Source organism: Equus asinus, chromosome X, assembly GCF_041296235.1.
Source record: "Equus asinus isolate D_3611 breed Donkey chromosome X, EquAss-T2T_v2, whole genome shotgun sequence".
NCBI classification, from domain to species: Eukaryota; Metazoa; Chordata; class Mammalia; order Perissodactyla; family Equidae; genus Equus; species Equus asinus.
In genome coordinates this window covers 120,989,017-121,232,809 of record NC_091820.1, presented here as the reverse complement: position 1 = coordinate 121,232,809, position 243,793 = coordinate 120,989,017, and the positions used below count along the sequence as shown (strand labels likewise).

The 243,793-nt window shown below is 39.0% G+C and overlaps 2 protein-coding genes and 1 pseudogene across 46 annotated transcripts; all 3 read left to right on the top strand.

The window, feature by feature from the left end:
* The first annotated feature begins 304 nt into the window (after positions 1 to 304).
* Positions 305 to 2,057, top strand: LOC139042629 (tigger transposable element-derived protein 1-like; annotated as a pseudogene).
* A 10,534-nt stretch (positions 2,058 to 12,591) lies between these two features.
* MBNL3 (muscleblind like splicing regulator 3) lies at positions 12,592 to 164,759 on the top strand. 43 transcript variants are annotated; one of them, XM_070503067.1, is made up of 10 exons: positions 13,034 to 13,236; positions 14,013 to 14,195; positions 60,616 to 61,496; positions 96,066 to 96,230; positions 109,862 to 110,053; positions 111,140 to 111,376; positions 114,307 to 114,457; positions 116,317 to 116,352; positions 157,715 to 157,809; positions 159,423 to 164,747. In XM_070503067.1, the coding sequence occupies exons 3-10, from the start codon at positions 61,320 to 61,322 to the stop codon at positions 159,588 to 159,590; spliced, it is 1,221 nt and encodes a 406-aa protein (XP_070359168.1). In that variant the 5' UTR covers positions 13,034 to 13,236; positions 14,013 to 14,195; positions 60,616 to 61,319; the 3' UTR covers positions 159,591 to 164,747. The 43 variants fall into 43 exon arrangements, with proteins under 43 accessions (XP_070359171.1, XP_070359173.1, XP_070359167.1 ...); XM_044763174.2 differs by lacking the exons at positions 14,013 to 14,195; positions 157,715 to 157,809; positions 159,423 to 164,747 and adding exons at positions 118,697 to 118,791; positions 120,176 to 120,249; positions 122,008 to 123,774 and having other exon boundaries at positions 13,094 to 13,236; XM_070503068.1 differs by lacking the exon at positions 13,034 to 13,236 and adding an exon at positions 56,205 to 56,301 and having other exon boundaries at positions 13,930 to 14,195.
* Positions 164,760 to 234,222: 69,463 nt separating this feature from the next.
* Positions 234,223 to 239,487, top strand: RAP2C (RAP2C, member of RAS oncogene family). Of its 3 annotated transcripts, none has more exons than XM_044763540.2 (3): positions 234,223 to 234,362; positions 235,893 to 236,648; positions 239,175 to 239,487. In XM_044763540.2, the coding sequence occupies exons 2-3, from the start codon at positions 236,376 to 236,378 to the stop codon at positions 239,451 to 239,453; spliced, it is 552 nt and encodes a 183-aa protein (XP_044619475.1). In that variant the 5' UTR covers positions 234,223 to 234,362; positions 235,893 to 236,375; the 3' UTR covers positions 239,454 to 239,487. The 3 variants fall into 3 exon arrangements, with proteins under 3 accessions (XP_044619475.1, XP_070359166.1, XP_044619474.1); XM_044763539.2 differs by lacking the exon at positions 234,223 to 234,362 and adding an exon at positions 235,626 to 235,807; XM_070503065.1 differs by lacking the exons at positions 234,223 to 234,362; positions 239,175 to 239,487 and adding an exon at positions 234,369 to 235,609 and having other exon boundaries at positions 235,893 to 236,375.
* The last annotated feature ends 4,306 nt before the right edge of the window (positions 239,488 to 243,793 follow it).

Below are 243,793 nucleotides of genomic sequence, written 5' to 3'. Positions count from 1 at the left end.
CCACAGCATTTGCTCACTTCGTGTCTCTGTGCCACATTTTGATAATTCTTGCAATATTTCAAACTTTTTCATTATTATTGTATTTGTTATGGTGGTCTGTGGTCAGTGATCTTTGATATTACTACTGTCATTATTTTGGGGCACCACAAATCATGCCCATATAAGACAGCAAACTTAATCAATAAATGTTGTGTGTTCTGACTGCTCCACCCATCGCTGTTCCCCCGTTTCTCTCTCTCTCCTTGACCCCCCTTATTCCCTGAGACACAAGAAAATTGAAATTAGGCCAGTTAATAACACTATAATGGCCTCGAAGTGTTCAAGTGAAAGAAAGAGTTACACAGTTCTCACTTTAAATCAAAAGCTAGAAATGATTAAGCTAAGTGAGGGAGGTATGTGGAAAGCCAAGATAGGCTGAAAGCTAGGCCTCTTGCCCCAGTTAGCCAAGTTGTGAATGCAAGGGAAAAGTTCTTGAAGGAAATTAAAAGTGCTACTCCAGTGAACACACGAGTGATAAGAAAGAGAAACAGTCTTACTGTTGATATCGAGAGAGTTTTAGTGGTCTGGATAGAAGATCAAACAGCCATGACATTCTCTTAAGCCAAAGCCTAATCGAGAGCAAGGCCCTAACTCTGTTCAGTTCTGTGAAGGCTGAGAGAGGTGAGGAAGCTGCAGAAGAAAAGTTTGAAGCTAGCAGAGGTTGGTTCATGAGGTTTAAGGAAAGAAGCCGTCTCCACAACATAAATGTGCAAGGGGAAGCAGCAAGTACTGACATAGAAGCTGCAGCGAGTTATCCAGAAGATCTAGCTAAGATCATTAATGAAGGTGGCTTCGCTAAACAACAGATTTTCAATGTAGACAAAACAGCCTTATACTGGAGAAAGATGCCATCTATGACTTTCATAGCTAGAGAGGAGAAGTCAATGCCTGGCTTCAAAGCTTCAAAGGACAGGCTGACTCTCCTATTAGGGGCTAATGCAGCTGGGGACTTTAAGTTGAAGCCAACGCTCATTTACCGTTCCAAAAATCCAAGGACCCTTACTCATGTTAAATCTACTCTGCCTGTGCTCTATAAATGGAACAACAAAGCCTGGATGACAGCACATCTGTTTACAACATGCTTTACTGAATATTTTAAGCCCACTGTTGAGACCTATTGCTCAGAAAAGAAGATTCCCTTCATAATATTACTGCTCAATGACAACACACCTGGTCAATCAGGAGCTCTGATGGAGACGTACAATGAGATGAATGTTGTTTTCATGCCTGCTAATGCAACATCCATTCTGCAGCCTATGGATCAAGGAGTAATTTTGGCTTTCAAGTCTTATTATTTAACAAATACATTTTATAAGGCTATAGCTGCCATAGATCATGGTTCTGCTGATGGATCTGGGCAAAGTAAATTGAAAACTTTCTGGAAAGGGTTTACCATTCTAGATGCCATGAAGACTATTCATGATTCGTGGCATGAGGTCAAAATATCAACATTAACAGGAGTTTAGAACAAGTTGATTCCAGCCCTCATGGATGACTCTGAGGAGTTCAAGACTTCAGTGGAGGAAGTAACTGCAGGTGTGGTGGAAATAGCAAGAGAACTAGAATTAGAAGTGGAGCCTGAAGATGGGACTGAATTGCTGCAAGCTCATCATAAAACTTTAATGGATGGGGAGTTGCTTCTTATGGATGAGCTAAGAAAGTGGTTTCTTGAGATGGAATCTACTCCTGGTGATGATACTGTGAAGATTGTTGAAATGACAACACAGGATTTAGAATATTACATAAACTTAGTTGATAAAACAGTGGCAGAGTTTGAAAAGATTAACTCCAATTTTGAAATAAGTTCTGCTGTGGGTAAAATGCTATCAAATAGCATCACATACTACAGAGAAATTGTTTGGGATAGGAAGAGTCAATCAATGCAACAAATTTCATTGTTGTCTTATTTTAAGAAACTGCAACAACCACCCAAACCTTCAGCAACCACCACCCTGATCAGTCAGCAGCCATCAACATTGAGGCAAGACCCTCCACCAGCAAAAGTTATGAATCACTGAAAGCTCAGATGATGGTTAGCATTTTTAGTGATGTAAATGGAAAAAAAGGTATTTTTTAAATTGTTATGTACATCGATTTTTAGACATAATGCTATTGTGCACTTAAAAGACCACAGTATAGTGTAAACATAAATTTTGTATGCACTGGGAAACCAAAATATTCGTGTGACTCACTTTATTGCGATATTCGCTTTATTGTGGTGGTCTGGAACCAAACCCACAATATGCCTATACTATTATTGGCTTTTTGAAAGAACATGGTAACTACTGTGTAATTACAGACTATGTCTCAGGGGCAAAGTGGACTTGGGAGTCTCTGTATCATGACAATCAGATCTGAATGGTATTTACAACTCTATGTTCTCTTTCCCAAGACTTCTGTCTTTTGGCTTCACAAGTTGTCTTTTGGCTAATTTGAGTTTTGTGAAAGAGGAAGACTGATGGATCCAATTGCTAATGCAGACAGAGTGTGGACATGCAGTCCCAAGTTCATGCCGTAACTGGTGATCACACCTCAGTAGAACCTTGCAACATTTCTTGTAATCCCAGCTGGGTCTCCCCTGAGCAGAGACAGCAATTATGTGTAGTGGTTTTCAGATGTAAACAAATGTTCATGGGGGACTGACTTGTAATCAGCCAAGTCATTTCATTTATGGCTTGCATCAAATTGGAATGAAGGTCTCTGATCAGGGAAATGAAGCACGTTCATTTACTGTCTCAGCAAGTGTTTTTAGAACTTAGGTACATTTCTCTTTCCCTTCAGAGATATGACTGTACGGTATATTTAAGGCTGAGAAAGGATTTTAGAAATAGATTGTATCTTAAAAATAACTATATCTCCTTTTGTACTTAGCTCAAGTACACCAGTGTGCATTTGGCCATTTTCCATTGCTATTATTTCATATGACTCAGTGCCACATGCCTGGAAAGGGACAACATAGAAAATTATGTTTTTACGGGAACTTTGGTAGTACCATATTGCTTCTCTGTCTCTCTCTCTTATTGACCATACTTTTAGCAAATGCTTTAAAATGATAACTTCTGAGAGGATCTTTTTTTAAAAAATCTAGAGAAAAGGCATGCTAACACTTTGTACAGAATGAGTTAAAAACCGTAATATCATTTCCTTCAGCCATTGGTTAGCATGAAACCAAAACTGTGAAAATGAATGGGCACATGTGGAAAATGTGGGCTACATAGACCAAGGGATTCTGAACCATTATGACCTGCGATATGCTTGTCCCACCCAAAATCTTGTAAGACCATTTAAGAACTGGAGGCAGCATTTCAATTCAAAACACAGAGAAATGCTGAGCACTTTGGAGGATGAAAAGAAGTAAGTGAAGTCCTTAAGAAGAGATGTATAGCTACTTTAGGAAACGAGATCATGTGCAGGGAAAAACATTCACATCATTAGGCAAGCAGTCTGTGACTGAGTATTAAGCTGTGAATCAAAGTAGGGAGTGGTCAGGGAAAGCTTCCTGGGGGATGGAGGACTTCAAGGAGTCCTTGAAGAGAAGGAAGATTTGGGCTCCATGGAGCAGTTAGGAATTGTGCTAGGACTGAAGGGCTCACGTCCTGCTTCTTTCTTATATTAGCCATATAACCTTGGGCAATTTTACTTTATTTATTTCACAAACGCTCATAAACCATTCCATGTGTGGCAGGCACTGTTCTAAGTGCTTTGTAAATATTAACTCATTTAAGCCTTAGAATAATTCTATGAAGTAGGCACTATTATTATCCTCCTTTTTACGGAAGAGGAAACAGGAACAGAGAAGTTAATTAACTTGCCCAAGACCACTCAGTTAAAAAGTGGTAGAGCCAGGATTTGAACCCAGGTTTAGATCCAAGTCTATGCCCTTAGCCGCTACAGTATGCTATAATTTGCTTAGCTTTTCTGATGATCAGTTTTCCCATTTATAAAAAATAAGAGACAATGATTCCTTTGGTCCTATTGTGAGGAATGAATTAGATAAGATCAGTGAAAGTGCCTGGCACAAAGAAGGCACTCAATAAAAACTTGCTTCTTTTCTTAATTTCCTCTCTCATGGAAACTCAGCTTTCTCCTGATTCTTAGAATGAATCCTGCCTTGGTATTTTCTAGAAGGTGTACTGCCTCTCTGCTCGGATCTTCTACCCCTGCTTGATTCTCATGTGCCCATCAATATACTCCACTTTTTTAGAGTACTTTCTTAGTATATGCTACGTTCCAAGCCTCACGTGCCTGCCTCACCCTGTGGAGCAGGTCACCCTCCAGAGTATAACTCCTATTAGTCAGTAGTTATTGAGCCACCCTAGCTGTGTTCAAGATAGGACAACCTTGAAGCAATTGAAGACTTCTGTCTACCATAGGCACTCATTTACTCAACAAGTACTTCATAATTATCTGTTGATTGTGTGCCTGACCCTGGACTATGTGATGTATGGTAGACAAATAAATAGAGAAAAAGAAAATAAAATGAGGTAAAGGGAGTAGGGAAGACAGTAGGGGTAAGGGAGTTCTATGCTCCATCTCGGGGCGCATGCATACCCCGGCTTTGTCAGGCTTTAGTCTTCAGTAGCCTTCAGGCTGCCTCCAGATGCCCTTTCCCTCTTCCTTCCCTCCCAGCACCATTTAACTATTCTTCATCTGCTGTCTTCAGGGTCCAGCTTCCAGGAGCTAAGTAATCTGATAAAAGTTACCTGTGCTAAAGTGTTCATCCAGCTAACAGGTTAATGTGTTATTCTTCGTGGGTAATTTGTTCATTTCGAGAGGGGTTTTTTGAAGACATTAAGGCATGATGGCAGAAAATTTCAGGTCTCATTGCAGCCTGGAGAGGAAGAAAGTGCCCCCACATGACCCAGGCTTTCAGGATTAGCCTCAGTCTGGTTTCTATGGTCGTTTTCAAAGTCTCCCTGGTGCCAAAGCCACTGTCTTATGGCTTTTATTATGCCCCACCCAAGTTTGGATCAAAGAGAAAATCAATGACCCTCCTCTTTTGTATTTGGGATGCCTCCTCCCTAGATCCAGGAAGAAAATTCTCCTGATCACAAGAGAAGCTGAGAAATGGGCTATTTGTACATAGATAAAAATAGCCAGCACTCATGATCTTGTAGGCAGCGTTCTAAGTGCTTTACATATGTAATCTTATTTAATTCTCACCACAAGCCCCAATAAGTAGGTACTATCATTGTCTCTGCTTTCAAAAAAGAATTGAGGCACAGGGAAGGATAAGTAACTTGCTCAAAGTCACACCCCTAGTAAGTGAACGCAGGCAGTGTGGCTGTAGGATCTGTGCCCTTAATCACTATATTATACCAATTGGCATCTCAGGTTCAATTCCCCCTTTCCTGCACAGCATCAGCAGATAGACCAGATACAGCCATCGGCTCATAGAGACCCACCATGGAGGCACACATTCTCATCCCATATCCAGGATAGTGTAGCCATGCCCCCACTGATCTGGCACTCTGACACTGCTAACAGGAGCCTAAGTTACTCTGGGGCTGATATCACTTTCTTCCTTTCCATGCCGCACAAGAGTGACAAAGAACTGCCTCTTAAGCCCTCCCTTCTCCACTCCAACCCCCAAAAGGAAGGAATGCTTAAACCTGGTGGCTGCTCTGAAGGTCTGATAAGGAGCAGTTGAACTGTGACTAATCCTATTTTTTAAAAGTAAAAGAGAGATTTGCCAAATTAACCCTCCAGTACGACTATAGCCAAGCTAGTCTCTTCTCTGTCCCCTACATGCCCTCCGAATTCCTGCCTCTAAGGCAATGTGCACACTGTGCCTCCAAATTTGCAATGCTCTCTGCCTTCTCTCACCGATGGAGCACTTACTGTGTGTCAAGCACAATAAGTGCTTTCAAAACCGTGTCCTATTTAGTCTTGCAATATGTGCTACAAGGAAGATTCTAGAATTATCTGCATTTTATTAGTGAAGAAATGAGAGAGATTAAATAACTTACCCAAGGTCACCATATTACCAATAGATATTTATCAGCTTCTTGCCCATTCTCTGCATTTGTTCATTACCATTCAGTATCATATCAGGTTCCATGATTAAGAGTACCGGTTCATACAGATATTACATTCACAGTATCATGAATGCAAAATACAATGAGATTGTAATTATTGTATCAACATGTTGCATGGAGGTTAGAACATGTTTTAGCATGACCAAAAGTCAGATATTTGAAAGCTCGAAAATTGGAATAGCAAGGGTATCCTATACATGCCAATGTAAATCTTTCATATTAATGTTCATTGTTCTTTCTGTGATGATAAATCTAATAGAATTATGATAGAGTGTTTTCTACTTGATATAGTGTGGGGTCTTGCAGAAACCTTTGATTTGGCCTTGGCCACGCATAAACAATTAAAAGACAATTCAATTCAGGTGCTGTTTTAGAAAGAATTCAGAAATAATGAATTCAGCTCATTTGCTTTTAAAACAGACAAAAGCAGTGTTTTCTTCTTCAGATGAAAAAAATAAAGCACATTTCTGTCCCATATTTTAACCATTTCAAAAACAGAAGCACAAAAGGAGCTAAGAAGCATTTAAAAAGGTGGGGTAAGGAGTATTATAAAAGGGAAAAAGGGAGATAACTGGAATAGAGAGAAATGAAGAAAGAGACAAAGGGCCAGAGAAATATTTGTAGAAGATAAAATAATAGATGTTGAGAAATACAAGGGAAGGTAGCAAGAAATGGCAGAAAGTGAGAGAAATAGAAGTAGTTTATTAGAAATAGAGGTCTAATTCTCACATTGAAATATTTATTTCTCAAATTTAATAGATTGCCAAAATAATAAAATTTTAAAAAATTCCCCCAGTATTAGCTTTCTGAAAAACCTAGATATAAATCTTTGGACCCTTTTTGACCATTATCCTTACGACTACTCACAGATGCAATCAAAGTGAAAATATAATTTTGCATCGTAACCTTTTATTAATGGTATTTCCTGTACAATTTTCTGCTTTTCTACAGTGTTCAAATCATCTCATTGCATTAATATATAATAAACAGCTCAATCGTTCCCCTATTGTTGAATAGTTAGGTTGTTTTAAGGCTTTTGACATTCAAACTAAGGCTGCTCTTTTTATTCTTTTGCATTATTATCTCAGGATAATTTCCCAGGTTTGGGATCCCTGGTTCGTGGGCTATAAACACTTTTATGATTCTTGACCCAGTTTGCAACGCCATCAGCAAGTTGAATGAGCCCATTCTTCCAGAGCCTGTATAGTACTGGGTTTTGTAAATTGCTATTTGGGGCAATTAAATTAAGTATCAAATAGTGCCTTCCAGTTGAAGCTACATATATTTCTTCTAGCATGATGATACTCTTTGATCATTTGTCCCTTGGGGATCTGGTGATGGTCTTATAAATCTGTAACACTTCTGTATACAGTTTCGATACTGTTCATTTATCTATGATCTTCCATGATTTCCACCATTCAATCTTAGTTTTGATAACGGTTTTACATTTTTGTATTATGTTGTGCTCTAACCAGTCTTTCCTTTGCAATGTTTTTTATTACTTCAAATCTTAAAAAATGCCTATAGTTGAGTTAAATATTCTAGTCTATTTCTAATATATTTAAAAAATTTTTTCTAAAAACTTATGCTTTTAGTTCACGTAGAAAGAAGTTATATATGGTAAGTGATAAAGGTTTACGTTAATTACTCTCCAAATTCATGATCAGTTACCCCAGGTGAGTTTTCTAAACAATGAGTACTTGCCCCATTGTTTTGTCATGCTTTGTTCATCAAACATTCAATTCTTAGATTTATTAGAGCCTTTTCTTGGTCTCACTATCCCATTTACTGATTGATATTTCTGATTTGCATCTGAATTCTGCCATTTCAACTAATGTTAATTTATAATTACATTCTAATTTTTGATAATTCTTTTAGACTTTGTTTCCCTAGGATAGTCAGATACAATTGTTGCTACAAATTAATATGGTATCACTTTTGAAATGAGAGATATCTTCATTTGAATTGTCTACATCTATAAATCAACCTGTGAAGAAGCGCCAGCTTCACACTATTGGTTTTCCTATTCAGAAATGTAGTATGACTTTACACTTATTCAGACTTTTCTTTATTTCTGCCATTAAGGTTTTATATTATTTCTTTTTCTCACACTCTTGTATATATTGACTTATTTCCGAATACTTTAACATTTTTGCTTTATTATAAACGTGTTACTTTTTCTCCCTTTTGTTGGCTTACTGATAGATATTTTATTGGCTTTCAAAGACTACTTATCTGGTATTTTGTGACTGCACTGAACTCTGTAGTTTTGTCTAATCCCTTGAAGTTAATTCAGTGGCTTTTCTAGGTATATACTAATGTGGTCTAAAAATTCTTTGTCTTTAATTTCTTCCTTTCCAATATTTACTTCTAATTTATTTTCATACCTTATTACCAAAACAAAAGCTTCTCAGAAACACTACGGTTATAAATGAGTGAAATCTCCCTTGTTTTGGTCCAGTTTTTATGGAAAATGACTTTATTCTTCCAATAGATCTGTTCCCTTTTTTTTGAATATACATTCTTTATCATGTTAAATAGGTAGTTCACTGGGGCTGGCCCTATGGCCGAGTGCTTAAGTTCCCACACTGTGCTTCTGCAGCCCGGGTTTTCGCCGGTTCAGATCCAGGGCATGGACCTGGCACCGCTCATCAGGCCATGCTGAGGCGGCGTCCCACATGCCTCAACTAGAAGAACCCACAACTAAAAAAATACACAACTGTGTACCAGTGGGTTTTGGGGAGAAGAGGGAAAAATGAAATCTTAGAAAAAAACCCTGGTAGTTCACTATTCCTATATTTAAAAGACGTTAATCATTAAATGGAGTTGGATTTTATCTAATGCCTTTTTGGCATTTACTGAGCTGGACATATGTTGATATTTTTGGCTGAAATCATCTTTACATTTCTGGGATAAACAATATTTGATCAAGGCTTAAAATCATTTTAATAAGCTTCTGTATTTTACTGATAGCATTTTGGTTAAAATGCCCACATCAATGAGAGGCAGTATGGCATACTAGAAGCAGCAATGTCTGAGTTCAAATCCAACTGGACTCCATAATAGCTTGATTCAGTACTGGGTAGAGTTAAAAGCATGAATCCCGTCATCAGAGACAACCAACTTTGAATCCTGGTTCTGTTACTTCATAGTTTTGTTAGGTTTTATTTTTTTTTTGGAAGATTAGTCCTGAGCTAACGACTGCCAGTCCTCCTCTTTTTGCTGAGGAAGCGAAGCCCGGCCCTGAGCTAACATCCCTGCCCATCTTCCTCTACTTTTTTATATGTGGGACGCCTACCACAGTATGGTGTGCCGAGCAGTGCCATGTCCGCACCTGGGATCTGAACTGGTGAACCCCGGGCCGCTGAGAAGCAGAACGTGCGGACTTAACCGCTGCGCCACTGGGCCAGCCCCGTTTGTTAGCTTTTTACTTTGGATGAGCCTTGCTTTCCTATTCTTAACATGGGGACATCATAATATTTACCGTATAGAGCTTGTTATGAGGATTAAACGACTAACTTGTGAAAAATTCTTAGTACAGTGCCTGGCATGGAGTATTTCCACATTAAATAGTTGCTATTATAATTATCATGTTCCTAGGTGATAATAGGCCATGTTTTTCTTTTTTATAGCATTCTTACCTCTTGTATTCTTCTTACATTTTTGTATCATTTTTATCTGTATCATTCTTACCACATTTCCCTCTGAGGATAATTTTAAGAAATATACCATACTTTTCAATACTCAAGGATAATTTGTATAATATATTCTTCAAACACTTAGGGAAAAAAAATCACCTTATAAATCCATCAGGCCTAAGTATGTTAAGAAATACAGTCTACATCATTTTCCGAAGGGGTTACCTTGGAAGCCAATATTTATTTGATTGTCTAAACCTTTTTAACAACCAGATTCTGCCTTTTTTTCCTGTTTCTTTATCAGAACCTTTGTGTGAACCCCAAACCCCCAATTCCCAACTCTGAATGAAAAAGACTTTTCAGAAATGGATGAATAATCAGTGTCTGCACCTCTGCAACCGCACTTAATGGCCAGAGGCTTCTGTATGAAATGATCACAAATGTTGTGGGGCTGCAGCCTGTGGAGCCATCGCTAGAACAAAATAGCAGCAAATGGTACTATTTGCTAAGAGTACCAGGCTGGTGGGAAGAAAGTCCACAGGTTCAAAGAGAAGGGAGATCCTTTACCTTTTGTGCATAGCACGACCCTGTCTGTATGTCCAATAGTATCTGTTGACTATCTTTTAAAAAGAATAATAAATGAGTTATGTGCCTTAGCAGAGGAGTAAAAGGATAATTCTGATAGAATATATTGAGAGCTCAAAAACTCCTCAAAACCGTGGTGCACTGATGGACGAAAGAGTATAACTTTTCACCCATCCAGCATCTTTAAAAACACAGCAACATTTGTTAGGTTGTAGATTACAATAATCCTTTTGTTACTAAACCATTACGTAACTTTTAGAATTCTTTCCTGCATCAGTCAAAGTTAATTATATTTTTTGGAAGAACATGCCACTTGAGAGGCTGCTATATCCTTACCTGTAATCTTAGCCTTACATTTCTATGTGTTTAAGTCTCCATTGTAAGCATTAAGACAGAGTGAGAGCATGGAGAGCATGTTCTCTGAGTGTGTTTAAATGTTTGCTTACACGCCTCTATTTGACCGGCTGGGAGAGAGGAACAGGACGGAAAATCTAAATCCAAGCATTGTGAGGCACTGACCTTTGAAGATCCACCAGGAATAGTGGTTCTGAGACTAGCCCGAAAGGCAATGGGAGAACAAGTTTCAGTATTCAGAGACTATAGTGTACATACATTATTTTTAAGAACTCATCTAGTGGATCAGTCAGTACACAACTCAATTTTTCCTGGGTCATGCCCCCAATCATGCCTAAGGAGAAGAAAAGAAAAGAAAATGTTGGCTAGTTCTAACCACTCTGCTAATAATTCCGAGGTGAGTCCACCCCAGAGAGCAAATGGGCCCTTTAAAAGTGCTGAGGGGAGGGGACAGCAATTTCCTACCGCCTTTGAAAACACTCCCTAGAGACCTGGTAGCATGGAAATTTGCCTGGCTTCATTTGTGGAGGTCACCCTGGATAAAAGGAGGACCGTTTACCAGGCAAAAATTTGTTTATAAGGTTGCTCTCAACCTCCAGTGTAGAAAAGAATAATAAAGACTCATTTGCAACTTTCACTGGTCAGAAATATCAAACAAGAGACGATGTTGGAGCTATGCTATCCCAAGAACTAGCAAATTGACCTATTTATGACCTTATATTTATGATAAAACAATTATTTCAGCAATGTAATAATAATAAAATTGAGCCAGGTCGTGCGGGATTAAGGAAACCCAGCGTGTCCCACAGGAGATGTGGTTTACAATGGTGGACAGAGGTAAGAGAATTGGTGTTGACCGAAGTTATGTTTAGTATAAAGACTCCTTTGTTGACTCACTGTGATAACAGTTCCTCATTTGTTAGATCATTGGGCATAAAGTTATATAATTCAGCCTTGCCCTTCTCTCCAGCCTACCGTGGTAGCCAACACCTCCTACTTTTAGCTGTGTTTGTTCCTGGACTGCCAAAGCCACTTCCTACATGTCAGCCAATTTGACTTGTAGATTAGTGCAGGTAATTTGGCAAGTTTGAAGGGAGGTGGGGAGAGGTGGTTAGGAATTAGAGTCTTTCTTTTCTCCCTTTTTTTGAATAACTAGAAACCCCTGCCTTCTGTTTGATTTATGCTAGGACTCTACCCATTATTACAAAAGTATCAGACACCATCCCTGCACATTGTCCTCATAATTTTCACAATGCTTACCAAACGCCATGGTGAGGGGAGTCTCAATTATTTAAAGGGCAGTTTGTGCCAATGTTCTCCTTCTAACCATTATGATCCTGCTCCTATTATCTCACATTTAACAAACAGCGATTGATTTCTTGCCTAAAATTAGCTGGAGAATCTATTTGGATCAGTCTCGCAGAATTAAAACATATAATTAACCTGAGAATTCACTCCACTCCTCAACCAACTGCTGCTTAAATATCTCCTGTGATGTTTTCGCACTTTCTGAAGAGCATGTGGAACTCTGTGCTGGGGTGCAGTCGTTCATTGCAGGAAAGCAGCCCATGAATTGCTATGAGCTTGTCACTGACGATCCTGCATATGTGTATGTTATCAACTACAATTGTCCTGGTAAAATTAAATAAAGCATGCGTTTATTATTGTGGCACTCCAATTAAGGGACAGCTGGTGTTCCTATTACACTTGCATTAAATCGAAACTTGTAATTTAGCTGTCCAGATGCACATTTTCTTAATCAAAATATAAATTGCATTTGTTCTGTCCATTTCTCATTCAGAGTATCTGGAACTCTACCTTAGGAGTCCTCCTACCCTTCAAACTCTGTTGAAGAAGGGGAACTATTCGCACAAATCAACATTTCCTTCTCTGAAGTTCTTAAAGGGAAATAAAAGATTAGGGCATTTATGGAAGGGGGAGGACTCAGGAAGGCAGCTGGTAAGTATTTTTTTTTCTTTTTGCCTTAGTGAGCTGATACACTTATTGACTAAGGTCATTTTTGGAATAACGCATTTCACCTTACCTGTATCTGAAGTGACTATGAAGGTACAGTTTTGAACCACATTGCATTTCTCGTTGGCACTTCAGTTCCTAAAGCTCTAGAAACTTTTTTGCCCACCCCCCCCCCCCCCACCCCAGGAGGTCTGCAAGCTCTGTTTTCGCTTTTGTAAAACCTGAGCGATATGATTTGTCCCCCCTTCCCTTAATAATGAGATGACAAAGAGCATTTGCGCGGGGGCTGGGCCGCCGGCTCTGGGGGGAGAGGCGCCCCACCTCCGGAGAATAAAGCCCGCGCTACGCTCTCTGAGAACTGTGCACGAATGAACGAACCACACAAAGAATCTATTTGGCGACGGAACAGCGCCCTACAGGAAGAAAGTGCCCGCACTCGGAGCGTGATCAGGAGCGCGACTTTTTGGCGCTCTTTGGGAGCAGCGAGAAGGAGGCAGAGGACAGAGAGTCACAGGGGGGCGCGGGGGCAGGGGCAGCACGCGGCGAACTCCCGCCGGTTCCGCAGCGGCCGGCCGGGCTGGGAGCGGGAGCGGCGCGCGCCGAGCCAGGTGAGGTCGGCGGCGGCCGTGGCGGTGCGGGGCGCGCCGCCCTACCTGGCCGCGCGGGGCGGGGCGGGGCCAGGCCGCGCCGGGCCGGGCGGCAGTGGTCCAAGCCCGGCTTCCCGGCTGCCGGCGCGCGGCTCCACGGTCCGGCGGAGTTTCGCGGGAGTTGCCGTTTTGGCGCCCAAAGCCCCCTCCCTAGCGCCGTTTCCGCGGCGCTGCCCGGATGCCCGGCGCGGGGCACCGCGAGGGCGGGCCCGGCGCCCGAGCCCAGGCTGCCGGGGTCTGCGGGCTCTGCCAGGGGACATCTGGTGGCGGGCACGCCTTTGGCTGGGGCCGGGCGGGGTTTGGGCCGGGGTTGCCATGGCAGCCTCTAGCCAGGGCTGGAGCCCCACGCCCGCCCGCCGCGAGGGAGCTGGGGAGCTCCGAGGTGTGCTCCAAGTGGACTGAACCAAGAGCTGGGAGCAGGGGGGGATGGCGGGCCCGGGTCCCTCCCCCGCCCCCCAGCCCGTCGGCCTGCCACAGCAAAGGGTCCCCGTGTAGTGGAAAACAAGAAAATATTCTTTCCTCTGGACCTGAAAGGAGGCTTGCAAGAGCACGGGGGGGGCTAGGAGGGAGAGGGGAGCTGAGGGATTGTCGCCTCCGTCCGGGAGTCCTCGTGTGCGTGTTGCTCGCCTTGACATTTTATACCCCACAGCGGCCGACTTAGAGCCGGGTTGCACGTCCCAGCCATGAAGTTATGTAGGTGGGGCGGGCTTTAATTTGCTTATATCTAATGATTTCAGGAGCCTCACTTTAAAATGGCGGCATTGAGTAGACACCCCTGCTAAAGGCTCTCCCGGCACCAGGGCCACCTCGCGCAGCGCTGCTTTTGCTTCTGCCGCTAACAGATGGCATGTGCCGCTGCCCCTGCCGCTGCCCCTGAGAGCAGGACCCCTTAGCCTCTGGGTTTGCGCTAGCAGCATAAGGTAAGGCTGGAGATGAGTTGGGGTTTGTGAGAGTGACTGCCTTCCTAGGACGTCGACGATATAAAATGCCTTTTAAACTTTTTTTTTCAAAATGGCAAATAGAAGGAAAAAGTAATCCTGCAACTTTGTTGCAATTTTAGGGCTTTGAGCTTTCTCTTTCTTCCTTCCTTCTCTTTTTCTTTCTTTTTCTTCTCCTACTTCTTCTTCCTTTATATACGTATACATTTGTGATTTAAAGGAACTTCTTGCATGGCATATCATCAGCAAATGCTTTTACCAACTAATTTCCCCATGGTCATGCGATATTGTGAGCAGCGCCGCAGCTTCCTCGCAGAGCCCTGTCTCTTCCCGCTCTGGAGCAACACATTTGGGCAGCTTGCTTTTACTGCCGGCCTCTGAAGGGCATGAGGGGAGGTTTTAGGAGACTATTCAAAAGGTAACTTTAGTTTTTAGCATTCACACGAGAAGCTTTTATGCTAAGAAAAGGAAATTAAATCAAGAAGAGTAGTGAAAGTTGACATTTAGTGATTCATTTGTGTAGTTTTGTCATTACTGTGGTGGACCTACTGTGTGTTTTTTTGACTAGTGTCCATTGACTGGTATAGATAGATACAACAGTAAGGGTGAATTTATCGTGTTGCTATAATTAAGGTAGTGTGTTTTAGAGGAGTTCTTTTTCTCTTAGATGTCCCTAAATTGCTAGTGTTTGTAAACTGGGCACGGATCCCCACAGCCTCTCTCTACACATGTGTTAAGTTCATAGGGAAGCATCAGTTAAAACAAAACCATTGCAAGATCTAGTTTTGAAAGGATTGCTAATTTTTTACTATGTTGACTCCCTGGTTTAATCAGTATGTCTTTGGGTGATTACTGATACAATGGTCGGAAAGTGGACTGTTGAAATAGCTGTACAAATGGCTAGACATGAATGTTTAATACAATTCATCCGAGGTTTTTTTTCCTTTGATGAAAGGCTTATTGACAATGAGGCTTACCAGAGACCTCGGATTTTTCTGATTATATTCACATTTTCTCTTTTACCTATGCAAATCTAGTCCTTAATGTTTAAATACTCTTTAAAATTGTTTTAGAAAATTTCCACGATATGCAGTACTTTTGGGAGGTGCTTTCATATTTATTGAAACTTCTCTAAACATTGCCTAAAAGGACTTTTGCCCATAGCCCAGCTGATATTATTCTACCTCTGTCCACTTTTTACTTCTCCCAAAGCAATAGAAGCTCCTTGGCTGGCAGACTCTCCTGCTGTTAAATTTAGGGAGCTTTGGAAAGGGGGCAAAGATATTGCTTTGCACCTACTAAAGGACGGTGCAGTTTTCCTGCCCAGGTGCTGGAGTATGCCTAGGAAGAAAGAACTGAACTGTTTACAATGGAATTTGCTGTGTAACAAATTTTTCATCAATTTTTCAGATTATTGTTGAGAGACACGTGTGGGGCAATTCATTGCTTCACATTTGAAAGGAGAGTTCCTGCAGGCAGAGCAATAGATGCTTGCATTTTTGCAAGGCGTGTGGGGGAGGACCAGAAGCAACTTCTCCCGTTTTTTAGTGATGACATACTTAGATCCCAGTTCAGTGAGCTTTGCTTCCTGATGTACCGTCTTGATGCTGAATGACTTCGGACCAAATGCATCCTTTAAAAGAACAGTGAAAATATTAAACCTTGTGGCCAAAATAGAAAAGCCAAACTAGTGTCAGAGACATTAGGAGGAAGTTTTGCCAGTTAACGTTCTGCGGCTTCATATAGTGATGAGATTGGAGACCTTGTAAGAAAACACGAGTGAAGGAGTTTGTCAGAAAAAAAAATATTTTGAGAGAAAATTGATATAGTGCTGGGCTAGAGGTGGTGACTGCATGTTTTGCTCTACTTCTAAGAGCTACTTCATTTCTCTAATTTCCTTTGCTGCTTTAAGCACTCATAATGATTCCCAGGACTATTATAAAGTACCTTTTTTCCCTCAACTGTCCACTCCAGCCATTTCACAAGGGCTGCTTTTTTTTCTTTTTTGAGGAAGATTAGCCCTGAGCTAACATCTGTGCCCATCTTTCTCAAGGGTTGCTTTTTAAGGGGGGTAAAACCTAGGAGTATAAGCTGATATCCAAAGCGTCTTTGTTATCCCCTTGCACCCACTGCTTGCCTGAGCAATGCTTTGCACATAGTAGGTGCTTTTTAATTCGTTTCTTAAAATGTTAACTTAAAAAGAAAAAATGAATAGTTTGTAAACTCAGAGGAGCAGATTTTGTGCACAATTTTTAATTTAAACAGAAGACATTTTTGTGCACTTGCAAGAACCTAAAAATTTAACGTAGATCAGAATGTTCTCCTATCTGCCTGTATTCTATTTGCCTCAAATGGGGTTCCTTGCTTCCCATTGTACTTTCAGGCACTTGCGTAATTTATCCTTTTGACCAGTAGCAGTATTATTATCTGCCCAGCTCTACAATATGAAAAAGTAATCACAGCAGCTTGGGAAAAACAGGTTTTGTCTTTTGAGGCGGTACAGTACTGCACGTGCGGGAACAGCGACAGTCTCTCGGCTGCTGTGCAGATGCTGACAATATAGTTTGAAGCACAGTTTTGCTCTCCATCCAGCTGTCTTTAGATGTGAGAGGGAGGGGAAGGAAGAGAGGGAGGGGAAGGAAGAAAGGGAGTGAGAGGCCCTAAAGTGATGAAGATTTTCATTCCTAAAACTTCACACTTATCCTACTTATAGCACAATAAATTCAGGAAAGTGGCAGAAATTTTTCTGTCTTAAAATAAATAATGTTATCTGATAGGATTATGAATAGGGCTTGGGGCATAGCAGACAAGAATAAGTTACAGTACATGTTTGACAAGTAATTTGATCCTGTAATTAAAGTTCGATAATGGTCACTGCCATGTTAAAGCTATCAAATGTCTGAAACAGCACACAGGTACACTCACCTTTACTTCAAGATTCTTCCATGCTGTTGAGTTTTCTTATGACAATTCTAGTAGGTTGAGCAGATGGATTTGCCCCATTATAAATGTATGTGATAGCAAGAAAATAGAAATCAGAAGTTTTTTCCTTTGTGAGATTTTTCTGCCTCTTACTAGGTGTGATAGGGTTCTCACTTCAAAAATAGAAAGAAATTTGTGCCTCAGATAAAATGAGGTGGGCATTTTTCCTCTAAGAAACTAAACTGTGTTTGGGAGCAAGTAGTTTAATTGCCAACCCAAAGGCAACCAAACACAAATTATGACCCAAAAGAAAGCAATTAGCTCTGTATTAGTGTGGACTTTTAGATCTTAAGAGAACCAGATGGTTCCGTGGCATCCTACTCTTCCTGAATGGTTGTATATTGCCTCAAGGAAGCCAAAAGGCGACTTTGAGAATTAGGATACATAAGGTATCATTTACATTATCAGGTGTTAATGACATCCATGTGACCCAAAAGGGATCAGAGAAGATTTTTTTCCAGATCGTTCTAGTAAAGACACAATACAAATCCATCATTTAGTTCAAGTTCATGTTAAATTGAGTAACTGTTATTAAAAGATTGATGGGGAAAATAATACAGTCTGGGAAGAGGGACCTTATTTTTATTTGAAAAATAAAAGTACTCCCAAGTTGTCTGGGCACATACACACAAGCACATGTATGTGCATGAGTGTGCAAATTACTCGTCATTTTAGAACATTTTATACAGCTATGCATTGACTTCTTCCTGGAAGATTATAGGAAAATACCTATTTTTTACAGCAATCCTCAAATTCTAAGAATGAAAGAAAAAAAGGCTCACAATAAACTGTAATAAATGTCTGTGTTAAGTGATGTCTCTCTCAGGCTCAGTAAAAGAGCTGGGGCTCTGAATGTTCAGCTCCAGGCAGTTAACTTTTAGAAAAAGGATACATTGCTCAGACCTCAAGAGAAGCAGGAGTGAAAGGACCTTGATTTAAATAGGTGAGTGTGTGCGCACGATATACATCTATATACACATATATATGTTCACATAGATAGATCTCAGACAGCCACACCCACACATATTCTCCCTCTGTATGTATATGATGCTTTTCAAGAAACAAGCACAGTAATCCCAGAAGTCTTTATAACAGCCTTGAGAACAAAGTGTTAAGGAAAAAAAAGGGAATCTGATCAGAGATTTAGGAATCAATTAGGCACACTTGTTAAAATATTATGTTCACTCTCAAGTCCTTCTTCCATCAGCGTTAAGCTGGCTCACGAGTAGAAGGAGTGATTTGTTTCCGACTTTAGGCAGGAGGTTGTTTTATGCCGGCACAGTGGGTGAACCCAAAGGGCCCAGAAAGAAAGGGCCTCCAATTGAGAAAGGCAGTCTGGACAGAAACGCAGTGGTTGGCACTAGAAACTTCCAGCAGACTGTTTGATCTCCTTAGGCCATGGGAGCATCCTAGAGACCGGCAGTTTGCTGGATCTTGTGTTCCACTTTGGATCACTCAAATTTGCTTAAAATTGTCCTCATCAGATACTTTGAATCCTGAGCTCTTTGGCATTGCCTGCAAGTGGTGTGGAAATTCCAGAAAGGTTTCTTCAGGCTTATTCAAGTTTCCCTGAATGTATGAGTAACTCCTTATTGGGCAGGTCACTGGGTCTCCTAACCTCACATCCCTAGTGCCTGGCACATAGTACTCTCTCAGTAAAAGTTTGTTAAATAAATGGAAGACTAGATTAGTCTTTCTGACTTATTCTTGTATTTTATGAGCATCCTTCCTGTGATTTCAGGTAGCATTATCTCTATTTTTATTGACCAAAAAATCAACAACAACAAACAGACTGAACCCTAGGTTAAAATGTCACATTTTATGTTAAATGAGAGGTCACAGTAGCAACTCTCTAACAAGTTCAAGGACAAACAAGCAATGGCAACCTTAGGGCTGAGACCTGGAAGAGTGGCCTGAAAGCCATCTGCTATTTTCCTGTCACCTGTGGTCGCATTTCGTATATCTCTCACACATCCAGGGAAATCAGTCTTCAACATGAAGTCATGTAGGAACAGTTCTTCAAAACATTGTACCAGATAAAAAAGGAACAAAATAAGAAATACTGTGACTCAGATGCCTTGTGTCATCTATAGTTTAGAAAGTGATGAAGTCACAGACAAAAACCAAAAGGGACATTGGGAGCTGTCTCATTTTCAGTCAAACACTGATTGCCCATTTAGAGGTTGAATTTGCATAGGTTTTCATTTACCAAGATACAGGTATGAATAGTGCCTCTTTTTCCTGTATCCAGAAAGCAAAGTCCACAAGGTAGAAGAGACAAGAGCTGCCATTTCAGGTCCTCCACAATCATCTTTTGTGTCCAGAGGACCATCAGTCTTTAGGTACAACTTGCAGTCTCCCCTTATGTGGCAGTATGAAGAAACCAAACAAGGGGGTGTTTTCTGGGGGGATGGCCTGTTAGCAAAACAAGAGAGTGAAAGAACCAGAGAGCTTGCATTTCACCTTTTGTTTGGTAGTCTTCGACCTTTACGCGGGAAAACAAAACAAAGCAAAACAAAAGTACCATGCATATTAGCTTGGGCACATATCCCATAGTATAATTCTTCAGTTTTTTGCTTTGCAAACTGGGAAAATGAGATTGTCACATAATATTAAGGTGGCAGCTTTATTATGATTGGATTCATGTGGTATATAGTGGTTTTTCTGAGTTCTATTTAAAATTTATAGAGACACATTCAACAAGACTCATGGAGCAGTGGTGGAGATCGCATTTCACCTCAGTGCCCAAGCGGAGTTTGCATTTATCGAGTGAAAAGTAGGCGTTCAATAAATGGTCCAATTGTCAGTGCTATTTTGTTAAAGGACGCATTGGTGTTTCTCAAATTCTTGCTGTCTGTGATCGATGAGGATCCAAAAGAAGGGGAGTGTACTTCTTTTCAGAAGTGATTTTGAGAAAAATTTAAAGTCGTTTATGTCAGCATTTTTCCTAAGTAATTGGATAGCATGAAGAAAAACCTTATTAGCTCACCCTGAAGTATGAAGTGAAAAATAGTACATATTATAGGGTCACATTTTATGTCTAAGGGCTTCAAAATACAGAAAAACTTTGTGGGGGGAGGGCACAGGGGTGCCTCGTAATCTGATCTGTTTCATGAACGCCTGTAACAGTGGCCTCAGCTGCAGACCAAGGTTGTGTCAATAAGTGCTGTGCTGGCTTTCTGAAGCCAGGGTCCAGGCTGGACGGACAGCCTCCCCAGGGGAGCCCCTTTTTTGAGAAAGACCTTGGGCTTTGGCGGAACTTTCGACTGGCCAACTAGCCGCCCTCCTACTGTTTATTAATCCTCTTTCTCAGAGAGATAAACCTGGTTTTACGGGGGCACTCGTTTGGACATACTGAGAACTTCAATGTAGCAATAACATGAGGGCACAATGCTTTTACTTTCTGACTGAAACTCCTCCTCCAAAGCTCTTTTGTGATTGTAAAGTTGACAGGTTGGACAAATGTGGCATAGGGCTTGGCATTTTGCAGTGCAGGAAAACGATGAGAATACCTCCATGTGCTGTGGAGAGTGTGATAATAATAAAAGGATCTCAAATGTGATTCCCTTAGAGAGCTCTCATACATGCACGTACTTTGAAGTTGCACGAGTCATGTTGTGGGGTGGTGAGAGAGAGAACGGAAGGGAGAGGGAGAAAGAGAGAGAAATCAGCTCTAAGAAGCTAGTTCCTTTTCTCTGCGATATTGTAGTCTGCTCTTCTCTCTCTTACTCCTCAGGTGCATGGAAACTGTGGTTCTGAAAAGTGATTCTGAATTATCAGGAAGCAGCTAGGCTGTCTAATGCCTGATTCTAAACACTTTTACTAACGTGGTCTATTCTTCCTGTATTCATTAAAATGCAGAAGTTCAAGTAACTGGTTGTGTGACCTCTGCTAAGTCATTTTTTTTGGTAAATGTTACATTTTCCTCTTTCAAGCCTGGATTATATAAGAACCCTCCTTATTGCCTTCCGTGTTTCCCTAAAGAAATTTCTGTAATATTTTTAGCCATCTAAGAACACAGTTCAAACAGAGGCACGCAGAAAAGGTGACAAGCAATGACAGGAAATGCTGGTTGCACTGGTCTCCTTCATAACTTAGTGAGGCCACAGCTGGCTGATTTGCTTTTAACTTCCTGTTTGGGGGCTATTTGGGTCAAAAGTAGCAGTGTTTTCCATATAGAGTGTTTTTTTTTTTTTTTGCTTTATTCTGTAAGACCACAATAAATCTGTCACTGGACTGCATGTTTTGTATATTTTATGGACTGTATCATGTGGTTTGAGTTTAATTTAGAAGGCAGTGCTTTTACAATCAAGATTCCCCCCCCCCCCCCCCCCCCCCCCCCCCGCCACGTGCAGCTTTAGGGTCTGGGATTGCACGGGGCCTTCGAAAGTTTATAGCTCTATTTACACAATAGTGATTGCTGGAGGAGGGTATTTCCTGCCAGTTAATGACTGGTTGGAAAGGCCAACAGTCCGAATCCAGGGAGAGAGGACCATTCATTAAATGCCATGAAGGACCAGGGTGCTTTTATCATGAAATGGTGAGGAGAAAGTGAAACCACGTTCTGCCTTTTGAAGAGATGGGCAGAGCTAGATAGGGATGTGGCGCCTAGTGGTATGGAAAATGGAGCTTCTTTTCGTGACGGGCCCAACTAACTTTCCCATAGATTGCCAGAGGAGAACTTGAGTTGGAAGGGCATTTCCTTTAGGTTAATGACCCGGTTGAGAGAGGACAAATAAAGATGAGAGCCCCGAACTAGCTAAGTATTAACTGCCTGAAAATGCTCAATTTACAGGTGTTACAGCCACCTTAAAAACCTTTAAGTTCACATGATTGAATTTCCTAATTAGTTGAATAGCTGATTATTTGCTAAAGTGGACAAAAACTTAGGAATGGAAAGAATTCTCTCTTTTCAAGGTCGGTTTGGGAGGACACACATATTCCATTTTAATTGCCTAATGTCATGAAGGTAAATAATATACAAGAAGAGCGCTTTGCCTCTTATGAAAGTACCTTTGAGGGATGTAATAGTTACCATTTAACCTAAGACATTCCCAGGAAACCGTTTCGCCCCCAATGTAATTCTTGCCTGCTATAAAGCCGCTGAGGTGTGAAGAGTTTGGCATTGATTTAGAGCAAAAACAGAATAAAACGGAGATTAGGTTCACATCCAGGAATTCCCGACTTCCTGGCCTGTCCTTCACTCCCTTAGATTCCCAAGCCTTCAATTAGACAAAACCTTAAGTGTTTATAAAAGATAAACATCTGTTCCAAGTCCTTTAGTAAATACCTTCACATAAGGGAGGTTGTGTGACACCCCTGCTCCAGAAGTTGGCTTGGTCTCTTACCTTGAAATGTTCATTGCTTTCATATCTTCCAAATTTGGTGGGGGATGGCAGGGTTGGGCTGGACCTCTAAAATACAGACAATCTTTATAGGCCAGACACCTGGATTTCTTCATGGGATTGAGTAATCTGTCACATGCAGAACAAGCCAAATATTAAGTTTCATTTTTGTGTCTGGAAAACGTCATTATATGCTTTTTAAATATTCAGTAATCCAAGGATTGCTGGTCATTACCGGTTCACAAAATCAGAGTTTTCTGAAGTTTAAAACACTCTACAAATAAACTGTATACCCATTACTGTTGTCATTATTAGATGATGCCTCAAGCAGATTTACAAACAAAAAAGTGACTGGATGAACTAAATATATAAACATGATTAGATTTTTTGAACATCTTTGAATTTGAATGTTAAGATATAGTAAAATTTGGGTAGCTTAAAGACAGTGTTCTGATTTACAAAATGTTTTGGACTAAAAACAAACAAGGTTTTTGTAAGCAGATGTTCTATTGGCCTGAATATTAACACTCATTTATAATTAGCAACACAGCTGCATTTAATTAACGATTCAAAACCTTAAAAGTATCTTGTTTTAAAAGGTTCGGTACCCCTTCTGTCTTCTTGACATTATTATTTTGTTTAGCAAACCCTTTCTTTATAGGTTATCCAAAAATATATTTCAAGCTGGTTCAGGGTTAGTTACCCCAGTATGTATTAGTGGAGTATGTATTAGTGGCATCAGAATTAATGAAGGTTTACCCTACCATATGTGGAGCCAACAACATTACCTTGTGGTGTGAGAAAAGTCTATTTGTTCTATTGTTGTAGTTTTCAAGTAGTGGACAACAACTCATTAGTGCATAAAAAAATCCATTTAGTAGGTTGTGACTAGCATTTCCTTTATACAAAATTGAAGAAAATGTCAGGAGATATCATGTAGTAAGTTTAGGTATTTTTGATGAGACTGTTATTTCAGATCCACGCACATATATACTTAGGATGTAAATATGTTTCTTACTATTTGTTGCTGTCAAAAAGGTTTAAAAGTCAATGTTTTACTGGATGTTATCTCAAACTGTGTCAGAAACTTTTTTCCTCTGTTTTTGAGGGGAAGGTGGTCATGGGCTGCTGGGGCTTGGGTGCTGACATACTGAGTGATGTTAAGTACTTTGACAGTTAGGTGTCTGTTTTTCAAACTGAGAAGTGGGACATATTGTTAAAGGAATGCTATAAGATTTAAAGTCTAGGGTATTTTGTAGTCTCGAGGGGATACGCTTTATGTAAGTATTATGTATTTACCAAGTGGTATTACTAGAATATGAGACACAGAAAATAATGCTAGCTAGGAACAGAAGCCAAAAAAGGATGTCTTAGAATAAAAACAACTGAACATCTTGAGATGGCTGGGTATGAGGTGCTTCTAACTGCAAAAGAATTGTCAAAAAATGTAAATATAGAAAAAAGTCCACCTTATTTTAGGTTGAGTTAAATGTAAGTTAAAAGAGTTCAAAAATTTGTTTTGTTTTTTACAAATCAAAAATGGTCATATCAAGAGAGAATGCATTTTCGAGAAGAAAGTGGACTTTTAAATAAATATAAATGTACACGTTTACCGTACATTAGAAAAAAACCTGTGGGTGGCTATTTTTCCTCTTCAGTGAACAAAGGCACACATTAAAATGAATTTAAAAATTGGGGATTGGAGGCATAAGCCAAGAGTCTGTTAAATATACCTAGGATATTGATGGGAATGATTATACAGATAAAGAAGACAATGGCCACATAACCTTTTTAATTACTTTTTTGTACTGATGAGACTTAAGCCCAGTAGTAGGAAAAAAAGATTTACTCATATGAAGTACTGAGTATAATCCATTAGGAGATTGGGAACATCCTTAGAAGTCTGGACAATTTGTGCATATTCCTTTGAATTAAATAATTGTTAGAGGGTAGGAAAATACTGCCTTCTGGGGTACTGTTACATCTCCAGTAGGATCATAAGGATCTTGTCCTCACCCCCCACCCCCAGTTCCCTCTCAGTGCCGTTAAATGTCTTTTGGCGCTGGACATGTTGACTTCATTCCCAGAGGTCTCTTCCTGTGGACGTCTCTCAGAGCTTTAAAGCACTGCCGCCTTTTCAGCTCTGAGGATTTGAAATGCAATTAGGCTTTTCATCATAGACATTTAAATGTTAAACTTAAGTTACTGCTCTGAAAATAAAATGTTATCTCAGCTCTGAGTTGGTAACTAAACTCTGTCGTTGTAAAAGACTTCTATCTCCCGCTTCAGATAGTCCATATTTAAAACTTAAGAACAAAAAAAGACATACACATCTAATGGTTGTGTAATTAGCAATCAATTTATGAAATGAGATGTAAAACAAATTAAACACCATAATAAATTGTTGCACCATCAACCAAAAAATGTTACATACATTACTCTATTCATGATGATAAAAACTAAAATATGTTGATGAGTGAACCTGCATACATTTCCAGATCTTGGGAGTGACAGGTTTCAGCTATTTTTTAATTCTGTTTGTTAAAGCTGTTTAGAAAGCACTAATACATTCTGTTTGTTAAAGCTGTTTGGAAAGCACTAATACGTATGTTTGCGGACCAGAGGATAACATTGCCTGTAGCATCCATTTCACTGTAAACAACGTTTACAGGGTAGCATAGAATAGGTGGAATAAGGTGTGGGCAGGTTAAGTGTGAGTTATTCAGGATTTGCAGCTGCCGAGAGCATGTGGTTTGTTGTGTGTTTTAGGCAAACAAAATTAGTCATTGGTTTGGAGTGTCAGCTACTTTTTCCACTTTAGCTTTCTGGTTTTTTTGTTATGGAGTACTTGGAAAATTAATAACGATAAGGGAAAGCTATGTGAGAAGGTGTGCTACAATCAACTAAACCCCAAGCTATCATTCATTTCATACAGCATTCTTGCTTTTCTCAGTCTGTTTGCGAAATAATGTGATCCCTTGCGTAACACATCTGCCAAATTACCTTTAGGCAGAACTCAAGACCTTTGACAGGTGAATTAATTTTGTTTATTGTAAATGAAAATTCCCTCAGAAAGCAATGAAACTGTGAGGGCAAACTGTCTTCAAATGAAGAAGGAAGAAGAAAAGGAAGTGAGCGATGCGAGATCTGCTAGTCTTTTGCTCGGATAGTCCCTTATACCATATTCCTCATTTTTGTGGGGCTCTATTGGACAAAAGAAAATTAAGATGTTGGTATTGCTGTTGGTAGTTTTTCCTAAGTGATAAGTGAGGAAAGTCCCCTGGTCCCAAGAATTGCCGCCATTGGCACTTTCAGGAAGCCTGCAATGAGTGGACATAAGGGAGACAAAAGCCTGATCCTCTCAGCTCCAGGATGGGAGCTCTGGCTCGTGTTGTTCCTCAGGTGGGGTAATAATTCAAACAAAACAAAACAAAACAAAACCCTCTTGAAATGAAAGATTTGTTTGTTTGTTTGTTTTTAAGTGAAAATAAGTTTGGTTTCCTTAGATCTCTATAAAGGAAATGTTGTGAAGCACCCATTCAGACATCTGAGACGTCATCCTTTCAACTTCCTAGAGTTAGGACAGACTTAGGAAATAAGATGCCAGAAAATAGAATCAACAACCATTGCTTCTGTATCATTACGGGTCCCTTTCTGATACGATTGGTGTGAACGGTGGTCAGAACCCTGCTCCTTCCTTTGTCGCTTCTGCTGGCAGGCCCAGACAGGGCGATATCTGCTCTTGGAGTTCTTGGGTGGCAGCATTTACTACCACCTTCACCTCCGGGAATGTATTAGAACTTTATATCAATCTTAATATCTGTAGGCAGAAGTTTATATATAGGAATAAAATTTGAACCCCCATTTTCACACCCAATAAAAACGTCCTATAATAGGTGTTTATTTAGAGTCAACTGAGGTTTATCGAACAATTACTGTATGCCAGATGCTTTGCTAGGTGCTTTTGTTTTGTTATGACAAAATTTCTTTTAGCTGTGAAATACAATTGGTTCTAGCCAGGCAAGTATTCTCTTTGGCATTTAATAGCTATCAGGCGAAAAACTGCACCTTCGGTTCTTTGCTCACTTTTTAATCGAACCCAATCCCCCTCAAACACAGTAATTTCTTCTTTGTCTAATCGCATTCTCTTAATCATTTGGGGACCATCTCATGACCCATGGTCTGCCTCTTCCATCAGCAAGAATGATTATTTCTTTATAAGTCAAGCCAACATCAATCTCTTACTCATCTTGATAGACCAAAGGACTAGTTTAGCCATCTGGTGGATGGTACTGCAAGTAGTATAGAAATACCACAGGATGAAGAGTGAGGAGTCAGGAGCGTGAAATAATGTTGAGTGAAAGTGCTGCTGACACAGCCATGTAGAAAAACCTAGACCAAAGTTGGATTAAACTTGTGCAAAATGCAGAGAAGATAACAGAGCAAGACCTTGGGAGTCAGTCTCTGACCCCTAGCAGTGGCCGAGGCAGCCAAAGGAAAGCACCAGAGGAGGAATCTTTTTGTGTCACAGAAGCAAAGGAGAAAGAAAGTTTCTAGAAGAGGAGGGGGGGCAGTCAACAAATACCACAGGAATTGTATAAGTTGAGCCCACTGGTTTTGGTATTTAAGAGGTCACTGGTGACTTTTTAGAAACCAGAAGCCAGTTTACAGAGGGTTGAGAAGTAAATGAAAAGTTGGGAAATGAAAGTGTTAATGATTACTTTTTTGAGATATTTGATGATTAAAGATGAGAAATGTTGGAAGTTCACAAGGATGTAGGATCAAGGGGAGGAGGAGTTTTATTGTTTTTAAGGTAGGAGTGACTTAGATGTGCTTACTGGCTGACAAGGAGGTCGAGGTGAAGCAGAATTTGATCTTTGATCCTACTTTTACTCATCAAATGTAGGATATAAGAAGTGTCTGTAAATCACCAAATATGTACTGAGTGCCGACCCTACTTGACCAGCATCTCTAAATATGCACAGTATTATTTGGGCAGTCTGATTAAGTAATCCATGAAGAACTCTGGTGTTTATTCTTTTTGCCCTTAAGGCATAGGATTAAGCTTGTCATAAAAAACCTGGGATAGGTTTGGACCAAAAAAAAAAAAAAATCAGACAGTGTAATTCAGCCAAAATAATAGATATAATTGTTTTTAAATGACTTTAGGGACAAGTCAGTGCTGCTGAATTAGTGAAAATGTGACTGACATCTTTCTATAGGTCAGGTTCAATGAAAATGAAAGAGAAGGTGGGGGAAAGCTATAAAAAATAACGAGAATTCACATATAACTACCAAAGATGTACTTTCACTCTATGATTTCCCTTTAGGCTGGGATTCAGCGTCAGTCCTTCATGAAGTTAGAAATTTTAACGTGGGCAGCACCTTCTCTGTGTTGTGTCTGGCAACTTCAGTTTTTCATTGATTTTATATTTTAACGTGTAATTAAAAAAATAAACCTTAGGTCCAGATTCAGTTCGCCTCATTTTAATCATCCTCCCCATTCACTCTTCTTGAACATATTTTGTTCTTCCTTTCTCAGAAGCTGGTGATTATTGGTACAAAATATCTCTAACGTAAGCCTTATATTTAATGTCTAGGTTGACGTCAATTCTAGTCAAAGAGAAAGGGTTACTGCCTTGAGGTTCTGAAAATCCTTTTTACTCTAACGACAAAAATGATGCAAATTTTGTGACATATTGAAAAACTTAAATCTTTGAAGTTATTGTAAAAGTACTAATTATCTAAACCAGCATTTCCCAAACTCTGTTTATTTTGCCACATGTTCCAGGGGAAAAAAGATTTCTTAGGTGGAGTGCCTGGGAATTGATGGTTAAAACAAATACCACATTCTGAGGATTAAAGTGCATCAAAGCTACATCCTCCCTCCCCCCCTAAAAAAATATGTGTTTTAATTTCAGCTTTTGGTTTTTTATGCTTCATTTCAAGTTACTGTACACACATTACTTGTTGATAAGAATTTCAGAATACTCCATCAAGAGGGATCACAATAGTTTAATAACATCTTCCTGCCAAGAGAAGACACTGCACAAAATCAGGAATAACTTAGATTAAAAGATTTCCCCCACTCCAGGGAAAAGGTTTGTTGAATGTATTTCTTAAATGACTATGAAATTTTTGCTTTTAATTTCCTGTTTATTATTTCTAGTTTAAACTTCTTCCTTACCTTTTTATATTGGAGAAAATAGATTACTGTAGTATCCTAAAGAGAGAAGCAAACCAAATTGTTTCACATTTAAGTTATTGAAGACATCTTTTTACTTTGTTCAAGTAAAAATATTCCGCAGATCCAAACTTGAAATAATAACATGAATGGGCTTATTAAATCTGTGATCAACATTTTCAACTCTTTGCCTGATAATTGGAAGGATTGCAAAGGAACGCAAGTTTGTATGGTTGGTTTCAATTAAGGCTGTTGTTTTGAGGGAATCAAAGAGCTTGGTAAGCAAGTTGTGAACTCTGTGCGTCTCTTAACTAATTAATTTACTCTGATATCTCTTCAAAAGCTTTGTTCCATGTTACCAATTAACTACACCTCATAAGCATCTCAGCTCCTCTCCCAGGGTCTGCTCTCTGGTTTATTATTATTACACTTATTGGGTTCAGTAAAGAAATTGAATTTGCAAATGAATCCTTTCTGGGTTTAATTAGTATCAATAATAACACATTCTTAGAGTCCTTTTGCTCAGTGAAATTATATTTTTTAACAGCAAGGTTTACACATTGAAATTAACATAATTAAAATTAATAATTACTAAAATTGATGATTAAAATTATCAAAATTAAAATACATACAGGAAAATTTATTTTTTCAAAATCTTTACTGCATTATCTTTGTGTATGTGTATGATTAATATTGTGATAAATCCTGAAGAAATGACAACTTTTGAGCTTAAAGGGGAAAGATTCCAGCGAGGAAGACAAAAATGATTGATGAGAGAGGATTTCCATACAAGCCCTCCTAAAAGTGGCTTTGCAGGGCCCGGCCCCATGGCCGAGTGGTTAAAGTTCTGTACGCTCCACTTGGGCAGCCTGGGTTTGTGGGTTCAGATCCCAGGTGCAGACCTACTCCATTCACCAAGCATGCTGTGGAGGTGTCCCACATACAAAAAAAATAGAGGAAGATTGGCACAGATGTTAGCTCAGGGCAAATCTTCCTCAGCAAAAAAAAAAAAAAAAAAAAAAAGCTTTTCAGTAAAAGCCGTTTCCTCCACCTCTACCCAGCTGCATTAAGTTGGGAGGAACATTTACTTTAGGATGTCAGGTACCTTGTTTTTTCCCAAACTAGGAAAGTCTGCCATCTTTGAGAGGTATTCACTTCTTCAGATTCACATTCTATTTGATTTCTCTTGTGAATGTTCATTGCGGCTCCCTCCTGTCTCAAAATGTAAGCTTACAACATTAATGTTCCTAAATATCCACGGTGACAGGAATTTGATTCTTCCAATATTCAGATTGAAAATTATAGCCTTATATGTGTAGAGCAGTTGGCAAAAAAAGGAAGGGGGCCAATTCATCTGACTCCAGTCAACAAGCTACACAAATTAAAATAAGAAAAAGCAAATCTGCAAAAATACATGGAGAAAAGTCAGGTATACTGGTTGTATATGAGTTTTACAGTTGACTTTCTATAGCATATCAACCCTGGCATCCTTCCAAAGCAGTCTTTGACCAGGAGATCACTATATGTATAACCTTGGAAAATTGCTTCAGCAATAAAATATATTAGACATTCAGTCTTCTTTTTGTTTGAAAGGCATATTTACAGATTACGTATTTATTAGGAATTTATAATGCAGTATCCTAAGTGCTCAGTGCCTCCCCCCAACACATATGCACACAAACACACACAGAAACGATTTTAACTTATATTTAAACCTGAGTTCTGTAGTAGGTTGCAGATGTATTATAAATATGTCGTAGCTGTGGATCTTTTTCAATATATCTTCTCATGTAATATCTTATCTAAAATACATCCATCATACCTTTTTATTTAAACATAATATTAATTGATAACCAGTTTTTAGTGTCAGAGCAGGCCTAACTCTAGAACAATCTACTAGGGAGAAAAAAGGAAAATAAAAGGAATAATAAGATCATATTAAGAAATGATAGGAAGAGGTGATGTAATTTTGCACTCTTTTTAAAAAGAAACAGCTACTTTGTCAGCCACCGTGGTAAGCACTTTACACATATTATCACATCTAATCCCCACCACAACCCTGTGAGGTTGGTGTTATTGTTTATCTCTTTTTTACAGATGGAGAACCTGAGGCTCAGAGAGATTAAGTAGCAGACCCAAAGATATTCTGCTAGTGTTGACCTTAAACAAATAAACAGCCAGTGACTTCTCCAGCAAAAATGGGTTTATGTGACATCAGCAAAGAATTGCAATTCGGGGTCTGCAATCACAGTGAGCAAGCCACGTGCAAGTCCTGAGCAACAAAGGGAGAAGAAAGTCTTTTATAGAGAGGAGGAGAAAGTTGGGAGGGCTGCTGTAAACAAAGAGTCCATTGGAGGGATTAAGAGTTGGAAGTGGAGGGGCTTTTCATTGGCTGAGTTGTGACAGCCTCTCATTGGCTGAGCTCTTGTCCGGCAAGAAGAGGAAGTCCATCTTCTTCTCGGTCTCTGCCATCATTGCAGGGCATGAGAGCTCCCATTTTTGGCCTCCTGACTCTATTTTAAATGAGGTTTCTGTTTATCAATTTGACATTTCTCCCTTTTGATCGAGATCTTTCTCTGAAAGCATCGTTGATGAAGAGTCTGTTTTTTCCGGTTTCATTGGCCTTTTGTCCCTCAGTGCCAAGAAGGACCTTTTCTGGGTGTCATGTCCCACGTTGGAGAGAAAGTGCACAAATTGAAAATCTGTTGAGGTTACACGCCAGTAACAAGGAAGGATAGGAGGGAGAAGTCTCAGGCATTCTTTTTTTAAAGTCCATATGTTATGGAGATCGTAGGCATTGGAGATCATCTGAAGCATTATGTCATCATCAAAGGTTTGACAGACAAACTTCCAACAGGCCTGGTCTGGACATTTTGGGAAAGCTGTCTCATCGGCTATCGTCTGCTTCAATTCTAAGAAATCTTTACTTTTAGGTCACCAGATGATGTGTGCAGTTCCAGTCAGGGTTTGGTGCTTTCTTTAGGTGTCTCATGAATCCAAGAGTCTATTCCCTGGAGTTTTGCAGCATAGGCGTTAGTTAACAGTACCTGATAGTGGCCTTTCCAGTGAGGTTGAAGACAGTCCTTCTGGAGATATCTTTTCCAATAGACGAAATCTCCAGGTTACAATCTTAAGATTTTCATCTCCTTCGAGTGCACCATGAAAAGATTGTTCTACCAAAGCATGGTTATTTTAATAGAATCAATTAGGTCTTTGCAATATTGGAGTATATCTGCCTTTATCAGCTGTGAGTCAAAAGAAGCAGGAGCCAAGTGCACTGGGCGTCCTGGTGACTATCTCAAAGGGTGAGAGCTTCTAAGTTCCAGAAGGGGTGGGTCTGAGATTTAGAAGGAGCAATGGCAATGTTTTTGGCCACGGTATTTGGAAGGTCTCTACAAATTTTGCTAATTGAGTCTTAATGGTGTGTTAGTGTATTCGACTAAACGAGAGGATTGAGGGTGGTAAGCACAGTGAAAGTGTCGCACAACTGGCCAAACAGTACAGACTTGTCAAAGTACCTAAACAGTAAGGTGGATTCCTTGATCAATGGGAAGTTTGAGAAAAGTTCCCCAGTTAGAGATGATCTTTTTCAAAAGGACTTTAGCCACAGAAGAGGCAGTAGTCTGTCTGCAGGGAAAGGCTTCAGTCCAGTGATAAAGCGTACAGACCAGGACTAAAACCTATTTATATCCATGAGATGGGGGAAGTTGTATGAAATCATACACAGCTTTGGCCATAAGAGAGAAATTTGAAATCTAATGTCGGCAACAACCAACTAGCCTGAGAACACCTCACAGTTGGCACTTAGTTTTGGGTTTTGGGAAACTTAGGACCCCGCGAAGCCTATCTGGATCTAGGTGTACCCTAAATATCGAACCTGGGTTTGGACAAACTGCAATTTCCCTTTGGTGACCTTATGTCCCTTTAAGGCTAAAAGCTTTAGCAAGTGGAGGCTGTCTTCCTGTGAGGAGACTTGGGAGGCAGAGCAAAGAAGCAAATCATCCACATACTGCCACAAAGTAGAACCCTAGGGAACTTTATATCATCCAGATCAGCCTTCGGGATTTGTGAGAAACAGGAAGGACTCTCAGTAAAACCCTGAGGCATTACTATCCCCGTGAATTGTTTTCCTTTCCAAGTGAAGGCAAAAAGGTATTGACTAGCTTCATGAATTGGAATGCTAAAGAATGAGCTACATAAATCAATTATCGTAAAGAATTTGCTTCCAGTGGGAATGGATGTTAGTAGCCTATGAGCGTTAAGAACAACAGGGTGTCGAGGGATAACAATGTTGTTTATTGCTCATTCTGGACAAACCTCCACCCTCAGACCTTGGGCTTTCTCACAGGTAAAATAATAGTATTATAGGGACTAGTGAAGGGATAATGAGGCCTCGAGCCTTGTAATCTTCTGTCGTGGGCTTTATACCTTGAAGGGCTTCTTTACTTATAGGGTATTGATTAATTCTAGGCAGAGGCTTTGAGGGCTCTATTTGAATCTTGATGGGAGGTGCGCTGTGAATTTTACCAGTATCGGTTGAAGGTTTTGCGCATAAAGAGGATGGTAGCTGATTCAATAGGGACAAATGATCAGTGTTTCCAGAATCAGCTCCAGTACCATCAGAGATGGAGCAAATGAAAGATGTCAGACGATCATTTAATTCAGCTGGCTGGCTCTTTTGATGACTGCTGTCAAATCATAGAATTGTTTCCCCTTTCAGGAGAAATTCTGGCATGATACTTTTCCAAGAAGTCGCAGCCTAATGAATAGGGCTGGGGGAACTAAGGAGAAAATTGTATCTGCTCTCAAGGGGCCTAAACAAAAGGGAAAAGGTTCAAAGCCAGGAAACTGTTGAGGTTTATTAGAAATTCCCACTATTTGGACTGTTTTAGCACTCTGAGGTAGGGGCTGCTTTGTAGTAGTGGGATTGAGCACCGAGAGTGTGGCACTGGTGTCAGTGAGGACAGAAAGAGACTCCTCTCCAATCTGGAGAAGTGTTTCTCTAAGCTGATTAAGATGGACGACTGGGAAGAGCCCCTGTAGTTCCTCAGAGCCCCATTACTGAGAATTTGGAAGACATCGGAAAGGCTGGTTAGAAGGTTGAAGGCGCCTGATGTGCTTAAATTTGTGACCAATCTCTTTTCCAGTGTCCTGGCTCTTTGCAACAGAAACAAAAACTAGGGGCTTTTTGGTTTTGTTTAGGGACCTTCATTTGCTGGAGCGAAGATTAAGAATTTTAGCAGTCTTTCTTTTAAGTGACTCATCTAGGGTGTGAGAGAGCTGATTTGCCCAATTAGCCAAATCTAGAGTGGACATTGTTTCCCATTCTATCCTGGTCTTTTTTACTAAAAGGGAAAGGTCTTGATTCAGCCCACTAATAAACAGAGTTAAAAGCTACCTGGGTGGAACAAACATCTGAAGGATGAGCAGAATTAAAAAAATAATAATCTGAAGTTGACTGTAATAGCCGTGAACAGGTTCATCAGGTTTTTGTACACAAGTCTGAATTTTGTCCCAATCAACAGAGTTTGTGAAAGCCCTAGGAAATGCCCAGTGAAACTGCCCAGCAATTGCCTGAGTCTGATCATATAACAGGACAGTGGAGTGGACTCCTGGTTGTAATTCTAGAGACCTTTAAGGATTTTTCAGTTAGCGGTTTTCATCCAGTGTTTTGGGTCTGGCCTTCACCAACAAGCATATGAACTAGCTGATATAAGTCAGAGAAACCAGCTTGATAAGTTTGAATGACTATATTAAATTCCTCAGCAAATGTGTGAGGAACTTCAGTTGCTTTGGGAAAATCTTTGTTGATGATGTACGGTTCAACTTTAGTCCAGGGAATATAAGAAATAAAGGGTTTAGCCTTTGGATCCTCAGAAGGCTTAGTTTTAAAGGGACTGGTTCTGATAGTTTAGAGGAAGAGGGAGTGGGGAGAGGTTCCGGAAAAAGGGGAAGTTTAGCAAGAGAGTTAGTATTGGGGAACTGAGGGTACTAAGGAGGTGTAGACAGTATAGAAGGGAAGAAGGAAGATGGCACTGGAGGCAGAGCCTGAGACAAAGAAGCTGGGGAAGAGGAACATGAGGCTTTCAAAGCCATTTTATCTTTCTTTAATCATTTCTTTGCCTCAGTTAATCTTGAAATTTTATTTTGCAAAGAGGCAATTTTAGATTCCTGGTAGCATTTGGAAGCCTCAAAATACCAATTGAAATAGGCATTCCATTCAGTTTTGGAAATTACAGAGCTATGGTTGTCCAATTCAGTTTTAAGAAACGTGAGTTTGGGGAGTTCAAAAGTTTCCCATAATGGCCATTGGTATATTCTAAATTATTTTTGGTTAAGTTGATCCATTTTGTTAGAAATGCACATGAAGAAGGACTGTGGTTTTTAAACATAAAATTGGCCAGGGTCCTTTTAGAGGGGAGCACCCTCAAAATACTTAAGTACGGGGATCCCGCTTCTCAGAGGTTTTTCTCTAGAGTAAAAGAATAGTTTTCAAATAGCCTAAACAACTCAAACAGCTTGCAGCTCAAACAGCTTGAACAGCTCAAACAGCCAGCAGGCTTCATACCAGCACAGTTCTAAGGGAACAGCCCAATCCTGAAGGAGTCAGGCCGAAGGCTAAATAATGCAGGTCCAGTAGAACAGCCTGGTTCCAAAGGAATAGGGCCAAAGGCCGACCATCATGGTTTCAGTGGGACAGCCTGATTCAGAAGAGTCAGTTCAAAGTGCCAACCAAGTACTCACAAACAAAGCAAGGTCTTAACCAGAAAAGGACAAAGCCTTAAAATAGAACCTGAATAGAGCCTAGACAGCTTCAAAATGCAAAGAGTAGAGGCTCAGATCCAGGAGAAAGACCTCAAACTCCAGGATCAGCAAGAAGAGTAGTGAGCTCAGGGGCCCCATCACCTGTTTTCTTGCCCACTAGCTCAAAGTTTTTGGGGGTCTTCTCTGGATCCCTGTACAGGCTGCCAAATCCTAACCTTAAACGAATAGACAGCCAGTTATTTCTCCAGCAAAAATGAGTTTATTTGGGATGAGCAAAAAATTGCAGTTCGGGGTCTACAACCATAGCAAGCCATGTGCAAGTCCTGAGCAACAAGGAGAGAAGGAACTCTCTTACAGAGGGGAAGAGGAAGTTAGGAGGGCTATTGTAAACAGAGTTCATCGGCGGAATTGAGAGTTCCAAGTGTAGGGGCTTTTCATTGGCTGAGTTGTTCCAGTCTCTCATTGGCTGAGCTCTTGCTGAGCAAAGAGAAGTCGTCTTCCTTTTGGGCTCTATCATCATAGGGCATGAGAGCTCCCTCTTCTGGCTTCCCAACTCCATTTTAAATGCGGTTTCTGTTTATTAATTTTCACGCTAGTAAACTACAGTGTCAAAACTTGCACTTAACTCTCTAACTTCACAGCCTATGCTTATGACCCCCGTGGTTATATTATGGAAATATACATAAGGTTTAATTGGGAGCTTGAGTTTGCTGCCTGTCTTTTCCACTATGTATTAGTGACTGAGGACTGAGCACTGGATAAAGACAGTGCTACTTGAATGAAGTAAACATCTGGGATGACCAGGTGCTGCAGAGTTTATAATATATTTCTGAGTTATAGAATTATAAGCTGTTAGAAGTAGAGGGGAGAAAGCATCATTCAATTAACAGTACACTTGTGCAGGGTAAGTCTGCTCTGCACAATATTGGCAGTAACAGCAACCAAACTTCCAAAAGTTATATGATGGTGGGATATACTATTATTTAATAGTGGTAGTTCCTGATATTTTTATAGGAATCTTTTGTTTAGGAGATTTTAATGCAAACTGCGTGGGGCTATCACAGCACATTTTAAATGCCAGGTTGATTTTTCGCTGATATTTGACCTCCCAGGACTTGTGTTTCACTTTACTTTCCATCGCACTTTCAGCATTTTATTTTTGCATTGATTGTTCGTTCAGCATACCTTTTGTGAGCACAGCCAACGAGTCAGCCATATTTCTAGTTACTAAGGATGTAATCCTGACCAATATTCAAATAAGTTTTAGTATTAAGCTAAGGAACCTAGGCTTTTTTCTGTAACTTGAGCATCATAAAGCATCATTATCTTTATTGCCTTGGATGTCCTTCTTTAGCCTAGTCATGTTGTTTAAAAATTGTACTGGCTTATTCATAATAGCCAAAATGAGGAAAAGCCCAAATGTACATCAGCTGATGAATAGGTAAACAAAATGTGATAAATCCATACAATAAAATATTATTCAAGATGAAAAAGGAGTGGAGTACAGATACATTCTACAGCATGGATAAACCTTGAAAACTTTATTCTTAGTGAAAGAAGCTAGACACAAAAGGCCACATGCTGTATGATTCCATTTATATGAGATGTCCAGAATAGCCAAATCCATAGAGACAAAATGTAGATTAGTGGTTGCTTAGGGATGGAGGGGTGGGGGCATAGCTAAAGGGTACAGGATTTCTTTGGTGAGGGGGACTGAAGTATCTAAAATTGTGACGATGACTGTTCATGTCTGCGAATATACTAAAATTTCTGAATTGTACATTTTTAAAGTGTATTATGGTATGTGAATTATATCTCAATAAAGCTGTTATTAAAAATTGTACTGACTTATGTATGATGAAAGTTCTATTATTCCCATTTTAAGAATTACAAAAGTAAAGTAGGAGCTCAATTTAGAGGGTTGTTGATCTGTTTTTAAAGAGAGGTGATGGGTTGGGACAGCTTTAGATTCCCACTTATTCTGTAACCTTTATGGGGAAAGTTGATTTCCTACATGAAGACCCACACTGACCATCCTTGTTCTTTGGGGTGCCTTTCTTATTGGTCCCACATGTACTGGGCACTTTGCCATGCTACCCTGCATATGGGATCAAGTCTTGATTTTCCCACCAGCTGGTACAGTGTCTTCCATATAGCAGATGCTCACTACTTCCATCAATTTACCAAATAGTTGTTAAGTTACTATAGATGAGGTATTGAGCCAGACACTGAAGATTAATAAGACATGCCCTTGAGGAGCTCACAGTCAAGCAGACAGCTAAGCAAGAGTTCCAGTATAGTGAGACAAGTGTTGAGATGGAGACGGGCAGACAAGCTTGATGAGGATGCTGAAACTCAGTATAGTTCTATGTTTAGATCTAGTTCAGCCACTCATCTGATATGCATATCCCATCTGGGGCATTCTCTCCTACGTTTGAACACATCCACTCACTTTTTATCAAGATAGTGAAGTTAAACTGCATTTTCCTAATCTACCAAATGCCCATGTATTTTGACATCAAATCTATGAATAAAATGCAATTACTTATTTCATTTGTAAATAAAACTTAAGTAGAGATGTTGTTAGTATTGCTTGGCACCTCCAGAAATTATATCTTAAAAGAATATGGAATAATTGTTAGGATTTAATAGAAAGTACTTGGATACATTATGTGCCCAAATCCCTAATAAAATTATTAGCCTATAAATTTTAGGTTATATTTGTGCACTTTGGTGCCTATGGGAGGCATACAGAGTAGTGATTGACAGCATATTCTGGAGCATGCCTGAATTTGATCCCAGCTTTTCCACTCATGCAGTATGTGGCCTTGGACCAAATTACTTAATCTTTCTGTGTCTCAGTTTGCTCATCTGTAAAATGGGGACAATAATGGTACCTATCCCACAGGATTGTTATGTGCAGTAAATGAATTAATGTATGTGAAAATGCTAAGATTAGTGCTAGGCACATAGTAAACACAGTGTGCACATTTGCTGTTATTATTTTTTAAGTGTATTTTATTTTTTATTTTATTGAGGTCACATTGGTTTATAACATGGTGTAAGTTTCAGGTGTACATTATATTTCAGTTTTTGTATAGACTGCATTGTGTTCACCACCATAAAAAAGACGAAATCATGCTATTTGCAACAACATGAATAGATCTTGAAGGTATTATGCTAAGTGAAATAAGTCAGAGAGAGAAAGTCAAATCTCACTCATAAGGAGAGGGTAAAAACAATGACAAACACAGACATAGAAACAGAGATTGGATTGGTGGTTACCAGAGGGGAAGGCGAGGGCAAAAGGGGTGATAAGGCACATGTGTGTGGAGATGGATTGTAATCAGTCTTTGGGTGGTGAACATGTTGTAATCTACACAGAAATCGAAATATATGACCGTGTACACCTGAAATTTATATAATGTTATAAACCACTGTTACCGCAATAAGAAAAGAATCAAAAAGTCAAAAAAAAAAAAAAAAGAAAAGAAAATGAGAGGCTAACTTTGACATTCCTTTCTGCTTCTTTTATTGGCCATGGAGTTTTACGAAGAATTACATGACTTTCTCCAATCAGCTTGATAAAATCTTTATAGCTCATTCATGATCCCATGCCAAGAGTTCAGTGCTTTTAGAATGTTTGATGCAAAGTTTAAAATCTACAAGAACAAAGCATGCAACAGAGTTGGATTTACGCTTCTTGACTGCACTGATGCCATTCTGTTTGCCAACCCTGTGATTTACATGGGCATTTTTGTAGTCAGCTAGTGGCATGATTGGCCAGTATGCTGTCTGGGGGCCAAAATTTAGTGGTGACTTTCAGTCTCCTATTGCTGATAAATGTTTTTGGCAGTGTTTAGGAATTTTACTTGGCAAAAAAACCTGACAAATACAAAATCAGTTAGAATAATGACAAATGGACATTGATATTACTGGTTTCGCCTTAATGTAGGTTATTGTTAGCCTTTTCATATTTCTATCTTGTTTCATGTTTATTATTTTCAGTACAGTAATGATACAGTCATTTTCAGGATTAAGCAAGGGAACAAACGTTGACAATAGCAGGAAAGAGTGAGAGAGGCAGTTTGGCACGGAAAATGGAAGGCTGGTGGGACCAGACCCTATAGTAAGAGTGGTTCAGTCCAAGGTCCAGGGGAGATCCACTTTGCTCTTTCAACCCTTATGGACTAAGTTGTTACAATGTCCTCTTCATAATATTTAGGTTACAATTTTATCTTTGTCATTAAATGGAAACCTATTAATGTTGTGCTCACCAAGAAAGCTTCCTCAATAGCAATAAATAAGTGGGTTAATTATAGCTGTCATATGTATGGTCATTATCAATGTTTATTTAGAAGTTCCCTTAAATAAAATATGCAAGCAGTTAAGTTGGGTTTAGAAATTTACCAACAAATCATCTTTATAACCTACTGTAATTATCTCCAGAAATCATCATGTGTTCAGTGACTAACTCTCTAGAGCTTTTGCTAAAATAAATAAACAAAAGCAGCAATAACCAGTTCCCTTGTATTTCCTAATTATTGGCATGCCTTTTAGTCATATTTTTAGATTTAAGGAGGGTTCTGTCTCTCCCTAGGAATCCAAACTATGTTTTCTCTTAGTTGGCTCTTTGGAAAATCTAAACCTCCCTCTTGCTCATTAACTTATATCCAACAAAGTTCTTGTACATCCTTTTACATTGTGCATATGTCAAGGGATCTGAACATGAATGCTTTAGCAAGCACCTAGCACAAAGTAACAGTGTGATGGTTCAGTGGTATACATCAATATGGCCATATATTATTGAGATACTTATTAGAATACTTACTTATTGGTTGGTAAATAGGCACTGACTAGAGCGCCCTTTCCCCTCCTCACTTCCTGGACACCCCCATCATTCAGCAACAAAAATGGTGATGCCAAGCAGAACAGCATCAGTCCTGATTGACGTGTGCCCATGCTGTAAGTGTTTTTTAATATTTTGAATATCATTCCTGCCTCATAGCCAATTGTGAGGTCTATCGCTGCCCCACCACCTATGCCACTGTGACCTTCGTGGTCTTTTTGTGGACTGTTTCCCCATGGTTGCATTCTAAGTATTAGCTAACTACAGAGAAGAGTCATGTCCCGTAAAGAGACGGGGTACTACTTCCAGACCACAGCTTCTAACAGATGCTTTAGAATTCGTGAAAACCAGATCAAAGCTTTTGAACCGTACTTATATAGGAAAGCCTCCAAGGCTCTCCCTGAGAGCACTGCAGAGCCCATGCCATTTGTATTTTAAGACACAAATCTAGCATACTCAATTCAACACATTACACACAGCACTCATTTGCTACAGTTTATTTGCTTGACTCTGGTTTTGTAAACCACAGAAAATTTAATCAGTGTGTTTGTGGGGGAGGTAATAGAGGCAAATGCAATAAGTAGCTGCCAGTGAGGAGAAAGACAGACAAACTAAAAGTAGACATAAGGACTCCAAACACACAGGTATTTGGGGCCATTTAACAAAGGGCCCAACATATTAGAGAAAGTCTAACTTGTTTTTTTACTATCCTTTGTTTAAGGGGGCAAGAAGTTTTAAAAAGCATTTCAGAAATATTTCTATCCAGATTGATTAAAAGAGACAAATATTAGTTTGACTTTATTTTTGAGGAAGATTAGCCCTGAGCTAACATCCACTGCCAATCCTTGTCTTTTTGCTGAGGAAGATTGGCCCTGAGCTAACATCCGTGCCCATCTTCCTCTATTTTATATGTGGGGTGCCACCACAGCATGGCTTGATAAGCAGTGCATAGGTCCGTGCTCAGGATCCAAACCGGTGCATCCCAGGCTGCTGAAGTGGAGTGCACAAACTTAACCACTGTGCCACCCGGCCAGCCCCAAAAGTTTTGTTTTTTGAAATTTCATTTTTATTGACCCCTCCTTGCCTGACAGTGTTAGAATAAGTGAGGGGTTATAATAATATTTTAATGTGAATTTATGACTTTTGTAGTATCTGATTGGCTAGCAATATTAATAAAAATTGTCATAAAAATTATGGCATTGAGAAAATTATTTTGGGACCAGAACCAGTAAAGAGGTAGCTACTTTCAGTGAAAACACTTCCAAGCTCATAGAGTTTGTTTGTGGGGGGAAAGAATACAGAATATCAATCTTTTGTGTTTTCTCTCTCTCTCTCTCTCTTTTTTTTTTTTGCTTAAGGAAGATTAGCCCTGAGCTAACGTCTGTGCCAATCTTCGTCTATTTTGTATGTGGGTTGCTGCAACAGCATGGCTGACGAGTGGTGTAAGTCTGTGCCTGGGATCCAAACCTGTGAAGCCCGGGCCACTGAAGCAGAGCATGCTGAACTTATCCAGTATGCCATGGGGCTGGCCCTGTGTTCTCTTTTTAAATCAAATAGGATTGAAGAATTATTTCCTCACTAATAATAGTATAAGGGAGCCTAGGGAAGAGGAGTCTGAAATAAACTGGTGTCACCACTGAATTTTTATATGTACACTTTTTATTTTTTCATAAATATGCATTTGTATCTGGAGGAAAAATTATTTTCTTTCATCAATATCATACATGCTCCAAAACATTTGTACATTATTTAGAAATGGAAATGTTGACTAAAAGAAGAAAAATAATGAACACTTTAAAGTGTATTTTTGAAGTTGTTTACCAGTGGAAGTTGTTTCAAATAACACTTTGCTTACGGTGTGAGGAATTTCAAGTGCTGTGTGGATGTGAATGCTCACACTACCCTGTGTTAGAGGTAGTATCTCCTGAAAAGAACACTATACATATGCAAATGTTGCTTGTGTGTAGTTAGGGGAAAACTACATCCATTTTCTTCAGAAGCATAGCTTTTAAACTTAAGTTCAGCTTTATATCATTCACAGTGTAATGAGCAACAAATATTCTAATTTATTTAAAAGAGTTATCACTATCATAACAAAATAAATACATAGTAGCTTATAAGATGTGCCCTAAATAGAGTTTTCTATGTGCAAATATATATATATACTCAAAGTAATTTTCTTGAAGGAGACTTTTTTTGATAGGCTCCACAGTGGAGTCCAATATTTATGCTAACATATATTTTTGAAAACCTACTGTGTGCTCAGCACTAAGAAGTCTGTTTTAGTTCCCTTTTCCCCTGCATTACTCCCTTCCCTTTCCTTTTAATCCTGATTTATCATTTAAGCTTCCGTCTGCTTTTAGAGAACGGCATTTCTGTTGCATCAGATGATTTCTAAAGCATGCTCTTCTTACCTCTGCTTAGCATGACTAGTGTATTTGGATAGCAAACACAATGGGACTTTTTCTGTGATTCCATCTTTAGCTGATACAGTACTGGTCCACTTATCACTAATGGTTTTCCTGATTTTTCTATTGGCATGAATAACCTGGTAAAGAAATGGGTTATGGAATAAATGTTTTTCTTGGCTTTTAACTCTCCCTTCTAGCTCCCACTAGATGTGAAAATTGAGAGTCCCTCTGTTCTTTGTTATCTTATCAACTTTTGCAATTGTAAGGGGTAGATTTTCTTGTTTTTACCTATCCATAAAATGTATTTAAGGGGCTGGCCCCGTGGCCGAGTGGTTAAGTTCGCGTGCTCCGCTGCAGGAAGCCCAGTGTTTTGTTGGTTCGAATCCTGGGCGCGGACATGGCATTGCTCATCAAACCACGCTGAGGCAGTGTCCCACATGCCACAACTAGAAGGACCCACAACGAAGAATATACAACTATGTACTGGGGGGCTTTGGGGAGAAAAAGGAAAAAAATAAAATCTTAAAAAATATATATATTTAATTTTGGATTTACATTGTAGGACCATATTTTTCCTTTTACTGGGGGTTGTTGATATATTTTCTCAAATATGGTGCAGTGTTAATTAAGTGGAACTCAACTGTTGGAAACTCATGGCCAATAGGAACTTTATCTGCATTTGATCATTAGGAAAAATAAAATATGAATTTTCCAGAGATTAAGTATGAGAAAAAAAATACCCCCATCATAGCCTAGGGTCAATTCATATTGAGGTTAAACCCCAACAGCTTCTATTTATCTTAATAAGAATTGATGTCCAGGAATGTAGTAAATTAAACAAAGGTTCAGCCATCACTCTACCTAAAAGATGTTGGCTGAAATTTTTTTAAGGGATAAGAAGAGAACAATGTGGCAGGAGATTATGAACATAAACGTTGATGCATGAGAAGAAATAGCTTTTCTTCATCAGTTTTATGAAAAGATAAAGCACATAATTGTCAAAAATTAGTAGATCACATAAAATAGGTTCAATTAATGAAAATACTGGGTGAATTTTTTTTAAAATAGGGGTTACTAGAAACAGCTTTTGGTAGAAACGTTTTCAATACATTTTTGGTCTTAAAAAGCAACATACAGTAAAGCTAATTAAATCTTTGTCTCATTATTAGATATAAATTAATGCCTTAAGGACAACATTCCTGGACATGGGTTTAGTTATTTGGTGACATTTTATGGATACATATTTCTTAAATTATGCTTGCAAAGCTGGCCTTACACACTATGCTTGCAATTCTGATAGCTGCCACTAGGTGGTGCCTGGTTGTAAATTGTAACCATTTGGGTTTTTCACGTGTGGATAACAGTGAAAGTAAGTTTATACAACTGAATGAATCAGGTTTTTTCCTATGAAAATTAATTCTTTATTAAAATGGTCAATATAAATGTTTAATAAGTTGCCAGTTATAGGTTGATACACAATTTTAATAATATTTAAAGAAATCGAAGTGCATAATTATGAGTACCTTTTTCCCACCAACCTTTGTTATTAATAACCTCATATGCTTTCTTTGGTTTTTCCTTTAAGAACTTTTCTCTTCCTTTCACTCCAAATACTTTGCATTTTAAGAAGCTCTGGGCCATATGCCTATAAACAGCTTCCTGTAGGCTCTCTGCTTATACCTGCCTCTTCTACTACACTAGTTAATTGTTTTGCTGCTAGTTCTGATTACCCTAAATGACTAGAGTCTGACTGCTTTAGGTTTCAGGTGAAGTATTATTTCTTGGCGCTTTTTATATAGGAATGAACTGTGTCATGCATTGAATACAATGTCTCACTAGGTTTAGCTCCTTTTTAGCCAGCAGTCATAAGATTCTATCCCTTCCTCCAACCACACATGCATACACATACACACACACACACCATGTGTGCACACCCTCCCTCCCCCCACACACTGGTTCCCAGCAGTATAATATACACATCTAGATATGTGGCTGTATCTTCCTTTGGTCTCTGAAAAATCCCATGGTGGTCTCTCTTCCACCAGGTAGCTGCCAGCTTCTGTCACTCATTCTAACTCCTGCTTTCTTTTGGCCTTTGATGTTCTTGCAAAGCTAATTTGCATGAAATAGTAAAGATTATCTATTAACTTCTCCAGCAGGTTCTTGGCAGTTTTATTGTCTGCTTTGTAAAAAAAAAAAAAAAGGCCATTTCTCTATTTCTTCTGAACCTTTGAAACCTTTTATTTCAACTTCTCATTCACATAAATAGAATGGTGTTAAGTAGAGACATAGTGGCTTCAGTTCTTATGATCACACGTATTCTCATGCCATGAAAACAGTTTAAATATGAAGAGAAAGAGAGACAGATTGAGATGAAAACTTCTTAAAGGTGTAGAACAAAATATTCAACTCTGGTTATTAGAACTGAGCTCTTGTACTCACTGTCACTAACTCTCTTTGTAACTGTGACCAAGTCATTTATCTTTTACAGTCCTGTTGTCATGTCTGAAAAAGGAGAGAATTGGCCTGTAGATCATCATTGCCCACATTGTGAGTCTGTGACTCAGGCTCCTATTAAAGCAAAAATGAGAGGAATGCATCTTAGCTTCAGGTGTGCTTGAGTTCATGACTGAACAACTCAACTACCAATAAAAAGCACAGATTTTTATGCATAAGGAAATGTATAGTTTCGTTCTTTTTCTTTCCTGCATTTCCTGGACCTGTTGCTGTCAATGTAGTGCTTTGCATTTGGGAGACATTGATAGATATAACACTTTCATATTCACATTAAACGAAAGCAGGAACCCAGTGGTGGTTATTTCTTTCATTCACGTAAATACAGTCATTGTGATTTACAAGACATATTACCTTTGGACAAGAGAGAGTATTCTAAGAGAGCACAGCTTGTCATTCTATATTTCTAGGAGTTTGTGGTTATAAACCAAGTGACATTCAGAACTTACTCCTATGCTACCTCTAATAATTGTGGGATGTGAGATTATCTTCCCCAACTACATTATAAACTCTTTGAGAGAAGAGAATCTGTCTTATATGCATTTTGTGTCACCCAAAGACCAAATGCAGTGCTATGCACATAGCACACAAGTTACCAATGCACTTCCTCTCTGATACTGTAACAGAAAGTTACTGACTTGTGGCATCTTAGCCTTGTATGGTGACTTTGATGTTTCTAGTCCAGTTTCCCATGCAATGTGATAGAAACCCGGGAGAGAGTAGTGCACCACCTAGTGAAGCACTCCAGCGCACTGTTGGACAGCTCAAGCTGTGAGCCGGCCCTTCACTGTACTGAGCTAAATTGTGCCTCTCTATAGCTGGGCCTGGTGGTCTAGTTAAGATTCAGAGTACTGCGGCCTGGGTTCATTTCCTGGTCAGAGAACTATACCATGGTTCACACTGTGATGGTTGCATGTTGCTGTGATACTGAAAGCTATGCCACTTGTATTTCAAATACCAGCAGGGTCCCCCATGGTGGACAGGTTTCAGTGGAGCTTCCAGACTAGGAAGAAGGACCTGGCCACCCACTTCCATAGCACTGGAAGGGGAGAGGATGGCGCAAAAAAGACTGGGCAGGGTTCCACCCTGCTGTACACAGGGTCACTAGGAGTCAGAATCCACTCGATGGCACTATCAAAATGACTATAGTTTTCACCTATAGATCCTTCTAGTGAAACAGTAAAGAAGTCAACTGCTTACCTTTACTTTTTCTTGTTCATCTCCAGAGTTCCTCGTTTTTTAAGTATTTAGATATGGAACTTGATGGGTTCAGAGTAAATATATAGCAAAACATTTAAAAAAGTTTTTAGTCATTATAAAGTAATGGGATGAGCTTTGTCAGATTCTTATTTCCATATTGAAAAAGATGAGATCGGTGATTTATTTCAGAAGCACTTAATTAGTGCTTATTTTGTGCCAAGCAGTGTTCTAAGTGCTTTGTAAATATTTACATGTTTCAATCTACAAAACAATCCTATTAGATAGATACTATTATTGGCACCATTTTATAGATGAGGGAACTAAAGTACAGATCATTTTAGGTAACTTGCCCAAGGTCTTTCAACTAGTAGGTGAAAGGTGGGATTATGAACAAAGCCTTCTGGCTCCAAAATCGTATTCTCAACCACTATGCTACAGTGAGATATCTTTCATAGTTTTTTTTAAAAAATGCAGGGACATTTAATTTTTTCTCTCTTTTGTTCTAATAAGTAAGCATCTAGTTATTTAAAGTTTCCAATTTTTCATGAGACTTTATTATTTTTAAATTAAGTTTTCTTTTTAAAGATCTGGAAAGATACTGCTTTCATTTATTCTCTTTGTTTTTGCCACCTTGAAGCACTATACCTTTATTGTGGTTATATAAAACTTTTTCCTATTTAATTAACTGTTGTTGCTAATATCTGGGTAAGTTGTACTTTGGTCTCTAAGGATGCTGTTACATCAGCTCTGTTTTCTGTCCCTAAGGCAGTCCTTTAATTTTTTCCATCTAGGTCCTTTGCACTCTTCCACACTGCATTTATTTAAATGTTCACTTTGGCTAAAGCCAAGCCAAAAACATCAAATAAACACTGTAATTTGCTCATTTATGATTTTTCATTGTCTTTACATTCCTAGCAACCCACCTCGCATGTCTAATTTCAGTTCTATGTCATTAACTGGGATTGTTGGTTTACTGAGTGCCTACTTCACACCAGGGGTACTCACATCTGTCATATGATTTAATCCTGCTAGCAAACTGAGGTGCTTTGGGTTAAATATCTTGCCAAGGTTGAAATCCAGGTCTTCATGATTCTAAAGCTCATTCTATACACTATGGAACAACTAACCTTTCTTCATTTTTCTGGGCCTTAGTTTCCCCGTCTGTGCAATGAAAATAAAGGGACTGAGAGCCTACTAAGTGATGGGCACTAGGCTGGGTCCTGTCACAGAAATAGCTGCAGAACTATGATGTAATGGGCTCATGGTGAAGAGTTCTGTTTGAAGAGTGCTCTGAGAATCTGGTGATCCCTTCTGCTTGCTGGAGTTGAGAAGCTGGCCTTGGAGGAACAAGTAGGATTTCTCCCTTTCTAAGGATGCACATTCCAAAATTTTATACGACCTTAAAATATATATATTTAAAAAATAGATTTAAGTGTGTGGCATCAAAATAATAGTTTGCTAGACTATTAAAGTCCATGGGAACAGGAACCATGCCCAATACCTTGTATATAGTACAGTACTTAATACATATTTGGAGAGCCAGTGGAGGAAAAAATCAGTTTTTGCAAATATACGGATTCTTACCTATACATAACTGACAAATCAGAGATTTTTTAATGATTAACTACTATGTCATGCATACTTCCACCTTTATTATTTATATAGTATTCAACTCATCTAGTATTTATTGAGAACCTAATTGTGCCAGGTACTATGCTGGGGGAGGTAATCATAAATGTACCTACAGTTCGAGCAATGTTTAATTCAAATTGGTGTTGTTCTTGAATGCAGTCATTCAACCTAAGACAGTTTTAAGAAGGGTGGAGATGGAAGCCATATTGTAGTGCATGTAGGAGTGATTGGGAGTGAGGAAGAGGAGGCATCAGTTGGAGAATATTCCAGCAATGAAGGTTTAAGAAGCCTTCCTTGAGAGAGAGGCAGAGCTGAGCTGTAGGAAAGTCACTCGACTTGATGTTTTTTGGGAGAGATAAAATTGCAGCTCAAGAGATAATGAGAAGACACCTTAGGAACATGGTCAAGGAATGGAGGGGTTCTTTATGATATTATGGTTGGGCTATTCATCAGTAACCTTGTGGGCTTAAACATAAGTTTTTAAAAAATGAAGGGTATATAACATCTGGATTCCTAAGATCATGTCATCTATGCACTAAGATTATCTTTTGGAAATTTTGAAAATAAAATGTAAACATGAGGGGCTGTGGCTGTTTATTCCCTTGACATCTAGTTATGTGGCCCTAAGTTAGTCCTTAAAAAATATTTGTTCAGGGAATCTATTTATGAAAGAGAAATTATAGAAAACTATTATTGATATGCGTTCAATAATTGGATATGAGCCATTTACAATGAATGGTTTAGAGAGTCCTTCATTGACTTGCCTGAAGGTAATGAACTACACTTGATCTTTCAGGATTACTTGCAATTCTAGAATTCTCAGAATTGCTATCCTTCAATGAAAGCATCTTATTCGTTTTTTGGCAAACCTGATAACCCAGGTTGTATTGTTTTAGTGACTACTAATGTGAAAGCTGCTTTGTTGCTTGGGGCTTGAATGTGTAGTAGTACATGTAATTGATAATACCATCCATAGTCTGACCCAAGGAATTTAAGCTCAGTTTTATGTAGTGTGAGTTGAAGAAGTTTCTATTATGCTGAGAACCTTTATGATCTTTTGTGGGATTATACTGTTATTTAAAATAGAATCAAGGCATTTTGGTCTCTTTCATTGATATATTGAATTATATGACAGTTAAATTTAAGTCATTTAGTACTTGGTGATATAGATGATGTTATGTTAGCCTTAATTTCTTCATCACCCCTATAAGGTGTACGGACATGATTTTAAATTGCTGAATACAGCATAGTAACTACAGTATAGAATTTCATCAGCTTTGATGAACATTCCATCCACCTCAGTATAAATGTAAGTGCTCTCTTTAACTCAATATTTAAGCCGTTACTCCTCCTTCTCCTCCTTTTCTGCTTGACCATTTAAGCTGATTGATTTTTTGAATGATTCTTAATCTGTAGGTATCCTCTTACTTTCCATACATGTTGTTTGTGCTGACCTTAGTGTATGGACTTCCTTGCTGGTTTGATTTCAGCGTTTTCCTTGAGTTTTATTTTCAAATTCTTCCTTTCTTTTCAGGCTCTTCCTCAGATCTTGTCATGAAACCATCATGTGGAGAGCTCTTTTTTATTTTCCTTCTCTTCGTGATTTGCATACTCCAGACAGAGAGGAGTTTTTGAAGGCACTGGCTACTTTGCTGCAGTGTTATAGCTTCATAGTTTTTTCATAATTTCTAAATGTTGGTTCAAAGTTGTCACTTTGATTTGGATAATCATATTTTTTATAGAGAATTCTTATTATTGGGGAAGGAATTTAGAATGCCCAAAGGCTCTTATGTTTCCCCTCATGCCAGCTGGATGCCAGATTTCTAGGCCACATGTTCTCTTGAAGGGTGATTTTAAACCCAATGTGTCAAGCATTTTCTAAATTATTTGCCAGACACGCACGAGAAGATGTATTCAAAAAATTATAAGCAATTCAGGATCCTCTGGCTTCCATGGATAGGCAGTAATGAGCTTTCATGTCATAATTACAGGAAGCTGGGAAGAAAATTGAGAAACTGGAGATTTTTAAATTAGTGTCCACGACTCTATTATTATGACATCTGAGAACTTTAAATACTGAAAAACTCAATACCGCTATTTGATGACAAGTCAAGAATTGAGATTTGTGACAGATTTTGTTTTGAAATTAAAGTTTAACATCGCTCCTTAATATTATCTGCTACATAGGGCATTGGAATGATTGAATGAAATAATGAATATAAAACACTTAACAGTGTCTGGCACCGAATAGAGCTCCATAAATGTTAACAAGCATTAACATCTAGGAATACCAATTGTTTAATAACAAAGATACTGCTTTAGAATACATCGTAACGTGTGGTCAGCAAAGCAAATTTATTCTCCTCATTGTGTTTTAGTTGTTATTTTGTGAACCCTAAACTCACTCTTGAAATTTTTACTCAATAAAATTCCCAGTATCCCAATTGATTAGAAATTGATATAGAGAATATTTTTAATGGAAAATTTTGTATGTATGTTTATCCTGACCAGAAGATAGCAGGAGAAATGGGTTCTCATAGGTAGAAATAGGGAAAGAGAAGCCAAAACCACGCATTTGGTTAACAGGAGAAATATGCCAGAATATATGTTTTGGCTAGGAACAGACTGTGGCCAAGAGGGTCAGGTGGTTATAAGCAAGTAAGCTGAGTCTAATTCTGAAAGGTTTTAGAAATTAAAGAGGATCAGGTAGAGTGTTGTAGAAAAACAGAGGCCAAAGTTTGGACAACCTTCAGTAGAGAAGCAGATGGGACAAAACCGTGTGTTCAAAGAAGGTGGTGTTCTCTGAAACTGAAAGAGGGTGTCAAGGCAGTTGCATTGAAATTAATGGAAGACAGAGAGGCACAGGGGTTCATAAATTCTTCTAATCTCAGAGGCAAGAGACTGCCCTTCCCTAGGCATTCAAATCTACAAAGAGTGCCCTTCTGGTTTTCAGTAGTATGAAGTGCCTCCATAGCCAGGAATTAAGCTCCAACATGGATATGAGTTGTCAATGAAAGAAACTAGATGAATCAGGACAGTTGGGTTAAACATTTGGGAATCTGTCTGCCCGTTCTGGTCACAGATTGCCAAGATATCAGGTATGATGAAATTGGGTCATGAGCTCTTCATGTGTACACTAACAATTTCAGGCATTTTAACCAGGTAGATGAACCTTTCTGGGCCTCTGTTCAAGGTTGAAGTAATCAATAGGTTACTTTGTTCCTCACTGGCTTTGATAACTCTGTTGTGAGCACAGTTGTAGTTATTTGTAGTGTTTTTAGATTTGATGTGGACTTGATTTTCCACACCCTCCTTTTTAAAATGTGAAATCTAGATTTAAATGACACACCTTACAGAAGTAGGCACATAAGCTATTTCCCCATTTATTGAGGCAAACCAAAGTTGAAATTGGTAGATCTCACAGAATTATTCTTATTTGAAGATGAGTATTACATTTCAGTATTACGTTTCTTCTTTCCAGCTCCCCTTTTCCTTTGAGGGTTTTGTAATCTTTCCTTTGAGACTTGTTGAGCTTGACCTTGAGAGATAGAAGAGAACTATTCTGTCTGGGCCAGGAAGGTGACTTTATAATGACTGTATTATAGTAACACACTCTTCATTAACGTTAGCAAGGGTCTTGACTACTTGTCCAAAATTGAATTAAAAGACGTTAAGGGCCGGCTCCGTGGCCGAGTGGTTAAGTTTGAGCGCTCCGCTGTGGCGGCCCAGGGTTCGGATCCTGGGCACGGACATGGCACCGCTCATCAGGCCACGTTGAGGCGGCGTCCCACATCCCACAACTAGAAGGACCTGCAACTAAGATATACAACTATGTACTGGGGGGGGGGGGTTGGGAAATAAAGCAGAAAAAAAGGAAACGAAAAAAGATTGGCAACAGTTGTTAGCCCAGGTGCCAGTCCTTAAAAAAAAAAAGGAAGATTGGCAACAGTTGTTAGCCTAGGTGCCAATCTTTAGAAAAAAGATGATAAAAAGCCAGTTTGTTTTACATTTCCTCTAAATTTTTCTATAAAGAAAGGCATATAATTTCCAATCCAGCATAAATCACTCTGAAATTTCAAGAGCAAAATGGAATTCTTATTTTAGAGGCCTTTAAGGAAGGATACTCTCAGGCCCGTGTGAAGATTGGGCAATGTAGAACTTAAGAGTCTGTCCTGTCTATGCACCCAACTCTTCACTCCTAACTCTTTACTAAAGCAACCAGCTTTCAAAAAACTCCAGGCAATTGGTATATACGTATATATGTATGTATATATTGGTATAAATAATTGGTATAATTGGTATATATGTATATATGTAATATATATATTAGTCATGTGTATGATACAAATGTGAAATAATGCCTCTAGCAGCAGTAACTTCAGACACAAAGGGTGGAACTCTTGTACACACTTGCGCAAAAAATTCAATTTCCCAGAAAACTCCCTTCAAGTCTACTAGAAATTTTGGCTTTTATATTTTAAACTACTTGGTCCTTGAAATCAGTGTACCTTTGGTCCCCTCCCAACATTTTCAGCCACAAAGCTTTTTTCTCTATCCTTTTGCTAGTTTTATAAGTGCTCCTAATAAGGAGTAGGGGCTTTGTATTGAGGTGGAAAATCTGAATTTATTGGCTGTAATACCAGTGATGAATTTAGGTAAGGAAGCCCTCAGCGGATGCCTACTAGATACAGTAGATGAATCCCTTTAGACCATTAAATCACTTAGATGCTCTAGCAAGTAGCACCCTTATGTGACTCACAAGTTTGACTAGAGAGTTACTTGGGCTGTTTACAAGTATTTAAAGGGTAAATCAACATTTAGTGATAACTTTTGATTACTGTTTTGTAATTTGTGTGTGTGTGTTAGTGGATAGTGAATGTTTAACCAAATCTTATCAGTGAGTAAATTGGCCCCAAAACTTCACTTGAATCTAATTCAATATGCACTTTGGGAGGAGCGTGAACACTTTCAAACCGCTGGGGTGCTGGTTAAAGTCCTGTAGCAGGAATTTACAGGATGCTGTTATAGCCTAAAAGTGACTATCTAAATTTAACTCCTGGCATGAGCTTGTTCTGTAACAAAATCTAACTGAAAAAAATCCTGTTGAAATTTCAACTTCATTCTTGAAAGAAATTTCTATTATAGAGATTATGATTGAAAAGTATTTGAGTCAGTTCAAAACATACGAATAGAGTTATGTGTTCTCAATGACTGGGGTCATTGATAAGTGGGGAGTTAGCAAAATCCAAACAAGAAACTGCAATTTTCAGTTTGTTTCTCTGCCCACTTTTCGTGTCCACCTGACTTGAATCACTGCCTGTCCTGGCCTCACAGAGCCCGTAAACTGGAGAAAAACATTCTGACCTTCAGCTACTTCCCTTTCATCTTTAGCTCTTCCAGACTACTGTGTTGGATACATAAAATTTGCTTAGGCTGTGTGTTGTGGGCTCCTTGAATAAAACAAATTTCCAAGAGCAGATCATTGTTACCATGCTACTTTTATAGCCACTAAGTTTCTAATCTGCTTAAAATCTGTGAGAGAGGCTCCTGTCTCTATGACAAATATATACTCTTTGAGTCACTTTCAAGGTCCTTCAGAAACTACCTACACATTATCACTCCTGTGCGGTATGAACCTGCCATCCTAGCCAGCCCAGGTCTGCTCACCATCTTACAGATAACTGGCGCCTGATCTTCTCTTCTCGCCCTCATTCACACTTGTCCTCTTTCCAGGAGTGCTCTCTGCCCCTGCAGTCTCACGTAGGGCCTTCTCATTCTTTAAGGCCCGACTCTACTTTCTCCTCTTTGTAAATTCTCTTGACTATACCAGGCCTCAGTGACATCCTCTTCTCAGAACTCTCAGAACTCTCACCATGTTTGTTGTTAATGTTACTAAATTTTGCTCTTACTTGTCTACATTGTTTGCTTTTCTTTCATATTATATTGTTCTTGCCTCCCGAACTCAACAGAGGCTTCTTGAGTACAGAGGCAGTGTTTGAAATCTCTTCTGATTCCCCAGAAGCATGTGACACAAGTCTGTGCATATAGTTGGTATACAATAAATGTTTGGTGTTTGATTGATATTTTCCCACATGAACATTTTTAAAGGCCTCATTTGCTTGAATTTAAGGGAATGATAGTAAAGATTTGTTAAATGGATAAAATGAACGATAGATATGATTTTTGTTTATTTTTGTTCCCCTCCTGTCCCCATTCATGGGCAACCCATTGAATGTATGATTCTCAAGACAGGGATTGCATCTTTTCATCTTTATATCCCCAGAACCTAGATCAGTGCCTAGGTCATATTAGATGCCCCATAAATATTTTTTGATTGAATCTTCAGCAAACTCACCCTGCTTATATTAAATGCAATGAGGCTTGTTACTCATTTTGTATTTTGCTCACGTCAAATGCTTGAGCATTATAGGACTTGAATTGCCAAATATGTTAAGTTCCTGTTGTCTTCAAGTTTAAGTGCAGTTTTTGGTGAATGAAGATCTTTTAATGGCACTGGGACTTCTGTCCCATACATAAAAGCAAGCAATTAACCAGTGTTATTTAATAGGAACTGTGTTTAGAATCCAGGTTTTAAGTTGTTTTTATATTAAATTGGATTAGTTTGAAATATTTAAATGGCATTTATTAGTAAGTTCTCATAATTTTGTACATTATTTAAAAAGAAACATACCTTTAACAAAAAGAGATGACCTCCTCTGACAAACAAAACCAGTCCCACACCTTGGTTGCTAAAGCTATGTTCAAAAGAGACACTTTAGCACTTTTCTTTTTTCTTTCTATGACTGTATGTATGAACTGAAGTGGATCTTTTACTTGCTTTTTGAAATGGAATAACCTGACTTACCTGCTTTTTGTAAAAGGCATATTAAATTTATTGCCCTTGGATAATTGTGAAAAAAACGCAACAAAGCTTTAAAAAAGAAACTTAAAGAAAAATTTCTGCACATAGGGAAAATATCCTTATTTTTACAGCCTTTTTTTTTTTTTGGACAGAAAACTCAGTTTTCCATAGGATGGCTATGAAATCATGGTTTCCATCTACGATGCGGAACACCTCTCACATGCCTTAAAGAATGCATGTTGGTGGACCACTAACCAAAACATGTGAGGGAAATAGAACTTGAAGCAAATTCGAAACTTGAAAGCTTTTAAATCTTGTCAGCCTGCCAATCCAAGCAGCGTGTGGCAGGTGTGTCATATATTCGTAGAGCCAAAATAAATGGCCACAAGAAATTCCAAGGTAATACAGAAGTAAGGAAAGCTTAAAATGGAAAGAAAGGAAACATTGTTTTCATTGTTTATTCAGGAGGTTGATAAATGCATTTAAAGAAATGCCTCTTCAGATATTGCTTTAGGTGCCAAATTGTATCTTTGTGATCTTCTGGACCAGGCATTGGCAATGTTTTTATGTTATGTGCTACCTTGTGGAGGGAAGGCAAAAGAAAGGAGGAGACAAGGAAAATGTAGGAAAAGTGAGGCAAAAGTAGCTTCTGGCAGTGGCCTTGAAAACAATTCTGGGACAAGTTACTATTTCCATTAGATCAGTAGAAAATACTTATTTCTTTTGTTTTAACTTCAAGAAGACGTCCATGGGAAAAGGAGTGAGTCTTTAAAAAATGTATGATCTACTTTCTTAAAAGGAAGCCCTTAAAAATCAATCTGGTGTATATGTAATTTTAAAATAAAAGCGTTTATATTTTCTTTATGTTATGTCTTATCTAAAATTATTATAGATGAGCATTAATTAAAAGCCAAGATTAACTGTTTTTTTCAAGGAACAATACTTAGGGAATGTTTCTTCCCGTGGCTGTAAGTGAGATGTCCTCCAGCCCCACTCCCAGTGCAGTTTCATCACACCAACTGTTCGGCAAAAACATTCCAAAGATTGACCTATTATGCAAAGATATAGACAGAAATCATTTGAGTATCCCATATTTTTACTCTAAATCCGGGAAAAGATCTTGCTGCTATCAAATGAGCCGGAATAAACCATTCCTTATGAAAACTGAGTACTCTACATATCAAGAATCCCAGGTATTAATATTCCAATTTGAAAGCTGAATTGTGAAAAAATACTCAATTTTACAGGTCCAATAGACTCGAAACTGACAGAGGTGACCAAAGCTCAGTCAGCTTAGATGGTGCTCAACTGACAAAACTGCTTGCTAGCCTCATACAAAAGAAGGTATGATGTTAAATTCTCATTTAATCTTTGATCTTTCAGAATAGGAATCCTGGGGAAGGCTATAGCATTCTAACTTCCCATGAAAAAATAGAGCCAGCAAAAAACTAAGTAAGACATGATCTCTACCTTCAAGGAATTTACAGTCTAATAAGGGAGGAAAGTTAAGGGCCTATAATGAAGAAGAATGTGATACGTGTCATAAGAGAGACACAGTATTGTGACATGGTTAAGAGGGTGGGCTCTGGACTCAGACTGCCTAGTTTTGAACTATGGCTTTATCACCTACTAGATACACGACATTGTGCAAGTTAAATTGCTTCACCTCTTCCCACCTCTGTTTCTCTATCTGCAAAATGGGAACGGTAGTACCCTTTCCAAGAGGAATCCTGAGAGCAGTAAGACTTGGTGTAATTCTAAGATATTTCTTTTGGTGACTCATTTCTATGCAATAGTGTTTGAGTGTGTCTTTAAAAGTGTTCTTAAGTTGTAGTGCTTGGTGTACTATCCATGGCAAATTAGAGGCCTGTGTTGAAGTCAGAAAACCTAGTGTCTGCGTCCAGCCCTTCCTAAACTCTCATAAACATTTCACTTCTGTGCCTTAGGTTTGTTCTCTATTTAAATGAGCATAGGAAGTTCCACAACAGCAGGAACCTTAGTCTTGTTCAACATCTGGAACAGTGCCTGGCACATCGTAGATGCTGGATAAATGTTGATGCAGCACAACTCGAGGATATTATGAAGATGGTGATACAATAGGCGTGGAAGTAATTTTGAGAAAGAATCATAAGTACTACACAAAAATGGTTGGCTTTCCTTGTTAAAGATTCCCAAGAGAGATAAGAGATAAGAAAGGATCGCTACTACATTTCTCTGCCGGGAGCCATGCTTGGGATTTGGAGTCAGAGGATCTTGCGTTGAGTTGTTGCTCTATCACTTAAGGCTTTGTAACTTCAGATAAGTAATTTAACCTCTTTGAGCTTCACTTCCTTCACCAGCATTTTTGGGTTATCAACCATGCTTTAGAATATTTTTTAGAGCTCCAGAGATCAGTGAATTAAAGGCACTTGTGAACTACGAATAGTAACAAGTACACATGTCCTACGAAATGGTGACTTTTCATTGTTCTACATTAGAGAACTAGAAATCATAAAAAGCACAATTGTATTCCTATTACTCACGTCTAAGGTAGAGAAGATAAAGTTGTATTGTCCCCCAAACAGAGTTGATCTTCTTTAAAACACAGGGAAAAATGGATCACCTCCCTGTCTTTTATGCACAGTCAGATGAGCAGAGCTGCATGAGGGAACTTCTCTCCATCGTCGTACCAGCTCCCTTTAGTTGTTGCACCTAGCTGCTTCTATGCCAGCTCCAAAAATAGTGCCAGTCTGAAGGAAGACATGTACTGGCTAGAACTGTTATAAGGAATTGGTTAACGTCCCATCAGAGGTTACAGGCTTATGTAAAAAAAAAAAATCCTTCTCTCATTCCCCTTATCTTACATAAAATGCCTGGCCAGAGTCCAATTCCTGTTTGCATTTTTCATTTGTAAAAGTTCAAAGTTCAAAAAATTATTTTTTATTATCTGTTTCTATACTTGATGGATCTCTGCAAAAAAATCTTTATCCAGACCCTCACGGTTTATGTTCTGAGCAAATAATATCTATAAATATGTATTCCTTTTTGATTATTTTTCTTTCAAATGTATACAGGCAGCCTCTATGATTTAGTTGTAGGATTAAATTTGAATACGTTTTTAAATATAAACTTCCAAACTCGAAGAAAGTACTCTTTTACTTTCCATAATAGACTAAGTCAGTTACACTATGGAAACTAATTTACTCTTGAAATTCAACTTAGCAACATTACTTAGAAGAATTTGTGTCTAAGGAGAATCTAAGAAAGATTGGGGTGGTTAATTCCATCACTCATGAGGCTTTTGTTGTCTCTTCTAAAAAATATAATAGCTTTATTGGTATATAAGTCACGTACTATCCAATTGACCCATTTAAAGTGTTCGATTTAGTGAATGGGTTCTAGTGTATTCAAAAAATTGTGCAACTCTCACCACTATCTGTTCCTAGAATATTTTTGTCACCCCCAAAGAAGACCTCATACCCATTAAGTAGTTCCCCTGCCTTCTCACTTCCCCCAGACCCTTATAACCGCTAATCTGCTTTTTGACTCTGTGGGTTTGCCTACTCTGGATATTTAATGTGAATGGAACCATACAGTATGTCGCCTTGTGACTGGCTTCTTTTACTTTGTATGATGATTTTGAGGTTTATTCATGTTGTAGCATGTATCAGTACTTGGTTCCTTTTAATGGTAGAATAATATTCCACTTTGTGTATATATCACATTTTGTGTAACCATTCATCTCTTCATGGACCCTTGGGTTGTTTCCGCCTCTTGGCTGTCGTGAATAGTGCTGTGAACATAAGTGCACAAATATCTCTTCTAGACCCTGCTTTCAATTCTTCTTGGTATATTCCTGGGCGGAGAAGTGCTAGGTTATGTGGTAACTGTTTAACATTTTGAGGAACTGTCAGACTGTTTTCCATAGCAGCTGCATTATTTTACATTCTCACCGGCAATGCATGACGGTTCCAATTTCTCCGATTTTTCCTCTTTTTTATTATAGCCATCCTAATGGATGTGAAGTGGTATTGCATTGTCGTTTTCATTTGCATTTCCCCCATCTGGCTAGTTTTTTACAAAACTATTTTAAATGCTTTTCTGGAGGCCATTTGCCTGACAAACTTAACCTTCCCTCTAGAACATGATCCTGCATGGAACATATTGCAAAAGGGCTCTCAAACCAGTAAGAGCAGTCACAGACCTTCAGCGTGAGAGCCCTGTGCTTTGCCCGTAGGCCCCTCATTCAGTGAGTAACTAACTTTTATTCAACAGTTGTGATTGGCTATTATGTTTTCCAGAAGGGAGCTGGACAACCCCCTATGACAAATGTTGTGGCAGGACTAGAAGTGACAATTAGCAATTTGCCACTGAAGGAGGAGAACTATAATACCTCCCAGGACATTTATGACCCCAAGTCTTCAACCAGACGCCAAACTATGTTCAATATTTTATAAGAGGGCAAAACTACGTATAGTACATTTTAGAAAGATTTCCATGAAGAGTGACTCAGAGAAACACGTTTTTCTCTTGAATGGATAAGCGCGTGTGAATATTCTAGATGCTTAATTTCCAAATGGTATCTGAAAAACTAGGTGATATTGATTTTACTCTTGAATGCCAAAAGGACAAACAGAAAATTCAAATTCTGTAAAATTATTGAAGATATTGTTTAAAAAAGTAAATGAAATGTTTTTCAGAACTTGATGCTACTTTTTTGATGAAATTAATTAGTTGATTTGTCTGATACTCAGAGCTTACTTTTGCTTTAGAAAATCCCTTTTGTTTCTGTATGTGTTCATGGCAGTAATGCCAGTAAATTAACCTTTCATCTATCTTCCAAGCTGAGTTGCTAGAAATTGTTGCTGGTTGACACTGGGTTAAACTGCAAACCTTAAAACTGCACAATATTTAATGTATGATTGAACAGTGCTTTCCGTCTCACTTATTTGTATATGCTGAAACTTCCTTCTGAGTTGTTCCAATATCCCTTCCTAGAGCCTAATAACAGAGCATACACAGAAAAGAAATTCAGCATCCTTTCAAAGGATTTCTTTCTTTATCTGAAGCACATTTTACATTTCCCTCCCTTCTCCTACCTCCTTTGCAGTAGGTCTCCAGCTAGTCATGTCATGACTGTTTTACGTGGTCATCAACAATTACATTTAAAATACACACACAGAGTTACCTCTTGGAGCAACTTAGACTTTCTTAGCAATGTCTGTTTTCTGGATTTTGAGAGCAGATAATCAAGCCTTCAGTCAGACTGTAGAAAGCTAGTTTAAAGACAAGTCTTTGGCAGCCTCTAAAAACTGGAGACGCGCAGGTGGATCATGACTGCATAAGGGGCTGTCGTGTCAAGCTCTGGTATTTTCTGTGCCGTGGGCCCCGAAATGAATTTCTGCCCCAAAACAGATCAAAAGGAGACAATCTTTTTTTTAAGTTGGGTTGTTGCCCAGTCTTGTATGCAACAGTAAATCTACGCTTTTGCTTCCTTTTACTATGCACTATCCTATACTGGGAATTACCCTTTTTATTGACAACGGCTGACTGTACTAGATACTGTCTGTATCTAGATGCTTCCTGTTGTAATTAGGATATGCTTACTTCTTTCCCAAATCTAGAGTCGAAAACGGAAGCATTGTATTATATTAGCTGATTGTATTTTTTTTCTTGCAGGTTTCTGAAAAGTGCCTTTTCTGAAAGCTGCTGCTTGGATTCCACTCTAGAGCTGTCTCTTTCTAAAGCCCTCTCCCTGCCACCACCACATCTCCAAAAACCTGGTGTGCTTGTAGTTCACTCGCAGCAACTCGGCCGTTCTTTTTTTCTTTGATTCTCAGTTTTCATAGTCATTTTCCCTCCTTCTGATTTTGCAGCAAAAAAGAAAAAAATTACAGTTGTACCATCCTTACCAATCTCAATTTTTAAAGCCAGGAAATAGGGAGAAAAACCTTTCTCCCCTTGATCTGAGACCATTCCACAAACTGAAGGGCAGCCAGCAGCATATGCTTTTTGTGAGAATAATTGAAAACATCAACTGGAGAGCACAAAATTCTTTTGAAAGTCTGCCAGTTACTTGAAGTAACTTCAACAGAGGAACAAAATAAAACACTCAATATTTTAACCTTTATGGTTGCCTTCTTAAAAGTGTTGGTCTCTAATTTGATTTTTAGTTATTCTGATACAATTTTTATTTTATGATTGACTTTTGTTTGACTAGACCGAATTTGACTTAAATTTAAAACCTAAGTGCTAACAACGAAACATTTCACCGAAGCAACCTGTTATCTCTTCACATCCATCTTGAATTCATTTTTAACCTTTAACAACAGCAGTAATATTGTCCTAGAGAGGGTGTACTTGATTTTAACTTTGCTTTCACTATGACGGCTGTCAACGTTACCCTGGTGCGTGATACCAAGTGGCTCACTTTAGAAGTCTGTAGAGAATTTCAGAGAGGAACCTGCTCTCGAGCTGATGCAGATTGCAAGTTTGCCCATCCGCCAAGAGTCTGCCATGTGGAAAATGGCCGTGTGGTGGCTTGTTTTGATTCCTTAAAGGTGAGTCTCATCTAAATGCACATAACGGTTAATTTAAATTTGTTGATTTCTGTTTTTTAAAACATCATGTACTTTGAAATTAGTAAAGTTAATAATAACATGAAAGCGGTAAGTTTTGTTTGTTTGTTTTTTAAGACAGGATGTAGACTTTGTGTTTGTAGAACTAAGCCAGACTAAAGCTTACGCCATCAAAGCCTACTGATCAAGATAGATAGACTTAAAAAAGCTGAAGAATTTGTAGGAGTAAGAAATTGTAGTCTTGCCAAACTTTACTTCTTTGTATATGATTTAGATTTTGAATACAGTGATCATAATTCTCATAGAACCTACAGAAACCCTTTACTGAATTATAACTTACCTGTTATCAAAATACACTTGACAGGGACCTATCAGCTTTCAGAGAATAAAGAGCATAAGGTGAAAATCGCACCATCCAAGAGGAAAATGATGGTAATTTTGAGTTTCGTAGTTGAAGTATATTTTGAACCTTTAATTAAACATGTTGCTATAAAACTAAGTTCACTTAATTTTCTTCCCAAACTGCTTATTCACCAGCCTCAGATTTGTGAGTGCATTTTATAAGGAAAGTCTTATTGCCAAGGTCATCAAACCAAAATATTATTACTACAATATAAACAAAATATGAGAGCAGATGAGATATTATGTAGAATAGAACATATATGCTTGTAGAAAAAGAAAATGCACTGATTTTCATGTTTTATTCATAGTTATACTTAAATTAGGGATACAGATGTACAAATTAAAATCTAGAAGTAAAAAATGGTAATAGATTCCAGGTTTAATTAATAAGATTTGCTACAATACATTCGAGATTTTTTTTTCAAAATATGTCAAGATGAATTAAGCTTAGTAAGAACCTTTTCAATTTCTTGATATTGTTTTATCCTCATCATGACCAATTTTACCTCATTAACATTTTTATTTATGGCTTCATTGGCTGATAGGGATGTATTTCTTCATGTGATCATTTCTTCAGAAAAACATTTTATCAAGTGATATCCTACTTAAGTAGTTACTTTTACTTATTTTGTGGTTACTAGCTTTTGTTGCAGACCATTCCAGTTCAAGAATGGAAATATCATAAAGATAATGGTAATTCCTACCATTGAAAATGTCTGAATTGCTCTTATTTGCAGCATATATTATGACTAAAGGGGTTATTCTGTTTTCTTCATGTCAGTATCATTGAAGTTTCATATACAATTATTTTGTGTATTGTTTAAATCTACTGCTGCAGGACTAGGCAGTGCCTTGAAGTGGAAAAGAGCACTGGGCTAGTTGGGGGAAAAAAACGAGACGTCTTTTATCCAGTCCATATAGAGGGTCCGGCACCGCACTAGGCACTTTCCATATGTTGTTTCAGGATATCTGGGGTACAGTCCTGGCCCCACTACGGTATCTGACCTTTGCTACTTCATATGACAAAGCTTGAGTTACTTTATCTCTAACAGATGGATAATTCTTCTGTACCTAACTTCCAGGATTATTGTAAAGATTCCAATGAGATAACATAAATGAAAAACCACGTATCACTATAAAAGTGAATTAAATGGAAGATTATTTTCTTACTATTAACTAAGTTGTTTGTTTTAGAAGTTCTACAAAATGATTCTATTTAGTCAGGGTTTATTGTTTAAAACTACTAACTCATGTTCCAAATGGACATGCCCAAATCCAGTTGCTATGAGTGTGATGTTGGTTATTCAAGCTGATTATTAGTATTTTTGTGGTTTACTTTTTGACATAGAGTTCCTTGCAGGCTTTGTAAATTCTGTCTTTCCAGGCCTCTGGTAGAAGATGTGTGATCTTCCTAATTATTGGTATGCTTTGGTCACTTCTCCCATTTAAAGGCAAAAAAGTGCCATTAAAGGAAACATTTTGAAGAAAAGTAATAAGGAAAGTGATTGTTAACAAAATGCATAAATGGATACTGCACTACCACTTTAAAGCTTGGAAAATGTTTAATTCAGAGACTACATAGATAATGGCCAATGAATATTAATAAGCCACTTAATTACTTACATACACTGTCTACTCACTGCATCCAGTGTTTTAAAAATAACTTTTGCATTATGTTAATGTCTTGATGACCAGTCACATAGGATAAAGACGATTTACATAATCCTTACATTCTCAAATTTTAATGAAATATGTAATATTTCAAATATTCAAAGACTTTCAGTTAACTAGTTTGCCATTTAGATGGCACATTCATCACAGTTCCATGTCTGCACACCAGCTTTGTTGTTCTTTTCTTTTAGATTATTCCTAATCCCGGATGTGCATGAAAGCTATACTAACTTGAGGGTAATTGACCTATGTGGATTTTACTACTATTATATCTATAATACACAAATAACATACCTCAATAATTATTTCAGCATTTACTACCCCCCTCGAATTTGTATAATTGAAACACCTTTGAAATGCATCTGTGCACCATTTCTTCCATGAGTGGTTAAATAACTGAAGCAATCATCTGATGAGTTTTGGGCTGTTGCTTTTGTTTTTTCAATTTTTGCTTTTGTAAGGTTTCTGTTAGCACTAGGTACTCTATCAGATGATGATGGTTTTTTGTCTTCATAATGCACACAATAGATACAATGTTCTACACTCACCTCATAATGAAGGAATGTTATGAAAATAAGGAGGTCAAGCTTGATGACTAATTGTGTATTGTGCTGAAGTGCTGTGCCCATCATTCCATGAATGTTGAGTGTTCAGTGATGAAATTTGTACCATTTTCAAATCGACATCTAGACAGTGCAGCCCATAGATTAATTTCCAGCTACATAAAAGAGTCTCGTGTCATGTTGATATGCAGCTATTTTTTTCTCAATTGTCTAGTCTGGTTGGCATGATTTATTTCAAAATTTCTCTTCAAAGTATTGCTTAACCCATTCTATGCCAATTTCATGATATTACAGTTTGCCAATGATCTAGGTTGGTATTTTTAGTGAATGTCCCTTGGATTTTAACAAAAGATCATCACTAAAAATTCCAATCTAGAATCTTTGTGATTGTTTCCGTAGCCAAGATTGTTATCTTCATGTATTCTGCTCAGCAATGTCACAATGTCTTGAACCTTCCCTTCCATACTCGAAGCGATATGATATCAGACATCTGTTATCCAGGAAGAATATAAATCCTGTCATTATTGAATTATGACAGATCAACACCCGTCACATGTGCCCACCTCACTCACTACTTTGGGTAGTTTTGTAATAAAAATTTCTCGGCAAAGGCCTTAGTAGCAGGCATAGTCAGAGGACAGTCTTGTCAGCCCAATGTATATTTTAGGAATATACATTCCTAAAAGATGGAAACTGGGTGAGGAACACACATAAAATGGCCCCACACTATGTCTTCAAACTTCACATATGCTCACAAGCATAATAATATTTTGACAAGTGAAACCTGTTGCATGCCAGGCATATGGATGTGAGTCTATCCTTGTAGGTCAAATTGTCCTAGGTTACCAGTGTATTCTGTACTAGTATCACTAGTAACAGTAGTTTTCACTAGTTTAAAATTTGATTATTTTTGACTGAATGTTTATCCCATCCCTGTTTGCTAAGGGAAAACTTACTAGAAGCAGAAGACTCCTAATAACATGCTCCCAAGGGTTTCTGGATTATGCAAGATTTAGAACCATTTATGAGCTCCATCAGAGAGATCTACCTGCACTATAAAGACACATGGGTAGGATCTGTCATCTTGAGACTCAAGGAAAATAACATTTTACTTAAGGATGTCTATCTTCTATGATACTGACCTTAAAAAGGAAGTATCTTTGGCAAAAGTCAATGCTGTTTTGGACATTTCAAAGACCTCTTTTGAAAGAAAAGTGAAATTACAATTAGTACCCTAACAAATACATATTTATAACTTAGCCTCACTTTTTAAACTTTTTATTTTGAAATAATTTTAGACTTACAGGAAAGTTGCAAAATAGTACGAGTCCCTGCATATCCTTCACCCAGCTTCCTGTAATGTCAACAACTTACATACCATACATAGCACAGTTATCTAAACCAGGAAACTAACTCTAGTACAATACTATTAAGTAAACTAGAGACCTTATTTGAATTTCACCAACTTTGTCTGTAATGTTCTTTTTATGTTCCAGGATCCCACATTGTGTTTACTGGTCATATCTCTTTAGTCTCCTCCAATCTGTGACAGTTCCTCAGTCTTTCCTTAGCTTTCATGATCTTGGCATTTTGGATGAGCACTGGTCAGTTATTTTGTAGAATGCCTCTCAATTTGCGTTTGTCAAATGCTTTCTCATGATTTGATTGCGGTCATGCATTTTTGGCAAGAAAATCACAGAAATGGTGTCCACCATATCTGAGGGTACATGATGTTGATGTGTCTTCTCACTCATGTTAACCTTAATAACCTGATTAAGATGGTGTCTGCTGGGTTTCTCTGGTGTAAAGTGATCAGTTTTCTTTTTGTGAAAATTGATAAATACCTTCATTTATTCATTATCTCCTCAACATACAATTGATTATAAGGGGCATCCCAATATCCAAGCTGTGAAAATGTGAACAAGCGTCCATCTGAGAAGTGATGGGTAATGCACTTCTGTATTTAAGGTCAATCAAGAAGGGTAGGGAGGGGAAAATAGACCAAGGGCATGACAGAGAAAGTAGCAGCAACAGGCCATCAGAAAGAATACTGGAGAATGGGAAGCCCAACAAGTTTTGCGATATGCGTGTCCCTGTCACATGCTCTTGTGGGGTGGCCCCTGCGTGGGGGTCAGTGCCTCGGGCTACCTCTAACTTATTATCCCGCGTTGGGAAACAGATTTTCTACCTTTGTTTTCATAATAAATAAAATTTCTCTCCGATTTTAAAAGTTGTGCCTCTTTCTGAAGGGAAAGGAAAATACAAAAGAAATTTTTACAATCATACACAAGAAGATACGAATAAAAGTTAAATGTAATAAAATGTGAATAAAATGTAATAAAATGTCATCCCCACTATCCAGTGCCACTGCTAACATTTGTATGTACTTCTTCCTGTCTTTTATATAATTGTATGCGTGCCGCGTAAACCTTGCCTTATCTCCCGCCTCCTTGTAGGCCTCACTCCCTCACTCACGCCCCCTTGCTGATCCTGGAAAGCCAACCTCTCCCTCCATTTATCTTTCCTGTCAGCTTCATGTTTTTCCCAGGGTATTAAAAAAAATATCTAGATATTGCCTGATCTCCCCCCATTCACAGACGTTTAAAAAAATACCAGTTATTTTGGCTATTTTTCTGATCATAAAATAAAAACATACCCTTTCTAAAAAACTGTAATATAGAGACAAAGATTTTTAAAAATCGAACCTATAATTCCGTTACCTAATGAATATCTTCATGTTGGTGTACGTCCCTTCAAAATTTCCTTTAATGACAACAATTTTTTTAAAATAAAAGGTTTCATTTGCTCCATGGAATTCCAAAAGCTTTTCATGCTTGTGAAGGAATAGTATTTTAGAAATGTACTTGCCTTAAAAATATACCATTTTTCAAATAATATGCAGTCATCAGAAATTATGTTTATGAGAACGATGCCATAATAATGACAAACTCTAGCTTCCACTGACCGCCTACTGTATTCCAGACACTTTACACGCGCCACCTCTAATCCTCATGACAACCCTGTGTGGGCTTTACCAGTGCACGGGCCGCGCTGTGCCAGCTGTGGGGTCCCTGATAAATACCCAACCTCCCTGATCCTGTCTCCCCACCTGTGGAAACAGAGACCCTCCCAGCACCTACCTCTGGCGTTACTGCTCATTCAAAGGAGACGACCCACGGAAGGCGCGTGGCGCGGGGCGGGCTCATCATAAGCATTCCAGAAACGTCCTTTCACCAGATAAATTCCACATGCCCTGACAATTTAAACCTGAGGAATGACATCAAGCCGTGACAGGACTAGAAGACAATGCAGGTGAGCACCTTTATAACCTGGGTGAGGAAGACCTTCCAAACCTTCTCTCAAATGAGAGGCAGAAACAATAAAAGCAAAGAATTATTAGAACTGACCACATGATAAAAACCACTTCTGAATGGCAGAAAAACCCCCCAAAGTTAGAAGATGAGCAATAATTTGGGGGGAAAAACTCTCTAATTTGACAAAGAGTCCTTTAATATACAGCAAGCTTTACAAGTTAAGAAAAGACACACTTGAAGGTATTTTCCCAGAAAAATAGGCAAAGGATATAAACAGCAGAGCGAGACAGGCTGCTGTGGCCGGTTTCTCCGTGGGGACATTTCGATGAGCCCCACCGACGCAGCTGCTAGGCTTCAGCTGCCCCTGTCCAGGCACCGTGCACTCCGCCTTCTCCCTCACCTCCAGTCCGGAGGATGAGAAGTGCGCTTCCTACCTCAGCCCCTTCTGCTTGTTTGCATTTTCTTGTACAAATGTGTTACTTCTAATCAGAAAGAAAAAAAAAAACCTTTTTGACAAGGTTAGCTCCTAAGGGGAAACTCAAATCATCTTTATAAAAGAAATTTTATGATCCTGTGATATTTGCATACTCAAATCCCGAGAGGAAAGTTAAGAAGTTAGTGGAGCACTTCCTCTATAGTCTGGAGCTGAGAACAAGGAATCTTATTGTGTTCGAAATACCGTCCGTCCCCCCCACTCCGTGTCTCTGTCTACACTGGGTTCATTCACTCATTCACTGGGGAGCTACCTACTGAGCACCTGTTGTGTGCCGGGTGTTGTGCTGGGCCCGGGATCTGGCAGTGGACTGGAAGTGGTCCCTGTCCCCATGGAGCAGGCCGGGCCCGGGACCTGGCAGTGGACTGGAAGCAGTCCCTGTCCCCATGGAGCAGGCCGGGCCTGGGACCTGGCAGTGGACGGGAAGCGGTCCCTGTCCCCATGCAGCAGGCCGGGCCCGGGACCTGGCAGTGGACGGGAAGCAGTCCCTGTCCCCATGGAGCAGGCAGTCTAGTTGGGGGACAGGCAGGCAAAAAGGAAGGAAGTGTTCAGGTTAAGGACACATTGTCAGGTATGAAGAAAAATGAAGCAGGGAGAGGGCAGAAAGAACGGCCGGGACTGCTGTTCTTGAGAAAATGGTCAGGAAGGCCTCTCTGATGGGGTGCTATTTGAGGAGAGGCGTGAAGGAGGTGAGGGAGTGAGCTGTGAGCACTTCTGAGAACATTCCAGGCAAAGAGGACAGTAACAGCAAAGGCCCCAAAGCAGGAGTGAGGCTGGTGTGTTTGAGGAACAAACATCAGGGTCAAGCGGGTGGCTGGAGCAGACGGATGAAGGGGGAGAGCGGGAGCGGATGAGGTCAGAGAGGTAATGCGTTGGGGGAGATCACGTAGGGCTGTGTAGATGCTGGTGAAGACTCAGAGAAAGAGAGAGAGAGCACGTCCTGTGTGGTCTCAGATGAGGAAGGACAGTGGAAGCCTGTGCTGGCCTTCTCTGGACTCTTCTGATGTGTGTGTGTCTTTTTCCTGCTGCTTCTGCTCTGTATCCTTTGCTGTAGTAAATCTTAGCCATTAGTATAACCTTCTACTGAGGCTTGTGAGTCCCCTGGCAAATCGCCAAGCAAAACTTTTCCATATGTTATTCTTTTTCATATGTTATTTACCTAATGATATTATTTTTAACTCTTTAATTTTTTTTATTTTTAGGAGGGGGTTGTTTCTTTTTAAAAAATTTAATGTATGAATTGATGTATATTTTCATAATTCAAAATTTTGAAAAACAAATAGTCGTCAATTGATGAATATACAAAATGTGGTTTATACATACATAGAATATGATTCAGGTATAAGAAAGAATGAAGTACCGTAGTCCCCCCTTATCCACGATTTCGCTTGCTAAGATTTCAGTTACCAGAGGTCAACTGCAGTCTGAAAATATTAAATGGCAAATTCCAGAAATAAACAATTCATCAGTTTTTAAATTGCGCGCCGTTCTGAGTAGTGTGATGAAATCTGACACTGTCCCATTCCATCCCACCAGGGATGGGAATTATCCCTTTGTCCAGGGTCTCCACGCTGTATACACTGCTTGCTCGTTAATCACTTAGTAGCCGCCTCGTTATCAGATCAACTGTTGTGGTATCGCAGTGCTTGTGTTCAAATCACCCTTATTTTACTTAATAATGGCCCCAAAGTACAAGAGGAGTGATGCTGGCAATTCAGATATGCCAAAGAGAAGCCATAAAGTGCTTCCTTTATGTAAAAAGGTCCAAGTTCTTGACTTAATAAGAAAAGAGAAAGAAAATCATATGCTAAGGTTGCTAAAATCTGTGGTAAGAATGAATCTTGTATCTGTGAAATTGTGAAGAAAGAAAAAAAATTTGTGCTAGTTTTATTGTTACCCCTCAAATATGTATATATAGGGAAAAACATAGTACATATAGAGTTTGGTACTATCTGTGGTATCAGACATCCACTTGGGGTCTTGGAACATATGCCCCATGGATAAGGGGAACTATTGTACTGATACATTCTACAACGTGGATGAACCTTTGAAACATGGTGCTAAGTGAAGAAAGACAGTTCAGAAAAACTACATGTTGTATGATTACTTATATGAAATATCCAGAATTGGCGAATCCATAGAGGCAGAAAGCAGATTAGTGTTTGCCAGGGGCATTGCGGGGAAGGGGAGAAGGAGTGAGGGCACCGTGGGTAGGGACTGCTAATTGGTACAAGGTTTCTTTTTGGGGTGATGAAAATATTCCGGGGGTAGATAGTAGTAATGGTTGCACAACTTGGTGAATATGCTAAAAACCGTTTGTGTGTACGTTTTAAAGGTTGAACTTTATGGCATATGAATAGTATCTCAAAAAAGTAAAAAAAATGAAGTGTAAAAGGGTAGGCAGTGAAGTTTCTCTGTCATCTCTTTTCTCCAGTTAACCTGTTGACTTCCCAACCAATATATTTAGTTTTCTCGCCTGTAGACATTTTATGTATATACGTGCAAATGTATACATACTTATTCTCCCTTATTTTACACAAATAGTAGCATAGTTCTCCTGCTTTTTAAATTTTTTTTAATTTTTTATTGAGTTAATGATAGGTTACAATCTTGTGAAATTTCAGTTGTACATTAATGTTTGTCGTTCGTGTTGTAGGTGCAATCCTTCACCTTCTGTGCCCACCCCCCACCCCACCTTTCCCCTGGTAGCCACTAATCTGTTCTCTTTGTCCACATGTTTAAATTCCTCATATGAGTGGAGTCATACAGAGATTGTCCTTCTCTATCTGGCTTATTTCACTTAACATAATTCCCTCCAGGTCCGTCCATGTTGTTGCAAATGGGACAATTTTGTTCTTTTTTATGGCTGAGTAGTATTCCATTGTGTATATATACCACATCTTCTTTATCCAATCATCAGTTAATGGGCACTTAGGTTGCTTCCACATCTTGGCTATTATAAATAATGCTGCAATGAACATAGGGGTGCATGGGACTTTTGGAATTGCTGATTTCAGGTTCTTTGGATAGATACCCAGTAGTGGGATAGCTGGATAGTATGGTAGTTCTATTTTTAATTTTTTGAGGAATCTCCATACTGTTTGCCATACAAACAGTATGTTTGGCTGCACCAGTTTGCGTTCCCACCAGCTGTGTATGAGGGTTCCTTTTTCTCCACAACCTCTCCAACATTTGTTACTATTTGTTTTAGTTATTTTTGTCATTCTAATGGATGTAAGGTGATATCTTAGTGTAGTTTTGATTTGCATTTCCCTGATTATCAGCGATGATGAACATCTTTTCATGTGCCTATTGGCCATCCATATATCTTCTTTGGAGAAATGTCTGTTCATGTCCCCTGCCCATCTTTTGATCAGGTTGTTTAATTTTTTGTTGTTGAGTTGTGTGAGTTCTTTATATATTATGGATATTAAGCCTTTGTCAGATGTATGACTTGCAAATATTTTTTCCCAGTTAGTGGGTTGTTTTTTTGTTTCAATCCTGTTTTCCTTTGCCTTGAAGAAGCTCTTTAGTCTGATGAAGTCCCATTTGTTTATACTTTTCTCCTTGCTTTTTTTTTAGTTAAAAATATTAAAAGTAAAAGGATGGGAAAAGATATAGCATGCTGACATTAATCAAAAGAAACCTAGATGTGCTATATTTATATTAAAGATGAACAGAATTGCACACAAATACTGGGCTCTGGTTATAAATCTGTTACAAGCATATGTAAGTACTTTATGGGGATACTAGGGTTGAACAAATAAGTGAGTAGAGAGTAGATAAAGGTAGCCAAGTTTCTCACCATCAGAGAAGAGTTAAAAATAAGGAAAAGGAGAAAGCTAGGATGAATTGGTGATATGCATTAGAATGGAGACATCAGTATGAACTCAGCTTTGTTTTTATATGTATACAGACAGACAAGTACAAAAATAAATATAGATGTGTGTGTACATGGGTTAGTATGCGTGCTTCTACTTGCTAGCTCTGTCTTAGGAGGACCCAGAAGCAAGGACACCCCAATAGTAAGAAGCACATCTCGCACGCGGATCCTGCTTTCTAATACCATTCTTCAACAAAGGAACCAGGGCTCCTTGGAGTAATGGCTGATGCTGGACCAGGGCAGGAAAATACAAGTGAACCTGTAGTGTCTTGTGGTGCCAGAAAGTAAGGCAGTGCTCAAAAAGGGGTAGGGCATGACAAGAGGACACAGGAGCCAATGTGAAGGAGCTCCCAATGGCCAGTGTCAAGGTCATGAAGGTCACTGAGGAACTGTCACAGATTGGAGGAGACTAAGGAGACATGACAAGTAAGCTCAATATGGGATCCTGGATTAGATCCTGGAACAGAGAAAGAACATTATGGGGAAAATTGGTGAAATTCAAATAAGGTCTCTGGTTTACTTAATGGTATTGTGCTAGAGTTAGTTTCCTGGTTCTGATAACTGTGCTATGTTTGGTATGTAAGTTGTTGACATTATAGGAATCTGAGTGAAGGGTATGCTGGGATTCTTTGTACCATTTTTGCAATTTTTCTGCAAGTCTAAAGTTATTTTGAGATAAAATGTTTTAAAAAGTTAGCTTTTTTAGTTTTACACATGCATCTCCTGTCGTTTGATGCTCAGAAATACAGTGGGGTATTGTTTCTTTACATTTTTCTTTCTTTTTTAAACTTTGGGTATGGTAATGGAAAAACTCTGAAATTTGTGCAGTGGGTGATCCTGGGACTGACCCCAACTAGCTGAATGAGTCAAATAATTAAATAGTTAAGAGATCATTTATACCCATAACAGCGCTTCACAGACCTAGAAAAATCAAGATTTTTGGCTGTAGAAGGAAGACCATTCAGTTCAAATTGTTTCAATTTTCAGATGAGGAACTGCAGATCCACAGAGGAGGAGTAACTCGCCCAAGGTCACAGAAGCAGTTAGCAAAGAGCCTGAGGACGCCAGCGTTCTTTCAGTCATTTTAGGTTATTCCCCCCTGTGGAGAAGGAAAAAAAGGAGAAAACATCACTTGGGCTATTGTTTTACGAAATCAAAAGCATCTGGCCCTTATAATGGCCAGACTGCCCCACATGACATTGGGATACACTGCCCGCGAAGTCTTGTGGTTCTCCTTCACCTTATGCACTTCAAAAGGGACGAAAAGCCAACTTTCCCTTTCCTAACCCCTTCCTCATTTATTGTTTCATGATACTGTATTTAGATTAAGACTTTAAATTAAGGTTCATATTTTGTTATTTGACAATCATCTGGGCTATTGATTTTGAGGAGGAAGAGAGGCAGAGCGTTTTTTATTTTTAGACAAAGTTATCTAACTTAGTAATACTAAACTTTGCTTAATCACTGAGAGTCAGAGCCCTGAGCTGTCTTGACTCTCTCGTCCATCCTTCTCCACAAACCTTGCATTGCTGAGTTAGCCAGCAAGAACTGAGTATTATAAGTGGCTGTGGATCATGTACGTCTTCACTGCATGAAACTCTTTGATGTCTGATTCTGTTATGTACTCATTAGTACAATGTCCTGGCCAGCAAGGGAGGTACCTGTCACAGATCAACTGAAATATTGCAGTAGCAGTTAAGCCTTATTATGGGTCAAATATTGTTTTGTAAAGTAACTTGGAATCTAACCCAATTCATTTAATATGTTGTTTATGGGAACATAGCTCAAGATCGTTTCTCTCTCCACCTCAAAGCCAAAGTTGCGATTGGCCACATGGTGAGAAAGGACTTGTGATATCAACCGCAATTTGATACCATTAAGATTAACCCTTTGCCACAGGAACCCTGTTTAATATGAGAGATTTGAAAATCTCAAGTTTGAGAACATCTGCTATATGTCAACTCTTTTGTTTGGAAGAAACTCTCACGTGGTAAAGAAATATAGACCGGATCCTACTTGATCATTAAGTAATTCTCTTCATGTCACATAGCTATATGAAGTCATTACAAAGATTGTCTTTTTCTCTGTTTCAAGTTTTTGTGAAATGTGGATACAAAGTACTTCTGCGTATCTGGAAATAGCCATTAGTTCCTCTAGAAACATGACTTTATTGATAGAACAACATTTACTTACTGCTCTGTTTGCCCTTACAGATTAGCCTTCTGCTTGTAACATCCCCAAGGTCACTGTGTTTTCCTCTATCTCAGGCTGCCGCTTGAGTTTTGACCTACAGGGTTGTATATTTCAGAGGAATCTTAGCCATCTGTTCTTTCCTCATTATCTGTAAATAACCTTTTCATTTTCTGCTGTATTTCTCCCTCTACGTAATCAGTTTTCAGTTTCTTGAATGTATGTTTTTTGTTGTTGCTGCTATATAATCCAGATTTGAATCCTCCTTGGGTTTTCAATGCTTTTATTTCTGTGCCTTCAATTCTCACCACAGGGTCAAGTTTTATTGCTAGATGTAATTAGAAGTGTAACTTCAACTTTTTCCTCTTTCTTGATATTGTTTTCTTAAAAGTCAGTAAATGATTCCATTTTTCCTCAACCTTTTATTTTCTAAATAATCTCAACTACTTGGACTTAACCGTGCTATCTCTAGAGTTAGAGTAAATTATTTTTTTAATATCTTGTTTGTGATGAGTTTGCATAATATTGCTACTAGTGTCATGCCTAATCTATTATTTAGTTAAGAAGATATGGCTGCAGGATCTGTCAATTCTTGCAGCTATAACTTGGACATAGGCGTTTAAATGTATGCTTTAAATTGGATTTTTTTCCGTTGTAAATGGGTATGTTTTTCTGTTGAAACTCAAATTTTTATTTATTCGCTGAAAATTGGTAGAAAAGAAATTAGCCTTTTGCTCCTACCCATGTTCTTGTGGGTAAAGTGGAGAGTGAAGGGAATTTCCACACACATCCGTAAGTTTGAAAATGTAAAGACCACAGTAATATAACTGTTAAATACGTTAAATAGGAAAAATTCCATAAACTAAGACATAGCCTATGTGTCAGCCATGACTTGCTAGCTAGCTTTATAGTCGTAAGGTTCTAATTTCTGTCTTGAGCATGCAGAAATGCACACAGAAACCCTTTTCCTCTGTGCCTTTAAACTCTTCACCCATCTTTTATATGCATCTAGTGATATTGAGCAACAGCACGGTAGAATCAGTCATGTCTTACTCAGTTCTAAATACTTTATGAAGACTACATCTTTTAAGGTGACATTCTTTTAACACCACATCGCCTTCAAATTTTTGTTCTTCTTGTTTATGAAAGATAGTGACACTGAAGTAACAATTTGAGAATGTTTAATATCTTCAAGAACTCTGTGTTCTTGTTTTAAACATTTGATAAATACCTAGCCCACAAGTTATTTTTCTGTTGTTAATGTTTATGCTTATCACATGCTCCGCTAACTGGACTTAAAATTTTTCCCAGGTCTGTAAATCCACAATCTCTAGAGGTTTTGCAATTTCTTGGTTATTTTGCTTTTTCTATTAGCCAGGAAATCATTCTATATAGAAACAAATTCAATGTTAACTTCCAAGTAACTGAAAAATTTAAAAACTTAAAAAATTTTGTCCATTTTTATTTTGCAAGTACCGCACTGGAGTAAGGATTTATTTTTTCCAGCTTTATTGAGGTATAATTGGCATACAACATTGTGGAAGTTTAAGATGTATAACATGATAATTGGATACAAGTATATATTGTGAAATGATTACCAAAATAAGGTTAGTGAACACTTCTCTCGCCTCACATAATTACTCTTTTTTGTGGCGAGAACATTCAAGATTTACTCTCTTAGCACCTTTCAAATATACAATACAGTATTGTTCACTATAGTCACCATGCTGTACATTAGATCCCCAGAACTTATTCATCTTCTAACTGGAAGTTTGTACCCTTTGACCAACATCTCCCCATGTCCCCCACCCCATAGCCCCTGGTAACCTCCATTCTACTCTCTGTTCTGTGAGTTTGGCTTTTTTAGATTCGACACAAAAGTGAGATTATACAATATTTGTCTTTCTCTATTTGGCTTATTTCACTTAGCATAATGCCCTCAAGGTCCATCCATGTTGTCACAGGTGGCAGGATTTCCTTCTTTCTCGTGACTGACTAATAGTTCATTGTATATCTTTTGGAATATTATCTAATTTTTCAAAGAAGCCTTAGAAGTAGTCTTGATAAATGCCTCTTTCTTGGGTGAACTGCAGATGTAACCATGGACATATTTGAAACTAAGCATGATTATCAGCAAGTGGCATAAACATAGAAAATGCTGCCTTGTAACAACAGCTCAGCAAGGTCTCCTTGTGTGGCCTTGAGCAAGACGTGGGAGTCCTACTACTTGTTTCTCTTCAAACAAGAGCAAGCAGCAGCACTCCATTTGTAGGACTATTGGTGTGGTTTACTACAAGGATTTTATAAATGTCGGGGGTCATTTAATGCTGAAAGCCCTGTTAAATCCATTAAGAGTTCTATATACATTCAATTCCCCAAAGAAGTGATTCATGCAACAAACATTTATTCAAACCTATTACTTGTTAGGCACAAGGCTCAATACTGTGCAGAATACAAAGTTATGGAAGACATGGTCCTTGCCTGACCTCTTAATATGAAACTGCTTGTGTTGTGTGCCATAAGCCAGGTACAAACTAACCACTGAAAGAGTCCGAGGGGAGAGGCAGTGGCTGGGATTACATCCAGCTGTGGTGGCTAAAGATGCAGTCATGGGAGAGGTACTGTTTGAGGTATTCTTTGAAGGAGGGATAGAAAGGTATTCCAGGCAGAGGTTATAACTACAGCAAGGCCTAAGAGGGAAAACTGTGATGCATGTTTGGGGAGTTGAATGTTAAGTAGGCTGGCTGAAGCATAGAGCTTGTGTTGGCAGAGGAGTAGCCTTAAAAGTCAGTGAGGAGTTTGAACTTTATGTTGTAGCTGTAAGGAATCTGACAATTTTTAAGTAGAGAAATGACATCATCAACCTATACAAGATGAATTGGTAGAGGAAAGGGACTGGCAAGAGGGGAATCTCTCAGAAAGCTGTTGAGGTATTGAAGGTATGAAATGATAAAAATTTGAATTAGATGGTGGCAATGGGAAGGGAAAGCCAGTGATGGAGTTGCGATGCTGCTAAAGTCAACATGGTCAAGTAAAAGGGGCTTGACATTCTACTCCAGCCTACTGCTGTTGTGTTCACCTTAGTATCCTATTTCATTGAATTTTAAGTAAAGGTCTGCTGTAGGTTTTTTGATTTCACATTAGATGCTGTCTGGTTTACTAGTGCATCTTTTGTGCCCAGTATATATAGCACATATTAGGAGCTTGGAAAAGTATTTGTTGAATGACACGTGAGATTGTTGAATCACTTTGAGAGAGAGAGAATAAATACGGCTTCACCCACAAGGTACCCAGTCATCTCTCCATCTGCATCTGTACTTCCAACCCTAGTTCAGTTTTTACCTAAATATGAATGAAAATTGTATACACCCATGTGCCGACTTTCCTCACTCGATCACATTTTAATCTAGATTTGACGGCCTACAGATCGCTGATTTTTGCAAATTTAATTCTGTCCCTTAGCGTTATAGAAATGTTCTTTGGCCAAATGCTGTGGGATGTTCTCCAAATGTTGCACTTTGAGTGCTTTTACCCTATATATGGATTTTTAAAAATTTTGCTGAGTGGAAACCATTAAATATTATTTTAAAGTAATTAGTGTGATAATCCCGTAAAATTTAAGCATTTCTTTTTGCCTTAAAATGTTTGAAATTGAATTTTACAGCAGACGACTAACTTGCGAATCAAGATATTCTTGGAAGCATGATTAGTGCTAATAAAGTCATTTTGAGTCAAGTACAAGGTCATAGTCTTCAGGAAAGGGTTTTGTGTAAAATGTGACTGCCTAGTCCAATAAAAATTATATTTAAAGTTTAATAACTATTGCTCTGAATGTACAGTGCTTTTTAAAAGTCGGAAGAGTTTGAGCATAGAAAGGCAAAGAAAAATTCTCAGAGAGAGAACCCATGCGTTGACGTTTTTAGATAAACTTAACCAGAGCCCTCAATAACTAGAACTTAGTCCAAGTCATCTGTATTTAAGAGAAATGGGAAAATAATAACTAATGGGAAGGTAATTTCAAGATTTTTTAAAAAAAGGATCTCTAGGCTTATGAATTGTATCTTGGAGTTTGTGCGGTCAACTCAATTTCTTATACCTTCTTCATCTTCATTTCCATTTCTGCACAGTGATTTCTGTTTTTCAGAACAGATGATCCTGAGGCCTTGGGTGCAGTCCTCAGTAATCAAGATCTGATTCAGGTTTGACTCTACTTTCAAACACAGGAAAGGTTGCTGGAACATTTTAGAAAAGTGTTTCAATAAAGAAGGAAGCTTAAAATGATTTTAAGTAATTAGCAGCATTCAGCTGATGTCGTTAATATTTTGCAATAATATCCATAATTATGACTTGTGTATGTTAATAGGAAACTGACAGCTAAAACGAAACCAAGACTGTCTCTCACTTTTCCCAAATTCGCAAGACCTAACTTTGGTGGCACTTGACATTTACTCCATCTTTGAAGTATTATTGATAAAACATATTTAATCATCTTTCATTTGTTTCTTCCCCAAATTTCCTATTCTCCCACTAGAGAAACTCATAAGAAAAAATGACATTGCTTCCGAGTCAGAGATTGTGGAGAAAAAAGAAAGAAAGAAATTCGGAGACACCTATTGAGAAAGCCTTTTCATTCTGAAATACTTCAGCTCCAGTAATACCCTATGTGAAACAGAACCAGAATGAAGGTGTAATGAATAAAATAACAAAGTAATGAAAAGGAAGTGATAGAGAAAGTAAGACTCCCCCAGGGAGAGGAACTACTTGTGCCATTTTTATCACATATTTTCCATTTTCCATTATAAACTCCTCAGCTTTCCTTGAAGTAAAAATGAAGAGCTGTGATTAATTATGGCTCAGAGAAGTCTCATTCTCCCCAGCACACTTGCTCCTCCTCCTCAACAGGACCACTAAACGTGCACCCCTAGTCACCTTTGATTTCTGCCCCTTTATGTTAAGCGCTAGAGCCCCTCTCAGCAACATTCTTTATGCCTCTGCAGTTGCAAGAGAGATAAGATATGTAAAGTCCTTGTAGGCAGCAGGTTCCACGTCCTATTCTTCTTTGTGTCTTCCACAGTATCCCGCAGTCTTTTTACAGAGAGGTGCTCATTAACCAGTATACTTTTCTTTTATCAGGCAGTGAGAACAATGCAATTCAATACATTTTCCTACTTACTATGGTTGCCAGAAAGCTCAGAGCTACATTTAGGGCCCTGCTGAAGCAATTAACCTTAGTCTAGATTTTGGAAGCTTTTGATATAATTATTCCTATCATCCCACCTTCCTCATTATATCACTCTTACTCTTTAGGCTTGTGATAGCGATCTTATTGGAACTGTATCTTTCTTGTAAGTTTTTTCCAAGCCGTTTTGAAAGTGTAGTTATATAACTAGTGAGCGAGCCAGGGAGCAAGGGAAGGGGCTAATTCTGTTTCTGAATCTCTTATTTGTTGCTTATTAGGCTATCTGGGTGTTTTTCATTTAAGTGTGTTAATGTATTGCAAGCACTCCAGTATTGCAAACCAGGGGGTCTCAGTTTTAAACAGGCTTCCAGTGATACCCAGAAGTAAACAAGTGCTGGGGAGACTACTCTTAATACGGAAAGGACAGAGTAACAAATACTTGGAACTCTTTAGAAAGGAGGGAGTGTTGTGTGAAATGTACTGTTTCCTTGCTGCATCACTGCAGGGTACATCTGATGAACTTTGTATTCGGTGCTTGCTTTGAGGTTTGGGAATCTATCGATACTTCAGCTTTTGATTATCCATGCTGAAGTGCTGTGGTCAGCACCGGGTTGTTTGCTTATTTGATGTAAAAATATTTCCTCTTTTCAGCTTGTGTTTTTCCAGATGTCTTTTTTGGAGTGAGGAGAAGGTGTAAGGCTTTCAAATGAGTGTGGCTTCTGCAGTGAGTAAAGGTATTAATTTATTGGAGAGCTGAGGAGAATTTACTAGGAAATCCTTTATCAGCTTAAATTTGGGTACATAGCAAACTTTTAGAAGGACTCTCTGGGGAGGTTTGTAGAGCAAATGTAAAGCAACGTGGAATACAGAGCTCTTATATACTTACCTGTACATCTAATAGCACTGCTTTGTCAAAAGAAAATGAATATGTTTCCTAGGAGTGGTAGAATAGATTTTGAAAACCCCAACCCTTTTTGGGGTTGCCCAACATGATCTGGGCTGGCCTTCTTTTATATGACTGCTAACATTAATACTGAGGTCGGGGATGTGGAATTAAGATATCAAAATCCCTTTGATATGACCTTTCAGAAACTGATCAGTAACATAAGGAAATGCGTGGTAAATAGCTAAATCCATTGTTGGATAGGACAGTATTCCCATAGAGCAGAGGTTCTCAGAAGTGTTGGCAGACACTGGCAGCATCAGCTTCATCTGGGAATTGGTTAAAAATGTGATTTCTCAGGCCTCACCCCAGACCTGCTGAATCGGAAACTCTGGAGGTGGATCTGACAGTCTGTGTTTGAAGAAGCCCCCTGGTGATTCTGATGAACACTCAAGTTTGAGAATCATTAGTTTAAAGAAAACTAACAGTCCAGGAGAGCATCCACTAAGGATGATGTTTCTCAGTTTCAGAATTCTCAGCATTCTATATTGTTCCCCCAATGCTGCTTTCTTCCTTTTTTTCCACTTTTTTTCAAGCAGCCTCATTCTTGGGTTATTGTTTAAATTCAGATCTGGTGGAAAGAAAAAGGTGTCTATTCTGGAAGACTTATCTATCTTTGGGAAGCTTATTATATTTCTCCCCCAAGGAGTACCACAATGCTTATCAGCTGAGATAAGGCTCTGAGACTTACTGCACGAAAGACAGCAGTTTAGTTCGGTTTAACTAAACATTTCTCAAAATTCTTTGACTTCAGAACCCTATTTTTGTGGAGCATGTAGAAACTCTTCATGGAACATGACATCACAAGTAGTTGGGCAAGAATAACATGGTGTCTAAAACCAAAAAGAAAAAATTTATTTTCATTATTTGTCTATTATAACCCTTTGGAAAAATTAGTGACTTTTTCTGTATACCCCAAAAGCTCCATTGTAGGTGTTGCTAGCTGCCACAAGTGGACTTTGAATATTTTATATTCAGCAAGTGTGGGAACAAGAGGGCATATATATAATATATATTTATTAGTTTTTTACAATGGAAATATATATGTGTGTGTGTATATATATAACATATTCAAACGTGTTTCACATTTGTATGAGTCAATCTTGACTTCTAAGAGATTGGCCCATTGAGATGAAAAATAAAAATGAAAATTAGCTTAAACATTTATAGACCATTTTATAATGAGATTCAATTTTATTATTTTACCAATTTATATAAATAATATTCAAAATCCATTTACTATAATTAAGTACTTGTTAGTATTTTAAGCACCATTAACATCTTCTCTTATAGTGTACTATTTGTTTTGTTTTATCCTCCTAACTTCCCAGGAAAAAATGACTTGCCTGTTTTCTTTTTATAATTTTAATGTGTTATAAATAAAATATAACAGCAGTTGTAGCAAAATAAAAATTTTAAAAGCACCAACCAAAAAGTGTGATGCTCCAAACTTTTTCATATAGTAGAAATTACTTTGAATGTTTTATTCATTATGATTCTAAAGTGAATTTTATTATGTGAGATCTTCAAGTAAGAAACTTGCGATGATACGAAAGTGTCTCTTGACTTGATAAACTGGTCTCCTAAGTAGGCACTGGCTTTTTGCCAGTTGAAAAGGGAGCAATAATTCTTTCCTCTTTTCAGTTATTTGCAAGGATAAGATTAAAGCCTGGATCTGCTTCTTTATCCTCTGCCCTTTCACCCAACATACCACTGAGCTGTGGGAGCAATAACTGTTTAACAATATCCAGTTGCAAGAAAAGAAGTGTCCTTGGTTTTTTAACATTGTATATAAATGCCCTCCCTAGGCACATGATAACTAATATTACTCACAGAATCAAGAATTATTCATATAATAATGCATTATCTTTTGTGGAGAGGTAAAATGATAAAACATAATTTGTAATCTGTCGTATTTTTTATACCTAATTAACAGTAACAATTTTAGTTCTATTGTAAAGAACTAATAAAGTAAATATTTTTTTTTTTACTTTTTGTACTGCTTATACTTCCAAAGTATACTAAATTTCACTTTTTCCCTTTAGTCTTTCAAAGTACCTATGGGGTATATAGGGGCAGGAATTATTCCCAGAAAAATTAACAGAATTGGAAAATAATTTAGCCATGATCTAAGGTAATTAGAATCCAGGGTACTTAAATTCCAGTCTAGCACTCTTTCTAATAAAATACTGCATTCATATTACAATTTAGATTTATTCCTGCTTTGTCTAGGAACTAATGCATGAGCAGTCAAAGTATTAATAGCCTGTGATGTGGTTCACAGCAGTTAATTGGTTTCAACAGTGGGTTTATTTGTTATCATTATTATTTTCCCTATCATGTTGTCTTTTGTTGTCTTTAAAAGTATAAATACACTTTTGGATTCTGCATGTTCAATTGTCCAGTCATTTATTATGAGATCCAGATTCCCTACTATCATCAGCAAATATCTCTAGCACTTTGTTTTTTAAAAGCTGTGGAAAAACCTAAATGATAAGTTATATTGAATAGAATTGGTATGTTTATATTATTGACATGTTTACCTGATGCATGCACATATTGATTTGCATTTGAAGTCTTTAGTATTAGTTTCAAAATAATGTCTACTTAACCAAAAATAAATTGGCAATATAGAAAAGAGGATAAGTAAACATAGCTCTTGTTCATAGGCTACGTCTGAAGCACTAGAAAAGTCAAACTTATTCCCAGGCCCACAACTCATCACCTTACTTTGCCATTTCAAAGTTTATACATTCTCTGGTCATTTAAATCAGATCCCCATTAAAACTGATCTTTTAGTCGTGTAGTCTTTTGTGAGGTGGTGTGTGCAGGGAATGTGAATTCTCATTTGCCTGTGCTCTTAGTGGAATGAAATGCTTCAGAAGAACACCTTGTACTACTGTGTGATAAGGTCGATCTTTTGTCATTGTTTGGAGAGTTTCTCTGCTCTGTGATAGTATTGAACCTACAGCACTTAGATGTTTGTAGTCTGAGTAAACCTGCCTCTAAATGGCACTACTGTGTTTTTAAAAGATTCTTCTTCTAGGGTGGTAATAATAGTCACAAAATGCACACAACCAATTCTTTAGCTGAGCCCCACTTCCATCTGTTCTCTATATCCATGGGGTTCTGCTGGACTGTTACTTTTGTTAGGCCGTGGTCGTTGGTGCTTAAGCTCTCATAACCCGACTCCTGATAATATGACACTGCTTCTTCCAAACCAACTGGCAAAACTGTGCAAACATTTACTAAAAAGCTGTGCTAAGAGAGGACGTGTTTGTACTAATGTTCTACTTCGGTAAGGATGAAAGACTTCATGCATGTAGAGCACTTTGAACAGTGGCCTGCACGTGGTAAACACACAATAAAATTAGCTGTGATTATTCAGGTGGATATAAAAAATTGGACAGTTAGTTTATCTTATTCGTTTTCAAGTCACCCAAGATCCCTAGGTACGTAACAAAACATCCCACTTTCCATACATTTGTCTATTACAGTAGTTCCTCCTTATCCGTGATTTCACTTTCTGCAGTTTCAATTACCCACAGTCAGCTGTGGTTTGAAAATATTAAATGGAAAATCCCAGAAATAAGCAATTCATAAGTTTTAAATTGTGCACTGTTCTGAGTAGCGTGGTGAAATCTCACGCTGTCCTGCTCCATCCTGCCAAGGGCATGAATCATCCCTTTGACCACGCTCGTTGGTCACTTAGTAGCTGTCTCAGTTATCAGACCGACTGTCGTGGTATCACAGTGGTGCTTGTGCTCAAGCCACCCTTATTTTACTGAATAATGGCCTAAAAGAGCAAGAGGAGTGATGCTGGCAATCTATGCCAAAGAGAAGCCATAAAGTGCTTTCTTGAAGTGAAAAGGTGAAAGTTGTCAACTTAATAAGGAAAGAAAAAAAATTGTCTGCTGAGATTGCTAAGATCTACAGTAAGAATGAATCTTCTATCCCTGAAATTCTAAAGAAGGAAAAAGAAATTTGTGCTAATTTTGCTGTTACACCTCAAATATGTATGTATAGGAAAAACCAGTATGCATAGCGTTCAGTACTATCCGTGGTGTCAGACATCCACTGGGGGGTCTTGGAATGTATCCCCTGCAGAAAAGGGGGCACTACTTAAATAGTTTCTGGACATACCTAACAGCCAGCTGATATGCAATCTTTGTTACAATCTTAGAGAGAAAATAGTGGCCCAGACAGTAGAAATACTTGAACTAGCTCATTCCTCAGTTTAGCACATGCCAAAGTATTACGAAGCAAGAGTGGACTGGTTAAGAACATGAGCTCTTTTATAGGGGCCTCGACCTGGTCTCTAAATTTGTTTCAACAATTGTCGCATGCCAAGTAACATGAGCTAAAGCTGTATTTACAATTATTCTCCAGCATACTCATAAATAGTCAGAATTAGTTCACATCTGAAGGGTCATTTGACCTTATATGCTAGAGTCTGGTATATAAAGTCAATGTAAAAACATGAAAAAAAAAAATAAAACCAATTAAATGTTCCAGTTATCTTTAGTAGAAAAATGAGTGTAAAAGATTGGCACACTGATGTTTTACACTACCTGGTTTATTTCACCGTATCACTTTATCAAATATTTTTCTAGAAGGGAATTTCATTTATCTTATATAAGGGACACATAAACTGGATTCATTTTATTTTTTCAGAAAGACACATTGTCCAACTTTATTCCAATTTTCAGGGAAGGCGCAATGAAGCAAGAGTAGATTTGTTTTATTTTATTTTTCCCTCACCAAACTAAGGATTCCACTAACTAAAAGGCACTAATCAGACTATCACCATGACCCTAATGACCCTAGAAACCTTTTTGTGCCTAATACAGAGGATATCTGTTTTTGAAAAACACCACATTCGTACAAGTGTACTATTCTCCCAATAACTTTTGTTCCAGCTGTTTAAACTGACTTGGGGAGTACAATTAATAGATTTTAAAACTAATTAAGTAACTTCACTGTTATTTGCTTTGCTTTATTTTTTCCTTGTTTTAGATTTGGAGATAGGCATTCTTTGGCAGAGGTTCTATTTCACCTTCTCTGTAAGGATATGAGACGTTTATGATTAAGAGATTGATTGATTTTCAAACAGAAAACCTCCACTTATCGTTTTATCTTCTTTAAACTAACTCGATGTCTAGTTACATTGTTTGTGGATGGACTTGTTCAGTTCTTTAAATACTAGGAACAGTTTCATCATCATCAAATATTAACTGTTCCCTGAAAGCAGAAGTTGAACTTAGCAAACTTGCTATATTGACTGAGTTAGACTGAGAGAGGATCGTTTTAAAACATAGATTTAAAAAAAAAAAATCTCAGTAGTTTCATCTAGAACTTTGTCAATTCTGTTCACATCTCTGAAACACATTTTGTTGGAAACTTAATATACTTGGGAGATATTCGAGCCAGGCAAGATAGATCTTTATTTTTAAAAGAGAAAATTTGTATCAATAAATTGCTTGCTTTTATCTACACAGAACAGAAACAAACAGTAAGTTGGCCTAATTTTCAGATGCTTTTTAAAAGAATCACTTGGCTAAAAACAGCCCTCTTTAAATACGCAGTGCATTTGGGGATTTGTCTGATACTCTAAAATGCCTACGGTTTTAATAACAAGTTACCACAAAGGTTTCAATAAGACTTTTGGTGATAAAAATATATTATCATTAATAAAATGTAAACTTAGTCCGTGCCTCAAAGTAATGACGGTCTATGTCACCAAGTAAAACTTTCTGCTTAGAAATTGCGCATTAGGTATTAGTTTGGTAGTTGAATAAGAGTGTGAGGAAAATACTTAATTTAGAGTGGATACATTTGGCTCCGTTGGGCGTTTGCATATGATTATACACTTATGAATTTAGCGAGACCCTGTAAACGACCATTTTGATATCGTGCTTTTAAATTTCTTTATCTGAAAGAAGACTTACATTTAGCAAAAGTGGGACTGATTTTCATTTTTGTGCCTCTAATTTCAAAATGCAGAGGTAAATCAATAACTATATCTGCCCTCTATATAACCTCTGTGTGGAGGGGCACGTGGCTGGCTATAGAGATATAATTATTTCATTTATTTTTAGTAGCATACTAAACCCTGTAAAGATAAATTATTTAAATCTGAGCAATAATCTGTGCCTTTCTCACTTTATACTCTCCTTATAAGTTTGCAAGGTATTTGTCTAAATTTAATTCTTCTTTGAAACTTTCTTTTTACTTAGAGACAGGAAATTTAATTTTGCCAAGTGGAAATCCCAAGGTTAAAGTTTAGTGCAAAACGAAGACCCTCAGGAATTGAGGGGATTGCCAGATACCTTCTGACTTCCCAAGTTTGAGTGCAGTTAAAACTCACTTGAGCCCCTTAAGTCATGGAAAACTTAAGGTAACTGGCATGGTTTCAAGGGATAGAAGTCACAATGTAAAAAAGCCAGTTAGAAGGCTTGAAGTTGTTATTTGAGAAGTCGCCTGACTGAAGCATTCAAACAAAAGAAGAAAGCCCCAGCAGCCATTTGGAAAGGTCTGACAGAACTTACAGTTTTGGCAAGAGGTGCTGGGAAGATGGTTGCGGGATCTTTCTTTGTAGCAATTATAGGAAAAATCTCCATCTTGTTAGCTTTTGGAAGATCAAGTATAGGCAAAAATGTTAAATGTCATTTCAGCGGAAGATCCAGTTCTTTGGAGTTCACCCCATTTTTCTATTTAGAAGAGAAATAAATACAAATGAAAAGTATGACAGAAAACTAATGACCTATAAAATGCCGTGGGTCTTGGTTTGAGCTTTAGTAGGAAGGAGTTGAATTAGATCAATGTTTTCACTAGGATACTCCAATGAGATATGGTAAAAGGTGTTTTATGAAAAAAGGGGGATGGTTTCTGTGATTAAACTATGTTGAGAAATGCTGAGTTAACAAAAGAAGTGGATTTCTTTCCTGTGGGACGTATGAGAGAGAACATTTACTACGCTCTGGTGTATTGTCAGTTTCCAAGAGAGGAATATAGTATGTCGTTTCTTACAAGTATTTAACCAGGAAACTCAGTTTTTGAGGCTCCTCTCTTGAGAATAGTGGTCTGTGGTACACACACTCTGGCAAAAGCTGGACTAAACGATCTCTAAGAGCCTTTCCAGCTTTACTATTTAACGTTTCTATAAACATATTATCTATAAATATGTAGAATTCCCCAGTATAGTACAGTTTCATTCTTGCTCACCTAATTCTGAATCTTTGATAATTCCAATGAAGGAATCTGTATTCTTAATGAATAAAAAATAAAGGACTGTGTCCGGTAAATGTTCACAATTACCACTCTTGTGGTATACATATTGTGTCATATGAGGCTGTTGTAGATTGCCATAGTTCCTGAATATATTATTTTGTTCATTAGAATTAACCGTGCCCCTCTACCTCTCCCTCTCTTCTAATATGAGTAATCGAGGCTTGACTGAAAAAGACATCTATGCAAATAATGGCTATTCATACCATTTTTTGCGTGTTTTGAATATGTATCTGCATACATCTTATACGTGCATACAGAAACATGGTGCTTAAGCAGTTATTTTCCTGGGCTTTGATGGATGATTTTTTCTTGAATTTGAGTATTCCACAGACAGAGCTAAGGGAAAAGACCTAACCCGCCCTCCTCACCCCCCTACACACAAATAGAAACCTTAAAAACATAAAAGCCATAACTTCCTGTGAAATTCACATGTTCGAAAAATCTGTATAAATTTGGAGTCAGGAGTTAGGCATGGTGGTCACTCGCCAAGCCCTTCCTCATCCTACTCTAAGGAGGAGCTCTGGCAGGCAGGCATCAAAGTCATTTGAATATACAGTTGCGCCACTGTGGGTGGGAAAGTGGCTGACAGGGTAGGGAGCCGTGTGAAGCTTTTGGTGGGAGGAGCCATGGAATAAAAAATTGCTTTCTCCAACAGTCAACTTCCTTAAATTCCTTGCAGCTGGTCAGGTAAGCTGGGGCTGCGAGTGCCTCCTGCCTTGCTCTGGGCAACTGAAGGCCTTACAGAGCCTGGGCTGATTCCATGGAAGGGGCTGCTTATGTCCTGAAGGTAAAAGGGGTAAAATGGGTTTTTGAGGATTGCCTTTATTTAGCTCAACTCACCAGGGTAGAATTACGTAGAGAGAGGGTTGCAGAAAATATATTGTATGGAGCATACTGACACTAAAAAATTGTTAATCGTTTATCTGAAATTCAAATTTGATTGGGAGTCCTGTATTTTCATTTGATAAATCTGGCAATCCTAGATCGGGTTCTAGGCAGAAGCCCTAGCCAGGAAGAAAGGGTGCGAGCAGCTGGTGTCTTCTTTGTCCTGGTTCTAAATCGCTGTGGTAAGTGAGTGGATGGGGTGGCCAGAAGAGGGAGGCGAGGGAACCCTAACAGCAGGAGATTTGACTGACAGTGGGCCGGTAGATGCCCTTTTATGTTGTTTCATAATGAAACCTATGTAGTAAGTAGCTTTTTGAAGTTGCATCATTTTATGTGTATTTTATTCGTTGGAATAATAAATTGAATGCCATTATTTTTTCTTTCCTTTTTTCTGTATTTTAATGACATTTTATGTTGGCAGCTATCAACTACTTTAAAGACAGCTTCCATGAATGCTTAACATCAGAAATGCCTTCTGACTTTTGGTAACTTGGTACCAGCGTGCTTCAACTGTCTCTGGGTTTTAATTTGCGTCTGGCTGGCTGTTTTGTAAACTCTCAGAGATGATGCATTTTTGAGGAGTTTATTATTGAACAGATATTCAGTTAATTTTTTCTAAAGCGATTGAAAGTATTTGACTAGACCAGGGAGGAAAAATTGGGGAGGGAGCAGGAAACAAATTTGGGGTCTTGGTGAGGGAGGCTTGGTTTCACTGTGAACAGCGACTAAGTTTCTTAGTGTTACTTGCTCTTCAGAAAATTTCAAAGAAAAATTTCCAGCTCATTCTTTGAAAATAAATGTTTAATGGGAATGCAGCTGAACATGGGTGTTGAAGTAGAACAGAAACACTCTTCTTGTAAGAAGTCAGCGCATGTGTCTGCAGTAGAGAGCCCCAAGAAGGCCCCACCCGATGTGACTGTCCTAAAGCCCTGTATTCCACCTTTGTCTAAGTAGCTTCAGGGCATCTGACTTGCAGCTTGTTCAGAGAAATGCGGGTTGGGTTGGAGCAGTTGGAGAAGGCAGTTTATTCTAAGCTGACCCTCAAAAAGGAGTGCTCCCCTTGGGCAGGCACAGCTGCTGATTAAATATGAATCTGCTACAGGTTTCTTTATTCACCTCTGTGGGGCCCTGTATTCCGAGGGTCCTAGTGGCCACAGACCTCTGGAATTAGACCAGGGTTTGTGTTTGTGTGCCTCATGAATTCCTGACCTTTCCTGTTTAGTTATACTGAATTACCAGAATTTGTCAGCCATGACGATCACGTTCACCTCAGAGTATATATGCATAGCAAAAAAAAAAAAAAAAAAAGTCACCAATTAGCTATTTTGTCTACCTGAATAGAATAACGGTTCATGTGGAACAGACAACCAGGAATAGCCTCAGAAAGGAAGGAAGAAGAAAGAACTTAGGAAAGGAAATAGCAAGAGAAGCAATTAGGCTTCTAAGGCAGACTTAGTGTTATGCCCTATAAAATTATTCTCACAAAGTTTATTCATTCATTCAGCAAACTTTTATGAAGTGGTCACCACTCACCAGGCACAGAAACATCCCTGGAGATTCAAAGATATAGTCCTGCCTTTAGATAAGCTCAAAGTCTAATGGGGACATAGGCATGCAAACAATTTATCCATGTACACAGTGATAAGTGCTAAGATAAAACTGAGTACAAGGTGCAGTTGGAGGCACAAAAGAGGGAGAGATAAATGGGAGTGGGGGAGGGGGAGATGGGTTCAGGAACATTTTTACAGGGAAAGAGTCATTTGAACTGAAAATCCATATTGGGTAGTGAGAGTCTGGAAACTTGGCTTCTGTCCTTACTGAGCTGCTTGTTAATTAGGACAAGGCTCTCTGGCCTTCACCTTCTCTGTATGATAAAAGTGCAAGAGATGTTCCTTAAAATCCGGTTCCGCCCTGAATTTCATGTTTCTGGTAATCAAGTTCTCTTAGTGGGCTGTTTCAGAACAATGGTGTGATTGTTGAGCCAACACCTCCCTTCATCTTTTAGAGGTTACAATTTGAAACCTTTCTTGAGGCAGATAGGCAAGAAAATTCTTCTGCCTCCTTCCAGCTTCTTACCTATTCAAACTTGGGGTCTGGTTTGCACCAAAGTTGTTGCTCTGTATACGTGTACATGGAATGGATGTCAAGAAAGCAGAGTCCAGGGCTGGCCCAGTGGCATAGTGGTTAAGTTCACGTGGTCCACTTCAGTGGCCCCGGGTTCACCAGTTCCAATCCTGGGTGCAGATCTACACGCAGCTCATCAGGCCATGCTGAGGCAGCGTCCCACATAGAAGAGCTAGAAGGACCTACAACTAGGATATACAGCTATGTACTGAGACTTTGGGGAGAAGAAAAAAGGGGGGGAAGGTTGGCAACAGATGTTAGCTCAGGGCCAATCTTCCTCACCAAAAAAAAGGAAAGAAATCAGAGTTCAACAACATAAGGACATGAAATGCAGTGCTGACTACAGTGAGGGAGTGTACTTGGCTGGCTGTCTTCATGGGGGTCTATATTCAGCCTCATTAATTTTGCCTTCATTATATTCAGGAAATGGCTTATTAAAAACATTTTTTTTAGATTTCTTGTCTGCGTGCCAAATTTAAATTAAAAGATTTAAGATTTTAAGGATGCTCTTTGTGTGTATTTATCAATATTCATTGATGGTACAATATTGGAGGAGAAAATAATGCGGATGATAGCCATTTTTATAAAGATACAACTTTAAAAGGAAGAAAGTAGGAAATTTGTCATTAGTATGTGGACATCTGGCTAACACTCAGTTTGCGTTGATGTTGCCTCACTTTTAGCTCTTTCAGATTGTTCCTAGCCTTTAGTAGATCTGTGATGTGATGTAGGAACCAGGCAACGTAGTACATATGATTTGTAATTCTGAAATTACTGTTACTTCCTCTAAGAAGCCATGTGTACACGTGTAAGTATGTTTCAGCAGGGCAATATAATCAATGGGATTTTTTATCTAACACATAATCATTAAAATGGAATAACATGACTTTTTGTCATAGAACAAATCATCTGTTCATTGCCTTTATTTAACATTTAACTTTTAACTCTTGGTAGTCTAGACGAGCAATGAGATGTCCTTGTAAAGGTAATCCACTCATCATTGTATTTGAGAGTTTTTTTTCCCCATAATTCCAAATGTATTTGAAGAAGCAAGGCATCCTGCAAACAGCTGTTTCTGTTAAGATACTGTGACTGACAAAGGGTAATTTTCAGCTTCCTAGGGCCCTTTTCTTATTCTGATGGATGGTAGAGCTTTCTCTCACGAACATAAAAAAAGTACGCTTCACAGGGTTTTTACCACCAAGTGCATGGGAAGTCTTGTATCTGACAGACTCACTCTCATAACTCCCAAGACTTAGGTGGGATTTGAATCTCTACAATGGCACTTTTCTCTCTCAGTCAAAGGCTTTGTACTCATTTGTGAAAAGCCTGAAGGTAGGAAAAAGGAAATCGATTGAGTTTTGGAGGTTTTATAAATGCCCTGCAACTTTTTCCTTTGTCTGTCATCAACTTTTTGATGCAGATGTATTTCAGAAATTTCATTGGCCGCTTTCTCCCCCTGCTGCTTTTTGGGTGCATTTTCAAAGAGAGTGGATGGAAAAGGGGAGCTGGAAAATTCATAGGTGTAGTAGGACCTACTTCAGCAGAGAATCGCTTTCCTATTGGATCACTTTGCTATTTCTTAACTCAGTGACATAGTGAAAGACCAGATGAGAATCATTTGTTTTTAAGGCCAAAGGAAATGGAAAAGAAGTGAAATTGAGGCGAGCGTAAATGAGCTTGCACTCTAATCTCTTCAATGCTTCTTTAAACGTGTGTGTATGTAGGGGAGGGAGAGAGAGATTTACATGTCCTGACTAGCCTTTGTTGCTGTTTTTAGGATATAGCCAGCTCTGCTAGTGGATGGCGACTGTTGTAGGTACAGCATGTGTAGAGTCATTTATGACATGGTCTGAAACTTGCACTGAGCACGTGGCATCTCTGACTCTGTGGGTCTAGAAGGAGGGCTTGGGACACCATTGACTTGACTCGGGAAACCTGAGGGCTGATTTTTTTTAGACCAAGATAGTTTCTGGGCTGTTACAGACCCAGTGTGATAGGGTATCTTGTGGCCCATTCAGAGGCTCAGCTGTCCTAAGGAAAAGATTGGAACGTTTCTAGTCCATAGTCATTCGTTTTCCAAAGGTTAAAAACAATAGGTGATTGCATACTGTGTTCCATAGATGTTTACCAAAGCCTTAATCCTCTACCAGGACTAAAAGCAAATGTTAGCAAATGTTAAAAACAAATTTTTCCCCCCCCCAACTCCAATTAAAATATTTTGGCCTGTAATTAAGTTTGGGCTTCTCGAAGAATGAGTACTATACAGAAGAGATTTATTATCACCAGGTGTTACGCATAGAAATATACTATCCTGAGTTCTAAAGTCGTTTTGAAAAAAAGGGGCTTGGTTTTCTTTTGAAATATTGTTTTCCACAGATAACATTGATATTAAATTATTTGGTCTCCTCATTTATTGTTTGGGTAGAAAATGCAGATTTTGTGTGTGTGTGTTTTACAAGCTTTCTTTAACATAAGTAGTTTCTGGTAAGGTAGTATTGCTGTGCATTTGCATTATTATAGAATTAAATTATGGATTCTGTCACTCAAAAGAGAATGCTTTATAAATCAAGTAAAATCTCATAACTAAGATAAATAAGTTTTTAAAATCTATGCTGCCTCATATTCCACACTTTAGTTTTATAGCCCAACTTATGTACTTTTTAAAGTGTAATTCTCTTTTTTTTCCATTTCTGTGTACTGTTTTTGCTTTGTAAAAATCTCATTAGTTTTCCAAGAAAAAGCTTAAGAAAAGTTATTACATGTAAAGGACGGTAATGTCAAAGCACAAAGGCAGGTAGTAATTCTTTATCTGTAGATTGGCAGGAAATGTGCCAAATACACCGTGTTCTCTCCCTCCCTTCCTTCCTCCCTCCTCTCTGATTGCATTCAATGTAAATGATGTTAAAACTCTAAATTATAACAAATGGTAAAATTGCAATGTTTTCCTTTTTTCTTAACTGATCTATTGTTTGGAATTCCTGAATATAAGAGACAGTCTTCATTATATAGCTTTTTTTGGAGGAGGGTTACAAATTGTGTACCTCCTAAATGTTGTGTTTGCCACTTGTCTGGAAAAGCTATCAAGGTGGGTTTGCGATCCCAAGGCAATCCTGCTCAGCAGGTGCCTAATTTCTTTTTCACTGCTGCTAGTAACTGTCCCAAAGCATGGGAACTGGAGCAAGGGTCCTAAATGTGAGTATGCAGGAAGAGGAGAAATAGTGTAAGGGGAAGGAAGGTCAGGAGTAAGCTATTTAGACTTGGTTAGGGGGCAGGATTTCCAAATGCAGCTGCACTTAGTGATAAAAAGAACTGAAATAAAGAAGAGGGCTCACAGGCAGAGATAGAGATTTAAGATCTGGGCAATTGCTGTGATACATGAAACTTTACGAGAATTTCATTTCTCCAGGGAAAAGAGATTGGAGGAGAACAGAGGAGTTAGGGCTGAACCTTGGGGAAATCTCTAATGTTAGGGTGTGGGAGGAGGAAGAGAAACCCAAAGTATAAAGTAGCATGCTTGGCTGTGGAAGCCACCAAGTGTCACTGCTTCTCCCATGCTGTTAATTCTGAGCCAGATAACCTCAGTTGTGCTGGGTGGAGGGTGAAAAATCTAGGGACTAAAATCCTTGTGACTATCTTTGCCTTGGTTCGTGTCGTGGTAAGTGTAAAAAGAAGCTTATATTTTCTCTTAAGGGGCACATTAACAGGAAAAATCTCTCCATTACTGTGATTTTTAGCACATATAACGATTTCCCTACAGTCCTTAGATGTGCTGAAATTATGTAGCTATTCCTAGCCTACTTTTATGAATTCAGGAAGATTGGGTCAATACCGTTCTTAACTCTTACTACCAATAAATTCTTCCTTTTCCGGAATGTGCAGAGAAATGTAAATGTACGTTGATACTAAGATACTATTTGATTTTATAAATCATTTAATTCGATTAAAAATAAATTGCTCAGTGAGAGAAACGTAAGGACCAACCTGACAGAAAACAGTACTGGCTTCTTTAGTTTCTCAAGCCGTGTTTTAAGTTCTACTCAGCTTCTTGCCTGGGCAGGTAAAATAATAGAGCCCCCTCGCCCCAGCGATCTAATATTTAAAAGAGAAGTTGCAATGCATCTAGTTTTGCATTGTCAGGGAAAAAAAATTTCTCCTCTACCCTTGTAAGTTCCTCTGGCTAGTCTAAGAATTAAATTGACATGACAAAGATTAACAAGAGAAAGTAAAATTGAATGATGTGCGTATGGGAAACCCAAAGATATGAAGTTTGCTGACAGGCAATTGAGGTTTATATGCCATCCTGAGCCAAGGAGAAGGGGACAAGGGTCTGGGAGTTCAAAGGAAAGGAAGGTAATTCACAACAAGAATGAAAAGAATAAATGTTTGGTAAACAAATGTTTGCTGGGCCATCCATAAAGAATGCGACCCAGAGAGGACTTTGATGAAACCAGCCTTGGTAAGTTTTCCCGTCTACCACGCCTACCTCATGTTCTTTGTAGAGATCTCTGGTGATAGCTCTCCTTCCTGGAACAGACTCTTTGTCTGAATTCTTTAGGCAGTTAAAGGGGAAGTACAAGAAAAACTTCCTCATGCCAAAGAGACACATTTTGGGGTGGCAGAGTTTCCTCTAGCATTCTATATAGCTCTGTAAAGTTTTGAATGACACCTTGATGTTCAGTGAAATGACAGGAATGCTTTAATAACAAGATAACTAAATATGGAGAAGTGATTGTGTAAAATATTTAGACATCATAAATAAGCAAAATTTATAGCATGTGTTGAAAACACTTGATGAACTAACTCATTTTCTCCTCGGAATTCAAGTGGCCTAGTAACTTGCACTCTTGGGTTCAAAAAAAAACGTTGCCTTTTTGCTCCACCCCTCCCTCCAATAAGCTCATGCCCTGTAAAGAACTTTAGCATCTATGGGAAGAATTGCTTGCAGTTGCACTTGTCTTAAAAGGATTATGGTGAACCTAAAAGGATTATTGGTGCAAATGAGAGAATCATTAGCTGCCTTGTGTGGTGCTCATGACTTAAACACAAAAACAGGTCACATTTGACAATGTGATAAATACCTGTCCAGTGACATCCTTTGCTACCCCATAGTAAACACCATAATTAGCAGCCGTGTCAGCATTTAGGCAACACCAAAGGCATGTTTGATTCCACAGGACTGACATATTATCCTGTCTGGAAGTGCTTAAACCACCAATAAAACATCAGTAAACAAATCGATAAAACAAAAATATAGATAAGTTAAAAATATTTTACATTGTAAACGTACCTCGATGTATATCAAAGTAGAGCAGAGAAACTGGCTAAGAGAATGAGTTCTGGAATCAGACTAACTGGGTTTTAGTTCTGCTTTTGTTTCTTTTTAGCTGCGTGAGCTTCTCTTAGTCTCAGTTTCCTCAACCGGAAGATGAAGATTATAAGAGTATCAACCTTAGAGGGTTGGTATGAAGATTGAATAAGTTAATTCATGTAAAGTACTAATTACAGTACTTCACAGATACGAAGAACTTGATAAATCAACTTTTATTATTTTCTTAGCCAGACCGCATTTCTGGAAATATTAATGAAAATTCGTCTGATTCTTCCTTTTTAGGGTCGGTGTGCTAGAGAGAACTGCAAGTACCTTCACCCTCCTCCACACTTAAAAACGCAGCTAGAAATTAATGGACGGAACAATCTGATTCAACAAAAGACTGCCGCAGCCATGTTCGCCCAGCAGATGCAGTTTATGCTCCAAAATGCTCAGATGTCATCACTTGTAAGTCACAGCTTTGTGTTTGAAAAATTGTGTTTATGTGTCTTTTTTTTTAAAGAAGATATATGTACATTGGAATAACCTTGCAGGGCCTGTGGGAAGTTAGTTACAGAAGAATTTAGGATACAAGCTACTGTGTTGACCCTACAAAGCTGTTGTGCATTTGAAGGGAGCAATCAGGTGCACTGGATTTAGAACCTGGGTTGGTTGCATTTAAGCATGAATTCAGTTTATAGAAGAATATTAATAAACGAGCAGGGGCATTTTAAGATGAGGAGGAGGTTTGTTTATTATTACATGTAAACCTTTGAATTCTAGGATATTAATTCAAACAAATTTCCTTGCTCTTTGATGGTGGTTTTCTTGTTACTTTTTAATAGGCTTTTTATTTTTAAATAATTTTAGATTTAAAGAAAAGTTGCAAAGATAGTACAGAGAGTTCCCATATTACCCTTCACTCAGTTTCCCCCACTGTCAATATCTTATATTTCCATGGTATATTTGTCAAAACTAAGAAACTGATATTTGCACATTACTGTTAACTAAACTTCAGACTTTATTCAGACTTCACCAGTTTTTCCATTAGAGTACTCTTTCTGTTCCGGTGTCCATCCAGGGTACTACAGTGCATTTATTTGAATTCTATCTCCCCTCTCTCCTCTGGTCTGTGACCGTTCCTCCGTCTTTCCCTATTTCCCATGACCTCAATAGTCTTGAGGAATATTAACCAGGCATTTGATGGTAGTTTTAGCTTAACCTAGCACCGGAGTTTCCCTTTGCAGAAATTAATAAGACTACGGTGTCATTCTAGTCCAGTGTCTAATATTTTGTGGATCAGTGAGTTTAAATGGATCCTTTAACAAGTAATTTTGTCCTATTGAGAATTCATCTTGTCCTGATACCTTAAAATATAGAGTTGCAATTTGGTCTTAGACCTTTCAGGAGGAATCGAGAACCGTCCCTCTTCTTCTGAGTTCTTCCAGCTCTCAAATTTAGTTCAGTGGTGTCTCATTCTAAATCCAACTGGCCTGCTTCCTTTAAGCCATTGAGATACTAATTTGAAAGAGTTATATTATTTTTATTTGCTACCCATTTCATCAGTGACTATGCAATAAACACACTGAAAGCTGAATGATATACAGTATTTAGATGCAATGAAAATATGGGAGTGGGTCAGTCTGCTCTCACCAGAACCTATCCCATTATAAAGTTGATTCTCAGAATTCAAGGAGATCTCTGTAGATAGGGCACCTCCTAACTGGTACATCTTTATAGATACTGCAAAAAACAGGAGGTGGGGCATTAATGAGGCACTAAAATTTTGCACCATGGTATTCTTTTTCCAGAATATCTAGACAAATTTAAGTAAAATAAATAGATTTCATGTCCTATACTGTTAGTTTGCCAAAACATTTGCCTTGAAACTCAGTGCTGATTAATTGCATTATAAATTACTTCCCAGAAAGTCACCAGTGAGCTCCTCAGAGCTCCTCTTTGACCTTCAGTAATACTTTACATAGTTGAACTCCTCCTTCAAACTCTTGCCTGGGGTTTTACACCCTGAAGTATTTCAGTTCCTCCCTACTTCTAAAGGGATGGGGAAGAGAAAGTCTTCTAGAAACTGAGAATAGTATGAACAAAGCCACAGAGAAATGAATGTGCTTGGTGAGTCCAGAGAATGTGAGTAGATGAGTAATAAAGCAAGGGAGTTTTTCACCCACTGTTAGCTACTCTCGGCCTCTCGTGGGATGCCCCAATTTCAGACTGAGCGAAAAATAGAAAACAGATTTTATCATACACCTGAGCCCAGCATTTCCTATAGAGCTGGAACATGTATCTTTTCATAGGTCAAGAGACAGCATCAGAGCACAATCAAATGCCCTGTTTCAGGGAATCAGAGAGCAAGGCCTGGGATAAAATAGGGGCAAAGACAGAAGGCTGACTATTCACCTTCTTATTCAGCTTCCAGTAGAGTCTCTCCATTCGAAGTCTCAACCCTTTGTGCATCATTGATCATGCTGGCTCTTACTGGGGAATAGGGAGTGGCTTTTTTAGAGTTCAATGTGAGATCCATTGAGTTTTCTGGCCTCTTGTGCTTTCTAATTTGAGTCTCCAGGCTTTCTATAATAGAATATAGTTCCTTCTTTTTTTCAATGAGGGTAATTTCAGATTTCATCCGGCAGAACATGACTGATATGACTCACAAGAGTAAAATTTATTTTATAGCATATCACAAAATACAAAACATTGCTTAGAAGACCCCAGGGAACGATTGGAAATTGCTTTTCTACCTTGTAGATTATTGAACAATAGCTGTTGTGATGTGATAAACTGATAAAAGATTAATTTTTGCAGTTACTTTGTGTACAAACTAACCCTGAGATGTTTGATATGATCCTCTTTTGTGATCTTGACAGCTGCTTTGTAGGCATGTTGTAATTGAGCTTGTGTGAGCAATTTTAAGTGACATTTACCAGTCTGATTTGAAAGAAATATTCTTTATTATGGATCTTGTTATTGCTATAGAAGTAATGTATGATTTTGCTTAATTTCTCTGGTACTTACTCTCCCTAAACAACTCTATCCCTTTTAACCACACCCCTCCACCCAATAATCTGATTCTTTTCTCTAAAATAGTCAAGCTTTTGTTTAAATTTCCAGTCTTGATGTTTGTATGATTGCATATGAAGACCCATTTGGTATCACTGGCTGGTACTTCAGGTCTTTCCACAAAGCATACTTTGATCTGTTTCTAGGATACCAGGAAGGTATATCTGCTTTTGGAAAACTGAGTATGGTTTGCCTATTATAAGCCCCCGGATAAAGGGAATGTCAACCTAAATGGGATGGTAGCTAGAGAACAGATTCTGTTCGGTGTGACTGAACAATGACTAAAAGCCACACCTAGTCAATTTGGGTGGAATGCTTGCTGTAGCAGGCAAGTTTGTTGACTGTATTTAACAGGTCTGAATTGACATTTGCTAGTATAAAATTCCACCTCTGGAAGCTTTTGTTAGCTTTATGGAGGAAATTTAGCAAGTGAGACAAAGGGTGTGACTCCCTAGTATTTTTCAATGCAGTTTAAGAGAAATAGTTTCTGATGTTCACAGAAAAAAATTGTAGGTTTAAGAACTCCCCTTGGCATAATTAGGAGGCAAACATGAGCACTGTGGAAGAATTTTAGGAAAAGTAGTCACACTGAATTACTCTCAAGCAAAGCTAATGTTTTAAAATTGTAATTTCACAAGTAGGAATTTTCATTATAGGGAGGAAGGACTCTCACTGCTGGATGTGATGTGTGTATAAAGTTGATAGGATGTTAGAAGGTTATTAAAATATTTTTGACTTAGACATTTTGCATAGTCTAGACCTGTCCATATCTAGTAAATTCCTTTAGTTTCTCTCTTTGAATGTGGTGATTCACATGGAAGCAGTTCTTTACACACAGGTGAACTTGACCCAGTCAAGTATATTCAGCAGATGATTTATATAGAGGGTATTGGCTCAGCACATTTGAGTAAGCCATTGGGGTGTGCCAAATCCTCTGGTCGGCTGGGTTTTTCATGGCTTGCATTCCTGTGGCCATGTGATGATGTTCCAGACCACGTAGGCTGCAAACATGGGCTTCACTCCAGGCTTTCCCTTCATCTCAGATAGAATCACCTGAGATCTGTCTGGACCCTCCCCATTTTTAACATGTTTTTATAATTCTATTTAGCAAATACATTTATCATAATCAAGCTTTATGTTTAGCTGACATTAATATAGTAAGAATGAAGGTGTTGTAACACTTCAGAACCAAAAAGGGAAAATACAGGAAATTCCAGTAGATAGGAGGAAGGGAGATATACTAATAAACGAATAATATCATTATTTTTAGACTCCACTGTTTTTCATATTTTTCTTCTTTTATCAAGTAGGAGCTATAATGTATTAGAATAGCCCCCTCTATCCTTGGGGGATACCTTCCAAGACCCCCAGTGGATGTTTGAAATCATCGATAGTACCCAACCCTACATATACTACGTTTTCCCCTATACATACATATTTGAGGTGTGACTGCAAAACCAGCACGAAATTCTTTTTCGTTCTTCCCAATTTCACGGATAGAAGATTTGTTCTTACCATAGATCTTAGCAACCTCAGCATACAATTTTTTTCTTTCCTAAGTTGAGAACTTTCACCTTTTCACTTAAGGGAAGCACTTTACAGCTTTTCTTTGGCATATCCGAATTGCCAGCATCACTCCCCTTGCACTTTGGGGCCATTATTCAGTAAAATAAGGGTAACTTGAACACAAGCGCTGTGATACCATGACAGTTGATCTGATAACCCAGAGGGCTGCTTAGTGACTGACTACCAGGTGAGTGGATCCACTGGAGAAAAGGATGATTCATGTCATGGGCAGGATGGAGCAGGACGGTGCGAGATTTCATCACGCGACTCAGAACAGCGTGCGGTTTAAAACTTATGACTTGTTTGTTTCTCGAATTTTCCATTTAATATTTTGGGACTGCAGGTAACTGAAACCTTGGAAAGTGAAATCATAGATAAGGAGAGTCTCCTGTATATTATTCTATGAAACTTTGGACTAGGAGAGTTTTAAGTGAATAGAAGTAAAATTGCAAAATATTTATTTACTTTTTAATTTTTGAAAAAAGTAGTTAGATGATTTAGTTTGTTGTTAGTGCTGTCCAGGGGATTCTGACTCCTAGTGGCCCTGTGTACAGCAGAACAGAACCCTGCCCAGTCTTTTTGCACCACCTTCTCATCTTTTGGCATTATGTCAGACATGCTCTGCCACTCTTCACTGGGTTTTCTCGGCCAATTTTTCTGAAAGTGGGTGACCAGGTCCTTCTTCTTAGGCTTTCTTAGTCTGGAAGCTGCACTGAAGGCTATCCGCCATGGGTGACCCTCCTGGTATTTGAAATACCAGTGGCAGTTTCCTGACCAGGGCCCCAGCGATGAGAGTGCTGAATCTTAACTGCTAGAACACCATGGCTGGCTCTGTGATTTAATAGTTAAAGACAAAAAGATAGTATCGTTCCCTCATCAAAATATATTATACATTTTGCATAGTCATATCAGAGTTATGGTTTTTCTAGTTCACATAAACTAACTTTGATTGAAATATTTATGCAGTCTCCCTGTTGTCATGGCTCTCTTATTAAAGATTATCATGAAAAAGGTGGGCACAGGGGCCAGCCTGGTGGCGCAGTGGTTAAATTCGCACGTTCTGCTTCAGCGGCCCAGGGTTCGAAGGTTTGGATCCCGGGTGCGGACCTATGCACCACTTGTCAAGCCATGCTGTGGCAGGAGTCCCACATATAAAGTAGAGGAAGATGGGCATGAATGTTAGCTCAGGGACAGTCTTCCTCAGCAAAAATGAGGAGGGTTGGTGGCAGATGTTAGATCAGGGCTAATTTTCCTCAAAAAAAAGAAAAGGTGGGCACAACATTTTGTAGATTTCATGGAAAAGAAGACTCTGTCCATATTCCAGGTTACCAGTCCCGTGGTCAGTACAGAAATTATAGTGTATTTTAATGAAAGTTCTTCAGTGGGTTTCTTAGTTTACCTACTCGAGAAATGATAAATGATGACATTTAGCTCTTTCATCTTGATGTGATGACTTTAAATATTTTGTAAAGTGATTTTTACAAAATGTTCAAGTCAGTAGATGACAGGCATTATGTAATTATAAGGTTAATATGCTCTTAATATAATTATACTGTCATTATCCTGTGAAGTTCCCCATTGACTAAGGTTGACCAAATCACATCACAGGAGTGCATGAACTGATACCCATGAGCCCAAATTTTCATCTGGAGTTTACTCCATTTTCTGAAAGATTAGACAATATTTTACTTTTAGATATAACAACTGAAGCCTGACATTATTTATGTGTTAAACAAATTGTTCCCGGGGTAGACTTGCCCTGAGGTTAGTGAAGGCTCAGGGCCCCTCATTTGCATAGTCTTCTTCCAAGGCCCTGGGAGGGGCCCCAGCAGTGCTTTACAATGTTTGTAAAATTTGCAAAAGGTATTTGTGTATTCTTTGTTCTTAAGGCTCCCCTCCCCCACTGCACTGCCTAAGCTCCAGGCCCCACAGATCCTGGATTCACTCCTGATTGCAATTACTGGTCCAAAGTAGCGTAGGTATTCGGGTCCTTTCCCCAGGCTGTGTGTGTCACACAACTTAAAGCTCCTTTTAGTAAAACAAAATAAATCACACCAGCCCTAGATTTGCTGCCTCTCCCTGACTCTGTTAATATGCATTGTGAAATCTGTTTTCTCAAAAGTTAAACGAAAATGCTACACTTTTGCAACCAAACAGAGGGCATTTGTACATGATATCTTTTCCGGTGTCCAGTTTCTTTGATAGTAACAAATCTCAACATTCTTCCTTTATCCTCCCTCATATGTTCCCATGAGATAAATCAAAGGTAATCTCCTCTCAGCCCATTTTGTGTCCTTCTCCTCTGGGGCTGGTTAGCTCAGTTGGTTAGAGCCTAGTGCTAATGAGACTATGTGGGCCCGTTAGCTTCTCTGTTCTTGGTCGCAGTCTGAGCTCCAGCCGGCTCCCTCAAAATTGCTTGCTGTTGTAAGATGAAGGCAGGAAGTTTGGAGGGCTCTATGAAAATCTTTTTCATTGATGGAGGGTAAGCAAAACAACAGCAGTAACAAGAAACAAAACCAATGCCTGCCAGTCTCACCTATAAAGGATTTTGTTTTTCTGGACAAAACCATGCCCTTGCTCAGATCAATATAGTTTGGGAGTTTGTCACAGAGAAGGCCATCGAGAGACCTAGTGTAAAACCTGTGGTTGCCCCCTGCGCCTGATAATAATCTTAAGATTAAACTGATCCGCCAAACAATCCTAACTTGCCTTAATATCCTTTATGGATCTGCTAAATATTTTAATCCCTTCTTTACCTGATCTTCTCTCTTAAACCATTCTGTGGATATCAGTCATGTTAACAATTCACTAGTCCCCTTGAACCACACATTTTGTAATAAAAGGTTGCATATTTTGGTCTGTGGTATCACTAAATCTTTTTCTCAGAGCTCTTCTGGTACTGAGTTAGCCCCTCCAAGTAAAAAATGCCCACGTACATATGTGTACGTAGGTGCGTATAAAGTACCCTGTGCTTCTCATACTGTTGGATCCAGCATTTCACATCTATATCAAAAGACAGTTTGAAAGTGGCCTTCTGCTTAAAGTCTTCCTCAGCAGAGAGCAAAACTGATGGATTTATTCAATCTTTCTGTACTCCTTTTGATCCCTGAGTGTTTTTTTTTTGTGTGCTGTGATTCTGAATTGGATTTTTCTAACCGGCAAACCAAAAAGGAATCAACGGCTTAGGAATCCCTTTTCATTCAATTCAGTAAATATTTATTTGAGCATCTACTCTGTGCCAGCATTTAAAATAGTAAGAGGTGGATAAAAAGATCAACTAGAAACAGTCTCTACCCTCTAGGAATGTATGATTTAACAGTAGTAAGATGGTGAATTAATGTGTTTGTGATCCCCTTAATTTCTGATTTGTCCCTGCTCCTCTGTATTTTTATAGCTTTTGGCTTTTCTTTTTTTTCTCCCTAGAGTTCTCTTTCTATTAGCCATGGAAGGTTTTGTTTTGATTTGTTTTGTTGTTTTCGTGGTGGTAGTGCTTGCTTGTTGAACATCCGATCATTGTAACCCTTAGCATCCATTTATCCTGGACTCGCATTGTGATGTTTATAGGCTCCAGCCTTCCTGTGGGTTCTTTGCTTTTCTCAGCTCTTGACATTCCCCACCCCCCAAATTCATATTTTCTTTCATACCATTTGTTAAAATTGAGTAACCACTTGATTTTCTTTTATACTTTCCCTTTCCTAGTGGAATACTGAAGTTAATTGAATTGTCATTATTACTGCATGGTGGTTCACCAACAAATATTTTTAGGTCATTCTTGTTCACTTCTCAGGAACAAAGTTAAAATGGCCTTGCCCATCTAAGGGAGAAGTCGTTGGCCCTCTGCTAGATTCTTGCCTCTAGGAATCATCTGTGCTTATGCTGATCTGTGTTTGGGTACTCCTTCATAACTCCTGGCCTGCTTTGCAGCTTCTCCATCAAATACAGGCAGATCCAAACCATGATTTACCCTCTCTTGCATGCTATGGTGTACACCTTTGATACCCACAGTAACCTATTGATCCTTTGCCTAACTGCTCACCTTCAATGCTTCTCTGATTAATAAGGGCAGAAAAGCCAGGTGTGGGTGAGAACAACTATTCACTTTTGACCCTTGAACTTATGTTTTTTTTCTTAGCTCTCCTGGGCCACAGTGACTCATTCATTAACAAGTATGATTAGTACATAAACACCACTATCAGCTTGCGTCTGTTTATAAAGTTCACTCTCAATTATTGAGGGACCAATTAACTAGTCTGGAGGTTATGTGGATCTCCTGCAGTGTGCCTTTTGGCCACTTCAGTTTCCGCAGAACATCACTCAAAGAGTGTGGAGATGACCAAGCAAAACCTGTGAAACAAAGATTATTCAGTTGTGATCCATGTGAACAGTTAGTAAAGCCTGATAGAAACTAAAATTATACATTTCAATGTGTTTTGGGATTATCTAAGGATAGAAACATGCATGGTAACAGTGAAAGGGGCTTCCTTTTCTGCTACATAAATGCTTGTAAATGAGTAATAAAATTAAGGTAATAGGAGTGCTAGTAAAAGTTGAGTGCTATTTTCCTGGTTTTAAAATCAAGTCAACAAACTGTTATCAAATGTTTACCATCCTATACAAGAAAATGTTTACTCATCCACCATTAGACAGGAGCTCAGAGAGGGAAGGTGAGGCCTCTATTATGTTGACTTCAGGCCAGGATTAGCTGAAGTGACAAAGTATTTTGCATTCATCCAACAATAATCATGACTGACCTTGATATTATTACAGTAGCTACAAATACATCTAGGCTGTTGAGGAAACACAAAGATTGACTTAGCATAAACTTTAACTTTTACTTCTTTATACTAGCTTGAGGAATAACCCATTTTAAGTAAGAAGTCAATGTTCCCAAAATGTATGCTTAAACCAGACGTATTTATTTGAGTCATAGTTTTTCATTGAATTGTATTATTATTCAAAGGTGCTTCAGAATCCTTTAAGACCAACATTTGGTGGCTCCTAAAATTTTGCCTTCACGGGATTCCATCTATCTCCCCATTCTTAGTCACTGAGTAGTTATTGTTCTATAAATGAATAGCTGAGAACCCTAATTTTAATAACTAGAGGAACATTTTAGTGAATTCTTTAGTATTGGTTTCTAAAGCCAGACTTTTTCAACTTGCGGATTCTTGCCACAAGTGTTAAATTCATGTTAATAGAATTAGGTATAATTAGTGCTTTACTCCAGAAACTGATAGAGTGCTGAATTTTTTGGAATCCTCTGGAACAAGGGTCAGCAAACTTTTCTGTAAATGGCTAAGTAAATATTTTAGGCTTTGTGAGACAAGAGGAAAAGCTGAGGATATTGTTTAGGTACTTGTATAACAAGAGAGAAAACAAATATCTACAACTTTTTGCAAGACAGGTCTACTAATAAGCACAGTGGAATTTATTTATGGATATTGAAATATGAATTTCATATAATTTTCATGTGTTGTGAGATATTATTCATCTTTTATTTTTTCAGCCATTTAGAAATATAGAAACCATTCTTACCATTCTGGCCATACAAAAACAGGGTGGGTCAGATTTGGCTCAGGGGCGGTAGTTTGCCAATCATTTCCCCAGAACACAAACTCTTAAACAGTAGGTTGTCCAGAAGCCCATGCCAGGGGTGAGTTTCACTGAGGTCCTTGAACTTCCTGAGATCACACATAATATTTTGTGCACACATGAGTTTTTCCATGGACGGAGTCCACAGCTGTCATCCGACTCTCTGAGAAGTGCAGGACTCAAAAAACATTAGAGGCCGCTGTTCTAGAGGCCATGCATTGATTTTGAGGAGGCATTGCCTAAGGCCCTGATAGTTCCTAGGTCCTGTGCAAGTCACTGTGAACTCATGGGAATTCCTACCCCAGGAGCTGATACTACTAGAGACACTGAGAGTAAAGAACTATCTAGGTGATCTTTTTATTCATAACGTCAGTTGTGTCCACCATTTTGGGTGGTTTTCTAAGACTCAGAGAAAGATGAAGATCCACACCTCTGGTTCTAGGAGGAAAAGCTTTCTCATATTTTTAAACATTTAGTAAATAATATAGGTTCGAGTGATTATCTGAAACATATTTAAGCGTCCAGACTGTTTCATGATATAGACAGAAATCAGATTCAACTTGTTAGGAGCCTTTTTCTTTTGTAAATATTACCCCACATATGGGTTCACGTTAGCTCGACAGACATCAAGGGCTGCACTGTAGGTATAGACAGGATTAAAGTTGCTTACTAAAGCTGAATGTGTGAGCTTGCAGGCTGCTTGACTTAACAGGTGGATGTTAGCCAAAGGTAAGCCCTTGAATGGTCAAATTTATGAAATGGAGTGGTTACCCTGGGGCAGAGGTGGTGGTGAGAAGACAGAAATGTCCATTTGCAAATAAATAAGAAGTTCAGAGTTCCTGCCTATGTCCCAGGGTTGGGAATAGAAGAACTTGCTGCTTCTCAGTAAACAGTGTTATAGAATGAAGTTTATACTCAAGGAGGAAATGGTCATAAAAGCTAATAATACTCATTTTAAAACCTAAAGATGGCACGGTATGGTTTGTGGTGAAACCTTAAAAAATCTAAACATTTTCAGCAAGCCCCTTGTACTTTTTATATAAACTTTTGATTAATTTACAGCTTGTTTTCATACACATGGAGCATATAAAAAAACCTTAAGAAGGTTAAAGTATATTCCAAAGAAAGCAGAAGTTAACCAGAAAGATTTCCCGAAAAAAGGAAGGGAAAAAATTACAGAAGTTGAGAGCTATTGTAAATAGGAAGTATCGTTTACATGTACATTAGGCTTAAATATTATCAATTGATCAGTATTTATTAGTAAATAATGATTTTTTAACCTGTAAAATCCACTCACCTGCAGGTCTTTCTTTTAATTAAATAGTTAAAAAAAATGTAATAATGGTTTTTCTCAGTGTAAAGGGCAAAAGCGAAAAGTATCCAGGAAAATAGACTGGTGACTTCACGGAGACATTTACTATGAAAGTCAGAGAGAAAAAAGCAGTCAACAAAGAATACTATTGTGTGGTTCAAACATGGAGTTTTTACCATAGGAGATTCTTGCTGATTTTGAGACAACCATAAATGATTGAATTGATAAAGTCTGCCTTATTGTTGAAGCATGCCTGGGTGGCTGTTTCCAAGAGATTCCTATCTCATTATATAAAATTATATCACATCAGCTAATTCCTGGAGCTTCCTGTCTCATTCACTGAGAAGTGTGACGTGTCCTCTTACATCACGGTGCCTAGTTAGGCTGGGTCAGCCCTTGGCTGTTTGTCCTCAAACTATAAATCACTTCCCCTGACTGCTCCATCATCCTTCCTGGCACCTAGTGTCGTCCCTTTCCTCTTAAAGCTCTTGGCCACCATGCCTTCTCTACTCACTTGAGACTTGAGACTTGCCAGTTTGGGGAGGCCCGGTTCTTTCTGTCCTTCTGAATGCACCAGTTAGCTAATTTGCTAAACTCATCTAAGGCAGCGTGCTACTGGGGAAGCCCTTCCTTCTAAGTTGAACGTGCTGTATAACAGAGGCTTCATGGAGAATGCTGTGCTGGTGAAAATTACACGTCAGACTAGGAGGTGGGACGGTGAATATATATTGCCCCTTCACACTCCACAGCCTCCTGTTCTACTTGTATTTAGAGCTGTTCCTATTAATGTGATTTAGCAGAAGGTGTGGGCACAGCTTGGCAGTGCAACAGATTCATTATTATTTTAGTGAAAGAAATAAAAAGGAAGCAAGAAAGAACACATGCTGTTAGTGATACAGAGTGAGACACCACCAGTTGCACAATAATGCACTAACTACCTTATAGAGTCACTATTAGAAATGTACTGCATTTACCCATGATTTGTTATTAATTCATTAAAATGTTTAAATTTATTTTTAAACTTCATCATTGACTATATCAGTCAATCAGGCATTCACTAATTATTGGGTACTATAGGGGAGAAAAGGGAATTATCAAATAAATTATAACCACATTGAGAAGAAAAGACACCCACACGTGAAACAAACTGGAAAACAGCATAGTGGAGTGATAAATTGTGTGATCACTGATAATAAAGGCAATGCATATATCAAACTCTTTGAGATCTGGACTTTCAAAAGATAGAAAAACCAGTAAGAGCCCTTTGCATTTCTAAGGCTTTTCTTTTCAAGTTATACTCTAGTTTATGTACCTTATAGTCCTGTTATCTTATTTCTTCCTGACTAACAGGGGTCCTTATAGCATTTTTAGGGCCTCCTTTTGAACTGTGGATATCACTTGGCCCCCTACCTAGGCAAGTCAGATTAGTTTCTGAAATAAGGCCTCTATTTTTTTTTAAAAATGACCACACCAATCTCATTTTAGGTAGATGGCAAGAAGTTGTTAGAGTTCTCACTTTTTTTTTTTTTTTTTTGCTGGAGAAGATTTGCCCTGAACTAACATTTATTGCCAATCTTCCTCTTTTTTCCCCACTCCCCAAACTCCAGTGCATAGTTGTATATTCTAGTTGTAGATCCTTCTAGTTCTTCTATGTGAGCCACCCCCACAGCGTGGCTACTGACAGACAAGTGGTGTGGTTCCACAACTGGGAACCGAACCCAAGCCAGTGAAGCTGTGACAGCACAGAACTTTAAGCAATAGGCCATCAGGGCTGGCTTGTTCTCACTTTTTTTTTTTCTTGAGGAAGATTAGCCCTAGCTAACTACTGCCAAACCTCTTTTTGCTGAGGAAGACTGGCCCTGAGCTAACATCCATGCCCATCTTCCTGCATTTTGTACATGGGACGCCTGTCACAGCATGGCCTTCTGAGCGATGCCATGTCTGCACCCGGGATCTGAACCGGCGAACCCCGGGCCGCCGAGAAGCGGAACATGCAAACTTAACCGCTGCACCACCCAGCCAGCCCCTCACTTTTATAAATATACCCCTTTCTTCCTCAACCCTTTCCTGTCTTCCATAATTAATAGTGGACCAAGAAGAGAAGCAAGTGTTTAGTAGACAAGTGGGAACTATGGTGGGACAGGCAGACTTAAACTCAAGCAGTACTGATGGGGAAGAGGAAGGAGGAGAGTGAACCTGAAGTCAGCCTGCAAAGGCCATGCCTATGTCAGGAGACGAAGCAGATTGCTTGTATATGTGATATCATTGGTGACATTTGGAAGAGAATCCATCAGTGAGATTTAATTTGTCTAATTCATGACTGTTAAAATGATGTAGCTTGTTTTATCAATTTACCAATAAATTTGTGACTTAAAGAGATTTGTTGGTTTAAAAGAAACTCCTATGTGGGAATTCGTATGAGACTAAAAATTAATCAGAAGATACACTGGTAAATTTTGATATGGCTTAGACTTTTTGAAAGAATGCCTCCTTGTGTAAGAATAGGAATAATCTGCTTACGTCTAACACCTTTTTTTCTCTTTTAAACATACAGACTTCTTTTCCTATGACTCCATCACTTGCAGCTAATCCTGCCATGGCTTTCAATCCTTACTTACCTCATCCTGGAATGGGCCTGGTTCCTGCTGAACTTTTACCAAATGCACCTGTTCTGATTTCTGGAAACCCGCCTCTTGCATTGCCAGGAGCTCCTGGTCCAAAACTGATGCGCTCAGATAAACTGGAGGTATTTGTGTAAAAATATATAAATATATATAGGGTAGATATTAACCTTATGCATAAAGCATCATTCTCAGAGCCAATGTTTTGAATGTTTTAAATAAGCCTGCTTCGGTGTTTAGCTTATGTTAAACAGTGTATTACTGCAATGACACCCTGTGATGAAGTGCATTGATTCAGTTGTACAATTGTTGTAAGAATGATGTACTAGGGGCCGGCCCCATAGCTGAGTGGTTAAGTTCACGTGCTCTGTTTGGGTAGCCCAGGGTTCGCTGGTTCACGTCCTGGGTGCAGACTTACGCACCACTCATCAAGCCATGCTGTGGCAGCATCCCATATAGAAGAGCTAGAATGACTTGCAACTAGGATATACAACTATGTGCTGGAGCTTTGGGGAGAAAAAAAAAGAGGAAGATTGGCAACAGATATTAGCTCAGGGCCCGTCTTCCTCAGCAAAAAAAAAAAAGAATGATGTACTAGATAAATATCTCTTGATGCCTAAGAAAAGAAATTTCAAACAGCTTTTTGGTTTGTGGAAGTCCCTCAAACTTCTTTTAATTGTAATTCTTCATAAATTGAAATAAATAACTAGTCAGTTTCTTACAAAGTCAGCTCCATTGGCCGCTCTGTAAATGCTTTGCAATGTATCATCACGGAATCTCATTGTACACGTAATTCAGTCATGGTCCACAAGTCTGCTTGTGGAAAAACACATTGCCGTGTGAAAAGGCTCATCTTGGACCTTAACAAAATAACCCCCTCTTGCAAACTCAGCTCAATACACTTTACGCTGTGTGTTAAGTGGAGGATTAAAAATTTTTTCAGCAATACTTTGAAGCATTTTTATTTCAATGTAAGGAAAATAGACAATTTTCCTTTGGGAAGAATGGAATTTGTTTTCTAGGAATAGAAATATTGTCTGTTTACATCTCATAGTGAATACGGCTTTATGTTATCTTTCAACTTTGTAGATTTTTCATAAACAGATGATAGAATAATGTATACTATTGCTCTTACATTCACTGGCAAAATAAATAAAAGTTAATCACCTTCCAGGCTTCAATGTGATGTGGTTTTTCTTTTTTCCTTTGAGGTTTGCCGAGAATTTCAGCGTGGAAATTGTACCCGTGGTGAGAACGATTGCCGCTATGCTCACCCCACAGATGTTTCCATGATTGAGGCAAGTGATAATACTGTGACTATCTGCATGGATTACATCAAAGGTCGATGCTCCCGGGAGAAATGCAAGTACTTTCATCCTCCTGCACACTTGCAAGCTAAGCTCAAGGCAGCTCATCACCAGATGTACCATTCAGCTGCCAACATGATGGTAAGAACAGCCCAGGGCCTGTGGACTGTCTGTTTTGGGGTAAATGATCAGTGTATTCCTCAACTTATCTAATATCCTGTAGCCATAATCTTGGATAGTCATGAGTGGCCCTTAATATGAATAGCCAAGGTTACAAGTTAGAAAAGAGAGAATCTATTTATTCTAATTCAGTCACTAAAATTTTCTAAACCTAATTATTTAAAAGCTTTACTAATGATTTTAATCTACTGTGCTTTTTCTCCCATTTTTTTGAGAAAGAGTAAATTATATAATTTAAATAGTAAATTATTTTCGAATGTTTTTTATAGTCTAACTAACCTTAATATCCTAAAAAGGCGGAAAATTGCCTCCTTGCTCTGTGAGCCAGCTTCACATGCACTTTGCTAGTAACGTCCTTAATGCCTTTCAAACAGAGGACTTGGATGATTGGGATGCTAAGTAGGTTCTAATTTCCCATAGGTTAGGTTCAGATTCTCTTTCCTTGTGGAGGAGTGGTTTCAAGACAGCATCCAGCCAAGAGTGTGGGAAATTTCTACGTGGTGGGGAGAAGAAGCTCGGCTATTGCGTTGCCCTAGCAATTCAGTCTTGGGGAAAAGTTAGTTCTACTTAACACTGAAAGGTAGGAGGTAGGAAAAATATTTGTATAACACTACAGTATGATGGGTTGAGAAATAGGAATTGTTATTACTTAAGTTAGTCACAGCTGTCAGCTGTTTTGATAGGCAGCTTGCTATTTCTTTTTCAGTCTGGGCCTTTTCTCTTGTATTAGGGTATAATCTCAATAGGGACAAAACCCTGAGGAAACCTCATGTTTCCTGGCTGTGGAAAAAATCATCCACATGACCCTGAAGCCCATGACAGAGGCCTTGCTTTTTCATAAGAGAGATACGTTTATTTTTAACATCCCTTTTTTCTTAAGGTTTTTCTCATACTGAGTTGAAATCTATCCTGCTGTAGCTGGAACTTATTTTATTACAAAAGTAAATCAATCTCTATTTCATATGAGTGTGATTCTCATGTCTTTCCTCTAAGCCAAATACCCCAAATTTCTCCAAACTTTCCTCGTAGATTATGGCTTTAAGGACACAGCACCAATTTTGGATTTGTTGCATTTTCTGAATACCCGTGTTCTCTCAGAACCAAACCCATTACTTCATGATAGATCTGAGCACGAAAGTAGAACAAACTTATTTTCTCCCTTGATCTGAACAACATAATCCATTAACGAATGTTAAAAAAAGGCTTCACCAAGTATTTTTTTCTTAAATTCTTTTGAATGAGGGAATTTTAAGCTGTGAAAACAGGAAGGTATCCAGAATGTTCAATGCAAAATTTAAGTCTCCAATCTTTGCGTTATTTCTCTTGGTGGCACAGAGTTCAGAATGAGCATGAGCCTATTATACAGGGGAGGAACACAGTTGGCCCCCTAAAAATAACAGTTCTCATATGCCTGAGGTGTACAAGGAATGGCTTGCTTGTACCATTGTGCACCTGTCCGTCACATAGTCATGGGGCCTTCAGATGTATGTGCCCATTTCTGATCATTTGGGTGTGTTTGGAAAGCATGCATGTAAGTTAGCCCCAAATTTCCATGTACAGAGTTAAATATTATATAGTAGGCCTTCAATTGACACTTTTGAATGTCAACATAAAATTCCTTTCTAAGTGACTGATCAGAGCAGTCTTAGTGCTAAGGTCAAATTGGCCCATAGGAATTTGTTCGAGGTAAGATTAAACAAAGAAGGCTTCATGAAGAATTTGCGCTTTCTATATGTTTCGGGATCCGGAGTTGAAATGCTCTGTAAAAGAGAGATTTTTACCCTGTTCGTGTTCATGTGCATAGTTCAGGTTGACTTCACTGAAAGTAGCTTGTATGCATTTAAAAGAGAAAGACTTGAAAAGTTATATTTAGTTCTTGAGTGAAAGTAGAGACACCTTTAAGGCCTTCTTTATCCACAGAATCAGGAGGTCGCGGTGTGCCCCTTTTTGGCATATGGAAGGCTAGTTCCTCAGCACAAGTGTTTCTGTCTCCTTGAGAATTTGGAGCATACCTAATTGTTGTTGCCGGGGCATGTTTTTTAAGTAATGTGCAATTTGCTGAGAAAAAAAAATGAAAAGTAATGTCAAACTTTTTCAATGCATCTGATCCCAGGGCAAGTTTGATGGAGTATTATAAGCACAGGAGATTTTGAAAGCATTGTAGACATGAAAGGAGAATTTTAAAAAGCTAATATGTTTTAGAATTAAACGATCTAGGGACGTAACAAAGCAAATGGTACATACCAAAATGCACAGCAAGTCTCTGTAAATGAGAATTGCAAATACTTTGCTATCTGGGTGAGGTGGGTGGTGGGGGAGGAATAATTCCTTTGCTTTTTCCTCACGTGTTAGTTGGGAAATATACAGTTAGAGGATTTGGACCTGAAGTCCTTGTATAAATTGGACTTTGTTTTACGGAGCTGTAGTATCGGACTCCGATTTACTGACATCTGTTTTTTCACCTATATACAACTTATCTCCTAGATTCATCTTGGAATTTAAAGTGGACAAAATCTCTTTTCTGCTATAGCTGTTGCTCTTGCTAATCTCATTTTAATCGATTAATAGATGAGCATCTCTGAGATGTTATTTTGAAATGAATATTTGCTGTTGACAGCTTCCTGTTGCATCCTGCCCAAGTGATGAGGTTCTTTTTTTATTTGCTTGAATTAGTGAAGTTGAAAAGCTGTTTCTTCCCTGTATGTTTCTTTTCTGTTTTGGACCAAGTGCTCATCTAGCGAATTGCTTCATCTCTGCAGTTAGTAATCTTGCTCGATGGACACGCTTGCAAAGGGTTCCCAGGCCATATCTTATCTAACTGCTGCGTGCTTGGTTTGAGTACATTTTTTACATTCTTTGGTACTATTTATTAATCCATCCCTCCCTCACAGGCCCTACAGCCTGGTGCACTTCAACTGATACCAAAGAGATCGGCGCTTGAAAAGACCAATGGTGCCACCCTGGTCTTTAATCCCAGTGTTTTCCACTGCCAACAGGCTCTGGCCAACCTGCAGCTCCCGCAGCCGGCATTTATCCCTGCAGGTGAGAACAGGGCTCTGGGCACTGTGAGTTTAGTGAGGTTGTGAATGTATACACTGCACTCCCGCTTCCAAGGAACTTTTATGCAAGGACTGTCGACAGGTATCTTGGTTAGAAATGAAATAAGGCAGTTATGCTTGATCTGCTAGTGTATAGAACAACTGTTTTTCTATGATTCCTGAAAATTAAGGGTTGGAAATCAAACTAGAAAAAACTCGACATTTTTCTTTTTAGCATTGTCTAATTTTTGCTTCTTATGATTGATTCACTTGATTCAGTCTCAAACTCATTTCTTGACTCTTAGGTATCACTTTCAAGGACAGTGATCTACCCTCAATAAAATGTTTCCCAGCTTCAGCATTGCAAAAAAATGTAGTCTATCTATCTTTGATATGCCAAAGATAGTTATAATAAAACTACCCTTAAATTTATATTACAGTATAGTATGTGTATGTATATATATATGTATGCATAAAACGTGTAATTTTAGTCTCTAAGTCTTAAACGAGTTAATATAAAAGTATATAGCAGTTTATCATATTTTCCTGACACTTTTTTTTTTTGGTGAGGAAGATTGGTCCTGAGCTAACATCGGTTGCCAATCTTCCTCTTTTTGCTTAAGGAAGATTGTCACTGAGCTAACATCTGTGACAGTCTTCCTCTATTTTGCATGTGGGACGCTGCCACAGTGGGGCTTGAGAGCAGTGCTAGGTCTGCGCCCAGGATCTGAACCCACAAACCCTGGGCCACCAAAGCAGAGCACGCAAACTTAACCACTATGCCACCGGGCCTGCCCCTGCAGCATATTTTTTTTTACCACCTACATTCAACTATATTTAATAGCGTAACAGTTTTGCACCAAATTGAATAGAAACTTTTCAGCCAGGACTTTGTTCAAATAAATGTCATATATGTGGTTCAGTACTTTAAGAACAAGCATATAGTCTCTTAGGAATAAGTTGAAAATACTAACCACTGGGAGTACAGTAATTCTTTTTTATTGCCAGAATGATAAATGCCCCAGCTTGGAAATTATTATTAAATGAAAATGACATGATTTAAAGTTAATTTAAAAAGCCTTGTGAATTATATAAACATACTGAACACATAGTATTGTATACCTGGACTTGAAGAAACCTGTTGGTTACCTGATAAATTAATCAGTTAATTAATTTTGAAAGAATCCATAAAAAAAAAGTTGTTTGTCTAGTTGCTAACCATGATAGTTCTTCACAATATCATTTAAAAAACACATTTTTTATAGTTGTTATACATTTTTGTTGGATTTGGCTAATTTAAAGTCTGGATTTATGAGCCAAAATGGCAGAAGAATGCCTTTCCCCTTAATTAATAGCAAAATAAAAACCTGTCAGGCTGCGAGCCCCCTCTTGATGAAAAGCTTGTTTGCCATATGTTCACCGTCAAGTCCTTGGTTTCGAGGTGGAGGAGGCAGTGATAATGGACGAATGCTCTAAATAGAACTCTTGGCACCAGGCACCAGATCCTGGTGCATATTTTGAAAATAATAGATGTAATAAATTAAAATTCTCTGCTTCTTGATTAAAATTAATTAGGATGTATTTGTCCAAAATAAATATGAAATTTAAGTTAGGTATTTCCTTTAATGAAAATTTAATGTTCCTTTTTATACCTAAGAATCCAAGAATTACTTTAATTACCATGATTTGTGATCTTAAAACTAAACTGTAATTGTAAGCATGGGAGGTTAGTGGATTTGCATGTGCTGATTAATTCATATTGCAAAGAATATCGTTCTGGTTAAAAATTATTTCTATCAGTAAAGCTTTAATAATGAAATATCTCTTTTCTTTGCTTTTCACGCTTTTCTGCATGGTGTACAGGGCCAATACTGTGCATGGCACCCGCTTCAAGTATTGGTAGGTTTTGTACAAAAATTCTCAACTTTTTCTAATCTGAAAAAAAATGTTTTTCTGTTGTGACTGTGAAAGGGATGAATGAATGATGTGGCTGGACATTTTCTGAGTATTTAAGGTTTAATGTGATGCTGTCTGTTTCACATCTGTGTGGAATCATAATACTCGTACACTCTCAACTCCTAGTTGGTTGCCACTGTGGTGAAATACTGACCCTGCCATTCCTGGGTGGAAATAACCCCAAAAATTGCAGCTGAAATATTTTGAAACATTTCTTATCTATCCAGAATGGGCAGTTTTGTTCTTAGCTTTACATCTGTTACTAAGAAGTTGTGAAATATTTCAAATATTTTATTTGTAAAGTACAACAAGACAATTCCTCTCCGCCAAAATTATCCCTAAGGTCTAAATGATTTAATACTTGGATCAGATGAGTTGAGAAAGGATGAGTTAAGCAAAGCTAGAGCATTCTGCAGTATTCTGTGGTGAATTCTATAGTGTTCTAGGATGAAGCGCCATCTGCACAGCAATCAGGCACAACTGAATCATCTCAAAATGAGTCTTTGAGGGCCTGTGATTTTTAATAACCAGTTGCACACAAATTCTTTAATTAGCTACCAATGCAATATGGTAGCCATTTCGAAACCATTTTGTGTGTCACTAATTCTGAAGAAAACAAGAAAGTAACTTGTTTCTCTCTTGAGAACTCCTGGGGAGTTCACTCCTCCTATAGTCCCCGTGGGCACTAGGAAAAGACCAGGAGGAAATAGCTCTGTTACATACAGGGAGGAATTATCCCACTCCACCCCATGTCCTATCCTTTCATCCTTTTTGAGAGTTTACAACAGCTTGACCTCTATCCCATTGGCTGACCAGAGTAGATGCAGAGCCCAAAAGGGACCAACAGGTTTATTGAGATAAAACAAAAGGTCAAAATGACAGCCACATAGTAGACTCTCTAACATAGCAGGGTGTGACCCCTCGCAAGGGAGGTGAGGCCTCTGTTATTGAGGGATTGCCTGTCCCCGATACGAATGAAAAATATTTCCATTGATTCTAACAAGAATCAGTGATTCTAACAAGACTAGCATATGCAGATGATTGGAAGGACAGACTTCTGCAAGTTTGTGAAATGTGTCTCTGTCTTCCCATTTTGTGACTCTACTCCCCTGTCCTTTCACCTAAGAGCTCTATGTAGGAATGCAAAGTGCATGCTTCAGCGGTGCTGCTTCCTGTATAGTTCCTGTGCTCCCAAAAGGAAAATATGAGTGTTTTTGGAATTGGCATGGCTACAAGTAGTGGATAACTAGAGCTCGGCATAAGGGATAACTACAGAGTTTCTGTCAATCACCATTTGGGGTACATTTGTGGTTTCTATGACGTTGCATATGTTGATTTTTCTCTCTCCAGGCCGTTCAGTTTCTCTGTAGACTTTCAGAAAATCTGAATTCAGTCAATGTAGACATAAATTATTATATATGCGTGCTTGCCATTTACAAATTAATTCCTTGGTTTGCTTTCCAAAATGAGCTAGAAATGAGAAAAGCGTCGAAAAAGCTTTCCAAATGAGATTGAAACTAGAAAAGGCAAAGAGAAAACATCCTGAAAGAGATGTTGCAGCTGCTAGCCATTGTAGCTGTAATATTTACAGACAAGATGTTGTTGGATATTTACTATGAAGTACCCCATGTGTTTGTTTGATAAATAGCCTAAATTCCCGAGGGGATTTGCCAGAGGCGTACTTAAAAACCTGCATGCATAGTCCACTGTATTCTTTGTATCTGCTCCCCTGTCATATAGCCACCAATCACACTGCCATTTTTTTGCATGCAGATCAGGTAAGTATGTATAAAACGGCCCCTCTGCGTCTGCAGTCTAGTGACAGCACTCGTATATATAAGTTAGTGAATCCAAACACCAAGTCACAGTTCTCTGCTCCCATTTTGAATGTGAAACCCAGTTACTTGTGTGCTGAACTAGCTATTCATATTGATGACCTTGGTAAAAATGAGATGTTGGCATATGTACCCACTATAACCCTTCTGAAAATTTGGCCTTTTCAGTCAATTACAATGTGATTCTACTCAAAAACTAACTAAATATTGAGAATGATCCCGTTTTCCTTAATGGTAACTATAATTGGCTTTCACCTTTTCTCTTTTTAAATTTTTCCCCTTCCATGCTGTGTTGCTTTGCACTGACTGTGATTGCATGTTGCACCCTGGTGTATCCATCATGATGATGTCACATGGCTTGTTGCTGTGATACGTACCACGCCCCATTTCATCGTTTATGTCATGGTTGCACCACCCTCCTGTGTGTTGCTTCCATGGTTTCCTACTGAAAGTGCCCATGATGCACGGTGCTACACCCACCACTGTGTCTGCAGCAACAACACCTGCCACCAGCGTTCCCTTCGCTGCAACAGCTACAGGCAATCAGGTTTGGCCATTTATTTCACCTGTTTAGACCTAGATAACTACAGTGTGTTGGTAAGGCACAGTATATGCTTTTTGGATTGGTGAGAGATATTGGTCCATATTCTTATGTGTTTCCTTAGCAGTTGTTACATTTAGAAATTTTATTTTTGTGTATACTCTACACGGATGTATCTGCTTTGCTACTCATCCTGAGATGAATCAGCAGTTTTCTCTTTTTTTTTTTTTTTTTTGAGGAAGATCAGCCCTGAGCTAACATCCGTGCCCATCTTCCTCTGCTTTATATGTGGGACGCCTGCCACAGCATGGCTTGATGAGCAGTGCCATGTCCACACCCGGGATTCGAACTGGCGAACCCTGGGCCGCCGAAGCGGAACATGTGCACTTATCCGCTGCGCCACCGGGCCGGTCCCAGTTTTCTCATTTTTAATCGGTTATCCGATGTCACTCTTGATATGCTATATATATGATTGTTGCTACTACACCAATCCTCAAATGCATATACTAAATATTTCTTAAATGCTTCCTCATTAGTCAGGAGGAGAGTTGATTTTATCTCACTACCATTTTTGATTATTGCATTTGAACCTTCACTTAGTACAGTCATTACCTTTACCTTCAGATCTGCTGGAAAGAAAGCAAGAGGACGCATTTCTTTCCAAGGCACAGATAGCATTGTCCAGTGACTACATCAGAAATTCCTTCTCCTACTGACGTTAGCTGTGCTTGTGTTCTTTTGATTTTCATTTGCTTAAGGTATTTACAGGCAGAGTCACAAGGCAAATTATAAATTTTGGGGGAGTCTTGAAATTGTAAGGAAATACATACAATAATTATTGTGTAATGTTATGGCCTTTTTGCCTTATTAAAGTCATAGCCATGCTTAAAAACTACAAGTTCCACTGCTGTTTCAATTACAAGTCTGAGAACCATATCGCACACAGAGCATTAATTCATTGGGAGAGCAAACCACATTCTAATCTGTGCTTTGCAAACTTAAGTGGATATGGTTAATATGTCTAAATTTTTCTGTGAAATTGATTATAGTTATTAATTACCATGTCCAAGCAGTGAACAAAATAAACAGAATTCTCGGGGCCAGCCCCGTGGCCGAGTGGTTAAGTTCACGTGCTCTGCTGCAGGCAGCCCAGTGTCTCGTCGGTTCAAATCCTGGGCGTGGACATGGCACCGCTCATCTAGCCACGCTGAGGCAGCGTCCCACATGCCACAACTAGAAGGACCCACAACTAAGAATATACAACTATGTACCGGGGGGCTTTGGGGAGAAAAAGGAAAAAAAACTTTTTAAAAAATAAATAAATAAATAAAAAATAAACAGAATTCTCTCAAGAAACTGTTTTAATCTAAAATCTTTTTTACTACTGTAGATACCCCCATTATCAATAGATGAACTGAATAGCAGCATGTTTGTTTCACAGATGTAGAAGTTACCAGTAGAACAGTAAGTTTCTTTAAGTATTAATATGAACAATATTTGTAGGCTATATATTTTAACACAATTGAACTTGCTAAAGGCTTTAAATATTTTCATTAATAGACATTGCCTATAACAGACATTGATTTAAGCATTCTAAATTTTCCAAATTGAAATGTGGATAGAAAATATGCAATTTTTTATATGAAAATGACAGCGGTACTGTATTTTCCCAAGGAGCTTACAAACTCTGAAATGTTTTCCTGTTATTGAAGGCGTATGATTTGTTAGCCAAAGGCATAGATCACCTTTGAATTTGAATTCTTCAACATTTTTCTAGCTTTGTTTTTTTTAACTGAAGTAAAGCAAAGTAATTTTTTCAGAATTTCACTGAGATGGTTTTCTTAAAGACAGCAAGCAATATGCTTCTCCTATGACAGTATAGAAAATAGTGCTTTTACAGTCAGCCACTTTGTGTTGCTACCCATTTAAGGCTATCAGAATTGCTCAGCTGTTTTGAATTTTGTGACATAATTTAGCACTTTAATCGTTATTTTCATTCAAATCATGGTTTTTTTGTAATTTTTATCGTTGTTGTTTGATTTTCCCCTCTATCCTTGATCTTCTCTTTGCCTGGTTTAAAGCCTGTAATAGCACACATTTAATTTGCGCAATCGTTCACTTGGAACATGTGACTTCTGAAGCCACTTTAGATTCCTAGGTATCTTAATTAATTAGAGGGACTTATTAAACAAGTGTACCAATTCTGAATTGCATACATTAGTCATTGAAAGTTTGAAGTGCTCCCAGCCAGAGCGTTTCATTTAGTCGAGGGAGGCGACAGTTCCATTCTCAGTTCTTCAGAACCTGGCTAGCATTTCTTTCATGCTGAAGACACACAGGCCCAGAACACTAACTGTTCTGGATAGAGCCTGGAGCTAACTGTACATGAGATAAATAGGTCCCTTCAAACATGAAGAATGTTTTTAAAAGACACCTTTGAGTACATGGAATAACTAAAGTAACTGTAAATTGTAATAGTTTCAGGGGTATCATTTGGGATAGTGGCAACTTGGGTATGGCACCAAACATGAGACTACAGGCTTTGCAAACACCTTCCTGATTCTCATGGGCTGCTTCTCATCAAAGTAAATGAAAATTGTCAGATATAATGAACTTTCCAGCAGAACGTGTTTGGGAATAGTGATTCCTTTTTGCTCGATTCCGTTAGAAAATTTGGATGTATTTGGCACATTATAATCACTTCGATGTGTAACAGATGTTAAAAATTTCTCCAAAGTTCAAAAATGTAATTTTGCAAAATACCACGTACCTAGATTTCACACAGGCTATTTCTGCATAGCTCCAAAACATTCAGATAAAAAGTTTAAAGTTTATTTAATATTTGCGTATTTCAAAACGTTTGGTTTCAAACATGTTTTATCAATATATGCTTGTTGAAGGAAGTGGATGGGTGGGTGGATGTTCATCAGAAGGTTTTGGCGGTGTGTGGATAATGCCTTAAACAATTGAGTGCATCTCTGTTAACTTAGGGCAATTCTCTACATTAGCACTCAGTGAGAACCATAGACTTTCATGGTGTATGACTCTTTAGTGACCGTTTCCAACAGCCCCACTTTCACAGATGTAGAATATGAAACTCCGAGTGAGGAGTATCTTGGCATAGTTCACACACAGAATGGAAAAAGAACCAAGTATCCTGACTCCCACTTCAATAACCCTTCAATATTTCTCACTCTTTCTTCTTTTTTCTTTCCATTCCAGTTGAAATTCTGAACAACAGAGTTCTGGAGTATCAGAATCTCTCCGTGAGAACCTCCATATGGCCTTTCTATGTATACTCTCGTATGTCCTCTTCTACCAACACAATAATAAGCGTGGTGCAGTTAATATATTAAACAAAAAAAATACCAACCAACCAATTCAAGTAAAATTAAAGCATTAAACAATCAATGGAGATGTGAAAACACAAATAGAAAACTAATAACTACCATCTGTCTTATTTGAATTATTAGGTAGAACATGATCATAAGATTTTGCAATTTGTTACATTATTGTTTGTAATTTTCCAATAACCGTTATGCTGAATGAATCTCCACAGTGAACTGTTGGCTTACTGTGCATTCTTGGTGGATAAATGTTCATCTGTTTTGAAGTGTTACCTTACTGTTTTGTTTACACAGTAGTCCATCGGGTTGATTTAGAATGTAACAGGTATATCCAGTACCATTTTCCTCATGATTATACTGTATTGTACCGTGGTGTGGTGCGTTGTGTTAGTTTTTTACGTACTATAGTGTTGCTGTATATGTATGGTGATTGATTTCAACTAAAATGTTATTAACGGGAAACAGAAATATACGTGCTTAACAAACATGACAGGTTAATGTTAATATGCTCCCTTTCTCTTTAGAATATTTTTGTAGGCTTCCTGGGGAAGACATTTAAAAGGCCTCGCTTTTGCATGTGCACAAAACCTGTTCATAAACATGCATGTGTATAATTTGTGCCTGTAGATCTGACCTTGCCTAATATGATCACATTACGAGATTTTTTGTGAGAGAGAAATAATTACCTGCAAAAAACAGGGAACTTCTTAAAACATTAATCCCTAATTTCACTCCTTAAATAGCTTGAAAAACTAGAAATTACCTTTAAATGAATTTCTCAGCATTTATACTAAAAATTAAAGTGCCCGTTACATTTTTTGTGGCTCAAGGATCCTGTCTCTTAGGTTGGGTGTCTAAAACTGAGCCATTTGTCATCTTCAGCTGAGAAATTGGTACTTGGAGGCTTAAAGGTATTCTCATTACCGGTTATACAGTAAACAGGGAGATGGGGGCATCGAGATAGCTCTTAGATATTGGAGGAAAGTGTGTAAAAACCATTGCAATGTAACCTTTTACACAAGTGCCATTTTCTGAATGCAAATGTCTCATGCTCTTTGGACTACTCTTTGAATAATAAGTAAGAGGCAATCTAGCGAAAGTCAGTCAGGGTGAAAGAGAATTGGTTCCGAGCAAGGCCTTTCCTCTCCAAATGGACAATCTTTTCTATTGATCGCAGTTGGAGCCTGAGTATAGGTTTGGAGAAATGGCAGGGGTGGGGAGGGGGGCAGGGAGACATTTAAAATTACTCTTTGACTTATTTAAAAGTTCTAGGAAGGATTTGCACAGTTGTCTTCCGCTTCAGTTCATCTGAGTTTCGTTTTGTTTAATACTTCAGTGAAGGAGCAAGCGCCTGTGATAGATGTCAAGTGTTGTCTTGGCCTTTCCCAAACTTTATTAACAACAGAGTCTCTCACATCATAAACAAGCCTTTGTTTGTTTGTTTTATACGTATTTGGTATTATAAAAGGTTTTTAGCACCCTTTTGGTAAGACAGAGTGGCCACACTCCACAAAGCTGAGCTGAATTCACATTGCTAATACTTATAAAGTAATTTTATAACCAAGTAAAATAGTAATTAGTTCATATTGTATGTGGCATACCTCCCCCACTCTACTCAGTTATTAAAGTTACTATTATTATACAGTGGTGGAACCATATGATATTTTGCACCAATTTAGATAGATTTAATATTTTCTACTAAATATATATTCTCTCACTGGAAAATATAAAATGGTCAACTTTGCTGTGTACCACAGGTTTGTTTTCTCCTTCATGAGAATGACAAGCAAAGAGTAAATCTGATTTAGGATACCGTAGGCCAGCTAGTAATGTTTGAATCACAGAACGATGGAGTTGGCAAAACCTTTTCAAGGTTGATGAAACTGAGGCCCGGGCCATGTGACTTGCCCAAGGCTACCTCACTAGTTGGTGGTAGTCGGGAGCAAAAACATATCCTGGCTCCCACTCGTTCCTCCGTTTTACATTGTTTGTGCTTCAGAACATTTGAGACTCCGTCCCGAAGCAGATCAATTTGGCTCAGGATACAAAAGAACAAAATGAGCTCTTTGGTAGTTGATTTCCTGTTGATCTTAATTATCAATCCAAATTATGGTCATCAGTGATTTCTAAATGGTCTTGCTTGTATAGAGCCATTGTCATCTATTGACAGTGTTGCCTAGAGTTAGAAAACAAGAAATATCCTGACTTTCACCTATTGATTCTTTGAACCACTTAATTTCTGTTTCCCCAAATCTGAACATTGTTAAACAAAGTAGAGTTTGCTTTTGTGAAATAACCTGTGTATGGAACTGAATTTTGTATAAGCTGTGCCACTGCCTCTCCAGAAGGGCAGACCTGATCACACAAATCCAGGAAGGATGCACCTGAGCTAGTCTGGATGTATTCCTTAAAAGAGTTGAGACGTTTTAAGTGGAAAATGAACTTTTTTGTGTAGTTTGACATTTTGATGCAACATGCTGTCTCATTTAACTTTTTAAACCTCTGACGAAGATGGACACAGATGATCAACCTAGAGTACAGCGGTTTCATGATGCTTTAGGCACTGGAAGACATTAATAATGACATTTTTTAGTAAGAGGTTTAGCGAGGGGTATTCAGAGTAGTTATATTTTTGGTGCCACAATTTTTTATATTGTTGGCATTTTAAAAGTTGCTTTGTAAACGAACTTAAAGAAAACTTAAAGCACTAAAGTTTTGATCAGATGGAAAAGAATTTTGACAAAAATGCAATTTTAAGATAGCACTCTTGAAACTAGTTGTGCAATGACTTATTCAAGTTGTCTTTATTCAAGAAAAGAAAAGAAGAAAAGTAAGTCATTAGACTTTAAGTTTCCAGTTAAAAAGAGAAGTCACAAAGCTAATCAGTGACTCTAAACAAAAATTTACTGGATGAATTGTATATATAAAATTCTAATCACCTGTGATTCTAGTTAACATTTTATAAGCTTTGTAATTTACAAGGGCCTCTATTTTTATTTATCCAAAATTATTCTTTTTGTTCATTTCTCTCAGCCTTTTGCAAAAGTATGCAAGAGTGCTGAAACTTGGATAAATCAGGTCATGTATACAGAGAATATAATCTAAAAGTTATCTTTTAAGAGGATTTTAGTAATGTCAATTTTTTTAAAAAGAAAGCACTATGTGACCATAACATAAGTATATTTTAAAGAGGGATTAAAATTAGATTAAAATTAAATGGATTCATAAAATTGCTATTTAAATACAGTATTTACTTTTGCAATTGGAGCATGATTCCACAACCAGCTGTTGCATTTCATTTCACTTGTCTAGGTTAGAGTCTTTTAATTTGTAGTTAATCGTGATGTGAAAAGCCATCCTCTCTCTACTCCATCAATCTTCTCCATCCGTTTTTGAACATGCTAAAGCACTTTGATCTTGCCATAAGTGTTGTCCTACGCCACTAGGCTGTGTTCACTAATGGGCAGCCTCAGCTCACTAGCTCTCCAATTTGGGAAAAGCAAGTACCTTCTACCATCAGCAGGAGCCAGATAAAATTAATCTTTACAGCTTGAATCTGTTTTTAATGGCATGACCAGTAAGCATAGCGATGTCTGAATAAGGACAATATTGGCATTAAATTTTATTAAATAATATGCAGGGAAGGCCCCATGTGCTACTTGGAATGTTATTTGGTTCTTCCCTTCTTCCTTTGGAGAGTGTGGATGAGGATGTTCTTAGGTAAAATGCAGCCCCAAGGCTTCCAACTTGTTTTAGTCTGTAGGGTAGGCTGTGATGCACAGAATCATTAGAAACTGGAATCCTCTTTCTTTTTATCTCTTCTACATTTCACACACATTGAAATAGAAATAGAGAAATATGATTGAGGGAAATATGATTTCCCAATTCTGTTTAATAGATTTAGGAAGATAGTGGCCTAATTTTTGATTTTACTAGTGCCTCTTGAAGGCAATAGAATAAACAGTATGTAAAAGAATAATCTTTTTTTGGCAAACTTAGCCCATAGCCTAATCAAACTAAATATAATTACAAATATAGGTTCTGAGCACCAGCTCACTAATTGGTGCCATGTTTTCATTTTTCTTGTTAGTTTTTAAGGTTTTAATTTTGTTACTTTTTTATATCGCTAAGTAACTAATGAACTTAATTGTGAAGGAGAGTTAGAGAAAGTTTAAGATTTTACTACATGTATTCAATTCGCCTAGATATGTTCTAAACTGACACTGAAGCATGACAAGATGTAGGTTATAGTGCATAACTATTCTTTACAGTTCACAGTTTAAGAACAAACTTAACTTTATGTACAAATAATAATTTTAACTAATTATATTTAGTCGTTGCTTTAGCAACAAAACTACAACATGGCTACCTTTAGACACACTTTTTTGTGAAAATTTTACTTGTAAACTGTACGTGGTTTTTGACAGTATGAGCATGTAGAAGATACAGCTCAAAGCTCAGAAAACAGATATGGTTGATTGTTTATCCCAAATTCCCACATGAAGCCTGAATTTGTGTTTTTGTGTGACTTTTTGATCAAAAAGTTTACAACACATGGATTCCAGAATCAGGCTTTATAGCTTATAGAATTTGTTGTGTGGATAGGGTTATTCCACAGTATCTAGACTTCAAAACACAATGGTTTTGTATTTATAATACATTACCTGACCTTTTTTTCATAACTATATTTTCAAGATTACTCTATTCAAGTGGCATAGCCGTAGCTACAAAACTTCTCTCTTCTGGAATTACATACCTCTACAAATACATCCAAATGGGGATTAAAGAATGACAAAAGCATAGATTAAAATTAATTCATCTTTGTAAAACCATACATAAAGGTACTGTGGAATGACCCCTTAACAGTGTTTAAGAAACATATGCTGCAGTTAACTGATTGTCTCAGTTAGGGTGCGAATGTGTGAGACACACCTTTTTTGCACTTATGTACATAGTCCATGAAAGCAATGCTTGGAGCTTTTTTTTTTTAAATATAAGAAATCTGTGATAATAGTGGAAAAGCTGGTAAGAGAGGGTTCTCTCTAAGGCTTTGAGATGGAGGGGTTTTTTACTAGAAGGCTGAACTAAAAGTATGATGTTGCTTTGCTGTCGTGGAGGCTTTCTAGTTTGCTACCGCTCACCAAAAGACAAGACTGGTCACAGGTAACAGGTCAATGTCAATTAACAGCACTGAACAAGAGTAAAAGGACTTCATCTTTTAGCAGGACCACTGGCAAAAATTTTTTGCTTTTTAAATTAATCTTCATTGTAAACACCCCTCCCCCCCACACACACACACTCCAGGCAGGTTTCTGGCTGATGTTTTTCTTTCAATGGTTGCAAGCAGTGAAATACTCTGTAAATTGCGAGATGGATATTCCCATTATGATCAAATTAGATTTCATCTTTCACAGAAAATTATCATTCTTCTATATCAGTTACATCAATTAATATGTATTTAAATGATAAATTGTTAATGTGCCCCACTATTTCCCCTTTAAGATCCAGAACCCCAAACCAAATTGGCAACCATTGAAAAGTGTAATTTAACAGTTAAGCATGGCCAGCATGGGCATTTCATTCCCTTCAACAAAGGAAAAAATGTTCGTGGCATACGTTTATGAATGACTTTATTTACCTTATACCTGTTCAGTGGAAGCTGTTTTTTGACTCACCTTTACCAGATTAGAAAGTGCTTCACTGTGCCACTTCAGCTTCCCGCTGTTTTAACTAAACAGAAGAGAACCAGCCAAAATCTTACATACATCAGAGCTGGAAAATAATGTTTGTATCAGACCCTCTCTGCCAATTTCAGCTCCCACATCACCTAACAGTTCACCATTTAACTTTTTATTGCCTCCAGATAATGAAGCCTAGAAAAGATCAAAGTTAGAAAGGTTTAAGGATAGATTACCACAGGCATTTTTAGTCCTTCACATCTTGGGCTGTGTTGCCCTTGGCCTGGAGAAGCCCATCCTGGCATTGGGGGAGTTGATATTAGTATTGATACCCATTTTGATAGTTCTCACTTACAGAGACAGGAAAATAAGCCAAAGCCAGAAAGCAACCCAAGCCTTACAGTTGTCCAATAGCTCAGGGCCAGTTGCGTAGAAGTTTCTTTTTTTCCCCCCCTTCAGCCATAATCACTTAGAGTCAGCCATACAACTAACAGCCTGACCACCTGACCAGCATTTCCATTGATATAAAATGTAAGCATTCATTCATTCTATAGTTAGGAACTCAACTTCAACCTTATCACCAACATCTTTTCTCAACTTAACTCGTGTTCTTGTGCTGACGTTTCCTTGTAAATCTATAAGCCACAAGAATATGTTTTCGTAAGGTCAGTAGAAATATAGTAAGATTTTAAGTCAGGAAGAATCGTCTATAAAATAGTAAGAATGAACCTAGAAGCATCACAAAAGATATCCGCTTAATTGATGGCATGACGTGCATGCTGACAACCACTGGGTCACACTCTTTGGAGCTTAAACACAGTGCTATGTTTAAATAAGTAAAATTAAAGAATGAAGTATAACAGAATGTGAATAACTTGAGACCCAAAAAAGGACCTCTATTATTAAGCCCAGAGAAGGGTTTAGTTTGACTAATTCATACCGTTTCTAGCCCCTTCACTTGTCCTTGCACAGAGGAGAGCCACCCATCAATACTCCAAAGCAGGATTATTCCAGAGAAATTGTATCTTTAAATGGAACCCATCCTGAGTTATAGTACACCTAAAAAGAAAAAACGCATCACTATGAAATAAGTCACAGCTATTTGTAGATAGTGCATAAAACCTCACTAGGCATCTTCTACATCATATTACTTTACTTCAAAAAATACCTCTGTAACTAGACCTAAAAGTAACCCAACTTTAAGCAGTGCTCTTTTTTCTCAAAACACACAACCTAAAGACTTATCTGTCATAGAACTGCATGGTTGCAAAGCTTTATTTCTGTATACAGATGCTATTTGTTAATGATGGAAAGCAAATTATTTTGTTGCTATGGCTTTTGTGTCTAGCAGTTGAGAGAATGGTATGACCATCATGTCATTGGATTCTGAGGTTATCCTTTTCAAAGTAAATTTCCTTTTATTATTGTTGTTGCTGCTTTAATTATTAGAAAATGAGCCATTTGTTATCCTGCCCGTGGATCACAATAATTTAAATTAAGATTTTAAGAAAGATGCTCCTAAATGTACTCTTTTTGTAAGGGCTAAGTTTATGCATTAATATAAAAATAATCTGGTATCCATGAAAATGGAAGCACATTTTTGGGCAGAAAAATGCCAATTTAAAAATACCTATAGATAAGAAAAGTATTAACCCTGTGCAACAATTACAGATTTAAATAACGATCACAATATTTCATAAATATAAATTGTACCCATAATATTTTGCCTCCAAAATGCAATAGCTCATTCCCTCAACTGCTATCTATAGGGCAGATGCTTTTATTTCTTTTGTTTTTTTCCAAGTTATAGTGCTGTATTGCTTGTCTGTGTTTAAAAGTGTGCATTATGCAACTCATTTTAGTATGCTATTTCTATGTTTTTTTGTTCTTTTAATAAAATGTATAAATTTCTTGATTATCTCTTTTTTTATGAATCCATATTCACACATTAGGAATTCACTTAAAAGCTATTCATGTTCTAGTATATTAATCCTAATATTTAGTAATTCTAACCTAAAATTTAAATTTGTGACTTGGTCCAATGTTATATTTAATACATAGAATAAATTCACTTCCAAATATACCTTCAGTATTTTCAATTATATAGATAATACATTCATTGTATTAGATGTATTATTCCTGTAATATTGAAGTCAATAACACAAGAAAGACACATATTTTGGTAAAAGAAAACTAAAAATTTTGAGATAATGCTTACTGTTTTCTATGCTGCTTCAGAAATTCTGAGGCATATTCTAAGATACATTATTAGAAGTTTATACCTTCCAAGTTATTCATTTCTATTTTGCATCTTCAGTGTAACATATGGAACCAGTGCCAATTCATTCTTTTCAAGACGGGCAGCAATGGTTTCATAACAATGGGATGCATTAATTTTTCCATTAAAATGTTTTCTCTCACTTAAAATTGGTATTCTCCAACAAATGGCACAGGAATGAAAAGATAATCATTTTTGTTCTTTAAGAAAGCACAACGTAACTTGGTAATACTTTATTCTGTCAGATTTCTAAATATTTAAAAATACTAATTGAGAACTTCTTCTCATTGGCCACCATTTGTTTGTCAAGCTCATAGCAAACTGAGGTGAGGAGACTGGATGAGAGGTTGTGACAGAGTAAAGTATTATTCGTGTGTCTACAACGATGAAAAGGGCCAGGGAGAAGGTTGGGTCCTTGTCCAGTATCAGCTCCCTTGCCCCTTATGTCCTGCTTTACTATCTCTAAGTGTGGTTCCACTATGGCACTTCTTGATAAGCTGACTTTGTGCCCTTTGATGTGTTGTACATGTTTCTGTGAGTCTGTGATAATCCCAGCACTAAAACCAGTTCAGTATATAGACATTTCCAAGAGGTCTCTGGCCTCTTCAGAATTAAGTTTATGTGTTTCTCTTTGAAGCTACTGAACGATGGGTGAGAATTCAGGGCAGGCATTCCTGACCATCTTCAAAATGGAATTTCTGTTGGCCAGAAGAAAGTTGACCCACAGGCAAAACCGGATGTAAAACAAGTTTCCCTTGGCGTTTTCAACCTCTTTTTCCAGCATCCTTCTAAGCCCCTCCTTTTCTCACCCCTCATGGTGGCCTCTAGCCCTCTAGAAGCCCCATGGTAGCAACTTATCAGGCCTGCTTTCACAGGTAGATCTGGACTTTTCTCTTTCAGAACTTTCCTGTTGGGATCTCAGACTATGGAGAGCAGCTTAGTTGTGATACATTCCAGTGTCAAAGATTGGCAGTGCTTAATGTGTTGCCCCTCCTGAGAGCGTTTGTATGTAAAAAGGCATGACTCTCCAGTGATTGATTATCAGATGGCCACATGCGTAGATGAGGGAGACATGTTTTACTGAGGCAAACGTCTAGGCATTTGAACAAGAGCCTGTAGGCAGTGATCAAATTCTTATGGATAAGTGGTGCAGTCATTTACCACCTCAAGAAACCCAACACAGGAAGACTCTTATAATTTTGTTATTGTTGGGAAAGTTCTGATATAATAATGAACCTAAAATACTGACTAGATAGTGAACATCCCAAAATTCCACAGACCAGAATCTACTCCCACGGTCAGCAGCTGTAGTAGAGAACATGACTCAGTGACAGGCCTGATTTTCTGGAGCAATCTAATGCATATACTTGTGAAGATTCAATGGATGGACGCATGCTCTGATTTTTCACTGTCTCTTTCCTCTACTAGAAATTCCCATTTAACTGAGCCCTCCCAGATTTTCCTTTCAGTGCCTGCACTTACACTTCTCCCTCAGGCAGGAGGACAGTCAGAATCTGGGGAATAAAAGCCAAGAGCTCCAATGACAGAAAGGGCAGCCACCCGGACATAAGAGTGAGAGAGGTTTGTGAGAGGATCTGGAGGTCTGATTCCAGTCCTTACAAACAGACGCCCAAAGCAAAACCACAGCATTCTGAAGTGGATGCAGAAATCAGTATAAGAAGGAAGTTCCGGTCAGTGCAGCCCAGCATTTTTGTGTTGTGCATGGAAACAGTGCAGTGCAGAGGCAGGCAGGGCAGCCGGGGCAAAGCACAACAGATGCCAGAAAAATCATACATTTCCCTGGTGAGAGGGAGAGTTCTCCCTGTAAGTGATTCAGCGCATTGCATGCATGTACACGTGCAAAGAGATAGACTGGTGAAAAATCATAGAGTAATGGGGAATGAATAGCAGCAAGCAGTAGCAACAGCACCTGTTAAAGCAGACAGCCTGTTCATTAACAACTGGACTTGAAATAACGCAGAAGGAATCTGAGGAGTCTCCACAGTCAGCATGTTGTTAGAGACATGGCTCCAAAGATGATGGTCAACCCATTGAGGATCAATGTGGCTCTCAAGAAAAGGGTAGGGAAGAATAGGATCAGGACTTTGCCTTTAGCCTTCAGGACCTGAAGAGTTGAATGATTGTTTGTTGGGGAAATTGGCAGTTAAGAGGGAATCATATCTATGTTAATTATAAATATCTATATTATAAGTGGTTATTGATGTGCCTTTGTTAACTATTTAATAAATGTCTGTGTAGTCCATTCAAAGTGCTTTGGTTCTTCTCAATTTTTATTCACAAAATCCCAGAGAAATTCATTCACGGGTTGTTATACTAGGAAAACCTGAATTCACATGACTCCAGGCAATCAGTGTTCACAATTTGGGGCTGCAGGTAGGGGCTGCTAATAAATGAGGCATTTGTGCTATCAGTCACATCCCAGTTCGATCGGTGTACAGGACCTCACTGAATATCAAGCAAATGTTTACCATAAACTGAGCCCCAGCCAGTGGTAGAGACCACTATAGTAAGCAGCTCCTTTCTCCTGATGGACACCATCAGAGATATTCTGGATCCTGAAGATGTGTAGGACCTCAAGAATCATTGGGATGAGACTGTGGGGCCAGAGAAGCACCCAAACCATTAAAAAAATGGCCAAGGAGTATTGAACATGCAGCCACACCCACTATCGTTGTCCAGTACTTCCCACATCCTGGAGAAATTTTACCGAGTGGTAAAAATAAAAATATACAAATCCAGATATTGTTAGTGGGCTTAGGGAAAGGCCAGTCTAAGAATAACCTTTGAGTAATAACAGACTAAGTAAACTTTTAAGTGTATTTTAAATTGTTATTGTGTCCACATTCACTGTTATCCCACTTGACCCTTCTCCTATCCAATCCACCCTGCACATTACTGCCGGGATCATTTTTCTACAGTCAAAAATTGATTATTTCACTTCCCTGACTAAAAATCTTCGATAGCTCCTCACTGCCTGTGGAATAAAGCCTACACTCTAACATAGTACTCTTTCGTGCTCTGGCCTTAGGCTTGCCCTCTAGCTTCGTCTTTCCCCCTGCCTTCTGTAACCTGTACACTCCAGACGAGCCAAACCGCTGTTAGAAAAATACAATTAAAAACGAGATCTTCTTCCAACCCCCAAATCCTCTCCACAAAGGTAGTAGTGAAAGAAAACACCTTTATTAGTGAATACACATTAAACCAGAATGGGACGTGCATCATAGGCAATCTGCTAAGAGATTACAAAGACAAAAAGGAATCTCACTCCCTTATATAGCCAAGCAGATACAACCCGTTATATACATGTTTTCAAGATAAACAATAACTAGTCCGCAAGTAGGAGGCTTGACAGCACCCTGTGTCATTCACAGTTTGTCCTAGCTTTATCGTCATAACTGGGGAGGCCACCTGTGTTGACTTTATCCATAGAAGAAACAAACTTCTCACACCTTTAGCACAGGAGGTAGTTTTGCAGATTGGAGCAAGGTGCCCAGGGAAGTTAGGCTCTCTCCCTGCTACAGGATGGGGCTCTATGTCTTTCTCCTTTGATGTCTGCATTTCTAAGAGATGGCTCCCAGGTCAATGAGAAAACATTCCAGAGTTGTGAGATTAGTGAGAGGCTTCTTTAGCCATTAAAGAGATTTACATATGAAGAGGGCAGAGACAGAAATTTTGAAAGGAAAGGGAGGGGGTGGCAGAGAAGTCACCTCCTTTATTTTCAACAAGGAGAATCCAGCCTTACATCACTCACCGTTTCCCAGATCCATACCATAGTTTCCCATATCTATGTGCTATTTTTCTCTCCACTTGGAACACCTTTCCCTCTTCTTCCTCCTCTTCTTTGCAAACTCATCATTCAAGGTATATGTCAACTATCAACTCTTCCACTCAGATGCAGCTAGTATTTATTTAGTGCTTACCAGGTAATCTCAAAATTCAGTAGCCACCTCCCCTACATTGACTTTATGCCGCCTCCGTTGAGCTGGGCTTCTCAAAGGCAAGAACCAGGTCTAGTTGATCTTGACATCCTTTATGATGCCTCGAACAGTAGCCACACAGTAAACGCGTAATAGATTTTTGGAGAAATAATCGACTAAGAAATCAGGGCACTTTTCTTGTAAAGAAGAAAACTTCATTCAAATAAAAGGGATTTATGTAATGATACAGGGAAATTTCACAAATTCCAATTGCAGAAAGAACAACGGGGCCTCGTAGAACTGAAAAGTTATCAGGTGATTTGTTTCTCCTCTCTGAATCTCTGTCTCTTTCTCCTCTAGTCTCCTGCTTCTCTCTGCAAACCAGTTTTCTCTGCTTACTTATCAGCACTCAGGTGACTGATCAGGGCTACTCTCAGAATGGTGGTCTTATCCTAAGAGTCTACATCACTGAGAGCCTGCACCAGAAGTACCTAGTAGCTTGTAACACGTAGATTACTGGGACTACTCAAGAGTCTCTGATTCAGTGGATATGGGATGAAGTATGAGAAATTAGAATTTCTAACAGGTTCCCAAATGATTCTCACAATCTGGGGACACAATTTGAGAACGATTATTCGATTTGACCTTCAAGCTTGGTTCCCCACCAACAATAGACTCAACGACTAGGCCCCAGTGCCTGATTCTCATAAGAGAATGTTATTGGTGAGTCAAATCTTCATCCCTGTTACACTTAGTTGTGGCCCAAAAAATGGAGTCACATAGTACATAAGAAAGGTTGCCGCTTTGAGGCTGTGGGCTGGGAAACTTTTCAAAGAAGGTGGATCCCTAGTACGGTCACTCCCATGGCTCCTTTTAAAGCTCTAAGAATCTTCACGCTGAACTGGATCCTTGGTCTATGCTGCTCAATTCTCCATAGCCGATAGAGCCAATAAGGACATAATGGCCATCTCTTGGGCATCTCCAGCTACTCACCTCAAAGTAAATCAAATCTTTACATCCAGCCCTAAACTTATCATCTTCCCTCTCAAATATGCTGCTCCATCCATTTATCCAAGCAAGAAACCTGGGAATCACATTTGACTCCTCATCCCCCACCTTCTATATCCAGTCTAAGTCCTGTTAACTCTATCTCCTGGTTATTTTCTCTATCCCTACTGTACCTGGTTAGTTTAACTGGACACCCTGCCTCCAGTGTTGTTTTCCTCCAATCCGTTCTTCGCGTGACTGTCAGAATGCTCTATCTAAAACACCTTCCCAATCTTAGCTCTTGGGACAGCTGTGTTAGGCCTGGGGCAGCTAAAGCCTGGGCCTCTAGTCTCCATCGGCATGCAGCCGCTACTCTCCCTACATCAGAATGGCATGTGAAGGTTATCATGCTATGTATACTATGATATAATATGAAAAAAGATTGGGAAGCTATGATCAAAAACACAAGTTGGACTATGTTACTCCTCTACTTAAGACTTTTCAATGGCACCCCATACCTCCCCAGATAAAGCCTAAACATACCTTGCAATAGCCTATAACACCTGGCATGATCCAGTCCCTGTCTACTTCTCCAGCTTCTTCTCTTGCCACTGCCTGCCTTGGACTTGCTACTTCAATAGCATGTAAATGCTTGTAGCTTCCAGCACACGCCCTGCTGTTTCATGCCTGTGAGCCATTGCTCATGGTTGCCTTTCTGCCTGGAATGCCCACCCTCCCCCTTTTTTGCCAGGCTACCCTCTGTTAAGACTCTGTTTAAGTACCATATCGCCCAGGAAAACTTCCATGTCTGCTTCCCATCTCCACCAGTGTACCCCTCTTTTAAAAAACTCTCATAATACCTTGAGCATACAATTGTCATTGGATTTACCACACAGCATTAGAATATTGCCTGCTTTTCCCACTACCCTGTGCATTTCTTGAGGGCAGGGTCTGTGTTTTATCCATTACTATACTTTCAGCACCTAATATAGTGATTAAAAAGTATCATACAACTCAACAACAAAAAAACAAATAATTCGAAGATAGATGAAGGGAAGACTTGAGCAGGTATTTCTCCAAAGAAGATATACAAATGGCCAATAAACAGATGAAAAGATGCTCAACATTGGGGACAGCCCGGTGGTGCAGTTGTTGAGTTTGCACACTCCACTTCAGTGGCCTTGGGTTCACAGGTTCAGATCCCAGGCACAGACCTACACATCCCTCCTCAAGCCACACTGTGGCAGCCTCCCACATGCAAAATGAAGGAAGATTGGCACAGATATCAGCTCAGAGACAATCTTCCTCAAGCGAAAAGAGGAAGATTGGTGCAGATGTTAGCTCAGGGCCAATCTTCCTCACCAAAAAGAAAAAAAAAAGATGCTCAACATCATTAGACATTAGGGAAATGCAAAGCAAAACTGTGATGAGATACCACTTCACACTCACTAAGATGGTTATTATTTAAAAAATGGAAAAGAACCAGTGTTGGTGAGGATGTGCAGAAATTGGAACACTTGTGCATTCTGGTAGGTATGTAAAATGGTACAGCCAATAGGGAAACAGTTTGGGAGTTCCTCAAAAAGTTAAACATAGAATTACCATATAAATCAGCAATTGCACACCTGGATATATACCGAGAATTGAAAGCAGGGACTTGAACAGATACCTGTACACCAATGCTCATAGCAGTGTTATTCACAATAGCCAAAAGGTAGAAGCAACCCAAGTGCCCTTTGATGGATGAATGGATAAACAGAATGTGTATATACATACAATGGAATATTATTCAACCTTAAACATGAAGGGAATTCTGACACACGCTACAACATGGATGAACTTTGAGAACATTATGCTAAATGAACTAAGCCAGCCACAAAAGGACAAATACTGCATAATTCTACTTATATGAGGTACCTAGAGTACTTAAATTCATAGAGATAGAAAGTAGAATGGTGGCTGCCAGGAACTGGAGGCAGGGAGAACGGGGAGTTATTGTTTAATGGGTATAGAGTTTCAGCTTTAAAAGATGAAAAAAGTTATGGAGATGGATGGTGGTGATGGTTTGCACAATGTGAATGTACTTAATACCACTGAACCGTACACTTAAAAAAATGGTGAACATGGTAAATCTTTTCCAGCTTTATTGAGATATAATTGACATATGTGTAAGTTTAAGGTGTACAATTTGATGATTTGATACACATTTAGATCGCTAAATGTTTACCACAATAAGGTTAGTTAACACATCCTTCACCTCACATAATTACCATTTTGTTGTTGTTTTCATTGGTATGGTGAGAACATTAAAGCTTTACTCTCACAGCAACTTTCAAGTATACAATACAGTATTGTTAAATATAGCCACCATGCTGTACGTTACATGCCCAGAACTTATTCATCTTATAACTGAAAGTTTGACCAACATCTCCCCTTTTCCCCCACCCTTCAGTCCCTAGCAACCACCATTCTACTCTGTTTCTATGAACTCAATGTATTTCAATTCCATATACAAGTGAGATCATACAGTGTCTTTCTCTTTACGACTTATTTCACTTAGCATAATACCTCAAAGTCTGTTCATATTGGTGCAAATGGCAGGATTTTTTTCTTTTTTACGGCTGAATCATATTCCATTGTATATATATATATATATCACCTTTTCTTTGTCTATTCATCTTAAGATGGCAAATTTTATGTTACGTATAATTTTCCACAATTAAAAAAAAAAAAAGCAGACGACAGTGCTACTTCGATTCCAAGCTTGGACGCAAGAATCCCACGTGCAAGACTGGGAGCCATAGTTCCTACGGATCAACCTCCCTCATTGTACCACCCAGTCATTTCCTTCTGAGGCTCTGCCATATCCCCCGGAGCACTGAAAGGGTACAGTGTGCACAAGAAAATAGCAATAGTTTCCTAATTGAATGTCCTTCCTTCTGTTTGGTCTTCTAAGTCTCCCAGGAGGTTTTCCAAACCTCTCTCCCATTTTGCCTTTTCTATCTTTCTTTTCCATTCCCAAGCCTTCACTTCTATTCCTTCCCCCTTTGAGACTATCTAGAATAATTCCTTAAATAAAGCAATGCTTAAAAGACAAACAGCATCAACAAATGGGATGGGAGATGGCTTCTCATTTGTGGCTCAAAAGCAGATCAGACAAGGAAGAATAAATTATTGGCTACCCTCATGATATGGTAGGCAAAAATACCTATAGCACAGAGAAAAAAACACAAGCTACTATCAGTAAATGATCCTCGGTATAAGTAAAATGGAGGCAGGAGTGCATTATAAGGATATGGGTCTTTATTTGTCAGAGTTCTTCAGGTTACAAGTGACAGACTTCAAAATAAAGCTGGTTTAAGAAAAAAAAAGACATGTGTTAGGTCAAATAGTTGAAAGATCCATGAATGGGTTGGCTTCAGGCACAGCTGCATGCTGGTGCTCAAACTGTGAGGTTAGGAATCTGCCACTCTCCTTTTCTCAGCTCTGATTTCCTGTGTGTTTATCATTGAAAGGTCCTTATTGGCATCTGACTAGATTAGCAATACAGAAGAAGAGAGTGCACCGTTCCCAATGGTTCCAGCATAATTCCAAGGGCTGATTTGTTGGTCTAATTTTGGGCATATGATTGTACCAGCTTAGATCACCTGCTCATTCCTAAAGGTAGGGATAGAACATTCTAATTGGCCAGGTTAGAATTTATGCACCTATTCTTTGAACCAGAGAATGAGATATCTTTGCTCAAACTTTATGGATTGAAAGAGAGAGAGAGAGAGCTGGTCTCAAAGGAAAACCAAAGTACTGTTCCCAGAACAATTGGGAATGTATGTTGGACAGACAAAAACAACACACGAATTTGATAGCCTACCCAGTTTACAAAAGGTCTTCAACTAATATAATGCCACTATACCATATAAAAATAAAAATGTACTCATGCCTTCTATTACAGACACAATCCAAATTTTTGTATCCCAAGTGCACCCAACGTTAAATTCAAGAACTTTCAGGGATTCACAGTCATCTTGGACAGGTATTGATGCAGCCCCCCTGGTCTCACATCTATGTGGATGATACATTTGACCCCATCCAAAATACCCAATGTCCAATACTGGAGGGAAAACAGGATGAACTAAATAAAACCTCCCATTTGGAAATGGAAAAACTGGATACAATGCACAAAGATTACCAATCAATATCATAACAATTCATGTATCACATACATGAATAGCAAGAACTCCCTGACCTAGCAACAGTAAGTTCTTGGTCAGCCAAGCTGGATGTCTCATCTTCTGAGAGCATCTCCCTTGTCCATTTTCTTACTTGGCTGCTCTTTAAAGGGTCATCAAAGAATCCTACCCTTCTGGGGACTGCATCATCTCAGCAACCCACTTGCTGTAGATGTGAGTTCAGTGACTTGGGGATTGCCTTAGGGGTCGAAAAACCATAGGCGTTTGATTTTTTGGCCAGGCTTGGCTTTTCTCTGGCAATGTGTTTCCTTAAAATTCAGTAGATACATCACTTAGCATTAAATTTAGTTTCCTATAAGATAAAACCCCCAAATAATAGTGACCTATCTAAGATTGAAGTTTAGCTCTTTCTTTCATAAAAGAAATCTAAAGGTAAATTGTCCAGAGCTGGTATGAAGTACAATACTTCCTTTTATCTCTCTCCTCCACCATCCCCAGTGTATGGTCTTCATCCTCATGGCCCAAGATGGCTGATAGAACTCCATCTGTCATATCCACATTCCAGGTACTAGGATGGGGAAAGGTGAAGAAGGGCATATCTTCTCCCTTCTAAGGAGACTTCTCAGAAGGTCCGCAAAACACTATTGCCTATGTCTCATTGACCAATCTTAAAGGCATGGTCATGCCTAACGGTAAGGGAGATTGGGAAATGTAGTCTAGTCTTTTATTCCAAATGGCAATATGCCCAGATAAAAGTTGGGAATCTGTTACTAAAGAAGGAGAAAATAGATGTTGAGGTAGGCAACTAGAATTCTACATTCTACTACAACAGATTCAATTTAAATTCTATTTTATGAAGTGGTAGTCAAAGGAAGAGAATGTTGACAACTCGTGTCCTCGAATCTTCACACTAGCTTAGAGATTTCTGTCTTTTGGCAACAGGTCTTAGGACTCTGCCTAGGCCCCCTAGTCCCTCAATTAAATGATCTCTATCTTGGCTTTTGCATTGGGGTCATTACAAAGTCATCTCCAGGTAGGGGAGGCACAGATAATCTTCCTTTTTCTTTAAGATGCATATGAGTTATTGGCTCTCCTTTTGATAGAAGTAGGTGGTTGGGGGATACATGGGGATCTGGATTTTCCCAGGCCTTATTCTTATGTTTTATTGTTTCCTTTTTTATCTACTCATCTCTACACTCTACCCATTCTCCGAGCCCTAAAATAACCCTGGTTACTGAGACATCACTCATAATAAGATCATTGTCAGTGGGTTTTCCCCCTTGGTCTGGCAGAGAACTTTTAACAGAACCTACTTAAGAAAGGCCTAGACCACCAATTATATCTTCTGCTATGGTTGCCAATTCTTTGCCACTGATTGCACCAGCTTCAGTTTTGAGATACCAAATTATGGGACAATCGGTCAATTTAGACTACAATCCATAGGTAGAAAGCACTTATCTTAGAAATGCTGTATTTCTTTCTATATCTACTTGCAGACTTCCTAGGTTTTAGTTCAAATTAATTCCTCTGTTGTAGAACTTTGGGGAAAGCAACAGAAAGTAAGTAGTAAATGCCAACATCCTGATTTCTTCCCTGTAATTTCTCTTAACACTACAGCCATTTCTCTTTGCATGTCTGCTTTATTTTTCTTTGTTCAGAACAAATTTCTTTGTTTCTCTGAACTTTCTGTTGGTCCTCACAATGCTTAGGTTAACATATCCTCAGTTTAATCAAAAGCACAAGGACTCACCAGAATTCCTGAGTCCCAAATTCAAATTCCATAGGGAGAGAATCAAACTGAATCAGTTAGATCAGTTGTCCATCCATCCTCAAAGGACTGTGTACCATGAATATGGCAGACAGAACTCTCCCCTGCTGTTTTGGAGTATTATTCTCAAGGCAGAGATTTGGTTGTCTGGACAGACAACTGAAAAGGTGTCTGCTACAGACATAATCGTAAATAACTATGATACAAGATAAATCCCACAAGAAAGATACAAATTAGATGGCATAGCGGTATAAAATAAGAAGAGATTTCTTACAGTGAAAAAGCTTCATGGAAGTGATGTCACAGGCAACTACAAGCCAGGGAATGCTAAGAATTACCAGCAAACACCAGAAGCTAGAGGAGGTAAAGAAGAATTCTCCTCTACAGGTTTCAGAGGGAGCCTGACCCTGATGGCACCTTGATTTTAGACGTCCAGCTTCCAGAATTGTGAGAGAATAAATTTCTGTTGTTTTAAGCTATCCAGTTTGTGGTATTTGTTACAGCAGCCCTAGGAAAATAATATGCACTCTAAAGTGACAGCTACCCTGTGCCCCAAAGCCTTACCTTATCTCTGAAGGACATCTTAATTAACGGCTTCATCATTACAAACAGTGACTTCAAATGGGGAAATCCTCACTGTTAATCCCCCCACCCCTCCAGCCTCTCATTCCCTCCAAGGATCTTTTTCTTGTAACTCATTTCTTAGTGCAAAATTATATATAATTTAGTCTTTCTACTATTAAAGAAAAGACCCTATTAAAAAACCAAATTACTTTTGGTAGTGATGATTTATTGTGTAACTTGTTATGGATGCTACTCCACAAACTTGGGTATGCAAGAACTATCATTTCTTTATTTTCTTTAAATCAAATTTATTTCAACTCCACATCTCTGTGCTGCCAGACTGGCAAAAAATTAAATTCCAATCACTTTCTGGAGCTCTCTACCCTCCTTAGGATCACACAAACATGCAGGAGGTTTGCGTGCCAAGTATCAGATAGGGAGAGTATCTCCAATCCTCAGGCCATCATGCTTTCCAGTCCAAGCCTGCATGGTACTGTAAAAGCAAGCAGTCACCCTTCTCCCATGCCTAGAATCTAGCTAGCCTTTTAAGGTTGACCACAAATCCTTTACTCCCAGAGCTTCTGCCAGGAAGCGGCCGGAGATCCTTACTACTCCCAAACTGACAGCTGTCAGTCCTTTCCAAAGCTTGGAGAAGTCTCACTCCTTCTTCTGCCCACTCCAAAGTGAACTACTTCCTTCCTTCCTCTCCTCTGAGAACAATCCTTACAATATTCTCAGGATTCCAGGTAAACAAAAGCTAGGGAGACAGACTTTGGGGCCTGCAACACAACCCACTCACTCCCCAGGAAAGAAAGCACAAAGGGCTTGGATTCCTTTTTGGAACAGGAAAGGGAAAATAGAGGGAGAATAAACACGGTATCTCAACAAATTACTCTGAATCACTGAAGTACCAGGATAAAATAATATTAAGAGCTTATATTTTTTTTGAACACTTACTGTGTGCCAGCCATTGTTCTAAGTGGTTGACATGTGTTAACTCATTTCAGCCTCAATTCAATCTGGTAGATACTGTTATCTCCAGATGTTGAAACTAAGGTGGAGAGTTGATGTCGCTGGCGTAAGTTCACATAGCTACTAAGTGGCAGGGCTAGAATTTAAATATAGGCAATTTGGCTCCAGAGACTGCACCCAACCTTTATGCTCTACTGCCTCTCAGTGGAACATATCATCTTCTTATTCACATAGGTATTTTAGGTCCTGGTAATTCCTAGACTTGGATGATTACCAGGTTTAATTCAGAACCTCGGAGACACCTCCTTCTTCGATACCTCCTCTACATCTGTAGGCCCTCTAAGAGCTGAATTTCTCAAGCCACCAAAAGGACAGATAGCCTTCTTTTTGTCCATTCTACAGATGTTAGCCCTTGGCACCAGTACCTTTAATATGAAGCACTATTATAAGGCAGTGTTTCAAGCCAAATAGTGTTAGATAATAGTTGGCCTTGATCATGTGCAGATCTCTGCTTCAATCTATCATGGCTAGAGTTAACTATATTCCAAAGGTTAATTGCTCTCAGTACACATAGGCTAGGCTCTAGCAACTTTATGCAGACAGAAACCTGGGGCTGATTTCTTCGGAAAGGGGCTGAGAGAGTAGTGGTCAGTAAGATCGTCAAATACCACAGCCCAGAGTCATGCTAAATAATGAAGACTTAATAGCTTTGGCTAGAGCTAAGCAAGTGTCCTAGTGTCATAGGTCAGGCTACGTAGTAGGTCAGGCCCTCCTTTCCACATGCCTTGGACTGGAAAGCTGCTGTCTTTTTCAGGAAGAACTTCCAGCTTAATAATATGCTGTAGTGGTGAACAAATACCTTCTTCTCACTCTTCCTCCTTCAAATGGTGACTATAGCCTCACGTCAGAGTTTCTTATAATCAATAAATCAATAATAAAAACACTAAAGATGAATGTAAAAGATATCTCTGAAATATACTGGTACCAGCTGGAAGGATTCTAGGTTAGGAAGTTGGAGCTTTTATGAATTTTGTTTTTGTTTTTTATTTTTTGTTGTTGCTGCTGTTGTGAGGAAGATTGTCACTGAGCCAAAATCTGTTGCAATCTTCCTCTGTTTTATGTGGGATGCTGCCACAGCGTGGCTTGATGAGCAGTACTAGGTCCACGCCTGGGATCCAAACCAGTGAACCCTGGGCTGCTGAAGTGGAGCTGGCCCCAAAGTCAGAGCTTTTGCCTGAAGATATGAAGACATGATGAGACATGATCAACACATTCATAGTTTTTCCAGTGCATGAGTGCGATCCACCCAAATGGGTCCCTCAGAGCTGTTAGTTGCAAGACTTGAGTAATTACGCAAGAAATGTAAGATAAGATTTTATGTTTTTTACATATATAAAATATCTTTTATTCTGCTTTCTTATTATTGCCCAATGATAATCATGACATGTTAGATCAGGAATCAGAATCAAAGATAGGACAAGGTCAGAAAAGCCAGGTACAATCAATTTTAAACTCATGAAATGAAGCCTAAGGAAAAAAGTTCATTAGATAAATAAGCCAGGCAAGAAAAGTAATCGTAAGTGGTTAGTCCATGATCAAATCCCTTTGCTGTTCTTTAAGATAGGAATTATAGAGACTTAAGAATATATATATTTAGTGATATTTTTCATCTTCCTGCTTAGAATCTTTGTTAAGATCAAGTTATAAAGCTCATAAGATCAGTAGAGGATTTTTCAAGACATGCATCAGTGAAACTCCTCCTACATGTGATTTTGTCTAAATCCTCTATATCCTTTTATGTGAATAAACTTAAATGGTTGTCAAGGTGAGTCAGTCTGCAAATGCCTGGGCTGGACAATCAGCCCTGCCTCTTTCTACTTTTCATATTTATCATGCTAACTCTTCCTTTGATGCTTTCATCCCTGCTAGCCTCTCCCCCAACTCTTTTCTTCCCTCTCTGTAAAAATCTGAATCATGTATTTCCTTCAATACTTAGTTCATTGCCCAATGATAATCATGACATTTTAGATCTGGAAGTACCTTAGAGCTCTCCAAAGCCCACTCATTTTATAAATGGGAAACTGAATTCCAGAGAAGGGAAGTGACCTACCTGCTGGTCCTGAAACCAAGGTCACTTAATTCCCAACTTGGTGAACTTTTTACCCCTGTACACCAACTGAGGAGGTATTAGTCATATTCCTTTGCCCATCTACATTTAGAAACATTTGAAAAATAGATATGGATACAGAGGCATAAATATCAGCTTTATTCTTGATAAAGCTTGATTGGAGAATGTGGCCTGGATCTGTGGCTACAAATGAGCTTCCAATATCTGCCACTTGGCCTCTCCCCCACACCAAACTGGACTGACTTGCCAAGAAAAAGAGCAAAGAAGCCTATACCCCGAGCATTTGCCACATGGCAACATTGTAGGGGAAAGCAGGCAGGTCTGAGCCACACATTCTCAACCATTTTTCCCAATTTTACCAAACATATAAGTCACTCCTCCTCTTGGATAGAAACAGTGAGAGAGAGGTAGGAAAAAAGAGCATAAGCTCTATCCAATATTTATGAGGGGGTGAAAGTCCCTCTTTTATAGACCAAAGGTGGGAGAAAGACACAAGGAAGAAAATGGTTCCCTCTAACAATCTTCTATTCCCAAAGAGTTTGTAAGTGACTCAAATCTGGGGCTACGTTTTGTCGATGGATGCTGTATATGAACAACTGCTGTTAATAATTGTCCAACATCTTATTCTCCTTCTTTAAGTAACAAAATTCTTATTTTCCTTTAGGAAACCACAAGTCCTCCTTACTCATTCAATGAAGTTATTGTAGAGCTCATATGCCTACCTCATCCCCAACCCAGTTCCACGGGTGGATATATGACCCAGGCCAGACCAAACAGGCACAGTATTAGATTTAGAGATGGTCAGGTGACACAAACTGAACCAATATGAGTTAAAACTGAGACTTTGCTTGAATTATTAGGAAAGAAATGCTGCTCTCTTTCTGCTGGGCTTGTTAAACCTGGAGAATGTAAGCCTGGAGTTGCTGATAGCCATCTTGGTCATCCTGTGGGAAGAGTTGGCCTAATAATGATGGAAACATAAGGAAAAGCAGAGCTGAGACATAGGCAATGAAGAAAGGGGGAAACATGGGGAAAATCCTGATGATATCGCTGAGCCCAGATACCCAGGCTTTTCTTAAACCAGACTGACTCTCAGATTTTTTAACCATGCGAGCAAATGAAACCCTTTCTCCACATAGTTTTTTAGCCATCTGGAGTAGAGTTTCTATCATAACCAAAAGTCTACTGATGAAAACACCTTCTCTTTTGACAAGCCTAGAACCATTCCTCTCACTTTTGTGGTTTTCTGATCCACACTGTCCTTGCCTGTCTCAAAATCCACTAACTTAGCATTAGGATGACACAAATTAGTCCTTTGTTTTTACTCTCTTGCTTTCTGATTATTTTCAATGCATGCTTTGCCCTCTTCTCAGTTAGTTTCTAAATACTTGGATACCAGAAATCATGCTTTACTATCATTTTTTCTTTTCCTTTTTCCCTTCTTTTCCAGACTTGTTGAGACATATTTGACATACAACATTATGTAAGTTTAAGGTGTACAACTTCATAATTTGATATACACATATGTTGCAATTGAACACCACAATGAGATTAGTTAGCACAATCATCTCTGTTTCTATGAATTCAGTTTTTTTTTAGATTCCACATATGAGTAAGACCATATAGTATTTGTCTAGACAAAATGAAAAGGCAACTTATGGAATGGGAAAAATATTTGCAAATCATATATCTGATGAGGGGTTAATAGCCAAAATATATGAAGAATTCATACAGCTCAATAGCAAAAAAATGACGCGATTACTCTTCCTTAATCCTCACGTTGCTAGTAACTCAACAGATTGACTGAGTCAGCCTACTAAGAGCCTTGTATGGGCCTGACTACACAACAGGAATCTGAAAAATTAACTTTAGTCAGCATAACATACACTTATCTACTAGATCTTAATAATTATGATAAAATATTTGTTTTATTTGCTCATTTTATTGTAAACACACTTGTTAATCATGTTTTATTTTATTTTTCTGTAGATTCAACATTTAATGAGTTCAAAGAAATCTTGAGAGGAAAACAGGCTAATTTTTATCTTGGTACCCACTGAAGTAAGTTAAAGTAGCACTAAGAGACATGCAGGATACAGCAAAAGGTCCAACATATATGTCACTGGAGTCCCAGAAGGAGAGAGAAGGAAGAAGGGGACAGATGCAATATTTGAAAAAGATAATGACTGAGAATATGCTAAATGTGATGAAAGACATTAACTCAGAGATTCCAGAGGTTCAGTGAACATCAAGCAGAATAAATGAGAAAAAAAACAGACTTATGTACAGTGTAGTCAAGCTGCTCAAACCAAAGTTAAAGTGAAAATCTTCAAAGTGTCTAGAGGAAAAACCCACATTATCCTTAGGAGAATAGTTTAAGAAAATAGCTGATTTAGTAACAAAAACTATGGAGAGCAAAGGACAATGAAATAACATTTTTTTTTTAGGACAATTAGCCCTGAGCTAACATCTGCTGCCAATCCTCCTCTTTTTTTGTTGAGGAAGACTGGCCCTGAGCCAACATCATGCCCATCTTTCTCTACTTTATATGTGGGACCCCTACCACAGCATGGCTTGCCAAGCAGTGCCATGTCCACACCCGGGATCTGAACTGGCAAACCCTGGGCTGCCGAAGTGGAACATGCACACTTAACTGCTGCGCCGCTGGGTCGAGCCCTGAAATAACATTTTTAAAGTATCAAAAAGAACAAAACAAAGACAAAAATATGGCCAACCTAGAATTCTATAATCCAAGCAGAGCCAATCAGAGTCCTTTCTCGAGATTTTCTATGAGTATTTTGAGGGAGGAAAGGTCTATCTACCTGTTTAATGTTCATTGCAGCATTATTCACAATAACCAGGAGGTAGAACCAACCCAAGTGCCCAACAACTGATGAATGGATAAAGAAGATGTGATACATATATATATATATATATATATATATATATATATATATAATGGAATACTACTCCGCCATAAAAAACCCAAATCATCCCATTTGCAATAATATGGATTGTCCTTGAGGGTATTATGTTAAGCAAAATAAGCCAGACAGAGAAAGACAAACACTATGATTTCACTCATATGTGGTTACCAGAGGGGAAGGGGGTGGGAAGGTGGGTGAAAGGGGTAAAGGGGCACATACATATGGTAACAGATAAAAATTAGACTATTGGTGGTGAGCACAATGCAGTCCATACAGAAACTGATAGATAATGACAGGCACCTGAAATTTCACAGTTATAGACCATTATGACCTAAATAAAATAATTTTTAAAAAACCAGCTTGAGCAACAAAGAGATTTATTGGCTCACATAACAGGAAAGTCCAAGGGCAGATCTGGAAGAGCTAGATCCAGGGGTCAATAATGCCATCTGGGTTCTCTGTTCATTTCTTAGCTCTGTGCCTCTCTACATGACACTTATTTTTTGGTTGGGCTCTCTCTATTTGGCACGGTTGCTGACAGTTCTCAGGCTATATTTTTACAACTCAGAATTAAACAGGTAGATAGACCTTTAGTCCAAAATACTCAGAAAATCTCGAGAAAGGATTCTGATTGGCTCTGCTTGGATCATGAGCTGCTCTCTGTACAAATCACCGTATCTAGGGGAATTCAGTACAAAGATAAGCTTAGTCTTGGTACCATACCCATCTCTGTGTCCACGAGAGAAATGTATCATTTGTGAAAACAATCCATATAAGGTAGTGAAGGGGGAATAGTTCCTACAATAAAGTGCTTTTGGGCAATCAAAGAGGTATCATGTTCACTACAGACCTTGACCCTTACATGTGTTGTTTTTTTACTTAAAAAATTAATACAGTTTCACCGTTAAAAAGTAAAAATTTACAGAAATGGAGTGTAGCATTTTGGTGAAAGCATGTGTTTTTAAATCAGACAGATGTGGGCTTGAAATATGATTCAAACACATCTTAATCCTGTGATCCTGGGTAAGATATTTAACCTTTCTTAGCCTCAGTTTCCTCATCTGTAAATTGGGGAAAATAATAATACCGACTTCATGGGTTATTTATGAGAATTAAATGCGGTAATGTATGGAAGTGCTAAGAACAAATGAAAGCATAGACTAAGCCCCTAATTAATGTTAGTTAAAATCACTCATAATATAGAATGTCCAAGGCATCACTATTCCCATCTTCTGATCTCAACTTCAGCCTACCAAAAGGTCAACAGTCTGGAGTATATTTCTCCACATTTTATCCTATATTTAAGTTGACACATGCTTCTTTTGTTCATGGAGTTATCCCAGGATAATATCATATATGCTGTCTTGAAACTTGATTTTTTCTTATCTGCAACTCTCCCCTCCTTCGTATAGCAATAGAGAACACGTCCCTTCTCCTATGTGAGGAATCCCTATTTCTGTCTTTGAATTCTTCCCTTTCCTGCCTTCTAGGGAAGCTTATACTATCACCAACTCCTGTAAAGTCAACTTCTTTCTTGCACCATGATCTTCCTCACCAATATTTGTGCTTTATCAAGTTCCTCTCTAATTTAAAAATCCTGCCCTAGACACTACACCGCTTTCCAGATACCTCCTTGTCTCTCTCCTCCCATTCATTGATACACTTTTCTAAATTTTTTTCCATATTTATTCTGTTCATTTCCTCATTCTTCAACCCACTCCAATCCGTCCTCCACCAGTCCAAAAAAACAGCCCTTATGAAAATCATCACTGGTCTCCATGTCACCAACTTAAATGAACGCTCTACCCTCCTCCTCCTATTTGATCTCTCAGCAGCATTTGACCCTATTAATCTTTTCTCCTTTTTGAAAAACACTTCTTCGGCTTCCATAATACCACATACTACTGGTTTTCCTTCTATCACCCTGGTCCATGCTTCACAGTCTCCTTTGCAGGTCCGTGCTCTTCTTCCTAGGCATTCAATGTTGGAGTTCCTTAAGGTTCTGTCCTAGTATTTCTCCCCTTATACTTTCCATGTTCATTCTCTAAGTGATCTAATCCACATCCACAGTTTCAATTACATCTAAGTGCCAATGACTCACAAATTAAATCTCTAGTCTAGATCTTGCTTGTAAGATCCACTCAATATATCGAAATTGATATCCTGAAAACCCTATAACAACACGTCCACAAATCAAATCCTCCTTCAGTGTCCACTATCAATGAATAGTGCGCCATACACCCAGTTCCAAGAGCCAAAACACTAAATGTCACCTTTGACTCTTCTCTGTCCTTGATCCCTCTATATTCAATATATTGTAAATTTCAGTTAATTTTACCACCTAAATATTACTAAAATCCATCAAATTCTCTCCACGTCTTCTGCCACCAGCCTATCTTACCTGAAGTACTGCAAAAACCTTCTGGGTAAACTTTCTGAATCTTGTCTGGTTCCCCTGTAATATATACACTGAACTGTAGCCACAGCCCTCTTTTCAAAAAGCACATCTGATCATATCATCCATTTCTAAAAAAAAAAAGATACTTCAGTGACTTTACATTGCTCCTAAGATAAACGACAAAGTCAGTAATGTGGTTGCAAGGCTTCTTATGGTTTGTCTTCTGCCACACTCTCCAGGCTCATCTCTTGTCATTGCTCACCTTATTCTCAGTCTAGCCACACTGAGGGGCTCCCTCTTCCAGTAGGGCTTGTGATGATCCCTAATGTTCTTCCCTGCTGCTGTTTTATCTATTTAACTCCTCATTTTTCAGACCGCGGAGTAAGTGCCAACCATCTGCCCCACTCTACTACTTCCCAGTCTGTATAAGATTATTTTGTTTTATGCTCTTATGGAACCTTTATTACATTTTCATTTGGATTGATTCTGCATTGAGGATTCTGTAACTTAGTCTTTAGTTGTAAATGATTTTAATTTTTTTCTCTATTTTTTATATGAGTTGAATCAACTCGTATTTCATATCTTACTGGGTTTTTTTTTTTTTTGTCCATCTATGCTCTTTGTTTTCATATGTCTGATTCAAGGTAGTTTTCCATATATCGAAAAGCTCTTTTGAGGATGTATATAATTCAGTTTGGAGTATTGTTTTCAATTTTATTTAACTTCATGACTTTTTTGGAGATAATTTTCACCACCAGAAAGCCTTTGATTTATGTTTTCTATTTTTTCCAGTAGTTTTGTATGGATGTGGTCTGCTTTTATTTATTTCTGCTAATTTCACAGACAGGATTCCTAGTTAGAGAATGCTCTTCTGTCCATTCTGCCCTCTTCTGTGAAGTTTCTTTTATGGATGGTGCTGTTGACGCAAGAGAGAGAGAGAGAGGAGGGTTGATGCGTCTTGTTTTCCTTTCTTTTCCGCAGCATCCTTAATTTTCCCTTCTTATTTCCCTCTTTCCCTACACAGCCGCATCTCTAAAGGGTACCGACACCTCTCTACATATCTGATTCTCCCACCGAAGTGTGTGAGGCTGCCCCTGCTGGTCTCACACTCTTTCGGGCCTCATCTTGCAGTCAGTGCTGTGAACTGCCAAGTCCCAACCTGTGTTCATGATTTTGTCATTTAATGCTGTGTTTACATTCTGGGGTGATTTTATCTATGCCTCATCTAAGTCCTCTGGTCAAATCAACTCTTTTTCAAGGAGCTTCTTAAACCTCCTCTCCCCCATTTTCAGCACTCACAGGCTTGCAGCAGGAAGTGGGCAGCTAGAGCCCTGTTGGAATTGATTATTTTCTCTCCTTAAGGGTAATTTTAAGTTTGCAGTGTTCTCTGTCTCCTAAAAATGCTGAAGGCAGAGGTCATGTAGGCTTTTCTGTGTCCTCCATGTTGATTATATGGGTTTTTGAGTGGAGGATGTGGAAGAGATTCGAAATCAGGTAGCCATCACTGTTCGCTAATTCCACTTCCCTTGCTTTAAAAAATAATTTGATATCATACCTATGTTTTCCTAAAAGTTATTTTTCTTAGTTTTGTTTATATTGAGCTTTATAAAGATGCAGTCATACAATATATATATTCTTCTTGGAATTTCATTTTTACTCATCATTCATAATATTCATCCATGTTGTTGTATAGATGTAGTTCACTCATTCTTACTTCTGTATAGCATTCTAATATGAGACTATTTATTATTCATATTTATATTATTCACACTACTATTGATGGGCACATGAGTTACAATTTTCTTATTTTTATTACTACAATCAGTGCTACTGTAAACATTTTTGTATATCTCTCTCTTTTTCTTTTTTTGAGGAAGATTAGCCCTGAGCTAACATCCGCTGCCAATCCTCCTCTTTTTGCTGAGGAAGACTGGCCCTGAGCTAAGATCCGTGCTCATCTTCCTCTACTTTATATGTGGGATGCCTGCCACAGCATGGCTTGCCAAGCGGTACATAGGTCTGCACCTGGGATCCGAACCAGAGAACCCTGGGCTGCCGAAGTGGAATGTGAGAACTTAACCACTGCGCCACCGGGCCGACCCCTGTATATATCTCTTGAGGCACATGTACAAGAGTTTCTCTCGGGCTGCACTGTTCAGTATGGTAGGCACTAGCTATGTTTCTCTACTGAGCATTTCAAATGGGCAGGTAAGAAGTGAAATATGCTGTAAGGATAAAATGCACACAGGATTTCAAAGAGTTGACTGTGTAAAAAAAGAGATGTAAAATATCTCACAGATAATTTTTATATTGATTACATGTTGAAATGATGCTGCACTGGATATATTGATTAAACTAAATGTGTTAAATTAATATCACCTGTTTCTTATGACTTTTTAATGTATCTCCAAGAATATTAAAAATTACGTATTTGGCCTGCATTTGTGGATCATATTCGATTTCTAGTGGAATGTGCTGCTCCAGGATAAAAACTTAGGGATAGAAATTCTGGGTAGAAGAATATGTGAATCTTTACCTTTATTGATAAAGCCAAATTATTTCTCAATGAGATTGTACCAATTTGTACCATCAGCAGTACTGTACAAGCTTTACCATTGTTCCACATCCTCTCCAATACTTAGATTGTCAGGCAATTGAATCAATGCCCATCAAATAGTTGTAAAATGATAACTTACTGAGGTCTTGATTTTCATTTTTCAGATTACTAATGAGATTGAGCACATTTTCATATTTTTAAATTGCTATTCGTGTTTCTGCTAATATGAAATGCCTATTTTGTCTTTCTCCTCTCTCTCTCCCCCTGCTTTTTTCTACTGGATTTTTAAAATGTTTTTCTTAACGATTTGTAGAAATGCTTTCTATATTTAAGATACGAAAACTTTGTCTGTTATGTTGCAAGTATTCTTTATTTATGGTGTGTCTTTTCCCCCCTTTTTTTTTGAGGAAGATTAACCCTGAGCTAACATCTGCTGCCAGTCCTCCACTTTTTTGCTGAGGAAGACTGGCCCTGACCTAACATCATGCCCATCTTCCTCTACTTTATATGTGGGACGCCTATCACAGCATGGCTTGACAAGCGGTACCATGTCCGCACCAGGGATCCGAACTGACAAACCCCAGGCCCCCCAAGCAGAACGTGCGCACTTAACCGCTGCGCCACTGGGCTGGCCCCTTTTCACCTTCTTGACGGTTTGTTTTTATAAATAAAAAAATCTTAATTTTAATGTAGTTCAATTTGTCAAACTTCTTTTTATGATTAGTGCCTTTTTTTGGTCTTGAATCTAAGCTAGCCTGAGGTAATAAAGATATTCTTTTTTTTTTTTAAAAGATTTTATTTTTTCCTTTTTCTCCCCAAAGCCCCCCGGTACATAGTTGTGTATTCTCCGTTGTGGGTTCCTCTAGTTGTGGCATGTGGGACGCTGCCTCAGCGTGGTCTGACGAGCAGTGCCATGTCCGCGCCCAGGATTCGAACCGACGAAACACTGGGCCGCCTGCAGCGGAGCGCGCGAACTTAACCACTCGGCCACGGGGCCAGCCCCAATAAAGATATTCTTTTATAGTTTCTTCTAAAAGTGTTAGAACATGAACATGAAATTCATAGGCATGTAATATATCTCCATTTAGTTAAGTCTCCTTTAACACCTTTAAATACAGGTTCAGAAATTTCTCCATGGATGTCTTGCACATCTTTTATTATATTTATTCTTAGGTGCCTTCATAGTTTTCTAGCTTTTATAAAAGGTTTCTTTTTAAAAAAAATTATCCTGTTTGTTGCTAGAATATATAAATGCAATGGAATTTATATACTGATCATATTGTGAGCCAAGTTGCTAAACCCTATTATTATTTGTAATAATTTGCACGTAGATTCTTCTTGGTTTTCTTTATAAAAAATCATATGAGCGGCAAATAAACACAGTTTTGTTTCATCCTTTTCAATTTGAATTATTTCACATTTCAGTCCTTAATCCACATGGAGTTTATTTGGCTGTAGGGTATGAAGTGATGGTTTTATTTCATTTTTTATATGGATAACCAACTGCACCAGTTCCATTTATTGAACAACTAAATCTTCCTTACAAAAGGATTTCAGTGCCTCTGTCATATATCAAGATCCTATATATACATGTTTCTGGGTTCTACTATTTTTCATTGATTATATTATTTTCCTTCTCTGAAGAACTTTTAACATTTCTTGCAAGGCAGGTCTACTGGCAGCAAATTCCCTCAATTTTTCTTTGTCTGAGGAAGTATTTATTTCTCCTTCACTTTTAAAGTCTAATTTCACAGGGTATGGAATTCTAGGTCAATGGTTTGTTTTGTTTTTTTTAACTCAACACTTTAAATATTTCATTCCACTCTCTTCTTGTTTGCATAGTTTCTGAGGAGAAGTCACATATAATTTTTATCTTTGCTCTTCTATAAGTAAGGTGCTTTTTTGTTTCCCCTCTGGCTTCTTTCATGATTTTTTTCTTTATCTTTGATTTTCTGTAGGTTGAAAATGATATTCCTGGGTATCTTTTTTTGGCCTTTATCCTGCTTAGCGTCCTCTAAGCTTCCTTGATCTGTAGTTTGGTGTCTGACATTAATCTGGAGACATTTTTAGTTATCATTATTTCAGATATTTCCTTTAGTTCTTTCTCTCTTTCTTCTCCTTCTAGTATTCCCATTACACATATGTTACAGCTTTTCTAGTTGCTCCATAGTCCTTGGATATTCTGTTCTGTTTTTCTCAGTCTTTGTTCTCTTTGATTTTTAGTTTTGGAAGTTTCTTCTGAGATACCCTCAAGCTCAGAGATTCTTTCCTCAGCCATGTCCAGTCTACTAATAAGCCCATCAAAAGCATTCTTGATTTCTATTAACATTTTTTTTATCTCTAGCATTTCTTTTTGGTTCGTTTTTAGGATTTCCATCTCTTTTTTTACGTTGCCCATCTGTTCTGCATGCTGCCTACTTTATCTATTAGAGCCCTTAGCATATTAATCATAGTTGCTTTAAATTCCTCATCTGGAAATACCAACATCCCTGCCGTGTCTGATTCTGATGCTTGCTCTGTCTCTTCAAATTGTGCATTTCGCTCTTCAGCATGCCTTATAGTTTTTACTTTGATATTCAGACATAATGTATCAGGTAAAAAGAACTGTGGTAAGTAGGCTTTTGGTAACGTTGTGGTGATGTGTGAGGAGAGGGAAGTGTTCTATAGTCCCATGATTCATTCTCAGTGTTTTAGGGAGCCCATCTCACAGGACCGTGACCCTCACAAGTGCTTCCCAGTACCTGCCAATCTCCCTGCTTGGGTGGGACAGGTTGGCTGGAGGGGGCAGTAGTTGGATATGTGCATTCCTCCACATCAATTAGGCTGTGAAAATACCCCAGCAGGTTAGGCTTTTGTTAACCAGTTTTCCCTGAGGGCAGGCCTTGTTAAGAAAAACTGAATGGCATATATCGAAATGGTTTCTTTTCCTTTCCCCCTGCCAGAAGCACGAGGGAGTTTTTCTCCAATACTTACTTCGAGAACCTGGTTGAGCTCCTGAATGTAAAACTCACAAAGGCAGGAGGTCCCTTCTATGACTAGGTCCCCCCTGGAGATTTTTAACTCTCAGACTTGTCCGTACTGAGCCTCCAGCACTTTGTCAATTACAGTTCAGGTTTTCCTACCCTGGCACTAGTTCTCACGGTGGTTTCTGGTCATGAATCTCTGCTCTAGTAAGCCACCGACTCCCTGTATTTGCCTGTTCGTCTCTCCAATTTTGGAGGCAGGGTTTTGCCCCGTGTCCTCACCTCTCTTACAGATCCAAGAAGAGTTGTTGATTTTTCGGTCTGTTGGGCCTTTACCTGTTGTTGCGATGGAGTGGTGACTTTCAAGTTCCCCACATGAGGAAGAAGAATCTAAAAGTTTAGCACTGATTTATTTGCTTTTAATGTTGAGTTGTAAGAATTGTTTATATATTCTGAATACAAGTCTTATCACATATATAATTTGGAAATATTTTCTCTCATTTGGTGCGTTAACTTTCACTATATTGATAGTATCATTTGAAGACGAAACACATTTTTAATTTAGATGAAGTCCAATTTAACTATTTCTTTCTTTCGACATTGTGCTTTTGGTGTCATCGCTAAGAAACTATTGCATAACCCAAGATCACAAACATTTATTCCTATGTTTTCATTGAAGAGCTTTATAATTTTAGCTCTTACATTTGGGTCATTGATCTATCCTTATACTTTTGATCTATTTGTGTCTTTGAATTTAAAGCATGTTTTTCGTAGACAGCATATAATTTGATCATGTTTTTTTAAAAAAAAAATCCATTCTACTAATTTGTACCTTTTCTTTGGAGTGTTTAGTCCATTTACATTTAATGTAATTACTGATAAGCTAGGACTTATGACTGCCATTTTGCTATTGGTCTTCTGCATGTCTTTTTTGTTTCCATTCCTCCATCACTGTCTTTTCAAGGCTACCTACATATGCAAACAAGTTCAAAATTGATATATATTTCTAGTGAATTTAGCCTTTTATTCTGTAGTGACCTTCTCTACCTATTAGTCTTTTTAATTTTTTAGTAATATTGGTATCCTAGCTTTTTTCATCTACTGTTTTGTCTGGTACACCTGTTTTTTCCTGGCATAGCTTTTGAAAACATTATTTCAGCCCTTGCTGGAAGCATTTACTTATTGAGATTGCTGATACATTTCGACTTGTCTCTATCATCTTAGTGTTTTATTTCTCTTCAAACTTCTTTTTCCATACTTCCCTCTAATTATCTCTTTCTCTCTCAACTGATTAAGTTATAGCACAATTTTTATATTTTGCTCTTTTTCATATTCCATTATCTTTTCCTGTAACCATTTGGGATCTATACATCAAATGATATTCTTTAAATGGTTATTATTAAAATTTTGTTTCATAACACAGTCTAAAGTTAAAAATAATACCTTATTCCCCCTCCCAAACAAAACATGGATGTTAGTACATTTTAACTCTGAGCAATCTTCCTCTCATTTTTGTCAACAACGATAACAACTTACACGACTTTTGATGCAACATTTAATTTTTGTCCTTTCTTAGGCCAACAAATTAGACATGGTTAATATTTAATACATAACATGTTTACTTAGATTGACATACATGCTTACCATCTAACCTGTTCAACATTCCTTCCTTTTCCAAAAACAACTCCTTTACTGTATAACTTGAACACAATAAAATGCACACATTTTAAGTATGTAGTTCAATGAATTTTGACAAATATGTACACCCACTGTTGAAGATTCAGCCATGTGCACATCCCTCACCCTATCCAACCCCGTCTACCTGCTGTGGGAAGTGCAGTCAGCAGACAGTGGGCCATGTGGAAGAGAGCTAGGAACTGTGGTCATCTGGAGAGTGCATGCTCCCTTCTGAATGGAGTAGCTGCTACCTTAGTCAATTGTTGCCACGAGGGCCCAGTGTTGTTAGTTCTTTGGATTTTTAATGAGATGCTGGAAATCCAAAAATTATCAAAAACATTCTGATTTTTAATCGTTGGCAATGGATTTGAATGTCTTAAAACACTCAGCAGGCCAACACAAAATATTTTTGCAGGCAGTCTCTTCTGCTCTGAATCATTATTTTTCTACTTTTGCTGTAGATATTTGGAGTCTTTATATTAGGTTAAAGCTGAGTTCCTCTCAACTTCGGGGTAAGCTCCACTGCAGAATAAAAATGTGTGCCTCTCAATCTCTTTCAGTTAAAAACAAAACTACCTGTGGAAGAAGAAGAACGAAAAGACAGACCACCAAAGTAACTGAGACAATCATAAAAACTCTCAACAAGGCCTTAATGGTGAGAAAAGATGAGAACTTTGCATGGTAGAGATGTGCCCTGACCAGGGCCTGTTGGGTGTCAGAGTTAAAGAGACAGCTATCACTTATGGGTGCAAGTAATGAGTTTCTCCTTTTCCTCTTACGAGGAGTTTGGTGGTTGGCAGCTCAGGGTTGGTTTAGTTGCTCAAGATCAGTCCTGATTCCAATCTTGCTTTTTTGCCATTCTTGCTATTTGTCTTTTTTTCCTGTGGGCTTAAGATATCTATTGTAGCTCCAGGCACTGCATCCATGTTCCAGACAAGAAAAAGGGAGAAAGCAAAGGAAAAGAAAACGTGTATGATAGCTGAGTCTCTATCTTCTTAGAAGGAAAGTAGCCTTATCTATTAGAATTCTATTTACATTTAACCAGCTAGAACTCTGAAACATGGCCACCCTTAAGTTGCAGGGGAGGCTACCCTGAATAAAGAGCTCTGTTAAGAAAAAAGGAGGAAATAGATATTGAGGAGGCATTACCCATCTATACAGAGCAAGTAATTCTGGGGCAAACTTGTTGTTATATTGTTTTTATGATAATGCTTATCTATTGGCTAGATGCATCAGCAATCAGAATCTAGTCCTGGTGTTTCAGAAGCTATGACGTAGATCATCTCTCCAGCCCTCAGGAAAGTAGGCTGAGACCATAAATATCCCTTTGTTTCTCTATAGCCTGAACTCAATGGCCTTTATGAAGAAGATGGTAACATACTCAGGATATGGGACCATCACACAGAGTGAAGTTGACCTTGACATAATTATCCTTTGCCATATTTTTAATCTAGGATTTTGGTCCCTTAGGCTCAGTACTATAAACCAGGGGTAAATCATGTGAATCATATTCTGTGGCTGTCTTGAATTCAGGGAGTGATTATGGGACCAAATTCAAGACTGATGCGGTGCCTAATGATTTGGATGAGGAAAAATTTTTGATTCACAAAATACACTGCCAAGTTTTAAATAGCTACTGCCACCTAGGCAGGGTAGAGTGTACTTCTGAACTAGGAGTCCTATCAGGGCTACCTCTACCATGCTTTAAAAAACAAACATACAAAAGCAAAAGATAGGGAAGGATGAATCCCAAAGTGAACCTTTGTCTTGGTTCATTTCTACTGCCTGTTCAGTACTGTTTGGCATTTGGAAATCTGATTCACTCATTCCTTCCATCGTTTCGTCATTAATTGATTCATTCAGCAAATATTCGAGTAGCTATTCTATGCCAAGGAACTGGGTTCAGAGTGGATATTGAGGTTAAATGAATTCTCTCAAGGTCATCATTTAAAAGAGGGACATCTTGGGTGAATGTGAAAGCTTTACAGGAACTGTAAAAGTCTCATTGGGGTAGACTACAGTAAGGTCTATGTGGGGGCCTAATTTGAAACCTACATTTGAAACTGGAAGTTATCAGGGACAGCCAAATGGACTTCAATTTACAATGGCTACCTAGCAAACATAGAGAAGGAGATTTAAAAACTGAAGAGCAATTCACAAAAAGACTTTTCAACAAGACCCCTAGGAGGAGGATGGAATGATCTCCTTAGAAGTCAGACCACTCATCATGGGGTCAGAAAGTCAAAACATCCTGTGTTGTGATTCCAGGACAGGAAGATGAAAGGAATATTCCCAGAGCACCATGAAGAGGTGCCACTAAAAATGTCCCCACAAATGTTTCCTGATGAATTTGTCCAATGTTCCTCAAAGAAGACCATAAAGTCGAAAGGTACTCTTGCAGGTAGCGGGTGGACAGAAGGAGCTAAAAAGTTGTAGTCTCTTGAATGCTAGAAAATCTGTATTTGACTAAGAAGTCTGAAATCATTGAGGGACGATACAGTCATGTGCTGCATAACAACACTTCAGTCAACGATGGATGGATTGCATAAACAATGGTGGTCCAAAAAGATTAGTGCCATATAGCCTAGGTGTGCCGTACATAGGCTATGCCATCTAAGTTTGTATAAGTACTGTAGAGGAGAACGAAATTTTCCTCTACCATTCTAGGTTCTCCTGGCTGGGTTAAGAATTAAATTGACAGGAGACAGATTAACAGGAGAAAAACAAACACAAGTTTAATAACATGCATACATGGGAGAAAGTCAGGAAAACCGAGTAACTCACCAAATGACTGACACTCTCACCTTAAATCCTCAGCTAAAGACAAAAGAAGATGTTGGGGTTGGGAGAGTCAGGGACTTCAAAGGGAAGAAAGGCGATTCACGGGTAGGTGAAAAGGAGCAAACGTTTAGAAAACAAGTATGTGTTTGGCCACACAGAAACAGAAGACAGAGGGGAGCCCAACAAACAAGCTTTTCTAGGTTCCTCCCTGTCTGCCACCTAGTTCATGTTATGCTAAGTTGATAGCTTGCTTCCTGAGACAGGTTTTTTAAATCCAAATTCTTTTAGGCAGTTAAGGAGGAGGTAATGAGAAAAATTTTCTGAGTCTTTTGTTTCTTAAAAATAATCAGCCTAAAATAACCCTCATGTTAAAGAGACACATTTTGGGGTGTTAAGTTTTGTTCCCCTTCAGTACACTCTATGATGTTCACACAACAAAGAAATCGCCCAATGACACATCTCTCAGAAAGTATTCCTGTCTTAAGCAACACATGACTGTAATTGTCTTCCAACCTTGGGAATGGTGGTATAGAACCTTGGAAGCGGAACTCCAGAGGTGGAGACCAGCAGAGCAAGAACAAAACTACAGAGTGATGGTTTATGCCAAGATCCTGGATTGTAAGGGAAAATGAGAGGGTTGTAGTTTATTATACAAAATCTGTGGGGCTCAGAGCCAAATATCACGGAGCTTGTCTTAAAGCTTTTGACTGTTTCTGAAATTAGATTGCCATGGAGAAGCATGTCTTACTTATATTAATTAACTTAATATGAGTCTGTATTTGCAGATTATATATTCACCTCTATACACAAAGTCACATCATTCACACATCTACATATTATTTTTTTGGCATACAACATTTGAAAAAAATTTTAACATTCTAAATCATTTCCCTCTTTGGGTTTCAGTATTTTTGAGTGAGGTTAAAGAAAACTTTATCTGGAGTCAACTCTGTGGAAGCCTGTGACAAGCCTTCCCAAATCCATTTTTCAGGGGCCTCCAACAGGATAGAAGGGAAACAGAGTTTTCATTCTTCCTGGCTTTATGACTGCTTGGTTCTTTTTGATCCACTTTGGCTCTGACAAGAATATGAAGTAGAGAGAAATATTTTGTAAGCCTTTAAGAGTTTAAATGTAATAGAGCCTTTCAAAATAAGGCACTATTCCCCAAAAAAGTTATTGTTTTAGGACGTTGAAACTGAAACAAATTTGGGGATGGGGAGAGAAATGGAGAAGTTGAGAACCAAGGTATTGATTAATGGGTTTTACTCTTGGAAGAAAACAGTAAAAGGGACTCCATTTAAAATGAGCCTCTGTTTTTTCCTTTGCGGAAGGGGCTCTATTTTCAAGTCTGTTGAGTGGACACTTGCTAGGCAGTAGATATACAGAAGTAAAGTAATAAGGCTTTTAGATGCTCGGACACCATAGCCAATCAACTCTACTCACACACCATGCATTAACCTACCTGCAAGGCTATGAGCAAAGACTCAACAGGACTCACTGACTTGTTTTCCACTGGCTGTCACTCTGATCCTGTCTCCCACTGATGCTAAACCTCAACCCTTATGCTGCCACTGGGTTTCTGAACTTTTCCATTAATATTGACTTGATTTTCTTGTCTGATGCTCCCTGTGTCTCTTCCGATAGAATACCCCAATTCTAGCTTGAATTCCCCAGAAACTAACTCCCAAAACTAGCCATCTCCATACAGGTGACCCCTCCTCCTCTGCAGGTATATAGGAAAGAGAACCAGATGAGGTTTAGGCACGCAGCTGCTCAGGAGTCTCAGGAACTGAGGCTAGCAAGTAACTGTAGCAGACATAAAAACTGTTGGGCCAACCCACTATTCCACTAAACATTCAGACCAAAGGATCATTTGGTAAAATGAAAGATGAATTAAGAGTGGGCAAGATTCCATCGACCACTTGCTCCTGTCTGAGCCCAGCGATGCTCCATCCATCAACAGCAAATTGTAGTCTGGGTCACTTGATCTTGGGAAGCTAAGAGGAGTCGGGCTACTGTTCCTGCTCATGTGTCCACAGGTGCTGGTGTAGAGTGCACACAGGCAGGCCTTCTCACCCTTTCCATCTTATTCATCACCAATCATCCTATCAAAGGACCTGGTTTTCACCATGTTGAAAACAGAAAGGCCGCCTTTTCCAAGAAGGGCTTTTATGTGTTTACAGGTAATCCGTTGGTATATGTATCACTGGTGATGAGTTTTAAGGATAGAAAAAATTGCAGCAGTGTTGATGGTAACAATTTTATTTACTTCTTTCCTTCCTTTGCTTTAAAACATGAACCAAATATACCCTCTAAGTAAGGGAAAATTGTAGTAATGCTGTTGAGTGCAAATTTTACTGCTATAGTAACTGTAAAAACACACTGATAATAGATTTCTTTAAATTAGTGATATATTGGGATTGGATTTTAGTGTGATGACTAAAACCCAGGGAAACAAATTTGATAAAAATGTACTTGTTGGGGCCGGCTCTGAGGCTGAGTGGTTAAGTTTGCATGCTCCGTTTCAGTGGCCCAGGGCTTCACCAGTTCGGATCCTGGGCACAGACATGGCTCCACCCATGAAGCCATGCTGAGGTGGCACCCCACATAGCAGAACCGGAGGCACTCACAACTAGAATATACAACTATGTACTGTGGGGCTTTGGGGAGAAGAAGAAGAAAGAAGATAAACAAGATTGGCAACAGATGTTAGCTCAGGCGCCAATCTTTAAAAAGAAATGTAGTTGTCAGGAGTTTTATGTGTCATGATATAAGATCTAGTGAACAGGACAGATCAAAGGTTTCTGACTTCAACTGATGGTAGAATACAAAGATTAAGCAATGACACTTCCAGATGGCTGGGGGCTTGGGGAAGGGGCAAAGACACTGTGACAATCTCTTAGAGGTACAGCAGGAAGGTGCTCATCAAAGAAAGGCCACTGTGGTAAGCAAGGGGAACAGAATTAGGAGATGGAAAATCCTGAGTCCCTAGGTTACTCTTTTAGTGCTGAAATGTCCAGGACTGATAACCCTCTGTAGATATGGCAGGTGGAAGGACGGATTAAAGGAAGGAGAATTCTTAATGTAATAGATGGGGTCAAATAGCACTACCAAAAGAAAACAGTGACAAAATGCTATATCTAATTAAACCTCTACCAACTAAATTTTAGTAACATTCACCTTAATAATAGTTGCCACTTATGAAATTCAGCATATATGCCAGGCCTGGTTTCAGGTGCTCTGTTTACTTACATTATCTCTCATTCTCTTACAATCTTGTGAGGTATTTTTACCCCCATTTTAGCATGTATTCTAAATGTCACTTGGGGCCTCCATTATTTTTGACTCAGGGTAAAATTGACTCCAAACCTCAAAATCTATTACCTATGGAAGTTGAAATTTCAACCCACATTTTCTGTGACCCCTGAGGCTTCCTCTGTATCCTGGGCTACTGCTTCCTCTCACATGGCCTCTGTCCTCCTAGCTGCAATCCTCAGGTGAAATTCAGCTTTTTGTTCAGCTTCCGTGCACACATGCACATTCACTCTCCAGGCCTCTTATACAAAATATTTGTGAATATAGTAAGTTTATTGCAGCCCTGGCAATCATCGGGCTGGGGCCACATTGTGCACGACATCTTACTGGTTCCTTTCTCCCCCTTTCTTCTCAGTGTCTTCTTCCCTCTCCTCCAGAGAGCCTTTGGGGACTTCAAATTCTTCTCATGCAATTTATTTCAATTCTCATTGACTCCAACCCCTACACTTGCTTAGCCAACTCCATCAAGGTCCTCATCAAATCAAAGAGCACTCCATTTTAAAATACCTGCCCTCCTTAGAAGGAAGTTGTGATTATAAATATCAAAATAAAAATCAAATTTATGTAGATGCAGATGAGGAAACAGAGATTGAGAGAGGTGATGTCACTTAGTCAGGACTAAACAACTAAAAAGTGGTAGGGTTACTATTAGAAACGGGTCTATCTGAATCTAAAGCCTGTATTCTTTTGAATATACAATAGAAATCTCCTCTACTGGCCTGCAGGGAGAGGAGAAGCCTAGACTACCTTACTCTCTACTTTCTCCTCCATTTTGCGCCTGGCTATTGACTTTCATGGTACTCAGTTGTTTTCTCAATCACTCCTAACACATCTAGGGGAAAGGTGCAAAAGTAGGTGCTCCAATGAACCTGTAGGTCAACCTGATGCGGTGAGGTTACACCCTCACTGTTGTCTCATTCTCTAGAGCACTGGAACTCAATTCAGGATTTTGCATCCCGGGGATATGTGGTCATGTGTGGATACATTTTTGGTTGTCACAACTAGAGGAGTGCTACTGGCATCTACTGGGTAGAGGCCAGGTACGTGCTAAACACCCTACAATGCACAGACAGCTCCCCATAACAAAGATGGGATTTGGCCTAAAATGTTAATAATGCCAAGGTTGAGAAGGAGTCTATCCATTGTTCTAGGGAGTCCACTCCACTGCCATGCAGTGTTTCTTTACTGTCTCTTTCACATGGACTGTTTTTTCTCTTTTTGCTGCTGTTAACACCACCTGCCACTGAACCTTCCAATGCCTGTTGTCATCATCAAAATTCCCAATAATCATCCCCTCTGAGAAGTGTTATTTACAGGAATATTGTCACATGGACTGAAAGTTGGAAAATATATTTGAAGGAATAGTGGCCAATTTTTTTCCAAATTTGATGAAAATTATAAACCCATACGTCAGAGAATCCCAATGAACCCAACTGGGATAAACACTAAGAAAACAACACAAAGACAAATCATAATAAAATTTCTGAAAAGCCATAATAAACAGAAAATGTCAAAAGTAGCCAGAGAAGAAAAAGACACATACCATACTGGAGAACAAAGATAAGAGTGACTGTAGACTTCCGGGCAAAACCAATACAGATCCGAAGAAAACTTGTCTTCAAAGTTCCAAATATATCCTTCAAGAATAAAGGCAAAATTAACACTATCTCCTAACAAAAGTTAACAGATTTTAAGGCCAATAGATCTGTAATACAAGAAATGTTAAAGAAAGTTCTTCAGTCTAAAGGAAAGGTATACCAGATAAATTTGGATCAAAACGAAAGAATGAAGAGCTCCAGAATGGTAAATATGTGGGCAAATATTTTTAAAATTATTTTCCATTTTTAATTTATTTAAAAGATAATTCTAAAGAGAAAATGATAACAATATATTGCAGGTTGTGTAAATATGTAGATTAAAATCTCTGTCAACAATAGTACACAGGGTGAGAGAGGAAATGGAAGTATATTGTTCTACGGCTCTTACATTATAGGTGAATTGATATAGCATTACTGGAAAGGAGAATCTAATAAGTTAAAGATGCATGTGGTAAACATGAAAGCAACCTCTAAAAGGAAAACAAAGAGGTGTCTCTAGCAAGCCTGTAATGGAACTTATGAAAAGAATCCTAAGAAATAATTAATACAGGTCTGTGCTGGGGGGTTATCACTCTTGTAGTTAAGGTGAATCTTTTCATTCAATGGCTCTTTACAGTCCTCCTTGGTATCTTTCAGAGCCTTCAGCATGGATTAATCTTAAGACATTTCTTCTTGCCAATATTAAGTCCTTAATAGCAAGTCTTTGATGCAGCATTACACTGAAAGCCCCTTTTCACTAGGAATGAGGAGGAGAAGACAGAGAGATAAAGAGCCAAAGAACTCCCATATTTATTCCTCCAGCGTGGACCTCTCTTCTAATTCTTAGACTCAAGTATACAATGACCTACTCAAGATCTTTACTTGCCCCTCAAGCCTAACACGTCCCAAGCCCAACTCTTTAATAGTTTTATTGAAATATAATTCACAAGCCATACAATTCATCCACTTAAAGTGTGCAATTCAATGGTTTTTAGTATATTCACAGAATTTTGCAACCTTCACCACGGTCCATTTTAGAACACTTTCATCACCTCGAAAAGAAACCCCCCACACTTTATCTAGCTCCCCATATTCCCCCAAACCCCTACCCCTAAACAACCACTTAATCTACTTGCAGTCTCCATAAATTTCCCTATACTGGACATTTCATATGAATGGAATCATATAATATGTGGCCTTTTGTGTCTGGTTTCTTTCCCTTAGCATAATGTTTTAATGTTTTACCCATGTTGTAGCACCTATCAGTAATTTATTCCTTTTTATAGTTGTGTAATATTCCATTGTATGGATATACCACATTTGTTTAACCACTCCTCAGTTGTTGGACATTTTAGTTGTTCCCACCTTTTGGCTATTATTAATAATGCTTATACAAAAATTGCTTAGAATAAAATTCAAGCTTCTTACCCTGGCCTACAAGGCTCTATCCTGGTTAGTGCTTAATTCTCCTACCTCTTTTCCTACAACCACCATTGTTCACTGCCCTTCAGTCAGATGGACTTTTCTTTTTGTTCCTCAAACATGCCAAGGCATGTTCCCACCTCAGGACCTTTACATTTGTTATTCGCTCTGCCAGGACTGCTCTTTCCCAGATCACCCAATAGCTGCTTTTGTTTGTTTGTTTGTTTGTTTGTTTTTGATAATTCAGATCTCTACTCAAATGTTTCCTCACCAGAAAGGTCTTTGCTAACCACCCTAGTTACAACATCCTGCTCTTCCTGTCACTCTCCACTATAGTAGCAGGGTTCATTCTCTGCATTCCAATTATTATGATTACTATTATTAGTTGATTCATGTTCTTATTTATTACCTGTTTTTACCATTAGAATGCAAATTCCATAAGAATACTGACTTTATGCTTCTCATTTCTTGTTGCATTCCCAGTAATTTGAACAGTGTCTGGGGCATAAGTCCTCAGTAAATAATTGGTAAATAAAGCCTTCCAGTGGACAGTTAGATATATACTTCAGGAGAAGGGTCAGAAGTACAGGTAAAAGATCAGGAGTATCAGCAGAAAGGTGATACCATGTTTCCTTGACATTAAGGCAACATTCTTCTCTTTTTAGTATTTCCAAAATAAGAATGTACCTTACAGTGAAGTTTTGCAAAGCTATTATTGACTCAGTGTCTTACAACCCATGATTTCTTAAAATCATGGAAAGATGGTATTTGAGGTACAAAGGGTGATAAGAAACAGTGGCCAGAGGTGGAACCTTGGTGAACATAATATTCAGGGATTAGGTGACGGTTACGTGGGGAGTTGAGCCAAGCTCTTTAAGACTCCAAACTTTCCTTTTTAATTAAAATCAGCCTAATGAGAATCTATTAAATGAACTATGCATTTGTCTGCCTTTTGTAAACATCACCGAACTTTTTCCTGATGAGTGAAGGGACTAGAGATGGAAATTTAGAGAGAGGGTGGCAGGGCTAGAAGGTAGAGGTGGATGCCAATTACTGGGGACAAATTTTCTAGACGTCCAGGGGTTTCTATAGGCCTGCTCTGCTGGGGGATGGTATTGTTTCATCAGCATTATCCAGGAAAAGGACGAGAAATTGCCAACAGGCTGGGCAGAGGCTGCATAGATAGTCATGAAGGTTGAGGTTTTGATGTTAAGAGGATTTTGTTTTGCTCTCAGACCATTTCTGCCATCAACAACTTCTGTACAACTAGCCCCTGCCTCAGTTTCCTGTGCCAGTTCCCTGTGAACCTTCCTGTCTAGGGCAGGAGGTGACCTACAGGTTTACTTGGGAAGCAGGACAAGCCTGAATGGCATGCTGTTTATCTCCCGTCAAGCCTTCCCAGGCTGCCTTGGAGGGAAGTTTGAGGCAGAGAGCTGGAAATCCAAGTTCAGCAAAGTGATCGGTAAACTGAAAGGAAACCTTGTACACATGACCTCCTCACTTCAAGGAAAATTTGACCTTTATGTCCGAAAGGCATTTCCAGAGGCTTCTTTCAAAGCTCTGAGAAATTAACTAGAAGTTCAAATGATACAGAACACGGAACAGTTTTTCAATGTTCTTTTTCATCTTCCCCTCCCTTGAGCCAACGCTCAGTCCTGGGAAATGCTTCTGTGGCCAGGGGCCACTGTCAGTTGTTGTTCTCTTCCCCGGTCCTGGTTCTGACTGGGCTTGGGAGAAGCTGCTTGAGCCTCTGTGCCAGAGCCGGCAGTCACCCACACTGGGGAACTCCACCTTTAGGCTCAAGGGGTAGAGATTAAAACTCTCTGGATGGGCCGAGGCAAGGTAAGCAGGTTATTTCAGGATATAAAATTCTTTTTCCAATTCAGGAAGGCATTGGAACATGTCAGATTTCTTTAAACCTTTAAGCTCCCACCTAGCACCCTCTTCCTAGGCTGCAAGAAGATCAACTTCCAGAGCACCTAACTTCCAGCTGAGGAGGAGCTACAAAATGTGGAGCGGAGACCTGTCTCCAGATAAATCACTGGCATTGAAGTGTCCTGGGGCACTGTAAAACAGTGAGCTGTAATACAAAAGGGACTGGTGAAGATTATGCCTCACAGGTGAGACATTTCTCTGCCTTTAGGCAGAGAAGTCAAATTCAAATCTTCTTTAAAATTATGCTAGGGGCCGGCTCCGTGGCCGAGTGTTTAAGTTCGCGTGCTCCGCCGCGGCGGCCCAGGGTTCGGATCCTGGGCGCGGACATGGCACTGCTCGTCAGGCCACGCTGAGGCAGCGTCCCACATCCCACAACTAGAAGGACCTGCAACTAAGATATACAGCTATGTACTGGGGGGTTTGGGGAGATAAAGCAGAAAAAAAAAAAAAAGATTGGCAGCAGATGTTAGCTCAGGTGCCAATCTTAAAAAAATAAATAAAATAAATAAAATAAAAGTATGCTAGCTAAGTAAGCTCTGCTGGCAGGCTACAGTCAGCCTCTAGGTCACCAGCCTTTTCGAAACCTGACTGAAATATGCAAATACTGAATGACTGCATTTTAAGTGGGAGCACTACAGCCATGATGACAAGCACTCGAGGAGACAGCATTGTGCGCGGCAATTCCCCCCATTACTCAGTGCACCCCACACAGGTGGTTACCTCCTCACAAGGCTGATGCTCATGCCAGGCAGTCACCAGCTCCTGGAGGCATCCCTCGCTAGGGACCTAGCTCCCAATGCAAATGTATTTCCTCCTTTGGGGAGAACTAGAATCTCCAGAATCTCTAGCTGCTTCTTTAATTACATTCACAGAATGGATTGCATGCTTGTCCTGACAAGAAATCAAACGAGTGAAAATGCAACAGTTGGAAAATTGGACCCACCCAATGAGTTATGCCAGACACACGAGCACATGCACTGGGAGGCAAGAGACAACCTTTTGCTCCCAAAATGCCTAATGAGGACTTTCCTTGTCTGAGATAGTCAGTACCTGCTCTGGCCTCAGGAAATGTTGCATAGAATGTCAGGACTGGCAGGGATCTTAGTGACAACATAGTTCAGCCTCCCATATTATAGACGGAGAAACTAGGTACAAAGAGGGTAAGTGATTTGCCCAGAGTCACACACAAATGGTAGAGCAAAGGTGTGTGCTTTATTTTGACTCTTGGAACGTCAGAGCTTTTCAGGTCCTCATGGATGTAGCCCACTCTGTCATTTTACAGAAGGAGAAATTGAGGCCCAGGAATGAAAGGAGCTTGTTCAAGGTCACACAACTAAAGAATCGCTTAACCAGGTGTTAGAACCGAGTTGCCTGAGCCCCAGATAAATGCTCTTTCCTCTGTATTATGCTACTTCTTGGGTTCTGTTTGGGAACGAAGGAGAGCTGCAAAGCAAGGAAATGATGTTATTAGTGCTCAATCTCTTAAATTGTTCCTGAGGCTGTCCAGAAGTCCCTAATCCAAAAGAAAGCTCGGAGTCAGATGAGTTGGGGTCAGCAAAGCTGAAACAATGGACCTCTGAAGGCATTTTTCTATCTTTAATTTGCCTCTGTGGTTCCACTGCTCTGCTGTTGGCTACTGTCTGCCTGGTTACTAAGTGATAGTCCCAACGTTGACCAATGACAGTCTGTTCTAATAATGTAACTCAGCCCTGGGTCCTTTATATTGGAATTGATGTGATTAAGAGTGGAAAGAGGAAGAAGCTTGGTGGCGGGTACCTGAAGGTCACTTGCTCCTCTCTTGTGGACTGCCCTCTACACTCGGCTGAGCTTCCTCTGCCCATGGATAGCACAGAGGGACATTTTGGCATAGAATACACCAGAGAAGCCACCCAAGATATGCACCTCAAGAGAAGGAGGGAAAGAGAAACTTGCAGGTGGGACTAGATGAGCACTAACATTCTGGGAAAGTCTGATGGGAAAATGTGAATAAAGCTCATTCTAGAAGCACCAAAAGCAGCCCCCACTGAGCACCTAGCCCACTATTCCTGGCAGATAGTGAAAGCTGCTCTGGCCATGTAACCTTTTTGTGCATGTCACGGCCACACTATTTCTGAGTGGCTGGCTTTATTCTGGGACATGTTCCTATAAGCACACAAAGTAAAAATCTTGCACCTCTTAAAATATTTGGGTCTATCACCCAAGGAATGAGATTTACTTTCAACTGAGCCAAAGTCTGAGCAGCAATCTCTCCCTTGTTCAGAATCTAGCACAGAGCAGTTCAGTCGCGTTCCATTTTTATATGCATTAGGCTTCATGTTCAGGGAATTCTGAAGAGCAAAGACCACATCAGCAGCAGTAAATGGTAAGATCTCTATAAATGATGAAAGGCAGAGCCTTTTCAAATGAAAAAGAAGAGGTGCCTCTTCCATCTTACTATCAGTCCCATCTGTCATTCCACCAACTCTTTAAGACTAAGGAGACTTATTCTGTCAAATAGATAGTGTGGAAAGAAAGCAGTGTTTAAGACAAATGTGCTAGGCATCAATGGTAGAATTTCAGGTTCTGAGTTCTTAGTAGAGAGCTATTTTGGGGGTTGGAAATCATGCCCCATGTCATTTTGTTTGTCACTCTTATAACACTTGACACATTTTGCTTTATGTAACACCTTGGAATGATTTTCAAGGAGAGCCCATTTCTATCTGGTACCCTATCATAAACACACTCAGATTCCAGAGGATGGTACCCATGGGTTTTTCTTTTAGTCCAATCAAAGCCCATTTCTGGTGAGAGTCGCTGATATCCCTTCTCTCCCCGCAGCTTGTCTCAGCTCCATCTTGCAGGCTTTTCAAATGGTCTGGACTTTCTGTGTTCTTCATTATTGGGGGAGGAGTGATGGTGGATCCTTTCATCCAATGGCTCCTTACAGTCTCTTTTGGAAGCAAGCCTGGGTCTTTCAAAGCCCTTAACATAGGACCACAAGACCTTTCTACTTGCTAATACCAAACTGTTCTTAATGGCAAGACTTTGATGCATCATTGTGTTAAAAGCTCTTTCCCCACCAGAAATAAGGATGAGAAGAAATAAAGAGAGTTAAGGAGACAAAGAACCCTGTCCCACTATACTTATATTAAAGTTATCTGTCTTCTCTACTAGACATGGTTTCCTAGAGGACAGGGACCGTGTCTTCAGTAGTGAAAGCATTAATAGCTCAACAATATTTGGGTAGAGAATGAATAAGTACGTGAATGAATATTCCATGAGCCCACTTCTTTGTGAAGACTGGCTGCAAGGAAATTCATTTTGTAAATGAATTCAGAAAACCGCTCCAAAGAGAGGGTAAAGTAAAATAGTTATTCTTGCCTTCTGTGAAATTTCTGGACGTGGAAATGCTGATCTGTGTACCTGCATTTTAAGTCTGTCAAAGCCAATGTCTGATATCTGCATGACTTTTGGGGATCAGTTCTGTTTATGTTTTCATCTCCAGTTGTCCGGAAGCATTCCATTTGAGTTGCTAACCTCTGCTGTGATAATCCCATGGATCTTCATCAAATGTCTTCAATTTTTGCATTAGCCCAGATTCCCTTGTAGGCCTAGACAAATTCAGCCCAGCCCTCTATGCCCATCTCTATTAGTTTCCTATTGCTGCTGTTCCAAACTACTACAAACTTGGTGGCTTAAAGCAACACAAATTTATTATCTTACAGTTCTGGAGGTCAGAAGTCCAAAATGGGTTTCACTGGGCTAAAATCAAGGTGTTGGCAGGACTGTGTTCCTTTTGGATGCTCTAGGGAAAGAGTCCATTTTCTTGCTTTCTCCAACTGCTAGAGGCTTCCCTTTCTCAAATTCCTTGGCTAGTAGCTCCATTCCTCTATCTTTAACACCAGCAGCGGCTGATCAAGTCTTTCTCATCCTGCATGATTCTGAGGTTTTTTGCTTTCATCATCACATCTCCTTCTATGATCCTTCTTTTTCTTAAAGATTGGCACCTGAGCTGACATCTGTTGCCAATCTTCTTTTTTCCTTCTTCTTCTCCCCAAAGCCCCTCAGTATGTAGTTGTATATTCTAGCTGTGAGTGCCTCTTGTTGTGCCATGTGGGATGCTGCCTCAGCATGGCTTGATGAGCGGTGTCATGTCTGCGCCCAGGATCTGAACCGGTGAAACCTTGGGCTGCCGAAGCGGAGCGCGCAAACTTAACTGCTCGGCCACGGGGCTGGCCCTCTTATGACTCTTAAGAACACTTGTGATTGCATTGAGCCTACTCTAATAACCCAGGATAATCTCATCGTCTCAAAGTCCTTAACTTAATCATATCCACACAGTCCCTTTTGCTATATAAAGAAATATATTCACAGATTCTAAAGATTAGGACAGGGACATCTTTGGCGGGGGGGGCGGAGGGGGGGGCGGGGGCATCATTCTTCCTACCACACCAGTTCGAGATCATTTAATTTCCAAAGCCTTTCCTGATCTTCCTAATGCTCCATGATCTCTTTTTGTTTAATTTGTATTGTATAAGAGTGAGTACCACTCTGTTTAGAACTTGATTGTGCTTTGATTAAGTCATATCCAAATATTTACTCATTAATTCTTTCATTCAGCTAGTATTTATTGCCTTGCATGCCTCCTCTATGCTAGTTACTCTTCTGGGGGCTGGGGAAAAGACATCACCCTTGTCTTAAAGGAGCTCACCGCTTAGTGAGGGACACAAATACACAAACAAAGAAATACAAGAAGGTTTTTAAAGAGCAAGGACAGAATCTGTGTAGGATACAGTTAGGTTCAAAGGAGAGCATCGACCATTCTACCCAAGGAAGGACTTCATGCAGGAAGGGGTCTTCGAGCTAGACGAGCAGGTGCTGGCCAGGCACAAAGGCAGACCCAAGAGGACATTCTAAGCAAATGCAACAGTGACTTCATACCTGTTTATCTTTTCCATCTAGCTTGTTTGTAAGCTCTTGAAGTCAGGGATGTTGTTATATTTCTCATCTCTATATCACATTGGATTTAATCACAGGATGGCAATATAGAAGATATTGAATAAAACTTTGTAGCTCAATGAATTCTGAAGGTGACAGAAGTCCTTCTGGCCACGATAGAGTAAATGGGAGCAGACTTGACCTTCTGCAAAAACAGTTATAAAACTAGACAAAATATATGAAAATATGAAACAACTGTTGTCAAACATTGGGCAAAAAAAGTGCAGGGCTGTGATTCCTTAAGTATGGGAAAGAAATGAGTCCTGTGATTGCCTCGGCCTTCTGACTGGATGTACCTTCCAGATCATCAGCTCAGGGGGGGAAAACCTCACCGTTCACATGGTTGTATGGTTTTTGTAAAATTTTGAAAAGTAAAATATTTTAACTTGAATCAGTTAAGACTACAGTTTTGCACTTCACCTTTCTCTCCATCATACTTTCCCTAACATTGGGTGGTGTTGGAGTAGCCATGGGAAATTTTAGTATCCCTATGACATGCCTGCATCCAGTGGAATCCCCTGGTAGTTTCCTGAGTATGTCCGATGTTAAAGGGAAGGAGACTAGGGAAATCAAGGGAGGCCTGTCAAACTCTGGACTCCTAAGATGCAGTTCTTCTGGGAGCAGAGGAACTTCATTCTGAGGAAGTTGTCAGAGCCTGCAGCCAAGTGATACATGAGTTTACCAATCTGAAGAGACAAGGACAGTGTCCGTCAGAGTGAAGACTAAAGGGTAACATATCGTTTTGTTTAGAGAGAGAAAGCTCCTATTCTGTGTGTGTCCTGAACATAGCCCATGGATGCAAAGGGGTTACAACTACTTGAACTAGCTAGGACAAGCTCAAGAGTAAGAGCACTGGTGGCATTAATGAAGACATTAAAATGTTGTTAGAAGAGCTTTCCTTGAAGTTGGACTTCTGCTTCTGGTTGAGATGAATAACAAGAACCAGATTTACTCTCCTACCTAAAATAACCAAAAAATTAGATGAAAATATGTGAAACAACTGTTTTCAAGACACTGAACATCAGGACATGAAAAATAGTAAACCCTGAGATATGGGAAATAAATGAGGTGAGCACTATGATTGCCCCAGCTGAATACCTTGAGAGAGCTTCCAGGCTCTGGCACAGGAAGGGAGGGACCCAGGAAGAGTCTGGCAGACTACCTGAGTTCAGGACACAAGCTGATAATCCAGGGAGAGTAAGGAGGCTAGAGTTGCCAGAACAGAGTACCGGAGTGGAGAGGGTTGCATAGAAGGAGAACTCTAGACATCTAGCGAGGGTTCCTCAATAGTGTTCAGCTGAATACTAAACAGTGCATGTGAGGAAAGTAGCTGATGTTGGGAAACGTACCACCCAAAAAGATCAGAAGGAACGGTGCTTAGCACTCGTGCAGGGCCCAGATGGTGCCTGTTCCCAACCAGGCAAACCGGAAAACCTCAGCATTCCAGGGCATTGGGTAGAGTACTCAGGAAGGCCTCGCTTCAGTTGTGTGGAGAATAATTAGCCCTAGACCGAATACTGTTTCAGATCCTCCTAACAAATTATAAGGGCTAGACCTTGAAAGGATCCAATGGTTTCCAGGTAACTCAACTGCATCTGAGAACAAAAGCCAATATTATAGGAATACAAAAATATATAGCATTCAATGAGGTAAAGGTCACAATGTTTGGCATCCAATAAAAGATTACCAGGTATGAAGAAAGGCAGGAAGACATGACCTATAATGAGGAGAATAATTCTGTTAGAATTAGCAGAAAAGGACATTAAAAGTTATTATAACTGTATTTCATATGTTCAAAAAGTTGAGTAGAGACACGGAAGATATTTAAAAAACCAAACTGAACTTCTAGAGGAAAAACTACAATGTCTAAGATGAAAAATACACTGGATCAGGATTCCTGGCAGAATACACATTGCAGAAGAGAAGATTAGTGGATGAGAAGACATATTGATAGAAACTACCCAAATGAAAGAGACAAAAAATTTTTTTCATGAACAGAGCATCAGCGAGCTTGGGGCCACAACTGACCTAATACACATGAAATCAGAGCCTCAGGGAGTTGGAGGCAGAAAAAATATTTGAAGAACTAATGGCAGGAAATTTTCCAAATTTGAAGAAAACTATAAACTCACAGATCCAAGAAGCTCAACAAACTCCAATCACATGAAATATAAAGAAAATTAGAGCAAGACACATCATCATCAAATTGCTCAAAACCAGTGACAAAGAGAAAATCTTAAAAGCAGACAGAGAAAAAAGACATGTTATGTTCAGAGGAACAAAGATGTAGATGACAGCAGATTGGAAATTATGTAAACAGGAAGACAGCGGAGCAACATCTTGTTAGAGGGTGGGAAGTAAACCCAACAAAAATTCAGGGATCTTTTATATCAGTGAAATTTCTAGTATTCCAATGGCTTGGGCATGTCAGGATAACCCTTGTAAGGTAAAGGATAAGTTGTTGCTGGTCTCTCCCACAACCAGAAAAAAAAAAAAAAAGACACAACACCTAGCAAGCCTCTTTGGATACTGGAAGCAACATATTCCTCATTTGGGTGTGTTACTCTGGCACATTTACTGAGTGACCTGAAAAGCTGCTAGCTTTGAGTAGAGTCCAGAACAAAAGAAGGATCTGTAACAGGTCCACGCTGCTGTGCAAGCTGCCCCACCACTTGGGCCGTATGACCCAGCAGATCCAACGGTGCTTGAAGCATCAGTGCAAATAGGGATGCTGTTTGAAGCCTTTTGCAATCTCTATGGGTGAATCACAGCACAGACCCTTAGCATTTTGCAGCAAAGCTCTGCTATCCTCTATGGATATCTACTCTCCTTTTGAGAAACAGCTCTTAGCTTGCTTCTAGGCCTTAGTAGAGACTAAAGGCTTAACCATGGGCCACCAAATTTCCATGTGACCTGAGCTGCCCATCAAGAACCTAGGTGTTATCTGACCCACCAAGCCATAAAGTTGATCATGCACAGTAGCACTCTAGCATCAAATAGAAGTGGTATATACATGATTGGGCCCAAGCAAGCCCTCAAGGCACAAGTAAGTTACACAAGGAAATGGCCCAAATGCCCATGGTCCCCACTCCTGCTACACTAACTTACCTCTCCCAGTCTGCACTTATGGCTTCATGGGGAGCTCCCTATGCTCAGTTGATAAAGGAAGACTTGTGCCTGGTTTATAAATGGTTCTGCATAATATGCAGGCACTATCCAAAAGTGGACAGCTGTAGCATTACGGACACTTTGGGGTCCTCACATCTCTGAGTCAACAAGCAAAGAAGATAGTTACTGTACTGGTTTGGGTGATTGATCCTTACTACCAAAGGGAAATTGGACTACTGCTCTATAGTGGAGGGAAGGAAGAGTATGTATGGAATACAGGAGATCCCTTAGGGTATTTCTTAGTATCACAATGCCCTGTGATTAAGATCACTGGAAAATTACAACAACTCAATCCAGGAAGGACTAATAATGACCCAGACCCTTCAGGAATGAAGATTTGGGTCACCTCTTCAGGTAAAGAACCATGACCAGCTGAGGTGCTTGCTGAAGGAAAAGGTAATATGGAATGAATTGTAGAAGAAGGGTGTTGTAAATACCAGCTATGACTACATGACCAGTTTTTGTCCTCATTTTTTAAAATGGAGGTCACATTTGTTTATAACATTAGATAAATTTCAGGTGTACATCATTATATTTCAACTTCTGTACAGACTGTATTGCATTCACCATCCAAAGTCTAGTTTCCTTCTGTCATTATTTGCATGTGCCCCTCTTTATCCCTTTTGCCTTCCTCCCACACCCTTCCCCTTTGGTACCCACTAATCTGTTCTCTGTATCTATGTGTTTGTTTGTTTATCCTCCACATCTGAGTGAAATAATATAGTTATTTGGCTTTCTCCACCTGACTTATTTCGCTTAGCATAATACCCTTAAGGTCCATCCATGTTGTCACAAATGGCAAGATTTCATCTTTTTTATGCCTGAGTAGTATTCCATTATATACATATATCATGTCTTCTTTATCCATTCATCCATTTATGTGCACTTGGGTTGTTTCTAAGTCTTGGCTATTGTGAATAATGATGCAATGAACGTCGGGGTACATACATCTTTTCAAATTAGTGTTTTCATGTTCCTTGGATAAATAGTCAGAAGCGGAACTGCTGGATCATACGTGTCCTCCTTACTTTGTTATAAATATTGGTACATATGTTTGTATACATGCACACAAACATATATATGAAGCAAATATCTTTATTTGAGAGAGAGAGAGAGAGAAGCGGGGGGCGCGGGGGGCGGGGAGATTGTAAATTGGTGATTCTGCCCCTGACGCCAGATCTTGAGCATTCTCCAGGCAAGGCCCCTCTCCAGACAGCCTCCCCTTCTCTCACTGCTGAAGCAGCCCCCAAGTACCCAGCTAATCAATAAGCTCTGTCACAATACAGTTTATAGACGATGAATGATATAATTAGGGATTTCAGACTGGGTGATATGATGGGTCTGGAGTGGAGAACCCTTCTTGGTCATTCAAGTTACACTTAATATATCATTTAAAACAAAGCAGAAGAAGGATAACACTTGGACCATAATAGGAGCTACAATTTGCACAGCCTTAAAAAGTTTCCTTGGCTCTTTCGTATCCAGTCTCTTACTTGAGCCTCACTCAATCTCTGTGAAGCAAAAAGAACAGGGATTTTTATTGTCAATGGAAAATGAGGAAAATTAAGTTTGGAGTATTAAAGGCAGCTTCCTGCCACCTATGCCCTTGTCCACGACAGCCTTGATTATCTTCGGAAAGAGGCTACTCGAAGTCTTGCAGGTCCCGAGAATGTAATTCTCACCTAGTTTAACGCTGCACCTGTTTCCCTTGCTCCCCCATTTTGATTTGCACCCTATTTGCCTCATGGTGCCAATACAACTTTAGTTTTAGTTACTTTACTTTTTTTCCACCACCTCTCTCAGATGCATCTGGTTGGTTAATCAGTCTAGAAAATCATCTTCAAGTTGGTCTCTTGGAGTCAGTCTGCTCCTTGGTTTGGAAATTTTCTTTTGATTTTGATGTCCAGATATTTGTCCTTTTGGTATGTAAGGCTAAACTGACTCATGGTGAGAGGCAATCATGTTTAGCAGTAGGACCCTTTGTATAAATGAACTCTATGTAGAATTACAATGTAGAAAACAGGTAAAAATGGAGCTGCTTTGATAACGAGGGAAAGAAGATAGAATCATTCCTTTGGTGAGAGGTGAGGGATTTCCACTGAGCCCCAGGGCCTACAAGGCCCATAGTTTAAAAGCCAGTGGTAAATAGAGATAAAAATTCTCTGTAATTCTTTTTACTTTTATTGAGGCATAACTGACAAACAGGAATTGTATACATTTAAGGTATACAACTTATATTTTGATGTATGTTTACATTCTTAAGTAATCACCACAATCAAGCCAATTAACATATCCATGACCTCACATAGGTACCATTTTCTTTTTTTTGTTGTAAGAACACAAGATCTACCCTATTAGTAAATTTCAATTATACAACACAATATTGTTAACTATAGCCACCTCACTTTGTAGTAGATCTCCAGGACTTATTCATCTTGGATAACAGAAACTTTGTACCCTTTGACCAACATCACTGCATATCCCCCTCTCCCCAGCCCAGGGATTGCCCCTGGTAACCATCTCTCTACTCTCTGCTTCTATGAGGTGGACTATTTTAGATTCCACATATAGGTGAAGCCATGCTGTTTTTGTCTTTTCCTGTCTCGCTTCCTTCACTCAGCATAATGCCCTCTGGTTTCATCCGTGTTGTCACAAATGGTAGGATTTCTCTTTTTTTATGTCTGAATAATTTTCTATTCTACGGTTATACCAAATTTTCTTTATCTATTCATTCATTGAGCGATATTTAAGTTTTTCCAATATCTTGGCTACTGTGAATAATGCTGCAATGAACATGAAAGTGCAGATATTTCTTTGAGACACAGATTTCATTTCCCTTGGATAAATACTCAGAAGTAGGATTGCTGGGTCATACGGTAGTCTTGTGTTTAATTTTTTGAGTAACCTCTGAACTGTTTTCCATAATGGTTGTACTAATTTAGATTCCCACTAAAAGTGCACAAGGGTTCACTTTTCTCCACACAGAAGATCAGATAAGATAAGTGCTGACACTTATCTTCTGTCTTTTTGATAAAAGCCATTCTAACAGGTGTGCAGTGATGTCTAATTGTGGTTATGATTTGAATTTCCCTGATGATCAGTGATGTTGACCATCTTTTTTCCTACGCCTGTTGGCCATCTGTATGTCTTCTTCGGAGAAATGTCTATTCAATTCCTTTGTCCATTTTTAATTGGGTTATTTATTTTTTTGCTATTGAGTTGTAGGAGTTCCGTATGTATTTTGGATAATAACCATTTATCACATAAATGGTTGGTAAATATTTTCTCCCATCCCATCCATTTCCTTTCACTCTGTTCATTGTTTCTTTTGCTGTGCAGAAGCTTTTTGGTTTGATGTAATCTCACTTGTCTATTTTTGCTTTTGTTGATTTTGCTTTTGGTGTCATATCCAAAGAATCATTGCCAAGATCAACGTCAAGAAGCTTTTCCCCTATGTGTTCTTCTAGTAGTTTTAGATTTTCAGGTTTTATGTTTAGATCTTTAACTCATTTGAGCTGGGTTTTGTATATGGTGTGAGATAAGGATCCAGTTTGATTCCTCTGCATGTGGTTATCCAGTTTTCCCAGTACCATTTATTGAAGAGACTATCTTTTCCTCATTGTGTGTTCTTGGCACCCTTGTCAAAGATCAGTTGACCATAAATATGTGGATTTATTGCTGGGCCTTCTGTTCTGTTCCCTTGATCTACATATCTGTTTTTATGCCGGAGCCATATTGTTTTGATCAGTGTAGCTTTGTAATATATTTTAAAATCAAGAAGGGTGGTGCCCCAGCTTTGTTCTCCTTACTCAAGATGCTTTGGTTGTTCAGTCTTTTGTGTTTCCATACGAATTTTAGGATTTTTTTTTCTATTTGCGTAAAACATGGCAGTGGGATTTTGACAGGGATTGCACTGAACCTGTAGATAACTTGGGGGAAGTATGGACATTTTAACAATATTAATTCTTCCAGTCCATGAACATGGAGTACCTTTCCATTTATCTGCATCTTCTTTAGTTTCTTTCCTCAATGTTTTATAATTTTCAGTGTAAAAGTATTTCACTTTCTTGGTTGTTTATTCCTGAGTATGTTATTCTATTTATTGCTATTACAAATGGGATTGTTTTCCTGACTCTACTTAATGTGGCTCTGAGCCTCATTGACTTCATCTAGAAAATGAAGACATTAAATCAGTGAGAACATTTCCTTCTCCCTCCAAAACAAAATCTTATCCAGAAGTCCAAATTATAAATTAACATATAAAATAGAGTTCCCTTTCTTGAATCAGGCATGGGAGCCTGCAGCATGCCTGGTGCCCACTGACCTGTACCCCCAAATGGCCCCTCAAGTGACTCCATAGAGTCCAATGCTTAGATAATCTTTAAGGCCCTTCTGAAAGAAAGACGATGCCATTTATTGTGCACCTACTATATGCCAGGCCCTGGACCAAGCAGAAGCCAAGATGTAAGGCATAGCATTCTGCGGGGGAGGGAGAGGCAGCAAATGGCAGGAGTAAAGCTACATGGAGGGCTCTGAGGCAGGGGTGTCCACTATACCCTGGTAGAAAAACAGACCTCCAGCCATTTGGGGATATAAAGGGAAAGTTCAGAAGGGGAGAGAGCAGGCTTGTTTAACTTTGAAATGTGGCTGGTCAAACTGCTTGGGCACTGATGTGCTCTTGACAGTCTAAAAGGGCTCTTGGATTGCTCCCATATTCGGCTGCTTTTAAAGAGCTCTTTTGTTTAGAGGCCTCTTCCAGAGTTTTATGAAACCACACTCACCTCCTGTAGGTGCTGCTCAGCTGTCAAGAGCTCTCTAACCCTCCTAGAAGCCCCCTTGTGACTAAGCGAGTTGCAGGATACAGATGCCTAGTGCTCAGACTCCTATGAGTAGGTGGGGGTTGGAAGCAAAGTCAATGAGGTTTAGAGATGGAGAATGTTCAGGTCACTCTTGGTTATGTCGCTAGGAAACAGATGCAGAGGAAACAAGCACCAGCTTAATTTTTCAGTTCAGCTTCATCTCTGAGGGGCTGGGACTAACCGGGGAAAGTAGGGCAAAGTGAAGAGGCTACTTCTTGGGGAATCAAACTTAGTGGAAAGTTACCAATGAAAATAGAAAATCTGAAGGTCAAAACCATTTGAAAGTTCCTGTTCAGTACTAGTAGGAAATTAGCCTGACATTTAAGAGCCTGAACAGTCCGGTCCCAGCCAACCACTCTAGCCTTATCTCTTATTTCTCTTCGACCATCAACCTCTGCTTAGGGCTTGATCCCTGAATAGTTATAATTGTTGCAGTTTCCATCTCCAAGCTTCACCTCATTCTCACCACTCCACCCCCACCTATGGCTCTGTTTCACCTGGAGCTCTCTCTCTTCTGAATCCCTGAGCCTGACTCACATGAGCATTTTTCTCACACCAACTTATCTCAAAAAGCATTATCTCCTGTTTATTGTGTATAAGTCTGTCTTCCTAACTGGAATCTAAGTGCCAGGAAGACAAGTATCATGTTTTATATCCCTTGCCTGCATCCCTTTTCCCAGGCATCTAGCTGTGCTGGTACAATTAGTGGATCAAAATGATCTTCTGGTTGTTTTGTTGTTTATTACAAGTATGTCAAGAGACTCTGACCCATAGGCCTCTGCCCTGTATTCTTTATATGACCTTGAACAAGTTTCTTCTCCCTTATCTGCCTCAGTTGCCCCATCTGAAAATGATGGGATCAGACTCAATGAAGTATGAGGCTTTGACAGCCCATGATTCTACAAGTCCATGCTCAAAATGAGGAAAGAGGATCAATACAGCTTGCTAACCAAGCTGAGGAGGGAGAGGGAAATGAATCTTCCCAAAAAAGCAAACCAAACAAGAAACAGCTGAAGAGGGAATAAAAAGACGTCTAAGGGAAGGTTTGTGGCTGGGAACTTGCATGAGAATTGAGGTGGGAGAAAACACCAGCTTCAAGAACAGGCTTTTCCAGCCCTGAGTGTTTTACAAACATAAATCTTCTTCTGTGATGGACAAAGGGATCCTGTAGGTCGGGCCTTTTGTTAGCAACTGGTTGCAACAGGGTATAAGCAGCATAACCGAGTGAAACTCCCCACTACTCAACAGTCAGGCGCTCATGAATCGCTGGGTCAGGTTAGCAAAGTTCCCAAACACTGCCATCTAGTGGCAATTCAAAGAAATATTTGGGGTAACTGGCCCTTGCATTCTCAGATGAAGCTGCCAGGCTTTGGGAGAAACATAGGCCGGCCCAAGAATAAAATATTGAGCCGATGAAGAATGAAAAAGTCCCCTGAGGGAAATCTTGATAAAGAAACCAAGAAAGACCAAGGCAGACAACGACAAGACCAAAGCAAGTGAGGGAAAGATATAGATATTCACTAAGCTAGATGAACCTTGCATTGAAAATTGGGGAGTGGAGGATAGGGAGAATTAACATAATCACTCACTCTGGTTCAGCATCCCCAACACATTTTTAGGAGGTTGGTGATAGACAAAGCTTCTGGTATGCCTCATGTGCTTTCTTTCTCTTCTGATCTCAATTACTTCCCTATCTGTCACTCTTTTACCTAATCTTTGTATGTTCCTCCCCATGACCATTCTCTACTCAACTCCCCCAAAACAAAAACAGACAAACAAAAGTACCAAACAGTAACAAAAATCTTTCTTGGGGTTGTAGAGAGGTATAAGAGACTATGGAGGTCCAAAGATTGCTTTTGAAGACAGTAACACCAAAGATGTCTCCAGATTTCTGGACATACCTCTACCCAAATATTAATGTGAATGGTCTTTTGTCCTATGACATCTGCAGCCTTGCCTTGCTCCTGAGCTGCAGATCTAAATCTCCTATTGCCTACTGGGCATTTCCATTAGGACAGCCATATGACTTTTCAAAACTACATTTTTCCAAAACTGTCTTCCTTCCTTCTGGTCACAACCTGTCCCTATATTTTGTTCCTTCTGTGCCTGGTGCTTTAGCCCTACCAATCATCCAGACCCAAACTCTCCACTCCCTCCCTCTCAACACGCTCCAGTTCTCCCACCAGGCGCCAAGTCTCTGCGACTCCCCCCAAACAATATTTCTTTAAAATATTTCTTACTTTCCATGTCTACTTACACTCTCATAGACCTGGCCTTATAACCTCTCAACTGGACTACTGAAGTGGCCTGTGGTTTCAGCATTTGATATATATGTCCAAGTCTCCCACCTTTCTTCATCTCACTGGCAACAGCTCACTCATAGTCCCATCATCTTTCACTTGTGTTACTTCAATAGTCTTTTAACTGGTCTCTCTGCTTTCAAACTTGTCCTACAAAAGCCTTCCTCCATATATTGGCTAGATTGATCTTTCTACCCTGCAAAACCTTGCATGTCACTTCCCTGTTTTAAACTCTTCCATAGAGCTATGGCTGAATGAGGAGACTGGCAAATCTTCCCCCCAAAGCCACTGTACAGCTGGACAAAATTGACAAAAACAATAAGTTTAGGGCCCTGGAAATCAATAGAAGTCACACGACAATCTGAAAAGTGTTTATACTTGAAAAAATGTTGAACTTCAGATAAGAACAATGGAGATTTATGCCATTCCATCCTGCAGCTGCTCCCATTTCCCATCCAGCTCGGTCAGCATGATGTCCTGCAAGGTAGAGTGACCATGAAGACTAGCAGCTTCTCAGCTGAGGTCAAAAGTGGTGTGCAACATCTGTGCCTAACAGGATTGTTGGAACAAGTAATAATCACAGAGCACATGAGAAACCAGTGTATGGGGAGGGCCAATATCTCTACCAGTCAGAAGTTGCATGTTTGAGACAAGTATATTCCTGGCTGCAGTGGCACACATGTGCATCAGAGACCTGAGAAAGTCGTTGCCAGACACACACTTCTGGCTGAACCTGAAGCGGTGGACATATGTAGAAGAGAACTGAAAAGCCCTGGCCAAAAGAAAAAAGTAGGGACAGACTTGAAACAGTGTAAAAATTTAACGTGCTTCTTACCTGCACACAGATTCTTCAGCTGACGACTACTGGAGGTGGTAGTGCACAATCTTGGTCCAATCATCGATGATCCATAACCTATGTAAACACAGGAAAACCCTTAGGAAGCCAGGTTTAATTAACAAAAAGGAAGTTGAAAAAAATTGTAAAGAGACGTCAGCAACCACAAACAGGTAGACAAGACAGATTTCATAGATTTAGCCTGGACAAATTACTAAGTAAAAAAAAGCCAGTCAGACAAACAAAACCCAGTAACAACAATAATCTTCAGGGGTAAAACATCAGAATCCACAGTTGCTATAATATATTAATTAAAATTTGTAGTCATCAAGAAGAACTTATGTGACATACAAAGAAAAAAGAAAATGTGACCTATAATCAGGGAGAAAAAAAGCACTAAACAGAAATTTCTGAGTGTCCCCAGATGTTGTATTTAGCAGAAGATAAAGCAGCTATTATAAATATGATCAAAGGACTAAAGGAAGGCATGTTTAAAGGATTAAGGAAAGTATGACAACATGAATCAATAAAAAGAGATTCTCAATTCTCAATGGGACACATAAATCATAAAAAGAACCAAATGGAACTGCTGGATTTTCAAGGAAAATTCTGGAAATTTGAGATGGCAGAAGAATCAGTCAACTAGAAGATACAACATTAGAAATTATTCAGTCTGAAGAACAGATAAAAAAACAGTTGCAGAAAAATGAACAGTCAGAAAACTACGGGAAAGCATCGGGTATACCAGCACATGTGTAATTGGAGGCCCAGAAGCGGAGAGGAGAAACAGAAAGAAAATATTTGAGGAAATAATGGCTGAAAACTTCCCAAATTTAAAGAAAAATATTATTCTGCACATCCAAGAATCTTAATGAATCCCAAGTAGGATGAACTCAGAGACTCACATCTAGACACATCATAGTCAAATTAGTGAAAGAAAAACATAGAATCTTGAAAGCAGCAAAAGAAAAATGACCAGTCACGTAAAAAACAGCATACAATTAATGGCTGACTTCTCATCTTAAACAACTGAGGCCAAAAGGCAGTAGAATGACATATTCAAAGCACTGAAGAAAAAAAAAAACTTGTCAACCAAAAATTCTAAATTCAGCAAAACTATCCCTCAAAAATGAAGATTAAATAAAGAAATTTCAATGTGAAGAAAGACTGGGGGTATTCATTGCTAACAGAACTGCCTTATAGGAAATAGTAAAGAATGTCCTTCAGGCTGAAAGAAAATGACTTCAGACAGTGAGTTGAATCCACAGGGGGAAATAATGAGCACCAGAAATGGCAGGTTAATATAAAAGGTCTTACAGATTTCTAAAAAAATTCTTATAGATATAATTTTTTATATTGTCCCTTAACTTCTTTAAAAGTCATAAGATTTTATGAAGCAACAATTAAAATACTATATTGTTATGTTTATAACATATATAGAGGTGCAATATATATGACAGTAAAACCACAAAGAAGTGGTGGAGGAAATGGAGCTATGTTGGAACAAAGTTTCTATATTTTACTGGAATTAAATTAATATTAATCCGAAGTATACTATGATAATTTAAAACATTCTACTTGCAATCTTCAAAGAAACCATAAAGAAACTCAGTAAAAAATATATGCTTAAAAAAAACTGGAGGAATTAAACTGGTATATTAAAAATTGTGTATTTAACATGAAGGAAGGCAGTTAGGCAAGGAGAGAAAGGTTAATAAAAGAAAGAAGACATATATAAAAGAAATAGCAAAATTATAAACGCAAATCCAACTATATCAAGAGTTACATTAAATGTAAATGACCTAAACAAACACCCCACTCAAAAGGCAAATATTGTCAGAGTGAATACAAGAGCAAGGCCCAACTATGTGCTTTCTATAATCAATACACTTAGATTTAAATACACAAATAATTTTAAAGTAAAATGATGAGGAAAGATATACCATGCAAACAGCAATCACCATAGAGCTGAAGTGACTGCATGAATATCATACAAAATAGACTTTAGAACAGGATATATTACTATAGATGATTAAGGACATTTCGTAATAATAAAAGGATAAATTAAATCAGGAAATTATAACAATTATAAATTGGATGCTATACAACAAAGCATCCAAATACATGAAGGAAACATTGGCAGAACTGAAAAGAGAAATAGACAATTCACCTATAATAGTTATAGATTTCAATACCCCATTCTCAATAATTGATCAGACAAATAGACAGAAAATCAGTAAGGCTGTAAAAGACTTGAACAAACTATCAAATAACTCAACCTAACTGACATATATAAAACTTTCCAGCCAACAAACAAAGAACACATTTTTTCAATCAATAAGAAACATTCTCCAGTTTATACCATATTCTAGGCTATACAACAAACTTTAGTAAATTTAATAGGATGGAAATTATGCAAAGTATGTTTAATAACAAAATGGAATTAAGAAATTGACAGCAAAGTGAAATTTAGTAAACCTCCAAATACTAGAAAAGTAAACAACACAGTTCTCAACAACTCATAGGTTGCAGAATGAAGCATGAGAGAAATGAGAAAAAGGAGAAATGTTTTTTAAACCAAAAGGTGAAAATTTAACACATCAAACTTTATGCGATGCAGCTAAAGTAGAGCTTAGAAGGAAATTTAGTTTTCAATGCCCATATCAGAAAAGAAGAAATGTCTGAATAACCTAAGCTTCCACCTTACAAAACCAATAAAATAAGAGCAAACTAAGCTCAAAGCAAGCTGAAGAAAGGAAATAATTAAAAGTAGAGTAGAAATTAATGAAATAGGAAAATATATTGATAGAGAACATCAATTAAATCAAAAGTTGGCTCTTCAAAAAGGTCAACAGTATTGAAAATAATAAACCAGACTGAACAAGAAAGAAGACATAAATCGTCCAAATCGGGAATTAAAAGGTGCTATCACTATCAACACTACACAAATTTAAAAGATTCTGAGAATACGATGAAAAACGTTATGCAGAAAATTGGACAACATAGCCGAAATGGAGAAGATTCTAAAAAGACACAAATTACCAAAACTAACCAAAGAAGAAATGGAAAATCTGATTATACATATACCAAGTAAAGAAATTGTTATAGTAATTGAATATCTTCCCACAAAGAAAAGCCCAGGCTCAGATGGCTTCACCGATGAAGTCTATCAAATATTTAAAGAAGAAGTAATACCAATTACTCACAAGAAATAGCAGAGGGAACACTTCCCAACTCAATCTATGGGGCCCGTATCATCCTGATTCCAAGCCAGAGAAACACATCCCCCAAAAAAGCAAAAGTACAGACCAATATTGCCCATGGTCATAGACAGACACAATCTTTTAACAAAATATTAGCTACCCAAATTCAGCAACACAAAAAATGGATTATAGCCCATGGCCAAGTGAGATTTATTCCAGCTAAGTTAGGTTGACTTAACATTTGAAAATTAATTAATGTAGTACATCATACTAATAGAACGACAGGGAGAAAATCATAATAATCTCAATAGAAGTGAAAAACAAAAAGCTTTTTCCAAAATCCAATACACATTCATGATAAAAGCTGTCAACAAACTAGGAGTAGAAGCCTTCCTCAAATTGATAATGAGCATCCGCAAAAACAAAACAAAACAAAACCATCGCTTAACATCATACTTGCTGGTGAAAGATTGAATGTTTCTAATTGGGGAACAAAGCAAGTGTCTCTTCTTTCGTTCCTTCTACTCAACATTGAATTAGAGGTTTAGCCAGTGTAGTAAGCAAATAAAGACAAATAAATAAATGAAATTAAACACATCCAGATTAAAAAGCAAGAAGTAAAACTGTCTTTATTTGCAGGTGACATAATTCTCTATGAAGAAAATCGCAATGGATCCATAAAAATATAGTAGAACTAATAAATAGTTTTAAAAAGTCACAAGATACAAGACCAATATACAAAATTCAATTGTATTTCTATATACTAGCAAGATACAATCAGAAGTTAAATGTCTTTTTTTTTTAAGATTTTTAAAATTTTTCCTTTTTATCCCCAAAGCCCCCCGGTACATAGTTGTGTATTTTTAGTTGTGGGTCCTTCTAGTTGTGGCATGTGGGATGCCTCCCCAGCATGGCTTGATGAGCGGTGCAATGTCCACACCCAGGGTCCGAACCAGCGAAACCCTGGGCCACTGAAGCGGAGCACACAAACTTAACCACTTGGCCACAGAGCCAGCCCCAGAAGTCAAATGTCTTAAAGTGTCATTTACAATAGCATCGAAAATATGAAATTCTTAGGGATAAGTCTAACCAAAGATGTGAAAAAGACCTGTGCACCAAAAACTATAAAATATCACTATAATGAGAGAAAACAAAGATTTTAATAAATGCAAATAAAATCCATGTTCATGGATTGGAAGTCTCAATATTGTCAGGATGGCAATTCTCCCAAAATCGATATATAGTGTCAATGCAAGCCCTATGAAAATCATAGCAGGCTTTTGACAATTGAAATTGTCAAGTGACAATGTCAAATGACAAGTGAAATTGACAAGCTGACCCAAAAATTTGTATAGAAAGCCAAAGGATTTAGAATAGACAAAACGATTTTGAAAAGGAAGAAGTACCTACTTTCAAAAGTAGTACAATGCCACAATAATCAAGTCAGTTTAGTATTGGGACAAGGATAGGCAAAAAGATTCATGACAGACAATTGAGAGTCTATTTATAGTCAATTAATTATTGGCAAACATGGCAATGCAAGTCAATTGGAAAAGGACAATCTTTTCAAGAAATGGTCTGGGACAATTGGATATCCACATACAAAAAGAGGAATTTAGATTCTTAGTGTATATTGTATACAAAAGTTAACTAAAAATGGATCACAGACCTAAGTGTCTGAACTAAAACTCTAAAACTTCTAGACGAAAACATAGGAGAAAATCTTTGTGACCTCAAGTTGGGTAGAGATCTTAGATATAATACCCAAGGCACTATTTATAAAATTTAAAAAGTGATTAATTGATCTTCATCCAAAAAAACCCTTTTATGCTTCAAAGGATGCCATTAAGAAAGTGAAAAGACAACCCACAGAGTAGGAAATAATTTTTGGAAATCATATATCTGATAAGGGTTTGTATCCAGAATAAAGTCCTACAATTCAACAATAAAAAGACAATCCAATGAAAATTTGGGCAAGGATCTGAATTGACAATTTTCCAAAATAAAGATACACAAATGGCTAATAAGTACCTGAAAAGATGCTCAATATCATTAGTCATCAGAGAAATGCAAATCAAAATGACAAGATAGCATGTCACACTCACTAGGATGGCTAAAATCAAAAAGAAAGATAGGGGCCAGCCCAGTGGCGCAGCGGTTATGTGTGCACGTTCCGCTTCGGAGGCCCGGGGTTCACCGGTTTGGATCCCGGGTGTGGACATGGCACCGCGTGACAAGCCATGCTGTGGTGGGCATCCCACATATAAAGTAGAGGAAGATGGGCTCAGATGTTAGCTCAGGGCCAGTCTTCCTCAGTAAAAAGAGGAGGATTGGCAGCAGTTAGTTCAGGGCTAATCTTCCTCAAAAAGAAGAATGTGGAAAAATTTGAACTCTCTTGCATTGCTGGTGGGAATGTAAAATGGTGTAGTCACTTTGGAAAATAGTCTGGCAGTTCCTCAAAGTTTAAACATTGAGTTACCCTGTCACCCAGAAATCCCGCCTGTAGATACATACCCAAAAGAAATGAAAATATATATTCACACAAAAACTTGCAAAAAAATGTTCACAGCAGCATTATTCATAAAAACCAAGAAGCATAAACAACTCAAATGTTCATCAATTGATGAATGGATAAGTAAGGTGTTGTACATCCATACAACGGAAAGTTACTTGGCCATAAAAAGTTACTGGTCTATGCTATGACATGGATGAACCTCAAAAACCTTATGCTAAGTGAAAGAAGCCAGTCACAAAAAAACCACATATTGTGTGATTCCATGTATATGAAATATCCAGAATAGACAAATATACAGATGCCAAAAATCGCTTCTTGATGGCCAGTGGCTTGAGAATGGGGCAATGGGGAGTGACTCCTAATTAGTATAGGGTTTCTTTTTGGAATGATGAAAATGTTCTGGAATCAGATAGTGGTGATGGTTGCACAACTTTGTGAATATACTGAAAACCACAAATTGTATATTTAAAGTGTATAAATTGTATGGTACATGAATTATATTTCAATAAAGCTATTACTAAAAAACAAAAACATCCGTTGCTCTCTGTTGCTCTTAGCATTAAGTCCAAGGTTCATTGCCTGGAACTTCAGCCCCTTCACTCCTACATTCGTGTCCAATCCCTGGCACGCACTGTGCCACATCTAGCTACACTAGTAAGATTTATCTCCATTCTCCCAACATGCTGTGTATGACTACACAACCGTGCCTTTGCTCCCGCTGTTCGCTCTCCGTGGAATGTCTCCTTTGCCCTGTTTACTTTGTAAACTGCTGCTTATTTTTCAGGAAGCAGCTGAAGCCTCTTCTCTCTCCCTCATCTCCACTCTCCCAGGCCAAGAAGGGTCCCTCTTCCCTTCTCTCTGCCACAACTGCTCACAGCACACACCTCTATCACTGCACTTCTTACACTGTGTGGCAATTGCCGCGTTTGCCTCTTTGTCTCCTTAACTAGAGGATGAGTTCATTGTAGGCGGGAACCATGCCAGATTGACCTTTCTATACCCAGCACCTAGAACAGGGCCCGAGACACAGTAGGCTCTAGGTACATATTTGTTGGTTGAATGAATGAATTTAAGTAGTCTATCAGTTATTCTTAACATGTCATCATTCCACTTTATCAGAGTGATATCCAATGACCCATGAGCTGGCAGATGAGGTCTGAACACATAGAAGGGTAGGGCAGAACTATTCTGGGAGAATGGAGAAGGCAAGCCTGACCAGAACACTGCAATGCAGAACCCTGGACAACCAAAAGGCCAACAAAGGTGTGTAGCTGGGAGAGAGGATGCGGGGGTCACTGGGGCTGGCAGAAGTAGATAGAAATGGGAGGAAACATCAGCACTCAGGGAGGAAGGCAGGCCTCCTCTTAATCCCACTTACCTGAAATCATTGACTCACTGGATGAGGAGCTCCTCAAAGGCAGGGATCATGTCTCACTCTTTTCTTAAGCCCTGTGCCTAGCACAGAGTGGCACAAAATAGCTGTTCAATGTTGCCTCTCAAGGTCATAACAAGGAAAGGGGGCAGGCAGGCACAATCAGATCTTCTCTTGGGCTCCCTAGAGCGGTGAGAGCCAGGCAGCAGGGAAGAGACCAGTGAGTGCTCTTTCAGTTCAGAGGAGCCGGCCAGCCTAGCAGGGCAGGGCAGTACACAACAGGAAGGGCCAAACTATTGTGTCTTAAAAGGCAAAGGAAGTCCTCAGAATAGCGCTTGAGTCACTGCCTAACATGGACCTCTCCCGAGAGATGTGACAACCTGAGAGTTTGGTTCTCTCCATACTGCCCCAGAGACTCTGGCTATGCATGCTAGGGGCATCAGACAAATGCCCCTGTCTACCCTTCCTGGCTTCCTCATTTGACAGGGAAGCCCACCACGTTTTCTTGTGGTCCAGACCAACGACCTTGAATAACCAGAAAAGGCCAGCTGGCTCTAGCCTAGTCTAGCCATTTGCTTGTTTGCATGAAACATGGAGAAAAAGGTGGCCTATACTAAATGGAGTTGAAATGCCAGAACTGCCTTAGTGCACTGTGGAAGAAGGAAGTCTGCCTCAACTCTGTAACAGAAATCCTGCCTGAGTTTCCAGCCAGCTGGCCTGCCCCGTGGATTTCGAACTTACTAGTCCCCACAAACGTATGAGCCAATTCCTTCTCTCTCTCTATATATATGTATGTATGTATGTATGTATGTATGTATATACTCCTATTCCTATTTGTTCTGTTTCCCCGGAGAACCTTGACTGATACACCCAGCAAAGGAGAAACAGTTGAAGAGAAAATGTGAAACGTGTCTATTTCACAATTTTGTTCGGGGACAACTTTCTCAAGGGAAGGACAGCTTTCATCGGTGGCCTGTTCATCATCTTCCAGTTTCTGATTCAAAACTGTTGTTTCTTTGCCTGGCAAAGCTCTATTTGACAATAGACACTTCTGATTAAATGCACACAGTCAGGAGCCTGTGACAGCATGATTGCTGGCAAGCCCTGCTTTTTCTGTCACCTTAGCGGCAGAGGGACAGTTTTATCTTTCTTTCCCAGTGTCAGACAGAAGCTGGTCTGAAGCCACTCCCGACTCAGTCTGGGTGTGGTTCTGATTCGAAGCCAAGCAGCTCAAATGAGAGTGAAGAGGTTTTCACTCTGCAGTAATTCTTCAGCAAACAAATGCCTGAGGCAAAAACGATGGCTTTTGCCACTTCCCAGTTTGAGCTGCTTTGCCTGAACTTGAGGGCCTTGCCAATTACCAGGTTTCTCAGTAGTGCCCTGCAAAGAAGTGAGACAATGAGCTCCACGGGACCCGTCAGCATCTGCAGACAAGGTGGACGCTGAATATAACACTTGAGCTATGCTGATAATTAAGTAAGGCCTGGGGAAGAAGAGAAGGCTCTTCTTGTTCAAACAATCTGGGCAAAGAGAAAGCTCAGGAAAGAAAGTCCTTTGAATGAAGTCTTATCCTCTCTTCTAAAACCTACAAATCTCAAGCATGGCTTGTTTGCCTTTTTAGATCAAAACACAAATACATTTTGTACAGGACACTTAAAACTATGATTAATTCAAATTGTTCAATTGTTCCCCTCATCCATATTCATAGCCACGATCCTCTGCCACCTCCAGATGTTTCTAGGAGTGGTTAGCTCAAAAGCTCACTTGACATCACTCTGTGGCATTCCTTTCACTGATGATTAACAGAGGACACAAGACCTGACTCACAGCCTGGCCAGAAACTGCACTGATTAAGGCAAGCTGTAAAGAATCACGACTTCCCTCCGTGAGTGGGGCCAGCTTTGTGCACCCACAGTCCTCTAAGAGGAGAAAGAGTTTCCCTTGTCTAGTATAGGGTTCCTCCCGTGTTGTTGGACAAGAGGAAGGTCTCAAACTGAGAGCCAGATGAAATTGGGCTGGTAATGCAGAAGCAGAGAAACACACACTGTGAAGCTGATCTGTAAATTTGTACCAGGTCTGAAAGCACTAAATTACAAGATGTGGTATTTGTCTTTTTTTTTTTTTTTTGAGGATGCATGTTCTCTTGTGTGATAAAACAATGCACTACTTAAATTTTAATGTGCATGCATATAACCTGGGGATCTTGTTAAAATGCAGATTCTGATTTGGTTTAAGTCTGGTAGGCCTGAGATTGTGAATTATTAACGAGCTCCCATACGATACCTAAGCAGCTAGTCCTTGAACCATACTTCAAGTACAAGGTTATGAAACAAGCGGTAGGCCTGCAAATAGGCCCCACACCTCTAGTGTTGCCTAAGTCCTGTCAGCCATACAGATATGGCCAGGTCCCTCTCTCCTGCAGTTTGCAGTGTAGTAGACAATGACCCCTATATGCATATAATGGGATCAGTGCCACAAGGGAGGTAAAAAGGGTTGGGGATGTTCGGAGCAAGAAGTGATCATTTCCAGCTGGAAGGAGGGACTGCCAAGGCTTCAGAGAAGACAAGACTTTTAAGCTGGATCATGAAGAGATGAGACTTAACAGGCAGAAATGTGGTAAGGGCTTGCCGGCTAGAGGGATCGCCAGAAGCAAAGGCACAGAGGCTAGAAAGCATGAGGCATGGGCAGGGAAGAGTGCACAATTCCATTCGACTAGAATGTAGACTACTCTTGCAAGCAGAAACTAAGACAAACAAATAAGGTTGGTCAGGTAGTTTAGGACTAGATGACGGAAGATCCTGAGGTCATGTTGTACAAAAGCATTCGGACTTCATTCTGTAGGTGAGGGGGAGAATTGATTTTTTTTTTGTAGCTTGAATGTGGCTTGAATGGAGCTGTGCCTTAGATTCTAGGCTTAGGAGATCACTCCAGGGACAGTGGAAGGGGCAGGTTGGAAGGGGAGACCCTGGAGGAAGGAAGACCAGTTAGGAGGCTATGGTTCAGTCAGCCTTCCAGAAAATACTTATTGAGCTCCTATTTTATTCCAACTTGAGCAGGGAACAAAAACATACATGTCCTATCACCTTGTGGCACTCACAGTCTGAGGAGAGCTACAAAGAGGTCCAGGGTGCTAAGAGAGTGTAAAACAGAGAGATCTAAAAGTCTGGAGTATCAGAGAAAATCGTCCCTGAGTTGGAGACATTTTGATCCAGATCTGAAGAATGAAGAGGATTTAGCCAGATGAAAAGGAAAGCGAAGGCGTACTCCAGATGGAGAGAAAGACCCCAACAAAGGCCCAGAGACTAGAGAGTTTGGCATGTCCTGAGACTGAGAGAAATAGAGCATGGCTGAAGTGGAGAGACCAAACAGAAGAGAGACGTGACATAAAGCTATAAAGGTTGGCAGGGGTTACATTTGTGCAGGTCCTTTTTAGACAAGGCAAGAATTTTGAACTTTGCCCTAAGGCTGATAGAAAGCCATTAAGCACAGGAGTGACTCGATGACATATATGTATTAGAACAACGCTCTGTCTTTGCTCTCCAGAGGATGGATGGAGGCAGAGAGCAAGATTCGATGCAAAGAAGCTAGTTTGAGAATGTTTGAGTAGACCGGGCAAGAGGTGATAGAGACTTGGTTTGAGCGGAAGAGAGGGTGGGGAGAGGTAGGCAGACAGAAGTGATAATCATGGGGTAAAATCAGCAAGAACTGGAGAAAGTGGGGGCAAGACACAGAAGAAAGGGGAGAAGGCAAGAAGGATTCCTAAGTTCTTAGTTCGGGGACTGGATGGATAGTGGTACCTGCCACTGATGTAAAGAACACAGGAGGAGAAGCAGATTTGGAAAGGAGTGAGGAAGAGAAGTTCAAGCGAAGGTCCTATGGGATGTTCACGGGGAGATAAATAGGCAGATCTATACACCACTAGATTTCAGGAGAGAGGTCTGGGCCAGGGATAGGAATTTAGGAGTAATTGGGATACAGAGGGTGGCTGAAGCTATGCAGTCTCATAGCTGATTCCAGTGCATTCTTCCCTGCCTGCCTATTAAGCCTCCCAACTGGCTCCCAGAGTCCATCAGGAACAAACATTGCAATGGGCGGGTTGATACAGCAGCCTGGATTCTCCTGTGACTGAAGAAAAGGAGGGCAGATTTTGAAGGTAAATCATGAAGAGAGATTTTGAGAATGTCAGAAATTACGGCATCTTTGGAGTTGGTATGCAGCCTGTCAAAGTGAGGAATAGCTCTCATTTCATGTGGGAAGTCTGATAGATCAGTTACAAAAAGTGGATTCAAGAATTTGCAGGCAAATCCTACATCAAACAGCTTCTTAATACTCTTGGGTCAGCTCTCCCTGCTCAGCTACCCAACATGTTCCTGACATATACATGATCAGACTGTGCAAGCTAATTCTAGTATTAGCCTAAGCAAAATCATAATTAGGAACACCTGCTGCTGTTGGAAAAAAATCTATAATACATTCCCAAAACAAATATAAATGACCTTTTCTTCAACTTTTTAGATTATTTACACTCCTTTGCCCTTTCAGCAGCCTAGATAATTCACTTAGCTATATTTATAAAATAGAGATGTGCATTCTAAATAAAACAGTGCAAGGAAGGTTGCTTTATACAAGTGGTTTTCGTGGATGATATGCCTATCAGCTACCTTCAAAATGTACTTTGAAATTATTATAGTAGCAAATGAATGTTTTCACAGGACCTGTTGAAGTGGAACTCTTTAGGAAATGAAAATAAGTAAATAAAGCCAGCAGCAATATGTCTTCTAAATTTGCAGCAGAATGATGACTGTGGAAAAAAATGCACTCTGAACTCAATCTGACGTAAACCTCAGGATGACATCATGCATTCATATGGGAGAATTTTTGAGTGCAACCAGGACTTGTAAGGGTATGTGGTGGTGGTGGGTGGATATGATTCCCTAGGAAGGTAATATCATTGAACAATTATCAGCCTCTGGACAGGCAAGTATGAAGAGGGAGGAGACCACCTATCTGGGTGATTGTGAGTCATTCCGAGAGTTTCCTCACTTGCCTATTGATGCTAGAAATACCAAGATCTGGGGCTGAAGTCTTTCTTGCTCAACTCAAGAGGAGACTTGGAACACTACCTTCTGGGAAGACATCATGTTGAGGCTTGGCTCACACAGATGTGTGGATGATCCAGGAGCAAAGCCTTTTTCATGGAAAGTTGAACAGGTTTCCAATAAGGAAAGCTGGACTTGTGCACTCAGGAAAAGTTGGATATCAGATCTCTGTCACCCTACCTCATAGTGTGGGGTTTGGGGCAATTATGAGAGAGAGTGTTTCTATTATCTATTGTCATCTAACAAACTATCCTGAAATGTAATGGCTAAAACATCACTGTTCTCTCACTCTTCTGTGGAATGACTGGGTTCCACTGGGCAGTTCTTCTGCTGATCTTACAGAGTCTTCAATGCAGTTGTAGTCAGATGGCAGGTGGAGTCATCCAGAGGCTCAACTGGGTCTCTGAAATGGCTGGCCCTCTCTACCTGTACATAAAATCTCAGGGCCTCTGCTCTCCACATGGTCTCTCCAGCATGGAAGCCACATTTCTCACAGGGCTCCCCAAAGTGAGTGTTCTAAGAGCGAAGGAGTGAAAACTGCCAGTCCTCTTAGAGCATAGACCCGAACTGGCACGACTTCACTTCTGCTGCGTTCTATTGGTTATTGTCAGCCACAGGCCAAATTTCCATTTGATTGTAATGATTGGATTAAATCCTTCTTTTCATGTGTTTTTCCATCATATCCTCTATTTCTTGAACATATAGTTATTAGAAATTCTTTGTCTGCTAACTTATATGTCTGGATCACCTGTGGGTTTGTGTCTATTGTCTGGTTTTTTTTCCTTAGGTTTTCAGTCATATGGCCGCGTCTCTTGTAATTCCTAGAAAGTTTTGAATGAATGTCAACCAGTTGTGCATAAATAATTATATAGGCTTTAAATGATATCTTCCCTCAGAGAGGATTCACTCTTTTCTCTGTTAAGTGGATCAAGTAAGGGCAGATCACCTTGACTGAATCAGTAACTATGCTGAATTAAGGCCAGGTTAAATGTCAGTAAAACCCTTCTACTTTTCTTTTGCTCCTTCTTCTAAGGAACTTTCAGCTGCTAATCTTCTGTGTTCAATGAAGCCCTTACCTTTGGCAGGTCTTGAAATTTAATCCTTATCTACTCAGCACAATGAGACTGTTCAAAACACTACTTTGTTTTTGAGCTTTTCTACTTAGCTTCTTAATTTCCAGATGCAAGGATGGCTCACCATATGCAAATCAATAAACATAGTACACCACATTAACAGAATGAAGGATAAAAACCATATCTCAATAGATTCAGAAACAGCATTTTGCAAAATTCAACTCCCTCCCATGATAAAAAGTACAAACAAACTAGGTATAGAAGGAATTTACCTCAACATAATAAAAGTCATATATGAAAAGCCCTCAGCTAGCATCATACTCAATGGTGAAAAAAATAAAAGCTTTTCTCTAAGATCAGGAACAAAGAAACAATGCTACTCTTGTCACTTCTATTCAACATAGTAGGAAGTCTTAGCCAGAGCAAGTAGGCAAGAAAAAGAAATAAAAAGTATCCAAATCAGAAAGAAGAAATAAAAATGTTTCTGTTTTTAGATGACATGTTCCTATACATAGAAAACCCCAAAGACTCCACCAGAAAAAGACTTTTAGAACTAATAAACGATTTCAGTAAAGTTGCAGGATCGAAAATCAACATACAAAAATAAGCTGCATTTTTATGAACTGTGCAAAAAGGAAATTAAGAAACAATCCCACTTACAATAGCATCAAAAGGACTAAAATACTTAGGAATAAACTTAACCAAGGAAGTGAGAGACTTGTACACTGAAAACCACAAAACATGAATGAAAGAAATTAAAGAAGACACAAATAAATGAAAAGACATCCCATGTTCATGGATTACATGACTTAATATTGTTAAAATGTCCATACTATCCAAAAAATTTAAATATTCAATGCAATCCCTATAAAAATACTAATGCATTTTTTAGTCAAGTAGAAAAAAACAATCTTAAAATTCATACAGAAACACAAATGAGGGGCCGGCCCAGTGCTGCAGCCGTTAAGTTCACACTTTCTGCTTCTCGGCGGTCTGGGGTTCACTGGTTTGGATCCCGGGTGCGGACATGGCACCGCTTGGCATGCCATGCTGTGGCAGGTGTCCCACATATAAAGTAGAGGAAGATGGGCACGATGTTAGCTCAGGGCCAGCCTTCCTCAGCAAAAAGAGGAGGACCGGCAATAGTCAGCTCAGGGCTAATCTTCCTCAAAAAAAAAAGAAGGGAAACACAAATGACCCCAAATAGCCAAGGTAATCTTGAGCAAGAAGAACAAAGATAGAGGTATCACATTTCCTGATTTCAAAATATATTGCAAAGTTACAGTAATTAAAACAGTAGGATAGTGGCATAAAAACTGCCATATAGACCAAAGGAACAGAATGGATAGCCCAGAAACAAACCCACACATATACAATTAATTGGTCTTCAACAAAGGTGCCAAGAATACACAATGGGGAAAGGATAGTCTCTTTAACAAATGATGTTGGGAATACTGGTTATCCACATACAAAAGAATAGAACTGGACCCTTATTTTACATCATTCACAACAAGCAACTCAAAATAAATTAAATATTTAAACATTAAGACTTGAAAATATAAACCTCCTAGGAGAAAGCACAAGGGAAAGTCTTCTTGACATTGATCTTGGCAATGATTTCTTGGATACGACACCAAAAGCACAAGCAACAAAAGCAAAAATAGACTAGTGGGACTACATCAAACCAAAAAGCTTCTGCACAGCAAAGGAAACTATCAACAGAGTGAAAGACAATCTATAGAATGGGAGAAAATATTTGCAAACCATCTAGCTGATAAGGGGTTTATATCCCAAATATATAAGTAACTCCTACAACTCAATAGCAAAAACAAACAAAAAGATAACCTGATTTAAAAATGGGCAAAGGACCTGAATAGATATTTCTCCAAAGAAAACATGCAAATGGCTGACAGGCATCTGAAAACATGTTTAACATCACTAATCATCAGGGAAATGCCAATCAAAGCCAGAATAAGATATCACCTCACACCTGTTAGAATGCCTGTTAGCAAAAAGATGAGAGAGAAAAAATGTTGGTAAGGATGTAGAGAAACTGGAAAGCTTGTACACTGTTGGTGGGAATATACATTGGTGCAGCCACTATAGAAAACAGTATGGAGGTTCCTCAAAAAACTAAAAATAGAACTGCCATATGACCCAGCAATCCCACTTCTGGGTATTTGTCCAAAAGAATTGTAATCAGAATCTCGAAGTGATATCTGCACTGCCATGTTCATTGCAGCATTATTCACAATAGCCAAGATTTGGAAACAACCTAAATGTCCTTTGACAAGTGAATAGATAAAAAAAATGTGATATGTCTCTATTTAAATATATGTATATATATATATATATATATATATATATATTTGCAAACCATCTATCTGATAAGGAGTTAATATCTATATTATTAATATATATATATACATACAACAGAATATATATGTTAATGTTAATATATATGTTGATGTTAATATATATACACATACATATAATGGAATATTATTCAGCCTTAAAAAAAGAAGGAAATCCTGACATATGCTACAACACAGATAAATCTGGAGGACCTTATGCTAAGTGACATGCAGAGTTTCAAAATTAAACAAATTTCTGGAGGCAAACTCTGGATATGTGTCAGCTTCATTCCTTTTCCTTTCGCTTTTAACTGGAGTCTTGGCACCACAAATCAGCCCCTAATAGCAACCAAAGGCTGTTTTTCCTACGTTCCCTAGAAGTGGCCCACCGTCTAGCCAAGGCCCAGATTCTCAGTACCTTAACTATGCATCCAGAATTTGCAAATTACCCCAGGGAAAAACTACTGCTCCTCTCAGTGGTTCAATTCTCTTTGAAATTTTGGCCCCTCCAAAGCTGATTGCTTCAGCAGCTTCCAATGCCTTTACACACACACACACACACACACACACACATATTCTTGGTTTCACATTGTGGTTTTAATTTAGATTTGCCAGATGACTTTTATTTTTTTACTATCAGTTTGTCTCTTTTTCTTTTTTTTATTGAGGTTATGATAGTTTACAACATTGTGAAATTTCAGTTGTGCATTATTATTTGTCAGTCACCTTGTAGGTGTACCCCTTCACCCTTTGTGCCCATGTCGCCAGCCCCCTTCCCCCTGGCAACCACTAAATAGTTCTCTTTGTCCATGTGTTTATTTATCTTCCACATATGAGTGAAATCACACAGTGTTTGTCTTTATATGGCTTATTTCACTTAACATAGTACCCTCAAGGTCCTTCCGTGTTGTTGCAAATGGGATGATTTTGTCATTTTTTATGGCTAAGTAGTGTTCCATTGTAGATATATATCATATCTTCTTTATCCAATCATCAGTCGATGGGCACTTAGGTTGCTTCCACATCTTGGCTATTGTGAATAATGCTGCAATGAACGTAGGGGTACATAAGTCTCTTGGAATTGCTGATTTAGAGTTCTTTGGATAGATATCCAGTAGTGGGATAGCTGGGTCATATGCTATTTCTATTTTTAATTTTTTGAGAAATCTCCATACTGTTTTCCATAGTGGCTGCACCAGTTTGCATTCCCACCAGCAGTGTATGAGGGTTCCCTTTTCTCCACATCCTCTCCAACATTTGTTATTTTTGGTCTTAGTGATTATAGCCATTTTAACAGGTGTAAGATGGTATCTTAGTGTAGTTTTGATTTGCATTTCCCTCACGATCAGTGATGGTTGAGCGTTCTTTTCATGTGCCTATTGGCCATCTGTACATCTTCTTTGGAGAAATGTCTGTTCATATCCTGTGCCCATTTTTTTCATCAGGCTGTTTGATTTTTTGTTGTTGAGTTCTTTATATTATGGAGATTAACCCTGTATAGGATATATGATTTGCAAATATTTTTTCCTAGTTGGTGGGTTGTCATTTCATTTCAATCCTGGATTCCCTTGCCTTTTAGAAGCTCTTTAATCTGATGAAGTCCCATTTGTTTATTTTTCTTTTGTTTCCCTTGTCCAAGAAGACATGGTATCTAAAAAGATCCTTTTAAGACCAATGTCAAAGAGTGTACTGCCTATATTTTCTTCTAGAAATTTTATGGTTTCAGGTCTTACCTTCAAGTCCTTGATCCGTTTTGAGTTTATTTTTGTGAATGGTGTAAGATAATGGTCTACTTTCATGTGCCTGTCTAGTATTCCTAGCACTATTTAAAGAAGAGAATTTCCTTTCTCCATTGTATGTTCTTAGTTCCTTTGTCAAAGATTAGGTGTCCGTAGATGTGTGGTTTTATTTCCGAGCTTCCAATTCTGTTCCATTGATCTATGTGCCAGTACCATGCTGTTTTGATCACTATAGCTTTGTAGTACATTTTGAAGTCAGGGATTGTTATGCCTCCAGCTTTGTCCTTTTTTCTCAGGATTACTTTAGCAACTCAGGGTCTTTGGTTGCCCCATGTGAATTTTAGGATTCTTTGTTCTATTTCTGTGAAGAATGTCATTGAGATTCTGATTGGGATTGCATTGACTCTGTAGATTGCTTTGGGTAGTACGGATATTTTAATTATGTTTATTCTTCCAATCTATGTGCATTGAATGTTTTTCCATTTCTTTATGTCGTCATCAGTTTCTTTCAGAAAAGTCTTGTAGTTTTCATTGTTTAGGGCTTTCACTTTCTTGGTTAAATTTATTGCAAGATATTTTATTCTTTTTGTTGCGATTGTGAATGGAATTGTGTTCTTAATTCTCTTTCTGTTAGTTCATTATTAGAGTATAGAAATGCAACTGATTTTTGTAAGTTCATTTTGTATGCTGCAAGACTGTTGTAATTGTTGATTATTTCTAATAGCTTTCCGATGGATTCTTTAGAGTTTTCTGTATATAAAATCATGTCATCTGCAAACAGCGAGAGTTTCACTTCTTCATTGCCTATTTGGATTCCTTTTATTTCTTGCCTAATTGCTCTGGCCAAAACCTCCAGTACTATGTTGAATAAGAGTGGTGAGAGTTGTCTTGTTCCTGTCCTCAGAGGGATGGCTTTCAGTTTTTCCCCAATGAGTATGATATTGGCTGTTGGTTTGTCATATATGATCTTTATTACGTTGTGGTACTTTCCTTCTATACCCATTTTATTGAGTGTTTTTATCATAAATGATCTTGGATCTTGTCGAATGCTTTCTCTGAATCTATTGAGATGATCATGTGATTTTTGTTCCTCATTTTGTTATTAATGTGGTGTATCACATTGATTGATTTATGGATGTTGAACCATCCCTGCATCCCTGGTATAAATCCCACTTGACCGTGGTGTATGATCTTTTCAGTGTATTGCTGTATTCAGTTTGCCAATAGTTTGTTGAGGATTTTTGCATCTATGTTCATCAGCGATATTGACCTGTAATTTTCCTTCTTCATGTTGACCTTTGTCTGGCTTTGGTATCAGGGTGATGTTGGCCTTGTAGAATGTGTTAGGAAGTGTTCCATCTTCCTCAATTTTCTGGAATAGTTTGAGAAGGATAGGTATTAAATCTTCTTTGAATGTTTGGTAGAATTCTCCAGAGAAGCTGTCTGGTCCTGGACTTTTATCTTTGGGGAGGTTTTTGATTACTGCTTCACTCTCTTTACTTATGATTGGTCTATTCAGATTCTCTATTTCTTCTTGATTCATTTTTGGGAGGTTGTAAGAGTCTGAGAATTTATCCATTTCTTCTAGGTTGGCCAATTTGTTGGCATATAGTTTTTCATTGTATTCTCTTATAATCTTTTGTATTTTTGTGGTATCCATTGTAATTTCTCCTCTTTCATTTCTAATTTTATTGATTTCAGTCTTCTCTCTTTTTTCCTTAGTGAGCCTGGCTAAGGGTTTGTCAATTTTGTTTATGTTCTCAAAGAACCAGCTCTTTGTTTCATTGATCCATTCTACTGTCTTTTTTATTTCAATTTCATTTATTTCTGCTCTAATTTTTATTATTTTCCTCCCTCTACTGACTTTGGGCTTTTTTTGTTCTTCTTTTTCTAATTCTGTTAGGCGTAGTTTGAGATTACTTACTTGAGATTTTTCTTGTTTGTTGAGGTGAGCCTGTATTGCAATGAATTTCCCTTTCAGGATCACTTTGGCTGCATCCCAAGTGAGTTGGTATGGTTTGTTTTCATTTTCGTTTGTCTCCAGATAATATTTGATTTCTCATTTGATTTCTTTAATGATCAATTGGTGGTTTAGTAGCATATTGTTTAATCACCACATCTTTGCCCCTTTCCCAGCTTTTTTCTTGTAATTGATTTCTAGTTTCATAGCATTATGGTCAGAAAAGATGCTTGACATTATTTCAATTCTCTTAAATTTATTGAGACTTGCTTTGTTTCCTAACATACACACGTATATTTTTTAAAATTTTCCCCAGCTTTCTAATTGCTCTTGGTGAGACTGAAGGCAAAGGCCCATTGAGGGATTTAAACAGAGAACTCGCATGACCAACTTTGCATTTAGTAAAAGTCACTCTGGTGGCAGTGTGGAGGATGGTGTACTAGTTTTGTAATAGCTGTTGTTTTAATTCACTGTATTAGTTTGATAGGGCTGTCATAAACAACAGAAATTAATTTTCTCAGAGTTCTGGAGGCTAGAAGTCTGAGATTATGGTGTTGTCAGGGGTGGTTTCTGCTGAGGCCTCTCTCCTCGATTTCCAGATAGCTGTCTTCTCTCTATGCCTTCATGTTATATTCCCTCTGTACCTATTTGTGCCCCAATTTTCTCTTCTTATAAGGACACTAGTCATATTGGGTAAGGCCCCACCTAATGACCTTACTTTAACTTAATTACCTCTTTAAAGATCCTGTCTCCAAATATAGTCACATTATAAGTTACTGGGGGTTAAGACCTCAACATACTAATTTTGGGAGGTGGGGCATAATTCAGCACATAACAGATGGATTGTATGAAAGCAAAAGTGGAGTCAGGGAGGCCAATGAGAAAGCTATTGCAGTAATCCAGGAGAGAGAGATTTTGTCAGGTTGGACTAAATAATGGCATAGGGGCTGGAGATAATTGGACTGCTTCAAGGGACCATCAGAAGATCGAATAGATAGGATTTGGTAATTCTGAATACGATATGTTAAGATGATGAGGGAAGAGTCAAGCATGATACCCGATTTTCTAATTTGAGCATAAAGTAGAGGATAATAAACATAACGTGGATCGGGAAGAGTTGTCATCTGAGATGCAAACATAACTTCCTTTCTCTCCTGCATTCTACGATAAAGCTTAAGCCCTGGGATGCTGCTCCCTTACAGCTATATGTGGTCTTGTGACTAAGAATGTGTGTGGAAGTGATGCCTGCAAGCTCTGAGTTACTCCCTTAAAAGGAAATGGTTTACCCCATACTTCCTTTTTCTTCCTTCCTTCTTTTTTTTTTTAATTGAGGTAACACTGGTTTATAACATTATATAAATTTCAGGTATACATCGTATTTTGATTTCTGCATAGATTACATCATGTTTACCACCCAAAGACTAATTACCATCCATCACTGTACACATGTGCCCTATCACCTCTTTTGCCCTCCTCCCTCCCCTCTTCCCCTCTGGTAACCACCAAGCTAATCTCTGTATCTATGTATTTGTTTATTGTTGTTTTTATCTTCTGAATGAAATCATATGATATTTGACTTTCTCTCTCTGACTTATTTTGCTTGGCATGATAATATTAAGGTCTATCTATGTGTTGCAAATGGCAAGATTTCATCTTTTTTTATAGTTGAGTAGTATTCCCTTGTGTATATATACCACATTATCCATTCATCTGTCAATGGGCACTTAGGTTGTTTCTAAGTCTTGGCTATTATGAATAACACTGCAATGGACATAGGGGTCATACATCTTTACACATTCGTGTTTTTATGTTCTTTGGATAAATATCCAGCAGTGGAATAGCTGGATCATATGGTAGATCTATTCTTAATTTTTTGAGGAATCTCCACACTATTTTCCATAGTGGCTATTCCAGTTTACATTCCCACCAACAGCGAATGAGAGCTCCCTTTTCTTCACATCCTCTCCCACACTTGTTATTTCTTGTCTTGCTAATTATAGCCATTCTGACCGGGGTGAGGTGATATCTCATTGTAGTTTTGATTTGCATTTCCCTAATGATTAATGATGTTAAACATCTTTTCATGTGCCTGTTGGTTACCTGTATATCTTTGGGAAAACGTCTGTTCAGATATTTTGCCCATTTTTTAATTGGGTTGTTAGTTTTTTAGTTGTTGAGATGTATGAGTTCTTTATATATTTTGGATATTTACCTCTTATCAGATATAAGGTTTGCAAATACCTTCTCCCAATTGTTAGGTTGTCTTTTCATTTTATTGATGGTTTCCTTTGCCTTGCAGAAAACTTTTAGTTTGATGTAGTCCCATTTGTTTATTTTTTCTTTTGTTTCCCTTGCCTGGGGAGACATGATATTCAAAAAGATGCTGCTAAGATCGACATTGAAGAGCATACTGCCAATGTTTTCTTATAGAAGTTTTATGGTTTCAGGCCTTACATTCAAGTCTTACTCCATTTCGAGTTAATTTTTGTGTATGGTGTAAGATAATGATCTATTTTCATTCTTTTGCATGTGGCTGTCCAGTTTCCCCAACACTATTTATTGAAGAGACTTTCCTTTCTCCCTGGTATGCTCTTGGCTTCCTTGTTGAATATTGGCTGTCCACAGATGTGTGGGTTTATTTCTGGGCTCTCGATTCTGTTCCATTAATCCGTATATCTGTTCTTGTACCAGTAACATGCTGTTTTGATTACTATAGCTTTGTAATATGTTTTGAAATCAGGGAGTATTTTACCTCCAGCTTTGTTCTTTCTTCTCAGGATCCTTTTGGCTATTCTGGGTCTTCTATTGTTCCATATAAATTTCAGGATTCTTTGTTCCATTTCTGTGAAAAATGTCACTGGGACTTTGATAGGGATTGCACTGAGTCTGTAGATTGCTTCAGGTAATATGGATATTTTAATTATGTTTATTTTTGCAATCCAAAGGCACAGAATATCTTTCCATTTCTTTGTGTCTTCTTTGATTTCTTTCAATCTTCCTCCCTTCTTAGGGGCTAAAACACAGACATAGTGGTGATGAACCAGTTTTGACTATGCAGAGAAAGAAAATATTTTAGGGGATGATGGAACCACAAGATAGAAGGACTTGGGTTCTCTGCTACTAAATTCTTAAGTGCTATGAGCAAGTCCCTTCCTCTCTCTGGGCCTCAGTTTTCCCCTCTATAAAGTGAAGGTGCGAACAGGTGATTTCCAGGAGTTCTGCTAGCTCTAAACTTCTATACGTCTTTGAATGCAGCCACAGGCTGTATGTCAGTGCCTGAAGTTCTAGGTAAAGATTGACTTTCTCATGTCTCCTATGTTAAAATGCAAAGCATCCAGGGAAAGTCCCATTAAATCTCAAGTATTTCAATGTGAACGTGTTTCTGTTGATCCTATGGATTTTTCTAGATGGATCAAAGGACGAATCTGGGATCCACAGCCTCCTAGATTGATCACAAAGTGGAACACAGAGAAGGAGGAGCTATCAAGAAAAGGAGGAAATGTGGCAGAGGCATCCTTACTATTCAGGCACCATCATTCTCCATCCTAGCTTTGCAGGGAGCCCTGCCTGGGGAAATTCAACCACTAGTGGGACAAAGGCCAACCCACTCAGATTCCCAAAACTGGGGCAAACAGTGTGTCTTTGGGCATTACCAGGGACCATCCCTTGAAGAACTTCCTCCCTTGAAGAACTTTGGAGCAAAATTCTCATCAGTCATCTTTCACCTTCCAAGCTTGGCCCCTCCCAATGTTCCCAAATTGGGGAAACTTCCCAGGCTTTGGGCTAGAGTTGGTGGATTTTCTCGAGGTGCTGATTGGGACATTGCTCTGGATGGCATCCAACTTGCCAGGTGTCTGGGTGGAGGCAATCAGAGAAGCCCTGATGGGGCAGACCCTGCATGTAGTTTTTGGTTCCTTGTTGGAAAGGCTAATAAACTTTCTGTGAAGACTGCTGTATCTGCACTTTGGGTTGTTTGCTGATCAGAGGGCAATCAATGATTATGCCTCTCTTCACATGCTTCTGTTAGCACACATGATTCTAAATGCCCTTCTGCCTTGAGTGTTAGTCAATGGAAAGGGGCTCAGTTCTGTGAATCTGATGAGATAAGCCTTGAGACATAGGTGCCATGTTTATAATTCCAGTCACCATACAGAAAGGGCACTGGGGCCCGGTTTTGCCCTAACTGCTTCTCCACCCAACCTCACCTGCCTGACATTCCTTTGCTGATGCCCCTGCCTTTCCTTTGTTCACCTTTGTTCAGTACTTAGAAAGAAATGAAGCAGGGTGCAAAGCAGGCTGGTGGAGGGATTCTGGAACAACTGTGGCATGCACAGCCCAAGTTCAGTGGCCAAGTGAGTCTTTTTAAGGGCAGTGGGGAGGGGGCCACAGGAAATTCAAATGAAAGCATCTTGGTGGACTAATACAGAGGCCAGGATCACTGGCAGCCAGTCCTGGATCCTAGTGCTGCTCCATCCTTATTCATGTTTTAGCTGGATGACCTTGACCTTATAGGACTCAGATAAGATGACATAGGTGAAAGTACTTTATAAATGCAACACAAATGTTTGTCTTTATTACACAACTCTGAGAACATAGTAAAAGTTTCTCCACAACAAGATATCTCACCCATCCACCCATGGAACCAAACCACATCCTGCTCAGGACCTGCGCTAATGCCCATATATTGATATTTAGAAATTATTTCTCGCTTAGCATTACCTTGCTCCAAATTCCTCTTTTGAAATGTATAGCCCCCTCTCCACCCCAGAATGTTCCTTCTCAAGGATAGCCCCTTAAGTACCTAGGATCTCAGTGTGAAAGAATTTTTCAGACCCTTTCCTTTCTGATTATGGCCAGGAGGAAACCACAGGATATCTAGCGGCAGAGGTTCAGGAAATGGAGGTAAAAATAACCTTCTATCCTTATGTTCAATCCCCATTGATTCTTTTCAAATTAATCATTATTTTTGTCTAAGTAATATGTACTGATTTACAATGCTATATTACTCTAGTCTAAAAGGCTTATACTACATTATCCTACAAAAAACGGACAAGACCCCTATGTCCTTCCTCCCCCCACTTGCCTCAACTCACTTTCAATTTTTTAACTGTTTCTTCTAACATTTACTTCCATATTGCTAAATAATATGCACGCATTGTTGTCTTCTGATTCATTATAATTAATCTATTGGTGTCTTATTATAGTAGATGAGGATTCAATTTTCTTACAAATCTCCCTCTCCTCCATTCTCCCAATAGATTTACATTGCAATTTAATGTTTTCATCATTATGATTATGCAAATATTCTTCACTGAGGAGCCAAGAATTATACTATGATTACATTTCTTTCCTTGTACAATTTCTGTGTTTTCAGGAGTCAATGATTACTTAATTCATTTTTCCCTTTTGCATAGTTTATTTGAACCCATGGCCAAGTCTTCCTATACCTTCCAACAGTCTTGTAAAATACCTCTCGGTGCAATTGTCCACTTGATCACGTTAGCAAAGCTTTCAGATTCTCTCTCAGTTTTATTATGTTGTTTTGTTTTGTTTGGGTTTTGTGGCTTTTTCTTTCTTGAAATGTCCCTCCTGGGGCCCTCTGGCTTGCTCCAATCTGAGCCATTTTCTTACTGAGCTTTTGCACAGCTGTCATCTGGAAATTCCTTTCACTTCTCCCCGGGATAGGATCCCTGTTTCGTGAATCTGTTTCTTGGTTTACACCCTTGTTTTGGTTGAGCATCACCTCCTGAGTAAGGGTGCATGATAGATAACATTTTTGAGACTTTGTATGTCTGAAAATATTTTTTTATTTTGCCCTCTGATTTGATTAATAACTTGGCTAAGGATAAAATTCTTGATTGAAAATATCATTTGCTCTGAATTTTGAAGGCATTACCCTATTGTCTTCAAGCCTTCAATCTTGCTATTGAGAAGCCAAATACTTCATATGTGACATCTGGTTTTCTCTCAGGAAGTTTCCTGGTTCTTTATCCCTAATGTTCTGGAATCTCACAATGCTCTCATGCTGGGTTCATGCTGGGTTTAAATCTGGAAACTCACATCCTTCGGAGCTGGGAAACTACTTTGCATTATTTCATTCACAATTTGCTTCCACCATTTTCTGTTTTCTTTCTTGAAGCTCTTATTAGCTTGATGACGGAGAGCCTGGATTGTTCTTCTGCTTTTCTTTATTCTCATATTGTTCAGCAAAATGTAAGCTACACGAGGACAGAGGACTTTTGTCAGTTTGTTATTGTTGTTGATCATGATATAATGATATATTTCAAGAACCTAGAACAATACCTGGTACACAATAAGCATTCGAGCAATTTTGATGAATGAAATCTCTATCTTTTTGCTCTACTTTCTGTGTGATTTCCTCAACTTTATCTTCAAACCTGTTTACTGAAATTTTTTTGCTATTATATTTTTAATTTTCAGGAACTATTATTTATACTTTGATTAGTCTTTCATATAATCATGTTCTTTTCTAGTGATGCAATGTCTTCTCTTATTTCTTTGAGAATATTATTGCTTCATAGACATTTTCTTCTGCTCTCTATATTGTTTGTTTCAATTGTTCATTTTCATTCCTTCTTTTCTCTTTATGTTGGCTTCTCACTTTCAAATAAGAGGTTTTTTTCAAATGACTGGTGACCTTTGGCTATCCATTCCTGTTTAAGTGTGAAGAACTAAAAAGCACATTGTAAGTAGTACCACATAAGTGGGGCTTAGTAACTGGTGGGCAGAACATATTGCCTGCAATTTCTAAGCCTTTCCAGAGTCCTCTCAGCTTTCTTATTGTTGGTATTCCCTTCTAACCCTTATGCCCCTTTTAGCATTTATTTGTATCTCCAGCCATTTGTGCCACCACGCTGTTCCTAAGCTCTTACTGACTCAGTAATTATTGTCTGCTATTCCATTTTCTTTCACCTCTTCTCTCTTTCAGCCTCTCAGTCAGCTTTTCCTCTTCCTATTTTCTTTTTTTTCTGCCTCAATATTTACTGAGAACCTGCTAACTGTCAGACACTGTGCTAAGTGCTACAGGTATAAAAATGAATAAGATATGGTCCCTTCCTTCAAGGCACTCACTATTTAGGGAGGGAGGCAGCTGTGCACCCTGATGATATTAATATAATGTCATCCTAGTCATTATAAAGGAATGTACTAGGTGCCCAGAGGAGCTGCTTAGGGAAGCCTGCCCAGAAGTATGTTTGAGCTGAGCGTTAAAGTGTGCTGTATTGGTTTTCTACAGTTGCTGTAACAAATTACCACAAATTTATTGTCTTAAACAACATCAATTTATTATCTCCTAGTTCTGCAGGTTAAAAGTCTGGGTACAGTGTGGCTTGGTTGGTTCCTATGCTTTGATTCTTATAAGGTCAAAAACAAAGTGTCAGTAGCTATATACCTTTCTGGGGCTCTGGAAGTAAATCCACTTCCAAGCTCATTCAGGTTGATTGCCAAATTCAGTTCCTTAGAGTTGTAGGACTGAGGTCCCCATTTCTTTGCTAGCTCTCAGCCAGAGGCAAGTCTTTGCTCCTAGACTGATCTCCTTCCATTCCTTCCAGTGATCTCCATGTGGCCTCCCTGCAGTAACAGTGGGTTGAGTTCTTCTCACACTTCAAATCTATCTGACTTCTCCTTCTGCCACATCTCTCTGACTCCAGCTGGGAAAAGTTTGCTGCTTTGAATCACTCATGTGAATCACTCATGTGATTAGATGGGGCCCACCCAGATAATCCAGGATTATCTTCCCTATCTTGAAGTTCCTAACCTTAACTACATCTGCAAAGTCCCTTTTGTTACTTAATATAGCGTATTCTGAGGTTCCAGGGATTAGGACCTGGATGTTTTATGGGACCATTCTACCTCAACAATTGTATTCAGGAAAAATGGGAGAAAGAGTGTTTTGGGCAAAGGCCTATAAAGGTGAGAAAACACTGATTTCAGGAAACCACAGGTAGTTCAACATGACTGGCACACTCATCAAAATTAGGTTGGAGAGAGAGAGGCAGGGGCCAGATGATAATGGGCTCTCACTATTCCAGCTCTATTGTTCTCCTTAGTTTCTTTTTTCCCTCTAGTGTCTTTTGGGTACACTATAGCAGAATGATTAGAATGTTTCATCTAAACTCTCCCATATTGCAAGTTGAACCTGTCCTCCCCATCTGAATTCACCCTGGTTGATCCTAGGCTCCATCATGGCCTGATTTCATGCCCACCTTCAGCCCCTTTCCTTTCACAATCAGCTCTCTGCTCACTGTACAGGCAAGTAAGAATCTTTGAAACTGGTGAATTTGCCATCTGGATGGCCATATGTAATCCCATAAATCTTGGTCTAATTTTCCCACAACACTACTTTCATCGTGTCACTACACTGCTCAATGGATCCTGATGGCTCCTCTTTGCCTGTGGAATCCAAACCAAATTCTTAAGCCTGCATTGCCAAGTCTGAGTCTACCCTGCCACGCCAACATTCTCACATACTCAATCTGAGTCAGCCCGGCCTCTTCTTTGCCTTCTGCCCACCATATTCACTCTCTCATGCCTTTGCTCTTTTTTCCTATTTTTCAATCATAATGTCTCATGCCTTCTCCCTTCTGTGCATCCAAACTGTGCCTAGACTTTCAGACATAATGCAAATCATACATCTTTGGAGAAATGAAAACTTTCCCAGATAAACAAAAACTAAGGGAGTTCATTGCCACAAGATCCTCCCTACAAGAAATGCTCAAGAAGGCCCTCATACCTGAAAGAAAAAAGAAAGGGCTTGTGAAGCCTTGAGCAAGTAGATAAACAGGCAGACAAAATCAGAAAATTGCAGCTCTCTATCAGAACAGGTTAGCAAACACTTAATTATAATATTAAAGATAAAGGGAAGGAAAACATAAAAAATAAATATAATCTCATCATTTTAACCACAAACTCACAATGCAAGATGGAATAAGTTGTGACAATAACAACTTAGAAGGGGAAGAGGAAAGGGATAGATTCAGCTTAGTCTAAGGAAATAAGAGGCTATCAGAAAAGGGACTATCTCATCTATGAGATTTTTTATACAAACCTCATGGTAACTACTAAACAAATAATCAGAACAGAGACACAAATTATAAATATAAAGAAAACTAAGAAAACCATTATAAAGAACTACCAAACTGAATTGGTAGTCCAAAATACACGGGACGAGAAACAAAGGAAATGCAGAAGAACTGGAAAACGAGTTATAAAATGACAGCATTAAGCCCTCATTATCAAATAATCACTCTAAATGTAAATTGATCAAATTCTCCAATTAAAAGACACAGTGGCTGGATGGATTAAAAAACAAGACCAAACAATATGCTGCCTCCAGGAAACACATCTCAGCTCTAAAGACAAACACAGTCTCAGAGTGAAGGGATGGAAGACGACGCTCCAAGCTAATGGCAAACAAAAGAAAGCGGGTGTAGCCATCCTTATGTCAGACAAAGTAGACTTTAAGACAAATCATACATCTTTCATGAAACTTTCCCCAAGATTTGAACTCCCCATTAATCTTTGTTCCTCTTCCTAACTTCCTATGGCTCTTGATGTGTGTCTGTACTGGGCAGTGTTACACTAAATTATGTGCATTTCAATCCTCATTGCAAACTTTCTTTGACTTTAATGATGCCATGTATGGAACTCTCATCTTCTCAACTGCACTACAAGTTACCTGAGGCAGGTCTCCTGTCTCATTAGGTTTTGGATAGGATTTTTTTCAGCTTTTATCTAAATATCCGACATTTTGTATACAAATTAGAGAAATGTGAAAATGCATATGTACTTCCGTTCCATCTAGAAATTAAATAGTCACCTAAACCAAAACTCAAGGGGAGAATGTTTCCTACAATACCATTTTTTTGCACAATATTATGCAATCTTTATCTCTGGCATAAGAAATTTCTACCTAGTCTTTCTTTATATTTATATATTTCTGTGCCAATAAATGTGTGTACTTATTGTGCTTTCCCTAGCTTTCCCCACAGGCTGATGTTTTGTCACTTGGCCAAACATGTGGATGATTTATTGGCGGTGCTGTTGTTTAATCTAATTCTTGCATAGTTTTCACCAGGAATGATGGGAGGAGAAAGCTACACTTTGGAGAAGCTGCCAAACTTTGCCCTAAGACATTTCGCAAATAGGATACTGGATTTATTGCAAAACTCATTCCAATAAACAAAAGTGTACAGTAAATTCAGTTCCAAATCACGAAGTCCATAAGGTTCTAACTAGAGGGCTTTGGGGACTCAAAAAACCAAATCTTTTTTGATCCTAAGCAGAAAACTATTACTGGAAGTGCCAACAGTTGATAAGTTTGAGACATATGGTCCTATTCTCTTTCTCTAAAATGAGAATGGTGGGTCTAGCAGTAAATTGATAGTCTAAGTAAATCTAGCACTTGAAAGAATTTAATTAAATTTCCCCCATCTTCAGTGTAAACACCAGACAGAATCTATCCTTCTGGTAAGGGGAGGTAATGGAATTCCCCCATGGCAAATGGCTATTGCGCTAGAGTCGCTCCCGTTGAAAAGGCAGGAATGATGCTCATGCAAGATAGCCTGTAGTCAATAGAAGATAAAGACTCTCCAATTTGGGGAGGGAAATATATCACAAAAGAGTACTATTGTGTCAGCTTCTTGGGAGCACCAAGCATTCATTCCTGTGAGTTCTAACACAATAGCTGATAGGTTCCATGGAAAAAGGGAAAGGACCCATCCTCACCAGACTGGTAAACAATATTGCAAGTGCCGCCACAGAGTGGGGGAAAAGGAATGGAAACATGTGAGGTATAGACTTTAGTTGAAAAATATTCGAGAATAATACTTAACATTTAGGGAGGTAACAACTACTTTGGAATTCTAGAGACCTGAATGGCTAATTGAATTTTTTTAACTGTTGTTTTTCCCGACAAAAAAAGGACTCCACATGGAAAGCCTTTAACCAACTAGCATGAACATGCAGCAGATAGTAATGCACTATCCCAAATTGTTGTGCCATTCAGCACCATGTTTACATGGAAAATACTTGTAAAACATCTGGAAACAAAACTGTCTTACAAATGCAGACGCTTCCAACTTTGTGTGGGTAGAATTTGAAGCTATTTTATGAATCAAAGGGAATACAGATTGAAGATTGGTTACAGGCCTGAATCTGAGCAAAGTTGTGAAGAAGACAAAAGTTGCCTCATCTTTTTTGCTGTGCCTCCTCCCTTCCCTCGGCCCATTTCAGTAGTGTCATTCAGAACCACTTATACTTGTCCACACTCCCCAGGCTCTTTGCGCCTCTGCCTTCGTGCTCATGCCCTTCCCTCTGTCAGAGATGTCCTTGCTTCCTTTCCTCTTCTCTGCTTAAGGGAGTTCTTCTCCTTCAAGACTCAAGGAGCACATCCTCCATGAAGTTTCCCGGAGCCCCCCACCTCCAAAGAGCTAACCACTGCTTCCTTTCTGCTACACCCTACACAGAACCCGTCCAAATGTCCATCATTACACCCGCAACTATTTATCACGTCTTTACATGTTTGTTTCTCCTCTGTAAAGTGTAAGCTCACTGAAAGCAGGAACATGCTTTTTTTGTGTGTATATGAAGAAGATTGGCCCTGAGCTAACATCTGTGGCAATCTTCCTGTATTTTATGTGAGATGCCACCACAGCGTGGCTTGGTGAGCAGTGCTGGGTCTGTGCCCAGGATCTGAACCTGCAAACCTCAGGCTACTGAAGTGGAGCACATGAACTTAACCACTACACCACTGGGCCAGCCCCAAGAACATGCAATTCTTTTTATTAACTTTTTATTTAGATTATGATAGTTTACGAGCTTGTGAAATTTCCGTTGTACATTATTGTTAGTCATGTTGTATGTGCACCACTTCACACTTTGTGCCCTCCCCCCACCCCCACTTTCCCCAGGTAACCACCAATCAGTTCTCTTTGTCTATATCTTTAACTTCCACCTATGGGTGGAGTCATACAGAGTTCATCTTTCTCTCTCTGGCTTATTTCACTTAACATAATGCCCTCAAAGTCCATCCATGTTGTTGTGAATGAGACGATTTTATCCTTTTTTATGGCTGAATAGTATTCCATTGTATATATGTATACCATATCTTCCTTATCCAATCATCAATTGATGGGCACTTAGGTTGCTTCCACATCTTGGCTATTGCAAATAATGCTGCGATGAACATAGGGGTGCATGGGACTTTTGGAATTGCTGATTTCAAGTTCTTTGGACAGATACCCAGTAGTGGGATGGTTGGGTCATATGGTATTTCTATTTTTAATTTTTTGAGAAATCTCCATACTGTTTTCCATAGTGGCTGCACTAGTTTGCATTCCCACCAACAGTGTATGAGAGTTCCATTTCCTCTACAACATCTCCAACATTTGTCACTTTTGTTTTGGTTATTTTTGCCATTTTAACAGGTGTAAGGTGATATCTTAGTGTAGTTTTGATTTGCATTTCCCTGATGATCAGCGATGAGGAACATCTTTTCATGTGTCTATTGGCCATCCGTATATCTTCTTTGGAGAAATGTCTGTTCGTGTCCCCTGCCCATTTTTGATCGGGTTGTTTGATTTTTTGTTATTGAGCTGTGTGAGTTCTTTATATATTATGGAGATTAACCCTTTGTCAGAGATATAACTTGTAAATATTTTTTCCCATCTAGTTGGTTGTTTTTTTGTTTCAATCCTGTTTTCCCTTGTCTTGAAGAAGCTCTTTAGTCTGATGAAGTCTCATTTGTTTATTCTTTCTATTGCTTCCCTCGTCTGAGGAGATATGGTGTTCGAAAAGATCTTTTTGCTACTGATGTCAAAGAGTGTACTGCCTATATTTTCTTCTAGAAGATTTATTGTTTCAGGTTTAATCTTTAGGTGTTTGATCCATTTTGAGTTTATTTTTGTGAATGATGAAAAAGAATGGTCAATTTTCATAAGAACATGCAATTTTTTAAAATCTTTTTTATTTTTATTGTAGTCATAACAGTTTACAACATTGTGAAATTTCAGTTGTACTTTAATATTTGTCAGACACCCTGTAAGTGTGCCCCTTCACCCCTTGTGCCCACCCTCCACCCCCTTTTCCCCCTGGTAACCACTAAATTGTTCTCTTTGTTTGTAAGTTTGTTTATATTCTATGTATGAGTGAAATTATACAGTGTTTCTCTTTCTCTATTTGGCTTATTTCACATAACATAGTGCCCTCAAGGTCCACCCATGTGGTTGCAAATGGGACGATTTTGCCTTTTTTATGGCTGAGTGGTATTCCATTGTATATATATACCACATCTTCTTTATCCAGTCATCAGTCAATGGGCACTTGGGTTGTGTCCAACTCTTGACTATTGTGAATAATGCTGTAATGAGCATAGGGGTGCATAAGTTTCTTTGCATTGTTGATTTCAAGTTCTTTGGATAAATACCCAGTAGTGGGATAGCTGGGTCATATGGTATTTCTATTTTTAATTTTTTGAGAAATCTCTATACTGTTTTCCACGGTGGCTGTACCAGTTTGCATTCCCCCCAGCAGTGGAAGAGGGTTTCCTTTTCTCCACACCATCTCCAACATTTGTTTTTTGTCTTGATGAATATAGCCATTCTAACAGGTATAAGATGATATCTAAGTGTAGTTTTGATTTGCATTTCCCTGATGATTAGTCATGTTGAGCATCTTTTCATGTGCCTATTGGCCACCTGTATATCTTCTTTGGAAAAATGTCTGTCCATATCCTCTGCCCACTTTTTGATTGGGTTGTTTGTTTTTTTGTAGTTCATTTGTGTGAGTTCTTTATATATTATTGGAATTAATCCCTTATCGGATGTATGATTTGCAAATATTTTCTCCCATTTGGTGGGTTGTCTTTTCATTTTGATCTTGGTTTCCTTTGCCTTCCAGAAGCCCTTTAGTCTGATGAAGTCCCACTTGTTTGTTTTTTCTTTTGTTTCTCTTGCCTGAGTAGATATGGTATTTGAAAAGATCCTTTTAAGTCTGATGTCAAAGAGTGTACTGCCTATATTTTCTTCCAGAAGTTTATGGTTTCAGGTCTCACCTTCAAGTCTTTGGTCCATTTTGAGTCTACACTTGTATATGGAGAAAGAAAATGGTCTACTTTCATTCTTTTGCATGTGGCTGTCCAATGTTCCCAGCACCGTTTATTGAAGAGACTTTCTTTTCTTCATTGTATGTTCTTGGCTCCCTTGTCAAAGATCAGCTGTCCGTAGATGTGTGGTTTTATTTCTGGGCTTTCAATTCTGTTCCATTGATCTGTGTGTCTGTTCTTGTACCAGTACCATGCTATTTTGATTACTATAGCTTTGTAATATATTTTGAAGTCAGGGATTGTGATGCCAGCAGCTTTGTTCTTGTTTCTCAGGATTGCTTTGGCTATTCGGGGTCTTTCGTTGCCCCATATGAATTTTAAGATTCTTTGTTCTGTTTCTGTGAAGAATGTCACTGGGATTCTGATTGGGATTGTATTGAATCTGTAGATTGCTTTTGGTAGTACGGACATTTCAACTATGTTTACTCTTCCAATCCATGTGCATGGAATATATTTCCATTTCTTTATGTCATTATCCATTTCTTTCAGTAATGTCTTATAGTTTTTCTTGTATAGGTCTTTCACCTCCTTGGTTAAGTTTATTCCTAAAGATTTTATTCTTTTTGTTGCAATTGTAAATGGGATTGTATTCTTGAGTTCTTGTTCTGTTAGTTCATTATCAGAGTATAGAAATACAACTGATTTTTGTAAGTTGACTTTGTACCCTGCAACTTTGCTGTAGTTGTTTATTATTTCTAATAGTTTTATGATGGATTCTTTAAGGTTTTCTAGATATAAAAACATGTCATCTGCAAACAGTGAGAGTTTTACTTCTTCAGTGCCTATTTGGATTCCTTTTATTTCTTTTTCTTGCCTAATTGCTCTGGTCAAAACCTCTAGTATTATGTTGAATAAGAGAGGTGAGAGTGGGCAGCCTTGTCTTGTTCCTGTTCTCAGAGGGATGGCTTTCAGTTTTTCTCCATTGAGTATGATGTTGGCTGTGGGTTTGTCATATATGGCCTTTATCATGTTGAGGTACTTTTCTTCTACACCAATTTTATTGAGAGTTTTTATCATGAATGGATGTAGGATTTCGTCAAGTGCTTTGTCTGCATCTATGAAGATTGTCATGTGGTTTTTGTTCCTCATTTTGTTAATGTGGTGTATCACATTGATTGATTTGAGTATGTTGAACCATCCCTGTGTCCCTGATATGAATCCCACTTGGTCATGGCATATGATCTTTTTAATGTATTGCTGTATTTGGTTTGCCAAATATTTTGTTGAGGATTTTGCATCCATGTTCATCAGCGATATTGGCCTGTAATTTTCCTTCTTTGTGTTGTCCTTGTCTGGCTTTGGTGTCAGGGTGATGTTGGCCTTGTAGAATATGTTAGGAATATTTCCATCTTCCTCAATTTTTAGAATAGTTTGAGAAGGATAGGTATTAAATCTTCTTTGAATGTTTGGTATAATTCTCCAGAGAAGCCGTCTGGTCCTGCACTTTTATTTTTTGGCAGGTTTTTGATTACTGTTTCAATCTCTTTATTTGTGATTGGTCTATTCAGATTCTTTATTTTTTCTTGATTAAGTTTTAGGAAGTTGTAAGAGTCTAAGAATTTATCCATTTCTTCTAGATTGTCCAGTTTGTTGATATATAGTTTTTCATAATATTCTCTTATTAATCTTTTGCATTTCTGTGGTATCCATTGTAATTTCTCCTCTTTCATTTCTAATTTTATTTATTTGAGGCTTCTCTCTTTTTTTCTTAGTAAGTCTGGCTAAGGGTATGTCAATTTTGTTTATCTTCTCAAAGAACCAGTTCCTTGTTTCATTGATCCTTTCTACAATCTTTGTTGTTTCAATTTCATTTATTTCTGCTCTAATTTTTATTATTTCCCTCCTTCTGCTGATTTTGGGCTTTGTTTGTTCTTCTTTTTCTAATTCTGTTAGGTGTAGTTTAAGATTATTTATTTGAGCTTTTTCATTTGTTAACATGGGCCTGTATTGCTACAAATTTCCTTCTTAGTACCACTTCGGCTGCATCTCAAATGAGTCGGTATGGTGTGTTTTCATTCTCATTTGTCTCCAAATATTTTTTGATTTCTCCCTTTATTTCTTTGACTACCCATTGGTTGTTCAGAGGAATATGCAATTTTTAACTCTCAGTATATCTATAGTCTTTAGCACAGGAACCAGCATATAGTCATTGTTCAATAAGTGTTTGCAAAATGAAAAATGATTTAATTAATTAAGTGTAAGGAATGAGGCTAGTGCAATGCTAAAGCAGTATGCCTAAAAAATATCATTTCATCATTTTAATCATCTTATTGATCAATCCAAGTCACCGCCTAGTTGGTTTATTTGAAGAAGTGCAAGAATGATGTTTACCACTATTTTGGCACTTGGAATTGCCTACTTCACATTTCTTTCTAGACATTTTATTCCTTCTCTAATAGTTTCTTGAGAGCAAGTAAGTGTTTCCTTTTTCTTCACTGTACACAATAGTACTCAATAAACATTTGTTGAGTATAATTCCTTACTTGTGCATAGCACTTTACAGTTGACAAAGCTCTTCATGGTAACCCAATGAGATAAGCACAGCATTTTTCTCTTACTCTCTCCTCTTGTTTTAGTTAAAGAAACTGATGATCAGAATGGACCAGTGCCTTGCCCACTTTCAAGCAGTGGGAAAGAATCAGGGCTGAAAGCCCAGGGAGGCCCTCTGCTTCTTTCACTGAGATCTTTTGCTTCTTCCCCTTGTTCTGTCCATTTAGACCAATCAGCTTCTCTCTGCAAGGGACACCTTTTTGGAGAATTGTCCTCATTTGGTTCATTGCTATAAACCACCTAATCAAATGTTTTTTTTCTTATTTCAAATTTTATTAGCTTGCAATATAACATAAAGTCTTACACAGCATTCTGTATCTTTTTGATGAAGCAGCTACAATGCAGATTTTTAAGACAGCTTCTCAACTCAAAACTGTACTTTGCGTATTTTAAAAGGTTTTTAATACAATCCCTATCAAAGTTCCAACAACATTTTTCACAGAAATAGAACAAAGAATCCTAAAATTTATGTGGAACAACAAAAGACCCTGAATAGCCAAAGGATTCCTGAGAAAAAAGAACAAAGCTGGAGGTATCACACTCCCTGATTTCAAAATATACTACAAAGCCATAGTAACCAAAACAGCATGGGACTGGCACAAAAACAGACACACAGATCAATGGAACAGAATCGCGACCCCAGAAATAAACCCACACATTTATGGACAGCTAATATTCGACAAGGGAGCCAAGATCATATGATGGAGAAAAGAGAGTCTCTTCAATAAATGGCGTTGGGAAAACTGGACAGCCACATGCAAAAGAATGAAAGTAGACCATTCCCTTACACCATGCACAAAAATAAACTCAAAATGGATTAAAGACTTGAAAGTAAGACCCGAAACCATGAGACTTCTAGAAGAAAACATAGGCAGTACGCTTTTTGATATCTGTCTTAGCAGCATATTTTCAAGTACCATGTCTGACCGGACAAGGGAAACAGAAGAAAAAATGAACGAATGGGGCTACATCAAACTAAAAAGCTTCTGCACAGCAAAGGAAACCATCAACAAAACGAAAAGACAACCTAACAATTGGGAGACGATATTTGCAAACCATCTATCCGAAAAAGGGTTAATATCCAAAATATATAAAGAACTCATACAGCTCAACAACAAAAAAACTAACAACCCAATGAAAAAAAGGGCAAAAGATCTGAACAGAGATTTCTCCAAAGAAGATATACGGATGGCCAACAGGCCTATGAAAAGATGCTATCAGGGAAATGCAAATCAAAACTACAATGAGGTATCATCTCACTCTGGTCAGAATGGCTATAATTAACAAGACAGGAAACAACAAATGTTGGAGAAGATGTGGAGAAAAGGGAACCCTCGTACACTGCTGGTGGAAGTGCAAACTGGTGCAGCCACTATGGAAAGCAGTTTGGAGTATCCTCAGAAAATTAAGAATTGATCTACCATATGATCCAGCTATCCCACTGATGGGTATTTATCCAAAGAACTTGAAAATGCAAAGGTGTCAAGACACATGCACCCCTATGCTCATTGCAGCATTATACACAATAGCCAAGACTTGGAAGCAACCTAGGTGCCCATCAAGGGATGAATGGATAAAGAAGATATGGTATTTATACACAATAGAATACTACTCAGCCATAAGAAATGATGAAATCTGGCCATTTGCGACAACATGGATGGTCCTTGAGGGTATTATGCTGAGTCAAATTAGTCAGAGGGAGAAAGTCAAATACCGTATGATCTCACTCATAAGTAGAAGATAAAAACAACGACAAACACATAGCAATGGAGATTGGATTGGTGGTTACCATAGGGGGATGGAGGGAGGGTAAAAGGGGTGATTAGGCTCACATGTGAAGGGATGGATGGACTATAGTTAGTTTTTTTGGGTGGTGAACATGATGTAATCTACACAGAATTCAAAATATGTTAATATATTACAATGTACATCTGAAAGCTATATAATGTTATAATCCAATGTTACTGCAATAAAAAAAAAGACCTCTGGAAGAATTAAGGTGGTACCTTACAGATCATCTCTACTGGGGAAAAAATGGGTGACTTCTAGAAACATAAAAAGCATAGTCCCACAAAGATGTGATGTACCCCCAAGTGCCTGTAATTTAAGTGTAGAGAGAAGGGCATGTCTCAAAAAAATTGTGGGTATACAAAGTTGGTTAGAATCAAGTATGAAATCCCAGCCGGCTTCTGAGAGAGATGAATCAGAAGCAGCACTGCCAGCCTGGGCTAAAGGAAACTGTGATATTCTGAGGTATAAAAAGACTTCTGGGTACCACTACATACCAATTAGAATGGCAAAAATCCAGAATACTGGCAACACCAAATGCTGGCAAGGATGTGGAGCAACAGGAATTCTTATTCATTGCTCATGGGAATGCAAAGTGGTACAGCCACTTTGGAAGACAGTCGGGCAGGTTCTTATAAAACTAAATATACTCATCATATGGCCCAGCAATCGCACTCACTGGTATTTACTCAAAGGAGTTGAAAACTCATGTCCACACAAAAATCTGTGACATGAATGTTTATAGCAGCTTTAGTCATAACCGCCAAAACTTGGAAACAACCAAGATGTCCTTCAGTAGGTGAAAAGATGAATAAACTGTGGTACATCCAGACAATGGAATATTATTCAGTACTAAAAAGAGCTACCAAGCCACGAAAAGGCAAAGAACCTTAAATGCATACTATTAACTGAAAGAAAGCAGTCTAAAAAGGCTTCCTACATACTATATGATTCCAACTAGATGATATTCAAGAAAAGGCAAAACTATGGAGATGGTAAAAATATCAGAGGCTGCTATGGGTTGTGGGGAGGGAGGGATGAATAGGTGGAGCCCAGAGGATTTTTAGGGTAGTGAAAATACCCTGTATGATACTATAATGGTAGATACATACTATCACACATTTGTCCAAACCCATAAACTGTCCAACACCAAGAGTGAATCCTAATATAAACTATGGACTTTGGGTGATAATGATGTGTCACTGTGGGCCCGTCAATTGTAATGAATGTACCACTCTGGTGGGGGAAGTTGATAATGGGGACGGCTATGCATGTGGGGTGGGGGTATATGAGAAATTTCTACCTTCCTTTCAATTTTGCTGTGAACCTAAAACTGCTCTAAAAAAATAAAGTCTTAAAAAGAAAAAAAAACAACATAGGATAAATCTTCATGACCTTGGATTTGGCAAATCCTTCATAGATATGATACCATAAGCACAAGCAACCAAAGAAAAAATAAATTGAATTTAATCAAAATTTAAAACTTTCATGCTTCAAAAGACACTATCAAGAAAGTGAAAAGATAACCTACAGAATGAAAGATCATATTTGCAAAGCATATGTCTGTTAAGGAACATATCTAGAACATACGAGGAACTCTTACAACTCAATAATAAAAAGATCAATAACTCAGTTGTAAAATGGGAAAAGAATCTAAATAGACATTGCTCCAAAGAAGATATACACATGACCAATGAGCACATGGAAAGATGCCGAACATGATCAGTCATCAGGTAAATGCAAATCAAAACGACAACAAGATCCCATGGCACACCTACTAGGATGGCTAGAATCAAAAAGTCAGATAATGCCAAATGTTGAAGAGGATGAGGAGAAACTGGAACACTTGTACACTGCTGGTTGGAATGTAAAATGGTGCAGCCACTTTGGAAAACAGTCTGCAGTTTCTTAAAAGGTTAAACGTAGAGTGACCACATGACACAACAATTCTACTGCTATGTATATACTCAAGAGAAATGAAACTATCTGTTCCCACAAAAACGTGTACAGAAATGTTTATAGCAGCATTATTCATAATAGTGAAAGGGTGGAAACAATCCAAATGTCCCTAAGTGATGAATGGATAAACCAAATGTGGTATATCAATACAATAGAATATTATTTGGCCATGAAAAGGAAACAAGTACAGATATATGCTGCCACGTGAGTGAGCCTTGAAAACATTACACTAAGTGAAAGAAGCCATTCACAAAAGGCCACATATTATGTGATTCCATTTATATGAAATACCCAGAATGGGCAAATCTATAGAGATATAAAGTAGATTAGTGATTGCTTAGGGCTGGGGGCAATGGGGGGAAAGTGAGGCAGTAGCTAAAGGGTTTCTTTCCGAGGTGATGAAAATGTTCTCAAATTAACTGTGGTGATGGTCATACAACTCTATGAATGTGGTAAATACCACTTCATTGTACACTTTAAATGGATGAACTATATGGCATGTGAATTATATCTCAATAAAGCTGTCTTTTAGAAAAGAATGCTGACAAAAAATCTATAGGGAAAAAAAATGAAGAGAGGGAAAAGTCTTCCAGGCAGAGGTAGCAACACAAACAGAGGCACATGGGAAAGAAATATCATATGTACAGAATAGTATAAGCAGTTTAATCAATTCATCACTATTTAACACTATGTTGCAGGCGCTTTTCTAGGCACTGGGATATGTAGTGAATCAAACTGACAAAAATCCCTGTCCTCATGGAGCCTACATTCTAATAGGGGGAAAATATTAAAGAAAATGACTAGTTAAAGCATAGAGTATATTATAAGAGGATAAGTGCTTCTGAGAACAAAAAGTGGAACAGACACAAGGGATTGGAGGCATTGCATTGGCGAGCTGCAAGGTTATAGCGAGTAGCCTCACTGCAGAAGCAGCTTTTAAGTAAAAGCCCTGAAGGCAAGAAGGGAGCTCTGTGGATCTGGAGAAAGAACTTCCCAGACAGATGGCACAGCAAGCTCAAAGGCTCGGGCCAGAGTGTACCTGTCGTCTTGGACTAGATCATGTAGGGCCTTCTGGACAATTGTAAGGACCTTGACTTTACTCTGAGCGAGGTGGGAAACCTCTGGAGGGTTTTCCAGCTATTGCAGGATCAGTCTGGCTACTGCATTGAAAAGACACTGAATGGGGTAGGGGGCTAAGTGTAGCAGCATCAAGAGCTGTTAGGAGAATATAGCAATAATCCAGGAAAGTGAAACTGGTGGTTTGGACCACATTCATTGCAGTGGGGGTGGTAAGAAGTGGTCAAATTTTCGATATATTGTGAAGGTAAGACCTTCAGTATCTCCAGATAGATTAGGTACAACGTGAGAGGAACAGAAGACTCAAGGACAACTGCAAGGGTTTGGCCTGATCGGCTGGAAGCTGAAATTGCCATTTACTGAGATCTTAAGACTGCAGGGGGAGCACAGTTTTCTTTTTTTGAGGAGAGGTGGTTATCAAGGTTCAGCGTTGGGCATGTTAAATCTGAGATGTCTGAATGCATACAAGTGGAACTGCAGAGTAAGTATGAATCTAGAGCTGAGGGGAGTGGTCTGGACTGGACATGAAAATTTGAGAGTCTGCAGTATGTAAGATGGTATTTAAAGCAATGAGACTAGGTCCAAATTTACTAAAACTATGATGAGTTTAGTTATACTAGAAAATAAAAGGTGTGAAGGTGAGAAATGAAGCAGGGACAAGATTATAGCAGATTTTATATTCCATGCTTCTGAGTTTGCACTTTATCTTAACAAGGAGTCGCTGATAGCAGAAAGATATAGTCAGACTTGCTTCAAACAGACTTGTCTCATGACACTGGTGGAACTGTGAAGGAAGGATTAGAGAAATGCAGACCATTTAGGATGCTATTACAAAGTTTAGGAAAGAGATGTGACAGAAATGTTTCTTAAATCTCTACACACTAAAGCAGATTTAGGATGGGACAGACGTATGAAATACGTAGGAGGTAGAATTGACAGGACTGGGTAGTTATTTGGTTATGGGAAGCTAGGATGAAGGAAGAGTTGAGGATGATACCCAAAGTTCTATTTTCAATAACTGGTGGATGGTGGTACCATTTCCTGTGATAGGAAACATAAGAAAGGGGGAAAGTTCTGGAGATTAAAAGAAAAAACAATGATATGCTAAATATCAAACGCAGTAAGTTTGAGATGCCCTTAGGATCAGTCATCTCCCTTGGCTCCCAAAGTGATCCTTTAAGTTAATTTCGTTCACCTTGTCCACATGGGAAGAACAGTCACGAGTTAATTAGCACAAGTGCGGTGGTCAGCTTGAAAATTAGGTTTCTCTGTGTGAATAATTTATTGTTTAGACATTTAGGAACTGGTTCATGGGAGTGGACTCACTCCTTCACCCTCACCTCCAAACTTCTAATCCCTCAGTTTTCCAAGTGACACAAAATTGAGTTCTAGACCAGTCAAAGCTGAAGGTCAAACTGAGACTTAAAATTCCTCAAGCCATGATGACCTCCCGACAGTGCCCGCTTGGAGCGGCAGCAACCTAGCCTCTCTCCCACTGATGCTGTCACAGCAACAAAGAAGTGTGTGGCATCTTCTTTTTTAAATCCTGGAAATGCATTTTATTTTTATTCTTATAAAAACTTGGAAAATAAAGAAAAACAGTGGGTATTTCTAATTTAATCTTTTGCTGACATCTAGTGCCAAAACTCTGCAAATTCAGCTAGCAGCTCCAAATAAAAAAAACTCATTAAGAGAATTTATACCTTGCCATGACTTCAAAACAGACAATAACAATAATCTGTTTTAGCAAACAATAATATGTATCTTTACATTAATTTTTCACAACATTTCTCACATTTATATATCAGTCTTTTAAAGCATTCAGACATCAGTCCTTTTAAATGACTAAGAATTCACTCAAGGCGATTTCTTTCTAGTCTCAATTCTGGTTATCTGCTGGGGGAATTCCTGAGAGCATACGGAAGCCCAAGTAGGCCAAAATTTCACTTTCCATAAGTTATGAAGTACTTAGGATAAATTCCCCTTGGAAGTTGAGTCAGATGGGACTGGAGCTCACAATGTTTTCATAACTATACTTCTCAACTATTGAAGAATCCTCAATTTCATCTTAAGGGTTTATACTAAACAGCCAAAATTTAGCTTTACATGTAATTATTATAAATTGTCATTTATAAAGAAGAATGAATTATTAAATGGGGGAGGGGAAGAGTGGCTTTCACCCCCGCCCCGGCTTTATTGAGACATAATGACATATATACAATGCGTAAGTCTAAGGTGTATGGTGTAATGATTTCATATACGTCTATATTGTTTAATGATTACCACCATGAGGTTAGTTAACACATCCTTCACCTCACATAGTTACCTTATTTTTGTGTGTGTGTGGTGAGTACTTCCAAGATCTACTCCCTTAGCAACTTTCTAGTATATAATACAGTATTGTTCACTATAGTCATCATGCTATACATTAGATCCCCAGTACTTATCCATCTGATAACTAGAATTTTGTACCCATTCCACCCCGCCACCTCCAGCAACCACTAATCTACTGTCTGTTTCTGAGTTTGGTGTTTTTTAGATTCCACATATAAGTGAGATCATACCATATCTGTCTTCTCTGACTTATTTCACTCAGCATAATGCCCTCAAGGTCCACCCATATTGTCACAAATGGCAGGATTTCCTTCTTGTTTTATGACTGAATAACATATATATGATATATTATGATATGATATATGATTATTATGATATATATGATGCATATATCACATTTTCTTTCTCCGTTCATCTGTCAACAGACACTTAGGATGTTTCCATGTCTTGGCTATTGTAAATAATGCTGCAATGAACATGAAGGTTCAGATAGCTCTTTGAGATCCTGATTTCATTTCCTTTATATATATACCCAGAAGTGGAATTCCTGGATCATAGGGTTGTACTATTTTTAATTTTTGGAGAATCCTCCATATTGTTTTCCAAGTGACTATACCAATTTACATTCCCACCAACGGCGCACAAGGGTTGCCTTTCCTTCACGTCCTCACCAACACTTGTTATCTCTTGTCTTTTTGTTAATAGCCAAAGAATGACTTCTTATGGTATGCAATAATTTTGAGGAAACAAGCATTGTTTACATACATATCATTAAAAACAGCGTTTGAACTATTGTGTGGTAACTAAATCATGTGGGCAGTAGAAGCAGTCAAGAGGGTTACATTTGTGTTTGAAAGTGTTATAGCTGGGGCCGGCCCAATGGCGCAGCAGTGATGTGCATACATTCTGCTTTGGCGGCCCGGGGTTCGCCGGTTTGGATCCTGGGTGTGGACATGGCACTGCTTGACAAACCATGCTGTGGTAGGCATCCCACATATAAAGTAGAGGAAGATGGGCACGGATGTTAGCTCAGGGCCAGTCCTCCTCAGCAAAAAGAGGAGGATTGGCAGCAGTTAGCTCAGGGCTAATCTTCCTCAAAAAAAAAAAAGAGTTATAGCTGCCGAGGCAAAGGAAAAAATTAAAAACATAAGGTTTGTAAAAATATACCAGTTCTCTGCTTGAATCCGCATCTGCTAGCTGTGTGATCTTTGGTAAGTTACTTAACCTCCCTGAGCCTCAGTCTCCTCATCTCTAAATTAGAGATGATGATAATAGTACTTGCTGTGGGTTGCTGTGAGGATTGAAGTGTTCCAAAAAATTTCTGACACATAGCAAGTGCCCAATAAACAATAACTGCTATTTGTAATTACAGTATTAAAAATAATTAAGCTTGCCCCCTGCCTCCTCCGATGGAATTGAATATGGTCCCACTGGCAAGAGCAGGAGGTTTCCTGTTGTAAATGCTCCAGGGCATTTTGGAAGGTAATTGTGATAAGCTTAGCATCAGCAGCAGGTACCACAGACCCAAAGTCAAGTGGCCCGTGGCAGGTCACGGAGGCATGTTCTCAGAGGGCATATGAAATCAGTAGGAACAACCAGCCTTGCTCAAGTTTAGAGAAACAGGAGAATGAAGGCCAAATTTTTGAACATTGTCTTACCACCCATTCACTGCTCTATACTCCAAAGAAACAGAACTGTTGTGAAACATGGGGGTTAATATAGCATAGGCTCTGGGGTCAGACAGACCAGAGTTTGAATTCAAGCGCTGCTGCTGATGAGCTGTGTGACTTTGTACAAGTTACTCAACTTCTCTGAGCTTTAAACCCTTCGTTGTAAAATTGGGAAGAATAATAATAGCACTTAACTCTTAAGGTTATTGATATGTGTGAGGTTAAATGATAAGTGCAAATCACTTTGCACAATGTCCGGCATATAGCCTGTAATCAACAAATCATTATCAGTATACCATTAAATCATCCAACTTGCCTCTACATCAAATATGGCCTTGATATTTGAACTAGCCTGATATTTCAAATGAATTGTAATAATCTGAGAAGCATGTCTTTCACTTTTCTAAAGTTCAAACCTGATCGTAATCACCATTTATAAGACACCTACCATGCGCCAGGCATTTAGTTACTTTCGCTTACTTGATTTTCACAACACCTAACTAAGGTATATGCTATTTTTCCTTTACGCACGAGGAAAGGGAGGCTTGGAGAAGGTTAAGCAACTTGCCCCAGGTCACTCAAGCAGCACAGCCAGTACTTGACCCCGGGCCTGGGTGCCGAACCCCTTGCTTTGCCTGACTTTTGTAAAACCAACTTCCACGACTTCTCACAGCCTTCAGGGGAAAGGTGAAGCCCCTCAGCTTACTGCACAAGGCTTTTCTTCATCTGGCTGTAGCCCCTCTGGCCTCCAGCCCAATCACCTCCTCGAAAACCTTTCCTGATACCCTTCCTGAGTCTCCCAGAGCACCCGGGCCATGTCTCTATCATGGCACTTGCCACACTGTAATGTAAATATTGATTTAATTGCCTGTGTTCCTCAAAAGGCCATGAACTCCTTAGGGCACTGTGTCTTCTCCATGTTTCTGTTCCCACTATCCAGCAAAGCGCTTGGCATAGGGCGGGAATTTCATCAATGTGTGTTGAATGAATGAATGAGTGAGGGGATAAATTAATGAATACTGAGCAGGGAAGGTCCAAATATAAACTCCTACCACTTTTTAGAACAATGTGCTTGAAATGTGGTCCTTGGACTAGCAGCAGCAGTGTCATTTGGGAACTCAGAAATGCAAATTATCAGCCTCGCTCCAGAATCAGAAACTCTGAGGGTAGGGCCTGGCCATCTGTATTTTAACGACATCTCCAGGCCATTCAGATGCATGTAAATTAAGAATGCGGTTATACAACGGATTAAAATTGCCAATAAACATGCAGATATAAACAACAAAAAAGATTATTACTAATATGAATTCCTTAAATTTATTTGGTACTTAGATTACAAAATGCTTTCCTAACTAAAAATGAAATGGAGAGGGAAAATGATTAAGGAGTTCAGATCCATTTAGGTACACCCCTATTTAGTAGGCCCTTGAGTTCTGAGGAACTAACTTTCCCAGCTGTCACATCTGGAAAATAAAGAGCTTTGTCTCTCTGTCGGAGCGTTTGCCTGGCCAGGCGAGAGTAGTCGCCTCAGTGGGAAGCGGCCCTTCCTATGAAATGTCATTGGTTGGCTGAAGGATTCCAGGTGGGCAAAGTGGAACGTGATTAAATACAAATTGGGGTTGTAGAAAAGCTAAAACTATGGAGAAGAAGGCATACCCAGGCTATGAGGGGTACACGAGTATTTTTAACACTTTATGCAGACGTGAAGTTTCAGGAAGTGAAAAGCGTAGCTTGCAAAATTATATGATCCCATTCTTAGTCTAAAAAATACCTTTTCACTCAGAGAAAAAAAATTGTGAAAGGCACTAAAATTTAATGGCGATTTTCTCTGGGTGGCGGGATTACACCTTTTTTAAAAAAAATTTGGCAAAGAACATTTTTGATACTGAGAAAAAGATAATAAAGATATACAATTGGTTCTGTGTGCCTGAAGAGACTGGCATGTAGAAATAACAGCTGGTGTGGCTGGAGGCAGGATTTGAAAGGGAAGATTGGAATCATTGAGGCTGGCAGGAGCTGGAAAGAACCCAGGACAATCCGATCTGAAGGGGCCTCAGAAAGCACTCAAATAAGAAGAGGAGCTGCCCTGCTGCAGATTTCCACAGGCAAAGACGGAGCACACTACGGACTCAACTTTCTGCTAACTCGGAGGCACCTTCAAACCAAACAGAAGGGAAGCGCCTGGGACGTGGGTAGAACAGGGCTTGTTTTTTTTCCCAGGACCTGGAAGGTGAGAGGGCTCACTTGGAGGGTGGAAGTGAGGGAAAATCATCCGGAACAGTTAATGGCTCCAGGGATCGAAACTGAAGGAGTATAAACTGGGAGGGAGGGATAAGAGAAATGAACAACTGGTGCCTGAAGCAAACTGTTTAGCACTTTAAACTTGTGCCAACCTAATTGCAAAAAACAGATTCTGTACCTGTTACTTACATATTCTGCATATAGTTTCTAGCCTAAGATTTCTTCACACCACAGTAAACATTGGCTGTGTTCTTGAAAATGATTGCCCAAGCAATAGTTACTTTGGAGCGGAGGTTGATACAGTATTAAAGGAAAAGTTCTAAATCTCAAGGGCATACTCTAGAGAAGTTACCCTCCCCCATCTTTGAGCCTTGGGAGTGGAAAGTTATTATTTGAACAGTTTACATTTACTGAGCAGTTAATGTTTGGAAGGCTAAGTGCTTTGAATGGATTGTCTCATTTCTTCTTCAAAGGAGTCCTATGAGCTAGATACTGCTATTACGCCCAAGTTTACAAATGAGGAGTGGAGATCTAGCTGGCAAATGGCAACGTAAGGACTGTCGGACCATGAAGCCCAAATTCCTTCTATAACGCTACCCTGCGCTTGTTAGTCCTGAATATACCCTAAAGCGAGTAACAATAGCTATGAAATACTAAAATCAGTAATACTTAGGGTGAGGTTATAAAGAAACAGATAAGATCACACTGTGTTGGTAGAAATGTGAATTGGTGGGATCTTTCTGAAGGACAATTTGGCAATATGTACTAGAAAGATTGTAAATGCAACTACCCTTTGTTTCAATTATTGAGCTACTAGAAATTCACCCTAAAGCGGAGCCGGCAAAGATGTATGTGGAAGATGTTCGGTATAAAGAACTAGAAGCAACCAGTGGTCTTCAATAGGGAATTAGTTACGTAAATCATGGCTTAGCCGTTAAAAATCACTAAGTAGATCTACATGTTCTGAAATAGAAAAATCACCAAGATATAGTAAGTGAAAAAAGCTAGATGCAGAATGGTGTGTATAATGGAATTACTTTGGTAGTAATTTAAAAAATACATATAAAAGATGATTTGATAGATATACTAGCATATAAATAACATTTTTTTCCCTGAAAGGAAATACAGGAAGCTTTTAACAATAAGTACCTTTGGAAAGAGTAACTGAGTTATTTTTGTGCCATTTGAAGATATTTGGGCTTTTTAAGTTGTGTTTTTCTATGTTCGCTGATTTTTTAAAAGTAACGCTTTATTAAATTTTTTAAGTAAAAACCAAATAGCTAGCATTTATTGAAGATACATGACGAGCGAGGGACTGTGCTAAGTATTTTACATGTAATACTTCACTATTTTCTCACATTAATCACTAGCTCCACTTGACAGGTGAGGAGTGGGGGGCTCAGACAGGTGAAACCACTTGCTTGAGGTCCCCAGCTAGGAGGTGGGGGGCTGCAGCGTCAATGCCTGTCGGCCTCAGTTCTGAGCCCTTAGCTCTCGACGGCCGACGGCCAGGCTGTGCTCTCCTAATTGCTCTTTATACTCCCATTGCCTATGGAAAGGAAACTGGCTAACAACTGGAGTCTAATGAGATAATAGACGGGAAAATACTTTTCTAAGTATAGAGATGTTTGAGGGGGTCAGGACAGGGCGGGGAAAGGAGTTTATTTAAATTGGCTAGACCTGTCCTCTGACCCCTAGACAGTCAGGAGATTGTTTTTTGAGGAAATGATGAACACCTTTCTTTTTTTCTCCTTTAAAAATATTATGAAATTATATTTATTCCTCCTTTTCCCAATAATATCTGATCATTGTTTAAAAATTAAACTGAGGGGCTGGCCCCGTGGCCGAGTGATTAAGTTCCCGCGCTCCGCTGCAGGCGGCCCAGTGTTTTGTTGGTTCGAATCCTGGGCGCGGACATGGCACTGCTCATCAAACCACGCTGAGGCAGCGTCCCACATGCCACAACTAGAAGGACCCACAACAAAGAATATACAACTAGGTACTGGGGGGCTTTGGGGAGAAAAAGGAAAAAATAAAATCTTAAAAAAAATTAAACTGATATGGAGAAATGAAATTCCTCTCATAATACCCCTCACTGATAATTCATGACTTTGTTTCAGGTTTTAATGGCTATATAACTATGTATTGCACACTCCCACATATTTTACGTAAATGGGAGCAACTATATATTTGTTCAGTTATGTTGCTTTTCTTCAGCTTTACAGTATATCTTGGCCATCTTTTCATATCAGCTCTTACAAATCTCCTTTTCTCTTAGTAACTGCAGAGTATCCCAGTTTGTGAATGTACACACACCTTATTTTTTAAATCGTCTACTGAAGGACATTTAAGGTACTTCCAGTTTTTTTTTCCTAAAGGCTGCTGTAACGAATCCCCTACCTAAGAAAGTTTAGAAGGATCTTCAGACTGAGTGTGACATTTGTCAACCGTGTAGTTAATGAGAGCGACCCAAGAGGACTCTGCACCGAGGGGAGAGTGCGTTTCACTGTGTGGAGAACCGAAGAGCTCTCCCCAAAACACTTTGGCCAACACGTTCGGAGAGATAGGAGTTGCCAACAGGTGGGACGACCTCAAAAAGCAGAGCTCCCTATTTTGATAGTTTAGTAATAGAGCAGAGACTTGCTACAATTGCTCAACACTGATTGCTGGATCAGAAGAGGAATTTCCCGAGTCAGTTACAAGCAGGGCTCGTGCAGGGCTGTAGATTCCATCAGACAGTCTGGAGACAGCTAGACAGGGAGATGGGCAGCAGCGCTCCAAATCGGGCAACAGCACGTGTGGAAGGAGCAGTGACCTATGGGGAGACTCATAACTCATAGACCAAACCTCTTCCAGCAGAGGGCAGTGCCTCAAATATCAGGCGGGACTCGGGCCAGCTGGAGCCAGAGCTGGGGATTTCGCTGGACAGATTGCACCAGCCCTAGGCCGAGGAGAAGCTGAACTAAACTGTCCTTCGGATACTGTAAGTGACATTGGGGAATACTCAGGGAGAGAGAGACACAGTGGAACTTCACACTACCTTGATTTTCCTGTTTTCTAATGTCTAACAATTTGGGTTTGGTAATAAATCTCTTTTTACATAGTCTGGCCATTAGGGATTGCAAGTAAGGGAATTGGGAGTAAATTTAACTCGACTGGCCACGGAGTCTCTCAGGTTTCTGGGTGCGTACCTGCATCAAAAAGGCAGTGACGTGCCTAAAATATAACCTAGCCGTCTCGCCCTAGGGCCCTGTGGATCTGACACAAAGTTTACAAATAGAAAGTTAGCAGAGGGAAAGATATGTAAGAAGTAGCAATTTTATCTAAAAATAGAAGCTTAGTGTTTAACACTAGAGTCCTTTGCTTTTGAATTTCAATGACTGTGAAGGATGGCTGTGAAAACAAACTTTAAAGTGGAGGAGCCAGCCATGCAAATTGCTGTGCATGCAGATAATGAAAGACTGGAGGAGGTTGGTCTGCAGGCCTAAACAATGTCCAATCAACGCCTCCCTGAATGTCAGTCACCTTTCCTGCTGTGTAATTGTCGGAATCCAATAGGGGCAAAGCTGAGTTAGAGTACCTCAGGGTCTTTTTCTAATCCTGTTAAGAAAGAAAAGGAGTGACTTTGGCATTTGCTGGTGGAGGCAAGGCAGATTTGCCAGATGATAAAAGTACTGTGTGTGTGTTTAATTATTTGTTGGGGACAGCTAAGTAAAACACGCCACGTAGGAAATCAGAGCGATAGGAAAGTGTGAGGGTAGTTTGCACGCGTCTCCTAGAAAAATATAAAGTGGAAGAAATACCAACAAAGAGAATAAACTTTCTTGGCTGTTTTATTTTCCCTGCCTCTTCTAGTCCAGGAATGTCTGGCGTTCTCCCGGTCGTTAGATTATTGCTGGCGGTGCTGCACCGGCCAACGAGCGGATCGAGTCCTCGGCCGGGCTGGGGGCGCCTGAGACGAGGGGGGGTTTCGGAGGTTTGGGGGTGGGGCTGGCGGGCGGGCGGGGAGAGGAAGGACGCCGGCGGCTCGCAGACAGGCCCTCAGCCAAGGCCGTCGGCCGGACCCGAAGCCGTCCGCAGCCACCGTCCGCCGCCGTCTCGCTCAGCAGGGCGCGGCCCCGCACCACCCGGCTCACCCCCAAGAGGTGGGACTTTCCCCACCGGAAGTGATCGCGTCCAGTCTCGGGGAACTGGGGCACCTCAGCCAGTGTGTCAGAGAAACCCTTCCGGGTGTGTGCTGGGGGGGTGGGGGGGTGGGTGAGGCAAAAAATAGGTAGGTTCGCCCGCAGCGCCAGCGGCCGCCGCCGCCGGCCGGCCCCCGCCCCTTCCCCTGTGCGAGCGCGGCGCTGAGACGGCGGAGCGGCGGCTGGCCATGGCCTTGGCGTGACGGCCTCCCGGCGGCCGGGCGGGGGCGGCGGCCTGGTCCAGGTGGGAGCGGGGGGCGGCGCGGCCGGGGCCGCTCGGTGGGGGCGGGGGGCCGGCGGCTAACGTGCGCCCCTCTCGCCCCTCACAGGCCGGACGACGCCCGCGGCAGCCGCGGCGCAGAGCCCCGCCCGGGCGGCAGCGACTGGAGCGGAGCCCGCAGGCCTGGGCCGGCTCGGCGTCCCGAGCAGGAAGCGGGGTCCCGGGGCCCCTTTGTGTGCACGGCGGGGGAGGGGCGCCGGGCAGCCCGCGGGCCCCGCGCTGCGCCCCCCTCCCTCCGGGGGCGCGTCTCGCCTCCCCCCCTCGCTGAGCGGCGCGGCGCCCTCCTCCCCGCGCCCCCCGCCCGGGCCTGGGCTCCTATAGGAAGGGCATCGCGGCGCCTCCCCACCCCGCCGACTCTCCGCTCTTCCCCTCCCCCGCCGCAACTTCCTCTTCTTCCCCGCCGGGCCCTCGCCGGCTGCTCCGCGATCCCTCCCCGCTTCGCCCATTTCCGCCCACCTTCCGCCTCCCGGCCGCTGCAGCGAGCGGGTGTGCTCTTCCCTCCCTCGGGTAGGAGTCGGTGAAGGTGAGCCTCATGAGGGAATACAAGGTAGTGGTGTTAGGGAGCGGCGGGGTTGGCAAATCCGCCCTTACTGTGCAGTTTGTCACCGGGACTTTCATTGAGAAATATGACCCCACCATTGAAGATTTCTACCGCAAAGAGATCGAAGTGGACTCTTCCCCCTCCGTGCTGGAAATTCTGGACACCGCAGGAACTGAGCAGTTTGCTTCCATGAGAGATCTCTACATCAAAAACGGCCAAGGTTTCATCCTGGTTTATAGTCTGGTTAATCAGCAGTCTTTTCAGGTAACCGAACCAAGTCTTGTAATTTGTTAGAAAGGGGTGTGGTAATCCGACGTTTACTTCTGGTTTGCCTGAGCCGTGCGTTAATGACTATGTTTTGCTTCTGAAAGTTAGACATGGTGCATTTTTGAGGTTACTCCTGGCACGGAAAAGTATCGGGTGGTTTCTATAGAGAGTACTGAAGTCACAACCGTCAACAAATATTTTAAAGTTATTTTTAAGTCAGAGAAAAGTGAAAAAGAAATAGGTCAGTCTGTGTCTATTTAGCCTGGACTAGAACCTTCTGAAGTTGCTTGTTCAATTCAACAAGTATCGATTAATGTACTCAACAAAACGATATTTAACAGATAACGTCGGGTAAATAGAGCACTTTGGAAGGACAGTGATTTGGAGCCGATTAGCTGTTGCACAGACAACTCCTCTGTGTCTGCTTGTTCCTCCTCCCCCTCTCTGTTCTCACCCAAGTTTCTCAGCCAGATTCATAAATCTGAGTGCTGCACCGTGAAGAACTCAAGACCTGCCTTCTGGGCATTTTACTTACTTGCTTGGGGCGGGTGAAGGAAAAGTTGTGAGTTGAAAAGACTAGTACCTAGAGTTAAGAACCAGCAAAAATTTAGAATGCTTCTCCTTTTCTTCAGTTGATCCAAATTGTTTCTGATAACATTGGCTATTTTTATAGAAAATATGAGGATCTGGGAACATTGAGCAAGCGCCGATTTCTAACCCCGGCTGGGTGGCCAAACTGGAGGTGGTCCAGTTTCTTTGGAAAAGCTGTCCTGTCCTTCATTGGGAGACAGACTGAAGGTTTAACATTATTTTAAGAGAGGCAATAAACGTTGCTATTTATTCCTTGAAAATAAATAACCTCATATTGACCCATTATATTGACCTCCATTGATTTAGGAAATGGATATTTTTTCTGCATTTAAAGGTATGCACTTAATGTTGCTTACTTAAGAGACATTAAGTGCTTTAGCCAATCCAATGTGCTAATTCCACTTTTTTTTTTTTACTATTTTAAATTAAAGTACTACAGTGAACTTTTCCAGTAACTTGATGAAGCAACTTCAGGATTTTTTTTTTCTTTTAAAGATAATAAGCTCTGAGTAAATGAATCAAAGTTATTGTGAGCAAACTGAAGTTCGTTTTATGTAGGCTGAAATTCCAAAGCAATAGTATCATGAAAGCATTTTCCCCCAGAAAGTCCCAGAGTCCTAAAGGTTCTCTTTGACAGGCATTTTCTTTCTAAAGGCTCCTCCAGAGATCTCTTATTCTATTAGCTGACTCTCTTGAGGCTGAAAGTCTTTTGAAAGGTTTTTCATAAGATTTCCATTATATCTACTTCTGTTCTAGACATAAATAGGGAGTGAAAAACTGCCATTATTTCAACAGAGGCTTAAACTCTTTGAAGCCCCAATGCCATAAATTTAGATTCTCCGCTGAACCTGTGTTTCCATAAGGACACAGGGAAAAGAAGCTTAACCTAGAAAACTGAATTGATACATGATGTAAAAGAATGTTGCAAATATCAAATAACTATGTTTTTGTAAATTTCTGCACTCCCGTTTTTCCTTCATCCTGCTTGTGCATATTCTGCTTACTGTCACTCTTCAAATTAAACAGGGTTTATATTTAAGTCAAACCTCTTAAGTTATCAAACATTTTTAAAAATTTTAATGTTACGATTAAATCTATAGTACTGTCTTAAATCAGTACTCCCCTCCCCCAGAGTTGATGCTAATAGAGAATTGCTAAGGCTCTTATCTTTTGTAATGAATTGTAATTACTTAGAAAAAGTAATACACTCGGGAGAAAATCCAAATTGTAAAACTGAACGCAGGCAAAGAAAAGTATACATTGTCCCTCCCAGGAGCTGCTCCCTGTTACAATAGTTTCTAGGGTATTTAAGTGTATTTTAAGGTGTTTGATTTTACTGAGATAAAGATGTACCATTACATTTAAAATGAAACATTGAAGTGTATGAATCTGTTTTTAACTTTGGTCTTCTAGGCACAGCACAGTGTTTTTGTTCCCACCTCAAACCCTTTCCCTCGAGCGCTCCTGCTGAATGGCTAGGAATGCATAGATGCCAGGAATGCATAGATGCCCGGAATGCGTAGATGCCGCAATCCTGTGCTAGGATAACAGGTGTCACAAGGAGTGGTGACAAGCCAGCAGGTTAAAGGAGATGGCCACAACCCTTATGTACGAATGGATTCATCGTATTTGGGAACTTGCTTTTAAAATCAGTATAGACTAGGGGAAAGAAATGATTCAATGAGTCCTAAGGTTAGTGTGCAACCTACATTTGAGATTCTTGACAGAAACCCTGCAGAGGTAGTCTGTGGAAATGGTCTAGTTCCGACTTCAATGGAGAAAATGATGTCTTCCCTATTTGGCTGTGTGGTTTTATTTTGGATTCAGCTTTCTGTACTCATTGAGGATGACTTCTTGTGAGATGGTAATACTTCTGTTGTGGTTATGCAAACAGCATAATGTTTTTCTTTCTCTTTGTGATTGTTTGGACAGGATATCAAGCCAATGAGAGATCAGATTGTCAGAGTGAAGAGATATGAAAAAGTCCCACTAATCCTAGTAGGAAATAAAGTGGATCTGGAACCAGAAAGAGAGGTTATGTCTTCAGAAGGCAGAGCTCTGGCTCAAGAATGGGGCTGTCCTTTCATGGAGACATCGGCAAAAAGTAAATCAATGGTGGATGAACTTTTTGCTGAGATCGTCAGGCAAATGAACTATTCATCCCTGCCGGAGAAGCAAGATCAGTGTTGTACAACTTGCGTCGTCCAGTAAAAAAGATAACCTCAATCATGGCCATACCGAGCAGGTTAGTTGTTGATGGAACTTTATGAGCCAGAGAGTGTTTTGCTTTCCACCAAGTATGACACAAAACTGGTCAATATCAGTACACATTAAGCTACCTTAAATTTCTTACTTTATTTTTAAAATAACATTTCCCTTAGCCCAAAATACTCAACATTCAGCGTGGAAAATCAAAAAAATACGGATAAGCAAAAGGAAGGTAAGAAATTGCCTGTATTCCCATCGACAAGATTTATTTTTTAAAGTGAATTACTGTTCTTCTCTCTCCTTGACTGATAGCATTCTTTTGGGGTGGGCTGAGTTAGGGGATAATCCTCCTTTTCCCTGTTATGGTGATTCAGTGTCCAACGTGCACAGGAGAGCATTCAACAATGATTTCAGAAGATGATTAGTTCTGTGTTTTCTCTGCTTTTCTATCTTGGGCTAGAGAGCTACTATAATTAAAATCATCAGTTTACTAATCACCCAAGTGCTTGATTTAACAGGACGACTATTTAATCGAGTTCATCTGGACCTTGCACTTGAGGGACTTAAGTGACCTCTGATAGTAACAAATTATAGTGCCTTGACTTCCTTATGAATATATGACCCAAATGAGAATCTGTTAAAATCATCTGCGGTGTGTTAGAAGGGACAATCCCAAGTGCCCAGGAAACATTTCTATTCGGTTTAATAAATAACGGACTTAACAATAACAAAAGCTTCAAACCTTTCATTGAGTTAAATGATAATTTAATAAAAGATTTTTAAATGAATGAGTTTTTGAAAAAGTAAGATTATGTAAAACTGAGCATTTAAAATGAGATTATTTTATTCATATCATGATCTTTTAATCTAGATTATAATTGGGCAGATACTGTCACTTAGTAACACTTAGATAATAAGATAAAACAACCAATATTCTGGATGCCTGAAGCCACAGCAAATTCCACACTAGCCTGACGGTATCAGGAACGGAATTGATTGTTTTGAGCCAAGACGGACCTCAAGTCTAGGAGGCAGTGTTGCAAATGGCAACAGGCATTTCACATCGCAGCGATGATTCCCAGTCAAAGGTCTGGCTTTGTATGTGCTCCCTGGAGAAAAGACTAATGGTCCCTAATTTATCTTTTCAGACAAGATCTCTTGTCAGATAGTGTCATCTTTGAAAATGAAGGATAACAACAGTGCTTTATTCAAAATGCTTTCACTCATCAGCTTTTTAGCATACCAGAATATGATGAAAACCCATTTATTTTCTTATACCTAGCTACAGCTGTTATCTTATAATGTCACTGTTCAGACTGTAGTCCAGCATATGTTTTGTTGATGGCGTCGCACTTGCGTATAGTCTTTTGAGGCAGGAACAGGCGTATGTTCTTGCATATAAGTAGGTGATTGAGTCCCATGTTCTTGCTTCCACAGTCTCTCTTAAATTTTAAGCCAGCTTCATATTTGACCAAGTTCTGTGTGGTGATTGCATCTTTACCATTATGCTCTGTTTCTGTCTGACACTTTTAACTAGACAAGTGACATAAGTGTACACGTTAGTTTTATCATCTTCATAAAAAATTAACCAGGGGCTGGCCCAGTGGCATGGTGGTGAAGTTTGCACGCTCTGCTTTGGTGGCCCAGGGTTCATGGGTTCGGATCCCGAGTGTGGACCTGCACATCAGTGGTTCATCAAGCCATGCTGTGGTGGTGTCCCACATACAAAATAGAGGAAGATTGGCACAGATATTAGCTCAGGGCCAATCTTCCTCACACACACACACATACACACACACACACAAGAAACTGGCTCCCACGAAATGTTCCCAGTTTTCTTTCCATCATTAATGTAGACATCTATAGGAAGTAAACAGAATAAAATTGATCTCATACATGTAGAGGGCCAAATGTCTCAGTCAAATTGAAAAATGGATAATTTCTAAAGCTATTTTTAAGTCTTTCTTATTCTGAGTTATTTCTGAGTTTATTTCATTGTGCAACTTTTGTGATTTAATTACTTGTAATCCATTTGGTTACCTACAGGAATGAATAAATAGATTTTTTTTTTTATATCTCAAGCCAACTATGTTTATATTTTTTGTTAAGTAATGTACTGAAAATCAGAAAATATTAATACCAATGATTGCTCATTTTTTATAATAATGGGTCAAATTACCTGTGTAGTTTTTTGTTTGGTTTTTATTTTGGTAAGCAGAATATGCAATTGAAGGTATGAGCCTTGAAATAAAATATCTAATCAGCTGAATTTCTGAAAATATTAAAGGGAGTTCCCTGACCAAGATCTTTTAGAATAAAGCACCCTATCTACAGGGATTTTTTTTTCCTGACGTCAAATAAGATGAAACTGATGTGTTTGAGAATCTGTAATCTGAGGCCTGTAACGTTTGTGGTTGTGCTTACTATTTATCTAAAAAAGTAGGTGATGGATTCTGAATCCTGTAGCTTGAGTCATGGAGCTCTGAAGTCTGTCAGTGATAGATCTAGACCGAAGATAAAACTGCAAGTAAAGGTGATTTGAGAAATGTTTGACCTTAATATTTAGAAGAGTCCCTTGTCCAAGTTAGCAATAATAAGACTCAAATAAGTCAGAAGTCTGTGATTACTGTAAATTGGTAGCTCTTAATTGAAAGGGAAAATTTATTAATACTCTAAGAATTGCTTCTGATAATTTCTCACATGTATTTCTTAGCACCCTTCAATTTGGGTCACCAGTCTCTTGCCCAACACCTGTTTATTTGCATGGCTCCTAGGATGGTTTCCTCGGCTTTCCCCCTCCCACTGGCAGTGATCTTAGTGTAAGCTTGGAAGCAAGGCCAGATTCTTTATGTGCTGCTTTCGTGGCTGGTTTCCTTACTGACCTGAGGAGCCTGCCATCAAGTGCTTTGAAGGACTTCTTTTACTGCGCAGCAGCAGTATCCTAGAAACCCGGGTCAGTGTTGCAGCTGTGTTTTGGTTGTATTAACTACATCATAGCTCCTCTGTATTGGTGTACATAATTGACACTTGGCTGTTTTGGTATACTGTTGTTGAGAAGGATGGGTGTTTTGTTAATAATCTCATAATACTATAAAAGAAGTAAATCACAGTGCTGTGGGGGTTCAGGGAAAGGAAAGACCACATCCAGTCAGAGCAAGTTTCTCAATATTCTGGGCTCCTTGTTGTGGAGCTGTCCTGTGCATTGTAGGATGATTAGCAGCATCCCTGGCCTCTACCCACTAGAGGCCAGTAGCATTCCCCTTGCCCCCCAGTTATGATGAACAGAAATATCTCCAGACATTGTTAAATGCCTCCTGGGGGCCAAAATGTCTCCTGGCTAAGAACCACTGAGTTAGAGGAATTGAGGAGCAGTACCATTTGAATCAGGCCTTGAAGAATGGGTAGGATTTGCAGGGATGGGGGACGGGGAGAGGTGATTCTAAATAGAGGGAATGCCAAAAACGAGCAAGATAATAGTCTAAAATATTCTGCTGATTCCCTGAAAAGAGGGTGGGAAGTGCAGTGAAGTTATCCCTGAAGTGTGACAGTTTGGTAAATACCCTTTTGGCAAATAGAAATTTTTTAAAGATTATTTTTCAAGAATTTCTTTATCTTAGCCCAGTATTGATGAAAGTTACAAAAAAAACCAAAAAACAGGAGTGTAAAAGGTGTTCTTCACTGTGGTTTGAAGGTCTTCTGCAAGGTTTTACCCTGTGTCAATCCGTGGATTATGGAACGGATTCTCCCAACGAAAGTAAATGGTGCAAAAGAGTGCCCAACACCAGGACTCAAACTGAGAGAACAAAGATCATTATTTATGTCAGCCTCAGTTCATTATATGTCAGCCTGAAGAAAAAGGGAGATTCTTGATTCAAGACTAGCACATCATTTCACGTGGCCGTAGAGTGCCTGGGATGTTAACAAAGGCTTCTGAAAGGCTGAACCATCTATGAATGTCATTTTAGTCTAGCTGGCCTTAGTATTTCTAAAACACAATGGAATTGATTAGCATTTTCAGGATTTTTCAAAATAAAAATGTGGGATCCGAATTGTTTCTAATCTTTTTCTCCAGCTTTTAATTAGATATGATATGCCAGGGACTCAGCAAATGTGAGGGGAAAATCATGAAAATTAAATCACATCGTGTACTTTAATATGCTGGCATTTTCTTATCCAAGTTAAATATTAATCATATCAGTAAAACACTAGGGTGGAATTCTGTTACAGAAGTTACAGTTTAGATAGATACTTCCTTTTTTTCCCTGCCCTATTTTGTATATCACTTTAAGTGGGGAAAATAGTTTATTTTAAATGCTCATTTGTCAACTAGTTCACATGCTGAG

What these genes read in the sequence shown, in the direction of transcription:
- MBNL3 (XM_070503066.1), top strand. Translation starts at nt 12,997, where the DNA reads ATGAACGAACCACACAAAGAATCTATTTGGCGACGGAACAGCGCCCTA. An exon ending in ATGCTCAGATGTCATCACTT is followed by an intron (nt 96,231 to 109,861) that starts GTAAGTCACAGC and finishes TTAAACATACAG; the next exon opens with ACTTCTTTTCCTATGACTCC. An exon ending in GGCACCCGCTTCAAGTATTG is followed by an intron (nt 116,353 to 157,714) that starts GTAGGTTTTGTA and finishes AATCTCTTTCAG; the next exon opens with TTAAAAACAAAACTACCTGT.
- RAP2C (XM_070503065.1), top strand. Translation starts at nt 235,242, where the DNA reads ATGTCTGGCGTTCTCCCGGTCGTTAGATTATTGCTGGCGGTGCTGCAC. An exon ending in TGTCAGAGAAACCCTTCCGG is followed by an intron (nt 235,610 to 235,892) that starts GTGTGTGCTGGG and finishes CGCCCCTCACAG; the next exon opens with GCCGGACGACGCCCGCGGCA.